The sequence below is a fragment of the Rhinopithecus roxellana genome, chromosome 17, assembly GCF_007565055.1.
Source record: "Rhinopithecus roxellana isolate Shanxi Qingling chromosome 17, ASM756505v1, whole genome shotgun sequence".
NCBI lineage: Eukaryota > Metazoa > Chordata > Mammalia > Primates > Cercopithecidae > Rhinopithecus > Rhinopithecus roxellana.
The window spans coordinates 105551356-105839713 of NC_044565.1; the positions used below are offsets into that span (position 1 = coordinate 105551356).

At 40.5% G+C, this 288358-nt stretch overlaps 2 protein-coding genes and 1 pseudogene across 7 annotated transcripts; 2 read left to right on the top strand and 1 right to left on the bottom strand.

The window, feature by feature from the left end:
• Positions 1–22059: 22059 nt before the first annotated feature.
• Positions 22060–56712, top strand: LOC104677541 (cytochrome c oxidase subunit 7A-related protein, mitochondrial). 3 transcript variants are annotated; one of them, XM_010382597.2, is made up of 5 exons: positions 22060–22200; positions 29365–29658; positions 29690–30147; positions 40191–40322; positions 42182–43054. In XM_010382597.2, exons 3-5 carry the CDS (start codon positions 30076–30078, stop codon positions 42320–42322), a joined length of 345 nt encoding a protein of 114 aa, XP_010380899.1. In that variant the 5' UTR covers positions 22060–22200; positions 29365–29658; positions 29690–30075; the 3' UTR covers positions 42323–43054. The 3 variants fall into 3 exon arrangements, 2 of the variants coding, with proteins under 2 accessions (XP_010380899.1, XP_030777178.1); XR_004054382.1 differs by lacking the exons at positions 22060–22200; positions 29365–29658; positions 42182–43054 and adding exons at positions 56000–56210; positions 56526–56712 and having other exon boundaries at positions 30001–30147; XM_030921318.1 differs by lacking the exons at positions 22060–22200; positions 29365–29658; positions 42182–43054 and adding an exon at positions 56526–56712 and having other exon boundaries at positions 30001–30147.
• A 3514-nt stretch (positions 56713–60226) lies between these two features.
• Positions 60227–224079, bottom strand: EML4 (EMAP like 4). 4 transcript variants are annotated; one of them, XM_030921004.1, is made up of 25 exons: positions 223774–223897; positions 205261–205373; positions 149259–149441; positions 138089–138218; positions 133833–134006; positions 131829–131957; positions 130418–130443; positions 130195–130227; positions 114474–114597; positions 112469–112618; positions 110418–110487; positions 108736–108846; positions 106818–106913; positions 99564–99698; positions 99307–99442; positions 94183–94334; positions 92346–92471; positions 92130–92261; positions 91017–91084; positions 78890–78978; positions 77389–77486; positions 67460–67547; positions 66815–66913; positions 63744–63874; positions 60227–63024 (listed from the first exon to the last, which is right to left on the bottom strand). In XM_030921004.1, exons 2-25 carry the CDS (start codon positions 205283–205285, stop codon positions 62554–62556), a joined length of 2976 nt encoding a protein of 991 aa, XP_030776864.1. In that variant the 5' UTR covers positions 205286–205373; positions 223774–223897; the 3' UTR covers positions 60227–62553. The 4 variants fall into 4 exon arrangements, with proteins under 4 accessions (XP_030776864.1, XP_030776863.1, XP_010380900.1 ...); XM_030921003.1 differs by lacking the exon at positions 205261–205373 and having other exon boundaries at positions 223774–224079; XM_010382598.2 differs by lacking the exons at positions 130195–130227; positions 205261–205373 and having other exon boundaries at positions 223774–224079.
• Positions 224080–268582: 44503 nt separating this feature from the next.
• LOC115894484 lies at positions 268583–268719 on the top strand (annotated as a pseudogene).
• Positions 268720–288358: the final 19639 nt, after the last annotated feature.

Genomic DNA, 288358 nt, shown 5'->3' on the forward strand with positions numbered 1-288358 from the left:
AGCTTGGATAAGCATCTTTAAATCCTCTGAGGGATTTTGCTGTTTTTGTATTAGCTATTAAGAACTGTTGCAGACATCGACACTCTTTGTTAGATTTCTTAGTGTTCTAGGAGTTAAGTAAAATTTAAGGTGACTAAGTGGAAGAACTGGGAAGAGTTTATACTGGCATGAGGATTGCTACTGCTCTCTTTGACTATGGAACTTAAAAATAATGTTTACATATAAAGTAGAAAAATAACGAGTATTGTTGGCCGGAAGCAGTGGCTCACGCCTGTAATCGTAGCACTTTGGGAGGCCAAGGTGAGTGGATCACCTGAAGTCAGGAGTTCAAGACCAGCCTGACAAACATGGCAAAACCCCATCTCTACTAAAAATACAAAACTTAGCCATGCGTGGTGGTGAGCACCTGTAATCCCAGCTACTCTGGAGGCTGAGGCTGGAGAATCTCTTGAACTCAGGAGGTGGAGGTTGTCGTGAGCCGAGATCGCGCCATTGCACTCCAGACTGAGCGACAAGAGCAAAACTTCATCTCAAAAAAAAAAAAAAAAAAAAAAAAAAAAAGTAGTGTAATATATGTGCACTCAACAGACATATGTCAGTGCTCAAACTACGCAAGGCATCATGCTAAACTTGAAGACATGCAAAGCTGAAGACCAAAATAACACCTGCTGTTAAGGCAAGGACTGTCCACTAGGGGAGATAGACATGCACACACATTATCATTACCCAAAGGGGGTGGAAATGTGGAGGATTATTTTAATTGTTATAATCTCTAGGGACCATTCCTGGCATTTGACCAGAGGAGAACTGGCCTGGTGTCACAAAGCGGGGCAGTGTGATCAGAGTCAGGACCGACCCAGATGTACAAACCCTCAGCCATAATTCCCTTGAACTTTAACTCCATAGAGGAGAGTGCTGGAGGCTGGCCTGGTGCCTCTTCCTCTCTACTTCACCCCTTACACCTGGAAGGCAAGAAGACCCACAGCAAGAATGGGAGGCAGGCTTCTGTCAGAGGAAGAAAAGTGATCTGATAGAGGCCTTCCCCACTCCATGACTCCCAATCACTGCCTGATAAGGCAGAGTCAGGGCCAGATTCTTCAACATGGTCTCCAAGACCCTCCCCGAGTGGCCCAGCCTGTGGACACCAAGGATCAAGGAGCCCATCTCTCCTTGATCCTTTCCACCACGCTTGCTGACTCTCCTTCATAGGAGACCAGAATATGCTGCCCCCAAATATGAAGGATTGATGAGCTGAAGATAAGAAGAAGCAGATGCAGGAAAGCTCTCTGCCCTTCCTGTATTTGCCTAACAGCATGACACAGATTTACAGGGACAAAAGGTATCCTAGCCCCCTCTTCTTCTTCTTTTTTTTTTTTTTCTTTTTGTTTTTTGATACCAAATTTCGCTCTTGTTGCCCAGGCTGGAGTGCAATTGTGCAATCTCGGCTCACTGCAACCTCCGCCTCCCGGGTTCAAGCGATTCTCCTGCCTCAGCCTCCTGAGTAGCTCGGATTACAGGCACCTGCCACCAAGCCTGACTAATTTTTGTATATTTAGTAGAAACGGGGTTTCACCATGTTGACCAGGCTGGTCTTGAGCATCTGACCTCAGGTGATCCACCCGCCTAGGCCTCCCAAAGTGCTGGGATTACAGACGTGAGCCGCCATGTCCGGCCCCTGGCTCCCTCTTCTACTAGGGAGGACAAAGGTTAACCACTGAAGAAACTTTGGACCCTTATCGGCATGGAGATGGTACCAGAAGAATCTAGATTAATGAGCCTTGGTAACTTGCCTTTATCTACATGTATTTGCTGCCCCTCAAAGTGCTCCCCCTAGAGACCCAAAGTCTTTTTCCCTTGTCTTGTCACTTATCTGAAAATGTACTGTTCTTTGTTGAGAATAAGCTGGAATTCAAGGCTGCTTCCTTGAGAACTACTCATTGCCCAGGTGTCTCCCATGCATATGTGAACTATACATGTTAATAAGCTTCTGTTCATTTTTCTCTTGTGAATCTGTCTTTTGTTACAGGGGTCTGATGGGGGTTATTCTTTCCTGACACCTTGAAACCCTCCTGCATTTTGCTGACACTGTGACTTCCTGCATCACGTTCTCATGTCACCTTCTTTCTTCTGCTGAAATCTTAGGCATCATAGTCCAGCTCAGATGCTTCCGCCTCCCTCTTTCCACAGTCCCTGCCTTTGGAAGGGCTCCCTCTGCTGCTCCCAGTGCTTGGCTTGGCCTGCTGTCACAGCAGGTTGGTGGTGGCCTCCCATCAGTCTCTGAGGCTGTATGTTCCTTGAGGGTAAGGACTTGGTCTTCCATCAGCATCTCAAAGGCAGTGCTGGCAACATTCATTTTGGCATCTTTAGGGCCAGCCTCAGCCTTACACATCCTCAGTGATGATAAATTTTGTATTTCTTCACTGGGATTGCATTTTCTCTCTGTCACTGTTTGACGCTTAGTAACTGGCCAACAAATCTTTGTTGAATTGATTTGAGGAAGGCATGAAGTAAGACTAGCACTGGGGAGAGGCACTTGTTCCCCAATTATTTATAAGAAATAGCAGAAGCCTGAGGTTTTAAATGACAACTGGCAGCCCAGCTGATGGCCTGTGTGTCCCAGCTTCCTTGCAGCAGCAACAGCCTTGCTGATGACCACACTCCAGAAACTGGCAAGGCTGGCACCTTGCAGAGCTGGAGGAAGGCAGGTGGGCAGGAGAGGGAAAAGGAGGCTGGGAGAGGCACCCAGCTGCTGTATATTTGGAAGGGAAGCGAGCATTTCAGCTTGAATGTTACAGTGTACTTCTCTTCCAACATTTCCTCTCACAAAGCCAGTAACAGAATCATTAATGATGTTTTTTAAATGTAGACAGTCCATTCACCTGAGCAATTGTGAGGTTTAATGACCAGTAAGCTGATGGCTTAGGAGGCTGCTCTATTAACTTTATTTTTGCAAAATGAAAGAAAACTGCCCCAAAGAACTAGGTGGTTTTTAGAGAACTGCACAGTAAATTCAGTCACACCAGCACTGGAGATCCAATGGACTCCCAGTTAAAGTAAACCCACACAGCTGCTCCAGTCTGGAGAGCTAAAAGTTGTTGTTCATATATTCAAGCACTAAGAAGTGCTGCAGTGTGCATTGTGCCAAATTCTCAGGCCTTTGCCCTTCACTGGGGCTGTCCCCAGAGTCCCTGAGGAGGAAAGGGACTAGGAGGACCGCTTACTGACCTGCAGTGGAACACTGTGTGTGGTCCTTACACCCAGTGTCAGGCGTGCAAACACTTTGCTGGCTTTTCCATCAGTGTGGAAGCATTGCCCATTCACAGCCCGAAGACCCCTTAGACCACCAGCATAGCCAGTCGGGGATTCTGGGTTTATGAAACCAAAGGAAGCTAACCAAGGATGAGTGGTTTCAGGCTCTATTTATCTGACTGATTGGCTCCATACTGGTGGTAGAGGAGTTTTAGGCCACCAGGAACTGATTTATGTCACCAAGAGGTGACCAGAGACCAAGGGAAGAAGGAGCTTGAGGCTGGGCAGGGAACCTGGGGTGTGATTTCTAGTCTTCCTTCTCTAAGGATAGACACAGTCACATGCTCATCAAAGTTGGCCTTAAAACACCACCACTTGATATCTGGACCACACTGGGCTCTTCCCCTAGCAAAGCATGCCATGTGCTGCAGCTGCTTACCTCAAAGCTGTTGAAAAAAGTTATTTGTCCTAAAATAAAAATCATTTTGTTTTTAAAAGACTACAGTGTGTCCCACCACCCAGGGTGTATGTCATGGAACAAATACATCATTTGGGTTCTGTTTCAGGCCATTTACTTAATGGCTCTGGTTCTTGGAAACTCTGCTGCGGACAAGAGTTCCCCCCCTACATAAACATATTCATCTGGCTGAAACGTGTGTTATTATTTTCTGAGTAATGGTCATTTAAAGTAATGTGTGTGTTTTGCCCCTTCTGATCATTGTGAATATTTAGGCCCTTTGGGAAAATGGTAACAGCCTCAAGAAGCTCAAAGAACTGCAGAATTTCCTTTTCCTCTTAATCAGATTGGGTATTATAATCATTTTGCACAAGTTGAAGACTGGTACCAGGCCGTCACTGCTGAGAAGATAATTAGGAGATAATGTCAGTGGCAGAGAAAGTTGTCAGAGCAGAGTGGTCTCCTGCCGTTCTCAGAGTGCTCAGAGTGGATGTGGGAAGGGTGCGGGGAGTGAATTCTTTAGTGGAGATGAATGTGGAGAAGAGCCAGCTATTCTTTTGCTGCTAAGGAGATGATCATCTTGCAGCCATATTCTGCCAACAGTGTATCCTACCTAATACCCATCTGGCTCTGCCTCCAACTTCCTTATCTAAAGATCAGGTGGAGGTGCTGCTTATTATTATAAGCACAGCTAAGATAAGGAGGCAGCTCACTGCATTTAATTCGCTGAGGTGGCAATCAATTTTGTGCCAAAGCTTAACTTCCAGTTGGTTAATATTTTGCACTTGGGCAGGGCACGGTGGCTCACGCCTGTAATCCCAGCACTTTCGGAGGCCAAGGCGGGTGGATCACGAGGTCAAGAGATCAAGACCATCCTGGCCAACATAGTGAAACTCTGCCTCTATTAAAAATACAAAAAAATTAGCTGGGCATGGTGGCGTGCACCAGTAGTCCCAGCTACTTGGGAGGCTGAGTCAGGAGAATTGCTTGAACCTGGGAGGCGGAGGTTGAGGTTGCAGTGAGCCGAGATCGGGCCACTGCACTCCAGCCTGGCAACAGAGCAAGACTCTGTCTAAAAAAAAAAAAAAAAAAAAAAATTGCACTTGGTGCTCATCCCCTGAAAATGGAACGCCAAGTGTCGTTGCAGGACAGATTGTACAGTTGAAGGGCAGAATGGTGGGCAGTCAGGGAACAGCTGACAGGGGACCCCGGGCCTGAGGTCTGGCCCACCTTAGTGGGCTGGCCTCCCTCCACTCCGCCTCTGCTGCATTGGGGACATATGCATGACAGGGCCCAGTGTCTGCGAGGCAGGCCTTGTGGTGAGATTCTAGATTCAAATTTAGGTTTTCCAAAGTAAACAAAAATCCACTGTATGTGGTAAGCTAGCAGAGCATTCCGGACAGTGAGTGTGTGTGTGTGTGTGTGTGTGTGTGTGTGTGTGTGTATGATACTTATTTATGGAAACACTGTGTTCCTGAAGGTTTTTGATGGAATGAGATGCCCTGTGCTTCCAACTTTGTCAGTTCACCACTGGTCAGCCAGCTGGCTATGGGCTGTGTCCCCAGTGTTTCTCATGGGTGGGATTATTTGTTCCCTCTTCCCTTTTCTCTCTGTTTCCTTCTCACCTCTTACTTGTTCCATTTCTGGGCTGACCAGATAGCATCGCAGGCATCACACATTTTATTCCTTTGGGGGAAAATAATTCACATTTAATCTCTGATTGGCACTTAGCATAGTGCCTGCCCATAATAGATCCTTAGCAAGAATCTGTGGGGTAAATGAGTGAAGAGAAATTTTCCATATTCTTTCTCTTTCGCATCAAGAAACTAGACAGGTGACTCCAATGCCTCTGAGCTGCAGTCTTTCTGGTTTAATCCACCAACCCATATCCTCCCAAACTGGGATGTCTTGTGAGGGCTCCTATTCTGGATTTGCACCTGGGAGCAGCCCTAGGGATGGCTGGCAGGGACCAGCGATCTTGTCATCATGGACCCCAAGGTGAAGCCTGGTAGCCCACTTGAGCTCTTCACACTCAGAAGGGTCTTGTCACCTATGACAACTTTCTATGGCCCTTTCTCCCTTTGTGATCCCAACTCAAGAACCAAAGAATGAAGGCAGCTATGGGATACACATGGTCTGAAAACAGCCAAAGAACACAAAATTCATCGAAACAAGAACATAAAGGGAAACAAAAGTTCATCCTAACAGAATGAACTTGATGAATTTATAATGAGGGAGATTTATTTTCTTTTGAGAGGAAACCGTTAATGATCAGAGATGGACCCTGATGTACTGTGACTGGAAACTGATAACTGGTTAAAGATAATGACAAGCAGGTGGGCATGGTGGCTCACACCTGTAATCCCAACACTTTGGGAGGCTGAGACAGGCAGATCACCTGAGGTCAGGAGCTCAAGACCAGCCTGGCCAACATGGTGAAACCCTGTCTCTACTAAAAATACAAAAAATTAGCCGGGTGTGGTGACACATGCCTGTAAACCCAGCTACTCAGGAGGCTGAGGCAGGAGAGTTGCTTGAGCCTCGGAGATAGAGGTTGCAGGCAGCTGAGATCGGGCCACTGCACTCCAGCCTGGTCGACAGAGCAAGACTCTGTCTCAAAAAAAAAAAAAAAAAAAAAAAAAAGATCATGACAAGGAAAGGAGTGAGGAAAGAGGATAATTTTAGTGAACCCAAATCAGAAATGCCAATGGGTGTTTTCTGGACATGTATCAGATTAGGAGAGTCAAGGTGGCAGCTGTACTGGAGGCTGAAAAGCAATCTTTCTTGAGAAGCCCAGTCACAGCACTGGACTTTGAATGGTGAGGCATGAATATTTCCTAAAATTATCTATATTTTTTTTACAAAATGGAAGTATCGTTTTTTGCAAAATTTAAAAATGTTATAAAATAAGGTTAAGGTATACATCATTGCAATTCACTTTCTAGTAATAACCATGTTGAGCAGATAATGTTGGTGTCCCACCATATCCCCCTGGCTCCCCATTCCAGTTACCTGTAAACAGATCTGCTCCCTCACTGAGCTTCCTGGGATCATCTCTCAAAATGCTTACACCCAAATCCTTGCCTTGAGGTGTGCTACTCTCATAACCACCTCCTAAATGTACCCTGTCTGCACCTAGGACCCAGGGAGGGGTCACAGTTTGGGGTGCTCCTCTCCTTCTGCCTCATTCTTTTCTCTCCTACCCCCGCCTCTCTGATCACGGTGTTCCATTTGCTGCTCAGCTCTCTGGTCCTGACCCCATCTCTCTTCCCAAGTCCACATTCCCAACCAATACACTCTCTCTTGTTCGCTTCCATAATAGAAATATGTGGTTAGAGGCACACCCTAATCTGCAATTTAATATGCATTCAATCATCATTGGCTCAGGAGCCTACTGTGTGTCAAGCACAGGGCAGACTGAGATAAATGAGTCAGGAGACAGAGACAGAGGGATGTAAAATAGTCACAATAGAATATGCCAAGTGCTGTTATACAGATAGAGGAAGAAAGTTGGTGGTGGAGTTTAGAACTCAGAATGCTTTTTGCAATAGAAGCAATATAATGTATGAAGGTTACCAGGCAGGTGTGGTAGGCTGAATAATGGTCCCCTAAAGATGTCTGTGTCCTAATCTTCAGAACCTGTGAATAGACTTTACATGGTAAAAGGGACTTCGGACTGGGCGTGGTGGCTCACGCCTATAATCCCAACACTTTGGGAGGCACAGGTGGGCAGATCACTTGAGGTCAGGAGTTTGAGACCAGCCTGGCCAACATGGCAAAATCCCATCTCTACTAAAATACATAATTTTAGCTGGGCATGGTGGTGCACACCTGTAATTCCAGCTACTCGGAAGGCTGAGGCAGGAGAATGGCTTGAACCCAGGAGGCGAAGGTTACAGTGAGCCGAGATTGTGCCACTGCACTCCAGCCTGGGTGACAGAGCAAGACTATGCCTCAAAATAATAATAATAATAATAATAATAATAATAATAATAATAATAATAAAATAAATAAATAAAAGGGACTTTGCAGGTGCGATTAAGGATCATGAGATGGGGACAGTCTCCTGGATTACCTGGGTGGGCTCAATGTAATCACAGGGGCCCTCATGAGAGGGAGGTAGAAGTGTCAGAATCAGAGAGAAACGGAGAAAGATTTGAAGATACAACACTGCTTTGAAGTTTTGAAGACGGAAGAAGGAGCCATAAGCCAAGGAATGAAGGCATCCTCTAAAATCTGGAAAAGACAAGGAAATAGAGCCTCCAGAAAGAACTAGCCATGCCTTCATCTTGACTTTAGTCCAGTGAAACTGATTTGGGACTTCTGGCCTCCAGAACTATAAGAGAGTAGGTCGATACTGTTTCAAGTCACTATATTTGTGGTAATCTGTTACAGCAGCAATAGAGAACTAGTACAGCAGATTAATAAAAAACCTAAAGTAGCTGGTAGCTAGGGCTACCAGATAAAATACAGCACACCCAGTTAAATTTGAATTCAGATAATGAATACTTTTAAAATAATTTCTTTAGTATAAGTATATCCCATCTAATATTGCTATCCTTGTTTATCTGATTTCAATTTCTTATTTTTTTTAGAGATGAGTGGGGAGGGATCTCACTATGTTACCCAGGCTGGCCTCATACTCCCCAGCTCAAGCAATCCCCCCACCTCAGCCTCCCGAGTCACTGGGACTGCAGGTATGTGTCACTATGCCTGACTCTGAACTTCAAATTTAACAGAGTATTCCGTATTACTGTTTGCTAAGCCTGGCAACTCTACCATAGGTGACTTGAGCAGTGGTCCCATCAAGGGTAGGCGTGAGTCTCTAGGCCTCCTGAGACCCTCCCTGGGGTTCCCAGTGTCTTGGAAAACTAAGCCTTTCTGATCTCAGCTACCTCAAGCATCCCTGCTGTTTCTTTCTTTCTTTTTTTTTTTTTGAGACGGAGTTTCACTCGGTCATCAGGGTGGAGGGCAATGGTGCCATCTTGGCTCACTGAACCCTCCGCCTCCTGGGTTCAAGCGATTCTCCTGCATCAGCCTCCCGAGTAGCTGGGACTACAGGCGTGCACCACCACACCCAGCTAATTTTTGTATTTTTAGTAGAGATGGGGTTTCACTATGTTGACCAGGATTGTCTCGATCAGTTGACTTCATGATCTGCCCACCTCGGCCTCCCAAAGTATTGGGATTACAGGAATGAGCCACTGGACCTGGCCGTGTCCCGGCCCTTTAAAGTCCAGCCACAGTGTGGCCTTGAGAGTGAAGGAGAGGGGATCTGGACAGGGAGGCAGGCCCCCTGGAGGTGCAGCTGTGGCTAATAGGGGTCTATTCTGGGTCAGTCTGGGGCACAGGCCTGTATGATGAGGCTCTGCAGAGCACTGTAATGAGATTGGCATGTTGGCCAAATACATAATACATTGTGGGGAAGCCAGCAACACTCTCAGGAGAAGTTGCCATAATCATTTTAGTGATTCCAGAAATGCAAATTAAAACAACAATAAAATATGACTTTTTTGCTTATCAGATTAGCTAAAATTTAAAAGATAATAATGGCAGCTGACTTTGTGAGGCGACTACTATATTCTGGACACTGTGGTAACATCTTTGAGATATATCCTTCTTCTTTTTTTTTTTTATTATTTTTTCTTTGTTCTATGGTACATGTGCACAACGTGCAGGTTTGTTACATATGTATACGTGTGCCATGTTGGTGTGCTGCACCCGTTAACTCGTCATTTACATTAGGTATATCTCCTAATGCTATCCCTCCCCGCTCAAACCACCCCCGGTAGGCCCCTGTGTGTGATGTTCCCCACTCTGCGTCCATGTGTTCTCATTGTTCAATTCCCATCTATGAGTGAAAACATGCAGTGTTTGGTTTTCTGTCCTTGCAATAATTTGCTCAGAATGATGGTTTCCAGCTTCATCCATGTCCCTATAAAGGACATGAACTCATCCCTTTTTATGGCTGCATATTATTCCATGGTGTATATGTGCCACCTTTTCTTAATCCAGTCTTATAATTGATGGACATTTTGGTTGGTTCCAAGTCTTTGCTATTGTGAATAGTGCCACAATAAACATATGTGTGCATGTGTCTTTATAGCAGCATAATTTATAATCCTTTGGGTATATGTCCAGTAATGAGATGGCTGGGTCAAATGGTAATTCTAGTTCTAGATCCTTAAGGAATCGCCACACTGTCTTCCACAATGGTTGAACTAGTTTACAGTCCCACCAACAGTGTAAAAGTGTTCCTATTTCTCCACATCCTTTCCAGCACCTATTGTTTCCTGACTTTTTAATGACTGCCATTCTAACAGGTGTGAGATGGTATTTCATTGTGGTTTTGATTTGCATTTCTCTGATGGCCAGTGATGATGAGCATTTTTTCATGTGTCTATTGACTGCATAAATGTCTTCTTTTGAGAAGTGTCTGTTCATATCCTTTGCCCAGTTTTTGATGGGGTTGTTTGATTTTTTCTTGTAAATTTGTTTATTTGTAGATTCTGGATATTAGCCCTTTGTCAGATGGGTAGATTGTAAAAATTTTCTCCCATTCTGTAGGTTACCTGTTCACTCTGATGGTAGTTTCTTTTGCTGTGCAGACGCTCTTTAGTTTAATTAGATCCCATTTGTCAATTTTGGCTTTTGTTGCCATTGCTTTTGGTGTTTTAGTCATGAAGTCCTTGCCCATGCCTATGTCCTGAATGGTATTGCCTCGGTTTTCTTCTAGGGTTTTTATGGTTTTAGGTCTAACATTTAAATCTTTAATCCATCTTGAATTAATTTTTGTATAAGGTGTAAGGAAGGGATCCAGTTTCAGCTTTCTACATATGGCTAGCCAGTTTTCTCATCACCATTTATTAAATAGGGAATCCTTTCCCCATTTCTTGTTTTTGTCAGGTTTGTCAAAGATCAGATGGCTGTAGTTGTGTGGTATTATTTCCGAGGGCTCTATTCTGTTCCATTGGTCTATATCTCTGTTTTGGTACCAGTACCATGCTGTTTTGGTTACTGTAGCCTTGCAGTATAGTTTGAAGTCAGGTACTGTGATGCCTCCAGCTTTGTTCTTTTGACTTAGGATTGTCTTGGCAATGCGGGCTCTTTTTTGGTTCCATATGAACTTTAAAGTAGTTTTTTCCAATTCTGTGAAGAAAGTCATTGGTAGCTTGATGGGGATGGCATTGAATCTATAAATTACCTTGGGCAGTATGGCCATTTTCAGAATATGGATTCTTCTTATCAATGAGCATGGAATGTTCTTCCATTTGTTTGTGTCCTCTTTGATTTCACTGAGCAGTGGTTTGTAGTTCTCCTTGAAGAGGTCCTTCACATCCCTTGTAAGTTGGATTCCTAGGTATTTTATTCTCTTTGAAGCAATTGTGAATGGGAGTTCATTCGTGATTTGGCTCTCTGTCTGTTATTGGTGTATAGGAATGCTTGTGATTTTTGCACGTTGATTTTGTATCCTGAGACTTTGCTGAAGTTGCTTATCAGCTTAAGGAGATTTTGGACTGAGACAATGGGGTTTTCTAAATATACAATCATGTCATCTGCAAACAGGGAAAATTTGACTTCTTCTTTCCCTAATTGAATACTCATTATTTCTTTCTCTTGCCTGATTGCCCTGGCCAGAACTTCCAACACTATGTTGAATATGTGTGATGAGAGAGGGCATCCCTGTCTTGTGCCAGTTTTCAAAGGGAATGCTTCCAGTTTTTGCCCATTCAGTATGATACTGGTTGTGGGTTCGTCATAAATAGCTCTTATTATTTTGATAAACATCCCATCAATACCTAGTTTATTGAGAGTTTTAAAAGCATGAAGGGCTGTTGAATTTTGTCAAAGGCCTTTTCTGCATCTATTGAGATAATCACGTGGTTTTTGTCTTTGGTTCTGTTTATATGCTGGATTACGTTCATTGATTTGTGTATGTCGAACCAGCCTTGCATCCCAGGGATGAAGCCCACTTGATCATGGTGGATATGCTTTTTGATGTCCTGCTGGATTCGGTTTGCCAGTATTTTATTGAGGATTTTTGCATCGATGTTCATCAAGGATATTGGTCTAAAATTCTCTTTTTTTGTTGTGTCTCTGCCAGGCTTTGGTATCAGGATGATGTTGGCCTCATAAAATGAATTAGGGAGGATTCCCTCCTTTTCTATTGACTGGAATAGTTTCAGAAGGAATGGAACCAGCTCCTCTTTGTACCTCTGGTAGAATTCGGCTGTGAATCTGTTTGGTCCTGGACTTTTTTTGGTTGGTAGGCTATTAATTATTGCCTCAATTTCAGAACCTGTTACTGGTCTATTTAGGGATTCAACTTCTTCCTGGTTTTGTCTTGGGAGGGTGTATGTGTCCAGGAATTTATCCATTTCTTCTAGATTTTCTAGTTTATTTGCGTAGAGGTGTTTATATTATTCTCCGATGGTAGTTTGTATTTCTGTGGGATTGGTGGTGATATCCCCTTTATCATTGAGATGGATCCTTCTATGTCCTACTCACAGCACTTTTGCTGTAGGTTCTGGCCTCTTCATTCCTGACTGTGAAATAAGGCTTAGGCTAAGCTGATGGCCTAGACACGGGGCTGGTACTGGGGACTGGGACTCCTCACTGCAGCCTACAGCCTGCCCACAAGGGGGGCTGGGAAAATGGCTGTAGCCTTTTTGGAGGATAATTTGACAGTAACAAAATTTAAATGCACATCTTTACCAATCCAGCAATCTCACTTCTAGTATAAGAATGTAAAGGCATATGTGCAAAGGCATATGTATACACATACACACACACACACACACATTTTTTGAGAGATAGCGTTTCAGTCGGTTGTCCAGGCTGGAGTTCAGTGGTGCTATCATAGCTCACTGCATCCTTGAACTCCTGAGCCCAAGCAGTTCTCCTGCCTCAGCCTCCTTAGTAGCTAGGATTACAGGTGCTCACCATGCTCAGCTAACTTAAAAAAAAATTCGTAGAGATGAGGTCTCACTATGTTGCCCAGGCTGATCTCAAACTTCTGGTCTCAAGTGATCCCCCTGCCTTAGCCTCCCAAAGCACTGGGATTACAGGCATGAGCCACTATGCCTGGCCCAAAGGTATTTATTATAACACTGGTTATAGTGATAGAGTGGAAAACAACTGTTGATAAGTAGCAACCTGTTTAAAATAAATTATGCCACATATAAATGGGATATATTGATAAGGTGGGTGTGTTCATGCACATGTGCATTAGAATGTGTGTGTGTGTGTGTGTGTGTAAAGAGAGCAAGACCTTGATGACATACAAATATCATTGAGAAAATGGAAAATTGTAGAACAGCATAACAACATTTTATTTTGGAAAAAAATAGTACTTAATATGTCTATATCTATATAGACATAGATACTATATGGATGCTATAGATACGAATATGGAAAGATACTACATTTAGTATAACTATAGAACAAAAACCTCGCCATGTTTGTGCCAAATCATTTACTCACAGAGTTTAGCTCTGGGATGGTGGGAGGATCTCTCTTATTCCTATTTTACTTTACATGTTTCATGAGAAGGGAGGATAAGGGGGTGGAAGGATAGGTGTTTTGCTTTTATTTTTGTATTTTTCTGTATTTTTTCAATATTCCTATAGTGTGTTGCTTTTGTAAAAAAAAAAAAAAAAAAGATTTTTTTAAAAGCAACCTTGGTAATATTTGTAACTATGTTTAACTTTATAGGTTAATAGGTTCAAGGAACACAGACCAAGAGATGTAACCCATGAGTAGTTGAACTGAAACCCTTCTACTGTTCCATTGCATCGTCTTTGACAGAGGCAAGCCAGAAATAACAGTCTGTGGTTCTGCCTCTCTGTTCAGAAACAGCAGCACCTGCCCCCAGTGTCAGCTGGGGAGACAGTGGGAAGATCACAGCAGTGTAAGATAGCCACCTGCCTTCCAGGCGCTTCCAGTCTTGGGGCTTACATAAGACACCATGGTGGCGGGTAGAGGTGGACTCCAGAGGGCTTAACAAAGGTATGAAAGTGTGTAGGTGGATGTGATGTGGTTACTTTTTTTTTTTTTTTTTTTTTTGAGACGGAATTTTGCCCTTGTTGCCCAGGCTGGAGTGCAGTCTCGGCTCACTGCAAGCTCTGCCTCCCGGGTTCAAGTGATTCTTATGCCTCAGCCTCCTGAGTAGCTAGGATTACAGGCATATGCCACCACGTCTGGCTAATTCTGTATTTTTAGTAGAGACAAAGTTTCTCCATGTTGGTCAGGCTGGTCTCAAACTCCCGACCTCAGGTCATCTGCCCGCCTTGGCCTCCCACAGTGCTGGGATTACAGGCGTGAGCCACTGCACCCAGCTGATGTGGTTACTTTTGAGACAAGACTGCCCAGAGCCTGTGACAGTTGGGGAATTTCTCCTGGAGAAGCAGGAGTGCAGATGGGTGGATCTTGAACTGATCTTGAAGGAGGAGAACTGAATGGGGATGCTGGGGGAGGGGGTCAGGCAGCGCTCGGGGCCCTAGGGACAGCATGATTAAAAGACTCTGGAGGCCAAATGAGCCAGGGCTGTGCTGGCACTGTAAAGACCCTGGCCTGGCAGGAAATGAAGCAGAAGTTCAGGGAGACTGGAATAATTAAACAGGAAATATGGTAACGTTTTCTGCCTTGACTTCAAAGGTAGTACATGTTCATTAGAGTATTTGTACAGAAAAGCATAAACCAAACAGAAAAAACACCATTTAGATGATCACTGCTGAAAATTTTTGGCATATGTCATACTGTACATGCGCCGTTTGCCGTCTGCTGTGGAAGAGGCTGCTTGTTACTCTCCGGGCCACTCAACCTGAGTCCTTTCATAATCAAAGATCTTCACTCTCACTGGGCACAGCATCCACTTTCTCATCTCCCTTGCAGTGAGGCATGGCTGTGTGATTAAATTCTGGCTAATGGATGTGAGCAGAAGGGATGTGTACAAATTCTGGCTCATGCCCTTAAAGGATGGGGGCTTGCCCCCTCTGCCCACTTCTCTCCTCCCCTGACAGCTGTGATGACAGGAGCTGGAGCAGCCACTGGAGACCATGAGGCAGATGACAGAGGGACAGGAGGGGAGGAGCCTGGGTCCCTGACCCTGTGGAGACTCATCAGCCCTACACTCCATTAACTTCTATTTTGTTTAAACTACTATCATTTTGACTTTTGATTTAGCATTTGAAACTGTATCTTAACTAATACTCCTGTTCAGATAAAAATGTATCAGTATGTTAATAAAGTTTTCCAATAGCAAGAATTCTACTACAGCATAACTTTGTAATGGGTTCAAAATACTCATTTTGCAAATGTATCATAATTTATTTATCAATTGCCTATTTTTGGTCAGATAGTTTATTTGTACCTTTTAAAATTTTTACCACAATGCATATCCTTGAAGATACATCTTTGGATATAATTATGATTATCTGTTAGCACGAAGTCATGGAATTTCTGGGTGAAAGGGTTTACATTTTTTTTTTTTTTGAGACGGAGTCTCGCTCTGTTGCCAGGTTGGAGTGCAGTGGGGTGATCTCAGCTCACTGCAACCTCTGCCTCCCGGGTTCAAGTGATTCTCTCGTCTCAGCCTCCTGAGTAGCTGGGACTACAGGCACGTGCCACCATGCCCAGCTAAATTTTGTATTTTTAGTAGAGACAGGGTTTCATCATGTTGGCCAGGATGGTCTCTATCTGTTGACCTCGTGATCCGCCCACCTCGGCCTCCCAAAGTGCTGGGATTACAGGTGTGAGCCACTGCACCCCGCCAGGTTTACACATTTTTAAGGTTTTTTTTTTTTTTTTTTTTTTTTTTTTTTTTGAGTTTCGCTCTGCCACCCAGGCTGGAGTGCAGTGGCCGGATCTCAGCTCACTGCAAGCTCCGCCTCCCGGGTTCACGCCATTCTCCTGCCTCAGCCTCCCGAGTAGCTGGGACTACAGGTGCCTGCCACGTCGCCCGGCTAGTTTTTTTGTATTTTTAGTAGAGACAGGGTTTCACCATGTTAGCCAGGATGGTCTCGATCTCCTGACCTCGTGATCCGCCCGTCTCGGCCTCCCAAAGTGCTGGGATTACAGGCTTGAGCCACCGCGCCCGGCCACATTTTTAAGGTTTTAAATTCCAGAAGGAATATCAGAACTATATAAAGTGAGTACAGATTCCTCCAGACCCTCAATAAATGTGAGTGTCAGAGTTAACATTTAAAAAACCCTGTAAATCTACATTTTTCTTAGGACTTAGAAAATTAGGCCAAAAAAATTTTAGACTTGATAGGCAGATTCTTTTGTTTTTTGTTTTTCTTGACATAGGGTCTCGCTTTGTCTCCCAGGCTGGAGTGCAGTGGCACAATCATAACTCACTGTAGCCTCGACTTCCAGGGCACAAGTAATCTTTCCACCTCAGCTTCCTGAGTAGTTGGGACCACAGGCATCTGTCATCATGCCTGGCTAATTAAAAAAAAAAATTTTTTTTTTTTTTTTTTTGTAGAGACAGGGTTTCACTGTGTTGCCCAGTCTGGGCTCAAACTCTGGGGTTCAAGGGATCCTCCCATGTTGGCCTCGCAAAGTGTTGGGATGACAGGCATGAACCACCATGTCCAGCAGGGAACAGATTCTTAATGGGGGAAACTGTGCGGAAAGAAGGTTAGGAGAGACATTTCTGTGAAAAAAGTAGGAAACAGACAGGATAAAGGTAGAGAAAAGAGAGAAGTCAGAGGGGGAGTCTGGGCCTATGTCTGGGAGAAGACATGTGGAGGAAGAATTAAGCCCTTCAAGTGGAAATGCAGAGTTGCAATTCATCCATTTGCTTAACAAATATTTACTGAGCTCCTGCTCTGTACCACGCAAGAGAGACACAGTCCCTCCTTTCATGAGCTGACCCTCCAGAGGGGGAGACAAATAATTAAAAGGTAAGCAGGCCAGGTGCGGTGGCTCGTGCCTGTAATCCCAGCACTTTGGGAGGCCAAGGTGGGAGGATCACCTGACCCCCGGAGTTCAAGACCAGCCTGGGCAACACGGTGAATCCCTGTCTCTACAGAAAATACAAAAATTAGCCCAGCCTGGTGACAGATGCCTGTAGTCCCTGCTGCTTGGGAGGCTGAGGCAGGCAGGGAAATTGCTTGAACCAGGGAGGTGGAGGTTGCAGTGAGCCGAGACTGCACCACTGCACTCCAGCCTGGGCAACAGAGTGAGACTCTGTCTCAACAACAACAGCAACAAAAAATTCTAAGTAGTAAATTCATTAATACAGAATTCAAAATTCAAAATTCAAAATACAGAAAGTAAAATGGTGGTTGCCAGGGGCTGGGAGGAGGGTAAAATAAAGAATTGGTGTTTATGAGTACAGAGTTTCAGTTGGGGAAGAAAAAAAGTTCTGGAAATGGATAGTGGTGATGGTTGTACAGTAATATTCTTAAAGCCACTGACCTGTATACTTAAAAATGGCTAAAATGGTTATATGTATTTTCGTACACACACACACACACAGCTCTGTGAAGAAGTCAAGGGTGGATAAGCCAAGCATGGTGGCTCACACCTGTAATCCAAAAAATATAAAAATTAGCTGGGTGTGGTGGCACACACCTATAATTCTAGCTACTCAGGAGGCTGAGGCACGAGAATCATTTGAACCTGGGAGACAGAAGTTGTGGTGAGCAGAGATCATGCCATGGCACTCTAGCCTGGGCAACAGAGCAAGACTCTGCCTCAAAAAAAAAAAAAAAAAAAAAAAAACCAGAAAAAAAGAAGTCAAGGGTGGTGTTCTATTCCACAAAGAAGTACAACTCTTCTTGTAATAAAGTCTATCATTTTTGAGTCTTCAATATGTGCCAAGTAAGCAATTTATTAATATATTATTTTCTTTTCTTTTCTCAATAACCCTGAGGTAGGTACTATCATCTGCATTGTACACAGAAGGCAACTGAGGCCCGAAGAGGTTAAGTTCCTTGTTCAAAGTCTTGAGCTGATAAGGTGCAGTCAGGGATGAAATCTGGCTGGTTGGCTTCAGAGTGTAACCTTTAGCCCTCTTGCTGCATCCTCTTTCTAGTAAAAGACAGACACAGTAGCTGAGTAGGCAGCAACTCTTGGTAAGGAGCTAAATGCAGGCTCTGGGAAATGTGGGCACCAGCAGTCTTGCATTCATGGGACTTGGATAAGTCAAAAGCATTTTGCTGAGTTCTGGATTTCTGCACCCTCCACAGGGATTTTTTTGAGCAGGGACGGTGGTTTCCTACACTTTCCACAGCACACTATAACACACTGTCACTTCTCCGCTGCAGCCCCCCTCCCTTTTCTTAGAATCCACTGCCTTTTTGACATGAAAAATGTACTATAACGAGTCTACTGGCTAATTAATTAAAAGGGAAAGAAATCCCAATCTTCACATATGAAATGATTAATTACATAAGCATTAACGCCTCTGCACACTCAGAATGGCATGTCTTCAATTTAAACTTTTCCAGCACATTATTTTCTGCTGATGTGTGTGTTTTATGCCCATACAAGGCCAATTTCTCATACACCCCAGCCCATTTCACAGCAAATGGCCCCGAATGGTGTTTATCCTGCTCATTAGGAGCTTATATCAATGAAGCAGGCCTGGCTGAGCTGCCTGTCCAGGCCTGCAGAGCCTGGTCTGGTACATCTGCTCTCTGCACCCTTCAGCTGCCTGGGACATACCAGCCCCCACCCCACTATTTAGAGCCTGGCTGCAGCAGGGTGAGTCCTTGGTGCTTTTCACAAGGCCAGGGCAGAACTCTGACATCAGAGAGTGCTGTTATGCAGTGCTTGCCCTTTATGGATTTTTAAAAGCTTATTGTTTGGCCCAGACACATGGCTCCCAGCTGCCTGCTTACTGAATCTTTCCCTTGTTCTTAACCTGAAAAGTCTCATCTCCCTCTTCCTCCCCTGCTTCCCAGAGCTTGGTCTGCTGCTGCCCATCTATGCCCTGCTTAAGAACCCTTTGCTTCCCCTTACCTGTGACATCTTGGCTTGACCTTTGCCCCTTGCAAGGGGTGAAGCCAGGGCTTCAGGGCCTGCTCCATGGGGCTTGCTGGGGGATTGGGCTGTGGGTGGGCAGTCAGAAAGACTTGTGTACTGCTCCTTCCCTCATGCCCACTGTCTCAGGACAGAGGCCACTTTATCTTCAGGGGATTCACCCAGGCCCAGGGGTGGCGCTCAGATCTGCGGATATGAACTGATTGCTGAACAAGCAGCAGCACACGAAACATTTCTCAGAGGAATAAGTCGCCACGTCACAAATCAGAAATGTTGAAATGCAGTGAGCTATTGGATAGAGTGGTTGCCTAAATTAGGGTGAGAAACCTGACCTGTCATTAGCAATAGAAGAACTTGCCTATGCCTCTGGCTATAAAAACCATAATATGCCGGGCGTGGTGGCTCACGCCTGTAATCCCAGCACTGTAGGAGGCCAAGGTGAGCAGATCACGTGGTCAGGAGATCGAGACCATCCTGGCTAACATTGTGAAACACCATCTCTACTAAAAATACAAAAAATTAGCCGGGCATGGTGGCGGCCACCTTTAGTCCCAGCTACTTGGGAGGCTGAGGCAGGAGAATGTTGTGAATCTGGGAGGTGGAGCTTGCAGTGAGCTGGGATTGCACCACTGCACTCCAGCCTGGGCAACAGAGCGAGACTTCGTCTCAAAAAAAAAAGAAAGAAAAAACAAAGCCATAAGATGATGTTAGAAGCCTACAGAGGCAAAAACCCTATGTGGCTAAAAGATGAAGCTATTAATGGTGAGTACATGCTGAGGATGGCACTTCCAATCTCCAGAAGCATATAATGGTATTTTTCCCACTAAAATTATAAAAAAGAAAAGCTATTATGGTTCAACATTTAGACAGGAAATAAAGCACTTTTCAAAACAAATTGAAATTATTATTTTACTCCTGTAGTCTGAACTTATTAGCAAATAAGGTGGACTTCCTTCTTCTGTTCTTATTTTTTTTTTGGCTTTTGTGTTTTTTTTGAGACAGGGTCTTGCTGTGTTCCCCAGCCTGGAGTGCAGTGGTATGATCTTGGCTCACTGCAACTTCTGCCTCCCAGGCTCAAGTAATCCTCTCACTTCAGCCCCCCAAATAGCCGAGACTACAGGCACGTGCCACCACACTTGAATAATTTTTTAAGATTTTTGCAGAGACGAGGTCTTGCTATGTTGCCCAGGCTGGTCTCAAACTCCTGGGCTCAAGCAATCCTCCTGCCTCAGCCTCCCAAAGTGCTGGGATTACAGGCGTGAGCCACTGTGCCCAGCCTGGATCTCCTTCTTTCAGGACTTGGACAAATAGGAAGGTTGCTCTTACGTTGGCTTTCTCCTTCAAACCTTAATCTCCTTACACATGTGTTATCCACTATAGCCACTAGCTGTATGTGGCTATGTTTCAATTAAAAATTCAGTTCTTCAGTTGCACTAGCCACATTCCAGAATCTCAGTAGCCACATGTGGATGGTGGCCACCATACCGGCCAGCACAGACACAGAACATGACCATCATCAGAGAACATACTATTGGACAGCACTGCTCATCTACTTTATTGTTGAATTTAACTGCGTTTTTGGTAAAACTTATTGAACACCATTTTTGCATCCTGTAAGGAATTTAACACTAGTGAATCTTCTACAGGGTTACATGATGTTGTTTCTTTATTTCATGGCCTTTCTTAGAAATGAAAAGTTCCCCATGATTTTCTTTTACTTTTTCTTTTTTCTTTTTCTTTCTTTCTTTCTTTTTTTTGAGATGCAGTCTCACTCTGTTGCTAGGCTGGAGTGCAGTGGCGTGATCTCGGCTTCATCCTCCGCCTCCTGGGTTCAAGTGATTCTCCCGCCTCAGCCTCCTGAGTAGCTGGGACTACAGGCACCCGCCACCACATGCAGCTAATTTTTTGTATTTTTAGTAGAGATGGGGTTTCACTATGTTAGCCAGGATGGTCTCTATCTCCTGATCTCATGATCCACCCGCCTCATCCTCCCAAAGTACTGGGATTACAGGCATGAGCCACTGCGCCCGGCCTCCCCATGATTTTCTAAATCAGAGGTCTGCAAGGCCAGGAGACGGTATAAATGTCCGATGGCAGCAGATCAGCCTCTGGCCTCCTTCCGCCAACCGCCTCACTGTTCCAGGGCCACTGCTGCCGTCCCCTCCTAACTGCCCCAGTTCTATCCACCCCAGCACCCTTTCACCTGACTCTACCCATTTTCCCTGGGGACCATCCCCTTATGGGCAGGACAGTGTCAAAACTGAGCAGCCTGCAGAGGCCCGGCCCCGTAAGGGCATGGTAGCAAAGTTGCATTTGTGCCCATGATGGGTGCTGAACAGCTGCAGGCCTCCAGTGGCTGTCAACTCAGGTGACATGTGATGTCAGCAAGGGAATTTAACGGAAATAGATTGGAAAGAAATTCCTTCCTACAATATTTGCAATCAATATAAACATAGGTTTGGTCTTTTTTGCTTTGTTTTTAATTCTGAGGTGCAAAATCCTCACCAAGAGTTATTCTTCTTGCATCATTTAACTTAGAATCCTACCGGGCTACTCACCCTGAAGCTTGCAGGATACATGGCACTTTTACAACCCACCGGAAATGAAGTGCTAGTTGACTGACAGCATTACAGCTCTCTTAGAAGAGTCTATACCACCCCTCCCCCAGCTCTCTAATTTGATCGGCTCCTAGAGTGTACTTAGCTGGAGATGGACAGCCCCTGGCAGTCCCAGAGCCTGAAGAAAGTAGGCCTGGTAACCTGGTTTGGATTGCTGTGGTTAAGACCTTGTCCTGCACACTAAGTTGTTGGCTGGGCAAAGTGCCTCTTGTGGAGACCTGCAAGATCCTCCTGGGGAAGGCATGATTTGAAGGCCCATGGCATCCACTGGGTCTCCTAGGTCTTCTGCAGGACCAGCTCTGTCCTTGCTGGGGAAGTCTCCTTGGTGCCTGTTTGTGTTGGGGGTAAAGCCTGAAAAGCATTATGTACAGGCAGTCTCATTAGCTTGCTGAAAAGCAATAATACTCCATTGTTTGTGGAAGAATCCTTTGCAATTAGAGCAAGCAGAGGAGAAATTATTAGGGAGCTAAGTTATTAAATCTGTTCCATGGAACATTTTTTTTTTTTTTTTTTAAAAAAAAACAAGTTCATTTTCCTGAGAGAAAATTTAATGCAATCTCTCCCTCTTTTAAAGCCACCTGATGCCACCATGTTAGGCCTGTAGCAGCAAGCTGATGCCCAAAACAGGAGGACATCACGGTGATATGCCACAGAGAACAAGGCTGGGGCGTGTGCCAAGCAGGACAATGCAGGGAAGCCAAACAGAGTGGGAGAAAACACAATAAAGTGAGACCCACCCGGATGGTAAACACAGCAGCAGAGCTACACACACACTTCCCTTCTGGGAGCAGTGGGGAAAGCAGCCAGCGAGGTCAGGAGATGGATGGAAACTGCTGGGGATGTGGGAAGCCTGGGGCACTAACTGGAGTTGTTATTGCCTTGGTAAGTCTAAGAGCTACCATTTACTGAGTGCTTGCTATGTGCCAAGGTTGGGGTCTACTGGAGAAGAGGACTGAAAGATTTGGCCAAATCCTACTCCATCCAGTCTGCCCAGTTGCTACAACTACTAGTAATAACAGTAACTGCTGCAGTTTAATGAGTGCTATTACATCCTAGGCATTCACATGAATAAACTCAATCCTCACAAAGTAGATATTATTCCCATTTTATAGATAAAGAAACTGAGGCTCAGTGAAGAATCTTGTGGCAGATACATAAGCCACTAATTAAATACTGCTGATAATTAGCATCACAAGAACTTTCAGTTCACTGGGTTAACAAGGTCCTCATTGCACAATGGTGGAAAAAGGAAAGTGATTTTTATGATTAGGGAACAGTTGTTGTGAGCTTTTAAAACAATACACACTGTTCATATTCAACTGTTACCTGTGTTATTCATATTACTAAATCATTTATTTTGACTGACTAAATGGAATTGCTTTAGAGAGACACTTAATGTAACCCATTCTTTAAATTTACAGAGATTTTTGTAATGCTCTCAACGTTTCTTTTTAGTGGGTGTGGGAGAGCTGGGGACAGGAAGGAAGGTGGGGTGTTAAAAGGCAAACATAGAAAAGATTCTTCACAAAAAAAGAAAACACATCTAGAAATGATTGCTCCATAAACAAAACATGAGTGCACACAGCAATTTCATGTTCTTGTTCCACCCACTCGGTTGTTCTTAATGATTCAAGAACAGAACTGCCTGGGCAGATTTACAGGCTCTGCGTTCCTGACATCTGTGCCGAAACAAGGCTATGTGTGTTACCGAGTTCTTGCTTCTTCCCAGGGGGAGAAAACACAGACACCTTGATTTGATTTTTACCTTTGCCATGGTTTAAATTAAAATAGATGTGTTTATTCTCCAATATGCATCTGTGGGCTGTTAGGGTATAGGAGTGGTGCCAGGGAAGAGGATAGGGTAGCCTTGCAGTTTGGGGGTGGAAGAGATGTGAGGATCATACAATGAAACGCCAGCAATCCTGTCTGCATTGGGCTCTCCCTGCTGTCAGAAAGCTGAGCTTCAGCATAAGTTGTTTGCTGGAAACCTTTGGGTTGTTTGGAATTGCTTTTCAGCAAATTTCTCCCCTGGCTCAGAGTGCCTATCGGTGATCAGTGGAGGGCACAGCCATGCTAAGGGCAGGCGTGTGGCTGGAAGTTCCAGGCCCAGGGCCAGTGCCCCTTGACTTGGGCTTTCCAAGTTTCTCAGTTGTGCTTTTGGGAATGTCATACCCTCTCCACTTCCCTTTCTTTTAAGGAGGAGATTTGCCTTCCATTAGATACTTTTCACTGATTGATAACTTTCTCCTAGCTTTTTTTTTTTCTTTATAGGTTTTGTTTCCTAGACTACAGACCTGTCCATTTCTCGGAATAAGACCCAGGCTGACTTCCCCAGCCCTCCTCCCCAAGTTAGCCATTTTGGAATCACTTGGCAGGCTGTGCCCAGGCACTAGTGGACACACGCTGGTACCTTTGCTACATGGTAATATGTGGCTAATCCTCTGATTTAGAACATCATTTCACCTCTGAGACTCAGAATGGGGTAGTAACTTATTCAAGGTAACTGAGCTTATCAGTAGGAAGATCTGGGATCCAGATCCAGGTTAGTCAGGTACAGCCTGTGTACTTGTCACCCTCTTCAGAAGGTGATCTTAGGGCTATGACTTTCAGTTTCTACGGAGCAGAAACTAAAGAAATGCCAAATCTCCACCATCTGAGAATCTGAGGAGATAAGGGGAAGCAAGTAAAATTATGTATTTGGCATTTGGAAGTGATCTGATTTTTAAATTTAATGCCAATGCTAAAAGGTTGGCTGGTATTTTAGTGGGATACCCAACTCCTCTCTTTGGTCTTGAAGTTTTACACAGATTCCTTATCTTTGGTGGCTGTTTTCATACCAGGATCCACCTGACAGCTCTAGTCTGACTGTCCCACAGCCTTAACTAATAGTTACTACTTCTGGGGAAAGGAGACTGAAGAGGAAAGAGCAAGAGAGAGAGAAAGGGAAGGGGGCTGGGGAAATGGAAAGATTTGTAGATTACAATTTTGATTATAACTAGCTAACTTTATACAAACATAAACTAGACTCAAAACTCTAATGCTTTACATCATGCTAAATTAAATTTTGGCCTATATCAGTGACTAGAGATCCAGTTTTACTATTTTTACAAAATGTATTTCCTATATAGGCTTCCAGGTATTTACATATTTTCCTTAAGCTTTTTCAGTACACACCATCTTATTTAATCCTTGCAATCACCCTGTTAAACTGAAAATTTTATCTTGTGGCTAAGAGAGGTTAAGGAACTAGCCAAAGGTCATAAATCTAGTGCAGGGTTGGAATCTGGACATGCTGACCTTCAATGGCTAGCAGAGCACCCTATGTTTTTGTTGTTTGGAGACAGGGTCTCATTCTGTCACCCAGGCTGCAGTGCAATGGCACGATCTGGGCTCACTGCAGCCTCAACCTCCTGGACTCAGGTGATCCTCCCACATTAGCCTCCCAAGTAGTTGGGACTACAGGTGTGCGATCACGCCTGACTAATTTTTGTATTTTTTTCTTAGAGATGGGGTTTCACCATGTTGCCCAGGCTGGTCTCGAACTGCTGGATTCAAGTGATCCACTGGTCTTGGCCTCCGAAAGTGCTGGAATTACAGGTGTGAGCCACCACACCCAAACCACCCCTTGTTTTGATACTGAATAGATTCAGTAGCTTTTCCATAGACAAAAAATTCTACTCCCTCAAAAGAAAATGATCCATTGACATTAGCCTCCTTAAGACCCAGGTGTGGTTCTTTTTTTTTTTTTTTTTTTTTTTTTTGAGACGGAGTCTCGCTCTGCCGCCCAGGCTGGAGTGCAGTGGCCGGATCTCAGCTCACTGCAAGCTCCGCCTCCTGGGTTTACGCCATTCTCCTGCCTCAGCCTCCCGAGTAGCTGGGACTATAGGCGCCCGCCACCTCGTCCGGCTAGTTTTTTGTATTTTTTAGTAGAGACGGGGTTTCACCGTGTTAGCCAGGATGGTCTCGATCTCCTGACCTCGTGATCCACCCGTCTCGGCCTCCCAAAGTGCTGGGATTACAGGCTTGAGCCACCGCGCCCGGCATCCAGGTGTGGTTCTTAATCTTCTTTTCCACTTGATCACTAATTTCCACGGCTGTCTGGGCACGGATGTAAGTAACTACCCAGAGTGGTTGCTCATTTCTCACAGCAATGTGTGGAGGTGATGTGTTTGTTCTTATTCATTTGTTCATTCATTCATTTTTTTCTCCAACAGCCCTAGGAAGAACCACTATAGTGTTAACTGTAATGGGCAGAATGGCCCTTGAGTCACCCTTCCTGTGGCCTAACACTTGGACACTGTCACTTAAGAGGCCCCTCATATCTACTCGGGGGTGATTAAAGAACATTCTAAATTACCTGGTAATTTGGGGGTGTAAGTACATGAAAGCATTTTTAAAATTCTAATTTGTATGTTTTTGGTGGACTTTGTGTAATTTCTTTTTTTGGGTGACGAAGTTCCCAGGCTGAAGTGCAGTGGCATGATCGGGGCTCACTGCAACCTCTAACTCTTGGGTTCAAGCAATTCTTCTGACTCAGCCTCCCCTGTAGCTGGGATGACAGATGCATGCCACCATGTCCGGCTAATTTTTGTATTTGTAGTAGAGATGGGGTTTCGCCATGTTTGTAAGGTTGGTCTCGAACTCCTCATGTCAGGTGATCCACCCGCCTTGGCCTCCCAAAGTGCTGGGATTTACAGGTGTGAGCCACCGTTCCCAGCCGACTTTGTGTTATTTCTGTGTGTGTAATGTGGGCTTACAGAACTCATGTATGCTCACTGTGAAATATTTCAACACTGCAGATGTATGTGAGGTAGAGAGTGGGAATCCTCAATGATGAGAAACCACCACCCATCCCCCAAACTGGAGGCCACTGCTAATCCTTTCATTCTATGCATAAGACAACACTGTGTGTACTGTAATTTTACAGATGATATCAATGTAAAATAGCATTAATCTGGCTCTGGATCTCAACTTTTTTCTATGCATAATTAAGTGTATTTAAAATGATTTAAAATAAATTATGAGTCATACCTCAGCCTTTCTTAACCAGTGAGATGAAATGTGATGTGTCAAAATTGAGTTAAATCCATATTCTCCGTGGATGTGCTTTTGACTTGCACATAAGGAAAAGCAGGCAGGCAAAAGTGAGGCAGTTTCACACACTGTATTGACATTCAACAACGAGAAGGTCAGAGTAGGGAGTTGATGTCAATATGTTCATCCCGTACTGCAATAAAGCTGTCCCGGCAACTGCAATCCCAGCTGCCATTTTCCCTCCTTTGGGTGAGAAATGAGCCATTCAGACCCTCAGCTCTTTAGCTATGAAAACACCATGCTTTAAGAAAGATTTGGTTTTCAATATCAATATAATCTAGGTTTCAGGTTTGGAAGATGAAATTTCCACATCAGATACGGCTTTATTTGACAAAAACAGTAAGAGATGACAGCTGAGATTTCTGCCACATGAAAATTACCGAATAATTGCATGGCAGGTGTCATCATTCTGAATATCATAAAGTGAGTTTAGCACTCCATTTTGCTTTCCAGTATTTTACTGGGGATGCTTTTCTTAGGGTTATCACTAGCAGTTTTAAATGCTGGGAAAAATGTAAAAACACAGTAAACATAAACAACAATGGAAAAGGTGACACTTCACGATAACATTGCCCTATGTATGTTCCATTTTCTCTCAGGAAAACTACCCTAGAATGGGCAAAATCCTTCAAAAACAGGAGCCCACAATGACCTCAACTCCTACAGGCCGACATGTTTTAATTGTGCCAGATCCACTAAGTGTCAATTTTTAAAAAGTCGGGTTTGGAAAAAATGAGAGAATTTAAAAAATTAACAACTATTTCACAGTTGGTTCCTATCTCTCCTCAGTATTACCCAATTTATATTTTATGTTGGATTTCCATTCATTCCCCAAGCTCTTTCACAGAGCGGCCTGCCAGAGGCCGTTAGCACACACCCTTCACAAATGGAGAAGCAGTGGCATTCAGATTCACCAGGAGCTGGACTGGCATTTGCACTCACTCAGTTCACTTGGTGGCTGGCAAGCTTCTCTGCACTTTGAGTCGTGGTCACTTCCCTTCAGAATAGAATGTGGGGAACAACCTAAAGGGATTGTGATAAAAAAAGATTGTCTTTGATGTTGGGTGGGATATGCAAATCTGAATGAGAATAGGGTGCCTCAGTACTGTCAGAGTGTGCTGTGTTTTATTTGGGAAACGAGACAAAATCTTCCCATGATCAGCCATTCCATGTGACATCCCAACCCACACTCCGCTACTGACATTTTATCTCCCACTGAACAGCCTGGCTGTTGTAACATTTTCAGGATTCTTAATTTATGTCTTGCAGGATCTAAAATCAGATGGCAGGAACTTTAAGAAAATAACCAGTGTTGACAGGCACCTTATAAAAGAAGCTGGTACACCTTAGTGCTGCTAAAAGTTCCAGAATATTCTTTAGTTTCTTCTTCCAAAATATGTCCAGAAGTCAGTGGGATGGAGACAGTAGCTGTCTGAAATCATTTAATTTCTCTTTTCAATCTAAACTCTATGAAAGACTTTTCTTTCACTCAGTATTTGCTAGCGCCTGGGACTCAAGAAGGCTAATGTCAATGGATCATTTTCTTTTGAGGTAGTCAAACTTTTTGTCTGTAGAAAAATCTTCCTGAATCTATTCAGTATCAAAACATGGGGTGGGCCTGGCACGGTGGCTCACGCCTGTAATCCCACCACTGGGAGTCTGAGTTCGGCAGATCACTTGAGCCCAGGGAGTTTGAGACCAGCCTGGGAAACATGGTGAAACCCCAGCTTTACTAAAAATACAAAAAATTAGCCAGGCATGGTGGCACGCACCTGTGGTTCCAGCTACCCGGGAGACTGAGGTAGGAGAATTACCTGAGCCTGGTAAGTCAAAGCTTCAATGAGCCGAGATCACAACCCTCCACTCCAGCCTGGATGACAGAGTGAGACCCTCTTTCAAAATAAAAATAAATAAATAAATAAATAAATAAATAAATAAATAGGAAATCACTAGTCCCAAACCACTTATCCTTGGAGAAATATGGTCATAAACCCAAATCGCATGTTCTTTCCATTATATCACAATGCTGCTTTGTAAAAGTGGCAACTTTGGGCTGGCTTACATGAATCCGCTGAAACCTTTACAACGTATTGGCAGTGCTGCATACTTGGGGCTCTTGAACTTAGGCCTGCAACCAGGATGCTGGTGTACACCCTCACCTGGAGTGCTCAGCTTTAATCCTCCTTTTTTCAGAATGGCTTCGTATCTATTTATTTGTAACATAGCGCTTAACAGTAGGAAGTCTTGAGCCAAATGCCTAGCTTTGCCACTTACCCCTGACCTAAGCAAGTTACTTAGCTTCTTCAGGAGTCATTTTCCTGTATTGTAAATGGAGATGAGAATAGCACTTACTTTATAGGATTGTTGTGAAGATTAAATGAGTTTAGGAAAATGCTCTATATAGGTTTGTTAGTATCATCCATTAATTTGTAACATGATTTCATAAATGCATCTAGAATACGCCTGTGTAAACCTATGGTTAGATGATGAAGCTAAGAAAAGCCTTGGTCCATCCCTGGAGAGTAAGAAACTAGTATACTCCTTTTACACGGTACCTTGCACACAGCACAGACTTAACAGACATATTTAAATTGAACTGAAGCGAATACTACTAGAACTAAAAGTGGTAGTTCCAGATCTTTCAGGCTCAAGGTCCAGATTTTACAAGTGTTTCTGAGCACCCTCCCCCATTTATCGCAAAGAGCTGAGGCCAGGAAAAGGATGAATAACCAATGACCTTAAAACCCAGGTGAGAGTAAAAACCAGTTCTGATAAACTGTGTGACATTTACATCCTGGTACCTGAGCTTTAGGTCACTCTGCATGTGTAATTCCTCTGCACAAAGCCCAGGAGGCTACTTTTATATAATTGGGGCAAATCTCCCAACAGCCCTTGGTACTAAACAGCCTTCAGCAGGTGCTTTCAAATTTTCTTATTTGCTTCAACTCCCAGGTTGCCAGGGGAAGCTTGGCGACAGGTCTATACTCCTGGGCAGACTGAGTAACAGCAGGATACTTCAAGAGGTGCTCTAGGTCGGAAGGAAATAAATGAGACTACGATCAAGTAAAGTTTGGTAAAGGAAGAGACGCCTTCACCCCGACGACCAGGCGGTGGCCCCGCAGCACAGATCTCTCCGCTGGTAGAGTTCCCACCCGGCCTCAATGTAGTCCCGCCCCTACCCAGACCACGCCCACCAATCACCGCCCTCTCCCTCCCAGGCCCCGCCTAGAGCCGGCCCCGCCTAGAGCCGGCCCCGCCTAGAGCCGGCCCCGCCTAGAGCATGCCCCCCACCTGACACCGACACTGCCGGGCTTAGTCCGCCGGGCTTAGTCCGCGAGGCGCTTGCGCATTTCTTGAGTTGTCGTGGCACTGCCCAAATCTAAATGGGGGAAAGAGGGAACTTCATATTTCCTACAGACTCCGCCACAGCGGCTTTTTGTGCTCTCTTAGAGCTGGTTTTGCCTTTCGTGATCCTGAGAACCCTGGCTTTTGTTTCCCCAGTGCGGCTTAAGTGGGCAGGTTTTAAGTTAGGCGATCTTCGGGCAGCCCTAGTCCCGGCACTGGGTCCTTGCGCTGAGTCTTGGGACCACAGCCTGGGAGGCGGGGTCCTTCTCTGGGGCGGTCGCGTTGGCAGCGGATGCAGGAAGCCGGACTCTGTGCATCATGTACTACAAATTTAGTGGCTTCACGCAGAAGTTGGCGGGAGCGTGGGCTTCGGAGGCCTATAGCCCGCAGGTACGAGTGGCGCCTAGCCAGCTCGGACATGAGAAGTGGCAGCCCGAGCCTCGGCGACAAGCAGTCGCGGCGTTGGAGCCAGGGGAGGCTTCTGCCCGCTGTGGAGTTCGTTTCTGTTCTTGCACCTTCCGGGGCCTCTACACACCAGCGTACCGTGGTCACTGAGGCTTCTCTTTGTGTACCTGCTCACCTGGTGGGGCTGGCCTGGCGTGCAAGTTTGGTCTGGCACACTGCAGGGGTCAAGGTGACCCCTGGGGTCACTTGTCTAAAAGGGATGGTTTGGGGGAGTCCCCAGTGTGACCCGAGTCAGAGGTTCGGCCTTCTCCCTCTCTTTGAAGACATCTGGCTTTCGGCCTCCCTGTCGTTTCTTTGTCACCTCCTGCCACAGCCCCATAGGCAGCCTAACTTGAGCACGAGATTAGAGAGCGGGGATAAAGGCTTTTAGGGAAACCGTGGGGCAGGGGGTTGGGGGGCTGTGATTTGGGTTAGGAAATTTAACAGGTTACTTAACACGTTCAGGGAGGGAAGTTGCATGCAGCGAGATTACACTTTCCCGATTGTAAAATATTTGACAGATGCTCATTGTTTGGTCTGAAAAGTATTCCATTTCACACAGATTCTGCCAATTGGAGTTTGAGTCTCCATGTGTTGGGGGTAAACGAGGGATTTTGGAGCCCCAGACGTGCCTTTTCAAATCATGGCGTTTTCCGCTTTAATTGTGTGACCTTGGCCAGGTTACTTAATTTATTGTGAGCTCAGCTTCATCCAGGGCGGCGTTAGTACACTTTAAATGAGGTGTGTCAAGTGACTAGCAGTTTGGGCAGGTGGTTGGTTCTGAATAAGTGTTAACCGTTCATCAGAAGCTGTCTGAGACAGTATATTCCCTCCTAATCCTCCTAGAGAAGTGTGGGAGTCGGTGAGATACGCAGTTAGACTGCAGTAGTAAGGGACCCAGATGGGGTGTAAAGGATACTCCATTACTGTTGCTTCATTCTCCTTTTTCTGTGGGACACTGCAACTTGCCCAAGAGGCAGATGTTTAAGAAAGATGTCAGAACTGGTACTATGGCTCACGCCTGTAAATCACAGCACTTTGGGAGGCTGAGACAGCAGGGTCGCTTGAGTCCAGGAGTTTGAGATCACCTGGGGCAACATAGTGAGACCCTGTCTTTAAAAACAAAAACTAAAAGCAGAATGATTCTAATCTAGGATAGGAAGGGCAAGTTTTTTTTGTTTTGTTTTGTTTTTTGCTGGGGTTAATGGGGGAGTTGCGGTGGGAACGGAAAGGAAGAGTTTAGGGTTTATAAATGTTGAGCTTGTGATATGTCATGCTTGGTAGCAGCTAGATTTTTGAATATGGAGTTTGATAAAGTTGGGTATCTTCAGCCCATAGGTGGTAGAATCTGGTGGGTAGATTACCCGGGAAGTTTGTAGGGAAGAAAGGTTGGATCATAGTACAGAAGCATGAAGGGAGGGTGGAGAAGGAAAATGTGTTTAAAGAATAGACCGGGTGAGAAGGGAAACCAGTGTGGTGTCACCGAAATCAAATTGGTAATGACTCGTAAGGAAGGAACAGTCAGCAGTGTTACACTTCTTTTACAGATTATGTGGGGAAATGACCATTTCTGTCATCTGCGCCTGTAAAGTGTATTCTTCAGTGTATGGATCGTAAATGTTGCAGTTTGATGAGTTTGGAAAAACCCATGCGCTGTATAACAACACCTCCCTCAATATACAGAATGTTACATCATCCCAGGAAGTTTCCTTGTACCCTCTGTCAATCCCTGCCACCTTCCTATTCTGACTTTTATCATCATAAATAGATAGTTTTCCCTTTTTTGGAACTTCATGTAAATGGAAGCAGCTCTCACCCAGGCTGGAGTGTAATGGCACAGTCATCGTTCACTGTAGACTTTCACTCCTGGGCTCAAGTAATCGTCCTACTTTCGCCTCTGAAAATGCTGGAATTACAGATGTGAACCACCGTGTCTGGCTGCTAGCCTATTAAAATATTTTTGAGGTTAGTCTGTGTTGTACGTATCAGTAGTTAATCCTTTTATCCTCTTACTCTTCTGTAGGGTTTCATTTTATAAATATATCACAGTTTATTCTGTTGGTGGTAGTAGATGTTCTTTTATTTTCTAAAAATATTTTTTGAGGCAGGCTCTTGCTGTGTTGCACAGTCTGATCTTGAACTCTTGGGCTCAGGCAGTCCTCTCACCTCAGCACCCTGAGTGACTGGGGTTACAGATGTGTACCACCACACCTGGTTTGTGTTCTTTTAATATATCTTTAGCATAATCTAGGTTTTGTTGCTTAGTAAGAAAAAAGGAAATTTTTTGACTAAAAACTGGCGTATTGTAATAAAATGGGCACTCAGCAGAGATTACCTTGAGATGAGTTTGATATAGATAGGGCTTTCAGATTTCTAGTACTTCTCCTCGTGAATCATGTTTCTCTTGAGAATTTGAACTTCTTAATTACTTAAAGATACTCAAACTATGTTGAAAAGAAGTGATATTGTGTAGGCTTCATATAAATTGTAAATTTCTGAGTGATTGTGACAGGTGCCCTCCCAACTAGGTGCTCTGACTTTGGTAATTAGGAGTATTTCAGCTTTTTCCTTTCCTGGAAACATATAATGAAGATGTTTGTAACTTTTAGTAGTAAGTAAAGTGAATAATTTACCATGCATTAAATAACATAATATGGAAAAGGTGGTTCAGTAACAGTCGCAGAGATAGAGATTTGTAAGTCAGCTTGACAGCGAGTGGTTGGTGGGATGGCGTTTTCCATTGGTTGAAAAGCATCTTATCTTTCTCTGAACTGCGTCAACAATAACTTGAGACCAATAAGCACATGAACATGTTTAACATCTTTAGTTATTAGAGAGAGCAAATCACAACCACAGTGAGATACCTTTTAATATCCACCAGAATGCCTAGAATCAAAAAGACAGACGATAACAACTATTGGTGAGGATGTAGAGAAACGAAACCTACTACATTTGTGGTGGGATGGTGGGAATGGTAAAATGACGCAGCCACTTTGGAAAACAGTTTGGCAGTTTGTTAAAAAGGAAATGTAATTTTACTGTGTGATCTAGGAATTCCTCTCCCAGTTAAGATGGCAGAATGGTATTCTAGATAAAGGGAACTGTGAGAGGAACGGAAGGGAGGGGTTCTGGAGGAGAAGTGTTGAGTAGGTACGTTTGACTGTGGAGGATGGAGGTAAATCATGAAGGGCCTAGGATGGTAGGACTTAATTTTGTGAGGCACGAGTAGGAAGTTACAGAGCAACTTGATGCAGAGTTGTGGTAGAGTTTGTCCTTTCAGATGAGACAGATGTTGGGGATGAGGAGGGAGGGCTTCAGGATGATTGGTGAATTGGTGCTTTTCACAGTGACGGGGAGTTCCTGAATGGGCTTATGAGTGAATTTTGGACATGATGAGTGTGAGGTGTCAGAAGGACACGGAGGCAGGTGGTGATGTCTAGCTTACAATTAGAAATAAATAGAGGTCAGGTGTGGTGGCTCACCCTGGTAATCCTAGTGTTTTGGGAGGTGAGGGCAGGAGAATAGCTTGAGGCCAGGAGTTTGAGACCAGCCTGGGCAACACAGTGAGACCCCACCTCTACAAAAAAAATAAGAAAAATTAGCTGGGCATGGTGACACATACTTGTAGTCCTAGCTACTCAGGAGGCTGAGGTGGGAGGATCACTTGAGCCCAGGAGTTTGAGGCTGCAGTGAGCTGTGATCAACACATTGCACTCCATCCTGGGTGACAGTGTGAGATCCTGTCTATAAACAAAACAAAACAAAAAGCCAAATGAATTGAGTCATTGCAGATTGAAACTGGTTTCCAGTCCTAAATCACAGTGAAAAGGTTCACACATTTCTATCATTTAAAAATTAAAATTATGAGGAGTAATCCTCTTTCCCTCCACCCTCTTCCCCAAACCTAAGAGGTAGAAGAAAAGGAAAATGTCACAACCAACTTTTAGAGGGAAAATCATTTTTACTTTTCTTTTCTTTTCTTTTTTTTTGAGATGGAGTCTGGCTTTGTCGTCCAGGCTGGAGTGCAATGGTGCAATCTCAGCTCACTGCAAGCTCTGCCTCCCGGGTTCACACCATTCTCCTGCCTCAGCCTTCTCAGTAGCTGGGACTACAGGTGCTCGCCACCACACCTGGCTAATTTTTTGTATTTTTATTAGAAACGAGGTTTCTCTATGTTAGCCAGGATCGTCTCGATCTCCTGACCTCGTGATCCGCTGGCCTCGGCCTCCCAAAGTGCTGGGATTACAGGCGTGAGCCACTGGGCCCGGCGTGTTTACTTTTCTCTTTAAACATTTGGAGCAATTGAAATAAACTAGGAAAAACTCAATTACTAAACGTGGTTAAGGTTGAATGGTTCTTAATTTTGGAGGTGGGCTTATTTAAGCAGCTAAGAGATTCAGTATTAAAAAGTAAAGTATGTGATTTTTCTTGATCTATGGTCTACTTATTTTTAATTTTATTTTGATACAGGGTCTCTGTCGCCCAGGCTGGAGTATAGTGGCATGATCATGGCTCACTACAGCCTCGACCACCTGGGCTCAAGTCATCTTCCCACCTCAGCTTCCTAAGTAGCTGGGACCATAGGTGTGCACCACTGTACCTGGCTACTTTTTTGATATTTTGTAGAAATAAAGTCTCACTTTGTTGCCCAGGCTGATCTCAAACTCCTGAGTGAAATGATTCTCCCACCTCAGCCTCCCAAAGCGGTAGGACCACAGGCATGAGCCATCACACCCGGCCTGTCCGCTTATAAGAACAGCTTTCAGTTATTTTCTTATTGCTGTGGGAATTGTGGATGCCCTGCCATCAAATACCAATTTATCAGACTTTGTTTTTGAGATACTGAAACCTACATTGTGGTGAAGCTATAGCCTTCTTTAGTTTATTTGAACATTCTGCATGTATTTAGTGAATGCGCTTTCTCTGCCAGTTGCTTTTCTAAGTCTTGGAATATAGGAGCAGTGAGCAAGATGTGCCTAAATCCTGTGCTCATGGAGCTTCTGTTGTAGTGGGGGAGACACAGTAAGCAAAGTAAAACGTAGTATGTTAGGTGGTGATTAAGTGCTGTGGAGAAAAATAAAGAGGGTAAGTTGTTAGTAGGGTAAGGGGGAGGACATGCGGTTTTGAAAGGCTGGTCGGAAAGATCTCACTGAGAAGGTGGCTTATGGGGATGGGTAAAGACCTGAAGAAGGTAAGGGTATAAGCCACGTGGATGCCTGGAGAAGAGCATTCTAGGCAGACAGAACACGGCTGTGCTTGGGAGGTTTCTGGAGCTAAATCAGTGGGCTGGGGAGGAGGAGGGGAATGATAGAAGTGGGGATAGGCTGGGGCACAGTGGCTTGTGCCTGTAATCCCAGCTTTTTGGGTGGCTGAGGCTGGAGGATCTGCTTGAGCTAAGGAGTTTGAGACTAGCCAACATAGAGGAACTCTGTGTCTGCAAAAAAAAATTTTTTTTTACACAGTTTTGCTTTTGTTGCCCAGGCTGGAATGCAATGGTGCAATCTCGGCTCACCGCAACCTCTGCCCCCTGGGTTCAAGCGATTCTCCTGGCTCAGCCTCCTGAGTAGCTGGGATTACAGGCCTGTGCCACCAAGCCCAGCTAATTTTTAGTAGAGATAGTGTTTCTCCATATTGGTCAGGCTGGTCTTGAACTCCCAACCTCAGGTGATCCCCCTGCCTTGGCTTCCCAAAGTGCTGGGATTACAGGTATAAGCCACCGCGCCCGGCCTACAATTTTTTAAAAAATTTAGCTGGATGTGGTGGTGCACGCCTGTCATCTCAGCTACTAAGGAGGTTGAGGTGGGTGGGTTCCTTCAGCCCGGGAGGCCGAGGCTACAGTGAGCTGTGATTGTACCACTGCACTCCAGCCTGAATGACAGAGCAAGACCCTGTCTCAAAAAATAAAAAATAAGAGGGGCTAAGAAAGGGATGCACTTTGTAGAGCTCTGAAAGTCATTGTGAGAACTTTAGGGGTCACTCAGTGAGATAGGAGTCCTTTTGGAGGGTTTGAGCTGACTTGTCACATCCTGTGTTTTGATGAAATCATTGGTTGCTGTAATAAGAGTAGACTTCAGGGCAGCAAACAAGAGTGGAAGCTGAGAGACCAATTGGGAGGCTGTTGTAGAAATCCAGGGGCTTAGACTCGAGTGTGAATTGGTGGAGGTAGGTGAGAAGTGGTCAGATTCTGAATATATTTTGAAGGTAGAGCCAAAAGGATTTGCAGTGTATGAGGGAGAGGTGTCAATAATATTTCCAAGGTTTTGGCCAGGTGTGGAGGCTCACGCCTGTAATCCCAGCACTTTGTGAGGCCAAGGTATGCAGATCACTTGAGGTGAGGAGTTCAAGACCAGCCTGACCAGTATGGTGAAACCCTGTCTCTACTAAAAATATAAAAATTAGCCGGGCGTGGTGGTACACACCTGTAGTCCCAGCTACATGGGAGGCTGAGGCAGGAGAATCGCTTGAACCCGGGAGGTGGAGGTTGCAGTGAGCCAAGATGCGCCACTGCACTCCAGCCTGGATGATAGAGTGAGACTTCGTCTCAAAAAAAAAAATATATATATATTTCCAAGGTTTTGGCCCGAGTGCCTGGAAGTTTGGCACTGTCGTGCTTGTGATGAGGAGAGACATGTTTGAGACCGACAGTTCTTGCAGTCTTGGAGTAGGCAGAGGTGAAGAGATTTATGCCGAATCCTCTCCTGTAGATAAAGCTTCCTGGTCATTTCCAGTCTTGAGAAGCCTAGTGCCAGTGATCTAGCTGCCTTGAAACATTAGGAATGTTCACTGCCTTTTCCTGTGGTACCAGAACAGCCGAGTTACCGATAGTACGGTGTAATAAAAACGTGAGTTTGAATCCCATCTTCCTTATGGGAGCTCTGAGCATTGTTTTAATCAGCTGTAACATGGGCTGATCATAACTTATTTATAGGGTTGTTCCGAAGATTAAATTCAACAGAGTGAGACCCTGCCTCAAAAATAAATAAATAAATAAATAAATAAATAAATAAATAAATAAAATGAATTTGATAGTTACAAAGACTGTGGAAAGTTGAAAAACTTATTATTATAAACAAAAACAGAAAGAGGCTGGGCTTGATGGCTCACACCTGTAATCCCAGCACTTTGAAGGCTCATGTGGGAGGATCGCTGGAGCTCAGGAGTTCGAGACCGGCCTGGGCAACATAGCCCAGACCCTGTCTACAAAAAATTAAAAATTTAAGCCAGGTGTGGTGACATTTTCCTGTAGTCCCAGATACTCAGGGGGCTGAGGCGGGAGGATTACTTGAGCCTGGGAATTGCAGGCTGCAGTGAGTCAGGATCGTGCCACCACACTCCAGCCTGGGTGACAAAGCAAGAGCCTGGCTCAAAAACGAAAAAAGGCAGAATGGGCCGGGTGTGGTGGCTCACGCCTGTAATCCCAGCACTTTGGGAGGCCAGGGTTGGTGGATCACTTGAGGTCAGGAGTTCGAGACCAGCCTGGCCAACATAGCGAAACCCCGTCTCTACGAAAAATACAAAAATTAGCTGGGCGTGCTGGCATGTACCTGTAGTCCCAGCTACTCAGGAGGCTGAGACAGGAGAATGGCTTGAACCTGAGAGGTGGAGGTTGTTGTGAGCAGAGATTGTGCCACTGCACTCCAGCCAGGGCAACAGAGCAAGACTCCGTCTCAAAAAAAAAAAAAAAAAAAACAAAGAGCAGAATGTAGGACTTTACACTGACTATTAAACCTGAATAAACACTGGAGGAAAATTTACAATTTATAACAATTAATGGGATAAACTTTTACAATATTATAAAGGGAAATACGGAATTAATTTAAAATTGAGATGGTTGATATTCCTGTTTTCAGATGATACTGTTCAAAAACTTTGCTGTAGTTTTGAATCACTGCATGGTTGGACAAACAAATATAATCCCTTCAAAAATACTCTCACATTAGTCCTGTCGAAACATGAATTTACTTTCAAACCATTTTTGTAGATTGTTGGTAGAAAGGGTTTTTACATTTTTGCATTCAAGAAGAAATGGTTATTTCAAGGAGAAAATATGGTGAGCTCACAGAATGATATAAAGGAGTATCTGACATTCTGTATCCAGTTCAAACCACGATCCTTGTTAGCCTTTTGATCTTGATAGTAGAGCCTCTGTTTGCCTTTCTGACTCCTCTGAGTCTCTGTTTTGAGTGTGTTATATTTCTGAATGTAGGCCGACATCTTACTGACCAAACTTTCTCTTTAAATGGGCTGTTGTTTTTAAGCAATAGTTGATGGGGGAGGGTGGGGTGTGAGTTGTGGAATACTTAAAAGCCAGGGCTCTGGACTTGAAAAAGGCGTGAGTTTGAAAACTTGACTCGCTTTTCACTATTTGATCTAAGGCAAGTTATTCTCTCTCCACTGTTTTCCTCTGAAAAATGGGTTGCTGTCAGAATTAAGTGAGATAATGCATATGAAATGTTTAACATAATACACTTCACAAGGGTTAAATAGATATTAGCTGCTGTTGGTTTATAACGTTAATATCCATGGTGGCTGAGATTGTGGCGATCTTATTTATTGTAGTGCAGAGTTAGTGATCAGTAATAAATGTTGAATGAATGAATACATTACAGAAAACAGGCCATGGTTCATTCCCATATACTGTACTGTGTCAGAAGAAAGAGAAGCCAAGTTTACTTTAATGCTTTTTTTATTGACCTGTTCATCTCATGCTTGCCTGGTGGGAGTGGCATTGAGGTTTTCAATATCTAATGTTTATAATAGGCCCTGTCGATTATAGGTAAATTTAGATTTCTTTGAGACAAGAATGAGTGGACTGATGACTGTATTTGGGCAAGAGGTTTCCTTCTTTGTGAAAAGAAAAGGCTGGGTTTGAATTCTGCTTTCTGACCCTAAATTTTTATTTTTCTTAGTTAGAATTTAAATAAAAGGATGATTTTTATTGGCTTATAACTCTTAGCTCCTTATTTTAATTTACAGGTTATTTTGGATTACTCTATGTATTTGTCACTGTAGGTTTACTCCTTTAAGATAAAAAAACCAGAGCTCCCCCCCTTTTTTAAAGCAGCTTTATTGAGATATAATTTGCATAGCATACAATATGCCCATTTAAAGGGTACAGGTTTAGGGGTTTTTTAGTGTATTCACAGATATACGCAACTACCACCACAGTTAATTTTAGAGCGTTTTTTATCACCTCAAAAGGATACCAATGTCCCTTTTAACTGTTACCTCCCTAGCTCCCAAGCCCCCACCTGAAGCAACCATTAACCTACCTTCTGTCTCTACAGTTCCCTCTTCCAGACTGTCCTATGAATGGCATCATACAGTATGTGGTCTTTGGGACTGGTTTCTTTGACCCAGCATAATGTTTTAGAAGCTTATCCATGTTGTAGCATGTATCAGTACCTCCTCCCCCTACACCTTGTTTAAATTTTTACTATATGTGTTTTCAGTTATGGGTTTATTTATGCTGAAAAGTTCATTTCAAAAAATTTTTTGTTTTGATTTTGTGTTCTGGTCCTTGAAGGCAAGTATTGTTTGTTTGTTTAGTTTTGTTTTAAACCAGTAAGGCTGTTCCACGTTGAATATTTCTTTATTGTGTGTTGGGAAAAGTTTCTGAAGTCCGCTCTGGGGTTAGACATTCCATGTTACTAGATTAGCTCTTCATTTGGAAGAAAAAAGGGGCAGACAGATTCCTCATAAAAGCTAATGACAAGTTCATAACAGATTATAAATGTTTTACTGGTTTGCTAAGAAGATAAGACACACCAGGTATTTCTGGAAGCTCAGGTTGGGCCTTTGTTTTTGTCGTCCCCCTGACCCTCCCCCTCCCCCTGCAATCATCATGGCAAGGGGTTCTTGACAGGGTTTGCTCTGGGAAAGTTGGAGAGATTTTCTTTCTGTCTCGTGGTTGAATGGCTGCCTTCACTATTCCAGACAGTCTCCTCAGACATACTTTCAACTTGCCATTTTCCTTTTTTCCTCTACAGGGATTAAAGCCTGTGGTTTCCACAGAAGCACCACCTATCATATTTGCCACACCAACTAAACTGACCTCCGATTCCACAGTATATGACTATGCTGGGAAAAACAGAGTTCCAGAGCTACAGAAGTTTTTCCAGGTGAGGAAAGATACTCTACAACAGAGAAGCCTGTGAAATACATAGGCTTAAAAAATGCCTTATGAAAGGAAATCTTAATCTAGTTTACTATTCACCCTCCTTCTTTTTTCTTTAAGTAGTATTCTCTTGATTTTAGTTTGAGCCATAAACGAATAGAACTTTATATAGGTAGATACTGATAAAAGAGGGGAGGGTGGTTAATTTCCTCATTAGTATTTAAGGGTATGAGGGTTTTGAAATGGCATGAATAGCTCTTGATCATTTATTGCATGGAAGAAGGAATAGCCTCTATAACTGAATAGCCTGTATAACTGAATAACCCAATATATATATTTGACTTTGTGACACATGTAGTGACTTGGCAGTGAGTTTTTTTCTAATTGTTCTTTGCTTGCTTGATATTAAAATTCACTGAGCTATTGCTGAAAGTAGAGGAGGTGCTTATGGGTTTGCATATCAACAGAGAAGCCAGCATCGGAATTGAACATATTATTAGAGTGAAACTACCTGCAAGTGATTGTGAAGTTAGTGACCTGACCAAATCTTCGGTGCCATGGCAGTGCTTGCTACTGCTGTTGCTGTAAGGTAGCTTCCCCTCCTCAGAAGTAGTCCAGGTCCAGACCCATCTTGAGGATAGAGCTCTTTTGTTTTGATCAGTTTAATCTCTTTTTATCTGATAAGTAAGGTTTGAGAGAGCATTTAGAATCTCAAGGTGCAGTGGGGAGGAATTTTGGACACTGCAAAATATGAGTTAAACAGGCCAGGTGCGGTGGCTCACTTCTGCAGCCCCAACACTTTGGGAGGCCAGGGTAGGAGGATTGCTTGATCAGCCTGGGCAGCATAACGAGACCCTGTCTCTACAAAAAAAATTAGCTGAGTGTGTTGGCACGCATCTGTAACCCCAGCTACTCCAGAGGCTGAGGCGGGAGGATCACTTTAGCCCAGGATTTTGAGGCTGCAGTGAGCTGTGATTGAGCCACTGCATTCCAGCCTGGGTAACAGAGTGAGACCCAGTCTCTTAAGATGATGATGATGATAATTATGATTTAAATATCTCATGGAATTTGATTATTAAATGGGTTTAACAGTGTGACGGAAAGAGGGCAGTCGAATCTCAAATGGACTTGAACCTTTTTATTGACATGAAGTACTCCAATCCCATCCACTTATGATCAGAAGCCAAACTAAATGGAGAACGTTTCTCGTGCCAGCACCTCTTTTTATCTGTTTTAACACAGAGCCTTACTCTGTTGCCCAGGCTGGAGTGTAGTGGCACACTCACGGCCCACTCATGGCCCACTGCATCCTTGACCTCTTGGGCTCAAGTGATCCTCCCACCTCAACTTCCCTAATAGCTGGGACTACAGGCACACACCACCACACCTGACTAATTTTAGTTATTCTGTAGAGACAGGGTTTTGCCGTGTTGCCCAGGCTGGTCTTCAACTCCTGGGCTCAAGCCATCTGCCTGCCTTGGCCTCCCAAAGTGCTGGGATTACAGGTGTGAGCCACTGCACCCAGCCTCTCCTGCCTGCACTTCTTTTAGCTACTGGTTACCTTTGCCTTTTAAAAAATGCACCAATGCTCCAGTTAAGCAATATATGATAAATGTCTTAGACATTTGGAATCTTTTGCATGCATGTTCCCTGAGGCAGCATTTTGGAGAATGACTTTGGATTTACAAGCTTTAGCTACATTTATAGGAACATCTACTAGCGTTTCATGGATTAGGGCTTTTCCCACTGTCACTTTGATGAATTACTTACAGAGTAGACAAATTTTTTTTTTTTTAATTTAAAGAATAAAATTGTAAAATATTTTTCTTCTCAACCATGCCCTTATTAATTCTTGCTTTCAAGAAAGCTGATGGTGTGCCCGTCTACCTGAAACGAGGCCTGCCTGACCAAATGCTTTACCGGACTACCATGGCGCTGACTGTGGGAGGGACCATCTACTGCCTGATCGCCCTCTACATGGCTTCGCAGCCTAAAAACAAATGAGTTAGGCTGCAGAGGACTGGTTTGTTTTTTGGCATAAACCCTTTGAATTTCCTTTTTCATTGTTAAATTAAAATTTTTTTTTTTACTTGGATGGCTTAATATTTTTTGCAAGAAAAATAGGAAGATATGAAGATGATTTGGTTTGTTTATGAAATGCATATGGCTTGTCAGAGCTCATTCAATAGTTGAAGCCATTGTTTAAAGAAATGGTGCTTTGCTCTGTGTTTGTGCGCCTGATTTCCCTGGAGGTTCTAGATGAAGGCTGCACACAGGCTTGTTAATGTCAATCTGTGCTGAGGACCTCAGGGACTTGAGGTTGCATTTTTGAGCACGGGGTGCAGAAGACTTTCTGGATTTGGATGTGGCTGTGGAAAGAACACAGAAGCCAAGGTCATGTGCATGAAATGAGGGGTTTGAGTTAGTCGCCTCGGGGATTTTTTCCATTTTGCAGTAAAATGTTAAATTAATGTAGCCCTGCCTCTATTTGTTGGACAGTTAATTTCAAAGGGTTATTTGCCTCATCTCCTATCTTCAGTGAAATCTTACGTGTAATTGTGTGTATTTACTCCACCATGGGAACAGAGAACACCTGTTTAGTGTTGCACTTTAGACTGGTGTCTGTTTTGTTAATGCACCTGTGCCACAAATTTTCCTTTACCTTTTAAAAATGTTACAGCTTTTAATTATGATTTATTTTGACTGTGGAATAAATACACGAATGAAACATTTTAAGTTTGAAGTTCTTTGGCCTTTCAGAGTAATTTCAGAACACCAGCAGCATCTTAAACCTGGGTCTAATTTCTGTCTTGTTAATTAGGCACCAGATAGTCTTTACAAAATGATTCCTAAAAGTCTTATAATAGGAGTCTTAACGGCATATTGTTGATTACCATATGGTTTTTTATAAAAACCTGCCTGCCCCTTAGTGAAATGTGCCTGTAACTCACAGTTCATTTAGACACTAATTTCCTTTGCTGTCATGATTGGTAGACTTCACTTACCCTATATTAATTTTGAAAAAAGGTAGAGTTTTATTATATATAAAGGAATGGTTTGTATCTTACCATAGCACAGAACAGTGACCTCTTGCTCAGGATAAAATATGGTGATTTGAAAATACTCAGTAGCAGCCATGCAGTGATATATATATATATGTGTGTGTGTGTGTGTGTGTGTGTATATATATATATATATCTGCAAATCTAAATTTTATTCTCTGGTATTTCCCCCAAGTTTTTATTTTGAAAATTTTCAGACTACAGAAAGACTAAGCATAGTACAATATATACCTGTATATCCTTCACTTAGATCACCAGTTATCAATATATTGGCACCTTTGCTTTTTCTTGTTCTCTCACACAGGCACACACAATGCATACGTGCACACACACATAGATCTGGTTTTTGTTGAATCACTTAAGATTGTTATGGAATTATAAATCAGCCATAAATACTTTAGCAAGTATCTCCTGAGTAAGGACATGTGTTCCTTTATAACCATAACCCAGTTGTCAGACTCAATAAAGTTAACATTTATAACAATACTATCATCTAATATATAGTTTACTTTCAAATTTCCCCAGTTGTTCTAATAATGGTTCTTTATAGTTGTGTTTTTTTAAAAATAACAGCTTTATTGGAATATAATTTACATACTGTACAGTTCGCCTAAAGTATACAAATCATTGGTTTTTACTGTATTTGGAGTTGTACAGCCACCACGAGAATCAATTTTAGAACACTTCTGTCACCCTAAAAAGAAACCCTGTACCCATTAGCAATCACTTGCCTTCTCTCCCCAACTCCCACCTCCCAGCCCAAAGCAAGCACTCATCTATTTTCAGTCTCTATGGATTTGTCTTTCCTGGACATTTCATATAAATATAATCATATGATGTGTGATGCATGTGACTGGCTTCTCTCAGTGTCATGTTTTTAAGGCTTATCCATGTTGTGGCATGAATTGATACTTTATTCTTTTTTATGGCTGAATAGTATTCAATTGAATGGATATTCCGCATTTTGTTTATCTGCTCATCTATGGATGGACATTTGAGTTCTTTCCACTTTGGGGATGTTGTGAATAATGCTGCTATGAGCAATAGTGAACAAATTTTTACGTGGACATACGTTTTCATTTCTCCTGGGTATCTACCTAGGAGTGGAATTCCTGCGTCATATGATAACTGTTTAACATTTTGAGGAACTGCCAGACTGTTTCCAACCCAGTTGTACCATTTAACATTCTCACCAGCAGATGCAGTTCATTTTTGTTTTTGTTTTGGGTCCAGGATCCAGCCAAGGATCATACATTGCATTTAGTTATTGTGACTTTTTTGTTTGTTTGAGATGGAGTCTTACTCTGTCTCCAGTCTGGAGAGCAGTGGCATGATCTCAGCTCACTGCAATCTCTGCCTCCCCCATTCAAGTGATTCTCTTGAGTCAGCCTCCCAAGTAACTAGGACTACAGGTGCACACCACCATGTCCCGCTAATTGTATTTTTAGTAGAAATGGGGTTTCACCATGTTGGCCAGGATGGTCTTGATCTGACCTCGTGATCCGCCTGCCTCAGCCTCCCAAAGTGCTGGGATTACAGGCGTGGGCCACTGTGCCTGGCATGTTGTGACTCTTTAGTCTCTTTTTATCCAGAATAGTCAGTCCCCACGGCCCTTCCTGATAGTGACCTATTTGAAGACCCCAGGTCAGTTGTTTTGTGGGACATTCCTCAACTTGGATTTGTCGGATGTCTCATTGTGGTTTCAGGTTAAACATTTTTGTCAGGAATTCTTTATAGGTGATACGGTGTCCTCATTATGTCAGGTGGTACTTGATACCAGCTTGTCCCATTATTGGTGATTCGAAGTTGTGTCTGCCAGATTTCTCCCTTGTCAGGCTGATATCCTTTCCCCTTTGCAATTAATAAGTAGCCTGAGGGGTGATATTTGAGACTGGGAATATTGTCTCCTCAGCAGTTTGCATTCTGTGTTCACTGGTCATTCTTGACTGAATTATTACTAAGGTGGTTGTAAAGTGATTTCTTCTGTTGTCATTCCTTCTACATTTTTGATATTTCTTCTGTGAAGATGAGCCTTTAAAGAAATTTGACTGAATTTCCTAATTTGATGTATAATAAGCATCTCTGCCATTATTCATTTCGATGCTGAAATGTGGCTTCTGTGTTCTATGAGCATCTCCTATCAGTCTTTGATCATCTCCCTACTTTGTGACAGACAAGATGGCTTCCATGCTGACCTTGTGTTTTCCTTACCTCAGTTTCCTCTGTTTATTATCAGGTATATTCTATGAATATATATACACGCTTTTTCTGTTTTCTTTTCTTTTTTTTTGAGATGGAGTTTTGCTCTTGTTGCCAGACTGGAGTGTAATGGCACCATCTCGGCTCACCGCAACCTCTGCTTCCCGGGTTCAAGCAATTCTTCTGCCTCAGCCTCCCGAGTAGCTGGGATTACAGGCATGCGCCACCACAACCGGCTAATTTTGTATTTTTAGTAGAGATGGAGTGTCTCTGGGTTGGTCAGGCTGGTCTTGAACTCCTGACCTCAGGTGATCCACCTGCCTTGGCGTCCCGAAGTGTTGGGATTACAGGTGTGAGCTACCATGCCCGGCTGACGCATTTTCTTCACCTGTTTTATTTTTGCCTAAATGGTAGGTAGTATACCTTCCAGATCTCACTTGTAGCTTAGAGATTGTTCTGTTTCATTTTTCTACATTGGATTTTATTTTATGAATGTACCATAGTTTAGTCTCTTTTTGAAGGGTATTCAGTTTCACATTTTTTGCTTTTATAAATCTGACTTGAATGCATCATCTTTGGCTGTCATTTAACACAATGTTGGCTATATTTCTAGGACCATTTCTAGACGTGAGATTTAGTGGGTGAGGGGGATGTGCATTTTCCAATTTCAATAGTGCTAATTACTTAAAAAATATGGTGCTGGTTGACATTCCTATCTAGCAGTGTTGAGAGTGCCTGTTTCTCTTCACCTTTGTCTACATAAAATATTACCAAACTTTTTTATCTTTGCCAATCCTCTAAGCGATAACATTTCTTTGTGGTTTAAATTGCCTTACTAGGCCGGGCGCCATGACTCACACCTATAATCCCAGCATGCTGGGAGGCTGAGGTGGCAGACCACTTCAGCTCAGGAGTTCAAGACCAGCCTGGGCAACATGGTGAAACGTCTCTACAAAAATACAAAAAGGGCTGAGGCAGGAGAATCGGCTGAGCCCAGGAGTTCAAGGCTGCAGTGAGCTGAGATTGTGCCACTGCATTTCAGCCTGGGTGACAGGGCAAGAGCCAGTCTCTAAAGAATTTTTAAAAAAAGGTATTCTAGAGATAAATGGGCAAAGTACATGAATAGATAGCTCATAAAAAAAAGGAAATACAACTTACCTTTAAAAAGAATAAAACATTTTTTAAAAAAAGATACTCAGCATCACTCATTATAATAAAAAGGTAATTTCATTTTTCTTTTTTTGAGACAGGGTCTCACTCTGTCGCCCAGACTGGAGTGCAGTGGCTCGGTATTGGCTCACTGTAGTCTTGACTCCCTGGGCTCAAGTGATCCACCTCACCTTCCTACGTAGTGGGTCTATAGGCGCTGCTGCAACATGCTTTTGGTAGAGACGAGGTCTTGCAGCTGTGTTGCCCAGGCTGGTCTTGAACTCCTGGCCTCAAGCAATCCTCCTGCTCTAGCCTCCCAAAGTGTTGGGATTACAGATGTGAGCCACTTGCCTGGCCCAGAGTACTTACTGATAATGCTGAATGTTTTGGTCTACTGGGCTGACTTCCTCAGGGATAGTCTCTAGTGACTCCTGTCTGAGCCAAACCTCTTCTGATTGCAAGTTCCAGAAGTTCATTAAATCCAGCTGATACAGAAAGGGAGATTTTTCAGAACCTGAGTGAAGCTGGGCCTCACAAGGACTGCCTTTGGGTCCAAGGGAACTGTCCTTTCTGTCACTCTCTTGATTATGCAGCTGTTTAATTCTGTTTCTGCAGACCAGCTTTCTCTATTTCTCACTGGATTTGGAAGGAAATGGTTGTCCAGCTGCTGGCAACATGCCCTAAATTCCAGGAGAGAGAGAATGTTGGGAATTTGTGTTGAAATTATCTTATTTTAATAGTAAGCAAGATTTATCCATTTAAACCTGAACCAGCTCGCTCCCTCTAATTGTGACACATTCTTTTTTTTTGAGACGGAGCCTTGCTCTGTCGCTCAGGCTGGAGTGCAGTGGCACAATCTTGGCTCACTGCAAGCTTCGCCTCCTGGGTTCAGGCCATTCTCCTGCCTCAGCCTCCCGAGTAGCTGGGACTACGGGTGTCCGCCACCACGCGGCTAAGTTTTTGTATTTTTAGTAGAGATAGGGTTTCACCACCTTAGCCGGGATGGTCTCCATCTCCTGACCTCGTGATCCGCCCACCTCGGCCTCCCAAAGTGCTGGGATTATAGGCGTGAGCCACCGCGCTGGGCCTGCAGTGCATTCTAAGACAGATTTTCTCATACTTTGTTTTGGTCAAATATGTACTAACAGTAATTGTAATAATTCAATCTAGAATAAAAATATTTCTAACACTTAGAGTTTATGGTCACAGGAAATTTAAACAAATTTCAATTTTAGAGTGTTACAGAGAATTATGCATGAGCAAAAGGAGACTTTCATTCCTAAAGCTGTATGAGATTTTGGGGGTAATGTGGGTATGGGAGTGGAATAGAAATACGCGTAGAAGCAGAGGTTTCTGACTGTTGTATAGATGTGTATTTTTAACCAGATGAAGGTGGGTGTCCAACTGAGTGGAATTTACATCCCATTGGATACTTTTAGAAGTGATTTAATAATTTAGCTGGTATTTTTAACAATAGAAACTATACTTTTTGCAACTATTTAAATTTAAGATGAAAAATGTTAGGTATTAAGCTTAGATATGCATCGATATAAATTTTTTTTTTAGGTACACAAGGGTAAGAAGGGTTGAACCTGGCTACTTTACACTTGTCCTTGTGAAGCAGTGCCTACTTATCCCTCGCTTTGCTCTGTCAGCCAGATTCCCTTTCGGGGTCTGACTAGCTTTCCCTCTCCTCCTCCGCCCCTTCATCCAGGGTGACTTTGCTGTGAAGCTGCTGGGTGAGATGAAGGTTGGTGTGGCTTTGATAGCACTGGCCAGCTTTCATTTATTTATCTGCTTTTTTCTTCCCTTCATGTGTGTGGCCTTGGGCAGGCTCCCCTAGCTTGTCTGACACTGAGGTCTGTTCATCCCCACGTCTTCGTTCTCATTTTCCTCATAGTCAAAAGCTTTGTAAACTCACTTTCTGACACATTCGTCTTCAATAGCTAGAGGTTATACCTGGGGCTATAAAAATTGGTTGCTGAGAAATTCTGATACTGCCTGGTCCCAGTGATTTAATATATCCATTTGACATTTTAACTCCACACCTCCTAAGTTGGGTCACTATTTAGTACCACAAACTGCCCATGTCGGGTTGGCTAAGTGGGGCCTGTCCCTAGTGCTCCGTTTGTTGGGTTCATTGGCCGGTATCTTTGGCTCCTCAAGGACTCCCTAACCCACCGTCTTCAAGGAGTTGCATTAATTCTCTGTTATTCTGGACATTTAATTAGTGTGCAGAAGCACACACTATTCGGTGCTGGATCCTCAGAGATGAATCATGCATAGGGTCATTTTCAGGGTGTCTCTCCACCTCTTAGAGTTGATAGACCACGTGGCTAGCAAATGACCTTGTTATTGAGGAATTCTGCAGTTATCCTTCACCTGTTCTGATCTGGGAGCTCTGTGTGACTGGCGGGGTTTGGTGGCTTTAGAGGAGGCTGCCCGGGTGTGTGTGGTGGAGGGAAGCCTGGCTGTGGCTGCTGTTCTGGGAACCCATGTCATGCCTTGGTGGTAGCAGGTCAGGCCCTGTAGCCTGGAGGGCAGCAGCTGACTCTCGCTCTCATGACGTGAACAAGAGCAGTGACGGTGGCTCAGCACCTCCAGAGGTAGGAGGGGAGTGGGACGATCACTTGGAGTCTTCTCTGCCATCAGCCACTGTCACTTGCATGAGCTGGAATCAGGCCTCCTGACCTCTGGGGCTCCACAGTGCCCGGGTGTGGCGCTGCTGCAGGATGTGTTGGGATGGGCAGGTGGGGGCCCGGGTGCTGCCTGCTCAGGGTTCCAAGGCTGCTGGAGCTGACTTCCCGTGGGAGTCTGCTGCAAAACCCGAAACAGGGCCTGGTGAATGGTCAGGAAGAGCATTCTTTAGGTTGTATTTTTTTCCTTGAGTTCTGACACGGCCCTCCTGGGACGTCCTGCCTTCTCTTGTTCCAACCTCGTCTATGACATAGATTAGTCATGGTCACATGGCTGTACCTCAGGGCCAAAGCACAGGTCTCTATGCTGCCTAACATGTACTAGCCAGATTGGAATCTTTGCTGACTCCAAATATCACATTCCAAGCTGCCCCAGGCTGTGAGAAATGGTGGTGTTGCCTCCCAGCTGGTAGAGAAGGTTTTAGGAAGAAGCCTTGGAAGGGCTGTACAGTAAAGCAGAGTTAGGGACCTGGGTTTTCCAAGGCAGGGAAGGAGACGCTGAGGCTGTGTGGGCTGTACCTGGTGCCTGCCTGAAGGGCCAAAGAAGTAAGTGGGTGCACAAATTGGGGTGGTTTCTGAGGGCATCTTGCCAGGCCGAGAGCTCAAGTCCCTCAGCTCAGCTCTCCTAGGGAGAGGGGGAGAGCAGGGAAGGGCAGCTAGGCTAGGGTGGAAGAGGCAGGCTCTCCTGGTCCAGTGCCCCCTTCAGGGTTCCAGCTGTACCAGGCTTAGGCTTCAGTTGTGAGTGGAGCCCTGAGCTCAAGCATGGAGGCGGTGTGGTTGTTCAGCTCAGCCTCTCGTCGGAAGGCCTGGCACCAGTTCCGGAAGTGCCTCACCACTAGAGAGGGTGGGGAAGGTCAGATGCTCCAGAATCAGTTCATACCTGGGAGGCTCTAAGTCCATCTTCCCCTCCCGCCTGCCCCCTGTTTAGGCCACAAAGCCTCTACGTTATGCGGCAGATTAATTTGAAAATTGAGTTGCAGCTGAATGAGTTGATGTCTTCAGAGTTCAGTGGTGTTTGATTAGAGCCATCCAGAGACTAGATTTGCTCCCAGGAAATGATTCTGACCGAATAATTCAAGTGAATAAAGGTTAGATTTGTGTTTCTGGCCAAATCTGTGTTGCATTCAGCATCTCCAAAACATGAATTCCATTAACCTTTCATGAACTAGCATTAAATTACTTTCAATTAGTTGTCATTCTAATTAAAGTTGAGTTACACGGGGCAGCCTTTGTTTATACTTGGTGGCTGTTCCCTTGCCTTCTCTGGAACTAAGTCCTCTTGATCAAATGATCATTTAGAAAGTTGGTTTTATAACTTTGTGTCCCCCCACCCATCACTCCGAGTCAGGACCTGTTCCTCGAGCCGAAGGATGTGGGTCCCTACTGCATCAGGAAGGCTTGGGGAGCACTGCTGGCTAGATTGAACCATGTGACTTGCAAAAAGCAATCCTGTGGCTGTGGGAGAGGAAGTTAAGGCGTGTTTAAGGTAGGCCCCCCAGCCCAGGCAAGCTTGGGCAGGCCTTGGGGTGCCAAGTGAGGCATGGTCCGCCCAGGTGGGACTTGGGCAGGTTGGGAGGGAAGTGTGCTGCCCCTGTGACATCATGACCTAGCTTATTCTGAGTCTTTATGCCTTGGGTGTGGGTGGCCTTGCTCCTGCCAAGGGGTAGATGCGAGTCCTCATCAGGGCCTGTCTGCAGCCTCAGTCTCCTGAGGGCCAGCATTCCATGCTCCTGTCTAGTGGCCACAGCAGGAGGGGTTGAGGGAGGACTGACATAAACCACTGTGTCCCCCTGCAGGACTCACCCATAACTTGTCATCCAGCATATTTTTTCTGTTTTCTCCATTGATTATGGATGTGACACGTTATAACCAAGACAGAATCTCTAAGCCAGTGTGGGATTCTGCAGGGTGGGGTACTTCAGGCCCTTCAAACCCAGGATGCCAGAGGTGAGCTCTCTTTCTTTGGCTCTAGGTCTGAACAGAGGTCAGAGGTGACGACCACTTGCCCCACCTTTGCCATCAGTAGCCCCTGAAGCACAAATCATTCCTTCTGCAGTGTGCTGCGCAGTGGAGAGATGGAGAAAGGCGACACTGCTCCTGGCCTCCTGTGCTTGCAGAATGATGAGCAGTCAGAGGGCAGCAGAGCGGCCCAGTGCAGGGCCAGGCCCTGGGAAGGCAAGAGGAGTGGCAGGGAAGCCCCGCCGGGGCGCTGTTGAACTTGCACCTCACGTGAGTAGGTGGTTTCCACCAGAGGACGTGGGGAAGGCATGCACTGAGGTGTGAGGGCATCTCAGGTGCGCCTGGGGGGTCGGGGAGAAGAGAGGAAAGGCAGGATCCAGGATGAGAGTAAGAGGCTTAGGCCTTCCGGAGCACGTTCCTGGGGCTGGGCCTGAGAGCTGGACTCTGGTGAGCAGGGTGTGTGTCGGGGCTAACCACCCGATCCAGCAGGGATGTTTTTGTGTTGGTTTGGTTCTTTTGAACCTAATGGAGAGGAAAAAGACTCACAACAATTGATAATTAAGAGTTGTTATGAGAGCTGATGGGGGCCGAGGGCACGAGAGGAAGAAATGGATCCCAAGGGTGCGAGGAAGGCAGAGTGAACCCAGCGTGACAGCTGCCCATCCCAGTAGAGGGGAGGAGGCCTCTGGGGTACCCCCAGGATGGTGCAGCTTGGCTTCTGGGTGAGTGGGGAGGGGAGTACAGAACCTAGGGGTAAACAAGCAGGCGTGTTTCTTTGGAGAACGTGGGTTGCCTGTGGGTCCTCTAGGTGAGGAATCCCATAGGCATTCGGTCTGGGGAGAAGGTGAGGGATCTGGACTGGAGTTAAAACTCGAGACCGAATATACAAGTGGCTGCGGAAACCAGGGGTGTCTGCGACATTGTTCAGAGAGTTGTGTGGGAGTGAGGAAATAGAAGGGGGGATATCCAAGACTGAACAAGGTGGGTGGAGAGGAAGAGAGCAGCGAGGCTCATGGAATGTGTGAACAGAGGAAAGCGGACACGACAGAGAGCACACTTCGCGTTCTGTTCGTGTAAAAGCCAAAACCAAACCAAAATCTTCAGTGGCGACAGGAGGGCAGAATCGAGGCCGCCCTGTGGGAGCCCCTGACAGAAGCAGGTCCCAGGCCGACTTCTGAGTGCTGGCAGCATCCCGGGTCTTCCTCCAGGGGTGGCTGTGTGGGTGTATACGTGTGCACGATGCACTGAGATTTTGCACTTGATTGGAAGTAATACATTTTAAAAGTGTTAAAAATAAAGGAGGAAAGCAACGAAGGAGGGAGGGATAAAAGGAGGGAGAAAGGGCAGGAGGGAAGAAAGAAACCCGGAGGAATGGTGGCAGGAGAGGAGGGGGTTTCAAGGACGAGGATGACGGCCAGTGTCGCTCACACGCCTGGAGCTGAAGCCACTGCGCCGGCTCTGGAGAGGCCTGTGGCCTTGGAGGCTGCCCCACAGTCCTCTGGGTTCACCACTGGGTTGTGTCCCTCACGCTTCGAGTGAGTGGTGTGGAACGGACCCTAGCGTTGAATCAGGACATGGAGGAGCAAGAGCTGTTGGGGGGGTCCCCTGCCCGAGAAACCCCTCAGCTCCTGGCGGTGCCAGTGGCTGCGTCTGTGCTTTCCTGAGTGCCCTCCCTGGCAAATCTTTGTGTTTAAACTTGATAATGTTTAATAAAAAAATGTAATTAACTACTAAAATTTGATTAAAAAAAACTTCCTTCTATTTTAATGTGAGAGTTTCCCATGGAAACCACTTCAGCTTTGGCGTGGTGAACGGCAGCTTTATTAATGGAGCCATCTGCAGGCTTTCCTCACAATCTGTCGCGTTGCCCATGGCTTCCAGTGCAAACACTGGTGATTGTGATGCAGGCTCCCGCCAGTGCTCAGAGGGGATGGCCTTAATGGCACTCTGATGCGGGGACAGCTAATCTCTCGTTCTCTTATGTGCGGAGCTCGCCAGGATGTCTCTCCCCTTTGGATTGGATGTGGGCAAGGCCTTCATCTTCTCTTTTTCCTTTCCAGACCTAGGATATGGTACCTCTTCTGCACAGATAGCACCCAAACTCACCTCCATTCACTGGAAAATGCTTTCATGGGAGGCAGTAATTCTCCCCCGTGAGTGAAAACTGTTTCCTGAGGCCTTCTCCACCATAGCCAGTGGTTAGAGCCCTGCTGTCAGATTCCTCACTGGCCCTCCGGCAGGCTGACTGCCAGGTGGGGATGGAGTTGGATCACACCAAGGCTCCAGGGTCTTGGGGAGGGCTGAGTCCTATCTGGGCGATTCTTGGCTCCGCTCAGAGTTAATCATCTTCTTCATGGAAATGTCCAAGCCTGGCAAACATTTCTGCTAGTGATTCTGGTGAGGAGATGTTCACGGGCAGCACAGGGCAGGCCACATTAACACAGATCTTGCCAATAGAGCCAGGACCTGTTGCTCTTGGAGAAAGCCTGGTCACCTCATCTCAGTTCGGGAGCAGTCTTGAGAGGGCTCTGCTGAAGAAAGTGAAACTCTGCTCTTCCTTTCCATTTGATTAATTCTGAATAAGGGAAGCTGATTCAGCCCAGACACCCAAGGAAAGGCGGAGGCTGGATGGCTTCAGGAGAGGGCATCTGAGGAGGAGTGAGTACCGACAATACATCAACCAGAAGCAAAACAAGGAGGGAGAAGGGGTGCTGTGGCCCCCGCGGTCGGGAGAGAAACACGGAAAGGCTGTCTCCGCCTTGCGTGCGTGCCAGGAGCATGGGGAGCAGCGTTATGGATCAACCAACCGTCATCAGAAGATGAATTCTTAGTGCTCCCCGGTCGTCTCTTATCCCTGTGGTCCCAGATGCTGAGCTTCACAGTCATACCCCAGACTGACCCTCCCTTGCCTAGGCTTCCCTCATGGCCACACCATGCTAGGAGTTCTCCCGCAGGGACCTGTGATAGCAGAGTGGGCGCTAGAAAGCCAGTGGGCACCGCGCGGTCCCACGGTCCGCACTGCCCCCTCTGACCTGTTGGGGGAGCACTGCAGGTGCACAGGTGCAGGGAGAGTTTCAAAAGGCTTCGTGGTAGTAGGGCTTATTTTCTTCTCCATATTCCCTTCAAAAGCATAAAAAGAAGGTAAAGTTTCTACATCATTATGTAAATTTTTTTGAGACTCACAGGAAGTTGCAAAAATAGTAGAGTCCCATGAACCCTTCCCTCTGCTTCCCCCAGTGGTGACATCTTACGTAACTATGAGACCAGGAAAGTGACATTGGAAGGACACAGCAGTCCAAACCACAGGCTTCCTTGTTTTCAGCAGTTCGGTGTACACTCTGTGGAATCTGACCCCATATGTAGACTCATGCGGTGGCCACCCTACCCATCGCTACCACAGAGGAATCCCCTTGTGCCACCCCTTTGTAGTTGCCTCCCCTCCCTTCCAGCCCTGTCCCCTGAAGTCACTAGTGTGTTCTGTATCTCTGTAGTTTTGTCATTTCAAGAGTGGTGTATCAATGGGATGCAGTTTGTAAACTTTTGAGATGTGCTGTTTGTCACTGGTGCTCCTGCCCGTGAGCACCATCGAGTGTGCATGTGTCCACAGCCCTTTTTCTTGCTAAGTAGTATTCCACTGTGTGGGCTGCACGTCACTTGGTTTTTCTGTGAAGATTCCAGAAGTGGCAACATCACTTTTTAAATGTTGAGATTCAGCCTTTTGGAGTGTTGATTGTAGAATTTAAGCAATGGGTAGATGTTTTCATTCAGTAGGTGACCAATCCAAGATTCCTTAGGAATAACTTACTTTGTACATTTGCCATTATACATCATAGCATCTAGTTACAATTTTCTAATTTTGAGGGAACGTGACTTTGCTCTAAACCAGTTCTAAAATATACAAAGTTTGTTTTTACAACCTTTCTAGAGTGTATGCTCCGTGAGGGCAGGGGCTACTCTTTCTCATTTTGGGATTCCTTGCTGAGCCCCACACAGTTCCTTGCCTAGGCAGGTTCTTAATATATATGTGATGAATGGGTGCCTCCTTTAGATCCTCAGTTCCACACAAACTCCCCAGGATTCACACTGGCTGCCACTTTGAAGGTGGTAGCAACACAATGTGTGTTGCAGAGAGACTAAATTCCATAGAAGAGGAGCTGCTGTAAGGCATCTGACTTACATTCATCAATTGAAACAGAGCTCTACAGTGACGGCTCCAGCTTCTGGTTTCCCTGCTTCTAACCAGGTTATCAAGTCATTCCAACCCAGTGTCGGTCGGCCCAACGGGCATCACTGTTGACAGTGGCAGGCTCCGGAGTCTCCTGTGATCTTTCCTAGGAGGCACAAGGGCTTGGTTACTGTGATCAGTCAAGCATGGGATGGGATGACCAGGCTTTGCATATTAGGAAATTCCTTTTCCTCCCTGAGGCCCTTTCCCTTTCGTCGGGCACTCACTTTCTTCTCAGTGCTTTCAATGAGATCTGATGAAAGGACACCCTGTCAGGAGTCAATGTTGGCCTCTGGAATCGATTTTGTTGAATCCCACTGAGATAGTCATCATCAGCAGTGGTCCATATTCATTTGTCAGTGGATGGCTCCTCAGGAAAATCTATTTTCAGGCCTACAGGATTATGTTGGTAAAAGGGAGAAGAGACGGAAGATCAGAGTTCTGTGGCTGAGCATGGAGTTGGCCCAGCCTCCCAGCACTTGCCACAGGAAGTGAGCGATGGGGAACGAGGACGAAGTGGAAAAAGCACTTGGCCAATGATGGAGAGAAGCTGCCACGCTGAGCTCAGTGAAATGGAAATTGCCCAAAGCCTGGAAAATAAGGTAGTGGTGTCTTCACACCAATAGGTTTAAATTGAACACTGGGGACTAAGGACTTGTGTGCCCAAGGTCAGAGAAGGCAAGAAGAGCAGGCATTTGTTGGCAGCAGGTGCCACAGTGAACCAGCCTGGCAGCTCCTCTGCCCCATGCTATGGTTGTAGGGATAGCAGGGAAGGATTTGTGCATAAGCCCCCCTTCAACTCTGACACGATTCAGAGTCCAAAGCCTCATTATCACCTTCTCTTCTGCCAGTCTTAAGTTCTTCTATTGGAAGTTTAACCGATTTCATTCTTATTAACAACCATTGTTGTTTTACAGTGCATATAACCTACAGCAGACGAGCATGGCAGCTGGCTGCGTGGACTCTGGAGGTGGGAGTACCTGGCTTCAACTCATAGCTCAGCCAGTCGGCTTCTCTGTACTTCAAGTTTCTTCATCTGTGAAATGGAGATAATGGAATTTAGTATTTTGAAAAGATTGAGTTAATACATGTTAAACACATGAAGTGTTAACTGTTTTCATTGAATAGCATTTAGTCATGGGGCTGGACCATATTTTAATCATTGAGCACCTTGCTTTTATTTCAGCCTACTTCTTCATGTTTTTGTCCTTTGAGACACAGAAGTGGTGTCCTATAGGTTTTCTACCAGATTTCTGAATTGTTAAGTTGTTTATTTTCAAGTTAAGAATGCTTTTTGAAAAACTGCATTCTGGCCAGGTGCAGTGGCTCAAGCCTGTAATCCCAGCACTTTGGGAGGCCAAGGCGGGCGGATCATGAGGTCAGGAGATCGAGACCATCCTGACTAACACAGTGAAACCCTGTCTCTACTAAAAATACAAACAAAACAAAACAAAACTGCATTCTATTGTCACATTTTAAATTTTTTTACTTATTTTATTTTATTTTTTTTGAGACACAGTCTCGCTGTGTTGCCCAGGCTGATGTGCAGTGGCGTGATCTCGGTTCACTGCAACCTCCTGCCTCCCAGGTTCAAGCGATTCTCATGCCTCAGCCTCCCAAGTAGCTGGGACTACAGGTGTGCGCCATGAGGTCTAGCTAATTTTTGTATTTTTAGTAGAGATGAGGTTTCACCATTTTGGCCAGGCTGGTCTGGAACTCCTGATGTCAAGTGATTTGCCTGCCTCCACCTCCCAAGTTGTTGGAATTACAGGCATGAGCCACCGCGCCTGGCCTATTATCACACTTTTTTTTTTTTTTTTTTTTTTTTTGAGACGGAGTCTCGCTCTGTCACCCAAGCTGGAGTGCACTGGCCAGATCTCAGCTCACTGCAAGCTCCGCCTCCCGGGTTCACGCCATTCTCCTGCCTCAGCCTCCCAAGTAGCTGGGACCACAGGCGCCCGCCACCTCGCCCGGCTAGTTTTTTGTATTTTTTTAGTAGAGACGGGGTTTCACCATGTTAGCCAGGATGGTCTCGATCTCCTGACCTTGTGATCCGCCCGCCTCGGCCTCCCAAAGTGCTGGGATTACAGGCTTGAGCCACCGCGCCCGGCCCACACTTTTAAAAATTAAAATAATTGCTTATGAAATACCCAGTCCTCACAATTCCCCAGTTGTCTTAATGTTTTCTACCATTTGTTTGAATCAGAATCCAACAAGGCTCATGGTGGATGTTTAAATACTGATGCTTTGTGATATACAGGGGAGAGGATGTGGGAACAATTGTTTGGCCTTTAAGAGCGTACATCAGGCCGGGAGCGGTGGCTCACACCTGTAATCCATCACTTTTGAGAGGCCGAGGCAGGCGGATCACCTGAGGTTGGGAGTTCAAGACTAGCTTGGCCAATAAAGTGAAACCCTCTCTCTACTAAAAATACAAATAAAATTAGTTGGGCATGGTGGCTCACGGCCGTAATCCCAGCTAGCTACTTGGGAGGCTGAGGCAGGAGAATTACTTGAACCCAGGAGGCAGAGGTTGCAGTGAGCTAAAATCACGCCATTGCACTCCAGCCTGGACAACAGAGCGAGACTCTGTCTCTAAATAAATAAATAAATAAATAAATAAATAAATAAAGCATACATCAGCATCTAGTAATGAATGTAGTCCCGTTTGGATTGGCAAATTCTTTAAAAGTGGTCAGTTCAGTAAGTCATGGTCTCCTGAGGATATCACCCATGAAGAGATGGTGGATAAAGAAATGAAACAGGCTCACGTTCCCAGGAGACAAACTTTTCTATTTGTTCTTCTTCCTTTTCCTTTGTCTAGGAAATGTTTTATTTTTGAGGTAGTGTCTCCTCTGTTGCCCAGGCTGGAGTGCAGTGGCACGATCTCCGCTCACTGCAACCTCACCTCCTAGGTTCAAGCGATTCTCCCACCTCAGCCTCCCTAGTAACTGCGACTATAGGTGTACACCACACCTGGATTTTTTTTTTTTCTTGTATTTTTGGTAGAGACGAGGTTTCACCATGTTGCCCAGGCTGGTCTTGAACTCCTGGGCTCCAGTGATCCACCTGCCTCAGCCTCCCAAAAGTGCTGGGATTACAGGTGTCAGCTACTGTGCCTAGCCGGAAATGCCTTCTTTACATCAAAGCTTTTAAGGCTATTATCAGGATCTATTAATGAAGGGAAGGTAGAGCAGAAATTCAGGTTTCTTTTGGAAAGGTGAACCAATCACCACAAAATGACTAACATTACATGAGTCCCTGTGAGGAGAGAAGCTGCCCCTTCACAAGGAGATGCACCTATTTTTTGTTTGGGAAACATACCTACAGACCATTCTGTTTCTGTGGCTGTTGGAGACTCCGGTCGTGGGCATCTTTGACAAAGGGACTTTTCCAGCAGGGTGGGCGTCAGTGATGCTGATGCAGATGTGTAGCATTGCTATGCTGTGGACTCGCCTCCTCCCAGACTGAGGACCGAGACTGACACAGACTCTCTTCTGTTTCCCTTATCTCCTTTCCAAAGTCTATGAATCTACCTTGGTCCTTTCCTTCTGTGTCTAATGAATGTCTTTCTCCTACTGTGGTGGAGGAAGTATAGATTTTGAAGTTCTAGAACACAAAGTCTCAGCATGGCTATGATGTAATCGAACATGGGCTGGTTACTAAACCTCCCAAACTCATTTCCTCATCTATAGTCACCTTCCCTGTATCCCTGAGCACCTGGGTGTTGGGGGATGTTGGGTCCACAGTAGGTGCTCCTCCAGGAGCAGCTCTTCTTGGTCCATATCCTGCCCATCTGCTCTTCAGCCTTCTTGGTCCTAAAAACATGTACTTGTCCTTTATTTCCAGCTTTAAGCTTCTAGAAGTTACACTGATACAATACCTCACTGTGCCCAAAATCTAATTCATCATTTCTCCATAAATAAGTTTTGGATTTTCTTACTTTTAAAGAAAAATCACATTGTTGAGTGGGTTTGTTTTGGTGCCCACTAGCCATTCTGTCTCAGAATCAGTGAAAATGGAACTCCTACCCCAGGATAGCCTCTCGTGGGTTAGTATATGTAAGTGGCTGTGAATATTCAGTCAACCAGGGGCGAGTAAGGCAATAATGAAAACCTCATCATGTCTATGATTGATTGTAAAACTGGGGAATGTTTGGAATACTATCAACCTATTCTTCATAAAGGAAAATTTGTAGTGGCCAATTTGTGACTGTGGTATACAGAAGATCTGCGTTACTAAGCAATATGGGAGAGATGGGAGAAAGCAGAGAATGCCGTGGCCTACTGAGGTCAAGTACTTCACAAAGGCTAACACTGCGAGGCAGCCTCATTGGACGGGTAACCAAGATCATCAGGATTATCCAATATTAAACATGAGAGAAAGTGTTGACATGAAATAAATGAAAACAAAGCTATCCCCATATTCAATAGGAACATGAATCAGAAGTAATTTCCTCTAACATTATGAGATGGGAGTTTGTTACTACCAGAATGATTTCATCCACAGCAGCAGCAGTAGCCCACTGATAAATGTTGTCTTCTGAATTGTCCTGCCTTCTGATAACTGGATAGTCATGGAAACTAGCAGTATAAATGAAGAAAGAGTTAAGACGCACTTAGAAAGAGGAAACATTTTGATTATTTTATTTTTTAATCTTCAAAATCTTCTGCCATGAGACAGGAATGCATGATAGCAATGGCTCAACTTCTTCACATGAAACACTTGGATTCATTTTCATTCACAAGTTTTTCTAAAAACATCTACAATTTCATAACCCCACCCACTTCCAACCATTATCACAGATTTAACTGACCATTAAACAGTAGTTGCCAGCATTAAAGAGCTGGAACGCTTCCTGCGTATTAGTAGTGTCTTTTGAAACTACCACCGAAGAGTATCATGATTATAAATCTCATTGTACACGGCAACCCCAAAGGTGACTGATGTTCTCAAAGAAACTCCCTGCGGATCACTGAGAGCTGTATTCCCCAGGTACCTAAAGAAATGCTCTTTCTTCTCCAAGAACTGCCTGTTCATGTCAGTATATTTCTTGCAGGGAGTATAGCACATGCTGATCTGATGGTGTAATCATCGCTGCTAATAGGCAGATATATATGCCTGATACTTACTGGCGTGCTCTGATAACTATGTACAGAACATACTGAAAAAAGATGGGTTGCTTGGAATCTCTCTTCTCTTGAAGAGAACTATTTTGAGGTTTTTTAACAGTTGTAAACAAAAGGAAAGATATACAGATACCTATACACATAGAGATCTACACTGAGTATTTTCAACGTGGTGCATATCTTCTTATCTAGAGATACACACAGTGTCTCCACTCGCCCCTTCACACACACCCACAGCCTTCCATACAGCATGTGAATATAAATGTAAATGTCCTTGGGAGTTCACTGGAGTTTTCATATTACCAAATGATGATGAAATACCTGATTTGTATTACTCCTGAGAAGATATTAGAAGGGAATGACAGTTCTGATGCACTTTGGAATGGCACAATCACGTAAACGCCTGCATACTTAAGACTTCTTAACTCATCCAAAGTTTCTAAACATGATTTGACCAAAAAAATAAAAAGTATCAAAACAATGCAGCAAGTTAAAAAATCAAAACACTTTTTTATAATCAAAGTATCAACAAATATATAGGAAATACGTTTGTCAGCAATTACTCTTACAATAGGAAACATGTACTGAAAACCATAGCTAGCCAACAGAACTTAAAAAAAAAAAAACCTTTCCAATGCATAATACATGCATTGCCCAAAATAGTAGGATAGCCACAGTTAGACTTACAAGACTTATGGCAACTCCACCAGAAAAAAAATTGCTACAGAGCAAATCTGTTAAGTATGCTGTTGGTAAAAAAAATTGCTATGACTATTACCCACATTTCTGTAAAAAAAGAATTTGCAATTTGCTGAATATCTTATCCCTCATATAATTTGTATAAAAATTACAACAAAACCAATAAATTTCAAGCACCAATAATCTAAACTTATTGTATTTATATTTCTCCTGTTATTGAGGGAACAAATTATGATGAAGGCTTAGCTGAAATTAGCCAGGTAATTATTACAGTTTAGTTTTAAAGGCATGTGGTTTTCCTTCCATTCACTTGAATCTCAAACATTTGAGAATGTTTAGGCTAGTAAAGGACTCCTTGGAGGAATCCATCATTTCTGAGTATTGAAGGTTTTAATATACATTGAAAGCTCTTTAACAAACCAATGCTCTCTTAGTTCTAGGATAAAACAGATTTGCACACAAGAAATTAAGGGACCGTTCCTCATTATGACTGAGGAAAGGCAGCACCTCTCTAGTAGACTAAGCATGTCTGGACATCCACTGGTAGTGTAAGGAAACGGCATTTTTTTTAAGAAGGCAACACCATTGCACTTGGCAAAACTGAAGTTTTTCTTAATTAAAAAATTTCCATTACACATTTGGGGTGAGAGGGTATCTCAGTAAGAGTACTTTTTTTTTCTGGTTTCTTTTTCAGGGTGAAAAAAAGTAGTACAGTCTGAGCCAGTAGATGAGTAACAGTGTTTGTGATGCCTCTGGTTGTTCCTGAAGAAAACATGTTCAGATAACAAGGGGGTTTGTTTTCAAAATCAATGCAACTGCTGTTTTTGTTTCCAGTATTTACATCACACCACTTACGTATACAGTAATTTGTGAGACATCATTAATGTTTCAGTCTTCTCCTAGTATTAAGTTTGGTTAATTTTCAGTAAACACCAAACTAAACCTTTAAGTTGGCTGCATTTGAGAGACTGAAAATAAGACTACTGAAGAAAACAAATTACATGGAAACCAAAATCTCAATCAACAGTGATTCTCTATCACTGCCCATCCTGTTATCTGAACTTTATCACAAAATCACATGCAGCTGAAGGAAAAGAGTAGCACTGAAGCCAGGGTGTTAGGACGAGGGCAAAGGGTCTTGCTGGTCCTCTGGAAGGGTGGCTTCGCCCTGCTTGCTTATCTCATTGGATGGCTCTTCATAAGGAGGCTCACCAAGGTCTCCGCTGCCCCCTTCACTCTCCTCCTCGCTGTGGTCTTCGCTTGGCTCCACAGTTTGTTCCAGGCTGTTCTCCAGAAGTGTGGGAGAACTGCTTATTCTACTTTCCTCTTCAGCTGTCTCATTTAAGGACTGAGAAGGAGGCGGTGTGGGAGTATCAGATTGGATGACACTTTCAGTGGAAGAGATGGGGGCTTTGGTTAGAGTAGTATCCGCTACAGCCTCATTCTGAGGCAAAGATAACTTTTCCACAAGTTTCCACTGAATGATGCTCATGTCTTTTCCACCAGTTGATATCAGGTGACTGTCATTGTGTGTAAAACTGACGTTGGTGACATGGCTGCTGTGGGCACTGTACTTGTGGCTGGGAGCCTATATGAAATAAATCAAGACAGGAAAATTCAACTCGTTCTTGACAAGCCTGTTTCAGAAACGGAGGTGATACATAAGGGGGGTAAACTCAGCTTGTGAAATGGGCAATCCAATTTAAAGCCAGAAGTCATCGAATCTCAGGAGTAAGACTAGCCGTTATTTCCTTTTATTACCACTTTACATAGAAACAAAACAGAAGAATTTGACATCTCTGTATTTTCATACTATATGTTTAAAAAAAAAATAGCTAAAAGCCTGTCTCTTCTAGATGTTGGTAATATACTTGCCAGAGCTTAGTAATTATTCTTCTGAAATGGTTAGGGGAACACTTACTATGTTGGCAGGATTACAGGAGATTTGGGAAACAGTTCCATTAGTTTTATAATGTTGAATATGTGTCCAACAAATAAAATATTTTAAAATATTTAGAGAGGTTTTAAATTGCCAACAAATCAAAATAAAAAGCAACCGGACAATAAATAAACAGGAATAACCCATCATCAGTCGTCATTTCTACAGCTTGCTTCTCCTTAGCCTTAGGAAAGGGGAGAAGACAAGCACCGCCTGGCTGGATGCTCACCGATGGCTCTTATCTCCCTCTGTGTGCTGGAGTAGCATGGAGAGGAATCGGTAACCTACAAATACTTTCTTGCCATTGATGGAGAATCATCCCTGGACAGAAGGCCTTATAACATTAGTTTTTATTAGAGTGAGTTTACCTTTGCTTTGGAGCAGGGATACTGAAACAGATGGACTTTACAAAAGTCATCGGCAACAGCTATCACCTTTCTATTGTGGGATCGCACCAGTGCATTGATATCTGTCCCATCAGATCCTTCTGGCCAGACACCTTTGATACGGAAACACAGGGATGCAGAAAAATTAGCCGAAGAAGTATAACTGTGATGTTACATATGTTTATTTTTAGAATCTGTTTAGCTTTTATCTATGTTCAAACTCTTAGCTGTTAACATTTCCTTTACAGATTTCTCAGTGGCTCACACTGTTCTTCATTCAAATGAAGTCCTGTCCAAAATCTAACTAATAAAAAATCAAAATAGCCCTAAAATGGAAAACTCAGTGGTACTCAATAGTAACCAGCAGGTGGTGCTAATAATTTATTTTACTTTCAGCTTGACTTACACCTCAGCAATAAGCTCTTCCTTTTTAAAGTTTCTGGATGGAGGGAATCAGTTACTTGTATAGACAAGGTTCAAAAACAAAGCCGTAACACCAAGTCTTCAAAGTGTAGTCTAGGTTTTCTTTCAGGGAGGCACCTCAAAGAAAACCTCAGAGAGACTATTTCTTATAGAAAGCATAGGCCATCCACTATAAATTCTATGGGATAGTTTAGCATGCTATCCCATAGAATTTTCCTGGAAAGATTATGTCCCAAAATAAGACACACCAAATTTAATTATTCTGAATCATTATGCAGCACTAATGATCACGTTGAACATAATTTTCACAGACCTCTGTTTGTTAGGCTAGATTAAAACTATGGAACATTTAAGGGTTGAGATGTTGGCCACTTGTGGTTGAATGCTACTCCAGAGAACAAATACGTTTTTGGTAAATTTGCTAAAAACAAGTCAAAATACTTTAAAATTGGTCTCTCTTAATTTAATAAAGTCTTCATTAAATAACCACAGAAGCTATCAGCTATGGGTCACTGCTTCATTTTCACCTAGAATAATGAAATTGTTTATGGACAGAATTATTTTGTGTTTAATTTCTTCCTGGCCTATTAGGCTTCTCTAACTTGACAGCACTTGTGGTTTTTGTTTTTTTTTTTTTGAGACGGAGTCTCGCTCTGTCGCCCAGGCTGGAGTGCAGTGGCCGGATCTCAGCTCACAGCAAGCTCCGCCTCCCGGGTTTACGCCATTCTCCTGCCTCAGCCTCCGAGTAGCTGGGACTACAGGTGCCCGCCACCTCGCCCGGCTAATTTTTTTTATTTTTTAGTAGAGACGGGGTTTCACCGGGTTAGCCAGGATGGTCTCGATCTCCTGACCTCGTGATCCACCCGTCTTGGCCTCCCAAAGTGCTGGGATTACAGGCTTGAGCCACCGCGCCCGGCCAGCACTTGTGTTTTGAACAATCACCTATAATGGATTATTTTTCTAATGCACATAGCATAAAGAAATGTTCAGATCTATGATCAGGCTGGAGAACTCAATTCTCAGAAGGCAGAGATATATTGTTAGAGAAAATACTGATTTTTGTGCATTGCTTTAGGTATTGGTGCCACATCCATATCCAGTGTTTTAATAACCTGAGCATAACACTTCTTTTTAATTCTTTGTAAATAATGCTTTATTATTTTAATTTTTCCATCTATCTTCTCACCCTTTCAGAAGGATACCTAAATACTAAGGAAGGCTTAGAAAACAGTCATAGAGGTCAGATTTCCAGAAATTTACAAAACGTCAGATTAGGAAGAAGTCCCACATAGTTATCTTTATATAATTCTACTAAAAATGTCTTTGTATTTCAACAAGTGGTGTAAGGCAAGTAGACATCCACATGCAAAATAATAATAATATACACTGACAAGGACATGAAGAAACTGGAACCCTCATACACTGCTGGTGGAAATGTAAATGTAGTCACTGTGGAAAACAGTCTGGCAGTTGATCAGAAGAGTAAACATACAGTTACCATTTGACTGAGCAATTCTACTCCTAGGTAAATACCCAAGAGAAATGAAAACATGTCTACACAAAAACCTGCACTGACTGTTCATGGCAGTGGTATTCATAATAGCCAAAAAGTAGGAACAACTCAAGGTCCATCAACAGATGAATGAATTAAGAAAATGTAGTCTATCCATAGAATGGGATATTATTTAGCCATAAAAAAGAGTAAAGTACTGATGCATGCTGTAACATGGATAAACCTTGAAAATATTATGCTAAATCACAGAAGCTAGTCTCAATGCATCACATACTGTATGATTCCCCTTATACAAACTATACAGAATAGGCAAATCAATAAAACAGATTAGTAGTTGCTGGGGGGTGGGGTAGAGGATAAGAGAGATGGGGTAACTGTTAATGGGTACAGGGTTTCTTTGTGGGATAATGAAAATGTCATAAAATTAGAGCTTGATGGTCACACAACTAAGTATACAAAAACCACTGAATTTTACACTTTATTTATGAGATGGAGTCTCAATCTGTTGCCCTGGCTGGAGTGCAGTGGCACAGTCTCAGCTCACTGCAACCTCTGCCTCCCAGGTTGAAGCGATTCTCCTGCCTCAGCCTCCCATATAGCTGGGATTACAGGTGCACGCCACCACGCCCAGCTAATTTTTGTATTTTTAGCAGAGACAGGGTTTCACCATGTTGGCCAGGCTGGTTTCGAACTCCTGAACTCAGGTGATTTGCCCACCTCGGCCTCCCAAAGTGCTGGGATTACAGGTGTGAGCCACCACACCCAGCCTGAATTTTATACTCTAAATAGGTGAACTGTATGGTATGTATCTCAAGCTACTTAAAAATGCCTTTCCAAATTTAATAACTTCAATTTTCACTTAAAGAAAAACGGGAAGGTAATCTGCACTAATGTGAATTCCTTGTCTTTCATATTGAGGACCAAAAGTGCTGGATTCTGCAAAATACAAATGCCATGTTTGTTCAATTCTAATACATTTTATTTCTCTGAGGCTGACATTAATAGTGATAAAGCTAAAGAACACACAGACTGTTTTTCATTTATAAATTTTAGCAAGTAAATATTATATATGAAAAACCCACAAGCCACTTCTTTACATCAGGTGTCATGTCCTTACCAAAGACTTGAAATCCTAGCACACAGGTATATGTCGTCCAATCAATGTCCTTACAATCCGATCGATTCCTGATTAGTTTGCAGCCATTTGGAATGTCCCCTTTAAATTCAGAAACAGGAAGTATAATCATAATGCTTGTGTACAAATGTATTTGAAAGTGCATCTTGATTCAAACTAGCCACGTTTACTTGTATTTATAATCCATACACTGAAAAACATTAAGACACATTTAAAAAGGAAAAGAAAGTGTTCACTTTAACAGGGTTTATAAAACCACAAACTGTTTCCCATGGGAAGTTTTTTTTTTTCCTCTCTCTAAAAGGCATAAATGCCTATCCATTATATTCCTCTCTGCCTCCAGGAGAAGTAGTAAATGAAAAACCATTCAGAGCAGCATCAGTTTGACAGAGTAACTTCTTATTACTACACGTGCCTTCCGTTCTACACTATTACATTAATTCATTACTCTTGGAGAAGTGAACCACATTTGAGATTCTCATTACTTTAGCTCAGTGTAACATATGCTTTGTCAGGTTAAAGAGTCTGGCAAGCATTCTCCGCATAATTCCGATTCCATGCAGCCTGTTCATTAGCACCCCTGTCAGACATGTCTCAGCCCATATATATCTGATCATTCATACTTACAGTACAATATTTCATAGTCTCCCGAGTTAGACATTATATACTTGTTGTCTGGGGACCAGTCAAGGTGTGTGATGTAGCTGGAATGTCCCTAGAAAATAATAGATACATTGTTAGAAAGCATTTAGAGTTCTGAATGATAAACAGTTTAACAGCTAGCCAATACTGTTTTCTGAATACACATTTGTTGGAATTTCTAAAGGAGAGGAAGCAGTGTTACACCTTCTAGAACTGAGCAGACTCACAGCAGATCCTTTGCACTTGATACTTGGGAGAAACTTTCTGGCCTATCTAGATACCAGAAACTAGTACCTACTACCTGTATCAGACACTTCCAAGAAAGACAGTCTCTTAAACTTGGATCTTACAGGACACTGCAACACGTATCATACCCTCTGGCCTTATTTCATGTCAGTGGTGTCCTCATGAGAGTGACTCCATTTTTGAGAATGAAGTGTTGGTTATAAGTTGTGCATAAGGAATACAGTTTACCTGGGCTACTTCTTAACTCTCCATGGTACAACTCAGAAGCTGAGGAATACAGCACCCATATATGGTCTATGGAGGTATCCTAGAAAAACCGTCTCCAAAGAATGTTTTGGGGGAAAATTCACTCAACACTGTACTCCATCAGAACAGTAGGACTCAATATAATCACCTGATTCCTTAGAACATTCCTTAAGCAGGAAACAATGATCTTTTTCTGCTTAGGTTTTAACACTGTGGGAGTTAAAACAAAAAAACTACGAAACACTAATTTTTGTTGGCTTCACATATGAGCACTTATGTATTTCCAATAAACTATTTCAGATAAATTACCAGATCTTATGGTTCACCAAAGCTGACAGAGACCTGAATTTACTTTTACCTCCTACAGTCTGTGGTGAAACACATTTAATTTCTACTGTGCTTTTTCAATTACTAACTTTATTTTTTTGAGACAGGGTCTCACTCTGTTGCCAAGGCTGGAGTACAATGGCGCTATCACGGCTCACTGCAGTCTTGACCTCCCTGGCCTCAAGTGATCCTTCCACTTCTCAGCCTCCTGGATAGCTGGGACTACAGGCACATGCCATCACTCCCGGCTAATTTTTGTATTTTCTGCAGAGACAGGGTTTCACCACATCGCTGAGGCTGGTCTCGAACTCCTGGGCTCAAGTGATCCTCCAGCCTCAGCCTCCCAAAGTGCTGGGACTACTGGCATGAGCCACTGTAGCCATTCAATTACTAGCTTTCTGGTCACATGATTTTCTTTTTATTTTGAGATAGAGTCTCAATCTGTCACCCAGTCTGGAGAGCAGTGGCGCAAGCTCAGCTCACTGCAACCTCCACCTCCTGGGTTCAAACGATTCTCATGCCTCAGCCTCCTGAGTAGCTGGAATTACAGGTGTGCACCACCATCCCAGCTAGTTTTTTCTATTTTTAGTAGAGACAGGGTTTCACTCTGTTGGCCAGGTTGGTCTCAAACTCCTGGCCTCAAGTAATCTGCCCACCTCAGCCTCCCAAAATGCTGGGATTACAGGTGTGAGCCATGGCACCAAGCCTTATTTTATTTTTTTTTCACCTATTCTTTTTTTCCTCTAAGATTTTTTCTTTTTTAATTGAGACAGGGTCTCACTTGTTCACTCAGGCTAGATGGAGTGCAGTGGCATAATCTTGGCTCACTGCAACCTCCGCCTCCTGGGTTCAAGTGATCCTCCCACCTCAGCCTCCCAAGTAGGTGGGACTATAGGCGCGCACCACCACACCTGGCTAATTTTTGTATTTTTTTGGTATAGACGGGGTTTCAACACATTAGCCAGGCTGGTCTTGAATTCCTGACCTGAAGTTATCCACTTGCCCCAGCCTCCCAAAGTGCTGGGATTATAGTGAACCACTGCACCCGGCCAAGATTTTATTTTTTAAGTTAACAAATTCAATGTACCTTAGGGATAGTTTTTTTTTGTTTTGTTTTGTTTTTTTGTTTTTTTTTTTTTTTGAGGCGGAGTCTCGCTCTGTCGCCCAGACTGGAGTGCAGTGGCCGGATCTCAGCTCACTGCAAGCTCCGCCTCTCGGGTTTACGCCATTCTCCTGCCTCAGCCTCCCGAGTAGCTGGGACTACAGGAGCCCGCCACCTCGCCCGGCTAGTTTTTGTATTTTTAGTAGAGACGGGGTTTCACTGTGTTAGCCAGGATGGTCTCGATCTCCTGACCTTGTGATCCGCCCGTCTCGGCCTCCCAAAGTGCTGGGATTACAGGCTTGAGCCACCGCGCCCGGCCAGGGATACTTTTTAATGATTTACATTAGAGCAATGACTCTAATTCTTTTAGTACCCTTCTGAAGTCTACCAATGTGTCCCCAAACCTTTCTGGAGCCATAATCTCCACCATAGTGCTGTATGGGAAATAAACATATTTAAACAAATTTAAATTATATGAATCTGAGAAGTGAAGCTTTCTGAAATCACTAGAAATTAAGCAGTATATTGGAAAACTGGTTGGGAATCACTTGCTAGGCATACAGGGGACCTACTAACTTAAGAAATCAGTTTTCATAGACAGCAAGATGCACATGGATGTTTGCTATTTTCTGAGTATGGCAGGGTTCATACATCGTTTTCACAGTGCACATGAGCCTGATGAGCCTGATGGCTGGCTCTGGCGTCTGGGGAAGCCATGCTTCTAAAATTAGAACTTGCTACATGGATGAAGATTTAACAAGACTGGTCATGGCAAAGTACAGGCCTCTGAGAATTTCACCCTAATGTAACAGTATTTAAAAATACTATCTGCATCTTTGTGCAAAGCTTTCAATACCATTAATTAGAAGAGCGTCAAAAGCATTGTATATATACATAATATTCATGCAAAAAACATCTGTGTTGGACACAGATTATTTTCAGATGGTAAATCAACATAAAAGTATTCTCAAAAGGAGTCTTGAGTAGAAGTCCCCAAATTTAGAAAAGATCTTAGGAAAGTTATTAACTCATATTTAGAAAAGAAAGTATTTTCTGCCTGGCATCGATTCCAATAAATAAGCAAAGAAAAGATGAAATGCAGCTGTTGGGGTCTATGTTACTCTCCCCACAAATCACCTCAGTGTCCTTCCTCTACCCAACTCACAGGCTAATGCAAAGTATATGCACAGCTTAGAAAAACAGCCTCAAACTTTACTCCATGGGCACAAACACAAGTGCAAATTGTAGTATATCTCCTTGAAGACAAACAAGTAGTCTAAGCTGGCCCTTTCATTATTGTCATTAAGTGGCCATATGGCGTTACCACAAAAATAATCCCCAGTGACAAAGTGAAAGAATATGGCTATGAAGAAAAAATTCAGAAATATGTGAGTTAAATCTTTGTCAACTGCATGATGATTATCACCTGCATCAGTGGTTTGCAACTGGTTTAAGATTACCTGGGGAGTTAAAAAACAACCAACCAACTAAGCAACCAAGGTCTCGATTTAGGACCTAACTTTTGTCCATCTAGAGCTACGCTGTTGAGTCGAAATTTCTGCAGTGACAAAAAATATCTGTATCAGTGCAGTCCAATGCAGTAGCAACTAGTCCCCTGTGGTTTCTAAGTAACTGAAATGTTGCTGCACTCTCAGGGAACTGAATTGCATTTAATGGTATGAACAGAAAGTTGTGGCTAGTAATTGCCATATTGGAAAATACAGGTAGAGAAGTCTGTTCTTTCTCTACTAATTTGAAACACCCCTTTTATTACTTAGTACACTTCCACAAAAACATAAATCTGTTTCTGGATGCTTTTCTGTTTCATCAGTCTATCTGCTTATTCCCAACCATGATAGCTCTGTGATATGTGGAAAATTTCACATGAACTAGAACTATTTTATTAATCCCATAAATATGGTGAAAATCTAAAGATCATATCAAATTTAGAGACTAGTTTATAGAAAACATATCTTTGAGGTTTTTTATTTAGAAACATGCTATGTCTAATTCTTTCAGATCATAGTTATGTCTTTCAGCAATGTTTCACACAGCTTCCTGTGCTTTTGTTGCTGTGTTTATTCTCAAAGCATCTAGTTTTTGTTGCTATTGTGAATGCATTTTTTCCCTACGTTTCTGATATGCTTTTGCTGATGTGAGGAAAAGTGCTCTTCACCTAGTGAGTGGAGTGTAGTCTGCTAGTTGCCTCTCCAATCCACATTATCCCTCTTCTGTTGAGTGCCCAGCTAGAACACTGTTATTTCCCAGCTCCTCTGAAGTTAGGGGTGGCAGAAGTCATTGTGTGGGGCTTCCAGGAAAACTCTGAGAATTGACTTAGTGGAAGGAGTGCCCTTTTTTTGTCCCTTGCTCTAATCCCTTCTGCTTGGAAGTAGGATGTGATGGCTGGATTTCCAGCAGCATGTTATGATGTTGAGGATGGAAGCAATGGCAACATACTAATAAATGATGTAGAAAGAAAGGATCCCAGTTCTTGATGGCTTCTTTTAAATGAGACCATTTATTTCTAATGTGTTCAAGTGAAAAACTACACTTTTTTTTTTTTTTTTTGAGATGGAGTCTCGCTCTGTCACCCAGGCTGGAGTGCAGTGGTGCGATCTCAGCTCACTGCAAGCTCCACCTTACGGGTTCACACCATTCTCTTGCCTCAGCCTCCCGAGTAGCTGGGACTACAGGCACCCACCACCATGCCCAGCTAATTTTTTGTATTTTTAGTAGAGACGGGGTTTCACCATGTTAGCCAGGATGGTCTCAATCTCCTGTCCTCATGATCCACCCGCCTCAGCCTCCCAAAGTGCTGCGATTACAGGCATGAGCCATGGCGCCCGGCCTGGTTACTCCACATAATTCTTAACTTTCACAGTGATACCGAATTCTATTACCTTATGAAATCCTGCATTAATTTCAGGGTTTATTACTCTTTTTTTTCCCTCTTTTTGATGTGTATTTCCAATTAACAAAAACCTGGCAAAAAGCAAACTTAACTTTTACCAGCACTTCTTGCCTACTCAAACAGATTTTGTAATGCTTTTTAGGATATCATTGCAACTTAAATATACTACATCTCCTGGGTTAAGATATTCGAGTAACAGTGTTAAAAGGTACACAGGAATTTGAGTCAAGCAGAAAGCCATTATGTTGACACGCAGGTACATAATAAAATAACCTTAATATTCCACTGAAAACTGAATAGAAACTTCAGGTCAATCAAGACACTTAAAATCTTTCAAGGAAAATATACAATGCTCATAATTGTACAACTATTTTTGAATTTTAATAGATTACTGTTAAATGCTGAAAAATACCCGTAGATACAACCCAGGCTCATCTAATCATGGAAAACAATGCTGTTAATAATAATAATACCTAATATTTAGTAAGTACCTTGCATACATCATCACATATGAATCTCATAGCAACCTTAATGAGGATGTCCTCTTAGGAGGTGAGATGGTTAGGAGGCATAGATAGGTTAAGTAACTTTTCTGAAGTTACTTAACAAAGAATTGGTGTACCAGGGTTCAAAACTAGGTCAGATGATTCTGGAGCACATTAAGCACAGCTTTTTTTTTTTTTTTTTTTTTTTAAATACAGATAGGGTCTTAGTTAGTTGCCCAGGCTGGTGTCAAACTCCTAGATTCCAGTGATCCTGCCACCTTGGCCTCCCAAAGTGCTGGGATTACAGGTGTGAGTCACCTCACCTGGCCTAAGCACAGCATTTAAGTCAGGCTTATCTTTTACTCATTAGGAGTTAGAATGTTTACTTGTACTGCATCTATTTTTGTACTGTTTTTGAAGTGATAGAGACTGTGTAACATTAAAAGTAAATAAATGCAAGCATTAGAAATGGGAGAGAAAAAGGAAGTGACAGGGTATGTGAAAAAACATGAAGCCAAAAGTGCTCTTGGCTAGGCTCTTCTTGTATGATGTTGAGGTTTTCCGGGTTCCTAAGGTTTGATGAGACACATCAAATTTTCAACTCAGTCTTTATCATCCTCGGAGACTAGTATACTCATATGTTTATACTGTGAGGTAACCAGATTAATCAAGATTAGCTTGATCACAGAGGTTAGAATACAAAACAAAGGGTAAGTGATAAATGAGCTTTTGGTACAGTTGCCTTACTTTCTTATTCATCAAATTAAGGTGGTGACTAGATAACGGTCTCTTCTATCCTTTATAAATGGGAAAAATGATTCTAACTATAAATTGTATAGTCCTTTTGTGATCAGACTTAATATTTTAAAAGAACACACAGAAGAAGGAATCCAGGATAAATCTCCAAATTTACAGTTTATCTGAAGTTTTTTGAAATACCAAAATTTTAAGCACATCGAGTTCAGAAAGATTGTAAAAGGTATTTGGAGACAGTAGAAAATGGAAATAAGTTTCAGTGACTGGAAGAGTAAAGTTCTGTGAGTTTGTGGAAACTCCAGTGGATGTCCTCTAGTTTGGAACCTCCGAATGTCTAACTTTAGAATTAACATAAAATAAATCAAAGCAGAAAGAGGCAAAGAAGAGTCATAATGGCTCTAAGCTTGGCAAGCCTAGAGTATAAGCTGATTAAAGGTAGGAATCTATCCAAAGAAAGTATTATTCCGCTGAGTTGGCACTAGTGTGGTCAGCAATGAAAGAGGAGTCACAGAGACAATGTGTCCTATGTTTAGGGTAGTGAGACCTGAACTGAGATCGGGTCCAGTGGTGATCCCTGCTCTACTGTGGATGTAAGCACTGCATTTGCTCACTTTCTGATTCTACTCTTGCTTCACATGTACTTTCCCTAAAGGAAAGGACTGCATTGGCTGGAGGATGCTCATGTCCTGTCCCCTTGGCATATTTTATGAATACACTAGTATTCTTTTTTTTTTCTTTTGAGTCAGGGTCTGGCTCTCACATCCAGGCTAGAGTGCAGTGGCATCTTCATGGCTCACTGCAACCTTGACCTCCACGGCTCTAGAGATCCTCCTATCTCAGCATTCTGAGTAGCTGGGACTACAGTGCATGCCACCACACCCAGCTTACATGTATGTGTAAAGACAGAGTCTCATTATGTTGTTGCCCAGGCTGGATGTGAACTCCTGGGCTCAAGTGATCTGCCCCTTCAGTCTCCCAAAGTGCTGGGTTATAGGCATGCGCTACCATGCCTGGCCTAAACTAGCATTCTGATTAAAAGATGCTTTCCTGAGACTTGCTTGCTTATAGAGAGATAACTTGGTTGGCCAGGGGAAACTAGGATTTAGTGTCCTTACCAGTTCTAGTTTGTATTGTAAATTGACATTTTATAAACTAGCTTTGGAAAACTTGGTTGATGTAAGTCCGTATCTCTAAAATGGATCTTGTTTCTTAGCTTATGAAGTTGAGAGCAAGGTCCTGGACTATAATGATGTCATCATTCATTAAGGGACCCATGCATCACCTAGCTGCCCTCTACCAAGAAGTGCTGTTTCACATCTTTGGGTATCAGCCATCTTTTCAACTGACATTTCCACATATCGAAAAGCTACTGTGAAGAGGAACTCCAAATGCATGTAACTTATAATTTGTTAGATTGTAAGTTATAAGATTTACTTTATTATTTTTATTAGAGACATTTGTAACTTAGACATAGTTTATTAGTGACACTTCCTAAAGCTCTAAGCTTACTGTGCTTCTGCAGCTATAATAGTCACCTAAATGCTGAGTAGTAATAGGAAAATTACTAGAAAAGAAAATAGCATTTGTATTTGGAACTCTGAGAGTAGATCTAGTTGTTACATTTTTAAAAGACCTCATCTTTACAACAATGCTATAAAGTAGGAACTATCATAAACTCCAGTTTTAAGATAATAAAATTAAAACTCTGAGAAGTTAACTTGCCTAAAGTCACAAACTAGTAAGCAGCAGAGACAGTGTTGACCCAGTTTTGCCTGTCCTATATAACAGCAGACAATAGATAAAAGCAGGGGACTGACTATAAGACCAGCTGATGGAAACAAGCAACAAGAACTGACAGCTAGAAGCAAAGCACAAAACAGAAGATAATTAGGAACACAGAATAGCTGAAACTTTCATTACAACCTCAAACAGTACTGCAAACTTTAACAGTTCCTATGGGTATCTCAAAATAATACTTTCTTCAAACGCTTCAAAGAACTGCCTAACTGGATTAGGACAAATCTCATGCATTTGATAAACTTGCCATCTCTCAATACTTCCAAGGTCATTCTGATTATTTAATGTCACATATTGCTGTCTCTTCTGGATCAGCTGTACAGTAAAATAAGATACGTAATGAAAAACCTGAGGCATTACTGTACATTGGAAAGTCTGCTTTACTAAGAGTTAGTAAGAATTGTGTTCAAGTCCTTGATCTGACATTATGTCAAGATAACACCAATGACAAGTCATTAATCTTCTCGGAAAAGTGGGCTAAGTGCTACAGGGCTACCTATAAAATCTTGATTCTACAAGATTAAGTCATATTTGATATACTGTTTATTAAGGTATGGACTTTAAAAAAAAAAAAGGTTGAGATTAAAAGCCAGCCAGGCGCAGTAGCTCATGCCTAATCTCATCACTTTGGGAGGCTGAGGTGGGAGGACTGCTTGAGGCCAGGAGTTTGAGACCAGCCTGGATAACATAGGGAGATCTCATCTCTATGAAAATAAAAAAAGTGAGCCGGGAAAGGTGGCACGCACCTATGGTGCCAGCTACTCAGGAGGGTGAGGCAGGAGAATTGCTTCAGCCCAGGAGTTTGAGGCACTGCACTCCAGCCTGGATGACAGAGTAAGACCCTGTCTCAAAAAGTGAAAACAAAATTCAAAAAACAGAAAACAAAACAAAACAAAACAAACAATAACAACAAAAAAATTGGGGGCTGGTAGGGTAAACTTCAGTGATCTGAAAATTTCTTGTGGTGGAATATCTCATTTAATCATGTTGTATACTATTCCATATGACAAACATTAAGTTGATAAAAGATAGATTTAAATAAATTAATGGATAATGCTTCATTATTGTCAAGGCAAACAAAATATTTTGGACAAATTCTAAACTCTGAAGTTGCTTGTAGACTAGTTTGCAAATGTACTGGTTTTAATATATGGTATAAAATATGCAAAAAGGCAAATAAGTCTGTTTCCTCAAATAGTACATGGCCTAGTTTTTGCTTAAATATAATAAGCAAAATAAATATCAGACCCATATTGAAGTTTATTTTGCTTATTACAAGATGTATATGCTTCTAAAAACTAATTCTTTCATCTGTTTCCCTAAAATGAATTGTTTTGTGATAAAGACTGTTAAATAATTCAAATTCAGGTAGTCTGGCCCAGAGTCTGTCCTCTTAACCACTATGCTACACTGCCTACTTTTCTCTTCCTGGCCTGAGCTGGACTGTACTTCTTGAGGACAAAGGAACACATGTTGTACATATTCCTGGTGCCTAAGCCATTTTCGTTTGCTAGGGGAATACCTGCCATACATTCAGTACTTGTCATGCTTATAGAAATTTAATCCAATTTTCATCCTATAATTATAGCCCAACGAAGGCAGAAGTAGGCAACAAATTACAGGAAACATCCTTCTGTTAATTCTCTTAAACGCAGACAAATATCCATGTACATTCTTTTATTTTTAGTGGAAGAGAGGTGATATATGATGTTAAGATTAAACATGAGATGTTCTTTTATTTCTGACTCATTCAGTTTTCAAAAAATGTTATTCTAAAGGTTTCCTACGGAAATAGCTTTAAGAAACTGTCTTAAAACTAGTCAAAGAGTGACAAATATTACACCCCCATCAAAAGGAGACGTCTTTTTAGAGCACACAGAGAACGCTAATGTTCTGCCGTCAGGTATTACCAGTCTCAGTTTTCGAAGACAGAGATTAAAGCAGCTAACGACAGGAAACAACACATACATCGATGTAAACATTTGTTTTTAACAGAAGTAAAATTTCCCAATAATTTTACAACTTGTTTTACTTCACTACTTACAGTGCACCTTCCGTATCTGCTATATTTTCTTCCATTTTCAGAGACTACATAGAGGTAAATAAAGTTGTCATGAGATCCTACAGCCAGGAAGGTGCCATCTAGAATGAAATAGGCCAGTGTTGACTAGAGAAATATACTGATAAATTTATTTACTGTTATTTTACTGGATCTACCCTAAATGACATATTTTACAAATGCTGTTAAATCTCATCAATTTAACTGTTATTTGGCAACTGATGAATTAATTCTATCCACTAAATACATTTGAAAAATAAATGGTCATCCAGTCTAATACACAATCCCTTCTTGGAGATGCTTACAGGCCTTGGACTCTAGGCCTCATCTTCTAGTTAAACACCAGCTCCAGAGAGGTTATTCTGCCTTCTTGGGTGGAAGGGTACAGGGTTTACATGGAAGGCTGAGCGGACAGCTGCTTAGTTCAGCTAGCATATATGATCTGTCCAATTACAGAGCAGGTGCTCTTGGGAAGAGACCATGTTCCTTTCTTTTGTGGTGTCCTTCCCTGTACCCACCACAGCGCTAAGCACGTAACAAATGGTCAATAAAGTCCATGTCATCTCTGGAGTTCGAGAGCTTTATTTGCAGTGGTTATTTGCTACTACAACACTAAAAAACAATAAAACGTAACAAAACAAACCCCAGAAAAATGTTAAAATTTTTGTGCTTCAAGAGGACTCTTTTCAGGCTCATAAAGTACATACTTTTCCTTCCTTGTTCAATTTAAAGAATACTACTCTGTGATTCCTTTGAAACAACTGAGCAGGAATCAAAAAGATTCTCTGGATCCCGTGCTAATGCAACAACTATTGGCGTATATTTTCAAATAAAGAAAATGTCAGACTAACTCCAGGGAAGAATGGTGTGAATCAAAGCCACATTAATAACAGGAAAAGGTAATTGGGGTATTATCATAGAAACTTAACATTGTCAATAAAGTACAAATAATTACTCTCAAGTAGGCTAAAGGAATAGATCAAATTCTTATAGAGAATTGCTAAGTATTTAATTAACAAACCAATCATTACTATGTAACCAAAACAATGCACTAGATTCTAAAGGACTTGAAGGGCCTATAAAATTTGTGTATTTTTAATTTCTCTGTAATTTCTTTTACATTCTCTTATAAAGAAAGAAAAGGTTGCCAACCAGATGTGACATTTAGCCTACTACCTATTGAAAATTCTAAAGTATGCGTAGTTCCGGAAAAAGGGGATTTGACTGCACTTTATTCTGCTTTCAATTGCAAATGCAGCTGTAGTAGTCCATTTTAAATTTGATGATTCAGAATGTTGTTTAACTTTAGCAGATCTTTTGCAGTTTCTGGCAGCAGAATTTAATTTAATGTTGGGGGAAACAGATTTAATACTTAACAACTCTTAACGAGAGAAAAAAGTAGTCAGCCTTATCAGAAGTAAAAGTATGCAATTGCAGTGAAGTGCTGTGAATGCCAGGCTTGGGAGGTGGGAGGAAATCTGCCTACCTATTGAGTAGCGCATCACAGAGAGCTGTTCATTCCCGTCTGTGTGGATGGAAACTAGATCTCTGGTTTCTGCATCCAGAACAAACCACCTGTTAAGAAGTAAAAACCAAAATTTTCTTCAGATATTAGCATTTATAGAAAATAAAAGTTGTTTTCTTTTTTTTTTTTGAGACAGAGTCTTGCTTTGTCATAAGGCTGGTGTGCATGGAGTGATCCTAGCTCACCACAACGGCCTTGAACTTCCGGGCTCACACCATCCTCCCACACCTTAGCCTCCTGAGTTGCTGGGACTACAGGTGCATGCCACCATAACTGGCTAATTTTTAATTTCTTTTTTGTTTAGAGATGGGGTCTTACTGTGTTATCCAGGCTGGCCTTAAACTCCCACCTCAGCCTCCCAAATGAATGAGATTACAGGCATGTGCCACTGTGCCCAGACAGATCTATTTTTTTAATTTTAAGAATTTTTAATAATGGTCCTTAAGTATGACATGTTTTCTTCTTCTAATGAAGGATAAATTCATTTAGCAAAATGCTGCTAGATAAAACATACATAAATATACATGGGCCTAGACATATTCTCATTTCTATTTGGGTATTCATTGACTGCCATTCCTGTCTCTTTGCTAGGCACTGTTTAAATATAAAACAGAAATACAGGATCAGTGTTCTTGAAGAAGACACTAAGTTGGGAGAAAGGAAATGGGTCAACTGAAACAAAGAATGAAGAAATGCCAACCTCAGTGATGGTGACTCAATATAATAGAGGAACTCATAGGAGGAAAATGAATGATAGCAAACAGAAAAACATCCTTAGGGAAGATGTAAGATGTGGGTTGAGCTGAACACTGAGGGAATGTTCAGACATTTTAGGCAGGAGGAACAGGAGCTGTATAGCTAGGGAGGTGGGAAAAACCATGGACAATATGAAGGTGGGAGGGAACAGTAGCAAGTCATTCATTTGGTGTGATTCAAAAGAACCAGCAGGGAGCACTCTCCTCCCCGAGACCTCCAACTCTTGCACAGGGAAGCCCTAAATTCTTCGAAAGAGATATTTTTTCATTCACATTTACAGGAAAAGTCAAAATGCAAATGCCTCTTGAGAGGTAAAACAATGACTTAAATCCAACTACATTATAAATCTCTATTATTAGACTTTTTTTCTAAAAGTATTTGAAGGAAAGGATGGGTACTTCAGAAGAGTATGGTGAAGGCAGGGATATAAAGCAAAGATGGGAACCGTGGACAGGCAGACTTAAGGCTGCACAAGAGAGAGGATGGCAGCATGCACAGCCGGTTGGAAGAATTCAGAGTTGAGCACTGCCCAGATTAGAGTAGGCACTAAATATCTTCAGAATGAATAAGTGAACAAATAAATTAAAAGTAAGTCTTGAACATGTCAAAAGCCAAATTTTAGCAAGAGGTATTTAATAGTAGTGCAGTGTGCAGGAAGAAAATGGATAGGATGGAACGAACAGGACAAGACTAGAAAAACAAAATCACTACTTATTGGCCTTTAAACTCAAGTATTCACATATAAATTATTTCTCTTACCTGAGTAGATGACAGAATTTACAAATTAGGTTAGCTGCCTAAAAGTTTCAACCCATAGCTTACAAGTTACTAAAAATTCATTCATGAACTGAACAGGGCAAAAAAAGCAGCAAGTTTTTTTTCTTTTTGAGACGGAGGCTTGCTTTCGTCCCCAGGCTGCAGTGCAGTGGCACGATCTTGACTCACTGCAACCTCCGCCTCCTGGGTTCAAGCGATTCTCATGCCTCACTCTCCCGAAGAGCTGGGATTACAGGTGGGCGCCACCATGCCCAGCTAATTTTTGTATTTTTAGTAGAGATGGAGTTTTACCATGTTGGCCAGGCTGGTCTCAAACTCCTGACCTCAGGTGATGTGCCCACCTCAGCCTCCCAAAGTGCTAGGATTATAGGCATGAGCCACTGTGCCCGGCAAGTTTTTATTTTTAATCTTTATTTTTTTACCTGGTCCTACCTTCTGAGTTGTTTCATTTTTAATTATTCAGATGGAAAAAATTCCACCACTAATACAAGCCAATAAAAACAATCATGATGACAGCTTTTTTTTTTTTTTTTTTTTTTTTTGAGATGGAGTCTCACTCTGTCACCCAGACTAGAGTGGAGTGGCGCTATCTCGGCTCACTGCAACCTCCGCCTCCGGGTTCAAGTGATTCTTGTGTCTTAGCCTCCCAAGTAGCTGGGACTACAGGCATGCCCCACTATGCACTGATAATTTTTTGAATTTTTAGTAGAGATAGGGTTTCGCCATATTGACCAGGCTGGTCTCGAACTCCTGGTCTCGAACTCCTGACCTCAGGTGATCCACTTGCCTTGGCTTCCCAATGTGCTGGGATTACAGGCATGAGCCACTGCACCTGGCTGATAAGTTGCTTTTCATTTTGAAGCATTATAACTAATATCTGAGAAAGGGACCATTTCCCTCTTAAATTAAAAGAAATATTTAGGAGAGAGAAAAGGGCTTGAAGGATTTTTTTTTTTTTTTAAGCTTAGTGACATTGTTTAACGTGGCTTAGTGTATTCAAGGTAGAATGAAGACTAAAAGATCCCAATTTTTTACCTTGTCAACAAAGAGCCAAACTCTTTAAAATATTTGAAGAGATTTATTCTGAGCCAAATATGAGTGACCATGGCCCATGGTGAGAGGGCCCTCAGAGAACATGTGCCCAAGGTGGTTGAGGCACAGCCTAATTTTATACATTTTAAGGTGACATGAGACATCAATAAAATACATGTTAAGATATACACTGGTTTGGCCAGGCGCGGTAGCTCACGCCTGTTATCCCAGCACTTTGGGAAACTGAGGCGGGCGGATCACTAGGTCGGGGGTTCAAGACCAGCCTGGTCAACATGGTGAAATCCCGTCTCTACTAAAAATACAAAAATTAGGTGGGCATGGTGGCAGGTGCCTGTAATCCCAGCTACTCGGGAGGCTGAGGCAGGAGAATCACTTGAACCCGGGAGGCTGAGGCTGCAGCGAGCAGAGATTGCACCACTGTGCTCCATCCTGGGCGACAGAGCGAGACTCTGTTTAATAATAACAATAAAAAAAAAAGGAGCAGCCAGGTGCAGTGGCTCACACCTGTAATCCCAGCACTTTGGGAGGCCGAGGCAGGTGGATCATGAGGTCAGGAGATCAAGACCATCCTGGCTAACCCGGTGAAACCCCATCTCTACTAAGAATACAAAAAATTAGCTGGGTATGGTGGCAGGTGCCTGTAGTCGCAGCTACTCGGGAGGCTGAGGCAAGAGAATGGTGTGAACCCAGGTGGTGGAGCTTGCTGTGAGCTGAGATGGTGCCACTGCATTCCAGTCTAGGGGAAAAAAAAAAACAAAGCAAAAAATGATATACATTGGTTCAGTCGGGGAAGGCAAGACAACTCGAAGGTAGATGGGGGCTTCCAGGTTACAGGTAGATTTAAATACTTTCTGACTGGCAGGCCAGGCGCAGTGGCTCACGCCTGTAATCCCAGCACTTTGGGAGGCCGAGGTGGGTAGATCATGAGGTCAGGAGATGGAGCCCATCCTGGCTAATAAGGTGAAACTCCGTCTCTAGTAAAAAAAGATACAAAAAATTAGCCGGGTATGGTGGTGCCTGTAGTCCCAGCTACTTGGGAGGCTGCGGCAGAAGAATCGTTTGAACTCGGGAGGTGGAGGTTGCAGTGAGCCAAGATTGTGCCACTCACTGCACTCCAGCCTGGGCGACAGAACAAGACTCCATCTAAAAAAAAAAAAAATTCTTGGCAATTGGTTATTATCAGTAGAAAGGAATTGTCTGGGTTATGATATGGGGTTGTGGAGACCAAAGTTTTATCATGCAGATAAAGTCTTCAGGTAGCAGATTTCAGAGAGAATAGAATAGAATAGAAACAGAGAAATGTTTCTTACCAGACTTAAAGTCTGTATTAATATTAATGTTGGTTGGCTTTTCCTGAATTCTAAGAGGTTACAACAAGGCATGACCTTCCCTTCCCATTATGGCCTGAACCAGTTTTTCAGGTTAATTTTGGAATTCCCTGGCAGAGATGAGGGGTCCAGTCAGATGGTAGGGAGGCCTTAGAATTTTATTTTTGATTTATAACCTATCAGTGAAATCTCTAAACATATTCATAAATTTTAGTAATTTGTAAGCTATGGGCCGAAACTTCCAGGCAGCTAACCTAATTTTGTCATCTACTCAGGTAAGATAAATATCTTTCATATGTGAATACTTGAGTTTAAAGGCCAATAAGCAGGAAAACTGGCACTTTGAAGCCATATGCTTCATGTTTACCAATTATTTTCATTTCAAAAAGTGCACAGGAAGGACGGGCATGGTGCCTCATGTCTGTAATCCTAGCACTTTGGGAGGCTGAGGCAGGAGGATCGCTTGAACACAGGAATTCAAAACCAGACTGGGCAACGTAGTGAGACCTCATCTCTATTTTATTTTAAAATAACATTAAAAGTAAAATATAAAATAAAAAACAAAATCACATAAGAAATACACTTTATTGCAACTGGACAGTACCCACAGGTTATGTTTCTTCTGAGAATGTAATTCATTAACCAATTTTTATGACTATTCCTATGAAATTCCTCTGGGCCTAGAAATGCCATAGCTGATGACAAGTGCCTTTTTAGAGTAAGAGAACAAAATAATTTCCTAGTTCAGACTGAACTGACACACCAAAATGACAAGATACAGAGCTGCTCTGTATCAGGTGAGTTTTTAATGAGTTTATGGAAACTTTATGATACTCTCATGCATTTAAAAATTATTACTTTTATCTATTTATTTTTTTTGAGACAGGGTCTCACTCTGTTGCCCAGGCTGGAGTGCAGTTTACTGCAGCCTCAACCTCCCAGGCTCTCAGGTGATCCTTCCCCCGCTTAGCCTCTCGAGTAGCTGGGACCAAAAGCATGTGCTACCATGCCTGGCTCATTTTTTGTAGAGGAGGGGTTTTGCCATGTTGCTGGTCTTGAACTCCGAGGCTCAAGAATCCTCCCACCTTGGCCTCTCAAAGTGTTGGGATTACAGGTGTGAGCACCACACCAGCCCAATTTTTATTTTGGAGAAGCACCAACTGATACTGTTTTAAGATTGTTTCAAAGTCAGTTTAATCTTCCCAGGAAAACTATGTAATTTTGTCTCTTTGGACACTCCCTGAGAATGTAATGAAACCCTGTAGTGTCTGTTTTGGTAAAACGTGTAGAAACCTAAAAACTCTTAGTCATTTACTGGTTAGAGATAGTGACTATCAAAAAAGAAACCAAAAAACCCCCATCAAACAGTGCCTAACTTTTCTATTTCCTTAATTATTAATACATTATCAGACATCAATTCTTCTACTTTTGGTAAATCATTTTTAGTAGTAATTCAATGTTTGTTATTAAAGGTACACAATTTCCATATATAATTTTGGAGTTCCCACCCCTTTTCATTGCAAGCACTATGTTTTACCTTCAGAAAAGACTCTTTGGCTCAGAGGCTCTATCTCTAACAACAAATCCTCTAGCCAAGGGGATTTTCTACAAATTAAAAAACATTTTTTAAAAAAAATTTCACTCCTGGCTTCAAGAGATCTTCCTGTCTGGGCTTTGGGCCTGAGCCACCATGATGGCCAAATAAACAAATATTTAAGTTTTCACTATTTCATTGTATTCTTATTCTAGAGTATATACATTAGAACCAAGCTTCTGGCTGGGTGTGGTGGCTCATGCCTGTAATTCCAGCACTTTGGGAGGCTGAGACAAGCAGATCACTTGAGGTCAGGAGTTCAAGACCAGCTTGGCCAAATGGTGAAACCCTGTCTCTACTAGAAATACAAAAATTAGCCAGGCACGGTGGTCCACACCTGTAGTCCCAGCTACCTGGCACGCTGAGGCACAAGAATTGCCTGAACCCAGGAGGCAGAGGCTGCAGTGAGCTGAGATTGTGCCATTGCACTCCATCCTGGGCAACAGAGCAAGACTCTGCAAAAGGGAAAAGGGAAAGGGAAGTGGAAGATCCATTAGGCCTTACAGAATCCCATAATGATTGCAACTATGGTACTGGCATTAAGCACAGATATATATATATATATATATGGAACAGAATTCAAAGTCCAGAGAAAATCTCATACATGTTTGGTCAATTTATTTTCAAAAATGGTGCCAATACTATTCAATGGAGAAAGAAAAGTCTTTTCAACAAATGGTGCTGTAACTGAATATCCACATACAAAAGAATGAAGTTGGACACCTACTGGGCCATACTATATATGAAGATTAACTCAAGACGAATTGGAGACCTAAAGGTAAGAGCTACAGCTATAAAACTCTTACAAGAAAACATAGAAATAAATATTTATGCCCAAGAAACAAGAGAAAGAACAGATAAACTAAACTACATCAAAACTTAAAACTCTGGTGCTACTAACAGCAAGAAAGTGAAAAGACCACCCTCGGCATGAGAAAAAATATTTGAAAAAGATCTACAAGGAACTGTATCCAGAATATATAAAAAACTCTTAAAAGAATAGACAACCCAATTCAAAGATGGGCACAGGATTTCAACATACATTTCTCTAAAGAGAATATACAAGCGTCCAATAAGTACTTGAAGAAATGCTCAACATCATTAGCCATCAAAGAAATGCAAATCAAAACCATAATGAAAAACCGCTTCACACCCACTAGGATGGCTATAATCAAAACACAGATAATAATATGTATTGGCAAAGATGTGGAGAAACAAACCCCTCATACATTGCTGGTGGAATCATAAGCCAATATGGCTGCTGTGGAAAAGTTTGGTAGTTCCTAAAAAAACAAAACAAAAATTTTTGTTGTTGTTGTTTTGTTTTTGAAAAAGGATCTCGCTCTGTCATCCAGGCTGGAGTGCAGTGGTGCCATCATAGCTCACTATGATAGCCTCAACCTCCCAGATTCAAATTATCCTCCCACCTCAGGCTTTTGAGTAGCTGGGACCACAGGCATGCACCACCATGCCTGGCTAATTTTTTTTTTTTTATTGTTTTTTGTAGAGGCAAGGTCTTGCTATATTGCCCAGGCTGGTCTCAAACTCCTGGACTCAAGTGATCCTCCTGCTTCAGCCTCCCAAAGTGTGGGGATTACAGGTGTGAGCCACTGTGCCTGGCCTTAAAATGTTAAACATGGAGTTATCACATAACCCAACAATTCTACTCCTTTATATCCCAGAGAGCTGAAAACACATATCCCCTCTAAAGCTTGTGTATGAATGTATGTAGCAGCATTATTCATAGTAGCCAAAAAGTGGAAATAACCCCTCTGTCCATCAATCGATGAAGGTTGTATATCCATACAATGGAATGTTATTTGGCCATAATACACGCTATGTATGAAGTACTCAACGCGGTTAAACCTTGAAAACATTAAGTGAAAGAAGCTAATCACAAAACACGTTATATGATTCATTCCATTTATAGAAAATGCCCAGAACAGACAATCTACAAAAACAGAAACTGGGTCAGTTGCCTAGAGCAAGGGGGAGGTGGCTGGGGTAATGGGGAATGACTATTAACGGGTACAGGATTTCTTTCTGGGTTAAAAATTGTTCTGAAATTAGACTGTGAGGATAACTGCACAACCCTGTGAACTTACTGAATTATATATCTTAAATCAGTGAATTTTATAGTATATGAATTATTTTTTATTTCTTTTTTGGGGGGGTATGTGAATTATATCTCAACAAAGCTGTTAAAAAGAATCCTTTCTATGTGAGCATTAACTTCTGCTTTTTGTTTTGAGACAGTGCCCAGGCTGGAGTGCAATGGCGTGATCTCAGTTCACTGCAACCTCTGCCTCCTGGGATCAAGCAATCCTCCTGCCTCAGCCTCCCGAGTAGCAGGGACTACAGGTGCACACACCACCACACCTGGCTAATTAAAACATTTTTTTTGTAGAGACAGGGTTTTGCCATGTTGCCCAGGCTAGTTTCAAACTCCTAGGCTCAAGCAATCCACCTGCCTTGGCCTCCTTCCAAAGTGCTGGGTTTACAGGCATGAGCCACCATGCCCAGGAGCATTAATGTGTTAAGGAAGTAGTATGTCCACTTAAGGTTACACGTTTAATTTTTTTCTCTTAACATTACATTAATAATACATTATTTTAAAATGATAACTGTACTTATTTGACGCTTTATTCACACTGTGCTTACTCTTTGGTTACATGAAGTAGAAGATATCTAGATCTGGACGTGAAGACATCATTACATTTTTTTTACTAGTCACTTTTTTTTGGATCATGCACAACTTGGACATGTGTTGCATTCCACTAAAAAATGTCCTTGGCTGGGCATGGTGGCTCATGCCTGTAATCCCACTACTTTGGGAGGCCCAGGCAAGGTGATCACTTGAGGCCAGGGGTTCGAGACCAGCCTGGCCAACATGGCGAAACCCTGTCTCTACTAAAAATACAAAAATTAGCTGGGTATGGTGGTGGGCGCCTGTAATCCCAACTACTTAGGAGGCTAAGGCTAGAGAATCACTTGAGCCTGGGAGGCAGAGGTTACAGTGAGCTGAGATCACGCCATTGCACTCCAGGCTGGGAGAAAGAGGGAAACTGTCTCTAAATAAATAAATAAAAATAAAAATAAAAACATTAAATAAAATAAAAATTTCCTAACCCTAGGTGTGCGTTTTTTCAGGCTTAGGGTCAGTGATAATAACAGAATGGCTACATTAAGATTTTTCCATTTTAGACAATACAGTCAGGTATTCACAGATCCAAGGCAAAAATAAAAACAAACGAGAACGTTTCCCAAGGACCAACAGAACCTAACCAGATGTGAAACCAAAGGCAGGAGTTAACATACAGAATGAACACTGACAACTGCATCTCCCCTAGATTCTAATCAATCTCCAAATGGACTGCCAGCACTTTCAATTTAGTTATCGCATCACTCTCAGTTATAAAGTGTTTTCTACTTACAACTCCAAGAGAAACCAATTGGCTTAACTTTAGTTTAAGTCACTAAAATTGAGTGACTTTCCATTTTAAGCTTGTCAATGATGATTTCACAGCTATGTAAATGTTCGAAAGCAATTCCAGTGAGTTTTTCAGAACAATTTTCCCTTACAAATTGGGGCTGTGTATGTATATTTGTAAACACACAGTGTTTTCTTCAACCAAGCAATTTATCGTCATGATTCAAACCCCGCTAGCCTTACAATCGCCCATTTAGTGTTTGACTCCCTTGTATACATAGTATGCTTTAAAAATGTCAATCAGTGATTTAATTGTCAAAGATAAACCTTCCTAACAATATTTCTTTTTTTTTTTTTTTTGAGACGGAGTCTCGCTCTGTCACCCAGGCTGGAGTGCAGTGGCCGGATCTCAGCTCACTGCAAGCTCCGCCTCCCGGGTTTACGCCATTCTCCTGCCTCAGCCTCCCGAGTAGCTGGGACTACAGGCGCCTGCCACCTCGCCTGGCTAGTTTTTGTATTTTTTTTAGTAGAGACGGGGTTTCACCATGTTCGCCAGGATGGTCTCGATCTCCTGACCTCGTGATCCGCCCGTCTCGGCCTCCCAAAGTGCTGGGATTACAGGCTTGAGCCACCGCGCCCGGCCCAAACCTTCCTAACAATATTTCTAAGAAATGCTGTAAATATCTCAAAGAGCATTGTTGGATTAGAGGAAAAGACAGGCTTTGGAACCATGCAGCACCTGAGCTCAATCACAAGTAACAGCACTCTATGGGTCTTGGTTTCCTGTCTGTGCAATCATGATATTAATAAACACTTTGTTACATTCTTGTGAAGATTAGGAGTAACAGATAAAAAGAATTTAGCTGCAGGGCACTGTGGCTCACACCTGTAATCCCAGCACTTTGGGAGGCCGAGGCGGGTGGATCACGAGGTCAGATTGAGACCATCCTGGCTAATACAGTGAAACTTTAGTAGAGACTAACACGTCTCTACTAAAAATACAAAAAAAAAAAAAAAAAAAAAAAAAAAGCCGGGTGTGGTGGCGGGCGCCTGTAGTCCCAGCTACTTTGGAGGCTGAGGCAGAAGAATGGCGTGAACCTGGGAGGCGGAGCTTGCAGTGAGCCGAGATTGCGTCACTGCACTCCAACTTGGGTGACAGAGTGAGACTCCATCTCAAAAAAAAAAAAAAGATTTTAGCACAGGGTCATCAGACAATGAATAAATGATACCTCTTACGTTTATTATTTCAAGGACTTTAGCATGTGTGATATCTGTTTAGCTGCCAAAAATAAGGATTTAAAGTGAATTTCTTTGTGGTTTTCTGAAAACTAGATCAGCACTACACCTCAGATGGTTTCCTACGTGCTTAACAATAATTTTTTTTTGGTTGAAGAAAATAATTTCCTCCAAATCCTACACTGACCTGTCATGTGTCTTTCTCAAAGAGAATGGACCACATTCGGTCCAAATGGACAAATATCCAAGTCTAAGTGCTTTTAAACCTCATAATGATCTATTACTAACGTGTTTTGGGCAAGATCTGAGCCAGCCTTCTACATTTGCAAAGTATCACCAACTGCTCTCTCCAGCAGCCTAGTTCTAAAATTCAATGATTTCACTCTATAGCATCTCTAGTTGCACATTCATAATTCAATTATCTTTAAAGACCTGTTTTTCCATTATTCTGAAAGATTCTGCAGCACTATAAGAAGAAATTGGAATGTTTTCACATTTCAGGTGTTAATTTGTATCTAACAGCCAGAAGGAAAAATTGCTACAAAAAAAATCCCCTCTAAATCACTAAATTTAGTTTTAGAATTAAATGAATTAGTTGGTTTAAAGTATTTGTCTTATATATAAACAAAAATATTTATATAAGCGTGTTCACAATAGTCTCACCCCATTAAAAATCAGCATTCCACACTTTAGAGTTTAATTTTGGGAAAACTGACTTCATGTTTTTCTTTGCCTCCTTAAAAATGTGAGAAGGACTACTTACTAGCAGAGACAATAAAGATGAGTCAATTAAAGATGTATAAATCATAAACATGTTAACCTTAGAAAGGTACTACACAAGGTCTGCAAGACAGGCCTTATTTTAGAAAATATATCTTTATTATATATCTGCATAGCATTTAAAATAAGAAAGGATGGCAAAAGGTGTAGCACAAACAACTTATAAATGCTCAATTGTGTTACATCAGCTTCAAATCCTTCCCCTGCATAAAAGATAATGAGGAGAGAAATTTTCTGATTCTTCTAATTTCACAAAGCAAAGTCAAATCTGCTAACTCCTTTTCAATGAAGCCCATAATGACCCCTCTATCATTTTGCAACAACTGCACTCCTTCTTAATCTCCCAACATTTTCCCTATCCTCACATGGTTCTTAACATTTTCTAATATAATGTTATAATGTTTATTATTTTTATGTTTTATTTTTTATAGAGATGGGGTCTCATTCAGGCTGGTCTCAAACTCCTGGCCTCAAGCAATCTTCCTGCCTCAGCCTCCCAAAGTACTGGAATTACTGGCATGGGCTACTATGACTGGCCTTATTTTTTTTTATTTTTATTTTTTTGAGATGGAGTCTTGCTCTGTTGCCCAGGCTGGAGTGCAGTGGCACAATCTTGGCTCACTGCAACCTCTGTCTCCCAGGTTCAACTGATTCTCCTGCCTCAGCCTCCCAAGTAGCTGGGATTACAGGTGTGCGCCACCACACCTGGCTAATTTTTGTATTTTTCATAGAGATGGGGTTTCGCCACATTGGCCAGGCTGGTTTCGAACTCCTGACCTCGGGTGATCTGCCTACCTTGGCCTCCCAAAGTGCTGGGATTACAAGTATGAGCCACCATGCCTGGCTGCATCAGGCCTTATTTTTTATTCTGTCCCATACACACTAAAATGTGGGCTTCACAGGGCAGGAATTTTTGTTTTGTTTTCTGATGTATTCTGAATACACACAATAGCATGAAGCAATAGGCAGATGCTCAATAACTGAATTGTATGAATATACATAACAGATACGAACAACAAGTATATTAGTGTGCCACTTAAGAGATTAATTCTCCAGATCAGATTGAGGACATTCCTGATTAAGCATTTAAACATCCCACCACTTCAGGTTACTCAGCTCACTTAAAGACCCTACCTGCCTGAGTGCGTTCCTATGGCCACCACTGTGCCACTTGGATGAAAATCTGCACAGTGTCCTGGTTCCTAGAAAAGAGACAGACAGCTGTTGGGGAGTATTTGAGAAAGTCTCCCTAGATCTATGGGGATAGTGGCAAAAACATCTGAAAATAACCTGTTTCATACAAACATAAAATTTCCATCAACTTTGTAGCTAATGAGAAATAACACGCGGATATGAGAGGAAAAAGAATTTCAGAGCATGAAGGGGATATGCTGGCAGAGTGGTGAGGGAAAGGGACAACCAGCTTGTGGCTAGGGAGTGGAACAATAATAAGGATAACAACAACAAACACTGGTACAGTTCTTTAGCATCCACAAAGAACCTGTATACACCTTTTGGGCTAGAGAAGGTGGATGTCTGGGTTGGGTAGAGAGAAAATACAGTAAGAGACCACTCAGAAAGAAGACAGTAGAGCCTGTTAGTGAGCAGCACTTACTGAATCCAACTGCAACGCCACCCGAGGCACAAATATTTCCACAATAATTAATGCTATATAGATATGTGAAATCTTTATGATTTTACCACTGAAGCTGATGGACAAATTGAGCTTTTACGCTGCTAACTTCTTTTTATTTATTTTTTATTTTTTGAGACGGAGTCTCGCTCTGTTGGCCAGGCTGGAGTGCAGTGGCATGATCTTGGCTCAGTGCAAGCTCCACCTCCCAGGTTCATGCCATTCTCCTGCCTCAGCCTCCCGAGCAGCTGGGACTACAGGCGCCCACCACCACGCCCGGCTAAATTTTTGTATTTTTAGTAGAGACGGGGTTTCACTGTGTTAGCCAGGATGGTCTCGATCTCCTGACCCCGTGGATCCACCCGCCTTGGCCTCCCAAAGTGCTAGGATTACAGGCGTGAGCCACCACGCCCGGCCTAACTTACTTCTTTAAAATCGGTTCATGTTCATACTTTAAGACTAAACACTACCCTCCTATCTCCACCCTCTTTTACTAAACCATATGTTTACATTTGGTTTGAATCAACACTTAGTCCTTTTTACTTTGCTGCTCTCAACTTCCAGTGTGAGGAGCTTCTATGGGGAGGTTAAAAATCACATCTTGCTTCACTCACATCTACCAGCCTGGTCCATTCCAGCCTGTGTTCCATTGAGTTCCACAGGCACACCTGCCTGTCCTGAGCACATGTCAAGAGCAAATCTTTGAAGGGATGTGTGGCAAGCCCCCAAAGCTCATCTGTATGACCCTGAAAATGAAAGACACTCATTGTTATAAGAACCAAAGAACATAATAAAAATATTCAGTTAATGGTTAATATCACACAGCTTACCTGTACTTCTATTTGGAAGCCATCATTAAATGTTCCCCGTAAAATAAAGTTTCGTGATGTGCCTACTAAAAATTGATCTGCCTTTCCTTCTGCTACAGCTCTGATTGTGCCATACTGATCAGGAACCTAGAAAAAAGAGTGTAAAGTCACCATATACATACTAACATGCATTAACTACTACTTGAGGCCTGCATTTATAGCTGTAAGCAATTATGGGGTAATTATGACAAAAGCCCAAATTTGAATATAGTAATCTTGTACTATTAATAATTTATTTGTCCAATTACATTTTATTATACTGAAGTTATAATAATTATCAACACTCTTTGCTTCAATTAATTTTAAATGTGTATTTTAAATGATTTTAGGAGTTAAGGGTTAAGAATAGGGAAAAAAGGCTGGGCGTGGTGGCTCACACCTATAATCCCAGCACATGTGGAGGCCAAGGCAGGTGGATCATCTGAGGTCAGGAGTTCGGGACCAGTCTGGCCAACATGGTGAAACCCCATTTTTACTAAAAATACAAAAATTAGCCAGGTGTGGTGGCGGGCGCCTATAATCCCAGCTACTCAGGAGGCTGAGGCAGGAGAATAGCTTGAACCCGGGAGGCAGAGATTACAGTTAGCCAACATTGGGCCGCTGTATTCCAGCCTGGGTGACAGAGCAAACTCTGTCTCAGGGGAAAAAAAAAGGAAAAATGAAGTAAGTTCTATTAGATCACATGAAGAATGTGATTGGGTTTTGTTACTTATTAGTTATATTACTTACATTACTTTGGGTAAGTTACTTAGCCTAAGAAACATTTTCTGTAATATGAGGATAATAATACATGCCCTACCTACTCTTGATTATTGTAAAGATCAAAATATAAAAATATTCTCACCACAAAAAAATGATAATTGCATGAGGCAACAGATATAATAACTACCCTGACTGGATTACTATACAGCATATCTGTATCAAAACATCAGACTGTATCCCATAAATATGTTCAATTACAATATGTCAATTAAAAAAATGTGATGTGGAATTTCTTTGTAAATTAAAAAACAATATATTGTAAAGTATTATAATAATAGGACTCCTTGGGAGAGCAATTTCGTTTAATGCAATACATGGAACAATCTCAGTGAACGCTGTGTTAATACATTTAATAATAATCTCAAAGAATGATTCTGAAATAATGAAATTATAAATCACACTTTATAAAGTGGGATCTAAAATTACTCCTATAAATACAAATAACTGAATTCGAAGAGTAATTCAAATTTACGTTAGAAATGGGAAAGGAAGGAGTGAACTAGATTGTATAGCTTTTAATAACAAAGGATATGAGTTATCCGTGAAGAAAACAGTGATGGAAGTTGCATTTTCAGTATGAACTGAAGGTTGTGATTAAGCAACTCTTTATTATCCATCTTCTTGGAAATAAAATCCAAGAGCAGTACTATCAGAATCCTCTTTTTAAGAGGATTTTCCAGAAGATTTTCTCTGGAAAGAATGTTACATGTAGAAAAAAAAACATTAAGCATAAATCCAAAATATAAATCACCAAAAAAGAGAAGAAAAATTAAACTTTGTGACATATGCTCTGGTTTTAACAGGCAAATTATTCTGCCTAATCTTTAAAAATACTCTTTCAAATTATTTTGTTTAATGGTCTTTAGTTTTTTTTTTGAAAAAAGTTATCTTAAAGGTAACAGCAAACTCCTTGAGGGAAGGAAACGAAATTATAAGAATTTAATAAGTTTGCCAGAAAAGTGTAGTTATCTTAATGTGGGACAAAATACCTGAGTTTAGAGTATTTAATATTTTTATATTCCGTTTCCATCCTTACCTCTATTTCTCTTTCAGGATTCAGATCGTGATCCCACAGAATTATTTTTCTGTCTTTCCCTCCTCCAGTTAATAACATCCCATTTCTCATCTGACAAAGTGTGAACACACTGCCATCATGAGCTTTGATTTGTTTGCTGATTTGATATACACCTAATACGAGGGAAAAATAAAAACACTAGTGATAATACTTTTCATCAGATTTTAGTGTCTATTTGGAAGAAAACTTCAGTAGAACTAGAGTTAATAATCAGAATGTTCATATGACTCAATCAAAAACTTACTTTCAGCAAGTCTTCTGTGCAAAGCAGGCAGTAAATAAAGCTCAAGGCATAATATAATCTTCTCTATTTATGTCAATATTTATTTACTCTGAAAATATTTCAAAATATTTTCCTCCAAAAAAACAAAGCTAAAGTAGTGATAATTCCACAGACAAAAGGGGATACAGTATAGGTTTCCGAACTTTACTATCTCTCATAATCATCTTGTATGGTAGATAGAGTAGGTATTACTCTTCTGATTTTAGAGCTCAAGACATAAGAGGTACGGGGCAGCTTAGGGGATACCACATAGTTAGCTAATAACAAAGCTGTGACTAGACTCAAGTCTCCCACCATGATGTTCCTTTAACTTTGCAAAAACATCTTTGTTTCCTTCTGAGGTAACAGTCACAATGTTTAACATTTTACAACCATTGTTAACACAGAGGCCTTCTGTTGTGACAAGGAATACTCCCCTTTATTTGCTGAGATACAGGAGCACTATGGAAGTTATTGGGACAAAGGTAGGTAGTGGATACCTGTAGCAGTGGCTTTTGACCTACTAGCAGAGAATAATTTCAGTATTTTAAAAATTGATTCAGCTGTACCAATGTGATGGCTAAATGACAGCCCAGTTTTCTTGTATACCCATAGCATACTTTGTTAAGTACCCAGGGAGCGACCAATGGGGTACATAAAAGATACTTTAGGCAAAACACATGTGGTTTTTAAATTGTATTTTGCCCCCTTTTAAGGGTGAGGATAAGATGATAGTACTCATACCTTTTTCTTTGGTTTTCATAAATGCCTTACTCAGAGAAGCTCTTTAGCTAGATAGGCTAGCAGAGCAAGAGTAAAGCTTTTTGGAAGATGATGTCCGACAGAATTAGTTACCAGGTTCAAAATGGGAAGTTAGAGCCTTATGGAAATATGGCTAAATTAAGTCAATAAATAGCCCTTAGTCCTCTTGAAAAAATGCAGGTTTAACAACTATTCATTTTCTAAAACTGTTCCTCAACTGATGAATGGATTTTAAAAACATAGTATTGTCTTATACAATGGGATATCACTCAGCCATAAAAAGGAATGAGGTATTGATACATGCTACCACCACATGGATGAACCTTAAAAACATAATGTGAAGTGAAGGCTGGGTGCCGTGGCTCACACCTGTAATCTCAGCACTCTGGGAGGCTGAGGCGGGTGGATCACCTGAGGTCAGGGGTTTGAAACCAACCTGGCCAACACGGCAAAATCCCATCTCTACTAAAAATACAAAATTAGCCAGGCATGATGGCACATGCCTGTAATTCCAGCTACTTGGGAGATTGAGGCAGGAGAATCGCTTGAACCTGGGAGGCGGAGGTGCAGTGAGCCGAAATTGCACCATTGCACTCCAGCCTGGGCAACAAGAGTGAAACTCTGTCTCAAAAAACAAACAAACAAACAAACCAAAACAAAACAAAAACAACTAAGTGAAAGAAGCAAGTCATAAAAGACCATACATTGTATGACTCCATTTATATGAAATGTCCCGAACAAGTAAATCTATAGAGACCTAAAGGAGATTGGTGGTTACCTAGGGGCTGAGGGGAGGGAGAAATGGAAAGTGACTACTAATGGGTATAGGTTTTCTTTTTGGGGTGAGGAAAATGTCCTTAGGTTAGATAGTGGTAATGGCTATACAACCTTGTAAATATACTAAAAAACACTGAACTTTAAAGGCATACTTCAACAGAGTAGATTTCATGGTATGTGAATTATAACTCAAAGCTGTTACTGAGACTGTTCTTTTTTACTCATCTATTTGAGCTGCTATTATATTTAACAAATTAACTAAAATTTCTAAGGTGTTGGTATGGTAAAAAAAATTCTCTCAGTGTGAGTATGCTAGTGGTACAAATACTTAATGGATGGGTATATATGGCAGGGAGACAGGAAAAGGCTTGCTTGATTTGGAGGAGAGCTTGCCTAATTCAGCAGAGCTAGAAGTAGAACTCCAACAAATGTGCTGTTCAGGTCAACTGTCTCCACTTACACCAACATTTACCATCTGAAAATACCTTAAAAATTGAACAACACAATTGCGTTCAGTGGGATAGGCAGACAAGTATCTATCTCTGTTCTGATGTGACCACGAGAGCAAGGACACCTGAGAGATGTGAATTTTCTGAGAGTACTACTGGCTTTATTTGGACATTAAAAATAGAGAAAAGCAAATTTTAGGCTTATTTCCCTATGCATGGTCAAACTAACAACACTAGCCTGAAGGTATCATGTAAGAAAACACAAAAAGCAGAGGTGTGGGAGTTTCATAGTTCTCCATTAAAATGTACGAAAACAGTTTTTCTATTCTTAAGTCCACTTTCCATATTTTGAAACATGACAAAAACCTTGTTAAACACTTAAAATCCTCCCAGAATGATGGAAAACTAGAAAATAAAAAATATGAAGAAAAAAATGCTTCATCAGAAATAAAAAGACTCTATATAGTGATCAAGTCAGTGAGTCCTTCTCACTCCAGGAAAGTTATCTCCTGAGGTGGACCTAGTATCAATTTAGCTTAAAAAATTCAGTGATTCCAATTTAAATAAATTATCAGTTTCCTTTATATAATATTTACCTATAAAACAAATTTATAGCCAAAGATACCTTTCTTACGGGCCTGTATTTCTGATATTCCAGTTGCCAAATAATGTTTGAAATCCCTGCCAAGCAAAATAATTACCCTTGAATTAAAAAAACCTACTCTGCCTTCAGGCTTACTCATATGGTCAAGTCTATCCAAACTTAATCACAAATCTCACCCCTTCTTCTCATCTCTAACAGAAACAAAGCTTCCATAAAAGTTTACACTGCCTGCCAAATCAAGACGTTTGGAAGGCCTTCTGTGTCTGTTTAAAGAATCAAATATTAGGGAGACTTTGAAATTTATGTTGTATTCTTAGCAACTGGGCCAATTTGATTTGTAGAACACATAAAATGGCAGTGTTTCTTAGCTCCTTTGCAAGACTTAAGAATGCTGAACATTTTAATGGTTCTGTAGATACTCTCAACTTCCACTTACCCACTTAAAAGATTACAAATTATGTTGCATAAGAACAATTTCAGTCTATTTCATATGTGTAGGAAACAAATAACAAAGACCTCATACCTACTTAAGAAATAGAAAATAATAATTACTTGAAGATTCCCATTAATTTATGAGGAATAAATGGTTTGGAAACAAGAAAAAAAATATAAGAGCACTTTTAAGACATAAAATACAGTTTCGGTTTGTCTCCTATTTACAAAAGTAAAAGGATTAGTTGCGAAATTACACTTCTGCCATTCAAAAATGTCCTTTAATCGGACATGATGTCACAGTACACTCAAATTTTGGTTGGTAAGACTGCCACAGGTGCAAAAATGTCATAGTTGGGAATATGTAAATTGGACCTACTGAAATCTGGGAGCAAGAATTAAAAAATGGAAACTCTGGGCACTTATTCTGTTCTGGACTTCCATTTATTTCACTGCGCTCACCAAATCCTTCCCAGCCAACTGAAAACCTCAAATTCTCAGCAACTTTACCCATAATAGGGTTAGTCATGTGGCAAAGTACAAGACAGGCCATTTCATGTGCCCAGCAATTTACAAGATTGGATTTCCTGTTTCCTGTTTGTGCATATGTAGAGAGGCTAAGCCACAAATTTTTCAAAGACCAAAATAAAAACCTCTGAACCTCTTCTTCCTGTCCCCAACCTGAACACAAACATTAACACTAACAAAAGGGTGTATTTATACCCAAATTCTGCTCAGTGTTGGAGATTCATGAACAATTTAAAAGTCACTGTTTTAATATACTATGCTGTTCCTGGCATTTCTGATACTAAGTAAATGTGCCCAGGAAAGAAAAATGAGAAAAAAAGAAAAGAAATAAACAGGAAAAGCAGTTAACATACTGTTGTCGTAACTCTCTTTTCTAAGAACCCTCAACCCACTGCCATTCTTCTGGTATGTAAATTTTGAATCTAAACTGAACGAAAGAGGCTAAGAATATATGGCCAATGATTGAGATGAGGGTCAACGGTAATACAATTTAAGGCTTATTGTTTTAAACTTCTTAATATGTCTAATTCAATTCAACAGCCGAGCTTAGAAATTCAGGTGAATGGATTTGAAAAACATTTAATTCAAACATTAATTTAGTAACAGATGGTCCCTGACTTATGTTGGTTCAATTTATTATTTTTTGACATTATGACAGTTTTATCAGGATATAATGCCATTCAGAGGTCAAGGAGCATTTATGTCCTAAAAAAATACAGTACAAAACTCCGTGCAGTCATAAGAAAATAGTAACATGAAATTTAAATTCCACATTTTGGTGAAAATAGTGCTTTCATCAAGACTATTCAACTTTTGCTCCTACATTGACACCCAAAGTTAAGATGAAAGTTATTCCTTTAATGTTTGACAAATAGTTTTCAAACAGCTAGTTTATGAGTTTATTCCTTTTTTCTCCCCTCTCCCATTTTATCACATGGCCATGCATTCTGCCCTAACAGATAACCCAGAACCAGCTCAGGGGAGAGTGAGCCTCTATACTTTTTAAACTAACATATATCATGTCTTTCTAATTATTAATTTCCTAAAGGGAATGGTTCAGTGTAGTCAAATGTGGATTATATAAGCTCAATAAATAACTGGATAAATAATTTCATTAAAAAAAGATTATGAAGAAGGTGAAAACAAACGGTATGTTGGTGACTTGCTCATATTGTTACACTGCAGCTCTTTCTCTCCTGGTCTAATAGATGGGACTGAAAGAGCACTATGTGAGACTTTTAAGAAATGAGTTTAATATAAGAATACTGTACCTTTAGGTCCTTTCCCAGGTGTGGGCTCTACAGTAGTTTTGCTCCATATAAGCATGACTCCACCTGAGTCTCCAGTAAGGACATCTCCATTCCCCAAGAATGCTAAACACTGCACAAATTTTGGCTTTTCATATTTCTACAAGGAAACAATGAAAATTTTCAATTTTCTTTTTGCCATGACAACTTGATGCTTACTCAACAATTTAAAAAATTAAAGATTTATACACCTAATAACATTAAAACAATCTGATCCTTACCCCAAAAATTCCCTGTTTTCTTGTTAGTGAATTGCCACTCCAGGTCCAGAAGAAAATATGAGATTTACCACATGTAATTATGGTATTTGCATCTGTTGGGTGAAACTCCACAGCCAAAACAACTTCATTTGTTGTCTATGAAAAGGGAAATAAAACTTTAGATGAATGTATATCCTTATCTTCTTCAAGTATCAATTCAGTTACTGCTACTGACAACGATAGGGCAAGATTTTGAGAAAATGCCTCTTCTTCCAAGATAATTTTCCTGAAAAATTTTGATAATGTATTTTTGGGATGATTTAAATTTGATGTCCTTGTATTATTATATCACCTTTTGTGCTATTTATAAAAACTCTGCATTAGAAAGACATTTATATATATACCTTTAACTTTTTGCACATGCCAGAAAAGTACATTTAAAACTATCAAATCTAAGAGCAATGTACATTCTTCCTTAAAGACACTGCTATTTGTATTAAAAGAAAAAAAAAAGAAAAGAAACTGTCTTATCTTTCTTTGTACTATTATTACGGAGCATTTATTCATACAATTTTTTTTTTTTTTTTGAGATGGAGTCTTGCTCTGTCACCCAGGCTAGAGTGCAATGGAGTGATCTCGGCTCACGACAACCTCTGCCTCCAGGGTTCAAGTGATTCTCCTGCCTTAGCCTCCCCAGTAGCTGGGACCACAGGCACCCGCCACCATGCCCAGCTAATTTTTGTATTTTCAGTAGAGACATGGTTTCACCATGTTGGCTAGGCTGGGCTCAAACTCCTGACCTCAAGTCATCCGCCCACCTCAGCCTCCCAAAGTGCTGGGATTACAGGCATGAGCCATTGTGCCCAGCCTCAACAAAATATTTAGAGACTAGGACTAATTTAGAGAGATGTCCTTCAGGCTGAACTCTTAAAAAGTAGATTTAGAATGGTCACTACTGATTCCTACAGAAATGAAAACAAAAACATTCCCAGAGGGCTTTTATGCTCTTTTCCCTCAAAAAATCTAGCAATGACAGGCATTAGGTTTAAAAGATTTATGGTGGACTAGGAAGAACACAAGCATGAGACTCAAGAAGAAATTACTAGTTTTTTCATTAAAATGATTTCAGTTGAGGATATTATTCTAAAACATTGTATTTCTATTATTTCAGTAAATCATAATTCTTACTAAGTTGATATTTTATAGTAAAATCATCTACTCAAACTTAACAGTGAGGTGATACCTACCTACATGCCTGTAAAGCTACTTATTAGCTAGTATTTATTTACAGAGTGATCATTAATGTCCACTTTTTAACTCAGCAAAGAATTTTATGTGTACAGAAGCATTTCCTCTTGGCAAAACAACATGGGCCAGGCGTGGTGGCTCACACCTGTAATCCCAGCATTTTGGGAGGCTGAGACAGGTGGGTCACGAGGTCAGGAGTTCAAGATCAGCCTGGCCAAGATGGTGAAACCCCATCTCTACTAAAAATACAAAAAAGTAGCCGGGCATGGTGGTGGGCACCTGTAATCCCAGCTACTTGGGAGGCTGAGACACGGAATTGCTTGAACCCAGGAGGTGGAGGCTGCAGTGAGCCAAGATTGCGCCACTGCACTCCAGCCTGGGTGACAGAGTGAAACTCCATCTCAAAACAAAACAAAACCATGATAAAGATGATAGTCTTATGAACTGAGTTAAAAATAATAAATTTTATGTTATACCAATAAAATGACACTTGAAAGGGTTGTTTTCAATTCTTTTTTTCCCCCCACAGTTCCAATATTTCCATGAGTTTTACATTTCTGTTACTTAACATTTGGGCTTAGGGGCCTTTGCATAAGCACATAAATAAAATTCAACTAATAAAATCTAATCTAGGCCAGGTGTTGTGGCTTATGCCTGTAATCCCAATGCTTTGGGTGGCCAAGGTTGGAGGATTGCTGAGCCCAGGAGTTAGAGATCAGCCTGTGCAACATAGTGAGACCTGTCTCTACAAAAAGTAAATTAGCCGGCGTGGTGGTGTGCCCTGTAGTCTTAGCTACTTGGGAGGCTGAGGCTGGAGGATCATTTGAGCCCTGGAGTTTGAGGTTGCAGTGAGCTGTGATTAAGCCACTGCACTCCAGCCTGGGTGAAGCGTGAGACCCTGACCAAAAAAGGGGAAAAAAAGATGAAGATAAAGTACAGCATATCTTGCTTGTTATATAATTTTCCAGTGATTGAGTAGTATGGAACTATATATATATTTAGCAAGTCTAAGTAAAGTTTAAAGATTAACTGAACAGTCTTTAGTTTTCACTCAGACAAATCAAAACTCCTTAGGCCAAAAAATCTTAGGCCAAATTAAGATAATCAAAGGGTTGTAAAACTAACAACAAATATTCCCAGTATACCCATCATGCTAGTGATAAGACAGTCAAGATATAAACTGAAGAAATCTATGAGTTTAAATCACTTTGCATATGCGTATTGCCTTACAGGATATTATAACTTTTTACTGACATATAATACTATATATAACATTATATATATAATATATATTATATAACACTATATATATTATATAATATATAACTATATATATTATATATATGCACACAGATTTTAAGTACATAGCTCAATAAAGTTTTACAAATTGAACACATTGCTAGTCATCATTCAGAACAAGAAACAAAACATTACTAACATTCCATAAATATCCTAGATCCCCTTTCCAGTTACTAACCCCTTCCCCTATTTAACCATTATCCTCCTGACTCTTAGCAGTAAAGATTAGTTTTCTCTGTTTCATTCAAATGGAATTATGCACAATGCATTCCTTCATGTCTGGGTTATTTTCTTAACATTTCATTTGTAAGATCCATTTGTGTTGGTGCACATAGTTGTACCTTGTTCAATCTATTTGCTCTATTGTCTTCTTTTGTATGAAAATATCACATTACTGACTTATCCATTCTCCTGCGGATGGGCAGGGTAGTTTCCATATTTTTGGTTACCATAAACCGCACTGCTATTTGCCTTCTAGCAAACACATGTATGTATTTCTGCTGAGATGAACAATTTGGGCCAGAAGGCATGCATATGTTCGACTTTAGGTTATGTCAAATAGTTTTCCGAAATTCATTAAACTGTTCCTAAATTCACTAAGGAACAATTCACAAAGTTCCTAAATTCACTAAAATTTATCTTTCTGCTCTAAAAGTGTCCTTTCCTCCATGTCCCACAAAACTCCCATACTCCAGAATACAGTTGCCAATGCCTAAGAACTGTGTAATATGGTTATATCAACTTATATACCCAGCAGACTGTGTAAGAGTTCCAGTTACTTAGAATCCTCACCAACCTTAGTATTTTTGTCTTTTTCAGTTTAAGATATTTTGGTAGGTGCACAGTGGTACTGCACTTGAGTTTTAATTCGAATTTCTTTGATAATTAATGAGGTTGAGTACCTTTACATATGCTTATTAATCACCTGGACACCCTGTTTTATGTAGTGCCAGAAGTCTTTTGCTGTTTAAAAAACTGTCTTTTTCTTACTGAACTATAGATGTTTATATATTCAGAACATGAGTGTTTTGTTGGAAGTATGCATCACAAATACTTTCTCACACTCTCAAAGGTGTATTGATAGGCCGGGCCTGGTGGCTCACACCTGTAATCCCAGCACTTTGGGAGGCTGAGACGGGAGGATCACTTGAGGTGAGGAGTTTGAGACCAGCCTGGCAACATGGTGAACTCTGACTCTATTTAAAAAAATACAAAAATTAGCTAGGCATGGTGGCGCACGCCTGTAATCCCAGCTACTCAGGAAGCTGAGGCGGGAGAATCACTTGAACCCAGGAGGCGGAGGCTGCAGCAGTGAGGCAAGATCACACCACTGTACTCCAGCCTGGGTGAAAGAATGAGACTGTCTCAGAAAAAAAGGCGTCTTGATAAAGAGAAGTTTTTAATATGATTTATCTTTTTCTCCCATTGTAGTTAGTACTTATATGCCTTGTTTAAATCTACTTATAAAGGTGTTCTGCATTTTCTTCTAAAAGCTTTACTGTTTTTTACCTTTTATGCTAAGATGCATAATCCACCTAAAACACATTTTTCTGAATGCTGTGAGGTAGGGGTCAAGGCTAATTTTTTTTCATATGAGTATCCAATTAATCCACCACCATTCACTGAAAACATTATTCTTTGCCCACTGCATTGCCACCTTTGGCATTAGTCAAGCAACTGATTTGTGTAACCTGTTGCTATATTCTCTTCCATTGATCTACGTTTGAACCACAATATCTTATAATAAGTCTTCATATTTCATATTTTATGTACTTTAACCTTATTCTTTTTTTGTTTTTTCTGAGACAAGAGTCTGGCTCTGTCACCCAGGCTGGAGTGGAGCCGATCTCGGCTCACTACAAGCTCTGCCTCCCGGATTCACATCATTCTCCTGCCTCAGCCTCCCGAGTAGCTGGGACTACAGGCGCCTGCCACCACACCTGGCTAATTTTTTGTATTTTTAGTAGAGACAGGGTTTCACCGTGTTAGCCAGGATGGTCTCGATCTCCTGACCTCGTGATCCACCCGCCTCAGCCTCCCGAAGTGCTGGGATTACAGGCGTGAGCCACCGTGCCTGGCCAACCTTATTCTTTTTCTTCACAACTGTCTTGACTATTCCCTATTCCTTCCCCTTCATATTTCCACCTATATTCAGTTTGTCAACTCCTATGAAAGCTGAGTTTTGACTATGCTGAATGTATAGCTCAATATGCAAAACTGACATCTTAATTGTCTCCTATTCATGATTATGTAATATCCCTCCTCTTTAATTTCTGTCAGTAAGGTTTTTAAGTTGCCTTACTTTTATTTTTATTTTGAAAATTAAAAAAAAAAAATTTTGAGACAGGGTCTCGCTCTGTTGCCCAGGCTGGAGTGCAGTGGCACAATCTCAGCTCACTGCAGCCTCAATCTCCTGGTCTCAGCTAATCCTTCCACCTCAGCCTCCCAAATAGCTGGAACTACAAGTGTGCACCACCATGCCCTGATTTTTTTTTTTTTTTTGGTAGAGACAAGGTCTCATTATGTTTGCCCAGGCTGGTCTCGAACTCCTGGGCTCAAGCGATCCTCCGGCCTTGGCCTCCCAAAGTGCTCAGATTATAGGCGTGAGCCACAGCACCCAGGTCCTTACTGAATTTTAATGTTAATTTTTTATTTTTTTTCACGAGAGGTCCCGCAAGCTCAGGTCATCCAGGCTGCCCTCGCCTTACTGAATTTTAAACTTACATAAATTAAAAAGTTATATATCAACTCCTCAAATCCTTGTGACTTAAGCAAGGATGGAGCTCATCTACAGCAGAACAGGTCTATTTACAGTAGAATAAGGTCAAAACAGGGAGAAGAGAAGACAGTTAACCCGTAATCCAGCATCTGAATCAAGTCATTACTGAGTCAAAATCTCCCACTAGAGGCTTTTTCTTCCTCCCTAAACAGGAGTCAATACAACCTCTGTTTTGATTACATTAACTTTATTTTTATTATTTTTTTGAGACAAAGTTTTGCTCTGTCATGCAGACTGAAGTGCAATGGCGCAATCTTGGCTCACTGCAACCTCCACCTCCAGGATTCAAACAATTCTCTTGCCTCAGCCTCCAGGGTAGCTGGGGTTACAAGCACCCACCACCACACCTGGCTAATTTTTTTTTGTATTTTTAGTACAGATGGGGTTTCACCATGTTGGCCAGGCTGGTCTTGAACTCCTGACCTCTAATGATCTACCCACTTTGGTCTCTCAAAGTGCTGAGACTACAGGTGTGAGCAACCACCCCTGGCCAGATTAAGTTAACTTCAATTGTTTTGCAGTCGCTTGTACTAGGAAGTGTTATAATGCAGATATTTGTGACACGGTGTTTAGAGAACTTCCTGACTACCTCGATGTGAGAAGCGAGGTAAAAAGGGCCATGAATGGTGTCCAAGTTTCTAGCTTAGGTAGCTAGGTGAAATGCGGTCAGTCACTAGGGGATGAAACTGGTGGTTGGGGGCTAGGAAAGATGATTATGTACAGATTTGAACATGCTGATTTTCATTTGCGGTAGAGGACATTCAAATAAAGATGTCTAGGATGTAACTAGAAATATGAGTTAAACCTGTTAGAGATCTGGGCTGGAGATAACTGATACGGGACTCAGCAGATAGAAAATGAGGCCATGGGAACAGCATATAGTATCAGTGGAGCATCTGGAATAAAACTCTGAAGAACACCAACATTTAAGGTCCTGGAAAGGAGACCAGAAATGGCCAGTAGGAGGAAAACCACAAGACTTCATCTAGTAAACCTTACTATGAAGAATCAAAATTGATATATTTCATTTTCATGCAACTTCCCTTTGTTTCAATGTTAAATTAGTCTGAATAACTGGAAGCCAATCTATATCTTCATTCATGTTTTTTAGTTTGAGGTTTTCTGACAACTTACATTCCTTTTAAGTACAATCAAATCTACTTCTTTCAAAATGTTAAGTTAAACATCATATAATCTTTTTGCTCAACAAGCTAAAAGCTTGAAGCTTACTCAAAACAAAACTGTTAAGAGAGAGGAGTTGGAGAGAAATGTGATGTTATTTAAGAGTATGGCAAATATTACAAAGACTTTTTAAAGCCATTTTGTCACTTTGAATCCTTAAAAAAGCCTGTCAGAGGGAGAAGTCCATTTCTGGCTCACATAAACACAGCTTCAATGCATTTTACATTCTTCTCTTGCAACTTACAGCTTGATCCACACAGAGATCAACCCTTGTACTGCAAAGAGTTACAATGCAATTATAGCAATTATAAATGCTATAGAATTTTCTAAAATAATCCTACAAACACAATTAAGACCAAAAAACTTATCATAAGCCCTCCAGTTACATCAGCCGTATTCCTACTGAATTTTTCCTCTAGATTTCTAAAACTTTAAAGATGGAATGAAATTACATATTTTATTAAAGAAGAAAACCAAGAAGAGTGTTCAGTCTTAATTTTGAGATCAGACATCCATCTACTCTGGCATTTCAGGACTGTAGTAATGTCTGAAATACTGAAATTGCTTCAAGTTGCTTGACTATTTTATCTTGTATAACTACAGTGTTAATATCTTAAGGATTATGACAAATCACTAAATTTGTTGAATTTGCCCAGGTCTGCTTTTTCAACTTAAGAATAGATTGTTCCAATACCGATATAGTTCCAAATACCTGCAAAACAAATAATGTACTCTAAAAGATAACACTCAGTTTTTTAAAAATTTACCTTTATTTCTGCTCCTTTTGCTTTTTTCTGCCAGTCCCATACAGTAAGCATATGCTCATTGGAGTCATCAATAACACATAAATGAACACCTGAATCCTAAAGAAAAGTCAATTAAAGTTATTTTAAAATTCACTGATAGGGCTGACATTCTAAGAAAGAAATACCATATTATTAAAACTATTAATAGGAAGATAACCCAAAATCCTTTAAACTCATCACTCTTTGAAACATAATGCACTATTTACCACAATTATATTTTCCTCAAAAATATAAAGATTCTTTTAAAAAATGTTCTATTTAAATCCCCTCATCCCTCCAGGTTAATTTCCACTTGCCATCTAGTCATTCCTGTTATTCAGAGATAGTGACTAATTTTGAGGCTATCCTAGTCCCTTCTGCATCTTATGCTTCCTTCTTGCTGCCTGTATTAAGGTATTTTTCCTTGTGGTAGGTAAGAAGAAATGTACATAATTTCATAACTTTGTTCCTCACTAAATTTTGACAATTTGACAGAATAAGCTAAAATTCATGGCTATTTTAAAGTTTGCTGATTTCAGTCTTCTGTGAGATACCTGACTTACATTAACACGAACAAACAACCTAAGTAAAATTATAATGAAATTCCTTTTTTATAATGAAATTTCCTATTTTTCTGAAACCATTCTCGTTCACGTATTTTAAGTCTCCTAGTTTAAGAAAAATAACTATAGATGATATTAAATGATTTTTTAAATAGCAGCATTTGTGAAATATGCTTTACAATGTTATGGAACACAGAAACATTGTAGGGAAGAGTGAGAGGCACTGAGGAAGGGCAGAGCTTACTCTCTTCTCCTCTTTATCTTTCTCTTAGCTTAAATTGGAATATTATCTGAATTAGAAAAGATAGAGTTATGAGGCAATACAAGATGGTCTTAACACTGTAACAATGGTTATCAACAACTGGACGACAATTCCTGCTATAGAGATTTATGGGAGAAAATAAAGTAGCAAAAGTATTTCCTTTATGACCTCTTATCTCCTTTTCTAAATGTCTTTCTCCCAATTCCTGACTTGTTAGACACTTGACATTCAGTGCCTTCAAGCTAGCAAAGTTCCTAAATTCACTAAAATTTATCTTTCTGCTCTGAAAGTGTCCTTTCCTCCATGTCCCACAGAACTCCCATAATCCAGAATACAGTTTGCCAACGCCTAAGAACTGAAGAGATAAAAATAAGTGTTTTTATTTATCTTTGAAATTAAAAAAGTATGTATCCTAAAATATAGAAGATTACCTGTATACTTTATAATCACAATTACATACAATTCAAGAAAAAACCAGAAAGTTTAAATGAGTAAGATCTTGTCTTATTTTACCCTTGGAATAAAGCCTCAACACTTAGAAAAGATCAGTAGGGAAAATTTTAAACCCATGTTGTCATCAATTCAAAACCAAGATAATTCATGACTTTAGGAAATACAAAGGTTTGATTGTTTCTGCTGCTCAAATATGACGTCAAGAAAAGCCAATATTTGCACAGAATTGGCCAAGTTTCCCGTCAATTTTTAAAATAAAATAGATCTTTTCTATGATTCAAGGTAAGGCAAAAATACATCCTATTGCTTGCCTAAAATTGTACTTTGCTTTGTATATATTCCTCTAACCACTTCCTGCTACTACATGGAAACTCTACTTCAAGGCAGCATAATTACAAGAATAATTAAAGTAAAATATCTTGCATCCTAACTAAACCAAAGTACTTTAGCACTCAAGTTGAAATGCTAGCCATTTAGCAATAGGTAATATGTTAGCAATAGCTAGCATCTCATTTTTCAATTCAGGATTATCGTTTTATGGACACGTAAACACAAAACTGAGCTTAACTTCTTTCCTGCTTTTTTGTTCAGCTTGCTTACTTCTCTAAAAATTGTCACTTACTGCTTTTGAAAAATCCAGGCATCCTACTCCACGCTCAAAAGTGCCAAGTCCAATAATCTGCAGTGTGGACAGAGTAACAGAATCCCACACTCTGACGTGGGGTTGTAGAGGCTGCAAAAACACAAGATAGCAGGGCTAACTGGACAGGTGGATGCAAATAAATACCAATAGCACACAGAACTAATGCCATTTAAAAAAGTAATAGGGATGGATAAGCTTCTACTAAAATATTACTAGATTTAGACATGCCCCCAAATAAATCTTAAGTAGGTATTTTCTTATACTGTGAAAATAACAATAGCAGCAAATAACTTGTGTATTTACTATGTTACACATACTATTCTAAGTATGGCACATATTAATTCATTTAATCCTATGAGCTACAGGTACACTATTATAATTATCATTTCACAGCTGAGGAAATTGGAATACAGAGATTTAAATAACTTGCCCAAAGTGATATCGCTATTAAAAGATTGAGTCAGCCGGGTGCGGTGGCCCACCACACCTTTAATCCCAGCACTCTGGGAGGCTGAGGCAGGTGGATCACGAGGTCAGGAAATCAAGACCAACCTGGCTAACAGTGAAACCCCGTCTCTATTAAAAATACAAAAAATTAGCCAGGCATGGTAGCACACATCTGTAGCCCCAGCTACTCAGGAGGCTGAGGCAGGTGAATCGCTTGAACCTGGGAGACGGAGGTTACAGTGAGTCAAGATCGTGCCACTGCACTCCAGCCTGGGAGACAGAGTGTGACTCCATCTCAAAAAAAGAAAGAAAAAAAAAGGTGGAGTCAGGATTCTAATCCAGGCAAATTTGCTCTGGATACTTTGCTTTTAGCATTACTAATCTTCATTCCTGAGAAAATAACACTTTTTATCAATGTCCAATAAACTACTAAACAGCCCTTAAACAGCATTTGCAACTGGAAGGGGTCTTAGAAGTTATCTAGTGGAAACCTTCCACTCCTCTGAAGTCTGAGAATGTCATGAGTATAGTCATATACAGGTTACTCAGTCACCATTAATATTCACTGTTGATCCTTAGAAATAAGGTATTTGTTATACAAACCAACTGAATAATATCAAATAGTAACTGAAACTCTAAGTCGTATCAGTTCTAGTCACATATAAAATCAAGAGTTAGGCGGGCATGGTGGCACACACCTGTAGTCCAGCTACTCACTCAAGAGGCCAAGGCTGGAGGATCACTTGAGCCCAGGAGCTTGAGCCCAGCCTGGGCAACAAAGTGAGATTCCACCCCTACAAATAAATAAATAAATAAATAAATAAATAAGTAAGTAAGTAAGTAAGTAAGTAAGTAAGTAAGTAAGTAAATAAGAATCAACAGGTCCATCAACTAAGGGAAACTGCAGTACCTTCTGGCAGACACTGGTAAACTATTTTACATAAAGAAAAATGTAATGGGCATATCAGTTTTCCCATTTTTACAGTAAATAGTTTAAGGGAGAACACTTATTTTTTAGAAACAAAATTTATTAGTATGACTCTCTCTCTTAAAGTGTTCTTATATACTAATGTTTTTTCCATGCTTATACTAGAAATTCCTCAGTACTTAAATTTCAAAAGAATAAAACAAATGAGTTGTGGTTAAAATTACAATAGATTCCACTCTAACAGCAATGTCTCTAGGTACAGAATGCATAACGCTATGCCACTCACCCTTCCATCTTTATCCACGCCAGCTATCTGTCCAGTTGCAATCCTAATTTTGTCAGGATGTATAGCAAGGCTAAAAAGCAGTATTAAGAATGATTTTAAACACAGGAAACGTGAAACAGCAGAATATCTTTGTATCGACATTTTTCAAATAAGCAGTTTTTAATCATTAAAAAAACATACATTTATCTGTTTTCTTTAGCAAATCAAATAATATCAAATATCTGAAGATTTCTGAATTTTCAGCTATACTTTTTATTTGTGAAGCTGCACAGATGAATGAAAGACTAAGTTCAAAGAAAATATTTATTTACAACTGTGGCACGCTAATTTGTTCAAGTTCCTTTCTAGTCCATGCACATAGGCATACAAATCACATGACTTTATTATAGTGAAGATGCAATATTGTGCTGTGTAATTTTAATTTATTAAAGTTACAAGCATTTTTCCCTTTTGCTACATAATCCTCATACATGCTGACTTGACAGCTCTTCCAACTTTTAGGCCATTTCTTACTTTTCAACAAAACAGCAATGAGCATCTTCACACATAGTGCCTTCAACCTTTTAATTAGTTCTTAGTGCTAAATTCTTGTAAGTGAAACTGAGGCAAGGAATTTTTAAATAGAAATGGGAAGTAGTGTAGCATATGTGCCTAAATTACTCACAGTACGTATACAAGTGACTAGCAAAATTTTGAAAGACATCCTTATGTCCGTATCTAGACTCTTTCAACAATGGTTGAACACTGTGAACATTCTCTTGTTCTTAAATATTTGTACTTAAGAATACATCAGAGGGATATTTACATATTAATACATAAAGTGCCTCCTCATTCTTTACAGCTTAAATGGTGGCCTATAGGTAGGTACACCACAACCTCACCAGTAAGTCCCCAACTGAAAAATACTTAGGCTGTTTCTAATCTTTATCACAAACAATACTGCAGTAAATAGTTTTGTACATATATTATTCTGCGAGTGTAAAAGGCAATATTTTAATCAACTCCAAAAGTTCAGTATCTATATAATATTCTAATAGTCATCTATTAATTTTTTTCTAGATAAAGATACAGGTGTCAGAATAGTATAGACATAAAAGCTTTTAAATGTTAGAAAATATCCAGTCAGTCCTTGGATCTAAGGGGGGAAAAGGGTAATAAATTTAAAAAGCTGGAAAATATTAATAAGCAGTAAATAATTGTATTTAACTAAAAAGTAACAAAATAATTTAAAAGTACGCCTAAGGCCGGGCGCGGTGGCTCAAGCCTGTAATCCCAGCACTTTGGGAGGCCGAGACGGGCGGATCACGAGGTCAGGAGATCGAGACCATCCTGGCTAACACATGTGAAACCCCGTCTCTACTAAAAATACAAAAACTAGCCGGGCGAAGTGGTGGGCGCCTGTAGTCCCAGCTACTCGGGAGGCTGAGGCAGGAGAATGGCGTAAACCCGGGAGGCGGAGCTTGCAGTGAGCTGAGATCCGGACACTGCACTCCAGCCTGGGCGACAGAGCGAGACTCCGTCTCAAAAAAAAAAAAAAAAAAAAAAAAAAAAAAGTACGCCTAAGCATTTAAAAGGAATTCTCACATTTGTAGTTTGACGTCCTATGGCATACTTATGATCCTTATTCAGCTATGATTTCTTTCTTCCCAAAAGAATAAAGCTTCAAGTCTAAAACTGATCTACATAGGACAAATCCTCAATAAATATTAAGTAACCAATAATCACTTTCAGAAACCTGAAAATGTCCAGTCTGTCCCATATATATTTCATACTACAGACCAGAGAAGAGAAGGACTGTAAGACATCTGAGAAAGCAGAAGAGGTTCCAATCATGATTTATGGAGGATGTGTTTTGTTGCTGCTGATACCACACCACCATTTTGGAGGCCTAAAGTCTTTTTTTCTTTTTAAAATATATTCAACAGATGACCCATAATATTTTTACATTCTGAGCTTTCCACAAGAAATCACTTTCAACAAAACCCAAATTTAAAAAATACAAAATGAGGGTTTGAAAGAACAAAAATCAACCAATGTTAAACGATACCAACCATTTCACACAGTCTGTATGACCCAGGTAGTGTCGTTGAGTTCTCTCCTCATAATTAAATAGCACTACCACTGATGCAATGAAATAAACTATTTCCCCAGTCGGAAGAAGGTAAACATTAGCTCTACAATCCTTTCCTCGATAACCATATCTTAATAGAAAAAGAGTCAAGGTTTTAAATAAACACAGTTTTCAAGTTGTTAACAGATTTTTCATGTATACTTATGGAATTAGTAAGGTACAATGAAGAAGACTGAACTAGAACTAGAAAACTCATGTCCTGGACGGGCAGAGTGACTTACACCTGTAATCCTAGCCCTTCAGGAGGCCAAGGTGGGAGGATCACTTCAGCCCAGAAGTTTTTGAGACTAGTGTGGGCAATAGTGAGACCCCGTCTGGACAGAAAATAAAACAAAATTAGCCAGGTATGGTGGCCCACGCCTGTAGTCCCAGCTACTTGGGAGGCTGAAGTGGGAGAATCACTTGAGCCCAGGAGGTCAGGTCAAGGCTGCAGTGAGCAAGATCGTGCCACTGCTACTCCAGCCTGGGCCACAGAGACACTGTTGCCACCCACCCCCACCATCTGCCCAAGAAAAGGAAAACTCATACCCTGCCATTATCCTTAGTGCAACCTAACTCTTTTAATATGTTTAAATCGTAGCTTCCTCATTTACCAGACAAATATATATTAAGATCCTAATGTGTATCAAGCATAATAGTGAATATTCAGTTCTGAACAAAAAAATGTAGGGCCTGTCTCTGGAGCTTATCCTCTGGCAAAGAAAACAAATAATCACCAAATATAAAATTACAAATTATGGGAAAAAAACAAACAAAAAACAGACTGCTAGGAGAAAGCCTAAATGGAGGACCTAATTTAGATGGAGAGAAAAAGAGAGAGAAGGGAGGGACCAAAAGAAGGCCTATCTGGAAAAGGGATATTTATGCTGGACCCACATGATAAATTAGGAATAGCCAGGAACAGTTTGGTAGGCAGAATGTTTGTTAAAAATATGTTGTACAGAATTAAAGGGTTGGTGAGTGTGTCCAAGCTGATACCTGCCTAAGGAGGGAATAATGCAAGGGATGTGGGAGGAAGTGTAGGAGAATGGAGGCAGACAATGGAGGTCAAACTACTAGTTCCTTTTTGTTTCACTGAGTTTCTTGGAGGTTGTAAGAGAAGTGAAAATTTCTAGGTGAAATTAGGAAAACTCTCCTTTAACAGTTAGTCATTTAAAAAAAGTCTGGCTGAAAAGTTAATTCTGAATTAGAATCAGCCTTGTTAATGTGAGGTTACAAAATGCTTTAACTGATGTTTTCTTATTTAATTCCTACAGCAGCCCCTGTGAGGCATGGGTTATTAACCCCTTTTATAAGTAAAGAAAGTTAACGTTCACAGGGAGTAAGTGGCAGGGCCAAAACTCAAACACTAGTCTTCCAATTCCAGTCTAGTGCCTTTTCTAGCATACCACAAGTACCTGCAACGATGTTCGCAAAATATTGTTTGTCCTTTCCAAAGATATAAACTTTGATGGCTTTAAATTGCTAACAGCAAAGAATTAGAGATAATATCTCCTTTTTTTGTTTGTTTTTTGAGACAGAGTCTTCCCCTGTCGCCCAGGCTGGAGTGCAATGGCCTGATATTGGCTCACTGCAACCTCCACCTCCCGGGTTCAAGTGATTCCCCTGCCTCAGCCTTCCGAGTAGCTGGGATTACAGGTGTGTGCCACTATACCTGGCTAATTTTTTGTTTTTATCTTTAGTAGAGACGGGGTTTCACAAAGTTGGCCAGGCTGGTGTTGAACTCCTGACCCTGTGATCTGCCTGCCTCAGCCTCCCAAAGTGCTGGAATTACCAGCGCGAGCCACCGCGCCTGGCCTGATGTTTCCTTTTATTTAAGTAGCTGTTATTTTTTTTTTTTTGTATAAAGACAATTTTGACAGAGAACAGGTTAAGTAATTTGTCAAACTAGCAAACGAATTTGCTGTCATTGTAGAGAAGGATACGCCCACTCCAGTTTGAGCTTCTCAGGAGGCAGTTCTGTTCTGATGTCATCATAGTTGTCAACATCAGAAGGAATGAACATGGTAATTGGCCGACCGCGCATAAACATTTTAATATATTCTCCTTCTGTTGAAATACAAGACAAAAGTTAAGTCATATATATTTTCTGTATAGTCATACAAAAGTGGATTATTAATGTGATACAATAAAAACAAGACAAAAATGACCACTTCAAAGTTTTAGCCTCATTATATACAATTGTTTTTGTTATACGGTCGTCCTGTATCCATGGGGGATTGATTTTAGGAACACCTTCCTCAGATACCAAAATCCATGGATGCTCAATTTCCTGACACAAAATGCATAGTATTTGCATATAACCTGTATATTTTAAATCATCTCTAGATTACTCATAATATGATGTGAATGCTATGTAAATAGTTGTTATATTGTATTGTTTAGAAAATAATGACAGAAGTCTGCATATATTCAGTATAACAGACAATCTTTTTCCCCAAATATTTTCCACCCATGGTTGGCTGAATCTGTGGATGCAGAACCCATGGATACAGAGGGCCAACTATACAGCATATAGAAAACAAAGTGATACTATAAAGTCCTAGTCCAAAACATCGTAGGGAAAAAAAAAACCAATGGCCATTTCCTTAACTGAGAATATTTTTTTCAGAATTAAAATATAATTTATCTAAGTTGACACATTTCTACAAGGCCAGTAAGGCTGAGTAGAAAAACACAAAAGAAAATTTTGTGACAACAGTTTTTCTAACACTTGAAAAGAAGAGTGAGATTGGATAGACAACAACCATGTCTACCACACTACTGAATGAACCTATAGATGTTAAATGGCGTAAGCTTTTCTTATGCCAGGAAACAATCAACAATAAAAAGGCCACCTACAGGAGAAAATATTTGCAAGCCAAAAGGGTTAATCTCAAAAATATATAAGGAACTCAATAGTTAAATAACTGATTTTAAAATGGACTAAGTACATTTTTTCTTTTGTCTTTTCTCCAAAGACATAAAAACGGCCAACAGGTATATGAAAAACTGTTCAACATCACTAATCATCAGAGAAATGCAGATCACAATCACAATGAAATATTACCTTACACCTGTCGGATGGGTATTAATAATAATAATAATAATAATAATAATAATAATAACAACAACAAAAAGACAGCTGGTTGCGGCGGCTCATGCCTGTAATCTCAGCACTTTGGGAGGTCGAGAAGGGCAGATCATGAGGTCAGGAGATTGAGACCATCCTGGCTAACACAGTGAAACCCTGTCTCTACTAAAAATACAAAAAATTAGCTGGGTGTGGTGGTGGCCAGCCTGTAGTCCCAGCTACTTGGGAGGCTGAGGCAGGAGAATGGCGTGAAACGGGGAGGCGGAGCTTGCAGTGAGCTGAGACCACGCAACTGCACTCCAGCCTGGGAGACAGAGCGGGACTGTCTCAAAAAAAAAAAAAAAAAAAAAAAAAAGACATCAAGTATTGATGAGGATGTGGAGAAACTTGAACACTTGTACAGGGCTGGTAGGAATGCAAAATGGTATAGTCACTATGGAAAGTAGGATGAAGGTTCCTCAAAAAGTTAAAAACACAACTACCACATGATGCTGTAATCCCACTACTGGGTATTTTTTAGAAGAATTGAAATCAGGATCTTGAAGAGATATCCGTATTCTCAGGTTCACAGTAGCACTATTCACAATAGCCAAGATGTGGAAACAACCTAAACTCAACTGAATAATGAAAATGTGGCACACGTATATATATATATACACACACACACACACATACACACACACACATATATATATAAAATCTCACAATAATAAAAAAAAACATGACCTCAAGATTTCAAATGTCATACTCCGAGATTTTCAAGACAGTGCTAAGAAACAGTTTTCTTATTGGCAGGATAGGTGTCTTGTATTTACATAAACCAATAGGTGTTCATAAGAACTGCAACAGTCTAAAACTAAAATGTTAAAAAACACAACTCTAGAATCAAATCCATATTATACATCTTTTTTTTTTTTTTTTTTTTTTAGAGAGTTTTGCTCTTGTTGCCCAGGCTAGAGTGCAATGGCGCCATCTTGGCTCACTGTAACTTCCGCCTCCTGGATTCAAGCAATTCTCCTGCCTCAGCCTCCCAAGTAGCTGGGATTATAGGCATGTGCCACCATGCCTAGCTATTTTTCTTTCTTTTTTTTTTTTTTGTATTTTTAGTAGAGACGGAGTTTCACCATGTTGGTCAGGCTGGTCTTGAACTCGTGACCTCAGGTGATCCGCCCACCTCAGCCTCCCAAAGTGCTGGGATTACAGGCGTGAACCACCGTGCCTGGGCAACATTACACATATTTTACAAAAGAAAATACATCACTCAACTGATGGAATTTTTTCTTTTTTTCAAGATGGAGTCTTGTTCTGTCACCCAGGCTGGAGTGCAGTCCCACGAGCTTGGCTCACTGCAAACTGCCACTGGGTTCAAGTGATTCTCCCCACTCAGCCTCCCAAGTAGCTGGGATTACAGGCACGCACCACCACAACCGGCTCATTTTTGCACTTTTAGTAGACACAGGGTTTCACCACATTGGCCAGATTGGTCTCAAACTTCTGATCTCAAGTTATCTGCACCCCCTCGGCCTCCCAAAGTGCTGGGATTACTGGTGTGAGCCACTGTACCCAGCCACAATTGTTTCTTACTCCTTTGAAAACAAAAAAACAAAAAAACCCCACTTAACCCTGCCTCTAGCATCCCAGTGACCTCCATGTAACAGGTTCAATAATATTGATGGTGATTGTGAAATGGTTACAGAAGGACCTAAAGGAGAGACAAAGGCTTAGTACAGATACATGGGAAATGTCTAGCACTTGCCAACTTGTCTGGCATGATATGAAAATAGCATTAGAACCAGACTGAAAATGTGATCAACAACCAGAGGCTGATACAACCTTAGGATCTCTAATAATGACTTAAACGACCTAAGGAGAAGAGTATGTGATAATGCAGTAGTTTATATAATACAAACCATGAAGAGGAAGGAAAGATAAATTACTTCTTGAATGTCTGCAAGTACTTCTTCAGTCAGATTAAAAAGGTTATGCTTGGGCTGGGCATGGTGGTTCATGCCTGTAATACCAGCACTTTGGAAGGCTAAGGCAGGCAGATCACAAGGTCAGGAGTTTGAGACTAGCCTGGCCAACATGGTAAAACCCCATCTCTACTAAAAATACAAAAATTAGCTGGGTGTGGTGGTACATGTCTGTAATCTCAGCTACTCGGGAAGCTGAGGCAGAAGAATCGCTTAAACCCAGGAGGCGGAGGTTGCAGTGAGCCGAGATCATGCTACTGCACTCCAGCCTGGAGACAGAGCGAGACTCTGTCTCAAAAGAAAAAAAAAAGGTTGTGCTTGTTACGGGTGAGAAGTTCAAGTTATTTTTATTATTATTACTCAGTGTAGTTGGCCTCAGAGTTTGATCTAAGAACAGGCTAAGGCCTCCCACACTATGGTTTTAACACCACATGATGTATGTCTTCACTACTTCCGAATCTAAGAGTGGGCTCTGTTTCCCGATGATTTTTAGCACAGCTGAAATTTGATAAGAAAATGACCAGCTGTAAATATTCCCTACTTCTGCAGTCATCCCGATCTGCATATCCTTGTTCTTATTTGTATAGTTTACTCTTTTCAAGTGTCACCTTGTTATATAATTTTTCCTCTAGTTTTTAAGATTACAAACTTTTTGAAGGTAGATATCTAATCCTTTGGAATTTATTCCAGGATATTTGATCAGAGATGTACATCATAAATGTGTTCTGAATAAAAAAGACGTTTCATAATAGATGCTTCTATCACCATTTAGGAGCATAGGTACAGCAAAGGGGGAGGGTTAGTCACAGTATCAAGGAAGAAAAAAAAAAGTCTCCTTTTTGAACAGGCACAGCTGAGAACACCATATTGGTTATCAAATGTCAAGCAGCCTAAGAAACCAAGTAGAAAAGTAAAGGCATGATCTAGTGCTTCTAACTTTTCTGATATGATATAAAAATGGCAATGCATATTAGGATGACAATGCTTTCACTATCTATAAATTGGTCATATACGTTGGAGATCAAGTATATAACCTAAGCACTTCAGACAATTTCCAGCAATACATTATAGTGAAAACAGCATGAGCTTTGGAAAAGTCTATGACTTGAATCTTAGCTTCACACTTTGTTAGCTGCAAGACTGGCTTCATTTTCTCAATATATAAAGTGGTAATACCTATTGTTTGGAATTATAAGTGATTAAATAAGATATCACACTGCAAAGCATAGTATGAGGTTCTTGACAAACATTTATCCTTCTGCCTTTGAAAGGGATTTATGATCATTCTAAACACTGTTTAGCAATTGTTTGATTTAGTACACTATAGTATCTTTTCCTAAGCTTTAAAGTGACTGTCCACAGAACAGCAAGTATAAGCAAATAAACTAGAATTCTGCTGAGTCTATTATGTACACTTTAAAACAACACAAATTCATTTGCAGGATATGAAACTGAGAGAAGTGGGAGAGTACACGATGACTGAGGGTGGGGACACTGTATTCGAATACCCCATACCCCATCTCAGGGAGGGAGCAGCAAGGCCACTCCATGAAGAATGTGGGTCCAGTGTTACTAGGTCTTCTTATTTTTCAAAAGAAATAGAAAATCTATAATTTATTGCGAAACCTGCCTATTTAAAAATGTTCCCTCCTCTACCAAAAAAAGGGACAATACCAAATGAAAACATACCTTTGGCCTGCACACAACACCAGTTTGCAACCTCTTCTTTTAGGAAGACACTCTTTACCTTGGGCATTAGGTAAAATACATAGATGAAGAAGAGCCTCTTTTCTACCCAGTCATTGTCAGATTCTCACTGCACACTTTTTCCTGAGATTCTCAGGCTTCTTGATCTTACAATCATAAAACTCAGAGTCAGTATGTATTATCCCAATGCTACTTTCTGCCTGTCTTCACTATAAACCACCAGGAAACTTAATAAGGGATGGGCGATGGGACTGATCAAAGCAGAAGATCAGAAACAAAATACAAAGTCTGGTGGTCCAGAAAAGGAAAGTGAGGAAAACTACCTGCCTCATGATAGTAAACACAGTATGGAGTATTCAATAATGAAGCTGATGCTAACTTAAATATAAACAGCCTCAACATTTTATCTCCAACCCTGGTATGGTGAAATTTTCTGGGACTGAGAGGGAGTGAAGAGAACACAAGCTTTGTGATACAGACCTTGGTTCGAATCTCAGCTTTAGCACTTACTAGCTTATGTTCAAACAAAATAAATATTCTTAAGTCAATCTGATCAGTGATAGAGTAGTTTAATTATTAAAGAAGAAATTCTGTAGGATATTGTTCATGAAGGCTGTTGTTCATTTCCCCAGACACATATGTTGGGGCTGGATGAAATATTATAGCTCTCCTAGTCTAACCTCCTTTTACAGAAGGGGAAACCAAGACTTAGAGAGGTTAAATACATTTTTAGACTTTGGTCCAAAATTCTATTACTTAGAACTCTGGAAACATTTTCACTCTAAAACTATGATCTAGACCTGCTCTGTCTAAAATTATAGACACTGATTACTGAACACTTACCATGTGGCCTAGTCTGAATTGAGATATGCTGGAAATATAAAATACAAACCAGATTTTGAAGACTTAATATGGAAAAAAAAGTAAAATATCTCACTAATAATTTTTGTATACTGATCACACATCAAAAGGACAGTATTTTGGCTACATTGAGTTAAAAATTTGTTATTAAAATTTAATATTACACGTGTCTTTTTAAAAATTTGACTAGAAAAATTTGAATTACATATGTGTTATACATTGTATTTCCATTAGGCAGTGCTGTTCAGATACTGGTAAGGGCCTCAGGCTAGTCCAATTACAAGGTGACAACACAGCTTCCTTTCAATCCAAATAGTACGAGCTTGAGCTCTGAATCCCAACAGCTGGAAATTAGGGAGGACAGTAGAAGAGGAAGATGTTTCTGCTCTACTATCTTTGGAAAGAGTGATTGCTAGGCAAAAATTTGAAATACTTGATGTTGCACTTTCCCTTCTGTATCCTTCCCCCATTCCTCCTAATGCTTCCCCTTCAGTTTCCTTGGGTTTTGCTCTTCTACTTTTGCATCTCCCTTAGGCCATCTGACACTCCGAGGTGTCCCAAATTGCAAAATGGTTATCATATTCCCTAATCAAAACTCCCATTCTTTTGAGACAGTTATCTCAGGTGTTCTGAGCAAAGCCATATTTTCAAAATGGTTCATACTCATGTATAAATACTTGATTTTTAAAGTAATTTATATAAGATCCTTACAAAAACTTATTAATTGCTCACAAATTGTAGCAAAGGAAAAGTTAAAATTCAGGCAGAGTGGAGAAGGGAGATGGCACTGGGCATACTCCATTCCAAGATCAGTTCCTCCAGTGATTTTCTTTTTAAGCTTGCTTTACTTCTGGTCTTAGAGATTTTTTAAAAAGAAAAAAAAGCCATTCAGAGGCAACAGCAGAACTTCAGGGATCTGGACTATGATTATAATTATTTGTGTAATGGGTACTACCTGTAGAAAGCCTTCTGAACGTCTAGATTGCTTACAACTTAATACATCTTTCTCCCGAAAGTTTCCATTTTAGGAGTCCATTTTTAATCTGTATTTTACAATCTTTAGAACTCAATAGGCTCCCCTAAACTGGAATTTGAGTTTTATACTTAACTAAAAGATAGGAGAGTGTGATGCTACCTAATTTCTGCAAGCAGAAAATTAAAGAATCTTTACTCAATTTGAGCCTTTTCTCTGATACTATCAGGCTCTACTTCCCAAAACCACAGAGTTAAACAATAGAAGGACAACCAAAATCCCAGAAATATTAACTAAAAAAATACAAAAAAAAAAAAAAACAAAAACAAAAACTAGCCGTGCGAGGTGGTGGGCGCCTGTAGTCCCAGCTACTCCGGAGGCTGAGGCAGGAGAATAGCGTGAACCCGGGAGGCGGAGCTTGCAGTGAGCTGAGATCCGGCCACTGCACTCCAGCCTGGGTGACAGAGCGAGACTCCGTCTCAAAAAAAAGAAAAAAAAAAAAAAAAAAAAAAAAAAATTTTATAGTAGAAAGTGACAAGGAACATTTTTGGAAGGCTAAAATCTTTTCTTAAAAAGGTTCTTGATGCAGACAAAAGATTTCAAATCCCAGTTAACGATCCAGTTATTTTGTAGTTATAATTCAGTATTTTAAAATTCCAATCAAACAATGGAATCTGTAAGGATGTTTGGATTTTGCCCCCTTTCAATGATCTAGCTGTAAAAATAGTTAAATCATAAAATGTAGAGACCCAAATAAACCAAAAGAGAATTTAGAAGGATATAATCTCTCTTATTTCATAGATTTAAAAAATCCCTAGTTCCAGTACTTGCTAAACATTAGTAGTTTTATTAGCAAATATAAAACTTTGGCCTGAAAAATCTGGCCAAGTACAAAATGCGACCTTAACTTTTTTCTTCTATAGGCAGAGTTCTTTTGGCTGATAAAATTTCCTGAATTTTTAATTACATAGTGGGTGGGGGATGCACAGTGTAAAAGATATGAACCTAACCTCTTAGGAGCTTACATTGGAGACATAACCATGTCTTGTGCCCCTGTTAATCAACTCTTATAACAGTAGTAAGCCAACTTACAGTTACCCACCTTTTTGAACCTAAACCTCCTTTAATCAGGTTTCTCTTGATGTTTCTCTGATTGTCATAAAATTACTTGAAAATATCAGACATGAGTTTGCTTAAGCATTTTAGATTATTTGTACTGCTTGAAAAGGCTTTTTTTGGGAAAAGATGGAAAAGAAATCTATTTCAATAACATGAGACACATAAAACTGCTCAAAGACTCACTATACTGCCTAAAACTTTTCTGTAGGCAAAATATGGTTTTATTTTAAAAATTCCCCAAACTCACTCACTTACATCCTCAGGAAAAATTATTTAAAGCACTAAATAAACAAAAAACCTTTTCATTTTATATGAATATACCAAGTTGCACTTAATTTTTTAAAAATAAGAAATTTGAACAGGAAATTTCAAATGTCAAACTATTATCCTGGCTCTGTTTTCTCAATTAACTACAGCAGGGAGGAAATCAGGAGACCTCAGCAGAACATTAAAAACCTGTATATAAAAATTCTGATTAAACAGGATTAATGAGAAGCTTCAACTATAATGTTATTTCTTAAAGGAAAAAATGAAACAAACAAACAAACAAAAACCCTGAATCAAATAAAGCAAAATGTGAAGATCTGATAAATCTGGGTGGTCACTGTATTATTTGAATATGTTTTTAGAAACATTAAAATACTTCACCAAAGTTTAAAAAGCATTATTAAAGGAAAACAATAGAATATTTTTGGTGAAACTGTTCTTTGGAGAACCAGTTGTGAGTACAGTTCGGGGACATGGCACGTGATTTACTACACCTTTTCCTTGCAATCTTGGTATATGCCACTGATTAACTGCAACTCTTTCTGGCTACAGCTAATCACAAATTTTAGAATTCTTTTCAAAGTGCTTCTAGAAAACAGTAACAATTACTAGAGTTAGAAATACAATATAGAATATAATTGCCATTTTTGGACAGGATAGTTTTTTTTTTTTTTTTTTTTTTTGAGATGGAGTCTCACTCTGTTGCCTAGGCTGGAGTGCAGTGGTGCTGTCTCAGCTCACTGCAAACTCTGCCTCCCAGGTTCAAGAGATTCTCCTGCCTCAGCTTCCTAAGTAGCTGGGGACAACAGACAGGTGCACCACGCCAGGCTAATTTTTGTATTTTTGTAGAGATGGGCTTTTGCCATGTTGGCCAGGCTGGTCTAAACTCCTGACCTCAGGTGATCTGCCCACCTTGGCCTCCCAAAGTGCTGGGATTACAGACATGAGCCACTGTGCCTGGCCTGGACAGCACAGATTTCTAACTATGATATTTCACTCAGTTAACTGGCATGCTTGAAGACTGAAAATTTTTGGTTAATTACATTTTCTAGTTTAGATTTTTTTTTTTTAAAAGTATGTGTATAGCAAAAATGCACATAATTTGAATGAAGACTTTAGCCACGATAAATACGTATAAGATTAGAACATTCTCTAATGAAGTATTCATATACTTGATGTCCACAGGAGAGAGTTGGGGCTTTTTTTTTTTTGCTGAAAATAAGGAAAGAGGATGTCAAGAACATGTTCTTAGAAGTTGGGACAGTTTCTATTTTAAAAAATGGGACAGTCTTCAAATAATTTTAATCTAGAAGACTGCTACTAACCACAACATTATGAAATCAGATCTTTGCTTTATAGAGCTTAAAAAAAAATCTCCAACAGAGGAAAGGTCCTCTTTTTTGGTATTCTTTTAAAATACAGATGGCGAGACCAGCAGCCTGGCAGGCCTGCTGTCCTTGGCAGCACCTTCTCTACGCTCTTAAATAAAATAAATAAAAATACAGAGAATACTTGGACAAACCCCAGATGCAGGGATCCAAATTATGTTTATACAGGTTATTAAAAGGGACAGTATGTAAATTTTAGAACTAGCCAGGCACAGTGGCTCATGCCTGTAATCCTAGCACTTTGGGAGGCTGAAGCGGGTGGATCACTTGAGCCCAGGAGTTCAAGAACAGCCTGGGCAACATGGTGAAACCCTGTCTTTACAAAAAATACAAAACTAGTTGGGCACAGCGGCACATTCCTGTAGTCCCAGCTACTCTGGGGGCTGAGATGGGAGGACCAACTGAGCCCGGGAGGTCAAGGCTGCAGTGAGCTGTGATCATTCCATAGCACTCCAGCCTGGGCAACAGAGTGAGACCCTATCTCTAAAATAAAAAAGAAAATAAATAAATTTTAGAATTAAGTATGGTCTCCATTGGAAATGCACTGGTTTTCTGTCCTTTCTGCTTATGCACACTCAACAAACTTCTTCCTAAATTCTGGAATTGCCAAATTTGGGATACCATCTTGGTAAAAAGGAAAGAACCTGCCTGTAGTTCAATGAAAGGCTTTTGCTTTTTTTGGTTTGTTTCAAACTGCACACTCTCTGAGTAAGTGACAATATACACCCTCTCAATAGGTGACACAAAATACAGTGTCAGCAGTACACTGCTATATCTTTATCGATAAATTTTAGCTATTCTTTCAGATACAATGCTCAGTTTGCACAGGTGTGAACAGGTTTTAGGACTAAACAGGTCTGGAGCCAACAGGTCAGAAAACATAATGCAAGGCTCTGAACAAAAGCACCTCCATTCAAGCCATCCCCCCACCTCAGCCTCCCAAGTAGCTAGTACTACAGATGTGTGCCACTATGCCTGATTAATTTTTGTATTTTTGGTAGAGATGGGGTTTTGCCATGTTGCCCAGGCTGATCTCGAACTCCTGAGCTCAAGCAATCCAACCACCTTGGCCTCCCAAAGTGCTGGGATTATAGGCGTGAGCCACCTCACCCAGCCTCTAAGTTCTTCAAAAGGTAGTTTACAAGCAAGTTAGTGAAGGTATTGTAGGGACAGGAGGAAACTGTGCATCATTTTCTGTTTGCTACAAGAAAGAGCTTTCAAAAAGCTACCGAAAAGACCTTAGTGATATCTACTCTAAGCCTAAATATATGTAAGGAAACTGAGGCCCAAAGTGTCAGGGTAATAGGAAAAATTTTATCAGACAACCATGTTTTGTTTTCTAAAATCACTGCTTTAGCAAATGAATTTTCAGCTTCTCCCAAAATTATGAGTTATCTAACTCATAGTGCAGAACTGTGATTCTTTAATTTTCTGTGATACAGGTCATTTCACCCCTAACTAGGTCTCATGTTTGCTACTCATTTGCCCTTTCTGCTGTATCACTTCACTTCCCTTTCCTACATGACGTACCTCACGAAGCTTCTCTTGCTTGGAATGAATATGCATTTTATAAATGTAAGTGCTAAATAATACAAAATTGTATGTACTCTATGATGAAGGACCTCCTTGCTATTCCTTAATACAGCAAGAAAGTTCCTGCCTCAAGGCTTATATACTTCCAGCTTCCTCTGTTCATAAAATCCTTTTTACAGTTATCTACATATTTCATATTTCATTCACTTCCTTCAGGTCACCATATCAGAAATGTCTTCCCTAACCACTCTATATAAAATAGCAATTCTCTACTCTCCTTATTCTTTCCCCATATGTATCACCTTCCTGACATATGAAGTATTTATTATCTGTTTTGTCTATGGAGCATGAATATAAGTTCCACACAGCTCAACACTGTAACTGCTGTAACTCTGACTGCCTAGGATAGGGTCTGACAAAATAAGCACTCAGTAAATATCTGTTAAATGAATGTATAAAATGTATATATGATAAAGAATAAAGAAACACATCAGAACTGTAATCTGTTAGAATGATAAGATTATTCAGGTATTTTCCTTTCCCCAATTTTATAAATGAGTTTGTATTATTTATTTTAAAATTATTTGATAAACCATTTGGCTACAATAAATTACTGAGGGATTTTAGACAGTATATATATTTTAGACAGTCAAAATGACTTCTCAAGTATTTTTAATCTGAAGACATTTTTGGACAGGTAGCTAATACTCAATTACTTCTCAATTTTCTAAGATATTATAATTGTCCTTCCACCTTGATATACCTGTACAGTTAGGATATGACTGTACTGAATGGTAAATAACAATGAATCTAATCCCAGAGCAGGGAGACAGCACCATAAGAGAAAGAAAGAATGGGATTTAGTGACTGATGACTTCCTTTTTCCTCAAAACAAGCAGATTTCTTCCCAGTAGAGACCTGAGTAATTCAGTTTCTCAACATGACCAGGTAATCATGTGTTAAATATAAACAGGCCTAGTTTGAAGTTCTACAAGAGAAAAAATAGATTTAAGATTATTCAAGTCTGAAAAAGTATTTTGAGGACATTCAGATTCTGCTTCAGAAATAATGAGAACATGTGACACTTATTTTCCATATCTAAAAATTGTAGGCCAGGTGCGGTGACTCACACCTATAATTCTAACACTTTGGGAGGCAGAGGTGGGAGGACTGTTTGAGGTCAAAAGCTTAAGACAAGCCTGGGAAACATAGTGACACCCCACCTCTATAAAGTAAAACAAAAATTAGCTGGGTGTTGCGGTGTGTGCCTGCAGTCTCAGCTACTTGGAAGGCTGAGGCAGGAGGGTCACTCAAGCCCAGAGTTTAAGGCTGCAGTGAGTTATGATCATGCCACTTGAACTCCAGCCTGGTTGGCAGAGTGAGACCCTGTCTCTAAATAAATAAATAATAAATTTAAAATGTAACACATAGTTGGTCCCTTGGTTTCCATGGGACATTGGTTCTAGGATCTCCTGCAGACAGCAAAATCTGTGGATGCTCAAGTCCTTGATATAAAAGGTGTAGCACTTCCATGTAACCTATGACCATCTTCCTGTATACTTTAAATCATCTTTAGATTACTTACTAGTTGTTACACTGTATTGTTTAGGGAATTATGACCAAAAAAAAGTTACGTTCACTACAGATGCAACTTTGTTTTCCTTGAATATTTCAAATGCAGGTCGGTTGAATCTAGGAATGTGAAATCCACAGATATGGAAGGCCAGCTGTACTTGATAACTATTTCAGGGATGACCTTAATGGCAGAATCATTTTATTTATTAGAAGATTTGTCAAATTGTTATCTATTTTCCATAATAAGCAATTTTATACATGGTGCTTCAAGTCCCCCAACTTAGCTTGGAAAATGTTTTAAAATCAATAACTCACCACAGTGACTACTACTGTATTAGAACCTAACTGCCACCTCTAACAACAGATAGTCCTACAGGGAAGCTTATTCAAATTTTCAGTTGATATGCTAGGACTTTGTCTCTGCTGTATCTGGAGCACAACCCAGCAGAACTAAGGAAGAGAGTAACGAAAAAAAATTTAGGTTTCAGGATATAAACATATAGGTCAGTAAGAGCCTCTTTTTAGTGGCATAACCTGCTCCTCCTCTCACATCTAACCTCAGAGACTGCCCTGTGTACATCCCATTCTACTTTCTATTGCTTTCAACAACCAGTTTCCTGACTTCTGCCTAAGTGGTGATTGGAATATGCAGCTTTCTAGCTTTTCTCCTACTCTGCTCTGTCTGAAGGATACAGGCCTTTCAAGTAAAGTATTCTCTGTTACCACTCACCTAAATGTACCATATGTAAATAGGCTTCTTCTCAAATCAAAGCAGATGATGTGGAACAAGTCAAGGTGCTAAATTAATGTCATATTTTAAAAAGAATGTCCAAAAATGACAAATATTAGCATTAATAGCTGAAATACTAGAAAATGTGTTGTGAATATGCCATGCAAAATGAATACCAGACTTTTAAAATAGCTTTACAACTAATGGTCAATGAATCTCACCAATTTAATAATTATCTTTTCATCTTACAATACAAATCTGAGTGCAAGGTTTTACTGCCAAATTCACATATTAATAACTAAAACTTACTTGGTATTATATGCCAGGTACTGTGTACACTTTATTACTATAATTTTTACAGTAACCCTTTAACGGCTTATTATTATCTCAATTACGATGAGAAAACAAAGACTTACAGAGGTAGAAGTAACCTGCTCAAGGTCACTATAGCTAAGTCAATGGTAAAACCACTCTCTGGACTCCAAAATCCATGTGTTTAAACATCTACAAGACATTGTTTGCTATACATCTCTACATATAGGCTAAGTTTTACAGACAACTCAAATACAACTGTCCAAAGCCAAACTCCTTTTCCACACATCTCCTTCTCCTCAAATGTTCCCTATTTCAGTAGATGCCACTCTATTTCAATTTATATTTCATATGTATTATTTCATCCTTCAGTAGTCATGTGAAATAAGCTTTATAGTTACTATACTCAGAGTAGAAAACCACTCAGAAATACCATCATTTAGCCTAGGTCATAAGGCTATTATGCATAACAGCCAGGACCAAACACTAAACACAGCTATTCCCCATTCGCTGCTCTTCCTATCACATACCACTGCCTCTACTTAAAAAAAAAAAAAAAGTTTCAGACCAGAGGTGGTGGCTCACGCCTGTAATCCCAACACTTTGGGAGGCTGATGCAGGACTGCTTGAGCCCAGGAGTTTGAGACCAACCTAGGCAACAAAGTGAGACCCAATCTCTACAATAAATACAAAAATCAGCCAGGTATGTGGTGCGCGCCTGTAGTCCCAGCTACTCGGGAGGCTTCAGTGAGAGGACTGCTTGAGCCCAGGAGGTAAAGGCTGCAGTGAGCCAAGGTAGTGACTGCACTCCAGCCTGGGCAACAGAGCAAGACTCTCTCTCTAAAAAGTTTTGAAATAAAATGTAATAAGAATTATCTTCATAAATAAAATTTCATTTTTCCCTTTAAAGTATCTCAAACATTACTTAATCTATGTTGTATTATAAAGAAGGGAAAAAGTAAGACCTACTAAAGAAGAATGCCAGCAAAATTCAACTTCATTTAGAAAGTCTATGTAAAAACGAATGACCTAAAGACTATTAGAAATATTTTTTTCTTTTCTTTCTGGAACCAAAAAAGTAAAAATCCACAGAAATCAAGTTAAATCTCTAAAAAAACCCTTTAACCACATTGTAGTTTGTCACTATAATAGACCAGAAAACAAGGCTAACTATGAGAGACAGAAATGAGCTGTGAAAACCATGCACAGAAAGGACATGCTTTCATTAAGAACAGCATGCTTCAATTAAATTTGCAAGCAATCTAAAGAGAATGTAAAACTGATTTATAAAACTTACCTACACTGCAATTAAATTAAATACGCATTTGCCAAAAGTCTGCTTCCTTTTCTTTGGTCCGAACAAGCCAACAACAGCAAGTAGCCAGAAGTTACAAACAATACAAAAGAAAAACTTAAGAGGAAATGGATTCGCTAGACTCGTTATATTTTCAGTCTTAGCATCAAGAAATGAGTGATTATTTGCAATGAAGTTGGCAAGACAGGAAACTGAGTTAAAATTTATCAATCTTTTAAATGGCTTTTCTAGGTAAAACTTTTTTTTAAGGGAGAAAACTCCCTTTAGTATTTTATCCCTTTTTGTAATACTGTATTTTTGCTGTTCACCTTGAATCTTCAGACTTCTTAGAAATAAATGGATTTTTAAAAATGTAGCTGAGCCAAGTGTGGTGGCTCACATCTATAATCCCAGCATTCCGGGAGGTTGAGGAGGGAGGACTGTTTGAGGCCAGGAGTTCGAGATCAGCCTGGCCAACATGGTAAAACCCCATCTCTACTAAAAATACAAAACAAACAAAAAAAAACACAAAAAATTAGCCGGGTGTGGTGGTGCCTATAGTCCCCAGCTACTCAGGAGGCACAAGAATCGCTTGACCTCAGGAGATGGAGGTTGCAATAAGATGCGATTGTGCCACTTTACTCTAGCATGGGCAACAGAACAAGACTCGGTGTCAAAAAAAAAAAAAAAAAAGTAAAACGTTGCTGGATTCACCTAGTTGAAATCACCATATTTCCTTTGTAAGGAGGAAAGTCAGGTGGCATAAATAATGAAAAGCCAAATAAGAGACCCAGGAAAAAAATTCACTTAGAAGGCAATCAACTGCGTAGCTTATTCTTACCTTGGCTGTTTTTTTCGCGAGTTGACATTTTTGCTGGTTGAGACAAAAATGACATTATCTTACAACAAAAACTGGGTATTTTCCTAAATGACTATAGTAACGCATTTTGATTACTATGAACTAATAAAGTGCACTGGATGAAAATAAGTAAATATTCTTTTCAATTAGCAAAAATTAAACTAAGAAAGGCAAAATAAAAATTTTTAAAGGATTTTTAATTTACCTTGGTTGATGATGACATCTTTATGCCTAGAAAAGAAATTTAAGAAACACATTTATTTTATAATTTTATATGGCTGACCATTAGAATCACCTCAAGAAACTGTAAAAGTGTCAATGCTTAGGCTATAACCTAGACAAATCTCTAAAAGCGAGAGTAAGAAATCAGCATTTTTTAAAGTTTCTCACTAATGAACTACTAATATACACTATTTTATAAAACAATGAGTATCCCACAAGAGCATCTAAACAGTGAAAGCAAAAAAAAAACTTATGAAAAATACTCAAATGTTATATGATTATTAAGATTTATTATTTGGCTGGGCACAGTGGCTCACGCCTGTAATCCTAGCACTTTGGGAGGCTAAAGCAGGTGAACTCTTTGAGTCCAGGAGTTCAAGACCAGCCTGGGCAACATGGCAAAACCCTATCTTTACAAAAAATACAAAAATATTAGCTGGGCATGGTGGCACGTGCCTGTAGTCCCAACTACCCAGGAAGCTGAGGTAGGAGAATCACCTGAACCCAGGAAGGTGAAAGCTGCAGTAAGATGTAACAGTGATAGTGCCATGGCACTCCAGCCTGAGTGACTGAGTGAGACACTGTCTCAAAAAAAAAAAAAAAAAAAAGACATATTATTTGAGTTGGGAGCATTAAAAGGTAGATACAACTTTTTGTAGAAGACTTGAAAGAAAATATACACCGGGTTGGGTGTGGTGGCTCACGCCTGTAATCCTAGCACTTTGGGAGGCCGAGGCAGGCAGATCACGAGGTTGAGAGATTGAGACCATCCTGGTTAACATGGTGAAACCCCATCTCTACTGACAATACAAAAATTAGCGGGGTATGATAGTGCGCGCCTATAGTCCCAGCTACTCGGGAGGCTAAGGCAGGAGAATCGCTTGCACCCGGGAGGTGGAAGTTGCAGTGAGCCAAGATTGTACCACTGCACTCCAGCCTGGCGACAGAGTGAGACTCCGTAAGAGAAGTAAGAATTATAATACAGAGTTTTTAAAAAGATTCAAATCAAGGCCGGGCGCAGTGGCTCACGCCATAATCCCAGCACTTTGGGAGGCTGAGGCAGGCAGATCATGAGGTCAAGAGATCAAGACCATCCTGGCCAACACGGTGAAACCCTGTCTCTACTAAAAAATACAAAAATTAGCTGGGCATGGTGGTACGTGCCTGTAGTCCCAGCTACTCGGCAGACCGAGGTAGGAGAATTGCTTGAACCTGGGAAGCAGAAGTTGCAGTGAGCTAAGATGGTGCCACTGCACTCCAGCCTGGTGACAGAGCAAGACTCCGTCTCAAAAATAAAAAAAAGATTTAAACCAGACATACATAACTATACATGCAAACATAACAGCCAAATAATTATTACTTTTTAGATATAATGAAGAAAGTGCAATACTTACTTGTCTGTATTTTTGGTAACTTTTGGTATTAATTTGGGTGTTGAAGGTATTTTCGACAATTTATTACGGCTATCATCTGAATTTTCCCATGAATTGTGTGACTTTTCAGCTGGTGATGGTCGTTTTATGCTAGAAGGAACATTAATTTCTTAGAGAAAAATTCTGAGTGTCAAAGACACGTAACTGACAATTTAAACAGAACACAAGAGCAGCAATTAACATTTCCTTAAAGCTAATCCAGAAAAGAGAAGGATTAGTTGAAAGACTGCCTGGATGAGTAAAGGAGTTAAACAAGGCAATTCCCAAACCTGTATTATAATTTTCTTTATCACTCAGAAGATTCACTAGAACAAAATTACCTGATTTTTTTTTTTTAAAAAAACTTCTGTTAACAGAAAAAAATTATTTCCTTACATCGCTAAGGTTTCTCATAATCTGTAGTTACAGAAAACCTGTATTTTTTCATAGCCATTGAATTTTATGAGGCTGCCATTTTCATTTTTTGTGCAATTATGTCCTCAAGTAATTACATTACATACGGTACAAATGACAATTTCTAAATATAACAAGGAATAAACTCTTGTTTATATCTTTAGGGACAATTTTACCAATGATCAGAAATAAAAAAGACTTTATATAAGAATGTGGTTATTGGCAATCCTGATTCCCTATACTTATAAGTGAAATTTGTTTCTTTACAAATGATTTTTTCATTGCATTGCTAACTATCCTCAAACTCATCCAGTCTCCAATACTTCTTGCAACAGTATATCCAAAGAGCAATTTAGGAGGGCAAGCACATTTCCAGGAGACCTCAAGAAGCTGAAAAAAAGATGCTGGGACAAAGAAGATACCAAGTGAAATCAGAACCTTAAAGAGACCGATTATAAAAAGCCACCTTAAACCACACACAATCCAAAGTTATGTAGCATTAATAAGCTATATCCAAGAAAAACTCCACAGGAGACCAGGCAGAAAAATTACAAACCATTTAGATTGGGTAAGAATCTGCATGAGACACACAGACAAAGCATTTTGTAAGTGATAAACATGCATCAATCAAGCGAAGGGTATTTTGATTTTCCCAATTTCCATTAGCGATCTGAGGCAAAATATTAAATTGATCAAATAAAATTATAAATCTTTTAGGAATGGTTGTCATTTATTTTATTAAAATTCTAGCCAGTTCTGGAAATGGTTTAATAGTTTTCCTAAGATTTCCAAGCAGAAGTACGATGATAAAATATGTCTATTCCTAATCACAAGGCTTGAATAAGCATTTCTAAATAGGCAAATTTAATTAGATTGGTCTCAATATTTGATTAGGAGGCAGCTGTAGCACTGAACTCCCAGCATGCAGGTTTAGATTCTCAATTTAGGCTCACACACACTGTTAGAATGTTTCTCCCTCTTCCCCTTCTCATAACTTTAAAATATTATTACGGACACAGAGAGAAGCCCTCAAGCAAGCCTTTAGCATAGAAAAGACCAGGTGAAATGGATTCATTTCTCTACTCAAGCAAGAACTTATCCTCCCAAGACCCAAAACTGAAACTGAGATGCAGCCACCATGAAGAGCCACTTGAGATGGGCCCTTGTAGGTTGAAGGTTGTAATGATGCCAAAATACAGTGAGGACAATTACATATGGCCATTTTCTATCCATGGCTATAAATTTATGCATAGTTACATACAAGTATAAAAAGTATTCAAAAATTTGGTTGGGAGAATATTGTTTGGTTTTAGACTAGGTTATTCCTGCCTTCCTTTAATCATATTGTTCATAACTCAGTTTTTTTTCCCCAGTTTTAACTGAGAAGTTGTGACCTTAATTCTTTATTCCCCAATGTGCTATAAAGTATAAATTATAAGCAATGAAGAAGGGAAAAATAAAGCCACCAGCCTTTTCTCTCAGAATCCTTGGATAGCTAACTTTTTCCCAAGTCACAGAATTTAGGTATCATTACAACCATTCCCTAGCTCTGTACTTGGGGACAGTTAAAACCTTTTGGTGGGAGTAGCATTCTTGCTTTCTGGAGTTTGTCTGTGTATTTGGAGAGGTTGTGAAGAGGGCTGGGGAGAAGGTGATGCTCGAATTTGTGGACTTTGATCATTAGAATGAGATTCCTCTTTTTTTTCTCTCTGTCCTTGTGGTTTTTCTTTCTTTTTTTCTGTACCACTGTAAAATAAAGTATAACATGGAACAATACACATTTAAACAAATAAAAAAAAAATCAAATGATAGAAAAGTGATTATTATATAATTCAAAACCCTAAGTCATACAGCTAATACAATTTGCACTGTTTTCATTCAAGAAGGACAATATTTCTTTGAAAATTCCAGAAGCTATTAACATCTTCAGTGAAGAATTTATAAAAATTCTAAGGTGATGCATCCCATGAAGATTGCCCCTTTAGACAGAAATGGTCTCTAATACATTTTGCGATCTTGGCAGATTTTGGGGGACAAATGAAGGTCTCTTAACTGACCTCAAGTTACCCAAATCAGAGGATTATCTGTGTAAAGCATAATGACTGACGCCAAAGGAACACTAAATATTCACGTTTAAAAGATTATTCTCCAATTCCTGTTTTTTTTCTGTATACTTCTACTCCCTTCAATTGAGTTTTAAACCTACCAAGAGTTTAAGTTTTTTCCCAAATCTGTTTATGTTGGTTATTTTAATTATGTAAGTTAATTAAATACAAAGAGAATAGCAATTTCTATGAAAACTAAGTTTAATGCTCTGGAAAGACTACAAAAAAATGAGTTACTAAAAAAAATTGCTGTTAAATTTAGTGTGAGTGACACAATTTTAAAAATCACAGAAGCGGCTGGGCGCAGTGACTCACGCCTGCAATCCCAGCACTTTGGGAGGCTGGTGGATCACCTGAGGTCAGGAGTTCAAGACCAGCCCAGGCAACATGGTGAAACTCCGTCTCTACTAAAAATACAAAAATTAGCTTGGTGCAGTGGTATGCGCCTGTAATCCCAGCTACTCGGCAGAAGAATCGCTTGAGCCGGGGAGGTGGAGGTTGCAGTGAGCGGAGATTGCACCATTATACTCCAGCTTAGATGACAGCGTGAGACTGTCTCAAAAAACAAACAAATCACAGAGCCTGGGTGTGGTGGCTCACACCTGTAATCCCAGCACTTTGGAAGGCCAAGACGGGAGGATCACTTGAGCCCAGGAGTTCAAGACAAGCCTGGGCAACATAGTGAGACCCTGTCTCTTTAAAAAAAAAAAAAAAAAAATTGGCCGGGCATGGTGGCTCATGCCTGCAATCCCAGCACTTTGGGAGGCTGAGGCGGGTGGATCATGAGGTCAGGAGATCGAGACCATCCTGGCTAACAAAGTGAAACCCCATCTCTACTAAAAAATATAAAAAATTAGCCCGGTGTGGTGGTTGGCACCTGTAGTCCCAACTACTTGGGAGGCTGAGGCAGGAGAATGGCGTGAACCCAGGAGGCAGAGCTTGTAGTGAGCTGAGATCACGCCACTGCACTCCAGCCTGGGTGACAGAGCGAGACTCTGACTAAAAAAAAGAAAATCATAGAAAGAGAAATGGGTTCTAACATACTCTTCTGCCAGAGTTTCAAATTTCTTACTCATTTCATTTCTGAGAACTGAAACTAAAAATTTTAGAAAGTTATTTATGGGTATATTTTATGAAAGACAGTCAACAACAATTTGATGAGACATACATACTTAGAGGGTAGGTTTGGTCTTTCATTTAAAAACTGATGAATGAATACAGGTGAATATATCTTATGTTAAAATATTTCAGATATTTATGTATAAATTCTTTGGATTCTGTACTTTGACTCTTAGTTAATAAACCACCTGCTATTCCTAACCAGACTGGATAAGTGTACTTATACTGAAAACACTCTTGACAATATCATAAAGCTGATGGAATCAAGACTTGAATTTTAGTGATGAAAGGGTAGGAAACTACTAAATGCCTATTTCTTTTCTTTCCTTTTTTTTTTTTTTGAGACGAAGTCTTGCTCTGTCATCCAGGCTGGAGTGCAGTGGTATGATCTCGGCTCACTGTAACCTCCACCAAGGTTCAAGCAATTCTTCCACCTCAGCTTCCCCAGCAGCTGAGATTATAGGCACCCACCACCACACCCAGCTAATTTTTACATTTTTAGTAGAGATGGTTGTTACACCATGTTGGCCAGACTGGTCTCAAACTCCTGACCTCAGCTGATTTGACTGCCACGGCCTCCCGAAGTGCTGCGATTACAGGCATGAGCCACTGCGCCCAGCCCTGAATGTCTGTCTTAATCAAAGGACGTTTTGTAATTCGATTATAAGGTACATAATCAACAAGAAAGTTTGTTCAAGAACATTTTAAATAAATGTACATAGTATATACAATTTATCACATAATAGTTTAAAATGTTATAGTATATTTTAATGTCAAGTGACATTTCTTAACCTGATACACTTCTGATAACTTCTGACTTCAGACTGGCCCTTGACTATCTACTTTGTGATCAATTGTTTTTTAAAGTGGGTGCTAAGAAATACAATTTTGGCTGGGCGCAGTGGCTCACACCTGTAGTCCCAGCACTTTGGGAGGTTAAGGCGGGTGGATCACCTGAGGTTGGGAGTTTGAGACCAGCCTGACCAACATGGAGAAACCCTGTCTCTACTAAAAATACAAAATTAGCTGGGTGTGGTGGTGCATGCCTGTAACCCCAACTACTCCCGGTGCTGAGGCAGGAGAATTGTTTGAAGACGGGAGACGCACGTGGTGAGCCAAGATTGCGCCATTGCACTCCAGCCTGGGCAACAAGAGTGAAACTCCATCTCAAAAAACATATGTATATAAAATAAAAAAAATTAAAGAAATACAATTACACTTCAAGAATATCAGATTAACTTTAAAAACTGAGTTCCAGTATGTCCAACTCTCTCAAAAACAAAAACAAAAAACAGAAGTTACTTCTTTCTTGCTGTTCTTCAACAAGAATACAGTGGCCACTAGTTTTATATGGGCCCAGTAAAACCTGAAAGAGCCACTTTCCTTCTAGGTTATTTAAAAGCAAAATATAGGGACCCTGGATCATAAACTAACAAACTCAGCTGGCCTTAGACTGTTGAATCACTAATGTTCATAATACTGATCACTACACACCAACAGTACAATAGCTACGTAAGAAAATGGGCTGAATCTGAACCATTACTGGATACAACATGGAAATTTATTTAAAATTGTACTAACATTTTCTTATGGTTTCTCCTTTTCTACTCAAAGTGGAGTACAGGTAATAAATTTTAGCATCCTTTGTAGGGGAAAGTCTAGATTCTGTAATAACGATGTCAAAGACTGAGTTCTAGAAGGAATTTTTAAAAGGGCTGAAGATCTTGGCATTTCTTCAACATTCTTGTAGTTAACTGTTTGGTTAAGTATCTATGAATCCTCACCGATGAATAATTCGGTCACTGGCATTAGTTTATTGAGGTAAGCATTTTCCATCAGTACACTGTTAACACATGATCTTATTACTCAAGATTTTCCTCACTCATTCTTTGAAGAAACTAGTTGTAAGATTTTGTAGCTGATCACCTATGGTCTCTCCAAACTCTATATCAAATAATTTGCTAGAAATTACAAAAGGGGGAAAATCCTGTGAGCACTTTTATTGGAGTAAATTAATTAACTGATGAAAAGAACATAAAGAATGCAAATCTGTAATCCACTGAAACTTATACTGCTGTAATTCCACAGCCGTCCTGCCCACCATCCCCTAAGACACACACACCCCCCCCAGATAGTACTATATTTTTGAAATAAGCCTTAATTTTATAGTTATGGTTAAAAAATAAAAGTTATAACAGCATTTGACGTCCCACTGACATAGATATATCAAATATTCTGTTTTCCCTTTAAAAATGCTGTATCAAATATATCACTTGCTATGGAAAATTCACTTCTACAATTTCTTTAAATATAGTGATGTTTATCAACAAATACTTGTTAAAAAGAAACAAAACAAAAGCAGGAAATGAAACTGCTTTCTTTCTTTAGTGAGAACGGAAAGCTTCCTCAAACAACTTGACAGGTATGATGAGTGCAAGCTGAGTGAGCACAGGCTAAATGTCTCTACTTTCACAGTTTAAGAATTCAAAGGACATGCTCATTTGAATTCAAATAGCTCTATTTCATATTCTTTCTAAAGGTAGACCTCTACCACATTCAGACAATTTTGCAATGTTAGTTTTTCCCCCCTTCACAAACGGGTACCTTTTAGCAGCAGATGAAAGAGTTTCTTTTCCTGCAATTGAGACAGCGCTGGTATGACTTGGTTTTCTGTTTGCACCACTTCCATTGGTTATACAGGACATGGGAATAGCTGCTCGAGGGCTTGGTTGGCCTAAAGATAATTAAGGAAAAAAAATTATAAAAAATTTGAATATATTCCTCAAAGATCTAAGTTTTAAAATTAAGTCCATCTGGAAGGAGGGGATGGTGGAAAAAAAAATTAAGTACATTATTGTTTATAACTTTTGAGCAGAGTGCCCCCCTGGTATGCAGCACATGATATTGTCTCAAGACTTAATCCCATCAAAACAGACCTATAGGAAAGCCATACTAATTTACTAAAACACAGTTGGGCTAGTTCTCTTAGCTAAATGGTTTGCTTTACCACACACAGCAGCCTTATAACACATGATTCAAATGCGTGCCTCAAGTAAACCATAAATCCCATGACATCAATCTTCAAAAACAGCTTGTTTGTTAAAATCATAAATTTTAAATCCTAGAAACCATAAATATTAAATTCTAGACTGTTACTCCATATAAATAAAGCATAAGTATATAAAGTTAACCTGTTCTTTAACTTACACAGTACAAGGAGTGGAATAAATGTGTGAATGGTATATTGGTGTGGTCAGAAGACACAACATCACAAGATAAAACAGTCCTGTCTATACTAAGAGTCAAGTAAAGATTTGGGAATAGAGAACATTTTTATTTTTTAATTTTTGGACTCAGTTTTCTCATGTGCACACAAGTAATATCTGGTACCTTAGGAAGTTCTACACATGGTGGTATAACACTGCATTTTTGTCAAGAGTAAGATGTTGGAGGTCATTTGTATCATAATCACCTAACATGCTTCCTTAATATAGATTCCTAAGTCCTACATTAGATTGAATGAATTTGAAGACAGGAAGAAGAAGACCTGCTGCATTTATTTTTGAAACCTCTTAAGAAATTTTTTTTTACATATAAGTTATATTAACCCCCAAATTATGCAAATATCACTGGTCATTAGATTTAGTTCTAATATGTCAAACAAGTTACTTATTGGTTTATCAGTAGCTTTTAAAAAACTGTGATAAAACAGTCCTAAAATTTATCATTTTAACCATTTACAAATGTACAATTCAGTGACAATTAGTATATTCACAATGTTGTACAACCACCACCACTACCAAGTTGCAGAATATTTTCATCACCCCAAATAGAAACCACATATCCACTGGCCAGGCGCAGTGGCTCAGCCTATAATCCCAGCACTTTGGGAGGCCCAGGCGGGCAGATCACGAATTCAGGAGATTGAGACCATCCAGGCTAGCACAGTGAAACCCCATCTCTACTAAAAATACAAAAAATTAGCCAGGCATGGTGGCGGGCACCTGTAGTTCTAGTTACTCGGGAGGCTGAGGCAGGAGAATGGCGCGAACCCGGGAGGCAGCGCTTGCAGTGAGCGAAGATCGCGCCACTGCACTACAGCCTGGGCCAAAGAGCGAGACTAGGTCTCACTCCATTAAGCAGTCACTCCCTCCCCACACCCCACCCTCTAAAGAAGCCATACCTTGTTTGGCTTCTTTTATATAGTACAATGTTTTCAAGGTTCACCATGTTGTAGCACATATATTTCATTCTTTTTTATGACTGAAAAATATTCCATTGTATAGATATATTTTGTTTTTCATCTGTTGATGATCATCTGGATTGTTTCCACCTTCCCCTTTTGGATAATGGGAATAGTGCTGCCATAAACATTTGTGTAAACATTTTCATATGAACACCTGTTTTCAATTATTTTGAGTATATACCTAGGAGCGGAACTGCTGAGCCACAGTTGTTGTATGTTCAACTCTTTGAGGGACTGCCAAACACAGTGGCTGCACCATTTTACAATTTCACTAGCAATGTACAAGGGTTCCAGTGTCACCATATTCTTGCCAACACTTGTTATTTTCAGGTTAAAAAAACTCAAGAGGGTATTAAGTGTTACCTCATTGAGTTTTGGTTTCATTGATTCTATTGTTTTTCTACTCCCTACTTCATTTATTTTGCTCTAATCTTTATTTCCTTCCCTCCGCTAAGCCTTGGATTTAGTTTATTATTCTTTCCTAGTCTTTTTTTTTTTTTTTTTTGAGACAGGGTCTCGCTCTGTTGCCCAGGCTGGAGTGTCATAGCACAATCATGGCTCAGTGCTGCCATGGCCTCCAAGGGCGCAATCCATCTGTCTACCTCAGCCTCATGAGCAGCTGTGACTACAGGTGCATGCCACCATGTCTGGCTAATTTTTGTATTTTTTTTTTTTTTTGTAGAGACAGGGTTTTGCCACGTTGCCCAGTGTGGTCTCTAACTTAGGTTCAAGCAATCCACCTGCCTCAGACTATCAGTGGCGTGAGCCACTGTGCCCGGCCACCAATTACAGGCATTTTTACCATTCTTTTACCAATGCCTCAAATGGCATATCAACTTCAATTGCTCAAACATTTTGCCCACTTTAAGAACGGGCTTTCTTCTTAATAACTGAGGCATACAAGTTCTTCAAATATTCTACATAAAAGTCCTCTGACAAATACATGTCTGGCAAATATTTTCTCTTATTCTGTAGCTTGCCCTTTTATTTTCAAAACAGTTTTTGAAAGAACAAGATGCTTAAATTTTGATGAAATTCAATTAATTGATTTTTCTCTTATAGTCTGTGCTTGTTTGTGTGCTACTTATGAAATGTCTGTCAAACTCAAGGTCACTAAGATCTTTCTTATATAAGTTTTAGCCCTCACATTGAGGTCTATGATCCATTTTGATTTAATTTTTGTTTATGATGTGAGATAAGAGTCAAGGTATTTTTGTTTTTTTGTCTTTTTTTTCCCCTGGCATATGACTTTAATAACTCTTGAATTAGGGTTGAAATTTCTTGAGCACTCTGCGTAGCACATAGAAAGTACTTAATACCAAAACAACTAAATGGATGCAACTTCACCACCAAATTTCTCTTCTGGATTATGCTGGGTTTATCTTGAGTCTCTCTTCTTGCAGTTTTACCTTATATTATGGCATTGCTACACTGTGCCAGAATGACCTAACATATGCTACGTATCTTTAAATTTAATGCCACGAACTGTAATATGCCCCATTATTTTAAGTACCATTAGAAAGAAGTATTTCCTATTAGAACTATAAGACACCATCAATTGTAATATGCACTGTAATTTCAGGGATGTTAACAATGTCAAAAACGTAGGCATCTTGGACTAATTACTATAAATCTGCCTGTCAGTCCTCAGCTTAAGATTCTTTAGTGGCTCTCCACTACCTTCAGGATGAAAACGAAATTCCCTAACAAGGTGTAAGAAAACCTTCCACTACGGGTCCTACCAGTCTATGTTCATTTCTTGAAACTCCCAATCTCACACCCTGTACTTCAGTTTATTCTGAATTCCTAAACTAAGTCCTTTTTACTCTTCTGCACTTTTGCGCCTGGATGATCCTTCTCTCCGGCATACGCTAGTCACCTCTGCTTGCCTAAACTGTAATGTATTCATCATCCATGCACCAATCAAATATTTACTCAGGACCAATTATAATCCTAGTCTTATGTTTACAAAGGTATATAAGGCAGTTGCTGACATCAAGGAATTCAAAATCTTCAAAGAGAATCACATCAGCAATGAAAACATGTGGTAAGTACAGTAACAGATATCAATGGAGTACCATGGAAGTACAAAGAAAGGACACATAATTCTGTAAGGATTAGGGACACAGAGTTCAAGGAAGGCTTCCTTGAAAAAATACAGAATAAGACCTTAAAGAATAAGAAAGAAATAGACAACTGAAAGGGTGGTGATAAGATACTGGGATCCATTGCAGTATGTGTAAAGCAACAGAAACACTCTAACAGCAAAGTGAGTGTATGTATTTGTGGCATTGAGTGGTTGGTGGTGGGGAGACAAAAAGCTCCTTGATGTGGCCAGGATGTAGAATGAAAGAGGGGATAGTTCAGAGAGAAGAGGTAAGTAGCATTCAGATGATGCAAACTTTATCTATAGAGAATAAAGAATCACTAAAGGGTTTTAAGCTGAAAAAGAGAGTTCAATTTACATTTTAGAGGATACCCTCTGGTAGCCATGTGAAGAACTGATTTCAGGGCAGTAGTCTGAGAATAAGATGGTGGGGACCAAAAGCTAGATAGCGTGAACGAAAAAGTGAAGGAAGTTTTAAGAATCATGGTGGAAACCATCATAATGCCAGGATGAAGGTCAATAAAAACTTTTATACTTGATCATGACATGAGAATGCTAATCACTATAGTTTACACCCCTTAATGACAGACTCAAGTAGATGACCTTACCGACATCTTAGCCTGAAAGTTCCTAAATACCAATAAATTTCAGTGTACTGTAGACTAACAGAGTAAAGTTATCACTAAGAACTGCTGCATATTCCAAAGCTCAAAATCTGAAATCCTTCTTGCTACTCTGGTATGTATTATCTTCTTATTCTTGCATCTATCCCAACCTGTCTCTCTAAAACTGTAATTTTATCACAACTTCCTGTTTCTATAACTAACTTCTTCTGGCATTCAATTTACAAACAATGTATTGTTTCTCAGCTAGCCTTGGGATGATTATGTTAGTGACCTCTTTCAAATAGTGTATGATCTAGTGGGAGCAACAAATATACATGCCAAAAGAGATGTACAAATAAAAATTTAAAACAATTCCAAAACGTGACAAAAAATAGATCATTTTCAGAAAATAATTTCTGAGGCCTTTAAGATGGCTACAGTTTTGATCAGAAGAAGGGTAGAGATAGTCTAGCTGATACTTCAAATCTTTTATTTATCTCGAATTCTCTATCACATGCCTCATGGCTCTAACTGTATACTTCTTCCACTCCTCATTTTTAAGACCTTTGTCACTTTTCTCTATTGGCTGATTATTCTTGCTTTATTCTTTGAGAAGACTGAAGACTACATGTACCACAGCTTCATAAAAGGGTTCCACCCTATTTATCCATAGGAATTTAATTTGACCTCTAAAGAAAAATCCTCTAGAAAATGTAAACACTTTAAGATGATAACGATCATTTTCCTGTCAATAATTTAAGTGATACTCAAATTCTATCTTCTCCATTTGGAATTTTATCTGTATACTTCTGCCTTCCTCTTATTTCACAGGAAGATGTACCCTTAGGCCTTTCAACTTGTGGCCACTACTTAGGAGTATATTTTGAGGGGAAATGACAAAGAAGCATTTGACTCTCATATAGAAATGGCACTCTGCAAACGGTGATTGCTACCTGGTCTGAGGCAATACCTGCCAATATACAGTCATGCACTGCATAATGACGTCTTGTTCCACGATGGACTGCATATACAACAGTGGTCCAAGAAGATTCGAATACCGTATTTTTACTGTATCTTTTCTATGTTTAGGTTTGTTAGATATACATATACTTACCATTGTGTTACAGCTGCCTACATAACCTAGGAACAATAGACTATACCAGGGGTCCCCAACCCCTGGGCCACAGACTGGTACCTTCATGGCCTGTTAGAAACCAGGCCAGACAGCAGGAGGTGAGAAGTCAGCAAGTGAAGCTTCATCTGTATTTACAGCTGCTGGTTATCACTTGCATTACCACCTGAGCTCAGCCTCCTGTCAGATCAGAGGCTGTATTGGATTCTCATAGGAAAGTAAATCCTATTGTGAACTGTGCATGTGAGGGATCTAGGTTGCATGTTCCTATGAGAATCTAATGCCTGATGATCTACCACTGTCTCCCATCACCCCAAGATGGGACCATCTAGCTGTAGGAAAACAAACTCAGGGCTCCCACCGATTCTACGTTATGGTGAGTTGTATAATTATTTCATTATATATTACTACGTAATAAGAATAGAACAACAAATGTAACATGCTTGAATGATCTCAACACCACCCCCCACCCACCCCAGTCTGCAGAAAAATGGTCTTCCATGAAACCAGTCCCTGGTGCCAAAAAAGTTGGGGACCACTGGGCTATGCCATACAGCCTAGATGCATACTATGCTATACCATCTAGGTTTGTGTAAGTACACCCTATAATGCTCAAACAAGGAAAAAATTGCCCAATGATGCATTTCTCAGAACGTTTCCCTGTTAAGTGATGCATGACTATACTTCTACACACAAAATAAAGAGACACTCCCTCATCCCCTTCCACAGTTACCAGTCATTTTAGTGTAAGGGTCCCACCAAGGCAATTCATACCTTCCTAAACTGATGGATGTAGCATCCTTATCAACAACATTTACAGGAAACCTATGATAATCCCTGAATCCTCCCAAATGTTATTTGGGCCAGGAGCTGAATGATACAGATCTGTGCCTTTACAGTATCCCAGATTTTACATAATTAGCAATGTTTCTATTGGAGAACTTACCCCTACATTTCAATTTTGCCTTTGGGTTCTTTCATTTCTCAAGTGGCAATTATAATGCTTTGTACTTTGGCTTAACCAGCAGTTTCCTGATTTAAATGACTGACTGCCACCTTCAGATAAATTTAACTTTTTAACTTCTATATCATTGTGTACTAACAGCTTGTCTTCACATAACGCCACTGGGCTGTGTTCTCAAATTACATTCATTTGGTCACCTCAAGAAGTCCTAATGAGTTTCCCAGGCACCAGCTGGGACATAATTCATCTTCTTGCCAGCTAAAACTTCCAGTGTTCTCTGGGCCTTCCCTTTTGCTCCGAAGTACAGGTAATTTTTTTTTCTTTTGGCAAGTATTCAGCTGCAACTGGTGCATATATTACGAACATATGCCGTCAAAAGGAAAGAATTCTCTGACAGAGGAGAAGGTATATGAAAAATTTAAGTGAGTGGCCACCTTAAAAACTCATGGGAAAATTTTCTACCTCAGTCAAGCACCCTGCATAATTTACTCAAGAAAAAAATGGGTCTTAGCTTTAAATACTGCTGGCACACTGGAGACGATAAACTAAGACAACGAAATATATTTAAAGGTTAGGTGTGTTTCTGATTTTGGTATTTACTGAATGGCAATACTACTATGAAGCAACATAGCAGAATTTCATTAAGCCCTTAGCACACACATCATTAACATTTACTTTTGGTCATATCTGATGACAACTTATGTCCTTCCCATATCACCACCATCTAGCAAAATCATACAACAGCTGTCTTCAGTAATAGGGAAGTTGACCTGTCCTTTGAACCACAGCTTCATAAAAGGGTTCTATCCTATTTATCCATATGAATTTAATTTGACCTCTAAAGAAAAATCCTCTAGAAAATGTAAACACCTTAAGATGATAACGATCATTTTCCTGTCAATAATTTATGTGATACTCAACACTATAAATTCTAATTTCACAAGTGGCTAAAAAAAAAAAATCATATATAAAACTGTCTATAATATAAAAAATGACTTTACTTTTTAATTAAAGAAAAAATACAAATCCCTACAAGATAATTTCATTTTTAATGTTATGAAAAACTTCACTTATTTGAAAATACTTTGCTTAAAATGTTTACTCCAAATTTTCTTACCACTAATTTATTAATCTTATTTAACATCAAAACTGAGATGATCTATTTTAGGCTGCACACAAATGTTAATAGTGAAGAGTCACTTAAATTCCAATTGCTTTCAACAATATGCTATATATAAACTCCAAGATAAAGTTGTCCAGAGTTGCCAATAACATTATGAAACTTTACATATGTATTTCTCTCAATGTCTCAACATCAATATTGGAAACATAATTAGTTGGATGTATTTTTCCATTAAAGGGAAATATAATAATTATTAACATGAATTATTCTCATCTATGAAATAATTATTTTCTCAAATTATTAATCAATACCCCCATCAATCCATTTCATAGACTTGCCTGTGTCCCAGGCAACAGAGTAACTCAAAGAGTGAACCACCTTAGCATATTATAAAATAGTCAGTTAATTATGAAGTATAATTTTAAAATCAATTGGAGAAAAAAAACTCTCTGTAATTAATAAGGTTATTAAAAAGAATTAAGAGTTAGTGTTATGTGAAAAGAAAAAGTTCCACACAGATGGTTCTGTGGCTCCAGAAGTAGGTAATCCTTCACTAAAGAGCCATTAACAAAACTGATCCTAGACTCACTTTAGAGACACAGGAATTATGACTAAGGATAATTAGAAAAGGACCAGAAAGGACAACTTACAAAAAGTAAGTTCCTGGGGAATAGGAATTATAGCTAGTTAACGGTATTTATATTTCATGACATTGAGAAGTAGGTGTTAAAAAACTCGTGTCATATAAAATATTTGTGTATACGCTGGAAAAAAAGCAATTTTTAAATTTCTTTAAAGTATTTCAGAATTTTCTTTACTGAAATACCTTAGTAGATACAATATGAGAGAAAATATCTTTAAAATGTTTCTCAATTTACATAAAATTACAATGTACTGTTGTTTCCGCATATTAAAAAGACTTTGGAGACCAAGGTAGATTACTTGAGCCCAGGAGTTTGAGACCAGCCTGGGCAACATAGCGAGATTCCACCTGTACAAAAAAAGAAAAGATTTTAGCAGGGTGTGGTGGTGTACACCTGCAGTCCTAGCTACTCCAGAGGCTGAGGAAGGAGGATCACTTGTGCCCAGGAGTTTGAGGTTACAGTGAGCCTGGGTGACAGAATAAGACTGTGTCTCTTAAAAAAGTAAAAAAAAAAAAACCTAAATATAAACTACTTAAAATAAGCCTTTTAAAAATGTGAATAGCAATCAAACATCATTATCATTTTCTATTATAGGTTTTAAAATACTTATATGTACCCCCGGGTTCTGAGTCTGTATATTATATATAGGAACTTGTTCTTCCCTCTCTACACAAAGCTTATATTCCCTATAAAGCCCATATACATTAACTGATCTAGCTCCTTATTCTACTCAAAAATTCCAAAATCCCCCTATAAAAATCAATTTATAACCAAACAAAACTTTTTTCTGGCTTGATCTTGGTGGTCCTCAAAGTTGGGTCTCTAAATAAGTAAATAAATCAAGCAAGCATAATTTAACACAATCAGTCAAAGTAGTTTCTATCAAGTCTTTTGCCAAACCCTCAGGTCCCTTACCCTTTGTCATTGACATATTTATCTTACTATCACTAATAAAAAAGATCGATCCTATCTTCCATCTGACTCTCCACTGTAAGTACATAGACCCAGAGTACATGAGGCTGAGAGGGAAAAAGAGTGGGAATCACAAAACTGGGCAAAATGATACTCACCTTTCCTCCACAATAAGTTTCCTGTCTCCACACCCTCAGGGTCTTTCAGCATCTCTTTCAAAAGTCTATGGTCTTCTGTTCTCCGCTTTAACCACTCCAAACATGTATTCCCTTTTTTTTCTACCACTGAGGACCTATCTTTGTGCCTAAAGGTTATCAGTGTCTCAATGTATATTCACAGTTATCAGGTCTAGAAGTTGTAGTTCTCAGGAGACAGTGATAAGGACTAAAACTTCCAACCCTGACAACTGTGAATATGTATCAACCTTCACTCAGTTGTATCTGTTCATTCTATCTTAGAAGTAGTACTCTTCTGTTTAAGACTAATAGTTTCTCACCTGCTCTAAGATCCCTTCTCAAATTCTCAAGATACTTGCCTCATCAACTACCACTTCATTTCTCCATATTGGTCTTCCTCTCTGCTGCCTTTTTGTCCTCAACCTATCTTCGCACTCAAGTCTATCAAGTATTTTTAACAAATTTTAAAAAGTAATTAAAACTGGCCTTCAACATAGCATCCTCTCCTAGCTATTACCACCTTCCTTCACTCAGGTGAATTTTTTGAGAGCGGCTATATTTGTTGCTCTCAATTCTATAATTCTCCTAAATTGCTGCTTCTCAAAATACTGGTATTTGACTTGCAGTTCTATTACACCACTAAAATGGCTTTTGGAGAGGTTTCTAATACTGCTGTAAATGCCAAGTCCAAAGGTCATCTCTCAGTCTTTGTTTTATTTGACATCTCTGTAGCAGCTGGCAATGCACATCACTTTTTGTGCTATGCTGAAATGTTGGAGCTCCCAATGGAACTATCCCTGAACTGCCTTCTCATTTTACGTCCTCTATGGCTTCAGCTATCATCCATAAGAGGAACATTCCCAAATTCTTGTTGCTAGCCAAGACTAACATGAGCACTAGATCCATATGTAATTCAGCTACCAATATGTATCTCTACATACCATACACACCCCAAACAACATTAAGAAACTGAATTCACAATCTTTCTTCTAAATCTGCTTCTCATTTGCTGGCTGGCTGACTGCACTATCTCCTATTCGGCTGGAATTTGGGAGTTATATAAAACTCTTCCCTAGGTTAATAATTTACATGGACTTATTGAAGTAGGAAGGCAAGCCAATAAATGTTCTCACTTTTCCCATGGCCAAAATGGGCATAATAATGCCTATCCCCATCTACTCTACCAATAAATCTGCAAGAGACATCAAATGATATGTTCAAATACTTGATTCATGTGAAAGAATGATAAATTCTTTCTTGGTGGTTGAAGGAAGGCAAAAGGTACACTACATCTGCTCCAAACTCAGAGCAACAGGGTCTTGATGACTGTTTCTCTCAACCTTGAAAACTCCCAATACTGAAAAGTTAAAAGTCCCATTATACTGGGCTAGTAAGCGTCAAAGCTTAAATTAATTTTTTCAGGATTCTGCTGACTACCACAGAGGGTTCAGAATAAGGCCATTTAAACTATAATGATTTAAATTATGTTTCTGTATTGACAACAGAATTAATTTTAAAAACACATGAGTGCCTACCAGTTAGGTTCAATATGAAATGAGACACAAAATAATGATTCAGCTCCTGCCCTCAGTAAACTTATCAACTAGTTAGAAGACACTAACTTAACACAAATACTGTAACATAAAAAACCTGTAAGTATAATCAGTGGATTATGCAAAAATTCTTTATTTTAAATAATAAAGAATAAACTTTCACAACTTTTTGGGAATTAAAAAAAAGGAAATGGAAAACACACTATAATCACAAGTAATCAACATAAGAAACTAGTTTTATATTTTCAACTTCAACTTTCAAAGAAAATACTGCAAAAAGCAAGACTCTTCTTAACTTTACAATACAATTACCTTTACTTGAGACTGATTTTTTCACTGAGGCCACATGATCTTCAGAGATTGCAAGACGCCTCAAAACATCAGCCAAAGCTGCCTTTAGCACAGTGATTTCGTCTTCTTGTTGCTGAACTCGTGACTCAAGAGCTGACAGGCGATCTTGAACATCAGAAGTACTTGCAGCAGAAATACTATCATCTATAAAATAAAATATGGAATATTATCAAAGTAAACTGCTTGAGAAATAATTTCTGATAAGAAAAACGATCCCAGATAAGACTTACAAAAGATGAGAAGAACTCTGGCTAGGTGAAGTGGCTCGTGCCTGTAATTCCAGCACTTTGAGGGGCCAAGGCGGGCAGATCACTTGAGGTCAGGAGTTGGAGACCAGCCTGGCCAACATGGTGAAACCCCGTCTCTACTAACAATACAAAAAATTAGCCAGGCATGATGGTGCACTTCTGTAATTCCAGCTATGCGGGAGGCTGAGGCACGAAAATCACGTGAACCCTGGAGGCAGAGGTTGCAGTGAGCCCAGATTGCGCCACTGCACTCTAGTCTGGGCGACAGAACAAGACTCTGTCTCAAAAAAGAAAAGAAAGAAAGAAAAAAAAAAAGATGAAAAAATTTCAAAACAAAAAACCCATAACATCCCATCATGTTGACACATATGAACCTTCCGTAAAGATTTTCATAGCTATCTTAATTTAAAATAATATGTTAATAAATTTGACAAATAATTAAAATGGTGAAAATCTTCCCCAAGGTCAAATTCCCCCTATTTTTATAACATCATCTTAATTGGTTTTCTCACGAAAATGCTCCCTAAATACATCATTTTGTAGACATCAGGAAACTTGCAAGACAGCAAACTATCCAACCTTTCTTAATTACAACATTATTATCATAATTCTCTATGAAAACAGAAAAAGCATATAAATCACTTCTGTTTGGTTTTATATATCAGATAGGAAGTCTATCACTTTAACCAACAACGATGAGAAAGCATTCTTTACTACTTTACTCTTTACTGTACTTTTTTTTTTTTTTTTTTTGAGACGGAGTCTCGCTCTGTCACCCAGGCTGGAATGCAGTGGCCAGATCTCAGCTCACTGCAAGCTCCGCCTCCCGGGTTTACGCCATTCTCCTGCCTCAGCCTCCGGAGTAGCTGGGACTACAGGCGCCTGCCACCTCGCCTGGCTAGTTGTTTGTATTTTTTTAGTAGAGACGGGGTTTCACCGTGTTAGCCAGGATGGTCTCGATCTCCTGACCTCGTGATCCGCCTGCCTCGGCCTCCCAAAGTGCTGGGATTACAGGCTTGAGCCACCGCGCCTGGCCTACTGTACTATTATACTCTCCCACACCCCCACAGAAGTCAGTATTGCTATGTAATTAATAAAAGACTTTTCACTGCTCCTTCTCTCCACCTAACACCACAACCTCTCTTAAAAAAAGGTTTTTATGAAGTACATACTTAATATTTGCCTTAGGTTATGTAACAGCAACAAGAGAAAGACTATTCAAATAAGGCTTAGCTGTACCACTGCAATTACAAAGGACTTGCAAAGTTACGTAACTTTATACTACTGTATTTGTTGGGTCAATCAGAATCCAAACATACAGAAACATCAATTGCTGGCTGGGTGCAGTGGCTCACGCCTGTAATCCCAGCACTTTGGGAGGCTGAGGCGGGCAGATTACGAGGTCAGGAGATCGAGACCATCTGGGCCAACAAGGTGAAACCCCGTCTCTACTAAAATACAAAAAATTAGCCGGGCATGGTGGCATGAGCCTGTAGTCCCAGCTACTCGGGAGGCTGAGGCAGAAGAATCGCTTGAAACCGGGAGGCAGAGGCTGCAGTGAGCCGATATCATGCCACTGCACTCCAGCCTGGCAAAAGAGCAAGACCCCGTCTCAAAAAAAAAAAAAAGAAAAGAAAAAAGAAACATTAATCGGTATTGGTTCATTCAGTATAAGCAGGAAAATTCAGGGAAATAACTAATTGTTAAAAACACCCTTGGCTTACACTGAGGGGACGTTTTAGTTTCTAATGTAAGAGTTATTTGGACCAGACTGAGATTATTTAAATGACTGTTTCACTCATTCAGACGATAACGCAGAATGTATTGTTTTTTTCTCATACTGCGATACTATGCTATGGAACTTAATTTAATTCAAAGTTTGAGTTAAAATCACCACCACAACATTTAAAAACCAAAGCTATCACCATTACATGATGGAACAGTAAACAATATTCATATTTCATATCATATACACCACCAGACCTCCCATGCATACATATGTACTCTCTTCTGTCTTTACCAGTATTTCACTGACAATCTTATCTTTTTTTTTTTTTTTTTTTTTTTTGAGACGGAGTCTTGCTCTATGGCCCAGGCTGGACTGCAGTGGCCGGATCTCAGCTCACTGCAAGCTCCACCGCCTGGGTTCACGCCATTCTCCTGCCTCAGCCTCCCGTGTAGCTGGGACTACAGGCGCCTGCTACCTCGCCCGGCTAGTTTTTTGTATTTTTTAGTAGAGACGGGGTTTCACCGTGTTAGCCAGGGTGGTCTCGATCTCCTGACCTCGTGATCCGCCCATCTCGGCCTCCCAAAGTGCTGGGATTACAGGCTTGAGCCACCGCACCCGGCCTGACAATCTTATCTTTGAGAAGTACTGATACTGAAAGAAAACTGGGTTTCATCTTTAATTTAGACTTCAAATTCTGATTCCATATTAACGAGTTACATAATCTTGGGCAAGTTATTTTAGTTCTTTGAGCATTAATTTCTTCATCTTTAAATAGGATTGTTATAAGGAGGGTGCGCCTAGGATATGTACAAAGCACAAAAGTTAGAATTTGAAAGCTTTGAGCACATTTGTTACTTAAAGGCAGATGTGTCCAACTCTGAGATACTTAAGGAATAAGAACAATTCAGTCTCTCGCCTTAGAAATTTTTATATTTTAAGTATTTTTCATGTCCACAGTGGTCTAGCTGAATTCTAGCTTATCTATATTCTTTGTAAGTATGTTAGACTACGGTCACTGTTCTTCCTACCCAGAATGCTTTCCTATTCTCCTTCTTCTGACAGAAAGAATAGCCACTCTTGTCTTTTGTGAAACTCCACCATATTTCTTGCTTCTAGTAGGGCTGTCAATCTATGATGCCTCACTTTCCCCTCTGCCTCCCATACTATGAGACTGAACCATATAAAATGGCCTTTTCAGTTGTATAAATATTACTATTAGAAATTTCAGCTGGGCACGGCAGCTCACGACTGTAATCCTAGCACTTAGGGAAGCCAAGGTGGGCGGATCGCTTGAGCCCAGGAGTTCGAGACCAGCCTGGGCAACACAGTGAAAATCCATGTCTACCAAAACAGAAAAAATTAGCTGGGCATGGTGGCCGTGTTTGTAGTCCCAGCTACTTGGGAAAGTGAAGTGGGAAGATCACCTAAACCCAGTCAAGTAAGTCAAGGATGCAGTGAGCTTTAATCAAGCCACTGCACTTAAACCTGGGTGACAAGAGGAAGACCCTGTCAGAAAGAAAAGAAAATAGAAAAGAGAAAAGAAAAGAGAAAAAATGAAAAGAAAAAGAAAAAAGGGAAGGGAGGGAGGGAGGAAAGGAAAGAAGGAGAAAGGGAGGGAGGCAGGAAGGAAGGGAGGCAGAAAGGAAGGAAGGGAGGGAGGGAGGTAGTTAATATGGCTCAATCTAATACTACCACAGGAGTAGTAGTCATGAGATACAGGCTAGGCCAAATGAAGCCCTCTTGAATTTCCCAGAGATAGAGTTATAGCCCATCCTCCTTTGTTCTCCAGCTACAAAGATGTCACCCTAGGACTGTCAAAAATAAAGGTGGTTCTAACTACCTTGTGTTCCAGTTCTAGTCTCTGAAGCCCTGGCCCTTCAATTCTGAGAGCTACTCCAATATTCCTCCCAGCTAATTATGTAACCTAATAAATTCACTTTTTGCAAGCCATTATTTGTAAACCAAAGGCTGTGATTAAGTCAGTAAACTACATGGATATGTTTTTCTAAACTGTTCTCAATTCATGAAAGATGAGCTATACCTTCATATTATAACCACAAATAAAATGCTTATATGATTTTTGTAAACATATAACCTGCTTAATTATTCTGGGAGGGCAGCTGAGCTAGTAGATCACCAGACTGTAATGCCAAGGTTAGGGTGCTAGGTTTTAGTACCGACTTGGTATCTTTTACTTTCAGCAAACTTTTACAAACTTTGATTTTTAAAAAAATGACTAAGGTTTTTAAGTTGTGTGAAACTCGGATAGTGACAAGAAAGGTGGCTCAGCTTGTAAAATTCCTATCAAACCCTGATAGACACTGTAAGACACAGGAACAATTTTTCAAAGGGCATAACACTGATAGACACAAGGACAATTTTTCAAAGGACATAACACGTACAAAGTTAACTATTAACAATGTCCCGCATTTACATTGTGCCTTTCATATTTATTACCTCAGCCCACACCCCCCTACACACACTATCTATATTTTATATTGGAGGAAATAGCTCAAGAAACTAAGTAACTTGCTCAAGGTCACTAAACTAATCTAGATACCTGAGACTCAAAGACAAGTCTTTTGACTCTCAACTTAAGTGCCCTTTATTTTATTCCACGCTGCATCCTAACAATAATCACATGAGGAGCAAACAAATACATCCTTTCACAAAGCCACGCAAGGGGCTTCAAAACTATTGAGTGATTTAATCAGTTTTTTGTTTCAGGAAGATCATTTTGGTTGCTGCGTGAGAATAGATTGGAACAGGGTAAGAGTAAATGCAAGAATAGACAGGAGGCTATTGTAGTAACCCATGTGAAAGGTGATGATGGCCCATGTTAGGATTAAGATGTTCAAGTGTCTCAGTTTCTTTCTCCAGAACAAGTATGTCTCCTGTCTCAGTATAAATATTATCATAATGCCCCCTCTTTCACTCTCAAGTTCCCTGGCTTGGATGATCAATTACAGGGTCATTATAGCCAAGGCAACAAGCAATGGCAATGTAACGGTGCATAGTAGTTTATCACCAGAGTTCCTCAAAGCTCTAATTCCTTCCTGTCTAAAATCCTGGCTCTTAACCCTTTCAGGGGCATGAATTTCTTTGAGAATCCAATAAAAGCGTGGTAGAACAGCGTATGAACTCTGGTATTACACTGACTAAATACATCTATCTGTTTTCTTTTTTCTTTTCTTCGAGACTCTGTCCACTAGGCTGGATTGCAGTGGTGTAATCTCACTGTAACCTCCGCCTCCTAGGTTCAAGAGATTGTCCTGCCTCAGCCTCAGTTAGCTGAGGTTGGGAATAGCTGGGAGATTACAGAGGTGCGTGTCACCACACCCAGCTAAATTTTATTATTATTATTATTATTATTTTTGTAGATACGGGGTTTTGCCATCTTGGTCAGCCTGGTCTCAAACTCCTGACCTCAAGGGATCTGCCCACCTTCGCCTCCCAAAGTGCTGGGATTACAGGTGTGAGCCACGGTGCCCGGCCATCTGTTTGCTATTTACCAACTCTGTGGCTGCTTTCTTCATATGTAATTTACTCATGTGAACTGGGTGCTTACCTCAGACTTTGGATGATTAGATGAAATAATGCACAGCATGGCCATATAGGGTGGTTTCAATAAGTTATTATCCTATAGCGACGTTCTTTACTGCCCTGTTTGTTATTGTCACAAAATTAGAAATGACCTAAAGTCTAAGGATGAGGTTAAATAAGCTATGATATGTCCATACCATAGAATATCATGCAATAATTTAAAATAACAGATAGGAGCATAAGCTAAAAATTTGAAAGTTCTACAAGACGACTTAAGTGGAATAAGCAAACTGCAAAACAATATGTACGGAATAATTTATAGACACACACCAAAACACACTTTTAAAAATTAACACAAAAAACGTATACATACATATGTATATATAATGTACACAGAAAGAAGTTGTGAAGTACACACATCAAACTGGTAACTGGGTTACCTCTGACTAGGAAGGTGAGATTAGAAAAGTGGGAATAAAGAGAAATTTTTTCTTTTCAGTGTATGTATTCTCGTATTATTCGAATTTCACAATAAAAATGTGTATTAATTTATGCCCTTTAAGGTAAAATGCACTGCTTCTGAAGTTTAACTTCTTAAAACAAGTTTCCTCCAGTTACAGTGTTCCAATGTTTAAAGGAACATACAAAGCAGAATGCAAATAACTTACATTTCTGTCACAGATTACTAAAACAAGAACAGACACTATCTTAAAGTCCAACAACCCCTCTCATCATTTTATAAATAAGTAAACTAAGACGCTGAGACATCAGGTGAGTTACCCATGGTCACACAGCAAATTGGAGTCAGAGTTCCTTCCTCTGATGACTCTACATAATCCACTGCTCTTGTTCTTTCCATTTTGAAAACTTTGCTCTTACTTTTCTTCCCTCCCAATCTCTAAGATACCACCATTCTCATTCACAATAAACTAAGGGATATAACTGTTCGGTAAATGAATATATTTTCTGAGGGCTATTAACATTCCCTTTTCTTGATCCAAGTAGATCATTTTTCTTATACACCCCTACCTTTTTTATAGAGTAGGAGTATAAGCTAAAAACGGTAATCCCTCTCCCTTTAAAAAATTTTTGGTAGTTGCCCCCCGTTTTTTTTTTTTTTTTTTTTAATTTTTGCACCTTCTCAAAATAGTTTCCAGCTTTCAAGGTTGAAATATGAAACACAAATGAATTATCAAGCGTTTTTGAACTCGTTAAGGAAAAAGTAAAGAATGAAGAGAAAATGGAGATCCACAAACCTCTTACTATCAGTCTAATCTATTTACTGGCATGAGTCAGTCTCTTTTTAGAAGCACAAGAAAATTTATATGTGACCCGTAAACTTTATATTTTAAAGTTTAAAATATTACAGTTTAAAGTATACAATTATAGCTATTCATTATGCTTTTATTACACTGAATCATATTTTCTGAACTGTTGAGAAATGTGTCACCTTTGCAGAGATAAGTATATTGTATTTTATTATAAATATCCAAAAGTTGGCAATTCAGTATCATATCATCATATCAGAATGAGACATGCCTACACATTCTAGTATCTTTGGATTTTATTGATTTTATATCTTTCTAAAACAGAATACTATTGATTTTATATCTTTCTAAAACAGAATACTTACTGTCTTGTTTTCTTAGCGGGGGCATACAATCATATTTGTATCTTTCTAAAACAGAATACTTACTGTCTTGTTTCTTAGTGGGGGCATACAATCATAATGTAACCACTTCTTGGTGACTCAGTCTTCATTTAGAATATTAATTACTATGCTGCAAGCACTGTGGTGAAATGATACCCTAGAGGCTATTATATTTCTAATTAAATAACTGAGAACCATGGCTCAGGCCTGTAATTCAGCACTTTGAGAGGTTGAGGCAGGAGGATTGCATGAGCCAAGGAGTTCAAGACCAGCCTGAGCAACCTAGGGTGACCCTGTCTCTACAAAACAAATTAGCCAGGGGGTGGCAGCACATGCCTATAGTCCCAGTCCTAAGGCAGCAGGATCACTTGAGCCTAAGAGGTCACGGCTGCAGTAAGCCAAGATTGTGCCACTGCACTCCAGTCTGTATGATAGAGCAAGACCCTGTCTTTAAAATAAATAAATAACAATTTTTAAAAGTTATCCAGGTGTGGTGGCATATGCTTGTAGTTGAGGGGCTGAGGCAGTAGAATTGTATGAGCCCAGTTCAAGGCTGCAGTGAGCTATAACTGCATCACTGCACTCCAGCCTGGGCAAAAGAGTAAGACCCTATTGCTAAAATAAATAAATAAATACAAATACAAATACAATAAAATTACATTTTCGATTTTCTTTTTTGTAGAGATGGGGTCTCAGTATGTTGCCCAAGCTGGTCTTGAATTCCCACCCTCAAGCAATCCTCCCTGCTCAGCCTCCCAAAGTGCTGGGATTACAGGCATGAGCCACTGCACCAGACCACATTTTCGGTTTTCTAATCTTTCTTTCTACTTTTCTCCTTACCTCTTTGCAGTTAGGATTAGCTATGCCTATCCACAGCAATGCTCCCTTTCCAATCTAATTTCCTACATTATAGGATACGGAATAACTAAGCTTTTTAACTGTTTATATGAGAAGTCTCTAACATGAGGACCTCTTCTATTTTAAAAATGTATTACAGGTTGAGTATCCCTTATCTGAATTGCTTGGGACCAGAAGTGTTTCAGACCTCAAATTTTTCAGATTTTGGAATATCTGCATATATATAATGAGATATCTTGTGGAGGGGATCCAACTCTAACCACAAAATTCATTTATGTTTCACTTACATCTTATACACATGTCCTGAAGGTAATCTTAAACAATATTTAAAAAATAATTTTGTGCATGAAATAAAGTGTATACTGAACTATCAGAAAGCAAAGGTGTCACTATCTCAGACACCCACTTGGACAACTGGTTGTTGTTTGGCATAACCATCATTCCTGACTCTGAACTTATATACTACCAATAAGTAATCACTTTTTAAAATGTATTCATACTTAAGTACTTAACAGGAAAATGCAAGCCAACCTCTCCTCTTCTTCTTCCTCCTCAACCTACTCAACCTATGTTGAGTTGTTGAGATGACGAGCAGGAAGGCCTTATGATGATCCATTTCCATTTAATGAACAGTACATGAATTTTCCTTATGATTTTCTTAATAACATTTTCTTTATCTAGCTTACTTTATTATAAGAGTACCGCATATAATATATGTAATACACAAAATATGTGTTAATCAACTTCTTGTTACCAGTAAGGCTTCTGGTCAATAGTAGGCTATCAGTAGTCAGATTTTTGGGGAACCAAAAGTATACGGGGATTTTCGACTGAGGGGGAGAAGGAGTTGGCACCCCAAGCCCCCATGTTATTCAAGGGTGAACCATATATTAAAGCCCATATCTCTATCACACACAAAAATAAGATCTGAGAAGATTAAAGAATTAAAGGCAAAATTATTAAATCTTTAGAAAATAACTGCAAATGTCTTCATATCCTACAAACAGGAAGTTTCTTTTTTTTTTTTTTTTTTGAGACGGAGTCTCGCTCTGTCACCCAGGCTGGAGTGCAGTGGCCAGATCTCAGGTCACTGCAAGCTCCGCCTCCCGGGTTCACGCCATTCTCCTGCCTCAGCCTCCGGAGTAGCTGGGACTACAGGCGTCTGCCACCTCACCTGGCTAGTTTTTTGTATTTTTTAGTAGAGACGGGGTTTCACCGTGTTAGCTAGGATGGTCTCGATCTCCTGACCTTGTGATCCTCCCGTCTCGGCCTCCCAAAGTGCTGGGATTACAGGCTTGAGCCACCGTGCCCGGCCTAGGAAGTTTCTAAAAAAGATACAAAAAGAACTAACCATAAAATATTGATACTTAACTACAACAGAATTCAGATGTTTGGTCTCCAAAAGACATAATAGAGAAAGTAATCCATAAACATGGAAAAGATGGCTGTAACACATATAAACGATAAAAATTTGTATCCAAACTGGACATGGTAGCTCATGCCCATAATCCCAGCACTTTGGGAGGCCGAGGGAGGAGGACGGCTTGAGCTCAGGAGTTCGAAACCAGCCTGGGCAACATGACATCCCCGTCTCTAAAAAAAAAAAATACAAAAATTAGCCAGGCATGGTGGCACACACCTGTAGTCCTAGCTACTTAGGAGGCTGACGTGGGAGGATGACATGAGACCAAGGAGGTTGAGACTACAAATAATTCCATAGTTCGTCAAAGCTTTTGCCAGTCTTTCTAAACACCTCACAGTAAAGGAAACATAAATGGCCAAAAAAACAAAAAATGAGGCTCAAGCACCTCATTAATAATCTTGGAAAGACAAACTGAAACCATCCAAAATACTCTCTTACGTGTACCAGACTGGCCAAAAATGTAAAGTATGACAACATCCAGTGTTCCCAAAGATATGGAGGGATACAAACTCTCAAACATTACTGGTAGAAAATGACCTGTTTCAATGACTTTAGGAGGGAAAAAACCTTGGCAACATCTAGTAAAACTGAAGACACACACATCCTATGACCCAGCAATTTCACTGTTACCCTAACCTAAAGTAGCAGTCAACAAACTTTTCTGTAAAGGGGAAAATAGTTAAATACTTTAGGCTTTGCAGACCACACAGTCTGTGCAGGAAACTACTCAGATGTGCCTTTGTAACACAAAAACAGCTATAAAAATGCATATGAATGGGTGTGGCTATGTTCCAATAAAACTTCATTTATAAAACAGATGGCCTCTCAGGCAGTCTCCCAGTCTCTGTTCTAGAGAAACTCCTGCAGACATACATACACCAAAAGACATGTTCAAGAATGCTCACAGCAGCACAGCTCATCATAAAAACAAACTGGAAACAACCTAAATATCTATCAATTGTAAAATAGGTAAATAAATTGTGATATTAACAATCAACAGAATAACAGAATAGTAAAAATAAACTATGGCGATGTGCAATTATCATTTTGAATTTCAGGAACATGATGAATGTAAAAAGCAAGTCAGGTGAAATTTACATAAAGTTCAAAAACATACAAAAGTAAATACAATGTTTAGGAAAAAACTACTGAAAAACCAAGGGAATGATATACACAAAATTTATGACAATAGTTACTTCTGATGGTTGTATGACAGAGGAAAGGACAGTGAGACACTCACACATAATGGAACATCTATGTGATTAAAACATGTATTACACTTTTTAGGGAGGGGAAGGGAAGTTCAGTGATTTTTCTCTTCTGTAAAAGTGGATGGAGGATAACTGGTCTACATAACTGACTTACTCACTTTATTCTTTGGAGAACAATGAACCCATTTTTGTGAACTAAATTCCAAAACAAAAATGAAGTTGTATTTCCAAGAACCCTGGGGTTTTGTGGCATAAAAACAACTAGACTAGTTGGTCTTTATGACAGTTTTGAGGCCTACTGGTATGACCCTAAGATCAGTTATGTACAAATCTATGGGAAAAAAAAGTCCTTCATTTCAAAAAGTTACATTACATTGTATGAGATATATCATCCCAAGAACAAATAAGTTGTTAACAAATTTGAAATAGTCTCTGATCTCCCCTTCCTAAAGCACTTATGCTGAGACACTGGGCAGCCCTTCTAGGTTAGAATGGTAATGGCAGAAGATTAGGTTCAATTAGAGAAGCTAACGTGACAGAAGACCATGAGAAACTAGTAACAATACCACACACTGTGTATAGTGTTGGGCTTTTTTATTTTTTGAGACAGAGTCTGGCTTTGTTGCCTAGGCTGGAGTACAGTGTCATGATCTCAGCTCACTGCAACCTCTGCCTCCCAGGCTCAAGTGATTCTCACACCTTAGCCTCCCGAGTAGCTGGGATTACAGAAGCATGCCACTATGCTCTGCTAATTTTTTTTTTTTTTTTTTTTTTGAGATGGAGTTTCGTTCTTGTCACCCAGTCTGAGTGCAGTGGCGTGATCTTGGCTCACTGCAACCTCCACCTCCCAGGTTCCAGAGACTCTCCTGTGTCAGCCTCCCAAGTAGCTGGGATTACAAGCACCTCCAAGCACACCCGGCTAACTTTTTTATTTTTAACAGAGACAGGATTTCACCACGTTGGCCAGGCCTGTCTCAAACTCCTGACCTCATGTGATCCACCCACCTTGGCCTCCCAAAGTGCTGGGATTACAGGCATGAGCCACCACGCCCAGCCAGCTAATTTTTGTATTTTTAGTAGAGATGGGGTTTCGCCATGTTGGCCAGGCTGGCCTCGAACTCCTGGTCTCCAGTGATCCACCCACCTTGGCCTCCCAAAGTGTTGGGATTACAAGGCATGAGCCACAGCGCCTGACCTAGACAATTGTTTTTGATGAAGCTTTTTGGTTAGACTTCACAAAAGCAAAAGTCAAGCTTAATTATGCAATTTCTGATGTATTAAGAGAGGCACTTTTAAATTATTTTCCATTAAAAGCTGCTGTTTCATATACATGACCATCTTTTTTCACGGAGAACAAGAACAAGCTGAGCAAAACCCACTCTGTCCTCTCAACAGGAATATATTTGTTTACAAAGTAAGTAGTTTTAAGTACTTTATACAAGTGTGTAGGCAAATGTTTATGACATTACTGACACATATATTTACAGGGAGAAGGGGGCTAACGGAGGGAGCAACGAATCTAGATTCATTCCCAAGTCCTCAGACTTCTTTTGTCACAAGTTTGTAAAACAGGTCTGAACTCACAGGAATGGAGAGATAGGTTACCTGGTCAGAAATTCTTAAGTGTAGAGCCACACACTAAAGCGAGACCAGGCAAGTTGTCTTCCATTCTCACCACCGATGTTGTAAGCAATATAAACTAGTTCTGTGTATGTCTCCTACCACCTTCCCAGATAGTTCCAAAGCAAATCCCAGCTCTCTAAATCTCACAGCATAATTTACATTCTGAGAAAATCCTCAGTCCAGATGGCCTACCACACAGACTACTTCTATGTTGGCACAAATAAAACTTATGATAGTTCTTCTCCTGTCCCTTTGCTCTCTGAACTAAAGAAAATGCTCTATTTTATAAAAGGGGACAAACTGAAGGAGAGCGAGCACACAGCACACAGGCAAAAGCAGGCAGGATACAGACAAAAGACCTGGGCTGCTTTGAGGAGTGGCTAAACCCTAGGCAACAGAAAAGCATGAATTAATGCACTACACAAACATTCACCACAATTATTTGGCTACCCTTGGGCATTACTTTTCTGATCTTCTTTAAACTGGTACATACTATCGCTTAGAGCTTAAAGTCCCCAAAGTAAGTATTTTTTCTAGTAGGAAATAAACAATGTGTATATAAAGTAGCAAGTCATATTTCCTTTTTCCTTTTGTTTTATTTAAAATAAAATGAAACCCACATGAATTGTAACAAAACTAAAGGAATTATCACTTTTTATTGATTTTTAAAACCAAAATATTAAGATACTGAGATTTATTATAAACATTTTGCTAAGTTAATGAATATAATTAACAATGAGAATCATTTTTCTTAACTAATTTTCCAAGTTGTTTGAAAATGTTAACTCCAGTACTAAGAAACCTACAATGAGGGCTGGACGCGGTGGCTCACGTCTGTAATCCCAGCACTTTGGGAGGCTGAGGTGGGTGGATCACGAGGTCAGGAGATCGAGACCATCCTGGCTAACACGGTGAAACCCCATCTGTACTAAAAAATACAAAAAATGAGCTAGGCGTGGTGGCGGGCGCCTGTAGTCCCAGCTACTCGGGAGGCTGAAGCAGCAGAACGGCGTGAACCCAGGAGGTAGAGCTTGCAGTGAGCTGAGATCCGCCACTGCACTCCAGCCTGGGCGACAGAGCCAGACTCCATCTCAAAAAACAAAAACAAAACAAAAACAAAACAAAAAGGCCTTTACAGAAAAGCAGAAGCCATGAAAAGAGTTTTTACAAGTAAGACTCAGGAAAGCACTTCTCTTTTCATCAATACCTGGTACAGATTCATCAAAGTACAGGAGTTACTTGAAAGATTAACAGGAGTGAGGTGGGTTGGAGAATATGTAATGTTTGAAATATTACAGGCTAGGAAGGAATTCAAATTCTTGCTATTAACTGGTGAGAGGCTTGAAAGCAGATTGTATGTTATTATACTTCTCTTCAATCACCAGACAAATGTTTAAGGCTGTAGTTTTATGATTCAAGTGTCAGCTATACTCTTCTTTACAATAAATGGACCAAAATTAAATGATTGCTTAGAGGTTTCTAAGGTTAGAAGGGCTGTCAAAAAAGTTCTGTAGCAAAGTGCTTTCTAATTAGCATATAACAAAAAAGGTCCTCTTGCACATCAAAGTATATTGGGCTTTTTTTCCCCAGCACCTCCCATTTGTGCAGTGCATTACTAATTTGTATATTATGTACCTTGGGCATTTCTTCCTTCTCAAATCAAAATCTAATTTCAGGGAAAAAGCTCGTGGGACCCAGTCTTAGCTGTTTCTATGATTAAGAATCATCTTCTCTCCTTTCTATTACAGTCAAATCTCTTTTCCAAAAGGCCTATTCATCCAAATATTTGAGTATTACTATATATAAAAATTTTTCAAAGTGCTGAGAATTAAAAAAAATTACTGTCAGAAATTTATCTATCAGAAATTAGAAACAAAGAGATAATTTTTTTTTTTTTTTTTTTTTTTTTTTTTTTTTTTTTTGAGACGGAGTCTCTCTCTGTCACCCAGGCTGGAATGCAGTGGCACGATCTCGGCTCACTGAAAGCTCTTCCTCCTGGGTTCACGCCATTCTCCTGCCTCAGCCTCCCGAGTAGCTGGGACTACAGGCGTCCACCACCACACCCGGCTAATTTTCTGTATATTTAGTAGTGACAGGGTTTCACCATGTTAGCCAGGATGGCCTCAATCTCCTGACCTCATGACCCACCCGCCTCGGCCTCCCAAAGTGCTGGAATTACAGGCGTGAGCCACCGTGCCTGGCCATAAAGGGATAATTTTAATAGATGATACTCAAGACAGAATTGATGGAATATGGTCATTGACTAGATGAGGGGATAAAAAGTAGAGGAAGATCCCCGTGTTTCTATTTGGATGACTGAATAAATGGTTCTATAACATTCACTGATAGAGAACAAAGGAAAAAAAAAAACAGGGTGGGGAATGAGGGAACAGAATGATGTGTGGTTTTGGATCTACTGAGTTTGAGGTCATTATAACAAAACTATAACTAGGTCTTGGGCTTAAGACAGAAGCCTGAACTAGAGATTACATTTGGGAGCTTTATTAGGACATATCTGATAACTGGAGTCATGAGAATTGATGACTTGGAGTGAGAAACGAATGGGGCCAAAGTTATCCAGCAGAGAAGACAAAATAAAAACTGTCAGAAAGCTAGTCATAGGTTCAGGAAAGGAGATATAACGTTCTAGACTGCAAAGATATCAAAAGACAATGACTAAAAATGGTCCATCTGATTTGGCCAGTACTAAGGAATCTTTACCAGAGAAGTTTCAGTGGAGTCATGGGAACAGAAGCATGACTGAAATGCACTGAAGTGAGGCTGGGAGGTAAGGCAGTCTTTTAAGGAATTTGATTGAAGATGGAAAGGGTTTAACAGGATGGGGGTGAAGAGAGTGTTTGCAAAGCTGATGGTGGTGTTTTTATTTAAATGTAAGAGTAGTAGATTTACAGCGTTGAGGGAAGGAACCAATAGAGTGATTTGTACTAACACGAAAGGACATGCAGCAGAGCTCCAGCTTTAGAGATGTGAAGGGCTAAAATAGAAAAAACAAGATAAAGAATGAGCCTTTTCTGATAAGAGATACTTTTATCTAAGAATGAAGGGAAGAAGATGAGAGGAGGTACAGATACTTGTCTTTCTACCTAATTTTTCTGTACAGCAAGAGACACCGTGCCCTGCTGAGAAGAGCTGGTTAAAGAGCTTGAGCTGGCTGGGCGCGGTGGCTCACGCCTGTAATCCCAGCACTTTCGGAGGCTGAGGCGGAGGGATTGCCTGAGGTCAGGAGTTTGAGACCAGCCTGGCCAACATGACAAAACCCTACCTCTACTAAAAATAAAAAATTAGCCGGATATGGTGGCACACACCTGTAATCCCAGCTACTCAGGAGGCGGAGGTTACAGTGAACTGAGATTGCAACACTGTACTCTAGCCTGTGCAACAGTAAAAGACTGTCTCAAAAAAATAAAATAGAAAATAAAAAATAAGAGGTTGAGCCAATAGGTAAATATGGAATTGTATATACCACACAACTCATAATATTGCAGGATATTGTTAATTATCTTTTAATAAAGTTACATTTAAAATTCCTAACTAGATTGTAAAACCCTCTGGGGAAGAAGCTATTTTTCATTTTCCTCTACACCTGCAAAGCATCACACATTGCAATAACTCTCCAGCGGTTGATTTGTTGTGGTTGTGCTTCAGAATAAGCAACAAAGACAGGATAAAACAGGGAATGAAAAAAAGACACTCATTAGGTTTGGACTAATGCATAGGACTGGGGGTTGCTTTAGAAGATAAGAATCCCCTTTATTAAAAGTTTCATGTAGCTGAGGGGGAATCTGGAAGAAGCAAATTTAGCTAATAATTGTATGACAGAAAAGATAGGTTTCTCTCCCCTCTTCCCTCACTATCCTAGTATTTCTTCCTTTTTTTGTTTTTTTTTTTTTTTCTTTCTCTGAATATCCTTTCCTTTCCTTTCTTGTACCTGTATTTTGAGACTATCTATCTTCCTGCCCTCCTTTCCCCTCTTCCTCTCTGCCAGGATATGACCAAAATGAAGTATATTTTTGTTATTCCTATCAGTTCTAGAGATTTAACCCAACCAAGAGAGGTTAGATGTTCTTGCATTACTGGGTCTCAACCCAGGACTCTAGATTTATTTTGCTAGAGTTTTCCTCTTATTTTTTTTTTATAAGCAAATGGGCTAAAATGCTTTTATTTCTTACCCAAGAAAAAAAATCTACTTTACTTCCCTCCCTGATTCGTCTGACAAACTTATTATTTACATGTATTTAGCCCTAAACTCACTCACTCACATTTATTTTTCTCTCTAGTGGTGAATGGGTGATTCTTGCAAGACAGTTATCTGTCTTGCTTTATGAAAAAATACTTTACCATTTAAGATTTTACTAACAAAACTGTTCCTGGAATACAAAGTTCATGTGTAAGCTAAAAACTTACTTAATATGCATATAGTGCTTAAGAACACAATTCTGGATTTAGACTGTCTGAGATTTAAAAACCAGCTTCATCATTTACTAACTATATACCCAGGCAAGTTTCTTAACTTCTTCATGCCTCAGAGTCTCCATCTTTAAAATGAAGCTAAGAACACCTAACACACAAACTTATAGAAAATTAAATTAGATAAATTAAAGAGCATGTTAAAATGACAAAAGGTGAAATTTTTTTATAAGCGTTAGCTACTACTACAATCATAAGACTCCAATATAAAGGCCTGCTAAACCCACACCTAGATCACCTTAATCCCTAAGGATGAGTAACATTTGCAGTCAGATACCTAGGGTACACAATCAAAGTTTCACTAAAACTTAGTTTCTAATACATTAGCAGAAAGAGATACTATATTTTACTGATTTGTTTACACACTAAATTTCATTTTAATCATCAGAAAGTTAAAAATGGACTAAATTGGAATTAGCAGGAGATGCTGGAAACAACACAAAGATATATGTTATTTGATAATCATTTTTAACATTAAGTGACCTTCTAATTATTAATACATGCCATGCATTGTTAGGACTTAAATGAGATGGTTTCCTAACCCTAGCAAGCATTGTGGGGGACAGAAAAAGGTAAATAAATAAATAAAATAAAGTACAATACAACCGTTGTCCTGACAGATATATACAGAAAATCGTAGAACTCGAAGAAAGTCAATTTTTACCAGGAGAGAAAAGAATGAAAGTCTGGTCTCTGGAGCAAGTTGTTTTTCTGTTAAAAGAAAAATACTGACGAGAAATTTTTTAAAGCAATGCCATTTTAAGAGCTCACGATGTAGGCCTATAAAACATTAAGCAAAGCTATAATTTCTAAATTATAAGACTACAGCTATATTCCAAACGATGTAAGTACTGAATACTAAATTTTAAATGACAAGCTCTAAGAACAAGATGTTTCAGCTTGTTTCAAATAAAAAAGAAGGCAGAGAAAGATCCAGAGGAAATCTATCAATCAACCACAAGCTACATCATCAAAACTCATCAATTTCATTCCTATGTTGATCCTTGAGCAATGTAGGGGTTAGGGGTGCTGACCACCCACTCATTTTTCTATGAGGAGAAAGAACACTTAAAAATCTACTCTCTTAGCAATTTTCAAGTATATAAATCCTGTATAACTTTTTTTTTTTTTGAGACAGAGTCTCTCCCTGTCACCCAGGCTGGAGCGCAGTAGCATGATCTTGGCTCATTGCAACCTCAGCCTCCCAGGCTCAAGCAATTCTCATGCCTCAGCCTCCTGAGTAGCTGGGATTATAGGCGCATGCTACCACATCCAGCTAATTTTTTGTATTTTTTGTAGAGACGGGCTTTCGCCATGTCGGCCAGGCTGGTTCTGAACTCCTGAGCTTGAGTAATCCGCCCGCCTCGGCCTCCCAAAGTGTTGGGATTACAGGTGTGAGCCACCATGCCCGGCCTATGTATAATTTTTGACTCCCTACAAACTATTAATAGCCTGCAGTTGACCGGAAGCCTTACTAATAACAAACAGTTAACACATATTTTGTATGTTATATATATGTTACGTACTGTAGTTTTATAATGAAATGTTTTAAAAAATCATAAGGAAGAGAAAATACATTCACTATTCATTAAGAAAATGGATGTTCATAAAAGTCTTCAGCCTTGTTGTTTTCACACTGCATAGGCAGAGGAGGAAGGAGGGGGTTGTTCTTGCTGCCTGAGGGGTGGCAGAGGCAGAAGAAAATCCTTGTATAAGTGGACCCACACAGTTCAAACCTGTGTTGTTCAAGGGTCAACTGTATTTGAAGGGCATATATATTGCAACATGTCACACAAAATTGAGTTGTTGGACCAGGAGCGAATTTCAAGTTTTTCCTTGTGGAAGAGGAGTGGTTTAAAACAAAACAAAACAAACAAAAAAACAAAAAACAAAGGCTTAACAGGCTCATATTAATTTTGAAAGCAGGTAGGATATAATTCTTTAAAAAATAAGAACGGAGGCTGGGCACAGTGGTTCACGTCAGTAATCCCAGCACTTCGTGGGGCTGAGGTGGGAGGACTGCTTGAGACCAGCCTGAGCAATACAGTGAGACCCCATCTCTACAAAATTAAAAATTAAAAATTAAAAAATCAGCCAGGTGTATGCCAGGAATCTCAGCCAGCTAACTGGGGCAGGTTGTGGAGGCTGAGGTGGAAGGATCACTTGAATCTGGGCGGTCAAGGCTGCATGAGACACGATGTGCCACTGCACTCCAGCTGGGCAACAGAGCGAGATATTACCTCAAGAGGAAAAAAAAAAGAATGATCATTTCACAAGTACATAAAACTGACAGTGGGAAAAAGTCTGGATTAAACAAGCTCCATACAATGCCCAACAAAAATCTTGCTTTCCTTTTGAGGGGATTCCCTTTGCTGAACTTCATGGAAATTTTGTGGGATATACTGCTACTAGAATCAAAATTTATATATATATTTCTAGAAGCAAGCAGTTTTTATTTTTTTAATCTCCTCATTTAACATTTTTAAATTTACTTTTTAATTGACAAGTTGTATATATTTATGGTATATAACATGATACTTTATACATGTAAATACTGTGGAATGGCAAAGTCAGACTACTTAACATATGCATTACCTCACATAACATTTTTCTATGAGGAGAAAGAACACTTAAAAATCTACTCTCTTAGCAATTTTCAAGTATATAATTTATTTATTTTATTTTATTTTGAAACACAGTCTTGCTCTGTTGCCCAGGCTACAGTACAATGGTGCGATCTTGACTCACTGCAACCTCTGCCTCCCAGGTTCAAGTCATTTTCCTGCCTCAGCCTCCGGAGTAGCTGGGATTACAGGCATGCACCACCACAAATGACTAATTTTGTATTTTTAGTAGAGAAAGGGTTTCACCATGTTGGCCAGGATGGTCTCGATCTCTTGAACTCATGATCCGCCCGCCTCGGCCTCCCAAAGTGCTGGGACTGCAGGCGTGAGCCACCGCACCCGGCCCACAACTTATTTTTTTATTAACTGTAAAAACTATGATTTACAATAGATCTCTTCAACTTATTTCTCCCATCTAACTGAAATTTTGTGTCTTTTGGCCAACATTTCCCCAATCCCTGTCCCTTCAGTGTTATGGCTAAGAATTATGTGAGTATGTATATTTTTATCTCAGAATTTAAGTGTATCTGGAAGATCTAACAGATTCAATATACTTTAAATGACTATCATACGAAGAAAAGACTGGTAAGAACTATTTTTCTAATCCACTTACAAATGTGCCTAGGGCATGAACAGTGGAAGATTCAATACATTATTTTACCATAAAGGGATGATTAACACATTTTTTGTACAAATGGGACTTTTACGAACATCCATTTCCACTTAATGAACAGTGAATATATTTTCCTTATGACTGTTTTAACATTCATTATAAAACTACAGTATATAATATACAAAATGGAGCTCTTTTGTTATTTAATTTGGGTAGCATTATTTCTTTAAAAATAAAACAAATTTTTAAATGTTTGTAAAATATTTATACATTTTATATTTATTGAGCGACTAATTTGTCAGGACTATGTTAAATCCCAAGGATACAAATTCAACTTGCTTTCTTCTCACTTCAAAAAAATAAAAGTTTTTAAATTTCTGAAAGATTGAGAAAATCAACATATGTTAAGAAATGTCAATATTGCCTATATAGCAATAAAAAAAGACATCAGTCCAATAGAAAAATGCAAAAAAGACATGACTAGGCAAACTCCTATCTGTAGGGAGGGAAGAAGGGTGAATCAAGGTCACTAGTAATTAGGCGCATAACAATTAAAATCCCAAAATACTATTTCACACATCTTTGGATAAACAAAAAACATAAATATATTTAAGTCTGGCAACGTTAGTTGGATTTAGAGCATCAGAACTTTTATACATTCTGAAGGGAAGTATATATCGACAAACTCTTCTGGAGAATAATTCAGCAAGACTTACAAAATGTGAAAGTATACTTGGCCTACAATCCAGCAATCCAGAAGTAGGCAAAAAATAAAAAAAATAAAAAATAAACAGGCATTTCTCTAAGGAAGATATATAAAGTATCAATAAGCACATGAAAACGTGGAGAAATTAGAACTCTTGTGCATTGCTGGTAGGAATGTAAACCTGTGTAGCCACCATAGAAAACAGTAGGCAGTTCCTCAAAAAATTAAACAGGATTACCATATGACAAAGCAACCCCACTTACAGGTATAAACCAACAGAACTGAAAGCATGAACTCAAGATACTTTTATACACCAATATTCATAGCAGCATTATTCACAATAGCCAAGGGGTAGAAAGCACCCAAATGTCCATAAACACATGAATGGATAAACATAAAATGGAATATTATTCAGCCTTAAATAGAAATGATACTCTGACACATGCTAAAACATGAGTGAGTTTTGAAAACATTATGCTAAGTAAAATAAACCAGACACAGAAGGACAAATATTGTATGTTCCCACTTATACCAGGTACCTAGAATAGGCAAATTCATAGAAACAGAAAAGAGAATAGAGGTTACTGGGGACTGAAAGGAGAGGTCAATGAGGAGTTACTGATATGACGAAAAAGTTCTGAAAACATACTGGTGACGGTTGCACAACAATGTGAATGTGCTTAATAACACTGAACTGTAAAGTTAAAAATGTTTAAAATGATAAATTTTATGTGTATTTTATAACAATAAAAAATCATAATGAGATGCCACTTCACACCATTAGGATGGCTATAATCAAAATGACAAAGTGTTGGTAAGGATAAGGGGAAACTGAAACCCTCATACATTGCTGGTGGGAATGTAAACAGTAGAACCACCTTGGAAAACAATCTGGCAGTTCTTCAAAAGGTTAAACAGAGGCACCATATAACCCAGCAATGCCACTCCTAAAGTATATACCTAAGGGAAATAAAGACAGATGCCCACATAAAAACTTGCACATGACTGTTTATAGCAGCACTGTTCATAAGAGCCAAAAAGCAGAAATAATCCAAATGTCAATCAAATGTTGAACAGTTATTTGTTCACATGGTTATACCCATGACGGAGTATTACTCCAATAAAAAAGAATAAAACAGTGATACATGCTGCAACATGGATGAAATCTTGAAAACATACTTAGTGAAAGAAGCCAGTCACAAAAGACTACATACTGTATGATTCAATTTATATAATGTTCTGAATAGGCAAACCTATAAGAGAAAGTAGATTAGCAGCTGCCTAAAAACTATAGGGACTGGGAGAAATAGGAAGCGACTGCTAAAGGATACAGGATTTATTCTTATTGTGGTAAAAATATTCTAAAATTGATGGTGCACAACTCTGAATATATTAAAAACCACTGAATTGTATGTTTTAAATGGGTGATTCATATAGCATGTGAATTGTATCTCAAAACAGCTGTCACAAAAACAACAAAAAAACCCTAATTCGATAAGCCACAAAAACGTTCATAATTTAAACTGTAAATTCCCTCAGAAGGTATAAATAGAATTTAAATTTTCCCAAGTGTATAAATGACAGGAAGGAGAACCCATAGTGGTATTATTAGGTATGTGAAAAGGCCAGAATAATCACCTACATGAGGGCACAAATGAAGGGGGAAAAAGATCCTGGAGTAGTAAGGTCAACTTCAACTTTTTCATAATATAGCCTAGAGCCAGCATTTCTTAAGAGATTGTTATGCGTATTTATTCAAATTGTCCAAAGATTAGTGAAAATGTAATGGTCTTTGTAAACAAAGATGTTTCTTACAGTATCTAGATGTGTTTTCATGGGGATGTTTTTCATATACATTAGAGATCTGGGCTAAGAGGAGCAAAAATTCTCACACTGTACTCTTGTCATAGGGAAAGACTAAAAAATGGTTACTTCCTTGTAAGCAAGGAGAAGAAAGATGACTTGCTATAGCAAAATTTGTAATTTGTAACTACTGACATTTAAGAGCTCTTAAAAAACAGAACCAAACAAAATACTGAGATAATGGTTGAACTTCAGCTACTTCAAAGCATGTCCTTACAGGTGCAAATGATTTAGCCTCATTACTTGGCAGGGGCTTGCAATTAAAAATAATTTTAACTGATCTTGTGAACAAAAAAAAAAAAATGATAGCAAATACTGGCTAGGAAGTTAGGACATTTGTACTGGTGCATTTGTGAACTGCTACAAATCTCAGTTGTGAACAGTAATCTGTAATCACTACAAAAATGAAAAATACACATGCTTTGACACAACAATGTATGTAGCAAGGAGAGAGGGAACTATAAATCAAACCTATCACAATGGGATCAAGTGAATGAAATACGTTATCTAAATATGGAATCTGTGCAGCTATTTAAAATGTTTTATTTCTATATATCAATGTGGAAGGCTATGCATGATCAATGGATATATATTTTAAGTTAGTTTCCAGTAAGCAAAAGATAATGCATATTCATTGTTTACATAGTATAGTTTATGTCCTGTTTTTGAAAAAGCAAACTAGAAAACAGGTGTACGTGAGAACAGGGGTTGGTGAACTTTTTCTGTTAAGGACCAGAGAGTAAACATTTTCGGCTTTGTAGGACAAAAGGTCTTTGTCCCAATTACTGGACTCTGCTGTGGCAGCACAAAAGCAACCACAGACAGTAACTATACAAACGTGTATGGCTATGTTCCAGTAAAGCTTTATTTATAGACACTGAAATTAGAATTCATATAACTGTAATGTGTCATGAAATATTCTTTTGATTTTTTCCAACCATTTAAAAATACAAAAACCATTTTTGGCTCACAGGATACAAAACAGTGAATTTTGCCACGAAGTGCTAAAGTTTGTCAACCCCTGATGTGGAAGGACACAAATTAAACCGTTAACAGGGGCTATCTTGCAAAAAATTTGTTAAAATAAGCAAATATGCCATTTCATTTTAAAATACATAAAATAATTTAAAAACTATCTCTTCTCAAATGAAAATGTAATTTTTATTAATAGAGCTGAGAAATTATCTTCTCCATAATCAGAATCACTGGTGTGTTAATTAACATGACTCAATTTCTTCATGGCTACAGAAAGAGAAGAGTAAGGAGAGAAGACAACTTTAGGCCAGATGCAGAGGCTCACACCTGTAATCCCAGCACCGTGGGACCAGGCAGACAAATCGCTTGAGCCTAGGAGTTCGAGACCAGCCTGGGAAACGTGATGAAACACTGTCTCTACAAAAAAATACAAAAATTAGGCTGGGTGTGACGGCTGACACCTGTAATCCCAGCACTTTGGGCGGCTGAGAGGGGCAGCGGGGGAGGGCTGGGATGATTCAAACACATTACATTTATTATGCACTTTATATTATTATTACATTGTAATACATAATAAAAGTTATATGACTCACTATAATGTAGAATCAGTGGGAGCCCTGAGCTCATTTTCCTGCAACTAGATGGTCCCATCTGGAAGTGATGGAAGACAGTGACAGATCAGGCATCAGATTCTCATAAGGAGTGAGCAACCGAGACACCTTGCACGTGCAGTTCCTAATACGGTTTGTGTTCCTATGAAAATCTAATGCCACTGATCTGACAGGAGACAAAGCGTAGGTAGGTAATGAGAGTGATGAGGAGCGACTGCAAATACAGATGACGATTTGCTCACTCACCCACTGCTCACCTCCTGCTGTGTGACCCAGCTTCTACCAGTCCGTGGCCCGGGGGGCTGGGAACCCCTGTTCTACAGCTCACTTCATTGCAGACTATACAATCTTCAAGGACCACCCAGATCTGACTGAGACCCATAAATCAATCACAGGATCAATCCAATAGCCTAGGGATTTTCCAAAAGTGAGATGATCAGCACCCAGATCAAATTCCCCATGTCTTTCCCAAAGTAAATCTCCATATTTAAAAGCAGATCAAATTCAGACCATTTTTGCTAGTGAGTTTGGTTATAATATTGGTTGATAGATCTGATATTTGGACATACCCTCTAAAAACTACAGTTCCAGCAATCAAGAAATGTAGTTCAAATTACCTAACTGCTCATTAAGACAATGAATATGTGGACACACAAACACGACCAAATGTAGTCCAGAAGCATATTTTAAGAATCCTCAGAAAGAATCTTTTTCATGGGTACAGTATTCCATAGAGAAAACTCTATGTTTCATTCTGCATTCTGTAAATAACATAATTCAAACACAGCAAGGCCTAAAAGACAAATATTAGGTTTCAAGTATCTAAAGTTACTAAATGAAAACCAGTAATCATCTGTTTCCACAGAGGGCCAAACAAGAAATGTACTGAATCTATAACATGAAGAATGTGGGTTATAAAATTTTTTTTTTTTTTACAGTAAAGGTTAATTCTGGGAAGAACGAATCTTGACAATCAAGAATTGCTTTCTCTGAAAAAAACTTAGAGACTCAATTGCCTTGATGGGTTAAGCATAATCCTGTTCAGTACAGGAGGACTGTATCCCTAAGATTACAATTTGTTTGTCTAGAGTTCAAAAAGAAGTTCCACTACAAAAACAAAATTCATAGGAAATATATGTATCTCATAGCTCTTGAGCTTGATGCCAAAGGTTTCTAATATGCTTAAATCTGCAGGTAAACTTTAAATAAAACATTTATTTAGTCCAACTATGAGAATATTAAGTGTCAGAATATTGGTTAAAAAAATGAAAATTTACTTAACAAAAATATTTTATTACAGTTGAAACTTACATTTTTTTCCTAACTTGTTTGTTGCTTATGCAGTTTCAAAGTCAACCAGGAACCAAGAAGATCTTTATTCCTTCCAACTACTTTGTTTCTCTGCCATTTCATCACTTTAAACTCTTACTTAAGGGTGTGAGTCAGAGGGGTGGGATAAACTTTGGATATAACCAATTTTAGACAATAAGCAGTATTTAATTTGGTTCAATAGCTTTCCTCCACTGGAAAGCAACTCAATTGTTGCGGCGTGGTTAAAAATAGCAGTCCAGCCATTCAGTGAAATATCAAGCACTCATTGTTTGGCTACAATAATCTTTAAAATGTCACACATTCAAAATATGTTTTAATTACTAGCAATAAGTGCAGAGATATAAAATGAAAGAACAGGTAACATATTAATGAGAATAGCTGTACTCATACTAGGATTGTGGATGCTTGTTTTTATAATTAAAAAAGAAACGGGCCGGGCCTGGTGGCTCATGCCTGTAACCCCAGCACTTTGGGAGGCCAAGATGGGTGGATCACGACATCAGGAGTTCAAGACCAGCCTGGCCAAGATGCTGAAACCCCGACTCTACTAAAAACACAAAAATTAGCCGGGTGTGGTGGCATGCGCTTGTAATCCCAGCTACTCAGGAGACTGAGGCAGGAGAATCGCTTGAACCCGGGCAGCAGAGGCTGCAGTGAGCCAAGATCGTGCCACTGCACTCCAGCCTGGGTGACAGAGCAAGACTCCATCTCAAAAAAAAAAAAAAAAAAAAGTGGGCCGGGTGTGGTAATCCCAGCACTTTGGGAGGCCAAGGCAGGCAGATCACCTGAGGTCAGGAGTTCAAGACCAGCCTGACCAATATGGTGAAACCCAGTCTCTAATAAAAATACAAAAATTAGCCAGGCATGGTGTTGGGTGCCTGTAGTCTTAGTTACTCAGGAGGCTGAGACAGGAGAATTGCTTGAACGCGGAAGGTATAGGTTGCAGTGAGCTGACATCGTGCCACTGCACTCCACCCTGGGTAACAGACCTAGACTCCATCTCAAAAAATAGAAAAAAAAAAAAGAGAAATGAGTTTCTCCTTTTCCAAAGATCCTAGTGACACTATCAGGAGTAAGAGTTGTGGAAAACTAAACCAAAGAATGGCTGGGTATGTGATGAATAAGGCAGATTTAAAAGTTCTAAACAAATAAGTTCTCAAAGGGAGAAGGTATAGCAATAAAGATTCTTTGTATTTTCTGACTATCCTCTAAGGTTTGGATTGGAAGAAAAAGTAATTTAAATCTGTATCTGAGTACCTGCAACCTACTTTTAAATTCACCAGAAAACAGGTTGATGATAGATATATGATAACCAAAGTATAGCAAAATGTTATAGAATCTCAGAGGTAGATATTCAGGTATTCACTACAAAATTTTTTTTTTTTTTTACTTCTTAAATATGTTTTATAATAAAACAAAAAAAATCTAGTCTGAGGCTGATACACCTCAAGAGAAAATGAAATAAATTTGCAGAGTACCCTGGAAGCTTTTACAGGAACATAAAAATATTAAGGTAGTTAGATTTTATGAAAATCAGCTTGGATTATAAGATTTGAATACCATTCTGTTAAAAAATGGTTTTATGGCTGGCATGGTGCCACATGCCTGCAATCCCAGCACTTTGGGAGGTTGAGGCACGCAGATCACTTGATCCCAGGAGTTCAAGACCAGCCTGGGCAATATGGCAAAACCTCATCTCTATAAAAAATATAAAAGTTAGCCAGGTGTGCTGGTATGCATCAGTAGTCCCAGCTACTTAGGGGTTGCAGTGGGAGGATCACTTGAGCCTAAGAGGTTGAAGCTGCAGTGAGCCATAATCATACCACTGCATTCCAACCTGGGTGACACAAAGAGGCCCTGTCTCAAAAACCATTTTATATCTACTATGCAGAGTTACAGATATTGTAGTATAGCTAGTCTCCAAAGATGAACCCCAATGAAACATGCCTACCGGTAGTCATGCTCTTATGTAGTTCCTCCTTTGAATCTAGGCTGGCCTCGTGACTTGCTTTTTTACCAACAGAAGTTGTGTAACTTCCAAGACTAGATATGAATAAGTCTTGTAGAATCTAAGACTCTGTTTTCCTGGAATACCTTCTCCAGAACTGAGCTGCCCTTTAAGAAGTCCAACTACTCTGAGCCACCATACCAGAGGCCACAGATACTCGGTTTGACAGTCCCAGCTAAGCTTAGCCTCACAGCCATCCTGGCCAATGCACCACATATGCAAAAGGTACGACCCTCCAGCTGCATATTACCATGTGACCTTAGTGGAAAAGAAGAATTGCCCAGCCAAACCCTGCTCAAATTCCTGACCCACAATAATGTTGGATATAACATCAAAATTGTTGTTTTAAGCCACTACGTTTTAGGTGTTTGTTTTTTTAACCAGAATACATCAATAAGGGTATATTAATCACTAAATATTTAGCCCAAATCCTTCATTTTTAGCAATTCATTCATTTTCAATGAATTAAAAAATGGAAAAAACAAAAACAAAACAAAACAAAAAAATGTTGTAAACTCCAGGCTAAGTAGGTGAGGAAGACAAGGTAAAGGAAAAAGCCATATAGTTAGGAATAACTGCCTAGCCTATTCAAATACACAAACCCCTTACAATAAAAACTCAGGTAAGCATCAAGTAACAGTCCATTCTTTTAAACCGTTAATTTTTTATACTTTGGATGATATTTATGAGTAAATGTATTAGATATAAATTTTTTCTATTTAAGTTTATACTGAATCCACGACCTGACATTTCATCACTGATCTGAGACTCCCGCCCAAGTGGCTGTCTTAATAAAGAGTTAACAGAGAAATGACTGAATTTAAAACAGCAAAATGTTTTAAGCTTCTACATTCTAGTTTTCATTGACTTGTTAGGAAAAATTGGGGGATCACAAAACATAGGTGTTACCCACCATTTACCATAATATTTGATATACACAAAAGACAAAGTTCTCTGACTACATACATAACAGGTACTCAGTAACTGTTGATGGAATGAATTTTAAAATCCTACACATTCAGCTAAAAATTATAACTGCATAAAAGAAACTTAAATTGATGTATCTAAATAACAATCAATATCCTTAATTTTACACGTTTTAAGAAAACGCAAAAGTACTTTCTAGCCAGTTGTAAAATATAAATTTAAACTGTTCTTGTATCTTTCCTAGACCTAAAAATTTAAAGTATTAAATTATTGCCCTTATTTTTTCCATGCTATTAAAACTATTAGAAAATTATTCCCGTTTTCTAGTCAAGGCAAGATTTATACGGCTGCTGGGAAAAAGAAAAAGGTAGACAATAGGCTAACAAAGTTGAAGCACACGTCTGCGATCTGAATGCTTAAACAGTACACAAAAGTATGCAATGGAAAGATTCAATCCCTAAATGTTTTTAAACTACCAGAATTTCTTAACCCTAATGTAGTTCATTTTATCTTTTGTTTTTCTTTTCTTTATGGTTAGTCCAACAGGAGACTGGGTAAATGGACTATGATATATCCATAAAGCTCCCCATAGCTATGGAAATGAACTAGAACTAAACAAATCATACAAACATAATGCTGAGCAGAAGAAGCCACACAAGAAGCCATACTGTGTGATTCCAAAAATAGCCAAAACTAACCTATGATGTTGGAAGTCAAGAGAGTGGTCACCCTTAGATGTGGGAGGGGGAATAGTAGTGAACAGAAGGCATCACTAAGGAGCTTCTGGGATTCTGGTAATGTTTTGTGATTTGTATTTTATGTTATCATGAGTGTACTTTTTCTGCAAGTTATGTTAGACTTCAATTAAAAGTTTACATTTTTAAAAAGTGGGGGCAAAGCTATAAGATTATAACATTTTTACAACTGAAGCAGAGGTACTCCAATATTTCATTATGGATACTATGTTACACTAATATGCTCATTTGTTTGCAGAACCATGGCACAAATGATATAATTTTGAAAGTGTCTTAGAGATCACATAACCCAAATGAGAATGCAAAAACTGACTTCCAAGATTACATAACACAGGGCAGAGCCAGGACTGGAATACAGGCTTTCAGACTCTTAGTCAAGTGCTTTATCACTACACAATACTGCCAATTCCTCTTTCTCTAGTAGTTACTTTTAAAATATCCACAGGTATACTTTTCTATTCTCATGCCCTATCCAATAAAAGGTACTGTGGTGCCCTGGGAGAAACACTAGAAAACGTGATAAAGATATAGAAATGCATGAAGGGGACTATCTGCCTTACTGTAGCAGTGAATAAAGTGGACACACAGTAAGTAAATAAGTGTATCTGTAGGTGTCATGCCATTTTATCTGTTAATTGGATAGAAAAGAGATCTAAATTAAAAGAAATTAAAGAATTTTAGCAGTGACTAGCTGAGGAAGGGAAGGTTTTTTAAATGGTCTCAAACATTAACAAAATATTCTATTTCGTGCAATGAAACATGTATTGCTAAAAAAAAAAAATCTACTGCCGAGTTTGCTTATAATATATTTCCCGTCCTTCTCTTTAAAACGTTGAAGGAATTAAGTAAAAAATTTTAATGGCTATTAAAATATGGGAGTATAATATTTAATCCATTAAAGGTGACATTAAATATACACTAGTTCGGCCGGGCACGGTGGCTCAAGCCTGTCTGTAATCCCAGCACTTTGGGAGGCCGAGATGGGCGGATCACGAGGTCAGGAGATCAAGACCATCCTGGCTAACACGGTGAAACCCTGTCTCTACTAAAAAATACAAAAAAACTAGCCGGGCGAGGTGGTGGGCGCTTGTAGTCCCAGCTACTCCGGAGGCTGAGGCAGGAGAATAGCGTGAACCCGGGAGGCGGAGCTTGCAGTGAGCTGAGATCCGGCCACTGCACTCCAGCCTGGGCGACAGAGCAAGACTCCGTCTCAAAAAAAAAAAAAAAAAACACACACACACTAGTTCAAATGTCAAATAGCATGCATTACTTTGAAAGTAAAACACAAAGTAAATTAGAAATTTTTCATTAAGAAATAAAAAACCAACAACAAAAACATTTTTATCTTAACAGATGATCAAAAAGTCTCCAAAATAGTTGGGCACCACAAGGCTTAAAGAAAGCCATTATATATATTTACATACAATTTGAAAGTGGGGATCAGGCACGGTAGCTCACACCTGTAATCCCAGCACTTCAGAGGGCTTAGGCAGGCGGATCACCTGAGGTCAGGAGTTCAAGACCAGCCTGGTCAACATAGCAAAACCCCATCTCTACTAAAAATATAAAAATTATCCGTGCATGGTGGCACGAACCTGTAGTCCCAGCTACTTGGCAGGCTGAGGCACGAGAATCATTTGAACCCAGGAGACAGAGGTTGCGGTGGGCCGAAATTATGCCACTGCACTCCAGCCTAGGCGACAGAGTGAAACTCTGTCTCAGAAAATAAAAATTAAAAAAAAGAAAAAGAAAGTGGGTTATTTTGTGTCTGGGAAGAAAATACTACATTTGCCAATGCCAGGCTAAGTTTACATTACCCACCAAGACAAAGGGTAAATCTTACCCTACTTAGAACATTGGCAACACACTATGCAGTAACAGGAACAAAGTTACCCAACTTAAATGTCACAGTTTCAATAAGAAAGTACGTAACCTTCCTGGAAGGATAAAGTTTTCAACCTCTCTAACAACATTTTATTTGCAGGTTTAAAACATCCAAGTCCTTTCATAATTAGAACTGACCACTTTAGGCATATCACACTTGTTAACTACAGAGGGGACTAATCCATGGGTTCAGAAATTTCCGACTACTTCAGTTTATAGCAACACAAGATTCCACCCAAGCCAATCTCCTCATTCATTGTTCTGTAGATAATGTTCATTCAGTCTCTGATCAGAAATGACTTCACCCCCTACCCAATATCCTACCTTCAGGATCTACTATGGGTTTAACCTCTAAGAAGTTCTTCCTTTTATTCTATTCAACACAGAATCCTTCCTTTCCTAAACTCATATAAGCCTCACACTCATACCATTTTGTACTTAACATGCAGGAGTATATGATTTTTTTCCAACCATGCTCACAGACTTAACAAATTCCAACTGTATGTATGCCCCTTCAGGACAGGAGACTGTATTTCACACTTTTATATGTTCCACACTATCTACTGTGGTAGGTACACCAAGCACATTATAAGGTATTTCAATCAATGTTAAAGCAAATACTGAAAAGAGTTATAGCTGCAAAGAAGACAGGATGCTCCAGTGAGTGTATAAGAGACAGAAGATCACATGGACCGGCCGGGCGCGGTGGCTCAAGCCTGTAATCCCTGCACTTTGGGAGGCCGAGACGGGCGGATCACGAGGTCAGGAGATCGAGACCATCCTGGCTAATAAGGTGAAACCCCGTCTCTACCAAAAAATATAAAAAACTAGCTGGGTGAGTTGGCGGGCGCCTGTAGTCCCAGCTACTGGGGAGGCTGAGGCAGGAGAATGGCGTAAACCCGGGAGGCGGAGCTTGCGGTGAGCTGAGATCCGGCCACTGCACTCCAGCCTGGGCAACAGAGCAAGACTCCGTCTCAAAAAAAAAAAAAAAAGAAAGAAAAAAAGATCACATGGACCTTCTGATTACTTTAAGAAAGTCTCAGTTTCTAACACCTCTCTAACATTTTGCTAATATTTAAACATAACCAACTTTTAAGATAAACAAATATTTTCCATAAAATGATTTTCTATCTACTGAGTGGTGTATAAAATTTAATCTTAAAATAAATGTCTAAAAACTAAATTATTCTATAGTGCCAGAAAGTAAGGAAGTTCTCAAAAAAGTTTTTTTTTTAAAAAGGTGGGAGTATGTCAAAGGAACACAGGAGCCAACCTGTGGCCAAAGCTGGAACAATCTGAATAACAAAATAAATAAAATAGTATTGGATCTTAACCCAAAGAACAAAATATCCATGAGTCCATACTGAAATAAATAAATGACTGAAAAAAATATCTAAGAGAACAGAAGAATTCTAAATAAATGTAAATACACTGTCTTCAGGAAGTGAGGCATAACTCCACACCCACTTCTTAAGTGTGGGCTGTGCATAGTGACTTCCTTCCAAAGAGTACAGTTCAGAAAGGGGTTAGGAAAAGTAACTTTACAAAGGAGAAACCTAACAAACAGTACCTCAGTGAAGTGATCAAGGTCAACAACATCAATGATGTCATGTTGCTCACATATATTTCTTATGATGTGATAAGGATGGCGCTTTCCCTCTGTGGTCTTCCTCCCCAAAACATCAGACAAATTCCAAAAGAGGGACATTCTACAATATATCTGATATACTAATGCTGCTACAATATACCAATACTGCTCTTAAAACTGTCAAGGTATCAAAAACAAGAAAAACCTGAAAAAATGGTCATAGCCAAGAGCCTAAGAAGACATGACAACTGGATGCCCCTGGAAAAGAAAAGGGGCACTAGGTAAAAACTAAGAAAATCTTAATAAACTATGGATTTTAGTTAACACAATGTGTCAGTATTGGGTTTTAAATTATAATGCACCATACCAAGATATTGATAATAAGGGAATTTGGGGGTGTGTGGAAACTCTGTATGACCAATTTTTCTGCAAATGTAAAACTGTTCTAAACGTTTTGAGATGGAGTTTTGCCCTTGTTGCCCAGGCTGGAGTGCAATGGCATGATCTTGGCTCCCTGTAATCTCCGCCTCCTGGGTTCAAGCAATTCTCCTGCCTCAGCCTCCCAAGTAGCTGGGCTTACAGGTGCTCGCCGCCATGTCCGGCTAAATTTGTATTTTTAGTAGAGATGGAGTTTCTCCGTGTTGGTCAGGTTGGTCTTGAACTCCTGACCTGAGGTGCTCCACCCGCCACAGCCTTCCAAAGTGCTGGGATTACAGGCGTGAGCCACCACGCCTGGCCAGTCTATCAGTTTTTTTTAAAGTCATTTTAAATAAAATTATTAAGTAAAATAGTAATAGTTGTAAGAGACTGGGAAAATCATGAAGGTAGTACTCAGATGACTAAAGTTTGAAAAACATTTATGAGGAAATTCCTTTTTAATCAAAGGTCCAATCAAAGCTTCACCACCTACTAGTTACATTATCATTTCCTCATCTATAAAATGGAAAGAAGAATATGCCTACAAGACTGCTGTGAGGATTAAGTCAGATCAGGAATATGTTTTAGAAACTGAAAAGCCCTGCACAAATGATAATCAACATAAGAAGAAATACAACATATAATCTTGGAAAAAAAGATCGGTATTGAAAGAAAGTTAGAGTACCCTTCTGCTTTGTGGTATTTGTTAAAAGGAAAAAAACCAGAAAAGTGAACATAATTGTCTAAAAATTATTTTATGTTTTGAAACCATATTTTTAGCTATGCAGGGCTTTGAGTTTCCAAATAACTGCTTTTAGTATCATATTAGCGATTTTTTAATATATTGTAATTTCTCTTTCCTTTACAATTAGATCATAATAAAGATGCATTTTAAGTACTTTATTTTAAAAAGGGAAGACTAAACTCTAGTGTCTAGCAATGGACTCTTAGGGGATAAAACCATAAGGAAATAGGAAGTGATTACTACAAAAGCTAGGAGTAGTAACAATTTGGAAGGAAAGAGACTGTAACTGGGATGGGCACCTATAGGGGCTTCTGAAGTGACTACTATTTGTTGTTCTAGACTGTGGTTACAAGGATGTCCATTTCATAATAACTTCTACTTCTTGTTCTAGACTGTAGTTACAAGGATATCCGTTTCATAATAATTTACCAAGCTTTAACTTTGTTCTATGTGGTTTTCTGTGTCTGGAGAAAAAAAAAGAAAAAAGAAAAAGCCAGACAGAACGAGACCCTGTCTCAAAAAAATAAATAAATAAATAAAAATAAAAGGAGTAGGCTTCCAGACGGGGCGCGGTGGCTCACACCTGTAATTCCAGCACTTTGGGAGGCTGAGGAGGGTGGATCATGCGGTCAGGAGTTCAAGACCAGCCTTGTCAAGATGGTGGAACCCCGTCTCTACCAAAAACATAAAAAATTAGCCGGGTGAGGTACCTGTAATCCCAGCTACTTGGGAGGCTGAGGCAGGAGAATCGCTTGAACTCAGAGGGCGGAGGTTGCAATGAGCCGAGATCGCACCACTGTACTCCAGCCTGGGCGACAGAGTGAGACTGCCTCAAAAAAAGGAGACGAGACGAGACGAGACGAGACGAGACGCGACAGGGGAGGGGAGGGGAAGGGAAGGGAAGGGAGGGGAGGGGAGGGGAGGGGAGGGGAGGGGAGGGGAGGGGAGGGGAGAAAAAGGAGCAGGTTTCCAAAATAAATCTATTGTAAAGAAAACATTCAACATAAAATAGAAAATTTTAAAAATACATTTTAGTTCTTTGATTATACATACAAAATCAGAACTTTAAAAAAATCTGGTTCTAAATGATGTAAGGCAAAATTATTCAGATTCAAAGTAGGTTTGAGAATGAAAATTTATCTCAAAATTTGAATACTCACTCTGCATCTATTCACCTTCTGTTCTTAAACCACTGTCCTTTATTCAGAAGACATAAGGCCTCCCTCCCAGAGTGGCCAGGAAGAATAAACGAATAAATGCGGAAACATGAGTTGAAAAGGTAGTAAACAAATGCAATTTGTACCTGTCCACCAAAAAAGAGATGAAATAGAAAGTGTGAGCTGCTATCATAAAGTAGGCTCTCGCAGACTGATGTCCGACTTTCAATACTGTCAATACTGTAGCATACTCATATCCAATTGACTTTTGACGCTATTGACTTTCAATAGTGTCAATACTGTAGCATATTCACATCCAACTGACTTTTGACACTATTGAGTTTCAATAGTGTCAATACTGTAGCATACTCATATCCAAATACTGCCATTTTCAGGACTCTCAATTACTAAACTTCACTGCAACATTTAAGGAAAAACTTCCTATAAGATAATGTAACTATAGCTCAAATATGATTGTCTAAAACACAGAACAATTAGGAAATCAATTACTCATCAGTAAAGCAAAGGTGAATTCTTATTTAATATTATGAATTCGCATTTTATATTATGCCAAACTCAGAGACAAGTCATCAGAACTGAGCCAAGACCAGAAAGTGAGCAGAAAAAGACCTCACAACAATCCAAACTAAAACCGTAAGTATAAAGACCACTTATGTTCAGGAAAGGTCCTCTGGCCCTCATAAGTTGCCTGTTAACTACGTTTATTAGAACTGGGTAGGAACCAAAATAATCTGGTTTTCCAATTCCCAGCAAATAAAAAGCAACAAATTAAAAAGTGGTTCAGGTACAGCTGCTGAGGTAAGCAAGAAACTGACAACTCATCCATCAATGAGAAAATCATATTTTTAAAGATACCAATAAGTGAAAAAGTATAAGGTCCTAGGTCATTCAGTGCAGAGGCAAACAACCCTAAGACACTTCAATTACCCTTAAGGTATTACTTACATTCTTTAAATTACTTATACGAAAACTAGTTATATCTAGTATTACACTAATATATATCTGGAGGTTGTATGTGTATACATAGATATGGTTTTGTAAAATACATATATTTATAAAAGTTTTGGTTGTGTTTGGAAATTACTTTTATAAAACTACAAATGATAACTGATAATATCAAATAGAGGAGGTGTTATACATCCAACTTAAAAATAACTTCATTTTATAATGTAACCAATAATCATGCTGACATATTTTTACAGAACTATATTGAAAAATAATATATTGCTACAGTATACTTAACACATATTCAGTGCCAGATGCATTGTCTCATTTCATCTCACAAATCTATAAATATTAGATAGATCCCTATAAAACTGCCAATATGCAACTATTTTTGACCTACCAAAAGGTATTTAAATTACCTGCAATTACAGATGTAGAAATTAGCTAAACAGAGGTAACACCCAAGATTATATGATCAGCAAATGGTAGGGACAGAATTTGAACCCAGGACTGTCTTGATTATTGTGTTATTCAAACTCATCAGCAATTATTATAATTCAGTGGTGATTTAAATTTTACTATTTCCCAAAAATAATATACATGATGCACTGAGAACACATCACTTATGTAGTATATGTGCCAAAAATGCATATCCTAAATCTGATCATGAAATACCAGATAAAACCAAATTGAAAGACATCCTACAAAATAAATGGCTAGTAATCTTCAAAACTGTCAATGTCATAAAAGGAACAAAAAAGGCTCAGGAACAGTTCAGTTCCAGATTAAAGTAGGAGAGATGACTAGACATAAAAGTAGGCATAAAAACTAAATGCAGGCTGGGAGAAGTGCCCACGTCTATAATCCCAACACTTTGGGAGGTCAACGCAGGAGAACTCTTGAGGCCAGGAGTTTGGGACCTGCCTGGGCAAGACAGTGAAATCCCATTTCTCCCCTAGAAATTAAAAAATCATCTGGATGCAGTGGAGTGCACTTATAGTCCCAGCTACTTAGGAGGCTGAGGTGGGAGGATCACTTGAGCCCAGGAATTTGAGGCTATAGTAAGCTATAATTAAGCCACTGCACTTCATCCTGGGTGACAGAGTGAGGCCCTCTCTCTAAAAAATATATTAATTAAAATTAAAAACTAAATGTAACGCCTGATTCTGGATTGGACCGGAGTGGGGGAATGCAATATGGAACACATTTGTGAAACCTGAATAAGGTCTACAGATTTAGAAATACTGTACAAATGTTTACTTACTTTTATAAGAAATGTTCACAAATCAGAAAAAGAGTCAAATGAGTGATAAACGCAGTAAGTGCTAGAAATTTAGAAGCAAAAATGATCATGATGAGCAAGAGTGGTCCTAATGAAAGAAAAAAAATTTTATTTGGGTCTTGAAATCTAAGCAGAAACTGGTTAGGTAGAGGAGAGAAAACAGAAAATTCCAAAGTGGTAGAATATTTGTGGATAAATGACTGAGTAATGGAAACTGACTATATAGTTTGTTAACACAGGAGAGTAAAAATAAGACTAGAAAGGAAGGCTGGGGCCAAATGATGGAATTCTAACCCAAAGAAAATAAGATTTCATACTATAGGGTATAGCCAATCACTAAATAATTCTGACACAGTATTAGTATAACAAACAATTTATGCATTTCTGTCTAAAAAATCTAAGTTGATACTTCCTTAAAACAAACAACAACAACAACAACAACAACAAAACAACAACAAAACCTTTTCCTTTTGTACTAACAGATCTTCTGCTTCCTTCATTTAAGTGCCTACTGATTCAGGCCAGGCACAGCATCTAAGAGCAAACATTCATTGAGTGCTTACTGCGGGTTATATAAGCCAGGGAAGCTAACTCAGGGCAGGGGCATTTAATTCAACACCATCTACACCTATTATTATTATTATTGGTCAAGCTGAAATTAGTTTACTTTTAGAGTATATCTCTTTTCCCTACCAAATATAAAAATGTAAACTTTTGCTGATAAACTTCACTATGTGTAAGGACAGATTTTTATTTGATTAGTGTTGATTTGTCAACACTAGAAATTTTCATTAAGCATTTTAATTCAGAATCATATCAGTGATCACATCTGGGGGTGTTTTTTGTTGAACATAAGCCAACTTACACTAAAATTCTACAAGGTCAAGTTTATAAATGTCAAATTGTAATCTAAGAGGCAAACTTAGTAAAGTTTGCATGAGTCATCTTTGTTGAGAATCCTTCATTTTATTTCCAAAAAATTTTTCTCTTAAAATAATCAAATTACCTCAACACTTAATATACAAAAGGACCTCGAATCAAAGTTCTTTGGATGATTATAGAACAAAATGGCAATGTATTGCAAATGATTAAGAAATGAATATTTATAATTTCTAAAGCCATATGGTACAGTAATAGGAAGAACTGTAATATTAAAGGGACCCCATAATCTTAGCATTCATGAACATCTGATGCAAAGAATATTTACATAGATTCATTACTAACTTGTAACTCTACCTACCTAACTAGGTTAACTAGTTAAGTAGGTCTAACTCTCCCTGTAACAGTTTTTCTTTATTCTGAAAAACTTATGTTAAAAGAATCATCCATTTCTGTTTATTCTAGTAGGGAGAAAGAACAAGTATAGCAAGCCATTCAGTAGTCGTTGGCATACTACCGCCCACAAGCCAAATCTGATCCCATCACCATCCCTTAGTTGTATGGTAAGAGAACTAAGAATGATTTCTTACATTTTTAAACAGCTGAAAAACAAATTCAAGGAACAGCTATTAGAGACCCATAAACATTACATGAAATTCAGTGTTCATAAATTAAAGTTTGTTACAATATAGCCCCGGCCCACTCTTTCGGGTACTGCCGATGGCTGTTTTACAAAAACAGCAGAGAGGAATAGTTCCACTGGAGATGTGTGGCCCACCAAGCCTAAAATATTTATTATCTGGCCCTTTCCAGAAAAAGTTTGCCAGCCCCTGCCATATACCACAGCAGACAAGAGATTAAGCTGTAGGTACTGAAATCAGACCCCCTGGGTTCAAAACCTGTCTTTGCCATTAACTGTTTATATAGCTTGTCAAAAGTCATCTAATGGTTCTAAAACTAAAACTTCTAATTTTTTAAAAGAAAGATAGGCCAGGTATGGTGGCTTATATCTGTAATTACAGCACTTTGGGAGGCCAAGGCAGGAGGATCACTTGAGCCCAGGAGTTTGAGACCAGCCTGGGCAACATAGTGAGACCCATCTCTATTAAAAACTTTTAAAATTAGCCAGGTGTGGTGGCATGTGCCTGTAGTCCTAGTTATTCCAGGGGCTGAGGTGGGAGGATCCCTTGAATCCAGGAGTTCAAGGTGTAGTGCACCATGATTGTGTCACTTGCACCCTAGCCTGGGCAAAAAAGCAAGACTCCATCTCTTTGGGGGAAAAAGAAAGACAACAATATCTTATAAAGGAATAAATACAGAGTGCTTAGCACTGTACCTTATAGTAAGCACTATATTTTCATTATTATTACCACTATAGTTACTAAACAGGGGACTCTTTCCCTATCAAACTGTTGAGGTCCAGGCCTTTTTGTGCCTATACATGTGGCATAAAAGTATAATATCAATTAATCCCTTCTGGGTTTTTTTCCCTCTTTATGTTCAGGCAACTGCAATTCACACCAAAACTGTAGGGGACGGGGGGAACTTCTACAAAAAAAAGAGTGTGTCATATTAAGTCTGAAAAAATTAAGTAAATAAATGGCTGTTAATATTAATCTGTGATTCCAGACTAGCCATCTTGTATAACTGCTTCCATAGGTAATGATGCCATCCACTGTACTACAAATAAAATCTATATAAAGTTCATGTGAACTTTGTTATATTAATAACTTTAATTACAGCTATGTCAATATACTTTGCTTGAAAATGACAAACCAAATTTATTCAAGTTCAGAAAAACTCTATTACAGTGTATTCAACATGGATTCAAAATGTTTTTATTTCAGATCCTCTGATAAACAAAAAAGGGCTACCACAGATGGAAAGACAAACTGTCTACTGGATCACGAGGGGAAAAAACTAAACTTACCTTCATATACTTATGGAAAATGCTAAGTTTTATTTTAACTGGTAAATAATTATTATTATTATTATAATTTACTATAATTTATTATTATTAAAATAAATAATAATTTTATGTATTTATGGGACACAATGTGATATTTCAATATATGTATACATTATAGAATGGCCAAATACTTCTTTATGGTGAGAATATTTAAAATTCACTATTTTATTCTATTTTGAAATATGTAATATGTTCTTCTTATTATTATTATTATTAGAGTTAGGGTACAGCTCTGTCACCCAGGCTGGAGTACAGTGGTACAATCATTGTTCAATGCAGCCTCAAACTGCTAGGCTCAAGCAATCCTCAGGCCTCAGCCTCCTAACCAGCCAAGACTACAGGCATGCACCACCACACCAGGCTAATTTTTAAATTTTTTATAGAGATCGGGGTCTTGCTACATTGCCCAGGTGTGACGGTTTATACTGAGTGTCAACTTGATTGGATTGAAGGCTGCTGCCAAAGGAGATTAACATTTGAGTCAATGGATTAGGAAAGGCAGACCCACCCTCAATCTGGGTAGGCACCATCTAATCGGCTGCCAGCACAGCCAGAATAAAAGCAGGCAGAAGAACATGGAAAGACTAGACTGGTGTAGTCTTCTGGCCTCCATCTTTCTCCTGTGCTGGATGATTTCTGCCTTCAAACATCAGACTCCACGTTCTTCAGCTTTGGGACTCAGACTGGCTTCCTTGCTCCTCAGTGTACAGATGGCCTATTGTGAAACCTCACTTTGTCATTGTGTGAGTCAATACCGCTTAATAAACTCCCTTTTATATATCATGTATCCTGTTAGTTCTGTCCCTCTAGAGAACACTAACTAATAAACCAGGCTAGTCTTGAACTACTGGCCACAAGCAATCCTTCCACCTTGGCCTCCCAAAGCACTGAGATTATAGGCGTGAGCCACTGCACCTGGTCTACAATACCTTATTATTATATACAGACACCATACTGTGCAATAGATCACCAGGATCTATTTCTCTTGTCCAAATGAAACTTTCTACTATTTGACCATTGCCTCTCTTTTCCCTGTCTACACCCCTCCAAGCCCCCGGCAACTGTCATTCTACTTTCTACTTCTTTTTTTTTTTTTTTGAGATGGAATCTCACTCTGTCACCCAGGCTGGAGTGCAGTGGCGCAATCTCGGCTCACTGCAACCTCTGCCTCCTGAATTCAAGTGAGTCTCCTGCCTCAGCCTCCTGAGGAGCTGGGATTACAGGTGTGTGACACCACACCTGGCTAATTTTTTGTATTTTTAGTAGAGATGGGGTTTCACCATGTTGGCCTTGAACTCCTGGTCTTGAACTCCTGGCCTCAAGTGATCTGCCTACCTCAGCCTCCCAAAGTGCTGGGATTACAGGCATGAGCCACCATGCCCAGCCTATTTTCTACTTCTGAGTTCGACTTTTTTTCAGTTTCCACATATAAGTGAAATCATGTGGCTATTTGGGTTTTGTTTCTCTGTGCCTAGCTTATTTCACTCAGCAGAATGTCTTCTAGGTTCATCCATTTTGCTGCAAGTGACAGGATTTCCCCCTTTTCAAGGCTGAGTACGTTTTTCTTATCTGTTCATCTATTGATGGGCACTTCTGTGGTTTCCATATCCTTGCTATTGTGAATAAAGCACCAATGAACATGAGAGTGCAGGCATCTCTTCAACATAATGGTTTCAATTCCTTTGGATATATACTCAGAAGTGGGATTGCTTCATCACAGAAAGCGTTATACTTTTAACTTTTTAAAGTTCTAGTGGACTTATGTTCAACTTCCTAAATCAAGTTGAAAATCTGCATACATTAAGCCTGGCTGTGTGCTCTTGGGCAAGTTAATTAACTCATCCCTTAGTTTCCACCTCTATAAAATGGGGATAATAATGCTAACTTATTATGAGTTAATCCTCATAACTTACTATGAGGATTAAATGAGCCAATACACATAAAGAACATCAAACAGTTTCTGATACAGACTGGTGCTTGATAAATTAGTTTTATACATTTACTTAATAGCTAGATTTTGATGGTAATGCTTTCAGAGTTATAATTCCCAGCTAGCATGTAGCCAACAAGAACATTTTGAAAATTAGCACAGTTGACAAAATCTTCACAAATTCGACTTGATTGATGGAAATTAGAATACAGGTATCCTTCACTTAAAAGAACTTAAAAGTCCTATACTTTTGTCATATTACTGCTGTAGACAACAATTAGAGGATGCAATTCACTTAATTTCTCAGGGTCATTGTTAGGAGAACACAGCAGGCAGCCCATGGAGAACAGGGGAAGTGGAAAAGACTTGGAATAAACTGTGCTCTAGGTGGGCCCTCATTTCCTGCCTTATTTCCCCTACTATCCCCTGCAAAGCGCTGGAAATTTCAGTCCTTTACTGTTCTTTCTCCCACCAAAGATTCAACAGAAGGCATGCCAAGACTATGAGTGTCTGCAAAAACTCTTTAAAAATGCCAAAAAAGATTTAAAACATTCCTTTAGATATGAATTTAGAATTGTTACGATATTTAGAGTCAAACTGATGAACTTGAGAATTACTGTCTCTACAAAGAAAGTCTGTAAGTCTGAATTAGTGCCAGAATTTCTGAAACTATCTTTTCAACTGGAGAAAAGGAGTTCAAGTCAAAAAGAGAGCTTTTGATCTCAATGACCAGCAAATAAGAAAACAGCATTTGTTGAATTAAATATGCCTGACAACCACAACACCTGACAACCTCAAATTAACATTTATCCATAAATGCATTTATGCCAAATTCAAAAAAGACTGCTATCTACAGCTTATCGGTCATATGCAGAGCAAAGGCCATTAAGTTTTGTTGAAATTCTTTCTTTTTCCCCATGTCTACACAACACTGATATTTCTTTTCTTTTCTTTTTTTTTTTTGAGACAGAGTCTTGCTCTGTCGCCCAGGCTGAAGTGGAGTGGCGCAATCTTGGCTCACTGCAAGCTCAGCCTCCCGGGTTCATGCCATTCTCCTGCCTCAGCCTCCGAGTAGCTGGGACTATAGGCGCCCGCCACCACGCCTGGCTAATTGTTTGTTTGTTTCATATTTTGAGTAGAGATGGCGTTTCACCGTGTTAGCCAGGATGGTCTCGATCTCCTGACCTCATGATCCACCCACCTCGGCCTCCCAAAGTGCTGGGATTACAGATGTGAGCCACCGCGCCCGGCCGATATTTCTATTCTAAATCTCAGCAACCTTATTTACTCAGCCATTGTTCATCTCATTAAGGAATGATCCAATGTCAAAATTGTTTTTTAAGACTGGCATAAATGATATCCCATATACTTATCCTTTAAAGTAAATGGTCTCTTTCCATGATTCCACAATAACCCATAGATGACTTTCATTTCCCTGATACATTTACCATCTGACTAGTAAATTATGGCCTCGGATTTCTGTAAGGCTTGGGTTCCTTCTCTTGCTTACCCATTCACTCTCCCTCTTTTCCCTCTTTCACTACTGCCATTTGTAATGCTTCTTATTTTCAAATAAACTTCTCTAGATCCTTTACAGAACCTCAATCTACCTTTGTGCTCTAATTGAAACCAGCTTTCCCACATGACACCAATTCCATTCCAGCTGAGTCAAAATGGCAACTATTCTTTCTCTTATACCTCTCACACAGAAAACAGATAACAGCATTGTCCTGTCTTCTATTGCAGCATACATACGATTACACCAAAAGTCTCCTGCAAAACCTTCCTCCTTTACTTATAACTAGGATCTAACTAAACTAATTATTCATCATTATTGTCAATCAACTTCTCAGTCACTCTCCAAATTACATATAAGTTTTGATCTTATTATCTAATTTACCTTTCCAGTCACTATTAGCCTGGGCAAATTGCAGAACCATGTGAACATCCTAGCTGCTCTCCTGGAGTGAAGAGATAGCCACTACCCAATTGAGTAATCCACCTCTATAACCACTCACTTAATCATCTACAATAATTACTCCTCTGAAATCTTAAGACTCATTATCTTGGCCCATAACTACAACCCCTTATCCTCTGTCTCTTTCACTCCTATTCCCCATCACACTTCACCCTTTAGCTTCATGGAAACTTTTGGTGTTAATGTTCTTCCACTTTATCCCCACCTATCAGCCTTGTCTTGGCTTCAATGTGTTCACTCTCCAGCCTAAACCCCCAAGACACATAATTTCAACCACTCTCACTGCAATACTTCCAACTCTTGGCCCCTGGGTCTTCCCACACCACTCTGCTTTGTCAAGTCCTGCCTCCACCAATACCAGAACATTTTGACTGCCCAGCTTTTCTGTTTCTACACAGTGGCTGCTGGGTACTGCAGAGAGAGACAGTGGGAAGGAATGAGAATATATACACACAACGGGGACCACCACAAAAACCCTTGCTCATCAAACCCATCTTGGTCTCTCTACATTTTCCAAGTGATCTCCAGCTCCCATTGCCCCAGTAACTATTCCAAATCCTCACAACTCTCTTCCAGCTTTCGATTCCCCACCTCCACCTCATACTTCTCAGAATTTGTCCTCACTTCCTCTTTCAAAGAGAAAATAGCAGACTTCAGGTAGAAATATTCCTCCCCAAAGTAGCATCCTTATCACCTTTTCCTTCTAAAATTTTTCTTCTTTTTTTGTAGAGATGGAGGTCTCACTATGTTGCCCAGGCTGGTCTTGAACTCCTGGTCTCAAGCAATCCTCCCACCTTGGCTTCCCAAAGTGCTGGGATTACAGGTGTGAGCCACCACACCCAGTCCCTCCCAACTCATTAAAACAGTTGCCTCTTGAGTTAAACAACAAGCCTTCCCCCCGTGCTTTAGAGTGTCTCCCCTATTACTATCTTTAGAGACCTTACGTCAATCATATATGCCCATTCTCTCTCACATCTGACCTCTCCACTGGTCATTTTCCCTCAGGATATTCACATCTCTATTAACCAAAAAAAAAAAAAAAAAAAAAAAAAATCAATTTTAAGTCAGACTCCCTCTATCTCCCTTAAGAAGTCCCGGTAGGAGCAAGCTACAGGTGTTTGGACATTCTCATTTTCCATTCACTACCTAACCTGTAGCAAACTGGTCGCCATAATTCCATTAAAGTCACTGATAAGCAACCCTATGAACTAGGTACTTGTATTAGTCCCACTTTACAAATGAGGCACACAGGCGGGGCGCGATGGCTCAAGCCTGTAATCCCAGCACTTTGGGAGGCCGAGACGGGCGGATCACGAGGTCAGGAGATCGAGACCATCCTGGCTAACACGGTGAAACCCCGTCTCTACTAAAAAAAATACAAAAAAAACTAGCCGGGTGCGGTGGCGGGCGCCTGGAGTCCCAGCTACACGGGAGGCTGAGGCAGGAGAATGGCGTGAACCCGGGAGGCGGAGCTTGCAGTGAGTGGAGATTGCACCACTGCACTCCAGCCTGGGTGACAGAGCGAGACTCCGTCTCAAAAAAAAAAAAAAAAAAAAAAAAACAACAACAACAAAAAAAACACACACAAATGAGGCACACAGAAAGATTAAATAACTTGTCCAAGGATACAAACTAGTTATTGCAGGTGCCAGGATGTACACGTAGGCACTGTGACTCTGGAGCCCAGATTCTTAACCAATACCCTATGCTTCAAATTACAAACACATATATTATGCTTCTAATTCTATTTTATAAATCCTGGCTAAAGGAGTACATAAAGTGTGAGGTGGAGCACATCTGGAGTTATTTCCAAAACTGTAATCTTTGTCAATAGCTAATGACACACTGACTGGCTTAACTGACAATTATTCACTATTTTGCTACACATTTACTGGTTTCTTCTGATGCCAATAAATGATCACTCTCAAATTTTTGCTTTTTAAGATAAAATATTCACTACTAATATATATTTCACAGATATTTAAAATTACTCATTTACCGAATAGATTTATAATTTACGTTGAGTTTACACCACTTTGTTTTTTTTTCTGAAGACTATTGTTTTGGATTTACTGATATTTTCATTTAAAAAAATTCTAGTATTTAAATAGATGTCTTAAATATATCTTTGCAAACAGAACTCTTATCACCTCCTGCCAATAGACGACTTGTGATTTTTATTGCCTCTATCTATCTTTTTGGGGGATTCTTTTTCTTTACCAACATCAATTTTTCTATTAACAAGTTTAAAAGATGGCTGGGAGCGTTGTGGCTCACACGTTAAACCCAGTAAATTTTGGGAGGCTGAGGAAAGTGGATCACTTGAGCCCACGTAGTTGGAGACCAGCCTGGGCATATGGCAACACCCCATCTCTACAAAAAAATACAAAAATTAGCCAAGAGTGGTGGTGCGTGCCTGTGGTGCCAGCTACTCGGGAATCTGAGGTGGGAGTATCACCTGATCCTGGGAGGTCAAGGTTGCAGTAAGCAGTGATCTCACCACTGCACTCCAGCCTGGGTGACAGAGTGCGACCCTGTCTCAAAAAATAAAGACATAATTTACTTCCTTAAACCAACATATTCTTTGATTCCTAGCGTGGCTTTTCATTTTTGCAGGGCTCTTCTACTGTATTTACTCTATGGGCCTACAAAAACACTGAACATAAGTGAAGTTTACTTTTTCAAAGTAGGGGGCACTCTTACACTAATCTCCTGTTACAAAGAATAAGACTTCCCTTCTCTTTCCCACAGTAGAGGGCAGGGTGGAGGCAGGGTGGTTACTGTATTAGGTATTACAGAAAACTCTCCCAGTCTCTCTTCCACAAACTCAAGCCACAAACTCCTGCAGGGGTAGAGAGGGAAGGGAAGTTACTAATTTGGTGGGTTAGATTTAGCTTTCCTTGGACCTTATTTTTAACAAGAAGGAAATTAGGTTACTGCATAGAAAACAAGGCCATCTTTCCCTTTCTCACTCCAGCTCTTTGTTAGGCTGATAACTAGGTACATAAAGCAAGCCTCTAATCTTCTCGCCAGCTGCCAGATTAAGTATAGTCAGAGTAGGCATGGCAGACTGAACTCTCCCCATAGTCTCACAGTCTAGATTTGTTGGTGATTGCAGCAGACTCTCAATTTATCCTTAGATCCATATTATGGTCTCAAATTCTGCTGTTATCAGATAGTGTAAATTTTAGAAACAGATCAGACTACTGGCCTTATGCTGTGTCCATTATTTATCTCTTAGAACCTGGAGAGAGAAGGGCTAAATGACTGGCACTCCTAACCTCAATATATACTATAAGCAAGTGTCAACAGATGGTGATCACCATTAAGCACATATTAAGTGCTAATATTCTTTTATATGTCCTTTTAATCTGATCTTGCACGGTAAATATTTTTATCCAAATACATTAATAAATGAATGTATTAATTCACTCATTAATGACTGAATGAATGCTAAGGTTCAAAGAAGTATTTGCACAAGCTTCCAAAGCTAGTAAATTTTACAAACAAGGTTCAATCTCAAATATCTCTGATTCCAAAATTCTTAGTTAATGACCATACTCAATTTGATGAGAATAAAATACTACATCTAAGTTTGGTCAATGTATGACCAATATTTAAGTAATCATCAAAGATATATTTGTCTGCCATGAAAAAGGAATAACTGATCGTCTAACAGTTGGTTAATAAAGTACTAGGTTCTACAGGGAATTCAGTTATTGAAAAATAATTAACTTTAATAACACTTGGTGCAATAAAGATTGGAGAAAAAAATCTCCAATAACCTGATGCTCCATTTCCATCCAGGCTTCCTGTAGTAAATATGTAATGCTGCAATAAAGCTCCTTGAAAAATGAGTCATCGTGAACCAAATATAATCAACAAGATAATGATTAACCAAAAGCTGGCACAAATCCTAACAGAGTAATATAATTCAAATTCAGCCTCTTAAAAGATAACTCATGTTTAATGCTGGTATCTCAGAAATGTAAGCCAATAATTGGGTTTATGGAATGGTCTATATATTGGCACAAGCATATGCAAACGTATATTTTAAATTTTCCTATGTCTTGAATTTTTATACTTAGCATCGTTTATGCACAAAACCTAACAAATGGACTTCACAGTGTCAGATCTACATTTCCCACTCTACACAAAACTCTGAAAAACTATTTCCTAATGTTTACTAAAATCAATGTATTATAGCTTATTTTAGTATGGCATAAAAACTGAGTATGATACATTAAACATCATAATACTATGAATACTGTATCCTTAAAATGTAGTAATGTAATCTCTTTCACTCAATATTAAATTAGTTAATAGTCACGTAAGGCATATGCTCTAATGTTTTACCTGGTAGCATGATGAAGTTATCATATACCCTCTTACTTGCAACGAAACCAATCTAACAAATGACTAAAGCAAGTTAGAAGAAATACATTCCATGGCCACAAAACAAGGCCACGTTAACTGGATCCTGAAGGCATAAACCCATAATTCTGACCTAAACAATATAGCTTCTGTAACCAATGAGCTAGCTAACCATGCAACTACTTTGAAAGAACTAATAATGTTATCATGTAATACTGATTACCTACTTTGGAAATAAAGCAAAGTCTTTGTCAAACAATGTTGTTTGTTACTATTTATAAGGATATTTATAAGAAAAAAATAATTTTTAACTCTTATACCATACACAGAAATTAATCTAAGGTAGAACATAGACCTAAAAGCCAAAGCCCTAAAGAACAAATGATAAATCAGACCATCAAGATTAAAGATCCCTGCCAGGCCGTGCTCACTCCTATAATCCCAGCACTTTGGGAGCTGAGACAAGTGGATCGCTTGAGCCCAGGAGTTCGAGACAAGACTGGGCAACACGGTGAAAATCCCATCTCTACAAAAAATACAAAAATAAGCTGGGCATGGTGGTGCACATCAGTATCCCAGCTACTTGGGACGCTGAGGTGAGAGGATCGCTTGAGCCTAAGAGGTGGAGGTTGGGCATCCCATGAGCTACTGCTTGGGCAACAGAGCAAGACCTTGTCTAAAAAAAAAAAAAAAAGAAATAGAAAAGGTAAATTAAAAAGTCAATCAAAAGATATCATTTAAAAAGTAACTAGGCAAGCCACAATGTAGGGGAAAATATTCACAGAATATTTTCTGACAAAAAATTTGTTTTCATAGTACAAGTCAACAATAATATAAATTATCCAGCACACACACACACACACACACACACACACAAAAGAGAAGTGAAAAATAAAGATCTGGATTCAGCATTCAGGACTAGATACAAAAAAGAAAAGAAAAGAAATATAAAGAAAATAACTGAAAAATATACAAATATGCTTTGCCTAATCTTATTTAAAAGGACTTGATTTCCTTAACCAAACACCACAGGATATCCCATTTCAAATAAACCATTAACATTATACATTAAAAGTTTATGATGACTATCTTTTTTAGTATATTTATATAGGCTATAAAAACAATGATTAATAAAATTCAAAATAAGCAAACATGAATTACCCTAAAAATGGTAAAAGGGAAATTCTACAACTATTTCACAATAAAGTAATGTTAACACATTTTAAAATAAGACTGCAGATAAGGCACAGTGTATCAGGCCTGTAATTCCAGCACTCTGGGAGGCCAAAGGGAGACGATCACTTGAGCCCAGGAGTTCCAGACAGTAAAGGCAACATAGCGAGATCCCGTCTCTACAAAAAATAAAAATACTAGCTGGGTATGGTGGTGCATGCCTGCAGTCCCAGCTACCCAGGAGTCTGAAGCAGGAAGACTGCTTGAGCCCGGAGGTCAAGGCTGCAGTGAGCCATGATTGTGCTGCAGCACTCCAGCCTAGGTGACATACCAAGATCCCACTTCATTAAAAAAAGGAAAAAGGAAAAAAAAAAAAGACGCCTACAATGATTTCAATAAATGACAAAAGTGAAAACTTAAAAGCAAAATATAGCAACAATGTCCCTTTAAGAAATCTCAGAAATGAAAAAGGTCAAAACTTAAAGGAATTTAAATCATTTTAGTTCTCATTATCGCATCAGATTGGGTTTGGTCTTAAGAAATAAAATTGCAACAGCAACTTCTTTGCTAAGACATTTTCTACCGTCAGTCTAAACAATTACACAGCAGACACCACTCTAAACGCTTTTCCTCTTTTTATTCTTCATCTGAAAACCACCTTCTAATTTTTCCTTCAGCAGAATAAATTACATGCACATTTTACAGTACAGGCATGTGTCAGTTCTGATAAATGCATCATAGGCAATTTCATTCTGCAAAATCACAGAATGTACTTACACAAACCTAGATGGTATAGCCTACTACAGACCTAGGCTATACGGTATACCTACTGCTCCTAGGCTGCAAACTGGTATAGCATATTACTGCACCAAATACTGTAGGAAATGGTAACACAATGGTATGTATATAAGCACAGAAAAGGTACAGTAAAATACGGTATTAAAATCGTATGAAGTACCCTCATATGTGGTATATGACTGTTATTTACTATGAAGCATATTGTACTGCCGCTAAAGACTTAAGGTTTGGCCAAATGGAGCCAACCAGCCAAACATGTCAGTTTTCCACTGCCTCCCTGACATATCCCATACTTGAGTTTCACCAATCACTCCTTCAGATTAGCAAAACCCTAAATGCTTTCTGCAGATGCACCAAGAATCTCAGGGTCTCACAGAAAAGTGAAAATCATGATAGTGGAATCAATTGTTCTGAAAACTCAGAAAAGAGCAACTGCTTCATTTCTCACTGTTTTTCTGGGTTTTTGAATCCTAGTGGGAGCCGGTTATTCTAGCAAAATACATTCATACTTTAATACCTGGAATTTCCAAATGATGCTCATCTGTTTCTCATCTAGCTCTTCATATTATAATCAAAGAGGCAGGAGATGACCAAGATTTTTGTCATAAAAGAACTCTAGTATTTAAGGGACTGGAGTGGTCAGAATATGGTCTTTTAAAAAGAAAACAGTAGGCTGGGCACAGTGGCTCATGCCTGTAATCCCAGTACTTTGGGAGGCTGAGGCAGGTGGATCACTCGAGGTCAGGAGCTCAAGACCAGTCTGGCCAACGTGGTGAAACTCTGCCTTTTTTTTTTGAGACAGAGTCTCGCCCTGTTGCCCAGGCTGGAGTGCAACAGGGCGATCTGGGCTCACTGCAAGCTCCGCCTCCTGGGTTCATGCCATTCTCCTGCCTCAGCCTCCCGAGTAGCTGGGACTACAGGCACCTGCCACCACATCCGGCTAATTTTTTGTATTTTTAGTAGAGGTGGGGTTTCACTCTGTTAGTCAGGACGGTCTCGATCTCCTGACCTCGTGATCCGCCCGCCTCAGCCTTCCAAAGTGCTGGAATTACAGGCGTGAGCCACCTCGCCCGGCTGAAACACCGTCTTTGCTAAAAATATAAAAATTAGCCAAGCATGGTGGTGGGTGCCTGCAATCCCAGCTACTCGGGAGGCTGAGGGAGGAGAAGCAGCTCTTGAAGCCAGTAGGCAGAGATTGCAGTTAAGCACCAAGATTGTGCCACTGCACTCCAGTGTGGGCAACAGAGGAGCAAGACTACACCTCAAAAAAAACAAAACAAAACAAAACAACAAAAACAAAACAAAACAAAACAAAAAAACAAATAAAAGTGTAACTTTCACTAAGGTATAAGACCTAGACTCTTGGGGAAATGACATTCAAAACAAGGGAATTTTTTTTTTTTTTTTTTTGAGACAGAGTTTCACTCTTATTGCCCAGGCTAGAGTGCAATGGTGTGATCTTGGCTCACCACAACCTCCACCTCCCAGGTTCAAATGTTTCTCCTGCTTCGGCCTCCCGAGTAGCTGGGATTATATGCATGTGCCACCACGCCTGGCTAATTCTGTATTTTTAGTAGAGATGGGGTTTCTCCATGTCGGTCAGGCTGGTCTCGAACTCCTGACCTCAGGTGATCCACCTGCCTCGGCCTCCCAAAGTGTTGGGATTACAGGTGTGGGCCACGACGTCCGGCAAAACTAGGGATTTTTAAAATTCAATTTGAGGTGGTGATAAAACATAAAGTGGCAATGGCAAAGAGAATTGAGTATAATACAAATAGGTAAATGACAAGAGCATAAAATTAAATCAATATCAAACAATGTTAACAGACACAATTTGGGGTGGCTAACTCACAATTCCCCCAGGTGGCCATGTCCGCACTACCCTATCCTTCATCTGAGAAACTACCCACTCTCCCTCCTATTTTTCTAAACGTTGGTTCTAAATGAGAACTCTTATCTTCCTACGTGACTCTGCCCTTTCAACACATAATGATTAACAGTGGGATGAAATTTTGATGTAACAGGACCAAAGTCCTGCCTTAGAATTTCTCAAACTAGTGTTAAAGGAGGGAAACTTTGAGGATACTGTTCCAGAGCTACTGGTAGCCATGACCACTGCTGCTGGGGAAAGATCATTTCAGAGAATAAAGCCAACATATAGAGAGAAATGGAAGAGACAGAGATCTAATGATAATGTATATCTGACCCTCAATTATGTACATAACACATATTTTACTTTATATTAAGCATGACACACACTTCCCATGGTTATTCTAAGAATTTAAAAATTAATGAACATAAAGGCACTCTGTAAACTAAGTTTATCAGTGCCTACTATTCAACAAATGCAATCACTTTGTCTTTTAACTTAAAAAGTATGCACATACATAAAGTAGAAAAGGTAGGCAATAAAATTCAATGTAAGATAATGACTGTAACCATAAAACAAATGCACAAGATCAGGGGCCTGTAAACTGGCTAGACAGCCAAATCTGGCCTGCCAACTGTTTTTGTGTGGCCTGCACACAAAGAATGGTTTTTGCATTTTTTAATGTTTGGGGGAAAAAATGAGTAAAAGAATTTTTTGCGATATGTGAAAATTACATTAAGTTCAAATTTCAATGTCCATAAACAAAGCTTTACTGGAACACAAGTACACTCATTTGTTTACATATTGTTTATATGGCTGCTTTCATGCTACAACAGAGTTAAGTAGCTGCCTTTACAGAAAGGTTGCCAACCACTACACAAGACTATAAAGATACACACCAAAACACTTAAAATTATTGTGTCAGGAAGTCAGGATCATAAGTAATTTCATCTAGTCTCTACCTTTCCAATGTCTGAGATGTGACATTACTTTTTATGAAAACAAAACTTAAAAAAAATAGCTTCTATCTGATTTCCCTTCATTCACTGTATAGCTCATCTAATTCATCTAAGTCTTCCCCACATCAGTAAATAGTACTACCAAGTTGATCAAGCTGAAAAACTAGGAGTTATCCGTGATTCATTCGTTTTCTTCATCCCTTACATCCGTTCATCAAGCACATCCACAGGCCCCTCAAAATATATTCCAAACCCTACCGTTTCTTTTGCCATCACTACTCAAACTCTAGTCACCATTATCTTTCATCACTACTCCTGCAAGAACCTCCTAACTATGACCTAACATTGTCAGGGGACTCAGTAGGAGGAGGGAATGGGAGGAAAGGGACTTAAGGTTGCAAAGAATAGAAGGTCTGTCAACAGAAGAGAATATAGATAACACATACACACTCAAATATCTAAAGCTTAAGTTCTATCATCCTGACAAGAGCATCTTTAATTCTTAAGTTTTTCAAGAAATATTTCTGCTTTCTTTTAACAAATCTTGCCTCTTCCCTGCATTCCTAAATTTAAAATCAAATTATAAGTACCTCTTCTGGTTGTAAAACACCACCACCTAAAAAAAAAAAAAAAAAAGCCTAATTTTGATGACTTTTTTTTTTTCCTCTTTGCATTTCAGATTGGGAATTTTGACTTCTTAGTATGTCTCATGATGTTAGTAACCAAGGAAATGGATTAGCTGTCTTCATGTAGCTATATAATTAAATAAAATTTTGAGATTGAATTATTCATAAAACACTCATTCTTCAATATTCAACACGAGAGAACAACAGCAAATGAAATTAGTATCATATAGTGGAAAGCACCATATTTTGAAAGTCATGACTTGGCTTCAGTGCTTTATCACACTAACTGTATGATCTCAAATCAGCCCTCTTAAACCTTACAGTTTCCTCATTTATAAAATATGGATATTAATGTCTGTTCTAATTCCTAAGATTGTTAGTGAATTAAGGAGATCATGTTTTTGAAGGTAATTTTATTATTTATTTATTTGAGGCAGATTCTCGCTCTGTCACAGAACCTGGAGTGCAGTAGCAAGATCATCGCTCACTGCCACCTTGAACTGCTGGACTCATGCAATCCTCTCATCTTGGCCTCCCAAGTAACAGGGACTGCAGGTACGCACCACCACGCCTGGCTCACTAATTTTCTTTCTAGTAGAGACATGGTCATGCTATGTAGCCCAGGCTGGTCTTGAACTCAATCTAGGAGAGACATGATAAGGGCTTGAAACAGGTCTCCTCCCTTCACTGGGTGGTGGGATAGGAGATATGGACAGATTTAAATTTAAAGAGGAAAAATCAACAAGACTCTCTTATGAATCAGACACTTCATGAATAAAATTTCAGGTGCTCCCCATAGTAACTCTGAAATATTATCACTGTTTTAAAAATAAGGCTCATGGCTGGTCATGGTGGCTCATGCCTGTAATACCAGCACTTTGGGAGGCCGAATAGGGAGGATGGCTTGAGTCCAGGAGTTTGAGACCAGCCTAGGCAACAAAGCGAAATCCCATCTCTTAAAAAATTTAAAACAAACAAAAAGGCTCAGAAAAGCTAAAAGTGGGATAACTGGAGTTTGAACTTTAAAAAGTCCATGCTCTTTTTTTTTTTTTTTTTTTTTTTTTTTTTTTTTTTTTTGAGACGGAGTCTTGCTCTGCCGCCCAGGCTGGAGTGCAGTGGCCGGCTCTCAGCTCACTGCAAGCTCCGCCTCCCGGGTTCACGCCATTCTCCTGTCTCAGCCTCCCGAGTAGCTGGGACTACAGGCGCCCGCCTCGTCGCCCGGCTATTTTTTTGTATTTTTTAGTAGAGACGGGGTTTCACCGTATTAGCCAGGATGGTCTTGATCTCCTGACCTCATGATCCGCCCGTCTCGGCCTCCCAAAGTGCTGGGATTACAGGCTTGAGCCACCGCGCCCGGCCAAGTCCATGCTCTTTTTACTTAACTTTGCTATGTCTATTTTTACCTGGGAATAATGCTGCCTACCTGGGCTTGAGCGATCCTCCTGCCTCTGACTCCTAATGCGCTGGGATTACAGGTGTGAGCCACCATGCTTGGCCCCTGAAAGTAATTTTAAAAGTAGGCAGGGCATGGTGGTTCATGCCTGTAAATCCCAGTCGTACGGGAAGCCAAGGTGGGCAGGTCACCTGAGGTTAGGAGTTCGAGACCAACCTGGCCAACATGGTGAAACTCCGTCTCTACTAAAAATACAAAAATTAGCCAGGCACGGTGCAGGTGCCTGTAATCTCTGCTACTCAGGAGGCTAACACAGAAGGCAGAGGCTGCAGTAAGCCAAGATCGCACCACTGCACTCCAGCCTGGGTGACAAAGCAAGACTCTGTCTCAAAAAAAAAAAAAAAAAGTAATTTTAAAAGTAAACTCTAAAATATAAGTACCCAGGAGTGGTGGTTCACAGCTTATAATCCTAGCACTTTGAGAGGCTGAGACTGGCGGATCGTTTGAGCCCAGGAGTTTGAGACCAGCCTGGGCAATATGGCAAAAACCCTTCTCAACACAAAAAATACAAAAATTAGCTAGGCAGGGTGGTGTGCACCTGTAGTCCCAGCTACTCCACGAGGTGAGTGGGAGGATCACTTGAGCCCAGGAGGTCCTCTACATTATTTTCCATTTCCTCTACATTGTTTTTCAAATATATAAAAATTTTAATTGAAACCTTTACTATGCAGCTATAGTAATTAAGACAATGTGGTATTTGCTTAGTGACAAACAGAGATTGACATACCAGAATACAGAGTGCAGAACTTCATCTACACATACGTGGTCTGTTGATTTTCAGCAAAGGTGCCAAGGTAATTCAATGGAAAAAGGCCAATCTTTTCAATTAGTTCAGTTGTGCTGGAACAAAAATCATCAGTGTGCAATAAATGAACCTTGACCTCATACCCTATATAAAAATCAACTCTACAGAGATCATCGACCTAAAAATAAGAGCAAAAACTAAGAAATAATAAGAATCTTTGTGACCTTGGGTTAGGCAAAAATTCCTTAAGCAGGACACAAAAAGTATAAACTACAAAAGAAAAAAATAAGTTGAACATTAAAATAAACTGATAAATGAATTTCATTAAACTAAAAAACTTTCACTCTTCTAAAGACTGTTAATTTATGAAAAGGCAAGCCACAGACTGGGAGAAAAATATTTGCAAACCACATTTTTTATACAGGACTTGTATCCAAAGCATATAAAATACTCTCAAAAATTAAGGCAACAATTTTTTTTTTAAAAAAGAGCACCAAATAGGCAAATTCATAAAGAAAACAGATTCATGGTTGCTAGGGCCTGAAAGGAGATGTATACGCAAATGTTCACTGCAGCTTTATTCACAACAGCCAAAACTAATAGCAACTGAAATGTCCATCATCTACGGAATAAACTAAGTGTCGTATATTCACACAAAGAAATATTACTCAGCAATAAAAAGGAATGAACTAGTGAAACAAACAGCATGGATGAATCTCTAAAGCAATATGCTAAGTAAAAAGCACAAAAAAGACCACAGATTGTAAGATCCCAGTCATGTGAAATTCTAGAAAAGACAAAATGCACTGGATGTGGTGGCTTACCCCTGTAATCCCAGAACTTTGGGAAGCTGAAGCAGGCAGATCACTTGAGCCCAGAGTTCAAGACGAGCCTGGGCCACATGGCAAAACCCCATTTCTACAAAAAATACAAAAAAAAAATTAGCCAGGCATGGTGGTGTGTGCCTATAGTCCCAGTTACTTGGAAGGCTGAAGTGAGAGGATCACTTGAGCCAGGGAATTGGACGTTACAGTGAACTGAGATCCTGCCACTGCACTCCAGCCTGGGCAAGAGAGTGAGACCCTGTCTCAAAAGAAAAAAAAAAAAATACATATATATATATATATATAAATACATTTATAAAAAAATACATATATATATATATATATAATGGAAAAAAGCAGATCAGCAGTTGCCAAGAATTGGAGGTAGAGGGAAGGGACTGACTACAAAGAGGCATGAGAGAATTTTTTGGGTAACAAAAATGTTCTATATCTTGATTGTAGCAGTGAATACACAATGATATAAATTAAGACCCATTGTACTCCTAAAATTGTCATTTTATTATATGTAAAAGCTCAATAAAATGGATTTAAAAATTTAGAAATCTGAAAACCACTCTGTAGTTCTACTCTTTCACTAAAACCAAGATACGAAATGCTCTAATGTTGTTTTAAAACAAAGGACCGTGAAAATTTGCTATTGAGAATGCATTTGATAATGAAAATGACAGACAAATCCCCAAAGGAGCAGAGTATACCCAGTTTTAAGTAAGTCCAATGAAGTCTGACAGAAATAGCTAACTACCTTATCCAGGGTTAAAACAAAATGTCAGCGATGTGAGGTAGGACGAGATTAATAAGCAAAGAAAAGAAAATGATTCTCAAAAGCCTGCTCTAAAACACTTTCTCATACATTTCTTAAGAATGTGTCTTTATCTTATCTGTTGTTTTTCAAATTCCATAATCTACCCTAGGGTATACAGCAAGTTTGTCAAGTTAAGGCACTAAAAATATTTACCTTACAGTTAAAGATTTTTTTTTTCAAATGTAAATTAAGGACTTTCAAAAAGTCAAAAATCAAATTCATTGTGGATCCAGAATGAACTTGTGCTTCCCTGTGCTTAATATAGGGAAATAAAATTACATAGTAACGTAGTTCAGGATCTCCTTAGTTATTTTGGCTATGTATTTTTCTGTGGCAATTATAAGCTATTTGGAAAACAGGAAAAGTGATTCAATCCGAAGTAGGTAGCTAGCATTATTCCCAGGTAAAAACAGACATAGCAAAGTTCAGTAAAACAAGCATAGACTTTTTAAAGATCACACTCCAGTTATTCCACTTAGTGAAACTAGAATGGGTCTGAGAATTAGACAGTAATGTATCAACATTTCCTGATTTTGTTGCTTGTAAGTATGATTATGTAGAAGAAAGCCTTATTTACAGGAGATAAACTCTAAAATGTTAGAGGCTGATGGGGCATCCGTTTAGCAATTTAATTCTCAATAGCTTTTTGGGGCCTTTTTAATTGGTATTATAAAATAATGATATTTCAGAGTTACTATGAACACTTAAAATTATATGCTTAAAGTGCCTGATTCCTAAGAGACTCTTGCAGAATTTTCCTCTAATTTTAAATCGGTCCGTATCTCCTATCCAACTACTGAAGAAAAGAGGGAAGACCTGTTTCAGGCCCCTTTCATGTCTCTCCTAGATTACTGCAAAAACTCCACACTGATATTCCTATTTTCAATATTGTCTGCTCTAATTCATTCTCCCCAGTACCAGCAGACTAAACTTTCTAAAATCCAAACTTGATTACAAGTCCTTTAGTGGCTCCCCCATCACCTTCAGGCCCAAAGCCAAACTCTTCAGCATGACACTGAAGATAATCAGTGATATGGTCCTCTCCTGCCTTCATCTCTCATCTCTATACTCAATTATTAATATTTACTTACTAGTTCCCCAAAGACCCTATGCTATGTTCAGGAGACTATAAAGAAGGCTCTCTAACTGCCTAGAATTAAATCATGGCTCAACCTTAAGCCAAGGCTGAACAAGTTTCAACCTTAAGCAAGGGCTGAAAACTTTTTTCTATAAAAAACCAGACAGCAGAGATTTTTAGGCTCTGCATGCCATTCGGTCTCTGTTACAACTACTCTGCTCTGCCATTGTCACGTGACAGTAGTTACAGACAATCCCTAAGTAAACAAGTATGGCTGGTTCCAACACAATTTTATTTATGGATATTGAAATTTGAATTTCATATAATTTTCATGTGTCACAATATTCTTTTTATTTTTCAACTACTTAAAAATGCACAAACCATTTTCTCAGACAGAATGCAAAAGAGACCAGACTGGCCAGAAGGTGGTAGTTTGTCAACCTCTAATCCTGAGCAAGTTATTTTCCCTCTCTTCAACTCAGTTTCTTTATAAAATGAAAAAAAATTAATATATGCTCAGGTATTATATTATTCCAGGACAAATGATTTTGCCGATATGTCACAGATATATCATTGCACAAAGGACAGAAAACTAGATTACATAAAAACAAAAAGTTAAAGAGAATTATATCAATCCACTGATCCTACGGTTTTTCCCATCGACCAAAGCAGTTAGGCACTAGATATGAGAGCAGTTACCACTCAAAAGGCAATACATTCAGCCTACTATAAAACACATTCTTGTCCTTAAGAAATGTATTGCCTAATTGAAAAGACAACATGAAATACTTAAAGGGCTATATATATGAGTTAACAACATAAGGCAAATATATGATTGATCTCTGTAAGTAAAATCAAATGTGCTAGATTTCAGAAAATAGGAGAGAAAATTCCTGTGGATTAAAGTGGTCAAAAGAAGAGGTGGACTTAAACTACTTTGGATAAACAGAAATTGCTAAGAGAAAGGAAAGATATTAAATAAATAATGGTATAAAAAGAAACCAGTTAACAAAAAACTAAGCAAGAAAAGGGATACAGAGGGAATCCATGTAGGGGCCGTGGTAACGGATGAAGCTGGAAAGGTAGGAGAGAGCCAGGTGGCAGGACAACTTGGACACCATACTAGAGTTTATCTCACAGAAACTTGAAAAGAAAGTTCTTAAAACAGGGAGTGACAATGAAAATGGTGTGTTAGAATAAATAATCTGGTGGCCATATGCAGGTTAAGAAAGAATAGAATGAGATAAAAACCATATCAATGGTTTTCAAACTACTGAAAACAACTCTTTCTTTGTTGCTGTGACACAGACTCATTCAAAAAACATTTAACACCATCTTATAGGTGCTACTACTAAACAACTCTTCAGAGCACAGCAAACAGCCCAAATTGCTTTAAGTACCAAAGTAGGTGTTAAAGTCCGGAAAGAAAGAGGGCCAGAAGGTGGAAGGGGTGACCTCATCCTGGTCACACAACCCACATTTTGCCTCTACCAACACCACCACCCACAAACAGCTGTTTTAAGACCTCCTCAGCATCCCGAGAATTCTCTAGTAACTGGATATAGGTCCTGAATCCAGATTGATAAACAGTGACCTATAATAATTAACCTGAAAAAAAAGATTTTATTGAAATACAGCCAAATTCTTTAATAAGAAAAAATACTAAAAATAAAAAGAAATGTATGTCCAACCATAAAGGTAGCATAGTAAATAATAAGACCTCAAATATAAATGATTTTTTAAAAAAAGGAACCGAGAATGGAAGCCTGCAAAACGTATACATGTACTTTATACATACATATACATATACCAAAAACCTATCAAATTCAGATACAGTGACTAAGATGTATAACAAAGTAGCCCTAGGGCAGCTATCAATGTTTTAACTACCTGTTTTTGTATCTCCAAGATTACTTTTCTGTATAATCTGACCCAGCCATATCCCACACAGGTTATATCACCAACATCTAAGAAAAAAGGATAATGTGCTCACAACCAACAGTGTAGACATCAATTGTTTTTACAGAAGCCACTGACTTCCTAAGAGTGAATAATTTAATTAAAACTCTTTATTGTCTATCTCCCTTCACAATAATATAAGCTTCATGAGAGCAGGGATTTTTGTTTTGTTCACTGACATATTCCCAGTATGAAAACAATGCCTGGCATGCAGTATTTACTTAACAAATATTTGTTAAATCGTTAGATTTTCATTCTGGGAGCTATAATTAGCGTCAGTCACCACTCTGTCACCCAGGTTGGAACACAGTGGTATGATCTCAGTTCACTGCAACCTCTACCTCCCAGGCTCAAGCAATCTCCCCACCTCAGCCTCCTGAGTCCCTGAGACCACAGGTGTGCACCACCATGCCTGGCTAATTTTTTGTACTTTTGGTAGAGATGGGCGGTGGGGTGGGGGGGCCTCATCCAATACAACTGGTATCCTTGTAAGAAGAGGAAATTTAGGCAGGGCGCAGTGGCTCACGCCTGTAATCCCGGCACTTTGGGAGGCCGAGGTGGGTGGATCATGAGGTCAGGAGATCGAGACCATCCTGGCTAACACTGTGAAACCCCATCTCTACTAAAAACATACACAAAAAAATGAGCCGGGAATGGTGGCAGGCACCTGCAGTCCCAGCTACTCGGGAGGCTGAGGCAGGAGAATGGCATGAACCCGGGAGGTGGAGCTTGCAGTGAGCCAAGATCGCATCACTACACTCCAGCCTGGGTGACAGTGCGAGACTCCGTCTCAAAAAAAAAAAAAAAAAAAAAAGGAGGAAATTTGGACACACAGACACCAGTGATATGTGCACATAAAGAAAAGGCCACACGAGGACACAGAAGATGGCAACCTACAAGCGAGGGAGAAAGGTGTTATAAGAAATCAAACCTGACAAAACACTGATTTCTGACCTCTAGCTTCCAAAACCGTGAGAAAATATGTTTCTGTTGTTTAAGCCACCCAGTCTGTAGTAATTTCATATGGTAGCTCTAGCAGACTAACAGACATGATTTGGGAAGTGATATAAAATAAAGAAATACTTGTGATATTTGGTGGAAAAGATACAGTTTTCAATTTTTTCATTAGAGCTATTGTTTTCTCTAAAAATGATTAGGCTTCTCCCCTTCCCCCGTAGTTCAGTTCTAAAGCTATCAAGGCAGCCAGTACAAGGCAAGAGTGTAAGGAGGTCATTCTGGTAGAGAAGCAGCACAGGATGGGGTGTCAGAGTTTAGTGTGCAGGGTATCAACAACCAGGTGGACGAGAAAGGCAGCCTGGCATAGGATGCTGGAGCCCTGGTGGGATGAGAATGTCAGTACGAGATGACGGGGCAGCCCACCACAGGTTCAATCAGAACCTGAATAGGCAAGGAAGTAGAAACCAGTGGAGACAAGAGATTGATTATGCAGGGGAGGACTCATCAAATAAATAAATATGCTAAGTATAAAGGAAGCCAGGTTTCTGTTGGGGAAGTAATTATAAATATATAAAGGAGGAAACTAAAATTAATCCTATGCTGTTGTAAAAATATAGCTGTAACTATATCTATATATTGCCACACACATATGTACATAAATATATTCCTTAATTTTAACTACTGTGACAAGGACTCCAGCAGCATTGAACACAACTAGTGCACAGAGTTTGGTTTCTAAATACCATTCTCCATAAAAGAAGTAGGGCTCTTTGGCAAAATGGCTGATTGTAGGGCTGGAGCAAAAAGAGTACAAGACGAACCTGAATCATCTTATTGTATCACAACACAAGAAAGTCATCAAAGAATGATGAGAGCATGGCAAAAAAACAAAGAAGACAGTTTAGAGGGGCATCTACTTGCCAAAACAGGGCCAATTTAAGCATCAAAATAAACAGTAATAGATTATAATCCATCAAAAAAATAAGAAACCTGGCCAGGCACAGTGGTTCACGCCTGTAATCCCAGCACTTTGGGAGGCTGAGGTAGGTCATCTGAGGTCAGGAGTTTGACACCAGCCAGGCCAACATGGTGAAACCCCATCCCTACTAAAAATACAAAAATTAGCCAAGTGGTAGTGGCACACACCTGTAAACCCAGCTACTCAGGAGACTGAGGCAGGAGAATCACTTGAGCCTGGGAGGCGGAGGATGCTGTGAGCCGCGATCGCACCACCGCACTACAGTCTGGGCGACAGAGTGAGACCCTGTCTCAAATACAAAATAAAATAAGAAACCTGAGTCCATACAGATATAAACCAATACACTGAAGGTCTGATGAAGAACTGAATATTTACATCGTTTCAAAGCGCATTTTACAAAATAGCTATTAACTACCAAGTAAAACAAGAAAAATAATCTTGCAATTACTAAAACTGTAAAATTGTGGACAAGTCTAGCAGACACCAAGTGATCAAAATGGACATCACCAGTAATGGGATAAATCAAAACTGTGTGCCACCTAATAGGATGCAATGAGACAAACACAGCTTCACTTCCGTGGCACTTCTCCCAAAATTGCATAATTTGAATCTAAAAACATCAAATTTAGGGACAGTCTACAAAACAACTGGAGGGCAACTTTCCAAAGTGTCAAGGTCACAAAACCCAAGGAAGACTAAGGAACTGTTCCATATCAAAGAGACATGAGAACTAAATTCAACATGTAATTGTGAACTACAGCTTTTTGCTATAAAAGACATTACTGAGACAATTAGTGAAACTAGAATGGGTCTGAGAATTAGACAGTAATGTATCAACATTTCCTGATTTTGTTGGTTGTAGATGGTTATGTAGGAGAAAGCCTTATTTACAGGAAATAAACACTAAAATGTTAGAGGGTGATAGGGCATCTGATTAGCAATTTAGTTCTCAAATTGTTATAGTATAAAGAAGACAGGCACTTTCATCACCACTTAGGCTAGGTAAAGGTTGCAAAGATAGGTCTACAGAGGCCAGGAAAGAAATGACTAAAACAAGCTGAATGTAAGGTAGGGACTGAGGGCACCTGGCACACCACTTAGTGAATATATAGACCATCTGGAATGGAATGCAAGCCCAGAGTGGCAAAGATCACTCTATTTTTCAATAGAAACCAAACATCCACATTGTTATACGAAATTTCCCAATTTTTAAAACACTCAAAAGGGCCAAACAAAACATGTCTGTTGGCTAAATCTGAACCACAGCTACCTCTGGCCCAGAGACATGTTTCTCAAACTGAGGCTTAGGGATAAAAGGAAGCCACATGATATACACAAGGAACATATTCTTGGAGCCGCAGTTTTATCTCAAGGGTTTGCCTGGAATTTTCTGGAAGACAGGATAGTTTCAAATTTTTTTAAAGCTATACTATGAAGTATAATGCACAGTTCATATTTTTTTAAACTTTTCATTTGAAAATGATTCCAAACTCACAGAAAAGCTGTAAGAACAAAAACAGTACAAAGACTATCCATAGCTTTCACCAAATTAACCTATTATTAACATTTTATCCATTGGCTTTATTTACACACATGCACATATGCATGTTCTCTGTCCCTCCCTCCCTCTATATGTCCATGTATCTGTGTGTATATATAAAACACATATGGTCACGTACAGTGGCTTACGCCTGTAATCCCAGCACTTTGGGAGACTGAGGCGGGTGCATCACTTGGGGTCAGGAGATCCAGATCAGCCTGACCAACAGAGTGAAACCCCATCTCTACTAAAAATACAAAATTAGCCGGGCATGGTGGCATGCGCCTGTAATCCCAATTACTCGGGAGGCTGAGGCAGGATAATCGCTTGAACCCGGGAGGCAGAGGGTGCAGTGAGCCGAGATTACGCCACTGCACTCTAGCCTGGGTGACAGAGCGAGACTCCATCTCAAAACAAAATAAAAAAGTCCCACATATGTATTACATTTGTTTCCTAAACCATTTGAATATAAGTTATAAACATCACGGATCATTCTCCATAAAAACTTTGGTATGTATTTCCTAAGAATAAAAGTATTCTCTTACATAACCTGAAGATAGTTATCAACTTCAATAAACATTAATGCAATACTACCATCCATATTCCAATTTTGCCAAGTGATCCAATAATATCCTTTATTATATTTTCCCCTCTATACAAGATCCAGTCTAAAATCAGGTAGTCCACTTAGTTACCATATCTCTTAAGTCTTCTTCAGCCTGGAATGTTTCCACAGACTTTGTCTTTATAACATTTAAAAAAAAAAAAAAAAAAAAACCCAGCTCCCCGACGTTTTAAAAAATAGGATGTTCCCCATCTGCAGTTTAAAATTTCCTCATGATTAGATTCAGGCTATGAATTCATGGCTGAAAAACACGATAAGTGATGTGTTCTTTTCAGGGTATCACATGCAGATACAAACAACAACCACTGGTGATATTTATTTTGATCATGCACACAATGTGCATGTGTGCAAAAAAGACAATAATATGGTTGTCTGATTTCACCACCATACTGAGTTACTGTTTTCCCCCCTTACAAGTAATAAGCATTATATGGGGAGAAATTTAAGACCATGCAGACATCCTGCTCCTCACCAGAATATCCCCTTAGATTTAGCGCCTATTGATGATTCCTGTCTGAATAAATCTTTATTATAATTGTTGGAAAACAATCATATTAACTTTAAAATTACACAGATTTCAACTTTTGGCTATACTCCCAGATCCCTTAAGTGTAAGTGCTCAGTCCCCTCCACTTTAGAAGCGCTATAGTGCAATGGTTTGAGTGTACTAATCAGGGACAGCTTCCTGGGGAAAAAATGTATTTGAGCAAATAAGTGGGGAACCAGTCAAGACACAGACAACTCCATCAAATTGGCTTAAAAGTAAAATAAAGCAATATGGTAAACCCTCTTTTTTTGCAGCTGTTTTTGGCTCCCAGTGATTTCTCACGTGACAGGCATCACATGGGGGATACTCAAACAAGGAAAATCCTCTTACTTATTTGAGACAGGGTCTCGCTGCTCGCTCTGCCGCCCAGGCTGGAGTGCAGTGACATGATCATAGCTCACTGCAGCCTCCACCTCCTGGGCTCAAGTGATCCTCTCACCTCAGCCTCCCAAGGAGCTGGGTATGTGCCACCACGTTCGGCTAAGTTTTGTTTTTTTGGTAGAGACAGGGTCTCACTGTGTTGCCCAGACTGGTCTTGAACTCCAGGCCTCAAGTGATACTCCTACCTTGGCCTCACAAAGTGCTAGGATTATAGGTGTGAGCTACACCACCCGGCCTGAAAATTCTCTTTCAAAGCAAAGAATTGATTTGCAAGGTAAATATACCCCAGCCCTACCAATATCATAAAATCACTTCTTTACATACTGAGTTTGCCTGAATTACATTCATTCTAGAACTAATAAATATCTTTCTGCTCCTACTGATGTTAAACATATTCTAATTATATTCAGACTCTAAAAACTTATCAAAGACATAGCCCACAACTCATGATTACTTCTGATTGTTCATCCACCTTTTCATGTATGTTAACCTTTCCACCTATTCTCTCAAAGATAGGGATTAGCCACTAAAAATGTATCTTCCATCTGATTGTGACCAACAGAAATTTTACACTGAAATCTAAGACAAATATATATAACTGATATTAAATGTTCCATGAAGCAATCTCACATGAAGTACTGATATTTTACATTATCTCTTCCTTTTCTCATTTTTCTAATGTTGGTCCTGACCACTACTAAACTGAGTTCAAAAACCATTCATAGGTCATGCATATGACTTGTACTTGAAAATAATGCCCTAGAATCTGGCACACAATTCTTTATCAGATTCCCAATAAAGTCTAGAAGATTTCACTCATTTCATGTGAAATGAGAAATAAGAACAAAGTGAGTTGTTTGTTTGCTTGCTTGTTTGAGACGGGGTCTCGCTCTGTCACCCAGGTTGGAGACCAGTGGTGTGAGCTGAGCTCACTGCAACCTCCACCTCCTAGGCTCAAGCAAGCCTCTCAGCTCAGCCTCCCAAGTTATCTGGGACCACAGGTGTGCTCCACCATGCCTGGCTAATTTTTTTGTACTTTTGGTAGAGACAGGGTCTCACCATGTTGCCCAGGCTGGTCTCAAACTCCTGAGCTCAAGTGATCCGCCCGCCTCAGCCTCCCAAACTGTTGGGATAACAGGTGTAAGCCATATTTTTTAAAGTAATTTTACAATTTTTTATTCTGAGATTGTGTATTATAATCTTTTGGTCTTCAAGTGTCATTTCTTTTAAAAAAAAAACAAGGTATGAAAGTGAAGGTTGTTAAGTCGTCAACTATATGCTAGTCCCTAATTTTTTTCCTCCACATTTTACTCCACATTTTACTGGATCATGAAATCTCCACCTCAAGACTTCAAAGACACATGAGAGTTTCAGCCTTCAATAAAACCTTCAATACAGCCTTCAAGAGGCTTATACATTTGGCTTAGGTGGGCGTGATACCTGCAATCCCCCAGCATTCTGGGAGGCCTCAACGGGCAGATCACTTGAGGTCAGGAGCTCGAGACCAGCTGGGGCAACATGACGAAACCTGTCTCTGCTAAAAATACAAAAATTAGCCGGGTGTGGTGGCACACGCCTGTCATACCACCTAGTCGGGAGGCTGAGGCAGGAGAATCCCTTGAACACAGGAGGCAGAGGTTGCAGTAAGCTGAGATCACACCACTGCACTCCAGCCTGGGCAACAAAGCAAAACTCCGTCTCATAAAAAAATAAAAATAAAAACAATTTGGCTTAGGGAAATAACAATTTTAAGATTTGTAATAATTACTTTCACCTTATAACTATAAGAAAAAAACATTTCGCAATAAGTACCCCAAGAGTGGTCCTATCAAGTGTTCAAGGAAGAATACTTTGGGCTGGGAATGAAAAGAAATAAACATTTTTACAAAGGAAATAATATTTGAGTTGAGCCTTGAAGGGTATTGGGAATGGTCATCAGGATGAAAAGATGAAAATTTGAGGAACAAGAAATAGGTCATTTTGGTCAGAACATGGTAAGACAGTAGAAAGAGATGACAGAGGACTTGAGAAGAGGCTAAGAGGCTAAGGTGTTTGAATGTAGTCATCAAGGCAATGAAGCAATCTGAGAGGGTGAATGGCACAATCAAAGTATGGCTTTAGGAAGATTAATCTGAGGGCCTTGTACAAAATAAACTGGACAGGTGGAGATTCTTGACACCATGCAATAATCCATGCATCGAATAATAAGTACCTGAACTACAGCGGTGGAAAACAAAAGGGATGAGAAAAGGTGACAAGAATTGACAAGTCTTAGAAGAGATTCTAATGCCCCAGGCAAAAATGGCAAAGAATCAAACATGATTCTGAAATTTCAAACTGGGTGATACAGTCAGTGGGAAATAAGGAAAAGAAGCTGATTCAGGAGAGAAGTTCAGATTCAGGTATGTACCTGAGGGTTATAAAGAGTCAGTAACTGAGTAGAGAAAAGACCGCTATACTCCATCAGAAAAATCTGAGTTCAAGTGGAAAAAAAAAAAAAAAAAAGGTTAGGATCCAACGAAAAACACAGAATGCAAAATTATGTCTGCAGTATGATTTTAACTATTAAAAAGTTAAACACAGAAAAAGACCAAGAACAAGTACATCAACACGTTAACATCAGCTGCGTACAGATGGGCTAAAGATAATTTATTTTTCTATTCTTCTTTCCTTTATTTAAAAATAATATGAGGCTAGGCATGGTGACTCACATCTCTAATTCCAGCACTTTGGGAGGCTGAGGTGGATGGATCACTTGAGGCCAGCAGTTCGAGACCAGCTTGGTCAATATGGCGAAACCTCATCTCTATTAAAAATACAAAAATTAGGTGGGGGCGGTGGTGCACATCTGTCATCTCAGCTACTCGGGAGGCTGAGGCACAAGAATCGCTTGAATCCGGGAGGCAGAAGTTGCAGTGAGCGAAAACTGTGACACTGTACTCCAGCCTGGGCAACAGAGAGAAACTCTGTCTCAAAAAAACAAAATAAAATAAAATAATATAGATACAAACAATCCCAACCATACAAAAAAAGAAAAAACCTGGACTCAACGTTTTAAAAAAATAACACATTCTTAGCCGGGTGCAATGGCTCACATCTGTGATCACAGCACTTTGGAAGGCCTAGGCAGGTGAATAACAAGGTCAGGAGATCACAACCATCCTGGCTAACACAGAGAAATCCCATCTCTACTAAAAATACAAAAAATTAGCCAGGTGTGGTGGCAAGCGCCTGTAATCCCAGCTACTTAGGAGGCTTGAGGCAGGAGAATGGCTTGAACCTGCGAGGCAGAGGCTGCAGTGAGCTGAAATGGTGCCATTGCACTCCAGCCTGGGCAACAGAGCGAGACTCCATCTCAAAAACAAACAAACACACACTCTCGGCCAGGCATGGTGGCTCACGCCTGTGAGGGAGGCTGAGGTGGGTAGATCACACAAGGTTAGGAGTTCAAGACCAGCCTGGCCAAGATGGTGAAACCCGTCTCTACTAAAAATACAAAAATTAGCCAAGCATGGTGGTGGGCACCTGTAATCCCAGCTACTCGGGAGACTGAGGCAAAGAACTGCCTAAACCTGGCAGGCAAAGGTTGCAGTGAGCCGAGATCACGTCACTGCACTCCAGCCTGGGCAACAGAGCAAGACTCTGTCTCCAAAAAAAAAAGCATAATAATTTATCTCCTAAGGTTAGCATGCAGATTAAATGAGGTAAAAGCTCTTTGTAAACTGTAAATAAGGAATGCTTTAGAATAATACTTAAAAATCATATACAGCATGCAAAATTAAGCCATTATAATAGCATAAGACAGCTAAAGGATAAGAGATCATATACAGACATAGAAATATACTATACGGTCAGGCGCAGTGGCTCACACCTGTAATCCCAGAACTTTGGGAGGTCAAGGTGGGTGGATCACCCAAAGTCAGGGGTTTGAGACCAGCCTGGCCAACACGGTGAAACCCTGTCTCTACTAAAAATACAAAAATTAGCCGGGTGTGGGGCACACGACTGTAATCCCAGCTACTCGGGAGGCTGAGGCAGGAGAATCGCCTGAACCAAGAAGGCAGAGGTTGCAGTGAGCTGAGATTGCACCATTGTATTCTAGCCTGGGAGACAGAGCAAGACTCCGTCAGATACACACACAAAAAGAAATATACTATAGATCTGGGAATCTTCCACACTGAGGTAATACTAGATGAAGTAGATTCTTCCCCTAAACTTTTTACAAGTATTAGAATCTATTTTAAACATCAAAATATTTTTCTAAAATTTCTTAAGAATATTAAAGTTTTACACGTTACAGATATGGACTCCCACATACAAAACGCAGTATTTTGCTACGTGTTATTCCAACTTACACATAAGACAGAGAAAGACTCCCTAGAATTTGAACTGCTAAATAAATTATTTCATTGTTTCAAAAAGCTAAGCTCTACGGAGATAAATCTAGCAATCAACAAATGTTCTCTCAGAAGTTGCTTGCTTGAAACATAGCACAGCATTCTAAATGGTGTTTCCTCCCTTCATCCCCATTTCTGGTACTTAGGCTTAATAGTAAACATCTCTACATACAGTATGTACTTTATTATTATTATTATTTTTTTTTTAGAGGCAGAGGTTTGCTTTGTGGCCCAGTGGAGTGCAGTGGTATAATTGTAGCTCACTGCAACCTTTAATTCCTGCGCTCAAGTGCTCCTCCTGCCTCAGTCTCCCAAGTTGCTGGGGTTACAGGCGCATGCCACTACGCCTATTTTTGTTTTTTTGTAGAGAGAGGGTCTTGCTATGTTGCCCAGGCTGGTCTCAAACTACTGGGCTCAATCGATCATTCCACCTCGGTTTCCCACAGTGCTGGGACTACAGGCGTGAGCCACTGTACCTGGTCATGGTACTTATTTTAAAAACCAGGCAGTAAGCTCCTAAAGGGCAAAAAGCATGTCTTTTACTTGTCTTTCCCATGAGAACCACCTAGCATAGTGGTAGTCCATGCTCGATGTTAATCCATATACATGTTGAAAAATACTCTAGCTAACTCATGAAGATGCTCTACTATTTGAGAGTTACTACTCATGTCCTGTTACATAACTTACATCTATCTTGAACTCTTCAAGAGACAAGCAACCAATAAAAAAAGTTTTAAAAAACCCTCTCCAAATATAACATGAAAAACATTTTCATGTAAATAAAGAATGCTTTAGGTTAGTATTTGAAAATCACATACAGCGTTGTTCCTTTAAGAAAGCAAGACTAAATCTTTGATGAGAAATCACAGTTCTAACAATGTGATGTTAAAAAGACTAATAGTCCGTAAGTTGAAGCATACTTGTTCACATTTATATCCTGCACCCAGAATATTGTTTCTTATAGATCCTAATCCAACAGTTTCGTTCACTACGATTTTTCTTAGGGGGAAGATTTTAAGTTTTGCTGTTTAACTTTTGAGGCAGAAAAATTTAAAGCTGACATGGTTAGGTATAAGGTTTCTTTCAAATGCAAACAGACTAATCTCTAGGTTAATTCCAAGATAAAAGTCTTAAAATTAAACCTCTATTACAAAAGAGATTCTAAAAAGATTAAGCATGAAATGTACCCAATCCCTGTCTTATAAAAAATCGATAAAAGCTGTATGAATAGTTCCCCACTTTTGCACATAGACCTGAGATTTAAAATATACACAGTATATACATTTTGCACATGGGTATCTATATGTAGTGATTTGGAGGCAAGACATCAAGGTAATTGAGTAGTTTTCTCTCCTTAAAAAAAAAAAAAGGTTTCTACAGTGCTGCCTTAAGTTGCCATAATTCGTGAATTAAAAGATATATTAATAATACCTAAGGGAAATTCCAGAGTACAAGCACCTGCCAGCCAAGTTGCCTGAAACTCATCAGTTGGGGAGATTAAAAGAATTCTTCAGTTCTTTTTATGTAAAACAAAGATAATATAATCAGTACCAGGTAACTTCAGTGTGGCATTTATAAAACGGCCAATCATCTATCATTCATATGATTTAAAAAAACACTAGTCTTAATTGCCATTCGACATCTTATAAAATGCACATAATACAGTGGTTTTCTTATCTAAACATGCAACAATCAAGGGTACAGTTTGAATTTTAAGTTTTTCACTTCCCAAAATGAGTCGCCACAGGATTCTCTTAAATAATCTCTTCTCTAAAATTGTTCTGTTTATAAAGCACTCAATTTTTCTGCTTATAAAAATGTAGTTTTTTTTTCGCCATTTTTCAAGAACCTATCTAATATGTAAAAGGAAATACACACATACTTCCTTGAGGATAAATGCTTTCAATACTTGTAACCCCAGAAGAACTTCACATGTTTTGAATTCTTGTTTGGTTTTAAAAAAAAAGGTTTTTAAACATCTACTAGAGTAGAAGTACTTGCCTTTATATTCGTGGCTCTCCTGATAAAATAAAGATCAATGTAACTCTAAGCTCTAGGCTAATTAACTGCAGAAAACAGAAACAAGCAATTTGGCAAGAGCTGAGCAAAGCTCTGCTTAAAGACTACCAGTAAAATATACCACCACTACTCCTCCCCCACCCTTTAAGGTTTCAATTAAGATGGGGCCTAGTTTTACTCTTACAAGGGGCACAGAAAGAGAAAGCACAGAGCTCCCACTGAGAAGCATCTTCATCAAGAGCAGCTCCAGAAATACTGCCAGAAACCATTTCCTTCCCTCTCTGCAGACGCAGGTTCCTCTGATAGGCATATCTCCTCTGCTCCTGATTAACACCATATCTAAAGAAAAGTCTCATCACATACCACCCAAAGCATGGCATCAAATAAATTTTTTACATCCAACATTAGGGCCAACAATGACGCTCTATATGAAAAGTGTGAGCCCCAAATGCAATTCATCTTCATCTCTCAGTCTTTTATATCACTTACCTCATGAACTGGTTAAGAAAGAAAGCTTTTACAAAGCATAATCAATGTTTGAAAATAAACTTAAGTGCCCCAACTGGTGAGAAAGACTCCTTCTAAACACTTATAGAAGATGAAGCTTTACCAAACCCTCCAGAAGTCTTTAGAACCAACAGGAAAGAAGTTAAAGTGAATAGTGATCTCCCCATTCCTACAGGATGAGGACCCAATACAGTACAAAGATAACACAGCTCTCCACAACATCCCCTAAAAAGACACTCAATTTTTACTTTAGTATATGATCAGCCCTTTAGCGGACATATAGGACAAGTTTTTCGGTCCAACATTTACTGTGAATAAACCAACGCATGGAGCTAAAAAAGAACCAGGGAAAAATGGATGTCTCTCTAAAAGGCGCCCAACCTAAGTAAGGAATTACAAGACATCAAAGGTTAGATAATGGACAACAGGTGCCTTTGAGGAGGAACGAGTAACACAACACTCAGTTGCCTCCTATTTTAGGATTTCCACTCTGAAAGCACTATAACAACAATTTTTTCTGCCCAAGAAAAAGGGAAGGCCAAAATTATGGATTTTACTATTTAATATCTATTATGGGCCCATTGCTCTTTGACTTACTTTTTTACTTTAGATTTTAAAAATCCATCTCATCTCGATATTATCTGGATATAGTACGGCCTACGTATGGACAGACTCCTCACTGATCAGTGAACATTAAACAAGTAGAGACTTATTATCAAGAAACGTAAAAGAAAGGCGTCTGAATACAAGCTACCTGCACATAAAAAACTCAAAATACAATTCCAGCAGTAGGTATCACATAACTGCGTTATCAGCCAAAGCTGAAACTGTTCTCACTATTCTAACAGTAGAACTCAATCTTTCACTAGATTCCAATGGCCTCGAAGAATAGTAGTAATTCCAGACTCAGTTTCTAGGGCAGTCAATACTAGCCTGGCGCTGTGACTTTCCTACCCAGAAGATTACCTTCATCTGAGTGAAAGGAACACTGAAAAGGCACTTCAGCCTATTTAACAACCTCTTCCCTTTCTCCATTCCACAAAGACAACATCTTCCAAAAATGGAGAATCCTTTCCTTCCCTGATAGAGGCCCCCTTTCCTATTGATTCATTGGGCAGAATCACTTCTCCCCAGCACGCATGCAGAGCCAGAAAACACTTCTGCTTTCACTCTTAAAGAGGGTCCCCCAATACAGATGCACCTCTTCCTTTCCTGTATTAAGCGAATGATGCTCCGATGCTTCTAGGTCTCTCCACCACTGCAAAATGCTCAGAGAAGTGGAGGGAGTGAAAAGGAAGTTGCCTACTACTCTGAAGAAAACTGAAAAGTCTCCAAATTTAAAGTGAAGACTGGGGGGCGGGGGATGCCCCCTTCCTGAAGAGGGAATGAGGGTCCCCATCCTAAAAAGGAGCCTCTGTTCGGGTAAAGGCTGTCCCCACCCTGAAAGAGAGCTCTGTATATGGAAAGGGGGTGGAATGTTGTACCTTGAAGAGGAGCTTGGATTTGAAGAAGTGTCCCAACTCTGAAGGGGAGTGAGCGGGGGGAGCCGTGAGTGTACGGGGAGGGGTGTGCCAGCTATTGGGGGGCCTGAGAGGGAAGGGGTTCCCCCTTTGGAGGGCCCTGCAATGAAAGGGGCTCCGGGAGGAAAGGAGGGTCTAGCACAGAGGAGGGCTGGACATGGGGGAGGGGCCCCTCAGTCCACCGGAGTCCGTGGAGGGGCGGCAGCCTCGAAGGGAACATGTGCAGTGGAGCCGCGGCCACTCCGAGGGGCAGGAGGGAGGGCAGGGCCTGGGCTGTGTGAGGAGAGAACAAAGTTCCCACCCTTCGCAGAAGAGGCAGGACTCCCCAGCCGTACTCACCGAGGCTGCCGGCGAAACCGTCCATCTTGCGGGGAAAGCGCCGGGCTCGGAGCTCAGCGGGGCGGGCACTTCATTCAGCGGACCGACAGAGTGGCCGACGCTGAGCCTGACCCGCTCGCTCTCTAGGTCGCCCGGCTCGGCTCCCGGCTCCTGCCTCCGTCGTCCGTCCGTTCGCCCTGGGGTAGTCAGCCGCGGCCGCCGGGACCACTTCCCCGTCAGGTTGAGAGCGGCGCCGCTCAACCGCCTGCCCGGCCTCCCTCCCAGGCAGCAGCCGCCGCCGCGAGCGCCGCGCCGCGCCCCGCCCCCGCGCCCGCGCGCAGCAGTAGCCCCGCCCCGCGCACGCCGTCACACTTCCGACTCCGCCTCCCACGTGACGCCACGGAGGCGGGGTCTTGTCAGCCCCGCCCTCTCACCTTGCCTCGGCCTCGGCGTTGGTCCTCCTCGCGACAGGCTGGTGGTTGCGCCTGCGCGGTGGGCCTGCTGAAGGCTGGGGACCACGGTTTGGTTCCGACAGGTGGGGATAAGGCATAGCCTCCGGCCTGGGATACTCTGATGCATGAAGGATCCTCTCCCCATATAGCCCCTGGGAAGCCCGCAGAGCCAAGTCTGGACCCCCCTGACAAGAGATGGCCACCATGTGGGTCCTACAAGGACACTAAAGAAGCAACCAAGAGGGAGAGGTTCTCCCTCTCCCCTGGTAGGGTGAGGGACAGACAGGGGCGAAGCTTTTTGACTAGCTCGATACCACCACTGCCACAGGCGCAGGGCCCGGGACAGATCAGAAGCAAGGAATTTTAGTGCTGGACATGACCCAAAAGTTCATCTTGCCCAACCAACCCTTCTAATGAAGAAAAACACAGAGCCTTAGAGAGGACAACCTGCCCAAGGTCATCGAACCTAGTAGAAGCAAAAACTCAGGCTTCCTTACTCTCCCTAGCGTTCTGCCGGGTAGGGGTGGAATACAACCCTATATGGCAGGCTGTAGGACGGCCTGCTAAGGAACCATAATAAGGGTTATTTCAAATGAAGTAACACTGAGTTCTAGGCCCAACTCCGTATGACCCAAGTGGTGAATGTCAAATCACCTAATTTATTTAGGCCTGACTTTATTCATTTGCAAATGGGTTGTCTGGACATGTAACCAAAACATGTAAATATACATTGCCTTCATCTTCTTCCTCCCTTCCCCAACACGATTTCCCATACTTCTAAAGACTTTCTCATGGTTTGTCAAGTCGAGGGACTTGACAAGAGGTCCCCAAGAAATATGTCATGATGAGAGGGAAATATGAGACAAGAAATATGCCCTGATGAGAGGGACTTAGAGGAATTAAATGATTGAAAGGATTGTTAAACCTTCTTGTGGTATATGTCTACCTTTGGTGCCTCTTTAAAAATCTTCGCTAAAAATGTAAATTACTTTGCAATTCTTATTTGGATATAAGACCTGTATTTCTTCTGAATACCATACTATATGGAGACTGGCCATAAGTCAGCCAAGATAAATTCAGGTTACAGACTAAACGGTGTCTAAAATTTCCTTCTCTTCAAACTTAAATGATTTACCCAATGTTCCCTCTGCTATGGGCATTTTCATATGCGTAAGTTTCTATTAAGCCTAAGTAAACCTTTGAGAAGTTCTCAATTCTGACAGCTGTTCCTTTATGTCTTCAGGCCACGCTCTCTGCCTTAGGTCGATTAAAAGAATAAGAACTTGACAGATTGGTATACATATGTTTTATGGTCCAGACCTGGAAGTGTGTACCTCACTTTTGTCCACATTCCACTGGCCAGAACTTGGTCACATGACTGCAAGGGAGGCTAGGAATGTAGTCTGTGTATCCAGAAGGAAAAGAGACATATTTTGGTAACAGCTCCCTGGTTTCTGCTGCACTCCCCTTCGTGGCATTCATCAGAGTTAAAATTTTTCATTTGCTTGGATGATTTATTCAATAAGCATCTCATTGATTATACTGTATACTACAAGGAAAGCTGTTAAAATATAGGAGAGTTAGTATATCCCAGCAGTTAGAGTGCGGACTCTGGAATCACGCTGCCCAGATTCACATCCCAACTCACCATGTACTAACTATGAAACATTGGACAAGTTACCTAACCTCTCTGTGCTTCTGCTTTATTGACTGCAAAATGGGGATGATAACACTTCTACTTCTTAGAGTTTTTGAGAGGATGCTATGAGGTAATACATGTAAAGCACTTAGAACAGGCACAGTATGTTATAAGTGCTCAGTAGGTATTAGCTGCTCTTATTTTGTACCCATTTTTGCTCTCTATTTTATACTTAGAGCATATTACAGAACAACTTTTTGATAAATATTTATTGAATAATGAACAAACATAGAAGAACTCTGAAAACTAGTCAATCTGAATACATTGTTTCAACAACTAGTGCTTGAGTGTTTTAAAGCAGCCAGAATTTTTCTGTTTTATATTTATCAAAGTACATCTTACAATCTAAGCCTCTAATACTACCAAGATAAAATAAAATTTAACATAAATCTTTCAAAAGTGAAGCCATAGCTGAACATTATCATCAAACACACAAATCCAAAGGTACTAAACAATTGCCAATTACTGGAGGGTTATTTTGGTTATTCACCTTAACAAAGGATTTATCTTTAGATTATTTTCAATGTGGAGTCCCCTTGCCCCTTTGAGCTCTTTAAGTATAACTTAATTCAGGCAAATGCAAAATATGTGCCATTTTTCAGGATCCCAGTTATAGGAAAAGGCTAAATATAGCTATATCAAATATTAAAAACTTAGAATATTAGCTTTATGGTTTTGGTTTTTGAGACAGTATCTCACTCTGTTGCCCAGGCTGGAGTGCAGTGGCATAATCTCAGCTTACGGCAACCTCCACCTCCCAGGTTCAAGCAATTCTCATGCCTCAGCCTCCTGAGTAGCTGGGATTACAGGTGTGCACCACCACACCCGGCTAGTTTTTGTATTTTTAGTAGAGACAGGGTTTAGCCATGTTGCCCAGACTGGTCTCGAACTCCTCACCTCAAGTGATTCGCCTAGCCTTGGCCTCCCAAGGTGCTGGGATTACAGGCTTCCGCCACTGTGCCTGGCCAGAATGTTCTCTTTATACATAGGATCTTGACTCTGCATACTTACCTTCCCCTCTATGTCAAGATGAGTATATTGTAGGAGGAGTTTCAGAATATTTGTGAAGATACATTGTCAAAGTCTTGACCTAACATTTGAAGAAAAATAAGATTCCTATTCAATTTCTTTGTTTTACTCTCACTAGCTAGATGACCTTGAAAAGTAACTATAAACTGTTTTTGTCTGCTTGCTTTTCTCTCCCACAGACATTTAAAATGAATGTCAAGGAAAATTAAGGGTTTTTTTTAAGTATGCTGGGTCTTCAGCTCCTTTTATTTTATTATTTGAATGTTATTTAAAAAATGAAACCCTATAGTCATGGAACTATGTAGATTGTATAAATCTATAGTCCATGTAAGTATAAATTTGATAGAAAAAAATGAGAAGTTAATACCTGAGTGGGGAAAAAAGGGATTCTTCATTTTCATAATATGTTTAATGTAAGCAGTGTATAAAAGAGTTCCAAAATCTATAAGAAGCTAAATGGCAATGTTGTTCTAGCTTCTAACCATAACGAATGCCTAGGGAGAACTTCAAAATTACTGCAAGAGAAATAAAAGGAGTTTGAGAGGAGACACCCCAAAGTGTCAAAAGTAGCTGCCTCTGAGAAATGAAATTAAGTGGAAGAAGGAACGGGTAGAGGAGAGAAATGGGGGATTTCACTTTTACATTATTTTAATCATATAAGTGTTCATTTTTTGAAAACATTAAACATGCAAAAACAAAAAATATATTACAGTGCATATTAATTCAGACATTCATAAACTGTGTCTGTAGAGACTGGTTTAAAATCTCATACTTATTAAATAACCATTTTACCAATCTTGGCATGATTGTTATCTCTCTCGTAAGACTTTCCAGACTTTCTGACTTCAGAAAAGAATCAAGCAATTGGTAGTGCTGTAAATTCTTGGCGAGAGCTTACGAGACTGAAATCTATCCTGTGGGGATCACCAGCCATACCTCACTTGGAGGACCTGCTGCATAGATGCATGAGTGAGGGAATGAATGCCTTTTGAGGTTAATTTTGGCAGTTCTGATGGTGCCATCCATGACTAGCAGAAAGAAGACAACTAGCCTCTCCTGCAGAGCTAAGTTTTCCCGACACTGATTCAGAATGTATGCCATGAAATGAGATTTGAACTTGTTGAGATTGTGGAACCAACTTTAAAGTTTCTTTTTATGTGTTGTAACTTTACTACCTTTACTGGATGTTGGGCAAGCCTTAGAGATAATAGCTAATAATTTTCATGTGTCCATCATAAATATAAACTTTTTCTCCATGAAGAGTTCATAGCAACCCCTTACAAAATTGATATTCTACAGGGAAATATTTTTAAATAGAAATGTTAGAGTGGAAAGCAGCCAATCAAGGAAATTCAATTCTCAAAATAATAACACAGGAAGTTCTCTACTTGCAAATAAAATATTTCCAAAAGGTCATCTGTAAGCCAGCAGTTTGAAATTAGGAACAATGCCATAATTGGTGGTTAGATTGCCACTTAGCCTCCATAGCATGTAGCATGCTGATCCTAACCTGCCTGTGCTAAACCACACTGATGACAACCTTACTTAAGGTTTTGAACCAGACAGGTCTGAAGTTGAATGTTCCCTATTATAAGCATCTGTGGGTTGATGTTGCAACCTAAATACAACATGCAACACTATTTCAACTTTCCAAGTTCTTACTTATGAATGTCCTTAAGTGGTAGGTTTCATTATCCCCATTTTTCAGACAAGGAAAATGAGCCTCAAGAATATACAACTATGAAATGGGAAAATCAAGTTTTGAACCCATATCCATCTACATCTGAAAATCGAAGTCTTTGCTGCACCAGTTTGCCTTTTGGTCTCAATGGGATTCTGTTGTGGAGATCCTTGAACACCAGACTGAGACGCCCATCAACAATGCAGTTTTAGCAGCAAAGTGATATGATCAGAGCATTGCTTTAGGAAGATTAAACCGGGTGGACACATTGAAAGAGGCACTGGAAGTGGGGAATCCAATTAGGAGACTTGCAGTGAAACAGTAGCTGCAGAAAGCTCCAAGAGAAAAAAGAATCGTGTGAAGGAAAACTAATGAATTAACAACAAACAAAGCCCTCGCAGAGCTGGGTGGACTGATTGCCTCAGAAGCTAAGGAAGAGGAGGGAGTAAAACAGGTTATCCAGGTTCAGTTCCCAGTGATGGAGAGAATAATGGCAGCATTATATTAAAATGGGAACTTAAAGAAATGATGTGACTGGAGAAAAGAAAATATAGTGATGAATTAACCTTTGTGGGAAGCTGAAGGGAATCCGAGGTCATCTTTGATAGCTGGAGCCCAGGCACAAGACCTAGGCCAAGTGAGTGCCTCAACCCAGGTCTTTTAATGGCAGGGATGAGTTGGGGGGCAGTGATACAAAAACTAGCAGTCAGAGACCATGCTTGAAGATGGTTGAGAAATTGAAGAGCAACAGTGATGGTGTGCAGGGGTAGGAAGTAGGGCAGCCCACTCCAGGGTAGCGTCCTCGCCAGACTCTTCCTAAAGAGTAAACTTGCCTATGCTCTGTGCCCTCCATTGGCTGGCTTTTTGCCCATTTTCTGTGCCTAGCCCTCTGATCTTCCTATTGACTGAAGGAGATATCCTCCCAGTGAATTTGTTTTCTGTTTGAGTCAGCCAGAGTGGGTTTCTGTTGTTTGCAACAGAGAACTCTGAGTGGTACAAGTGCTGCGTTCGGTGTTAAACAGATTGTGCTTGGCGTCATAACCAGATGTCCAGATGGAGGCCTCCAGCACACAGTTTGAAATGTGGACTGTGGTTTAGGAGAGGGTTGGGTCTGGGAATATACATGCAAGAGACTTCTCGATAGAGACAATGGTTTAAGCTATGAGAAATCTTAGAGGAAAAAGATTTAAGAGGGAAAAAAATGGAAATAAGCAGAATGTAGAACTTGAGGGACCTCCAATATTTAGGAGGCAAGAGAAGGTGTCAGAGAAAAAACAATAACAGCAATAGAAGGCAAATCCCACTAGTGCCCTATCACAAAACCAAAAGGAGTCAAAAGGGTTTTTTTTTTTTTTTTTTTAATGATGGAAGTTGGAAGCTATTAAATGCTACAGAGTCCAAGGAAGATGAGAAGTGAGAAAGGGGTACTAGATTTAGTGATTACGAGAGATCACTGGTCTTTAGAGAGTTGTTTATCTTGGTGGTGGGGGAAAAAATCAAGTTGCGGAAGACTGAAAGGGGGATGTGAAAGTGGAAAAAAAATGCAGGCTATAGTTTAAAGGAATTTGGCAGAATTTTGTCTGTTTTGTTTACTGAATTCCCAGCTCCTAGAAAAGCACCTGGCACCTGGTAGGTGTTCAATAAATACTTGTTAAATGAATGAATAAAGAAGATCAGAAACAGAAAATTAACTTGAGCTGAAGTATGATGAAGAGGAATATTTTATTTTATTTTAGACAGGGTCTCACTCTGTCACCCAGAATGGAGTGCAGCATTGTGATCTTGGCTCACTGCAGCCTCAATCGCCTGGGCTGAAGTGATCCTCATGCCTCAGCTTTCTGAGTAGCTGGGACTACAGGTGCACACCACCACACATGGCTAATTTTTTTTTTTTTTTTTTTAGATATGGGGTTTTGCCATGTTACCCTGGCTGGTCTTGAACTCCTGGGCTCAAGCAGTCCTCCTGCCTCAGCCTTCCAAAGGGGTTGGATTACAGGCATGAGGCACCGTGCCTAGCCTAAAGAGGCAAATTTTTAGAATTGAGAGTACCTGAGTATGCTTGCAAGCAAGGGTTACTAAGTTCTCTCTCCCATCTCCATAGGCTAAAGAACCTGATTTCCTAGGCTTTTCTTTAGTTATCTACTGGATGCTCTTTATTTACCCATATACTATCCTCGTTACTCCATTATTCAGTTTGTCTGTACTGTAAGCTAATATAGTACCAATCTCCTGGATAACAGTTTCTTACTCATCATGTCTTATTCTTCTTTGAAAAGTCTATTTCTTATACTACTTCATGTTCCACACAAAGATAAGCCAAATATTCTTCATCTGCATATATTTTATCCCAAACCACAGTTGAACCTTAGTAAGCTTTTGAGGATTTGATAAAACATTTTGATTAACCAGAAACAGGTGTGTTATTAGATGACATCTCAATTGCACATTTAAAAAAATTCATTAGTTTATGGTCCTTTACAACACCAAACTTTATATCCAATAACCAAATGATCAAATGCAGTTTCAAAACATTGTAAAGAAGGTATATAAAGACAAAAAGTTAAAATTGCCTCTGATTTAAGTATTAATAACAATAAAACTTGCAACTTATTTTATTTTACTTTAAACCTTTCTCTTTCCATGTCTGTGGACTTTTACCTAGAAGTCTATGAGTAAAAAAAAAAAAAAAAAAAAAAAAAAAAACCTAGGCATTTAAAAAATAAATTTTAACTAGAAATGTAAGAAGTCATAAGTGGTTTTCAAGTGCAGTGAAATACTTGGACTACAACAATTAAGATTAAAGACCTGGAAGTTTCCCACCCCGAGTCTATGGTCCTGGGTGGATGTAATTAAAGCACACAAAACCTTTACAATGGGTGTAAGAAACAGTTTCTTTATTTTGCTTGCAGACTTTAGTAAGCAATCTTCTAGTGCCTGTCATAGGTTCATCAGAGCAATCAGCTGTGACTTTAGGGTTCTTTTGGCGTTACTGTATCAATTTGCGTCTAAGCAGTCTGCAGTTTTGGGGGGAGAAGAGAAACAGGAAAAACAATAGAAAATGAATGATTTGCTTTTGTGCATATTATTCCCTTTAGTTTCTTTTAGAATAATTGTATGTGCCTGTACGTGCAAACAGAAGGCACATGTGTGCACGTACATTAGTGTGTCTCCAGATACATGGTCAAAAAGCTTTTTGTGTCATTCCTCACTCTCTTCTTAGCCTAATACTTTGCTTGGCCCACACTCAGTGTTTGATCAAGATGTGAATGGTCTGTAATAACAGAGCATGTCTAGTTGCATAAAGCCAATGATGCTCATCATCAAAGTCCTCCCAGTCAGAATAGGGACTTTTCCTTCTTAAGTACCTGGGAGACTTGCACTTAGCTGAATGACATTTTCAGATAAGGCTTCCCTTCCATTTAAACTGTGATGATTGAAGTTTCTGGAGGATCTGTTATAAAACTAAAATGAGTACAAGGTTACCTCAGAACTGAAACCTGAAATCAATTCCAAAATGTGACGTTGTTGTTGTAGTAGAGATGAGGCCTCGCTATGTTGCCATGGCTGGTCTCAAATCCTGGCCTCAAGCAATCTTTCTACCTCAGCATCCCAGAGTTCTGGTATTACGGGTGTGAGCCACCATGCCCAGCCATGGATGGCATTTTTGCATCAGCCCATGAGGTGAGTCATGACCCAGGTTCAGAGAGTCCTTCATGTGAAATGGGCTGTCCTCACGCAAAAGTGCGAAGACATTCCTGTGGAAGGATCCAAGTTCCTCCCAGGGTCAAAATTGTGGGGAAAGCATCTTCCTGTTGTTGCCAGCAGTTGCTGGTCTCAGTTATCCAGTATCCTGCACACAACCAGGCTCATCAAGTTGGCCAGACCGCAGGTCAATAAATGTAGGCAAGGCCGGCCACCGTGGCTCACGCCTGTAATCCCAGCACTTTGGGAGGCCAAGGCGGGTGGATCACGAGGTCAGGAAATCGAGACCATCCTGGCTAATGCAGTGAAACCCTGTCTCTACTAAAAATACAAAAAATTAGCCGGGCGTGGTGGCAGGCGCCTGTAGTCCCAGCTACTCGGGAGGCTGAGGCAGGAGAATGGTGTGAACCCGGGAGGTGGAGCTTGCAGTGAGCCGAGATCTCGCCACTGCACTCCAGCCTGGGTGACAGGGAGAGACTCTGTCTCAAAAAAAAAAAGTAGGCATGACAAAGGATATGAGCAGGCATTTCATAAAAGAAGAAATACAAATCACTAATAAGTGTATATAAGAGCAAGAATATTTAAAAATCAGCACATCAGCACCTTCACACAAAAATCTCTACATATTTATAGCAGCTTTGTTCATAATTGATAAAACTTGGAAGCAACCGAGATGTCCTTCAGTAGGTAAATGAGTAAATAAACTGTGGTACATCCAAACAATGAAATATTCAGTGCTAAAAAGAAATGTGCTATCAAGCCATGAAGAGACTCAGAGGAAACTTAAATGCATATTACTAAGTGAAAGAAGCCTATCATAAAGGCTACATATTGTATAATTCCACTGTATGACACTCTGGAAAAGGCAAAGCTAAGAAGACAGTAGAAAGGTCAGTGGTTGCCAGAGGTAAGTGGGGAGGGCAGAATGAATAGGCACAGAGGCTTTTCAGGTCAGTGAAAATACGCTGTATGATGATATAACGGTGGATACATGTCATTACATATTTATGCGAACCCATAGAATGCACAACACTAAGAGTGAACCCTTATGTAAACTGTGGACTTTGGGTGATAATGATGTGTCAATGCAGGTTCATTGATTGTAACAACTGTACCCCTCTGGTGCAGGATGTTGATAGTGGGAGTCTATGGATGTGTAGGGCAGAGGGCATATGAGATATCTCTGTACTTTCTTCTCAGTATTGCTGTGAACCTAAAACTGCTCTAAAAAAGTCTAAATTTGGCCGGGTGTGGTGGTTCATGCCTGTAATCCCAGCACCTTGGGAGGCTGAGGCCAGTGGATCACCTGAGGTCAGAAGTTCAAGACTATCCTGGACAACATGGTGAACCCATGTCTCTACTAAAAATACAAATATTATGTCCAGGCGCGGTGGCTCATGCCTGTAATCCCAGCATTTTGGGATGCCAAGGTGGGCGGATCATGTGAGGTCAGGAGTTCAAGACCAGCCTGGTCAACATGACAAAACCCCGTCTCTACTAAAAATACAAAAATTAGCTGGGCGTCATGGTGGGCGACTGTAGTCCCAGCTACTCAGGAGGCTTGAGGCAAGAGAATCAAACTTGGGAGGCGGAGGTTGCACTGAGCCAAGATCGTGCCACTGCACTCCAGCACGAATGACAGAGAGAGACTCCGTCTCAAAAAAACAAAGTCTAAACATAACCAGGCATGGCGGCGCATGCCTGTAGTCCCTGTTACTCAGGTGGTGAGGTGCTGAGAAGAAAAAAGAAAAAAAAGAAAAAAAAAAGAAAAGGAAAGAAAGCAGTACAAACTAAAATGAGGAGATAACATCTGATGGAAATCAAATTGGAAAAGTTGGGCTTTTTTTAACCTATAATTTTAATTTTTGTGGCTACATAGTAGATGTATATATTTACGGGGTACATGAGATCTTTTGATACAGGCATGCAATGCACAATAATCACATCATGTAAAATGGGGTATGGATCCTTAGCGTTATCCATCCTTAGTGTTACAAACAATCTAATTATTATCTTTCAGTTATATAAAAATGTACAATTAAGTTATTAGTCACTATAGTCACATTGTGGTATAAAATATTAGGTCTTATTCATTCTGGGTTTTTTTGTACTCATTAACCATCCCTACCTCACCCCTACCTCTCCCACTACCCTTCCCAACCTCTGGTAACCATCCTACTCTCTATCTCCGTGAGTTCAATTGTTTTTATTTTTAGATTCCACAAATAAGTGAGAACATGCCGTTTGTCTTTTTGTGCCTGATGAAAGGTGTTTTTTAAAAAAATTTTTGGCCAGGCATGGTGGCTCACGCCTATAATCCTAGCACTTTGGGAGCCGAGGCAGGCAGATCAGGAGGTCAGGAGATTGAGAACATCCTGCTAACATGGTGAAACCCCATCTCTACTAAAAATACCAAAAAAAAAAAAAAAAATTAGCGCAGCATGGTGACACGTGCCTATAGTCCCAGCTAATCAGGAGGCTCATGCCTGTAATCCCAGCATTTTGGGAGGCTGAGGTGGGCGGATCACGTGAGGTCAGGAGTTCAAGACCAGCCCGGCCAACATGGCAAAACCCTGTCTCTACTGAAAATACAAAAATTAGCTGGGCGTCATTGGTGGGCGGCTGTAGTCCCAGCTACTCAGGAGTATCAATTGAACCCCGGAGGTGGAGGTTGTAGTGAGCCGAGATCATGCCACTGTACTCCAGTCTGGGCGACAGAGAGCGAGACTCTGTCTCAAAACAAACAAACAAACAAAAAATTATTTACCATAGATGAGGAGGCAGTTAAACAGGTACTCTCATATACAAGTGTGTGAAATATTCAACAGTTCTGGAGAGCAAGTTAGTACTGTTTATCAAAAGCTCCAAAATGCGACTACCTTTAACTAAGCAATTTCACACTGAGGAATTAACCCACAGGAAATAATCAGAGCTATATACAAAGACTTGTCTAACAACAAGTCTCCTCACAATATTATTTTTAATGGTGCAAAACCATAAACAACTTACAGGTGCAACCAGATGGTTATGATTAAATAATTAATGCTACATCCTTAGGTTAGTATACTATGCAGCTATAAAAATCATAGTGTAGGCCAGGCGTGGTGGCTCACCCCTATAATCCCAGGTACTTAGGAGGCTGAGGCAGAAGAATCGCTTAAACCTGGCAGGTGGAGGTTGCAGTGAGTCGAGATTGCACCACTGCACCCCAGCCTGGGTGACAGAGCGACACTCCATCTCAGAAAAAAAAAAAAAAAAAAAAAATCATATTGTAAAAATGTTTAATGATGTGGGAAAATGTTGACATTTTGTTAAACGAAAAGAGTACAAAATAGTACTACTGTATGAGCTCAGAATTACAAAAGAGATGACCCTGTGTCTATAGATCTACAGATACGAGAATAAAAACGTTTACTAAAATGTTGATGGTGGTTATCTCTGGGTTCTGGGATTGTGGATGACTTTTATTCCTTTTTCTGTTTCTACACTGTACTGCATTACTTTGGTAGTCAGCGACAGTGTTGTTTATAATAAGTAAAAGAGCTCTAAGGTACTTCTAGAGAATTACTTCCCATGAATTAATGAAGTCAAAGAAAAACTGCTGCGCCTAAAACATGCTCACTGAACAGCTTGCATAGATGCTTTCCCTGACCCATGCTTTCCCCATGTGGGAACAGAGGTCAACAACAGGGTAGAGGTTTCAAAGTGGCCCGTGCCCTACACATTCCTGCCCACCTGGGGTGCTGAGGGCTCTGAGCTGCTCATAGTTATCCTTGAATTGAGACACGCACTTAAGGGAGAGCCAGGACAGCTGGTGTGAGTATGAACATATCACTTGCAACATTCATCTCATGGCTGTGACATCCACTCAGCCTTGAAACCCCTTCATGTTCTATTGGACATCATTCCATGTCAGCCCAGTCCTATAAATGGTCTGCCTGTCCCCATCACATTTTCCCTTTGATATTTCCATGATGACATTTACTGTATATAAGGTAGGAACTATTAGTGAGAACACTGGTTCTGGGTTTCAATTCCATTGCATTTAACATAAGGTCATGGTCACTGTAAATACGTTATGTAAGCCTAGTAGGCATTTAGCTTGAGCCAGGATACCTACTTGTAGGGGTAAACTTGAGAGAATTGGAGAGAAGGTTTTCCCTCAATTATGACACCAAAGAATGGATTATTTCACCTTGCCTTCAAAGTAGAAAAAGTAGAATTAAGAATTAGCTGCCTGTGAGGAAAGCTAGAGAGTCTCTTTGTAAGAAATATTGATGTTTCTTCACTGCCAAAACTGCTAAAGAGAGACTGTTGTGCAAGTAAATAAAAGCAGTTCTTCTGACATGAAAACTGAGATATATTTTGTTAGTGAAACCTCTTGGTAACTAAGCAAATGCCTTCCTGTGTCCATCATATTCAGCCTTTCTCTCTCTCTCCCTTTCTCTTTGGATACGAGGTCTCCCCCATGTCAACCAGGCTCAAGTGCAGTGGTGTGATCATGGCTGACTGCAGCCTCGAATTCCTGGGCTCAAGCGATCCTCCCACCTCAGCCTTTTGAGTAGCTGGAACTGCAGACAGGCACCAGCATGCCAGCCTACGTTCACTTTCTTCAAATGAACACACCTCATCCCCCAAAATCTGCAAGTAACCCCATGATGTGATGAAATGTATGTCTATATAATTCCAGGGTGGGAGACTGGGGGTACTTATGGAGTCCTGCTTGGTATGATCTTTTTTTTTTTTTTTTTTTAATGGGGTCTCACTCTGTCATCCAGGTTGGAGTACAGTGGCACAACTCGACTTACTGCAACCTCTGCCTCCCAGGCTCAAGTGATCCTCCCACCTCAGCCTACAGAGCAGCAGGGACCACAGGTGCACACCACCACTCCTGGCTAATTTTTTTTTTTTATAGAGACAGGGTTTCACCATGTTGTTGCCCAGGCTGGTCTTGAACTCCTGAGCTTAGGTGATCCATGAGCCTCAGCCTCCCAAAGTGCTGGGATTACAGGCGTGTGCCTGGCCCTACGTATGATCTTTCTAGCCAGCAATTTGTTAATCTACCAAAAGCCTTAAAATTGTTCTTACCGTTTGCCATAGGAAATACACTTCTGAGAACTCAAAAAATGAGTTATTTAATATGCAAAGAATAGGTAAGAATGTTCACTGCAAGTATTATTTATAAAAGTGAAAAACTGCAAAAAATCCAAATGTCCGGTAATTGACATCAGCTAAATAGATTACAGCATAATCATACAATAGGTTATTGAGGCCATTGTTCATTATATACTTGCACAATATTAAAGAATATGAAGAAAGGCTCATGATATAAAATTAAATGAAAAACAAGGTGAAAAACTATCTACATATCTTATAAATCCAATGTCAACATATATTCTACACGTACACACAAATACACAATTCGTGTATGGAGAGAGACAGAGAGATCCTCCAGGTTTCCCAGCCTCACTGGATTTATGTACTTTCATATGCCGTAACTCTACTCTTCATTCTGTATGGGCACACCAGTCCAGTCCCCTCTCTAGGTATTTCTGAGACCCTCCAATACATGTCTGCATATACCTCAGCTCATCCTGTTATCTGATCCCCATGCACTCCACAGCATTGCCCCAGCCTCCTTCACCAATCACTTCTCACATGTCTCAAAATGGTTTTTCCAGCTGACTGTCATTCTCTATCATCGGGCTACAATTTTAACAAACCTTACAAAGGCTCGAGGATTACATAGAGAATTACAGTGCAGAAAATAACACTGAACATTAGATATCATTTGCTCCTGAAGTTCCCTGTAAGCCTCTTTCCAGGGACTCTCCACCACAGGTCCACTCCTTTGTTTTCAGCCTGCCACAGTTGTGCAAAGCTTTGCCTCACCCTCCCAGAGAGGGTCTCCTCCTATTGACTCAAGTTCTAGAACCCCAAGTTCTTGTTTCTGACCATCAGCAGAGGAAACTCGATAATCTGGACAGCTATACTTGCTCCCAATAAAAATGGTTTTCTGCGTTGTTAAACAGAAACCTCAGTGTCTTCATCTAAAACATTCGCATTTGGATTACTCCACTGGTTCAGGGCCCTCCAAGCACAGTTGTTTGTTACGTCCTTTGGATCCTGAGGAATTTAAAAAGAGTTGCCCCTGGCCTGGCTCAGTGACTCAGGGCTGTAATCTCGGCATTTTGGGAGGCCAGGGTAGGTGGATCATTTGAGGTCAAGAGTTCAAGACCAGCTTGACCAACATAGTGAAACCTCATCCCTACTAAAAATATAAAAATTAGCCAGGCGTAGTGACACATGCCTATAGTCTCAGCTACTCGAGAGGCTGAAGCAGGAGAATTACTTAAGCCCAGGAGGCGGAGGTTGCAGTGAGCCAAGATTGCACACTGCACTCCAGCCTGGGTGACAGAGCGAGACTCTGTCTCAAAAATAAATAAATAATATAATATAATAGGCCAGGCGTGGTGGCTCACACCTGTAATCCCAGCACTTTGGGAGGCCGAGGCAGGCAGATCACAAGGTCAGGAGTTCGAGACCATCCTGACCAACACGATGAAACCCCATCTCTACTAAAAATACAAAAATTAGCTGGGCGTCGTGGTGCCCGCCTGCAATCCCAGCTACTCAGGAGGCTGAGGCAGGAGAATCGCTTGAACCCAGGAGGCGGAGGTTACAGTGAGCCGAGATCACACTACTGCACTCCAGCCTGGGCAAAACAGCGAGACACTGTCTAAAAAAAAATTAATTAATTAAATAAAATAAAAAGAGTTGCCCCTAAAGACAAAGCCATCTTCCATCCTTAGAACGTTCAAGAAAGAATGCAGAAACACTGGAATGCAGTTTCAGATACATAATAACAGCTAATAGTAAGTAAGTACTTACTATGAACCAGGCACTATACTAAGCACTGGACATGTATTAACTCACTTAATCTTTGTGAAAACCCTCTGGTAAGTGCTATCATTAACCATATGGATGAAAAAATTAAGACAGAGAGCAATTCAGTACTTTTCCCCAAAGCCACAGATCCAGAAAAGTGGTAAAGGTAGGCTATGTCTAGGTGATGTGGTTTGGCAGTGTCTGCACCCAAATCTCTTATTGAAATGTAATCCCCATAATCACCATATGCCCAGGGAGGGACCCAGTGGAAGGTGATTGGATCATGGGGGCAGTTTCCCCGTGCTGTTCTCAGATAGTGAGTGAGTTCTCACGAGATCTGATGGTTTTATAAGGGATTCTTCCCCCTTCACTCATCACACTTCTCTCTCCTGCTGCCATGTGAAGAAGATCCTTGCTTCCGCTTCTCCTTTCACCACGATTGTAAGTTTCCTGAGGCCCCCCCAAACCATGTGGAACTATGTGTTAATTAAACCTCTTTCCTTTATAAATTACCCAGTCTTGGGTATTTATTTACAGCAGTGTGAAAACAAACTAATACACCAGGTCATGTCATTCTAGGGATTTAGCCTCTCTTAGCTACTACACTTTACTGCATTGAAAGACAGGAGGAAGGAAAAAAATGGGAATTAAGGAGGAAAAGAAGTGCTAAAAAATGGTGACTTTTTTTTTGTATTTTTCAAATTGCCTGCAAGGAATTTTAGAATTAGGAACTAGAGCATGTGTGTGCGTGTGTGTGTGTGTGTGTGTATGTGTGTACACTAGACATTGTACCATCTCCGTAATTCACAATGACCCCTAATATTACCACTATAGTAGACATCTTTCCTCTAAGAAATGCTGTTCACTTACATGGATAGGCTCCTAGGAGACTCTATTTATGCCCTGTGACCTCATTCCCTGATGTCAGTTGACTTGAACTAGGAAACCATCTGACACAGTTTGAGACAATACGATTTTCTCACTTGAGGATTTCAAATTAGAATTGAGACTAATCCAGTCAATCTGAGTTAGTCTCCTATACAGAGGATACCTATGTATTGGTCAGATAAGGTTAACTGCTATAACAAACAATCCCCAAATCTCAACGGCTTCAGTTTATTTCTCAACCATATCATACTTTAATGAACGCCAATGGAAGATGGAGATGCGGGAAATGCTATGCTCCATAAATTCTATTAAGTGCCCAGGTTCCTTCCATCTAGTGGCTTCATTATTTTCTAAGACCTTAGTCAAGGGAAGAGGGAGAGACTGAAGAGGTGCACAGGAGATTTTTTAAATGGGTTAGACCTGGAAATAGTACGCATCATGCCCCCATTCTAATGGCCACAGTTCATCACATGGCCCTACCTGACAGGAAGGGATGCTGGGAAACACAGTCCTGTTGTATGCCCAGAAAGAAAATGGGTAGGTGACCATCTAGTCAGTCTCTATCACAACATGTAAATTTTTAACGGTGGGGTAGCCATCATCTGTCTACCATGTGCATGTAAAAGCTAAGATTTGTAGAGTGACAAGAATGAAACAGGTGTCCACAGGGACACAGAGAGGAGAGAGAGTGTGAAAAAGCCCTGTGTGGTTTCTTCCTGGCTTTCCACTTTGTGGCATTCTTTTTTTGTTTGTTTTGTTATATATGTGTATATAATTATAAAAGCTACATATATATAAAATTTTTTATAACAGCTTTATTGAAATATAATTCACATGACATAAAATTCAACCTTTCAAAGTGTACAATTCCATGGGTTTTAGTATAGAGTTATGCATCACCACGATCTAATTCTGGAACATTTTCATCCCTCCACAAGAAACTCTGAGCTCACTAGCAGTCACCACCCACCATTCCTAGCCCCTGGCAACCATTAATCTACTTTCTGTCTATATGGATTTGTTTATTCTGGACATTTCGTATAAATGGAATCAATCATGCAGTATGTGGCCCTCTGTGTCTGGGTTCTTTCACTTAGCATTAAGTTTTTCAAGGTTAACCCATTTTGTAGTATGTATCAGAACTTCATTTCTTTTTATAACCAAATAATATTCCATCATATGGACATACCACATTTTGTTTATCTGGTTATCACTTTATAGGAATTTGAGTTGTTTCTACTTTTTGCCTATCATGAATAATGCTGCCATGAACATTGGTGTACCTTTTGTGTGCACATATGTTTTCATAGGAGTGGAATTGCTGGGTGGGTCGTATGGTAATAATTTTATGATTTTTTTTTTTTTTTTTTTGAGACGGAGTCTTGCTCTGTCGCCCAGGCTGGAGTGCAGTGGCCGGCTCTCAGCTCACTGCAAGCTCCGCCTCCTGGGTTGACGCCATTCTCCTGTCTCAGCCTCCCGAGTAGCTGGGACTACAGGCGCCCGCCTCATCGCCCGGCTGGTTTTTTGTATTTTTTAGTAGAGACGGGGTTTCACCGTGTTAGCCAGGATGGTCTCGATCTCCTGACCTCGTGATCCGCCCGCCTCGGCCTCCCAAAGTGCTGGGATTACAGGCTTGAGCCACCGCGCCCGGCCAATAATTTTATGATTAACAGTTTGAGGAACTGTCTGGAACTAATGTTTAAGAGTCCTGGCTGTCCTTGAGCTACTTCAGTATTCTCCACATGAATATATGAATTCCCTTTTTTTCCTTCTTCTTTCATCAACTTGAATTGATTTCAGTAACATTATTTGCAACCTCATGAGCCTTAGCAAAGTCACCCACGTGTATTACCTCTGGTTCAGACTTTCCTGATTCCTCAGTCTCATTTATTTTGGCTCTATTTTTGCTGGCCTATTTGATAATGCTTTAGTTTGGCTTTATTTTGGCTGCAAGTATCAGGTGCTCATTCCAGTTAGCTCAAGTATAAGAACATTCAGAAAAATACATGATAAGATAATGGAAGCTTTTGGAAACCCAAGAACAAAAACCATAAAGGGCTAGCTTCAGAGAAACTAGTGCTAAAAGCTAGTTCTCAGTTTGAGGTGGCTGTACACTTTACCAATTACAAATTTGTAAGTCTTCACTGTATTTCATCAGTATAGCTATAGTTCAGCCATACTCCTTTCTGTCCTGCTATGAACTGGTAATTTCTCTACTTTCATGCCATTCCTCTGAGAGAGGAATTCTGATGGGTCCAATGTATCTTTTCATGTCTGATTACAGGTCATGGGAATCTAGCCAATCTATGGTTTGGTTGCCCTTAAATCAGGTGCCCACCCCGATCCAAACATTCATGAGACCAGAGAGCTAGATCTCATGGTACAAAACATGGCTTCTGAGTCTACTTTTTCAACAGGGGCCAGGAGGGCACGGTGATTGATTTGTGTGTGTGTGTGTGTGTGTGTGTGTGCGCGCGCGAGTGTGCGCATGTGTGTGTGTGATTGATTGATTGATATTTTGTTTTGTTTTGTATTTTTGAGAGACAGAATGTCACTCTGTCGCCCAGGTTGGAGTACAGTGGAGAGATCTCGGCTTACTGCAACCTCTGCCTCCTGGGTTCAAGTAATTCTTCTGCCTCAGTGTCCCAAATAGCTGGGACTACAGGCATGCGCCACCACACTCAGCTAATTTTTGTATTTTTTAGTAGAGACGGAGTTTCACTATATGTTGTTTCAGGCCTGTCTCCTGAAAATCCTGACCTCAGGTAATCCACCTGCCTCAACCTCCCAAAGTGCTGGGATCACAGGCGTTAGCACCATACTTGGCCAGTTGATTGATATTTTAATTTAAAAAAATGGATCAACTCTTTTGCAATTAACCTCTGTCTTTGGTCTTTGGGTTTTTTTGGGGGGGCAGGAGGGGACAGAGTCTTGCTCTGTTGCCCAAGCTGTGGTGTGATCTTGGCTCTCTGCAACCTCTGCCTCCCAGGTTCAAGTGATTCTCCTGCCTCAGCCTCCCGAGTAGCTGGGACTACAGGCAAGTGCCACTGCATCTGGCTAATTTTTGTATTTTTTGTAAAGATGGTTTCACCATGTTGTCCAGGCTAGTCTTGAACTCCTGACCTCAGGTGATCTGCCTGCGTCTGCCTCACAAAGTGCTGGGATTACAGGTGTGAGCCACTGTGCCTGGCCTGTCTTTGGTCTTAATAATCTGCTGGGATATAGTTTCCTGTATTCAAGATCCAGTTTTATCCACCGTAATTAAGGGTAAGACTAGCCTATTGTCCCATCCCCATCCAGTCTACTCCTTGCTCAACCACCTCTCTGTGAGAGGAGTTGGATTAAACATATGTTGTAAAGGCTGTTTGTCCCTTTGGATGATGTGAACAGTAAAAGTAGAAAGGAATCCCCTGAACAGGACCCATTCCCTGTTCCTATCAGAGCCTCTCCCCATGATTCCCTCTTGATATAGTTTTGGATATTTGTCCCCACCCAAATCTTATATTGAATTGTAATCCCCAATGCTGGAGGTGGTACCTGGTGGGAGGTGTTTGGATCATGAGGGTGGATCCCTTACAGCTTGATGCTGTCTTCCTGATAGTGAGTTCTTGCGAGATCTGGTTATGTAAAAGTGTGTAACACCTCCCTCCCACTCTCTCTCTTTCTCTCTTCTTCCTGCTTTTGCCATGTGAAGTGCCTGCTCTCGCTTTGTCTTCTGCCATGATTGAAAGCTCCTTGAGGCTTTACCAGAAGCCCAGCAGATGCCAGCATGATGCTTCCTTTAAAGCCTGCAGAACCATGAGCTAATTAAACCTATTTTCTTTATAAGTTACCCAGTCTCAGGTATTTCTTTATAGCAATGCAAGAATGGCCTGATACAACTCCCTGTCTCCTACCTTATTTCCTAAAATGTAAAGGGGTAGAACCACAGCAAAGATTCATAGAGTATAGCAAATTGTCCACAATTTCCAGGTCTACTTTCAACATGTCACAGCTGGAACAGGATAGGAAGCTCCTTGAGCCAAAAGTTAAGCTTTGGGATGAGTGAAAGACTGGCTTTCGGTACTTCTTTTCATAAGGACACAACCCAGAGATAGAAGTATATTTATAAAAGGAAAAATGTAGGTTTTAATATGTTAGAATGAGAAATAATATTTCAAGTTAAAATGTAAACTCTTATCATTAATGTCAGAACTTTCCAGAATATTACATTACATGTGTCTGTGAATGTATTTTTTCCATTAACAAAGCAAAACAAAAAAAATTAAACTCGTTGAGTTTCATGAAGTTTTCCATTTGGAAAGATATTCTGATTTGTAAGAAGGGTAGGCCCATAGTCTGCCCTAATTTTATTTGTTGCTCCTCTGATTTTTTTTTAAATGTGCTTCCCTGTGGCTAATGCCAAGTGTGCATTTGCCAGATTGTCTGGACATACTCCAAAAGAAATAGCTCACTCATATCTTTAAAGAAAAAAGCATTTCATACATGTTTAAAAGCTAAAGTAGCTTGAGGGTAGGGGTGGGGGATAGAGGACAGAGAAGAGAGAGTTTCATATTTTACTAGCAAACTTTTGACCAGACTTTCTGAACCTTAGCATTTTAGGAATTTGAGTTGGCCAAGTCAGTTGTGAAAGACTCCCACATAGCAGGAATTGAAAAAAAGGACAGATTATTTACATGAGTTTTCTACTACCTAATTGGATAGACACTGTTCCCTAACCAGGCACAACAAAAACATGTTTGTTTATTTTAAGGCTGTCTGCTGCCCCGCATTGTGAGTTTGCTCAGTGGGCCAGCGTGGCACAGAGACAGAGTTGAGAGACCAGACCCGGGGCCTCTGGAGGAAAGTGCTGGTATCATCGCTGAAGAGCTTTCTAAATGCTGGCTGGCTGTTGTCAGGAGCAGTCCTTAGACAGGCTCGCTCCTGGTAGTTCAAAGAGTCAGGTTGGTTTAGCAATCATGTTGTCCCTTAGATTACTTGTATATTCCTAAGTGTATTCCAAAGACAGTGAATTCCCATCAACAGTATACGTGTAAACTGTGATGAGGTGAGGCTCGGAGTTCTAATGAAGTGCAGGCTACAGATTTTAGCACAGAGAAGAGAGGTTCTGAGTGTAGTGGTGAAGAGCATGGACTCAGGAGCCGGACTGCCTGGGTTGGAATCCCAGTGCCCAGCTTCCTGGCCATGCTATCATGGGCAGGTTACTCAACTACCCGGTGCCTCAATTTCCCCATCTGTTATATGGGGATTAAATAGCCACTACTTTAATAGAGTTAAGGTAAGTATTAAATGAGTAAGATGATTAGGAAATTGACATGTAGTAAATGACATATATGTTTGTTCAATAAAGTGGAATATACTGATGACTGGTATTCCGTCTAGAATTCTACATTCTCACATGAGAAAGAATACAAATGCTAGAAGCAACCCAAATTGGGGCAAATCTAAATAAACTACAATATGGTTGTACTATGAAGCACTGTGTAACCACTTTTGTTTTTCTTGAGACAGGGTCTTACTAGGTCGCTCAGGTTGGAGTGTGTGGTGCCATCTTGGCTCACTGCAACCTCCACCTCCCGGATTTAAGTGATTCTCCAGCCTCAGCCTCCCAAGTAGCTGGCATTACAGTGTGTGCCACCATGCCTGGCTAAGTTTTATTTATTTATTTATTTATTTATTTATTTTGAGAGATGAGGTTTTACCATGTTGCCCAGGCTGGTCTCAAACTCCTGAGCTCAAAGCGATCCACCCACCTCAGACTCCCAAAGTGCTGGAATTACAGGAGTGGGCCACCCTGCCTGTCTTATAGCCACTTTTAAATGACGCATTTTTATATCTGCTATTGTGGGATAACCCGTAAGATATATTGTTAAGAGACAGAGGAAGTCCCTGTATAGCACCTGTAGGAGTAATTATAAGAACTAACATTTACTGAATATTTTCTGTGTCAGGCACTGTTTTAAGAGCTCTACATATATTAACTCATCTAATCTCCATAATAAGCCAGGTACTTGTCATTTTTCATTGTGGAAATTAATGAGAAAATTGAGTCTCAGAGGTTAGGGTACTTGCCTAAGGTCACACAGTGGGTAGGTAGATGAGCTGGGACTTGAATTCAGACAGTGTTGCTCCAGTGTCCATTTACAAATCACTATGCTAAGCTACTCTCCCAGTAGAATAATCTCAGTTGTGTACAAATACAACTACATATGAATAAAGAAAAGTGCACGTTAAGAACAATAAGGTCTGAAGGCGTAGACAGTAACCACGAATCTATAAAGGGAAGAATGGGAATCAGTGGCGTCAGGTGGTGGCAGATGCTTAAGGTGAGGGGGACTTTCATTTATTATTATGTATATCTGAATATTGTTTGAATTATTGAGTATTATACATACATGAATTTGTATATTGCTTTTAGAATTAAAAATAATTATAAAATAAATTAATAACAAACACTTATAAAAGACTTACTTGATGCCAGGCAGTGTTCCTTAGTGTTTTACAAATATTAAATAACTTAATCTTCTTAAAAGTCTCCATTTTGCAGATGAGGAAACTGAGGTAGTCAATCCACAGTTGGTAAGAGACAAAGGTGGGATTTGAACCCATATAGTGTGACTGCAGATTCTGTGTTCTTAATTATGATTACACACACACACACACACACATACACACGCATGTGGGAGCTGAGATCTGAGCCAATGGTCTTCACACATTTTCAAATTCTAGACGAGACTACCAACCACCCTATGCCGTGGGGAACACCCTTTAGTCTGGTGCTTAGAGGTATAAATTCTCAAATTACACAAACATGGACTTGAATTCCATCTCTGCTAGTTACTAGCTGTGTGATCCTGGGCTAGTTATTTGACAGTTTTGATCTCTGTATCCTCAACTACAAAGGCCAAGTGTGGTGGCTCATGCCTGTAATCCCAGCACTTTGGGAGGCCGAGGCGGGTGGATCACAAGGTCAGGGGATCAAGACCATCCTGGCTAACATGGTGAAACCCCATCTCTACTAAAAATACAAAAAATTAGCTGGGCATGGTGGTGGGCGCCTGTAGTCCCAGCTACTCGGGAGGCTGAGAGTCAGGAGAATGGTGTGAACCCGGGAGGCGGAGCTTGCAGTGAGCCGAGATTGCACCACTGTACTCTAGCTCGGGAGACAGAGCAAGACTCCGTCTCAAAAAAAAAAAAAAAAACCCTGAGATAATAATAGTCACTCTCACAAGGTTGTTACGAGGATTTAAAAATATGAGTATACATAAAGTGCTTAGCACAGAACCTGGCATTCAGTAAGAAATAAATCAATGTTGGCTGGGCGCGGTGGCTCAAGCCTGTAATCCCAGCACTTTGGGAGGCCGAGACGGGCGGATCACGAGGTCAGGAGATGGAGACCATCCTGGCTAACACGGTGAAACCCCGTCTCTACTAAAAATACAAAAACTAGCCGGGCGAGGTGGCGGGTGCCTCTAGTCCCAGCTACTCGGGAGGCTGAGGCAGGAGAATGGCGTAAACCCGGGAGGCAGAGCTTGCAGTGAGCTGAGATCTGGCCACTGCACTCCAGTCCGGGCGATAGAGCGAGACTCCGCCTCAAAAAAAAAAAAAAAAAGAAAGAAATCAATGTTAATTATTCCCATTATAATTATTAGTGTATTATCTAGGCACCCCCTTTTCAACTTTTATTAAGGTTGAGGGTAATCTTTTTCTCCCATCTTTATTTGGGACACTAAGACACATCTTTGGTCTAGCAATATCTGTAAGGAATCTACTTTTTATTTTTTATTTATTTATTTGTTGTGAGTAGAGACGGGGTTTCACCATTTTAGCCAGGATGGTCTTGAACTCCTGAACTTCTGATCTACCAGCCTCAGCCTCCTAAAGTGCTGGGATTACAGGCGTAAGCCACCGTGCCCTGCTGGGAATCTACCTTTTGATATGATTGCAAAAAGTTTACCAAGATAGATGTATAAAGATATTCACTGAGGTGTTATTTGTTCTAGCAATGAACTGGAAACCACCTAAACATCCATCATTAGGAAACCGATTAGCCAGGTGTGGTGGCTCACTCCTGTAGTCTTGGCAGTTTGGGAGGATGAGACAGGAAGATCACTTGAGCCCAGGAGTTTAAGATCAGCCGGGGCAAAAAAAAAAAATTAGCCGAGTAAGGTGACATGTGCCTGTAGTCCCAGCTACTTGGGAGGCTGAGGTGGGAGGATCATTTGAGCCTGGGAGGTCGAGGCTGCAGTGAGCCGAGATTGTGCCACTGCACTCTAGCCTGGGTGACACAGCAAGACCTTGTCTCAAAAAAAAAAAAAAAAAAAAAAAAAAAGGAAACTGATTAAATACATTGTGATTCATACAAATAAGGAATAATATTTGCAGACTCTTAAAAGACCCAATACATAGCAGCCTTCTTCCCTGTTCAGATTCTGAACAAACTGAGAAAATGTCATATGAAGGCACAAATCTCTCTGATAAAGGCTAATTTGCATGCTGCACCATGTGTTATCTCATACTGTGAGACAAATAGGCTTCCTACTATGGAAACCCCGAATTGGATAGACATTCTCCAGTTCTGCCCACTTTTGGGGGAGCGGTAGGCAACTCCATCCTAAGAAGAAAAGGGCAGAATTGAACCTAAAAGGTTCAATTTATATAATCAGATAAATCACTCTGCACTCAAGGGGTGGTGGAAGTAAAGGGACAGAAAGGGGCCAGGAATGACATTAGCTGAGGGCCTTTCACTTGGAAGGCACATTCTCTCCTAACAAAGACTGTGCAGACATTAAAAGTAGAGAGTATGGCCAGGCACTGTGGCTCACGCCTGTAATCCCAGCACTTTGGGAAGCTGAGGCGGGTGGAGCACGAGGTCTGGAGTTCAAGACCAGCCTGGCCAAGATGGTGAAACCCCGTCTCCACTAAAAATACAAAAATTAGCTGGGCGTGGTGACAGGCACCTGTGATCCCAGCTACTCAGGAGGCTGAGGCAGAGAATTGCTTGAACCCAGGAGGCAGAGGTTGCAGTGAGCTGAGATTGTGCCACTGCACACTAGCCTGGGTGACAGAGACTCCATCTTAAAAAAAAAACAAAAACGACCGTATATCTGTAGCTCGTGTTTGAAAGATCTCTGAGATGGTGTTTAAGGTGAAAAACAATGAGATGCAGAACGATTAATACAGTAAGATCTCCCTCATGTAAAATTTTGTTAGAGGACATACATAAATATGCCATAATAAGGATGTACAAAAAAATAGTAACACTGGTTATATTTTAGGGGAGAAACTCAGGGCAGAAGAGGGAGCTTTTATTTTTCCTTTTATACTTTTTTTACTGTTTTAATTTTCTTCCCATGTGTATTACTTTTATTTTTTAAAATACGGTTAGGGGTTATCTGGACTGTGGGATTAATGACCATTATTGCTTTCTTTTTCATACTGCTCTGCAAAAAGTAAGTTATAATAAATGTTACCTTAAAAAATAAAAACATGGCAACTTTTTTTTTAATGCCTTCTCTAGCCTTGGGAGTCCTAATGAGCTGTAATCACAGAGACGCCAGACTAGTCAAAATTGGAAGAAAGAGCTATAATCACAGGAAAAGAACTCTCTCCACAATTTGAAGTATCCCAGAAAAAGCAGCAGCAATGCGGGCAGACTTCAAGAAAAGCAGAACGGAGTAGCCATGGCGGGGCCTGCAGTGGCTGGAGGGGGGCCTCAATAACGTGAAATGACATCAGAAAAGGACCTGAGTAGCCCCAAGAAAGGGAGGACGGAAAGTCAAGGAGGAAAGTAAACAGGAGTTGAATTTAGGAGTAAATGCTACAGTGATTATGACTCACAGCCTCATGGTACACAAGGCCTGAGGGACTTGGAGAAACCAGGTCTTAGTTGTATAACCAAGGTACTCTGCTGGATGGACCATGGAGCGGCCTCCTGCAGCCACAGGTGATCAAAATGAAGTCTGTGTGACGGAGTCTGCAGCGAGGCAAGATAGCTGCCTCAAACAAGTCCATGTTCCATCTCTTCTCCTAACCTCCTGCCTGCCAAAGCTCTAGCAGGGAAGTCATTATGACAAAGCATGCGTGCACACTAATTACCTGTCATACTTCTCTGTTGCTAGACCAGACCCTATAAGAGAATTCCAAAGAATTTATTTTTATGGGAACAAAATACAGTAATTGATATTGCAATCCTGCCCAAATCACTGAATAGATCCTTTAACATCCCAATTCCCTAAGACAGCTTTGACTTACTACACACCTCACATGCCAGCTAGGGTTTGAAGTGCATGTAGCTGCCCCGGTGAAGCCCTTTCTTACTGTAAGTGCTCAAGAACAAAGATATTTCTTAAACTTCCTTTGATTCTCATAAAATAAAAATAGCCATTACATACTAAAGCACAAAGCTCCATGGGTTAAGAAATCCCTGATGTTTTTCCTGCCTTCAGTCATTTTCTTTGTTTAAAGCATTTAGAAACAGTGAATGTTCATGAAGAGAAAAAAAAACAAAAAAAAAATCTCCAGCAGGAAAATGAGTGTGAGAGTTAGTCAGCAGCTACACTCACTCATACGTCCATGAGGTTGTAACTTAATCTGAAAACAGTCTTTCCTGGAAGAGACTTGGGCAGCGATTTATCATTTTATAATTTGTGGTTTAAATTTGAGCCATAAACCAAGCAGCTGTATTGGTTTGAAGCACTTTTGAATCTTCTTAAAACCCCAGGAGGCAAGAGGACAGCTTTAAACTGGAGAGTCCAAACTCTTGGGGTTTAACTGAGAGAACACGAAGGACAACGTTTCTGCGTGCCCTCTCTTTTCTTAGGAAATGTATGGAATGCACGCATTTGTTTGTTTTAGACTTGGGAAGAAAAAGCAGACTTTGATAGCTGGAACCATGAGCCGGCCCCTCGTATCTTATGACAGCGGGTTTTCGTATATTACAGGGTCCCCTGGGAAATGAGAAGCTGGAAGCCGAGAGAGGGGGAAATGGGTGGAGAAAGGGGAAGCAAGGGGAAGGGAGGAGTGCCGGAGATAACTCTGCTGACTTCACAATTTTCCACCGGGCCTGCCCTGCCTACCTTTGTTGACATCAAAGCTCATTGAGAAGCCTCTGTGTGCTGGCTCAGTCAGCCCTGCCTGCTGCCAGTGGGAAAAGGAATTGGCAACTAGCCCTACAACAAAACTGAGAACATAATTCCTGAAATTAACTTTTCCTTAAAAATTTTTTTTTCCTTCTCGGTATGGCAGCTCTGGGTCCCATCCGCCACCATTTGCCGGGGTTCAAGCATCCACCAGGGAGAAAAGCAGCTTTTACAGAGATATCTCCAGAAACTCGGGCAGCCTCTCAAGGTGTCTCACTGGTTCTGCAGCAGTGTTGGCTTTCTGTGGGCTGATGGGTGTGGCTTTTGCAATCATGTTGGGGCGCCTGGATTTCGGAAGCCTGGGCTCCTTTATGCAGAGCAATGCAGAGCATCAGATTTTGAAGCTGGCAGCTGAGAGCTCTCAAGTCAGCTGCCATTTCGTCTCTCCTCCCTGCTCCCCTGCTGGGATTCGTTTGTTTCCATTTCCATCTCTCTTTTCTCTGGAGTCTTCTGGCTCCTCTCCAGGGAGAAAGCAGAGGAAATAAGATGACCATCCTGTCTGCTGTCACTTACGACCTTCAAATCTGCTTATCACTTGAATCCCAGGACAAAAAGAGTCACAGCACCCTTACAGAGCAAAAGGAACTTGCCGTCGATTCTACATATTAGAACCTAGTTGGACAGCACAGTTAAAATATATGCCTGTGTGGCCCGGCGCGGCGGCTCACACCTGTAATCCCAGAACTTTGGGTGGCTGAGGCAGGCGGATCACGAGGTCAAGATATTGAGACCATCCTGGCCAACATGGTGAAATCCCATCTCTACTAAAAATACTGGCGTGGTGGTGTGCTCCTGTAGTCCCAGCTATTTGGGAGGCTGAGGCAGGAGAATTGCTTGAACCCAGGAGGTGAAGGTTGCAGTGAGCTGAGATCATGCCACTGCACTCCAGCCTGGTGACAGAGCGAGACTCCATCTGACAGAGCGAGACTCCATCTCCAAATAAATAAATAAATAAATAAATAAATAAATAAATAAATAAATAAATGTAATATATATATATACCTGTGTGTGCTAGCTCACAGCTCTCTGCTCTAACAGCCTCAGGCAGTATGAGGCATGTTACCCTTTACCATCTTCTCCTGTTCAGTGTGAATCTAAAGATAAGCCTGGGCTAGAAGTAGGTTCCTTGGCAATCCAGCTCCAGCAACAAAGAAAACTGAGCATAAAAAGCAGTTTACAGTTTCTGTAACTGGTTATAGATTGTATTTGTTTATTTAATTTAATTATTATTATTTTTTGAGATGGAGTTTCTCACTGTTGCCCAGGCTGGAGTGCAGTGGCACAATCTCGGCTCACTGCAACCTCTGCCTCACGGGTTCAAGTGATTCTCATGTCTCAGCCTCTCAAGTAGCTGTGACTACAGGCACACACCACCACGCCTGGCTAGTTTTTGTATTTTTAGTAGAGATGTGATTCCACCATGTTGGCCAGACTGGTCTCGAACTCCTGACCTCATGTGATCTGCCTGCCTCGGTCTTCTGAAGTGCTGGGATTACAGGTGTGAGCCACTGTGCCAGGTCAGATTGTATTTGCAAGTCACAGAATGTCAGCATCCTCCCGTCTTTTTTTTTTTTTTTTTTTTTTTTTTTTTGAGACAGGATCTCACTTTGTCACCTAGGCTGGAGTGCAGTGGTGTGATCTCGGCTCATGGTAGCCTCGACCTCCTGGGCTCAAGTGATCTGCCCACCTTGGCTTCCCAAAGTGCTAGGATTACAGGCACCAGCCGTTGCACTTGACCCTTTCTCCCTTTTTTAAATTTACCACTGCTAGGCGGGGTGCGGTGGTTCATGCCTATACTCTTGTCCTTAAGGGAAGTAATAAGAAATGTCACATTTTAGATAAGAAATTGGTGAGCAAAGTAATTCAAACCCTATATTTTGAAACCAAGGATTTTAAAATTGGGAAATGAGAGCTTAAACAACTTAATTAAGAGGCCTGTCTAAGGTAAGGGTCCATTAGTTAATCCCATGAACAAGGATTAGCACCTGAGTCAGTTTGGAACTATGCATCCTCAAGGACCCAAATCCAGGTGAGACAGATGACAGTGTTACTCAAAACTAAGCTTACTACAAGAGACTCAATTAGCCGGGCATGGTGGTGGGTGCCTATAGTTCCAGCTACTTGGGAGGCTGAGGCAGGAGAATGACTTGAACCCAGGGGCAGAGATTGCAGTGAGCTGAGATTGCACCACTGCACTCCAGCCTGGGAGACAGCCTGGGAGACTCCGTCTCAAAAAAACAAAAAGCAAAAAACAAAACAAAACAAAAAAACCAAAAAAAATAAACTAAAAAGAGATGCACTGAAGTTATTTTCTGCTTAAGAGAGCTGAAACCCTGCCCTTGGTTATCTAGACTCACATTGACTCCCCCAGACTGCCAATGCATTTGAAACTGATTCAAAATGCTTTTTGGAGATCCATCTCAATTCAGCTTGCAGGCATTCTTGGGGCCTCCTTCCAAGAAGAAATGGACCAGCATTCTGTCTGGGCTAGACCCAAGTCAGGCTCTGTCTGCTCGGGAGAATGTCATCTCAGCTTTTGAATGTCTGACGGCTCAAGCTCCAGGCTCCTGCTCCTCAATCAACACCACCACAGATTTGCAGTGTTGGCTCGACTCGCAGACCTTAATCTTTAGCTCCCACATAGATGAGACAATTCTTTTTTTAAAGACGTTAAGGATATATTAAGCTTCTCTTCCCTGAATTCTCTTTCTCAAACTTCCATCATCATCTGCTACTACTACTTACTGAATACCTAGTATGACCTAGATACTGGGGCAAACAAGGGAGACTTGGTCCATGTCTTCATGGGTCTTTAAGTACCATAGGTAATAATTGTATCATTGTATAACCAAGTTAGAGATAAAAATAATAAAATAAAATGACAGACAGCTCACAGCCTTCTGTCCCATTGATATTGCATTCACCCCACCTAACAAAGTAGGAGATCTAATAGTCAAGTTCTTCAGTGTTCTCCTGGCTCGCTTCCCAGCCATGGTCAAATTCTCTGCATGCTCTTTCCTCCTTTTCTGGATTACTTGAGGAATTGCCAGGAGAGCAGAGGCATGAAGAATGCAGGCAGCGAAAGAGGAAAAGCATCTGCCAATGACTGACCGAAGCCAGTTGTAGTTAGACAGAATCAGGTTCTCAATTGCAAGCAACAGAAACTAACTCTGATTTAAACAGAAAAATAATTTGTTGAAATGCTATCGGGCAACTCATAGAATAACTGGGAAGGCTAGAGAAACGGGCTCAAAAAACACAGGAACCAGAAATTCAGGATCACAGCCAAGGCTATAGGTACAATCACAGCATGGGGACTAGGATGAGGATATCACTGTTGCCACTGCCCAGTGCTGGACCACAGCTTACATTGTCACCATCTTTAGCTCCAGACACTGGATACCACTATGAGCACCACTGCTCTGGGAGCTTGTATATTTTTGCTGCCCTGCAGTTTCCCACGAAAAGGTGTCCGTATTTGTTGGTGCCAGTGCCTTCTGATTCCTTCTGGAGCAGCTGTACCTGTTGGCCAATTCTTGGTTATGTGTCCATGTCCTACCTTTAAAAGAGACTAGAAAGAAGAGTATCTGGGCCAGGCATGGTGGCTCACGCCTGTAATCCCAGCACTTTGGGAAGCTGAGGCAGGCTGATCACCTAAGGTCAGGAGTTCGAGGCCAGCCTGACCAATATGGTGAAGCCCCATCACTACTAAAAATATAAAAATTAGCCCGGTGTGGTGGTGGGCACCTGTAATCCCAGCTACTCAGGAGGCTGAGACAGGAGAATTGCTTGAACCTGGGAGGTGGAGGTTGCAGTGAGCTGAGATCATGCCACTGCACTCCAGCCTGGGTGACAAAGTGAGACTCTGTCTCAAATAAAATAAAATAAAATAAGACAGTATTTGGTTCTTGGGGCTCTTTCTTAGGACACCAAGATTCATAAAGTGATAAATGTCCTAAACATGTGAAGGGAGTTCAGATGCTGAGTAGCCACAAACGACTCTACCTAAACCTCCTTCCTCTAATCCCATGTGATGGGGAGGGCCTGGGTCAACATTGCTGAAGAGCCAGAAAATCAGAAATGAGTCCAGTAGCCACATTCCAGCACTAAGCCCAGAATCTATCAACCTGAGAAACAACTACCCTAGGCAAGCCAAGAGCAGCACAATCAGGTTGACCTCTCCTCAGGGACAAAGGAAAGATGGCCCCCTCTCTCCCACAGAAGACTCCCTCAGCCCCCGGGAGGAAAGGAGAGGGAGCAGTGGGGAGGCTCAAACAGCCTCTGGATCTGGATCAGCCCTGCCTGCTCCGGTCATCCTTTTCACACCAGCAGGAAGGAAATTGAAGCTACTGCCACTGAAAAAACAAAAGACAAAAGCCCGTGCCAGAGGTTTGTACCTTGGGCTTTGACCTCTCATCCCAGACCTGCCGCTTAGACTTTTGATAACCTATAGACTCATCATGATTTTGCCACAGCTAGCCACCAAGGCCTAGGGGTGTTACCTGAGATGGGGATGGCTGGGTATGGAGAGGGACATGTGTGTTAATCAACAACCCGCAGCCCCTGGGCCTCAAATAAAACAAACAAAAAAATGGAAACTCTGTTTTGAATCATCTAATTATTTGTTCCCTGCCTTTGGAAGAGAGGCAAACTAACCCAAAGTGTAGCCCTCATTAGAAGATGATCCATACCATCAGGGAGTCTCTCAAGTCATTCTCACGATCCTCTCCTGGGGTGGGCCCTTGGTGACATCCTGTTTTCCTTTATTCCTTTACTGGGGATGTGGCTGGGAAGCGCCTTCTTGGCAGGGTGCATAATTCCCACTGTCTGATTCTAGCTTGGGGAGAGGAGGGTAGGGTGACAAGTAGAGTGTCTGTTCCCATTCTTTCCTCTACCCCTGACCGCAAACTTAGCTTCCACCCCCACTTTTTCCTTAAGGCTGTCAGAAGTTCCTGGGGGAGCCACACATGAAGCCTTCATAACAGCTCTGGGCTGTTGAAAAGTACCCCTTTATTAATAAAAATCACGAGAAACCAATATATTTATAATATATTAGCTTAATTCCTTATAAAAATTTTTGCACTAAGCCAAGGTTCAATACTAGAGTTTTGACTTCCTTTTTTTTTTTTTTTTTGAGACACGGTCTCACTCTGTTGTCCAGACTGGAGTACAGTGGTGCCATCTCAGCTCACTGTAACCTCCACCTCTGCCTCCCAAGTAGCTGGGATGATAACGTCGCCTGGCTAATTTTTTTTTTTTTTTTTGTATTTTTAGTAGAGACGGGGTTTCACCATGTTGCCCAGGCTAGTCTCAAACTCCTGAGCTCAAGTCATTCGCCTGCTTGCCTGCTTCGGCCTCCCAAAGTGCTGGGATTACAGGCGTGAGCCACCGCCTCCCACCAGTTCTGATTTTCTTAGAGGGTAATCACAGAAAACAAACAAACAAACCCTTTTTTGTAAATTCTGAAAACTCAATTGGAGACATTGTTTATTCTATTTCTCAGATTCCTGTCTTTTAGGATCTACGTGATAAATTTCACTTACAATTCAGCACGAGGGAAAAGATTACATTTCCTCATGAGCTGATATTGCTTCCTTTTTTTCAGACAGTAAGAGTGATGTAACCAATTGTCTTTCACTTTTTGATCGAGCTGTCAGGAAGCCCAGACTTCAATTTAGTATCCATTTACAAAATTATCTTATTTCTGGTTCCTGATCTTCTCCTTCCTCTTTATGGCTTCCCATCTTCCCTTTCATCTGTATGTCAACTGTCTCGCCTATTTGCACATGTCAGCTACACTCAAGGTCACCCAGAAGTTGATCTCACTTTCCTGAGTACCCAGGCTAGTTGAAGAGAAAAACTCACAGGCTAGCACACAGGGAACTATTAGCGGAATATGTTCAAGTGTTAAATTAGAAGAAAAAGAGTTTTAGGGATTGAGCAGACAGATTAGTGAAAATTGTAGCAGTCAAAAGAGAGCTTCCTGAAGGAGGTGGTAATTAGAGTAAGCTTTGAAGGTTTGGAGTTCGTTTCAGGGGTTCATTTCAGTGGACCAGCTATAAGGCTTGGTTTGGACCATGGGAGGCTTTGGGGCAAATACCTGGGATGTTGGTTGTCTCGTTCCTTGAGGGCAGGTCCTGAAGCTCTCTGAGTTGCTGGTGTACTGCTTTCTGGGAATCAACTATGTGAGGATGATAGAGTCAGTCCTCAGTAAAATCGTACAGCGGATGGCACTGGTCTAGGTGCTGTTGGTGTTTTAGATGGGACAATTCTTCATTGGAACAAAACTTCATTGGAACTATACCTAATGTACTATATTTAGCATCCTGACCCTCATCCACCAAGTGCCGCTAGCAACCCCTAGTTATTGGGACAACACCACATGCTGTGTGCTTTCCCCGCAGACCCTGGGGGACAGTTCCACACAGGTGAGACCTACCACTCCCTCAAATGCCTGAGGTTCTCCTCTCCAGCCTGCCACCCAAACTAGGATTTCCAGATTTAGGGAAAAAAACCCAAAATACAGATCATCCCATCAAATTTGAATTTCAGATAAACAATGAATATTTTTTAATATAAATATGTCCCAAATACTGCATTATTTTTCTATAGGTGAAATTAAAATCTATCTAGGGGTCTTTATTTTATTCATTGCCCTACCCACAACCTTTCATCACAAACCTGCTTTCCAGAAATTTCCATTCAGTTGATCATGCTCTGTGTACTGAATCATTCCCTACTTGTCTGTTAAGACTCGTCTATTCTGTATTTCAGTCACGCATATTCATTGTCTGTGCTAAGTCTCAGTGGGATGATAAATATTTATTTATTTATTTATTTCTGAGACATAGAGTGTCACTCTGTGGCCCAGGCTGGAGTGCAGTGGTGCGATCTCGGCTCACTGCAACCTCTGCCTCCCAGAGTCAAGTGATCCTATCCTCCCACCTCAGCCTCCTGAGCAGCTGGGACCACAGGCACATGTCACCATGCTTGGGCTAACTTTTTATTTTATTTTTTGTAGAGACAAGGGTCTCACTATGTTGCCCAGGCTGGTCTTGAATTCCTAGGCTCAAGCGATCCTCCTGCCTTGGCCTCCCAAAGTTCTGGGATTATAGGCATGAGCCACCATACCTAGCTGGTAAATACTTTTAATCGGAAGAGGAAATTCTTCTTAATATGTAGGCTAGTTATCCCATCCAGATACTATTTCGCCTTGACTGGTTAAAGTACACACCACTTCTTAGACCCTCCTGAATGGTGCTGGGAAGACAGATAAGAACCGTTGTTAGGGCTTTTGGCTGGCTGATGGCCTACGACACCAAGACCCCAAGGACTTCTAACTTTGATTGCACAATGGGAGCTTTTCTTTTTTCTTTTCTTCTTCTTTTTTTTTTTTTTTTTTTTTTCTGGAGACTGGAGTCTCGCTCTGTTGCCTAGGCTAGAGCGCAATGGCGCAATCTCAGCTCACTGCAACTTCTGCCTCCCGGGTTCAAGCGATTCTCCTGGCTCAGCCTCCCAAGTAGCTGGGACTACAGGCATGCACTGCCATGCCTGGCTAATTTTTTGTATTTTAGTAGAAATGGGGTTTCACGGTGTTGCCCAGGCTGGTCACAAACTACTAAGCTCAGGCAATCCGCCTGCCACAGCCTCCCAAAGTGCTAGGATCACAGGCGTGAGCCACCGCACGGGGCCACAGTAGGAGCTTTAAGCAGTACCAATGCCTGGTCTTACCCTCAGGACTCTGATTGAATTAAACTGGAGCAGAGCCTGGGCCTGGGGATTTTTTTTTTAACCACACCCCCCTTCCAGGGTGGTGCTAACATGCAGCCAAGATTAGAATCACTGCTATCCTTCCTGAGAAAAGAGAGAGAAAGGAGAGACATGGAAGAGAGGGAATGAGAAAGCATGAGACTAGATTTCAGGTGCTCTGCTTGGCAGTGGTAATCGAGGGGATTTGGAAGAATCAAGAGGCAAACATATTCCAACCAAGCAGGGAAAGAGCGGTTCAAAAAAGTAATATACTCCGAATGTGTTCCATTTCAAGCAAAACAGATGTAGAAGAGTACTTCTGAAGAACCCAGAAAGTGCTTCATTTTGTGCCAGATGGCAGTCCTTAGAGATGCCCCAGTTTACCGAAAAATGTCCCCCAGGGAGAGTCCCATTTTTCTTTATTACCCAGTGATTCTAACCAATGCCAGCAGCAGGTTCAGAGCCCAGGCTGCTCACACGCATGGCCTTGCTGGTGTTGGCTGAGGGGCAAGCTTCTGATGTCACCATGGGCACCTCAGCAAAAGAGGCTGCCCTCTCGCTCCGTGCAGCCTGTGAGCCCGGGATGTCCCAGTGCCATCAGCACACGCCTCCCTCCCCACTGACAAGTGGGTCAGCACAGACGCAGCTCCAGCCGCCACTGAGAGCTGCTCGCTGCTGGCAGGAAGCTGCTTCTGCAGAATTAAAAACCATCAGAGTTGATCAAAGGAAGTGCAGGGTAGGCTGGCGGGCGGGCCAGATCCTAATCTCTGCTTGCTGGCCTCACACATCACTGCACATGAGTCACCCCGCTGAGCTCAGCGGACATGCTGTTTGGATTAGGCTTTTACAGGCGAGCTTTGCCAAGCTTGCCTTTGCTGTCTTGCTGCACAAAGCAGCTGAGAGGCAAGGTGGGAAGGTGGGGATGTGGGTTAGATGTGGCTGCCCAGGTGTCAAAAGGAGGTGGTCAGCTCCCCAGGCATGAGTGATTGTGTCTTCAGGGGGTGGTGGTTAGTCCTAGTGCCCCCAGCCCATCTTCTGTGCTTGACTCAATGAACCCTATTAGAAATAACAGAGCCCATAGCAGGCCCACACCTCCTTCCTCTCTTGCCAGCTCTCCAATTAAGATGTACTATTACAGGACATGCATCTTGCCTTCACTCAACCATTTGCCTCTCAACCAGCAGGAATTCCTTTTCTCAAAAGCAAGCAACACTTCACCACTCAGGCATCTTGCCTCAAAAAAAGTGGAGTCCAGCGAAAGAGGGATGGAAGTCAGAAAATAAAAATTCCTAAATTAAGAGCCAACCCATAAAAGCAGGGCTTCCCCTAGTGCCTGGTTGATGTGACATCACCATGAATTACTCAATGAAAATGGTGTCAGAGTGGCAGCTCGATTATTTGGGGTAAGTTTCCTCAAGAAACAGAACTCTGCAGAAAATAAGTAGGGGTAGGAAACTCCAGTCCTGCACTTAGGTCTTTTGGTGCTTCCTCTAGAGGGGCTGATTTCCCTGAGCATACCGCAAGGTGAGATTCTCTTCCGAGCAGGGTCTTGGTGCTCAGGAGCAGGAGTAGATAGAACTCAGTGGTTTGTTTTGCTTCCTTCTCTGGAAGCAATGGTAGGAACAGGACCAAAATCCTCTGTTTCAGATACTGCCAAGTTTTGCTTCTGTGCATGGTAACTTGGGAAGAAGCAGCCCCCACTATTTTGTAAGCCAAAGATTCTTGGCTTGTAGCCTCTGCTGGGATTCTCTTTAAAGTATTTTAGACTTTCATGTATTAAAGGCATCTAAATTGGAGGCGGCAGTCCTTGATGCTTTGCAAATAAATGTTGCCACCAGTCCCTGCGCCACTCTTGACCATAAACCCCAAATTTCTGCATTTACCATTGCTCAATTCGATGTGGTTTTTAAAGTTTGTTGTTGTTCATGGCTTTTCAGGTTTCTTCTTATCTATCCATAATTCTCATAGTGGTCAAATTTTGGTCGTAAACCTGTCTTTTTTCCTCCATCCCTCCTTCAGCATTTTCACTTGAAAATGGAAATAGAGATGGAAGGTGCCACCCTGGATAGTCTTCTAGTACGAAAAGCATTCCACAGCAGAATGGCAGAGTGGTTAGGGTCTGGCTGTCAGGCAAACCTGTGTTTGAGTCCTGGCTCTGCCACTAAGTAGTAGTGTCATCTTGGAGTAATTTTCTTAGCCCTTCACAGCTCAATCTTTTCGTATGTAAAATGTGAATAATAACACTCTCAAGTTCATTGGTGAGGATTAAATGAGCTAATACAAGTAAAATATTCAGCACATGTCCCTAGTACTTAGGCAGCATATAAGAGATGTATTATTCTTTACATCACAATAATTACTCTATAACAAGCATTATTATTGTTGGCAAATTTAATCAGAGTCTACAGCAACAGTTCTTCTTTCTGAAATTCCTCAGTACCCGAGTTAAAGTTTGTTTTAATCAGAAGTACTCACTTGAAGTGCCTGTGTTTGATTGGAATTGTACTCATTTTTTGTTAGGAAAAGACCACAAGAAAGGAGGAGAAAAGGATCATTTATAAATGATTAAAAGGAGGTACTTATACTTGGGGATTCCTGTCTGTAACTAAGAGAAGAAAAATCCCATGACACTAGGGGGCTTGTGATAGATAGGGAAAAGGGAGTTCTCATTCACTTCTAGCAGAGACTGTTAGTAGAGAGGAAGCCCTGGGTAGGAATTTGCTGTGGCTCAGTGTATCGAAAAAGCACATCCACTCAGCTTCTATCAGTTCTCTGGATAGCTAGGGTGATGCTCATGAGTGGAGGCCTTCTGTTTATAAAGGCACAGTGATGGGCCAGGCCCAGTGGCTCACGCCTGTAATCCCAGCACTTTGGGAAGCTGAGACAGGTGGATCACCTGAGGTCAGGAGTTTGAGACCAGCCTGACCAACATGGAGAAACCCCATCTCTATCAAAAATAAAAAAATTAGCTGGGCATGGTGGTGCATTCCTGTAATCCCAGCTACTTGGGAGGCTGAGGCAGGAGAACCTTGGAGGTGGAGGTTGCGGAAAGCCAAGATCGCACCCACTCCAGCCTGGGCAACAGGAGCAAAACTCTGTCTCAAAAAATAAAAAAATAAAAAATAAAAAAAAGAAAGGCACAGTGATGGGCAGCATTTCCAATGCCAGGTAGGCCCAGGGCATAGTCTATAAGTGGTGGTGGGGAGCTGAAAAAAGGGGTCTGGAGCCACTCTGAATAACAAAAGCAAAGGCATATTTTAATTTAGTTGGACGGAATATGTTGCCTTTAGAAAGACCTCCTTACTAATACAGAATTAGGTTGAGAATGATTGTCTTTGGGGTGTGTGCGTGTGTGTGTGTGTGAGAGAGAGAGAGAGAGAGAGCGTGAGAGAGAGAGAGAGAGAGAGATCTAAGAGTTACTCATAGGAGATCAGAAGACCATAGGAAGAGTGAGGAGGAGTATTTTGACCTCAAGCTGGCAGAAGGACCCTGAAAAGAATAAGAAATGGAGAAATGAAGCCTACCATGGATTATTTTGGGAATCATCTAACTATATGGCATGATTCCGAACTGAGTAATTCAGACTGTGAAAAAGGTATTGCTGTGGATTATCCGTATATTACAGATTAGCCTATTTGGGGAAGAGGGGTAGAGGTTGTGTGGACCCTTTTGAGTGGCAGTATCATAAAGGGGGTTCCATTAAAACTGAAGGCTTGGATTTTTGTCATGTGTTTACTGCTCTATTCTAGAACCTAGAACAATGTGTCATCTCTGTGTCACCTCTTGTATCAGTTCCCTATTGCTGGTGTAACAAATTACCACATATTTAGTGACTTAAAACCACACATTCATTATTGTCCTGATATGGAGGTAGAAGACCTAAAATCCAGGTGTTGGCAGGGCTGTGTTCCTTCCTGAGGCTTTGGGGGAGAAGGAGTTTTCTTGCCGTTTTCAGTTTCTGAAGGTTACCTGCGTTCCTCAGTCCCCTCCTCACATCACTCTGACATATGCTTCCATCATCTCATTTTCTCTGACTCTGATTCTGACTCTTATGCCTCCTTCTGTCCCTCATGAGGATCCTTGTGATTACATCATGCTTATCCGGATAAGCCAGGATCATCTCTCCATCTCAAGGTCTTTAAATTAATCACACCTGCAAAGTCCACATAGGTAACATATTCACAGGTTCCAGAATGTGGACATTTTTGGGGATCATTATTCTGCCTACTACACACTTGAGGCCACCATCAGTGTCATGTCAAGGGAAGAGGGCAGCTCTGAGTCCTGGGGCAGGACCCACAGTACTGTGAGCAGAGGCCCCAGCTGAGTGTGGAGTTTAGGGACAGGTAAGAGCAGAGGGACAGGCTGCCATGTGGACTGGCTTTGGGAATAAGAAACTTACTCCCTGTCTGCAGATGTACTGGAGGAAGGTGCTTTTCAGTGACAGAGGCAGAAGGATAGATTCTGCTGTTATGAATACAAGGGCTGTCCAAGCAGCAGACACTCAGGTTACAGCTCTTTTCCGGTTTGGGTGTTAAGAATTTGAGACAATTTGAAAAGCGTAGTGCCTGCTTTATGGCAGATGTGCAATTCACTAAGAGTCATCTATTATTAATACCAGAGGGTGAGGGGCCAGGGAAGTTCCAGGGTCCCAGCTGTCTGGGAGGCGGGTCACATGGCTCTATATCCCCAACCCTGGGGAAACAAGAACTGTCAAAAGGGAATAAGGTATGGGGCGGGTGTGCAGAGGTAGAGTTTCAAATGCTCTTTATCTTAACTTCTTCCCACACAAGCTAGGAAGAAGCATCTGGCCGGTTCTTTAATGAAACTTGGAACTCACTGCTGCAGTCAAGAAGGAAATATTCCTGCGGTTTTTCTGTGAGGGAAGAAAGTAATAAATCTTTCTCTTGTTGAAGCAACACCTTTCAGTGGTGTAGCTCTGAGAGGGATATATTATTCTTAAAGTGTATGTGCTTGAGAGTTTGTTAGCGTCAGGCCATCGGGAAGCTTCACAAGGATCCTGAAGGTCAGAAACAAAGGATGGGAACAGAATGCATGGTTAGGAGCTGGTAGTCACAAGCTCTGGGGCAGTCACAGAGGATGCAGATTTAAGAAATCTACATTCCTTTTAGAACAGTTAGATTTTCAGGGTGAGTGCTGGCTCTGGAAAGCCCGTTTGTATCTCTCTGTAGATTTCCAGAGGAGCCCCTCCTCCAAAATGGGGCATTCCATAATTAGTGCATGCTTAGATCAGTCATGTGTGGTAGAACAAGAGGACAAGATCTCGTTTTCAAGGAGATCACTCATTCTACAAAAATGTGTTGAATCCTTGCCATATACCTGGCACTGTTCTAGGTGCAGGGGATACCGTAGTGACCAAAACACAAAACAAATAATAAATTTGTTGTATCTGGTTGTGATAAGGAGGATAGAGGCAAATAAGGCAGAATAAAGGGCTCAAGAGTGGCAGTGGGTGTACTGTCTGACACAGTGTGGCCAGGGATGGCCCCCTCAAGAATGGGATGCTTGTGCAGAGACTTGAAAGAAGCAGAGTGGGCTGAGGGGCAAGTCAAACAGACAATTACAGGGTGCTCCAGGCAGAGCAAACACCCACCAAAGCATATGCAACAGCTCAGTTTTAGTGAGTGCTCTGTGCAGTGCTGGCCCAGATCCCAATATCCGTCCCTCTTATTAGGCATAGCCATCACCCACACTGCAGCTCCTGGCAACTCTTTTGTATAACACATCCCAGTCCCTGGCATAATCTTGCATAAAGTGATGAGAACCTGGAGGAGGGCAACAACAAGAAGGCATAAGAGTTTTTGAAGGGAAAATCAAGAGCATGTTGTGACTGTCTATGGGGGCTGACTTGGGTTTTGTATCTAGGAGCCCGGGGTTAGAAGGTCCAGCCACAGGTAGCAGCCCAAAGCCTGTGTGGCATCTTTGTGACTCAGAATGGATTTATCAGTCTGTCCTTGAGGCAAAGGCTCACTCCAAATTCCATGTTTGTGTAGTCCCCACTCCTTTATTCAGGTAAGTCAATCCAGTGTGGCTGCTGTGCCTAAATCTCCTGAGCTTTCATGTATAGAGGACAGAGATGACAAAGGAAGACTACACAGCAAACAGAAATATTTATACTGAGATTGCTTTTGTGTGAAGCAGCATTTTCCCTCTGCTCCATTCGCAGACAAGCCTGATTAGTGGAAATGTACCTTGGATTTTTCAGAAACTTTTTTGCTGAATGGTTTCTATTTTCAAGGTACTACCTTCCCGAGAAACGTGTTTCTGTCGTGACAATATGACTTCAAATGATAGGTGTAAAGTGGTTTTTTTTTTTTAAAGGTGGTTTTCAAATGAGGAAGTGATGCTCTTTTAATACCTTGACTACTCAGAGCGGATGGAGCAAAGTCGGGCTCTGACATGCCTCTTGTTTCAAGTTCTGAAGGCTCTTGGACTGCAGCCTTTGCACAGCTTACCTCGAGTTGGCTAAGCACCTTTCCTTATGAGTAAAATGCAAATAACAATGTTGTTAGGGCCCTGGCATTTCTTTCTTTCTCCTGGGGAGTTTGTGAATTTCCAAGGTGTTTCTTTGCTGATCTGAGATTTTATGAAATAAACAGTGTAAAGAGTCTTACTGTAATGGCTCCCACTAATACTAAATGCTAAATGCTAAATAGATACCAATAGATACTAAATAAATACTAGTGTCTACAGAGGTTATGTTAAAAATGAAAGTCCTGGCCCGGCTCAGTGTCTCATGCTTGTAATCCCAGCACTCTGGGAGGCCAAGGTGGGCGGATCACCTGAGGTCAAGAGTTTGAGATCAGCCTGGCCAACATAGTGAAACCCTGTCTCTACTAAAATTACAGAAAATTAGCCGGGCATGGTGGCAGGTGCCTGTAATCCCAGCTACTCAGGAGGCAGAGGCAGGAGGATCACTTTAACCCCAGAGATGGAGGTTGCAGTGAGCCAAGATAGCGCCATTGCACTCCAGTCTGGGCAACAAGAATGGAACTCCGTCTCCAAAAAAAAAAAAAAAAAGGAAAGTCCTTATTAGTTAGAGATGCATGCTGAAGTATGTATTAGTGAAGTGATGCTATGTCTGGGACTTGCTTTTTAAAATTCCAGCCAAAAAAAAAAAGAAAAGTGTGCATAGTTGTGGGGGTGAGGGGCAATAGATGAAACAAGATTGGTGTATGTTGAGATTGTGCAAGCTGGGTGGTGGGTACATCCTGGTTCATTTTTACATTTCTCTCACTTTGTGTGTGTTTGAAAATTTTCATGACAAAAAGTTAAAACAGAGAGAGAGAAAAAAGATGTCGATGTCTGATTCAGTCTTTTCCCTCTTGACTCTGTTGTTACATAATAAACAGGGATCCTAATGTGGGGAATTTGATTATGGGAGTTTTTGCAGTATGACTTCAACAAAAAGAAAAGTTTGATGGATTGTTTCTGGAGAGTGGAGTAGTCAAGGTTTCCAAGAAAAGTGATGTTGAAATGAATAATGAAGATTCCCTGCTCAGTGATGCAGCCCTTTCAGGCTCTTGACAAATGTTCTGGGAAATTGTGGAAGGGATCAGTGTCACCTATGCAGCTCAGCACGGATTTGTGCAACATGGGAAAGACCCACATACCCCTGCAGTTTCACTCAGTCCCTCGAGGACTTCAGTGAGATCTATTTGTACCTGGTGCCCAGAGTGGCAATTGCAGGTCAGTCCTGCATCCTGGCCATCTGGATGTGGTATTCTTAAAAGCCTCAGTGTTTTCCAGCCGGGACACCATTGAGGGAGGTGTGTGCAGTACAATCAGGCAGCTTGCAGCCAGTCTTTGGCCGTCTCACTAAGCCCAACCAGGAGGGCTGGAATGCAACACGGGAAGTTCTTTCTTCTCAGCCCCAGTCGCTAGGTCTGCAGGGTGGGGTGGAAATTGGCTTCTGGGTGACCACACCCAGCTCCCTATCCACTCTGTCCAGAGACTTTACATCCTCAACAGCTGCTGTCTGTGTTTGGCTTTCAACTCCGCTGCCTTGACCCAGCTCCCAGAGACCAGTTTACAGGAGACAACTGTGACACTAGCGTTCCGATCATATCTGACCTGAGCCCCCTCCTCATGGCCCCTCCTGCCACACACATTGTATGCCTTCATTTCCTTTCTAAGACAAGATTTATCTCAGAAAGTGGATCTTTGATTAGCTCATGGCTTTGCTCTTGAGTTGCTTGAAACTTATTCCAAAAGCTCTTCACTTGAAATACGGGAAAAAACTGGCTAATTTTCTTTTAGTGGGCATCAGTAGAATAAAGAAGAAGGTGATGTAGATGTATTTATTGTGCATTGCTTGGACTGCTCTGGAGTATGAGAATGGACAGTTAGTGATGCTTTATGAAGTATCTTGGCCCTTCTGTATCATCATTAGTTTTATTTTAATTTATTTATTCATATTTATTTATTTTTGAGACAGTCTCACTCCGTCACCCAGACTGGAGTGCAGTGGTGCAGTATCAGCTCACTGCAAACTCCGCCTCCTGGATTCAAGTGATTCTTCTGCCTCAGCCTCCCAAGTAGCTGAGATTATAGTCACCTGCCACTATGCCAGGCTCATGTTTGTGTTTTTAGTAGAGACGGAGTTTCACCATGTTGGCCAGGCTGGTCTCAAAAACCCCTGACCTCAAGCAATCTGCCTGGCTCAGCCTCCCAAAGTGCTGGGATTACAGGTGTAAGCCACTGCACCAGGCCTCATCATTAGTTATATAAATCAAGATATAACATGTGTTATGAACTTCTGTGGCATTGCCTTTTTAAGAGCTCATCATCCCTGAAAATCATTCAAAGCCTTCAACTTGGCAACAGCCCTCCTGGACATTTCTACAAAGGAAATAATTTAAAAGAAGAAGGGAAATCTTTACATGCACTAGATGTTTATAGAAGAACCACTTATAATAGTTATGGCCGGGCTCACACCAATAATTCCAGCACTTTGGGAGGCTGAGGTAGGCAGATCATGAGGTCAGGGGATTGAGACCATCCTGGACAACATGGTGAAACCACATGTGTACTAAAAATACAAAAATTAGCTGGGTGTGGTGACACGCTCCTGTAATCCCGGCTACTCAGGAGGCTGAGGCAGGAGAATCGCTTGAACCAGGGAGTTGGAGGTTGCAGTGAGCCGAGATCGTGCTATTGCACTCCAGCCTGATGACAGAGCTAGACTCTATCTCAGAGGGAAAAAAAAAAAAAAAAAGAACCACTTATAATAGTTAAAAACTAGAAACAACTTAATGCATAGCAGCAGGAGAAATGATTAAACAAGTTATGGCATATCCATGGGAAACCACGAAGCCACAAAAAAGATCATTAGGTAGACTATGCAAGGACAAGAAAATGTTTATTAGGTGATGTTAAACAAAAAGTGGAACACAAAAATTACATGAACATTATAATTATGCTTATGTAAACTATTTCTATATCTGACTGAAGACTGGAAGAAAATCTGGGAGAAAAGAAAGTGGTTGTGGTAAGTGGCAGAAATATGAGTGATGTTTTTCTTTTTGAATACTTTTAGTGTTGTAGACTTGTCTTAGTAATAAATAACTCTTTTTTTTTTATCGCTTCTCGGCCTTTTGGCTAAGATCAAGTGTAGTAATAAATAGCTCTTTTTTGAAAGAAAAAAAAAAAAAAAGATAGCCAAGCCCTAACTTGTTGTGTTTGCTTTTTACTTAGGGCAGTAACTGAGAAAACATTTCAAACATAGAGGAAGTCATACCAGCAACTATGAAGTGTTGAGGTCAAAATATGACGTTTCAATAATGAGGACAGTCAGGTGGAGAGATCTGAAGATAACAGAGACAGGAATACAGGAAATGGGTCAAAGAAGGCAGTTTTGGGGGTAGGATTTGCGTCGTTGAATATTTATGAAAAGAAACAAACTCACAGGCTTACATAGATTTATTAGTCTATATTGAGGCTGAGGATACCTGTGAACCAAAAATAAAACAAAACAGAACACAGAGAGAAAGTGTGTGTCAAAGAGATGCCTCATTAGCCTTTCTCTTTATCTCTTTGGAATGTGTGTCATCTCTAAGACATTAATTGTTCACTTTTTTCAACTGATCCTCTCCCTGAGGCAGCTGAGCAACTCACCTGGAGGAATGATTCAAATGATTCCTGATTTTTAAGAATTAATGCTTAGCCAAGTTAATTAATCATAGTGTACCAGCACTTGGAATCACTCAACCAAAACAGGCTTTACACATAGGAGATGCAACCACCCCAAGCTTTTCTTCACCCATAATCTTGCCTCAAACTTGTGTGGGTAGCTCGGGGCAAAATCTGGTTGCTGGCTGCCAATGGCATGCATTAATGGAGAAAAGCAGGCTGACAGTCTGCAGCCTGGGAAGGTTTTTGTAGAAGAGCCTGTGTGCTAGAGTTAATTACAGCCTGATTTAAATCTTAGATTGTGGATGGACCATGAAAAAGGCAGATTGATGAATACTGTGTGGTCAGATAAACCCAGATACTTAGCTCGCTCAAAAGGAAAAGAAAAACCCTAGAATCATCTTCTGGGTACAGACAATGCGGTAGGTCCAGTGAAAATTATAAGGTTTGGGTTAGATGGGGCTCCTTCCCACAACCCAAAACAGTGTATTCCGGGGACAAGAGAGAAATGCAGGCAGAATTCAAGTCAATAAACACATGTCACAGAACAAAATATAAGTAGCTATGATATACAAAAAGATAGCAATAAACTGGCCGGGTGCCGTGGCTCATGCCTGTAATCCCAGCACTTTGGGAGGCTGAGGCAGTCAGATCACCTGAGGTCGGAAGTTCAAGACCAGCCTTACCAACATGGAGAAATCCTGTCTCTACGAAAAATACTACATTAGCCGGCTGTGGTGGCACGTGCTTATAATCCCCGCTACTCAGGAGGCTGAGGCAGGATAATCGCTTGAAACTGGGAGGCAGAGGTTGCATTGAGCCAAGATCACGCCATTGCACTCCAGCCTGGGCAACAAGAGTGAAACTCCATCTCAAAAAAAAAAAAAAAAAAAAAAAGAAAAGAAAAAGAAATAAACTTTGACTTAGGAAGCCTGGGTTTAAATCCCAGCCATGGCCAGAGGCAGTGGCTCATGCCTGTCATCCCAACACTTTGGGAGGCTGAGGTGGGCAGATTACCTGAGGTCAGGAGTTCGAGACCAGCCTGGCCAACATGGTGAAACCCCATCTCTACTAAAAATACAAAAAATTAGCAGAATGTGGTGGCGCGTGCCTGTGGTCCCAGCTACTAGGGAGGCTGAGGCAGGAGAATCACTTGAACCAAGGAGGTGGAGGTTGCAGTGAGCCAAGATCATGCCACTGCACTTCTGCCTGGGTGAGACTCTGTCTCAAAAAAAAAAAAAAAACAAAAAAAAAGCATTATAGGCTGGGTGCAGTGGCTCACGCCTGTAATCCCTAGCACTTTGGGAGGCCGAGGCAGGCAGATCACCTGAGGTCAGGAGTTCAAGACCAGCCTGACCAACATGGTGAAACCCCGTCTCTACTAAAAATACAAAATTAGCCAGGCGTGGTGGCACATGTCTGTAATCCCAGCTACTCGGGAGGCTGAGGCAGGAGAATCGCTTGAACCCAGGAGGCAGAGGTTGCAGTGAGCTGAGATCGTGCCATTGTACTCCAGCCTGGGCAACAAGAGCAAAACTCTGTCTGAAAAATAAAAAAATTAAAATAAAAAGCATTACAAGGAAATATTTACAGTGCCTACAATACTGATATTACTCTGATCTCTGATATCAAACCCAGACAAAGATGTAACAAGAAAACAAAACTGCAGACCAATATCCTTCATGAGTATAAATGCAAAAATTGTTAGGAAAATATAGTAAATAGAATATAACAATATATAAAAGGATAGTACATTATAGCCATAACCCAGGAATGCAAGGTTAGTTTAATATTTGAAAGTCACTCAGTGTGATTTACCACAGTAACAGGTTGAAAAGGAAAACCATGTGAATATCTCAATAGATACAGAAAAAGAAATCCGACAAAATCCAAGACCTTTTTCTTCCTTTCTTTTCTTTTCTTTTCTTTTCTTTCCTTATTTCCTTCTTTCTTTCTTTCCTTCTCTGTTTCTTTCTCTCTCTCTCTCTCTTTTTTTTTTTTTCCTCATTCTGTTGCCCAGGCTGGAGTGCAGTGGTACAGTCTTGGCTCACTGCAACCTCCGCCTCCCAGGTTCAAGCAATTCTCCTGTGTCAGCCTCCCAAGTAACTGGGACTACAGGCCTGCACCATTACTCCCAGCTAATTTTTGTATTTTTAGTAGAAGTGGGGTTTTACCATGTTGTCCAGGCTGGTCTCGAACTCCTGACCTCAGGTAGTCTTCCCACCTTGGCCTCCCAAAGTGCTGGGATTACAGGTGTGAGTCACTGTGACTGGCCTCATTTCTGATTTTAAATAAAAGCAACTCTCAGTAAAGTAGGAAACTTCTTCAATTTGAGAAACGGCATCTATGAAAAACCTAAAGCTAACATCATACTTAATAGGAAAGACTGAATGCTTTTCCTTTAAGACCAAGAACAAAGAAAGGCTGTCCACTGTCACTGTATTTATTCAGCATTGTACTGGTTGTAGCCAATACAATAAGTCAAGAAAAAAATATAAAATGAATTAAGATTGGACAAGAAGAATAAAACTGTTTTTATTCTCAGACAACATGACTCTCTATGTAGAAAATTTGATGGACTCTACAAAAAAGCTACAGAACTAATAAATGAGTTTAACAAGCCTGCAAGATAAAAGATCAATATAAAAAATCAACTATTTCTAAATGGTTTCAATAAATACTTGGAAATTAAAATTATATAAATAATGACACTTATAATAGTACAAAATAATCAAATATTTAGAGAAAAAACCTTACAAAACAGCTGTAAGTTCTGTAAATTAAGGAAACATTGCTGAGAAAAATGAAAGAAGACTTTGTGCTCATGAATTAAAAGACTCAATATTGTTAAGATGTCATTTTTCCCCTAATAGATCTGTAGATTCAGTACAATCCTCATCAAAATTCCAGTAGGCTTTCCCCTCTCAGAAACTGGCAAACTTATTCTAAAATTCAAGCTTAATCTAGAATTCATATTTTTCTTAGAAAAAGAATAAAGCTGGATTTCAAGACTTGCAATAAAACTACAGTAATCAAGACAATTTTCATTTGTCTTGATAAATACCCAAATTATATTTGTCTTAATACAAATACCCAGTCTGGTATTTGTATTAGATAGACAAATAGATCAATGTAACAGAATAGAGAATCCAGAATAGACCCGCAAATATGTGGTCAATTGTAAACTGACTTTCAATAAAAGTGCAAAGGCACTTCAGTAGATAAAGTTCAGTCTTTTCAATAAATGGTGCTAGAACTATTGGATATTCATAGATTATAGACAAAAAACTAAACATCATTCTAAACTTTGCATTATATACAAAAATTAACTCAAAATAGACTTAAATATAAAACCTAAACGTATAAAACTTTTGAAAGCAAACAGGAGCAAATCCTTGTGACCTTGGGTTAGGTGAAGATTTCTCAGATCACCAAATGCACCATCCATACAAGAAAATTAATAGGCTGGGCACAGTGGTTCACGCCTGTAATCCCAGCATTTTGGGAGGCCGAGGCGGGTGGATCACCTGAGGTCAGGAGTTCAAGAGCAGCCTGGCCAACATGGGGAAACCCCATCTCTACTAGAAACACAAAAATTAGCCAGACGTGGTGGCATGCGCCTGTAGTCCCAGCTACTCAGGAGGCTGAGGCAGGAGAATCGTTTGAAACCGGGAGGCAGAGGTTACATTGAGCTGAGGTCGTGCCACTGTACTCTAGCCTGGGCGACAGAGTGAAACTTTGTCTCAAAAAAAAAAAAAAAAAGAAAGAAAAAGAAAAAAAAATTAATAAATTGCATTGCGTCAAATTAAGAATTTCTGCTCTTGCCGGGCGCAGTGGCTCACTGCCTGTGTAATCCTAGCACTTTGGGAGGCCCAGACAGGCGGATCACGAGGTCAGGAGATCGAGACGATCCTGGCCAACACGGTGAAACCCCGTCTCCACTAAAAATACAAAAAAAAAAAAAAAAAAAAAAAAAAAATTAACCAGGCGTAATGGCAGGCGCCTGTAGTCCCAGCTACTCAGGAGGCTGAGGCAGGAGAATGGCGTGAACCTGGGAGGTGGAGCTTGCAGTGAGCCGAGATATCGCCATTGCACTCCAGCCTGGGCGACAGAGGGAGACTCTGTCTTAAAAAAAAAAAAAAATTCTGCTCTTGAAAGGCATCATTAAGGGAATAAAAAGATGAGGAGAAAGGATTTGCCAATCATATATCTTACCAAGGAGTTTTTTGCAGTATATGTAGACTCTTAAAACTCAACAATTAAGAAAAAGCAAAACAAAACCCTGGTTAAAATATAAGCAGAAGGCTTGAAAGATTCTTCACCAAAGAAGATATAAGGATGGCAAATATGCCCATGAAAGATTTTTCAACCTCAGTAGTTATTAGGGAAATTTAAATTAGTATCATAATGGAATACCATTACACACCTATTAGAATGATTAAAATGAAAAAAAAAATACTGAGAATATCAACTGCTGGGAAGGATGTGGAGTAACTAGAACTTATACATTTCTGGCAGGCAAGCAAAATGGTACAACCACTTTGGAAACATTTTGGTAGTTTCTTTTCAAGTTAAACATACACTTACTATACCCACTTCTAGGTATTTACCTTGAAAAATGAAAACGTACATGCTTATGTCTGTACATGACTGTTTATAGCAGTTTATACTGCTTATTTTCAATTGCCCCAAATGAGAAACAACCCAAATATCCTTCAGTTGTGAATGGTTAGACAACATGTGGTACATCCACACAACGGGATACTACTTACCAATAAAAAGAATAAACTATTAACACATGCAAACACAGATGACTCTCAGAACAATTACACTGAGGGAAAGAAATCAGCTCCCCCTGCCCTCTCCCCCAAAAACATGCACACCATATGGTTTCATTTATTTAAGCTTCTAGAAAATACATATTAATCCATAGTGATAGAAAGCAGATTAGTGGTTGCAGAAGTAGTGGTTGCAGATTAGTGGTGCCTCTTTGTTGGACAACAAAGAGGCACAAAAAATTTGGGGGGTGAATAGCTTGATTGTGGTGATGGTTTCACAAGAATATAACATGTCAAAACTCATCCAATTGTATACTGAAATATGTTTGTCTTATTATTTGTCAGTTATACCTCAAGAAATCTGTTTTTTGTTGTTTTTTTTTCCCAAAGTCCAAGTGATTCTAATGTGCAGCTAAATTTGAGGACCACTGAAAGGCATATATGTAACTTTCCTAAGTCCATCAGCTTTTGGCTTACTTCCACAGAGAGTTTTCTATTGTTCAGATTCCAGTCTTGTTACAAATATGAAACTTACAGGATAACTACAGAATGACCATACATACAAATCATCAGTTAATCTCACTTCAGAAATTCCAGGGCCTTCATTTTAAGCCATAGGGAAGCCCTAGATAAAAATTATTAATTTGAAATGAAATACTGCAAGAGACTCAAGCCTCTAAGCTTCTAGGGCTATAAATCATCTACAGTGCAGAGATGATTTTGGATCTGATAATTTGGTTAAATTCCTCCTCCCATCCCTCATAGACTCAGCTTCTGTACTTCCCTTATTTTTGTCAGAGTTTTTTACTTGAACTCACTCCATTTTTTGCTTCTCTTTACTTTGACCTAACCTGTAGAGCTTCCAAAAATAGGTACTTGAGTGTATTGAAGAAGTTACTTTGTTAAGTTATGCAAGACTTCCCTAAATAAGCATTATTTCCCCTTTCCTCTCAGTGACTCACACAGGACGCTCAATAAAGGACTTGAAGGTGGCTGAAGGAGACCAGTTTGTCCCTTGTACCCAGTTTTGCTCAGAAGCAGGAGAATGACCTAGGGTGGCATATTTTAACCTTGAATATGTGTGTGAATCACCCAGGGATCCTGTCAAAATGCAGATTCGGTGTCAATAAGAGTGGCGTGGACTCAAGCTTCTGCATTTCTAACCAGCTTCTCCCCAGTGATGCCGATGCTGCTAGCTGGGTCACAAGACACATGACCTTTCAAAGTCCTTTCATCCCTGGACACTGCAAAACAGTAATGACCCTAATGAGGAGGAAGTCATTGAAGAGAAGCACTGCGTTAGTACCTCCTTGATTACACTCTCCAAGTGATGAACCTGCCTTATGTAAATGTTTATACATCTGGTAAGGGTAAGGATTCACTTGCTGTGAATAGCTCAGGATGTTTAAAAAGTGGTTGGATTTTTCTTACCTTTTTCTGGAAAGAATTTGCAATAGATAGGATGGTTTTTCTACGTTATATTAGTTAACCCAACTTAAGCCACTTTATAACTGCTGCATCTTGCCACTTCTTGTGTGTATGCTCACTTTATTTTCAAAAATATATAGTATCGAGGTATGAAATACTAATGTTTCATATACTATTTAGCTTCGGTTTTCAGTTCTTATGACAAATGGGCTGATTTCTCTCCTAGATCCTGAGGGGATTATGTTGTACGTCCTGATTTTTCCTCTTTTTGAGGCAAAGATAGCACTAGTAATATCAGCAGTTGCTTCTAATGATTTAGAGTTATAGTAAAATCTGTTGGAACGAATTGCAGGACAGTATTGTGGCATGGTTATGAATCTTCCTGGGGAAGCTGGCTGCAGCCTTTGGGTGGGTCTTTCTCACCCGCTACTCACTTCCCCCTCTGCTTTGTAAATCAGACTTCATGGGGTTTTTCCAAAGCACATTCCTGATTTTTGGAAAGGAATCAAATAGTTTAGTTTTGCTTAAAACCGACACATTGAAACACATTTCAAATATATGCGAATTTGTAATTTAAACAAAGCAAACTTGATGTGCTTAAAAGAGGCCGATCTGTATTTTCAGAAAACTCTTATTATGGGTAATTTTCCATCTCACTTTACCTTGATATTTAAATTAGTTCATCAAGATTTTCAATGAAAACTGGGAAAAAGGCATCCATAAAGGCTAAGAGTAAATTCGTATTCATAGCTCTGTATTCCTCGTCCAAGATTCCTTATTAAGTGATTACAGGAGCAGTTTTCTGTCTTTCAAGTCCATTTCTGCAGAAGAATTTGAATCACCACTGGAATGAATGTGGTAACAGGAGTAGTTCTGTCAACAATATGTGACACAAGGAAGGGAGTGCAGAAACTGGGCTGTCTGGACTACGGTTTTGGATGAGGTTTGGGATTTTTGTTGTTGCCAGAAAACTCAAAAGTTCAAAGAGAGTAGAAAAGCATATTGATTAGCTCTGGACTGGTCAAAGACTAGATTTATATCTGAACTTAACTAATGTTTTACACATGGTCTCCTCTGTGTTTTAAACATTTTTGTACCCCTAGTTATTTAAAGGCGAGGACCAGCTGAAAGCAATTCCTCTTCTTGTCTTCTCTCCTCCAAATCAAGGCCATTTAGTATGTAGGTAGATATTAAATCTCTAGGAACAAAGAGGAATGTGACTGGCCCAAATGACCCATCATCGCTGATGTTCATGCTGGCGCCAGAAGAGCTTCATGGCTTATTTTTCTCCCCAGATCTTCTACTCCAGAGGCCACGTTTGCAGGGATATCTGGAGAACCGAGATGAACACTTGCCTCTATGCCAATTCATCTTTCTTTTGGCCAGTTTATCAAGGATATTTGGACCTGCTGATGCACATTTCAGCTCCATCAGTTAATTTTCATTACAAAATTATGTTGCTAACATTATCAAGAGCATTGTGCCAAACACTTTACACGTATTACCTTATTTATTCCTCGTGATGCCCATATTACAGGTGAGGAAACTGAGGCTCAGGCATGTCATGTTACTTGCCCAAGTCCTCAAGGCCAGGATCCAAAACACAAAAAGTTTAACCTCAGAGCATGTGCTCTTAACCACTGTAGTGTTCTCCTTCTGTTATCTATAGATTCTTTCAGGACCTGGGAACTAAAGGAGTTTGGTAAAGAGACAAGGATGTGGACTTTCTAATAAAGTTCCTTTAAAGCTTCATTAATTATACATCCATTCAACAATAATCCACTCCTCTTCAACTCTTCTAGAAGCACACTTTCAATTTAAAGTCACAGTATCACTTTACAGCAGATCCCTTTTCCTGGTCCCAAGCTGGGTGAACAAGATTCTTTCTACTAGAAATCTGAAATTGAGAAGGAGAGATGCAGAGGCAGTTTCTGATATGGCTAGAAATGTAAGATGTAAACTCAGTGTAATATGCAAACTCGATAACTGCAGAGAAGGTCAAGTGCAATGACTCACACCTGTAATCCCAGCACTTTTGGAGGCTGAAATGGGAGGATTGCTTGAGCCTAGGAGTTTGAGACCAGCCTGGACAACATAATGAGACCCCATCTCTGATAACAATTTTTTTTTTTTTTTAATTAGCTGAGCACTGTGGCTTGCACCTGTGGTCCCAGCTATTCAGGAGGCTGAGGTGGGAGGATCACTTGAGCCCAGGAAACTGAGGCTGCAGTGATTAAGCACTACACTCCAGCCTGGGTGACAGAGGGGGAGACTCTGTCTCCAAAAACAAACAAACAAACAAACAAACAAACAAACAAACAAACAAACATAAAAAAAGAGAGAGAGAGAGAGAGAGAGGAGGGAGGTAGGGGGTGGAGAGGAAAGAAAATAGGAGAAAAGTTGTATATGTAGTAGACACACAGAGAAGCTGAGATCAGATGGGGAACTTTTTGTTGATTTCCAGTACCTAGATCCAGTCCTTGTGACGCATCCTTATTTCCCTAAAAGTAATCTTTTTGCTTTAGCTGGTCCAAGTTGATTTCTGTGCCTCACAATCAAACTCCTGATTGATCCTCATTCAAACTCCTACAAGACCCAGGAATTGTAACACTTCTGTATCATCCCAGGGTCCAACAGAAGACTGTGCATTCAATCAATGCTGTTGCTCTCCATTCTCTACTCCAGTGTAGTGCAACCCGCCCCCTAATCTTGAGCCTTTATCCAATCATCTGATTGTGTTGCCTGAATCCAGGTTCTTTTCTCTCCTATTCACTTTATATTCTACCATGAGATCAATCTTCCAAAACTTTGTTTTCTCCATGTGTCACTTTCCAACTCAAAAGTCAGTGGCTCACTAGCCTCTAATTGTGTCTCATGGAACACTGGAAATGTTCCATGAGAAAGAGTTCTGTTGCCAAAGATGCTTGGAATATCAAATCTTCGTCTCTCAATACTGCCACATATAAAAGCATATTAAAAGCTTTGAGAAGTTCTGCTTATAAACCATCCCCCCCCCCCACCAAAAAACAAAAACAAAAACCCAGCTTAAATTTGCTTGATTTAATGTGTTCTTTCTTGGTGTAACATCTATGGCAAAGGGGAATACCTATAGAATTAAGGCCAAACATCTTTTTGGCTCCGTACACATGCCCAATATATGAGTTATCTGATCTAATTTACCATTTCTCCCTCTGCTGCAGCCAGATGAGCCTCTTTCTTGCTTCCTGCGCTTTCTCATCTCTGTGCCTCAGCTGTAGTGTCCCCTCCTCTTGAAATGTTCCTTGCCCACCTTGCCTCCAAGCTCTACCGGGTTCTCTCTGGAGTTTTCTCAACCACCCAATTCCACATTGCACTTATACTCTTCTCTCTTCCTAAAGCACATGTGATCTGAAAAACATAGCATTCAGTCATAGTTATTTCATCATAAATACAGTCCTATGTTTCTACCTGACTCTTTTAAAATTGTGTTTGTCACTCCAGGAAGACGGCGATCTTTTTTTTTTTTTTTCTTCTTGAAACAGGGTTTCACTCTGTCACCCAGGCTGGCATGGAGTAGTGTGATCATAGCTCACTGCAGCCTTGACCTTCCTGGCTCAAGTGATCCTCCTTCCTTGGCCTCCCAAAGTGCTAGGATTAGAAGTATGAGCCACCACATCCCACTAGCAATCTCCTCCTCCTCCTCCTCCTCCTCCTTCTTCTCCTCCTTCCTCTTCTTCTTCTTCTTCTTCTTCTTTTTTTTTTTTTTTGAGCTAGAGTCTTGCTCTGTCTCCCAGGCTGGAATGCAGTGGCGCAATTTCAGCTCACCACTACCTCCGCGTCTATGGTTCAAGCAATTCTCATGTCTCAGTCTCCTGAGTAGCTGGGACTACAGGTGTGCACCATCATGCCTGGCTAATTTTTATATTTTTAGTAGAGACGGGGTTTTGCCATGTTGGTTGGGCTGCCGTCTAACTCCTGACCTCAGGGGATCTGCCTGCCTCGGCCTCCTAAAGTTCTGGGATTACAGACATGAGCCACTGCGCCCAGCCTGGTCAGCAATCTTCTTAAAGGTAGAAACCATACTTTTCTTCTATAATACCATTTTCAGGACTGGCACAAAATATGTTTTTAAGAATTATACAATTGAATTGAATTGAGCTACTTCCCTGATTTAGAATGACAAATGCTTTCTCTCCATTTGCTTAAGAATCAACTGGCCTTGCTATTTAGAGGCAAGCATGTCCAATGCCCAATGCTAGGCTTTCCCTGGAGAACACAGGGCAGCTGAATGCTTGGGGAAGAATTGCTTCTGCTATGGCAGGGTTCTTTTGAGTAGAGAACTTTAAAGGGATCATTATCTGCTTGTAAGAAATGGAGGTCAGCATGCCTGAAAACAGGAGTTGTGCAGATAACCTTGCCATATTTAGAATTCTATGCTTGGAAATAGCCTAAGTGCTCTTCCATATAAAATTGGGTAAGCCTATTATAGCATATCTATTGCACAAAATCATATATAGCTTTAACAAATCATATTGCAGAAGAATATGTAATGATTTTGGAAAAGATTTATGATATAATGTATGAGAAAGAATGTCTTTCTTTTCTTTTCTTTTTTTTTTTTTTTGAGACAGAACCTCTCTGTCGCCCAGACTGGAGTGGAGTGCAGTGGTGCAATCTTGGCTTACTGCAACCTCCACCTCCCAGGTTCAAGCAATTCTCCTGCCTCAGCCTCCAGAATAGCTGAGATTTACAGGTGTGTGCCATCATGCCCAGCTAATTTTTGTATTTTTGGTAGAGATGGGGTTTCACCATGTTGGCCAGGCTGGTCTTGAACTCCTGACCTCAGTTGATCCACCTGCCTTGGCCTCCTAAAGTGCTGGGATTACAGGCATGAGTCACCGCGCCCAGCTGAGAAAGAATTTCTAAAATAGCATATACACTATGTTTCTAACTTGATTTTAAAAAGAATATGCATTGAAAACCACACTGGAAAGGTACACTAACATGTTAATCTTGGTTAAATCTGGGTGGTAGGGTCACAAGTGTTGTTTTTTTTTTTCCGACACCTTCTTGTATTTTTCAGTATCTTCCTGGTTTTCTACATTGAATATATATCACTTTTGTAATCAGAAAAAAAAGTCAATCAAAACACAATTCTATGTTTTCTCTCTTCCCCTAGCTCCTGTCTTCATCCTGAATGATTGTACCCAGATTCAGAGGTCTGGAGAACTCTCTCTATTTTCGCTTGGTTCCTTACTCTCTAGTTGACTATGGTCAGCTTTCTTTTCTGATTAGGCATTGGGCTAATATGGCAATGTCCCCAGAATTCAGTAATAACCTAGACATTGCCCAGGGCAGGCATCTGAGATGATTATAAAGAGCAGATCAAAATAACTTCTGCCTCTTAGTTTCCTTAGACATATTTCAATTCCTCTCACTTACTTATTGCCCAGGCTAGAGTGCAGTGGTGCCATTTTGGCCCACTGCAACCTCCGCCTCCCAGGTTCAAGCAATTCTCCTGCCTCAGCCTCCCGAGTAGCTGGGATTACAGGTGTGCGCCACCATGCCCAGCTAATTTTTGTATTTTTAGTAGAGACAGGGTTTCACCATATTAGGCAGGCTGGTCTCGAACTCCTGACCTTGTGATCTGCCTGCTTCAGCCTCCCAAAGTGTTGGTATTACAGGCGTGAGCCACCATGCCCGGCCAGACTGGGTAAATATTTTAATGGATTTAAATTACATTTTCTGCAGGACTGCTGTTTATTTTACTGTGTTTTTTTTGCTTGCACTGAACCACATAGGGCTCTCCGTCATATCTGGTTTGCACAAATATGAATGTCTTTCTCATGAATGAACTTATCCATTTTATGGAGAAAATGATACAGGCTTACCCTACTTCAAGGCTTATTGGCTGCTCTCTCAGCCCTAGCTGATCACCACTGATGTGCTTATATTCCCTACATGAAACTTAAGGCACAGCTTTAAATGAAAGGCACACTGTAAATGAAAAGCATAGCTGATTTGGTTTGAATCCGTTTTGGCGAAAGACAGTACGATTTGGTTTGAGTCCTTCTTGTGAACTGGGGTCTAGTCAAGAGGGACCTGCTGGAACTTCTGCCAGGAGTCCTGTGGAAACTAAGAGATGCCTGGGGCTGGTTAGGTGTGTTGTGAGGTGAAGCCTCCAGACTGAAAAGTCTCTGGGATTCTATTTCCCTAGGACAAGTAAGGCCTCCTGGCCCAGACCCTGCTCTGGCCTCAAGCCCTCAGGGCAGCAATACAGCTAACATTGCAGGTCTGTAACCAAAATGTCTAGGGGGCTTTAGGAGCTCCTTTAACTTGGTTGTGCTGAGTGCAGAGGCTCCTTGCACAGCACTGGCATCTTGGAAGAAAGGATATGTTGGCAGTCAGCCTGGAGGCTGCAATCCCTGTGAGAAAGGAAGGCAGGCTGGTGTTACAGTGCTATGCTGGGGGCCAGGCAAGCAGCACTGTTAGCCCATCTGAGTCCAGTGATCACAGGGCTCCGATGAAATGGGCCTGGGGACTGCCCAAAATATCTGCTCCTGCAGAATCTTCTACTGAGAAGGCATTTGGGGGAATAGGAGAAGAGAGGAGTTTCTTTTTCAAAGAACTCACTATTAGGGTCTTGTTCTTTAGACTTTGTTCACTCTGGTGCCTCTCTGTTGAACTGTGTCATTAGCTCACTAAAGGCTGGCAGAGAAGCTAAAAACCGACTGTCTGTGATGGGAACTGGGTAAGCCAGTGCCACTGGCTCAGGCCTTTATCTACCTTATATGTGCTAAATAAAGTTGCTCTATTACCTACCATACAGGAAATCTCATCTCATCTCTCTCTCGTTCTCTCTCTCCCTCCCTCGGGTTAATTATACATACCTGATTCGGTTGTTCGTTTCAACTCTACCTAACTTTACTCTCTAACCATGCATTTGTCATCGGTTCTATTTGCTCTTTCTAGTCCCTTTTCCCCCTTTGCCCTTGTCCCAGCCACTTCCCATGACTGAAGAAATAACTCACTCTGACTGGATTCTTTTCACTCATTCAAAAAGTTTTTATTGTCTGCCTATGACCTGCCAGGCACTGTTCTGGTCATTTAGGATAGGTTTGTGAACAAAATAGATAAAGATCCCTGCAGGGAGGGGGAAGAAAGATAATCAGCAATACACATAACAAATATTTAAATTACATAGTATGTTAGACTTCTTAAGTGCCATGAGGACAAAAAAGAACAAGATTATGCGGGTTAAGGGTGATCAGGAGTGTCAGGGAGTAGGAGGAAGGGTGGATGATCAGGGTGGGCCTCACTGAGAAGGTGAAATTTGAACATTGCAGGAATGAGAAAGTTCATCAAGTAGATATCTGGGGCAAGTGTATTCAGGTAGAGGGTACAGCTAGAGTAAGGACACAAAGGTAAGCACATGCCTAGTGTGTTTAAGGAACAACAAGGAGGCTGAAATGAGCAAGGAAGAGTGTCAGAAAAGTAGAGAGATGCAGCAGACAGATAATGTAGAAACATTTTGACTTTGTAAAGACCTTCATTTCTTTTGGCTTTTTTTTTTTTTTTTTTTTTTAGACAGGGTCTTGCTCTATTGCCCAGGCTGGGGTGCAGTGGCATGATCATCCCTGGCTCAAACAATTTTCCCACCTCTGCCTCCTGAGAAGCTGGGACTACAGCCATGTGCCACCATGCCCAGTTAATTTTTTGATTCTTTCGTAGGGTCAGCGTGGTCTTGAACTCCTGGGCTAAAGTGATCCTCCCTCCTTGGCCTCCCAAAGTGCTGGGATTATAGGCATGAGCCACTGTGCCCAACCTAGGACTTTAGTTTTGAGAGAAATGGGAGTTATTGAAGTGTTACCTTAAGAAAAATGGGGGGCAGGGATACTGAAGAGATTTGATTAAAGAAGGGGTATGATGTAAAGTACTTTTTTTTTTTTTTTTTTTTTTTTTTTTTTTTTCTGAGACAGGGTCTCATTCTGTCGCCCAGGCTGGAGTTGAGTGGCCCCATCTCGGCTCATTGCAACCTCTGCTTCCTGGAATCAAGCAATCCTCCCACTTCAGCCTCCAGATTAGATGGGATTACAGGCACACACCACGACACCTGGAACATTTTTGTATTTTTAATAGAGATCAGGTTTCGTCATGTTGCCTAGGGTGGTCTTGAATTCCTGGGCTCGAGGGATCCTCCCTCCTTGGTCTCCCAAAGTGCAGGCATCAGGGGTTACAGGCATCAGCCACTGCACCCGGCCTCTCAGGTGCATTCAAAAGAGATCATTGTGGCTGCTGTGTTGAGAGCAAGAGTAGATTCAGGTGAGAATCTACCAGGTGAGAGATGATGGTGGCTTCAAGTAGATGGAGGCAATAAAGGAGGCAAGAAGTGGTTGGATTCCGGATGTATTTTGAAGGTAGTATTAATACTTGCCAGATGCCAGATCTGGTGTATGTGTGAAAGGACAACAGGTGTCAGAGATGACTCTAAGTTTCTGGCCTGAGCAACTGGAAGAATAGAGTTGCCATCAGTTGTGATGGGAAGCCTGTGCGTAGGTCAAGTTTGGGGGAGCAGATCAAGAGTTTGGTTTTGGACATGTTGAATTTGGAGATGTGGAACAGACAGTTGGATATATGAGTCCAGGGTTCAGGGAAGAGATCTGGAGCTAGAGATATAAATGTAGGGGTCATGGGCATGTTGATGGTATTGGAAATCATGTATTAATATTTGTATGAGACCATCGAAAGATGTGGATAAGGAAGAGTAGAGAACTGAGGTCTGAGCCCTGGGCATTTCAACATTTAGGGGTTAGGGAAAAGAGGAGGAACAAAGAAAAAAGACTAAGAAGGTTTGAAGGAGTGAGGTATCAGGAAAAAATCAAGCAAGTAAGATGCCCTGGCATGAACCTCAGTGAAGAGACTGTATCAAGGAGGAGGAAGTGGTCAGTTATGTCAGATGCTGTTAATCAATAAGATGAGAGCTGAAAATTGACCCTTGTATTTAGTAACATGGAAGTCATGATAACTTTGACAGGAACAATCTCTGTAGGCTAATGGGGATATAAGCCTGATTTGAAGTTGGTTTGAGAGAGAATTGGAGGAGGGGAATTGGACATAGCAAGTATAAATGATTCTTTTTTGCTCTAAAGGGGAGTAAATAGGGCAGACGCTGCTGATGGAAGTAGTCATTAAAAGACTTCGTTGTTTTTTAAGATATGAGAAATAGTAGCATGCTTGTGTACTGATGGAAAGGATCTGGTAGAGAGAGAGAGAAAGAGACAATTTGGTGGAGGAGAGAAAGGAAGCATTGCTGGAGTAATGTCTTTGAGTAGGTGAAAGGGACAGGATTGTGTGCACAAGTGGAGGAATTTGCTTTGATGGGCAGGTAATAGGTGGAAAGTGTGAAGATGCAACTTCTGGTCAGAGGATAAATGTGGTAATGGGAATCTGTAGAGCTCTTTCCCGGTTGCTTCTATTTTCCCAGTGGAGAAAGAATACAATTATCAGTTGAAAGTAAGGGTGGGAAGGAAATGCTAAAGATTTGAAAAGAGAAAAAAAGGTATGAAACTGCTGTCTAGGAGGAAAGGTGAATGAATGGATCAGGGAAAATGACCTGATCAGCATTAAGGGCCCATGGAGTTTCATCATCATGAATTTAAAGTGAATCAAGCAGTGTGGCTGTGTGTTGTTCTCCAGCCACGTTCAGCAGCAGGTATGGAGGTATGAAGTAGGTGCAGAGGTGGATTTGACTAAGTCTGCGTCAGGCTAGGTGAATGTGACAAAGGAAAAGAGAAGCAAAGAGCTGAAGGTGTGCAGAAGGGGCAATGATAATGGCTGAACCGTGAAATTGACACTGGGTCAGGAGGGGAGTAGGAACATCACAGGGTGGGCAACAGTGTATAGTTCGGATGGGGTCAAAGCATAGCTGGGATGCATGAGACGAATTAGAAAGATAGGAGGTTGCAGTCAGAGAGTGGAATGCATGAAATTGAGATTATGGAGAGGTTGCAGTTGTAGGTAATCACAATTATGGGTTGAGTAGAGGAAAGATCATTGGAGGAAAGGAGTTCAAGGGACTGAGAGGCTCCGGTGTTGAAAGGGTCATCTACATGTACATTTTAATCACCAAGCGTTAAGACAGTACATATTAGAGAAACAGTTAACCAAGCCCTAAAATAATTGAAAAATGACCTCTGGGCATCAGGAGAAGACAGTAGTGATTTATGTAACCTGAAGATATAAAATTCACTGTGGGGTGCAAGGGTTTGCAGAGGAGCAGGAAGATATTTCTGAAAGTGTGAAGAGTAAGAAAGACACCTATGTCACCTCTTGGTGAGAAGGTTGTGAGAGAACAAAATAGCCCCTGCTTGAGAAGGTGGTGGAAAAAGCAATGAGCTCAGGGGACAACCAGGTGCCTCTTGGGGAAAGAAGTGAAGCAGATGTTGAGAGGATAGATTGAGGATAAAACAGATTTTGCTAATCATGGATCGTGAACTCCAGCGGGCATGGAGGAAGAGTTTCAGGAGTTGGGGAGGGTGGAAGAAAGCCCTGGGATAGGGAAAAGACATAGCCTCATGGGGATTCGTGGGCTGAGATTAGGCGAGCTGGGAACCAAGCAGCTCTTAAGGACTGAAGTCAACAGGGGCAAAGGCACGATGAGATGAGCTTCTTTGGATGCAAGGCAGATGATGGTGGAAAGGCGGTGAGTGTTGGGGTCGAGAAGTTTCAGGGGCTCCTTCTTCCCACCAGATGGTGAAGGGGAAGGTTAGGAGAGTGTCTCTGAGTGATCCCAGCTGCAGGGGCCTCCCCTCCTCCTCTCCTATTCTCTCATCTTTCATCTTTTCCAAAGGCTGCACCCAGCAGTTGTGACAATTCTGATTCTGCTACATTATTCACTGGCTTTAAAAGAGGTTGAATAGATTTTTCGCTCTCTGATTACTGAATTTCCTGTTTCTCTGAAAGCCTGAAATGTACTTGATCACATCCACCCTCCTCCCCACCCCAGAGGGCACATCCGGGGCTCTGTTGACACACTTGTCACATGGGCGACTTTCAAAAACAGTCAGAGTTAAATATTCACAGAGCTGAACGCCCCCCAACCCCCCAGAGAGGCATTTGAGGCGGTCCCAAGGGCTATCAGATAGGTCCTCTTATGTAAGCCCTTTTCATTCATTCCCACATCTCCATACAAAACCTTCCCTCACTCTACTCCTCTCTGCGCATTAAACTGCTTTGGCAAGAGGAGCCTCCAAATTGGGGGAAGACAATTTTTGCTCATGTGGTCTGTGTTTCAGAGAACACAGCTGCTCACCATCTTGGTGAATGAGATCGTGCTTCGATTGTGGCTGCTCAGACCCAAGTTTATCACTGGGGCCTCCTCTTCACTCAGCTTCTCCTCTGGACTTAGCTTTGTCCTGGTCAAAAGCCAGATCCATTCCTTTGGACTCGCTCATAGCGTAAGTTGGCAGCCATCTAATCACCTCCAGACTTTGCCTCTGACCATCACCCAAGGCACTTCCAAAGAAGAGTTGCAGGGAAGGGGGCCCAGGATGCTAAGAAAAGCTTGGTGTTTGCTGAATTAAGTGAGAGGATGAGCTCTGGGGAAACAGGTGATGTTTCTGTCACACATCCTAGTTTCATAACAACTGTTTAAACACCAACTTCTCATCTTGTGGTTTTATAGAACTGTAGAAATCTTCTCTGCTGTGCTCTGGCCATGGCCTGACACTGTCTGGGGGAGCAATGCTTTCTCTCTGTAATTTACCTCAATTTCCCTTAACGAGCTCTCAGGATAAGATCTCCATGCTGGGATGTGACTAGTTAGATTCAATAGTTACCTCTTTAGGGAATGTTTGCATTTTGGTGTGAGAGGAGGGGTGGGCCAAGCAGTTGGTGGGAGAAAGAGACAGGATGGGATGGTGGAGACTGTAGTAGACTGCAAAATACATGTCAGTGTGGCCAGAATTTTAGATTTAGGGGAAAAGGCTTACAAATCCAGATGTTTTGGTATAATCTTCCAATTTAAAATTTTTGGTAATTAATTCAAGTTTTAAAAAAAAGCTAGGTGAGCCAGATAAAATACATCTTTGAGTTACCTTGGACCATGGACCTAGGTGAAGTATCAGTGACATGTATAAATAGAAGCACACTTTTGGCTTAAATGCGTTTGGTGTTAAGCACAATGGTTCTTCTATGGTTAATTTTTGGCAAAAATGCCAGTGGTGCTGCCTTGTGGTCCTGAAATCATACTGGAAGGGCTGGCACAGGACTGACTCTGGCCTTGGTGACTTGCATCCAGTCCATTCGGAATCCTGTTCCTATGGATAGTTTCTTCCTTGATATAAGTTGCCTGGGTCCCTCAGGAAAGCCATCAAATTCAATGTGAATGCAATCACTCAGGTCGGCTAAAGGCAGGTGAGTGTAACAGGAAGGCCTTCCTCATTGTGAAAGACAGCTGAAGACTGCAATAGAGTCCTTTCCATCTCTGATCAGAGAGACTGGCAGAGTTTATTGTCCCACAGCACAGGTTTAACACGTGACCTCTGGAATCAGATGCATGGGTTCAAACTTCTCCCCTATTAGCTGGGTGTCCTTGGGCAAGTTAATTAGCCTCTCTAACCTCAGTTTTTTAATCTGTAAAGTGGGGAGTTAATAGTACCTTCTAAGTAGTATTCAGCAGGATGGCGCTTGCAAAGTGCTTCCTTAGCAGTTCCTGAAGTGTAAGCTTCTACATCGGAAATGGGATGTGACTTCATGTTTAGAAGACTCACTATGTTTTAAATTTTGCTGGGGCTCAGAAAATGATAAGTCAAAGTATAATGCCTTGGCATGCTGAGTACTGTGAACTAAAGGAGATTGGAAAGCCTTAGCAGCAGTCTCAGAAGCAAAATCTCTCTCTGAACTTCTCTTGGCCTATTTCCCACCCCTTCTTCCCCCTGAATTCATAGAAACCAGAATTCCTCTTCCCTATGGCAGGTCCTAACAATTAGAACCCCTTTCCCCCAAAGCAAGCCATAAAATCTAGACCTGTTACTCTAAGT

What these genes read in the sequence shown, in the direction of transcription:
- EML4 (XM_030921003.1), bottom strand. Translation starts at nt 223,798, where the DNA reads ATGGACGGTTTCGCCGGCAGCCTCG. An exon ending in AGATGTCATCATCAACCAAG is followed by an intron (nt 130,228 to 130,417) that starts GTAAATTAAAAA and finishes TGTCTCAACCAG; the next exon opens with CAAAAATGTCAACTCGCGAA. An exon ending in ATCCTGAAAGAGAAATAGAG is followed by an intron (nt 92,472 to 94,182) that starts GTAAGGATGGAA and finishes TCTTTTTTCTAG; the next exon opens with GTTCCTGATCAGTATGGCAC.
- LOC104677541 (XM_010382597.2), top strand. Translation starts at nt 30,076, where the DNA reads ATGTACTACAAATTTAGTGGCTTCACGCAGAAGTTGGCGGGAGCGTGG. An exon ending in CGGAGGCCTATAGCCCGCAG is followed by an intron (nt 30,148 to 40,190) that starts GTACGAGTGGCG and finishes TTTCCTCTACAG; the next exon opens with GGATTAAAGCCTGTGGTTTC. An exon ending in AGCTACAGAAGTTTTTCCAG is followed by an intron (nt 40,323 to 42,181) that starts GTGAGGAAAGAT and finishes CTTGCTTTCAAG; the next exon opens with AAAGCTGATGGTGTGCCCGT.